The 264,745-nt window shown below is 42.4% G+C and overlaps 3 protein-coding genes across 5 annotated transcripts; 2 read left to right on the forward strand and 1 right to left on the reverse strand.

The window, feature by feature from the left end:
• Positions 1–774: 774 nt before the first annotated feature.
• VPS50 (VPS50 subunit of EARP/GARPII complex) lies at positions 775–180,969 on the reverse strand. 2 transcript variants are annotated; one of them, XM_054020451.1, is made up of 29 exons: positions 180,833–180,969; positions 176,401–176,469; positions 154,720–154,842; positions 154,015–154,086; positions 152,916–152,969; positions 148,506–148,576; positions 147,931–148,048; positions 147,806–147,841; positions 144,509–144,591; positions 133,540–133,582; positions 131,116–131,214; positions 128,616–128,756; positions 120,263–120,398; positions 107,000–107,097; positions 105,520–105,614; positions 104,439–104,537; positions 90,540–90,630; positions 88,960–89,136; positions 72,039–72,157; positions 65,707–65,813; positions 52,577–52,698; positions 51,684–51,740; positions 48,542–48,622; positions 18,630–18,778; positions 18,073–18,169; positions 17,765–17,923; positions 11,580–11,701; positions 8,265–8,454; positions 775–1,510 (listed from the first exon to the last, which is right to left on the reverse strand). In XM_054020451.1, the coding sequence occupies exons 1-29, from the start codon at positions 180,863–180,865 to the stop codon at positions 1,391–1,393; spliced, it is 2,961 nt and encodes a 986-aa protein (XP_053876426.1). In that variant the 5' UTR covers positions 180,866–180,969; the 3' UTR covers positions 775–1,390. The 2 variants fall into 2 exon arrangements, with proteins under 2 accessions (XP_053876426.1, XP_053876427.1); XM_054020452.1 differs by lacking the exon at positions 51,684–51,740.
• On the forward strand, positions 31,039–32,671 carry LOC128832820 (uncharacterized). Its single transcript, XM_054020453.1, has 2 exons — positions 31,039–31,664; positions 32,141–32,671. Exons 1-2 carry the CDS (start codon positions 31,451–31,453, stop codon positions 32,614–32,616), a joined length of 690 nt encoding a protein of 229 aa, XP_053876428.1. The 5' UTR covers positions 31,039–31,450; the 3' UTR covers positions 32,617–32,671.
• Positions 180,970–201,868: 20,899 nt separating the features above from the next.
• Positions 201,869–230,359, forward strand: HEPACAM2 (HEPACAM family member 2). 2 transcript variants are annotated; one of them, XM_054017157.1, is made up of 10 exons: positions 201,869–201,947; positions 208,924–209,274; positions 210,257–210,541; positions 213,111–213,407; positions 221,401–221,526; positions 221,610–221,634; positions 221,758–221,795; positions 222,593–222,666; positions 224,255–224,364; positions 229,773–230,359. In XM_054017157.1, exons 1-10 carry the CDS (start codon positions 201,869–201,871, stop codon positions 229,780–229,782), a joined length of 1,395 nt encoding a protein of 464 aa, XP_053873132.1. In that variant the 3' UTR covers positions 229,783–230,359. The 2 variants fall into 2 exon arrangements, with proteins under 2 accessions (XP_053873132.1, XP_053873133.1); XM_054017158.1 differs by lacking the exon at positions 229,773–230,359 and having other exon boundaries at positions 224,255–224,368.
• Positions 230,360–264,745: the final 34,386 nt, after the last annotated feature.

A 264,745-nucleotide genomic window follows, 5' to 3' on the forward strand; every position in this document is an offset into this window, starting at 1 on the left:
CCTACACAGATGCTCAAACTCTTTTCTTTCCAAAGCAAGGTTAACAATAAAAGTAACAATTAGCTCATATACATTTTCTGACAAAAAGTGTCTGACTACTACTGTGCTTCCATATCTACTGACACTCTTGTGTTGTCAATTAAGGGTTTAACATGAAGTATAAAGTTGAGGCAGAAACTCTCGCCACATCACATGAATTAATGTGTATTAAAATAGAATTCTGCCAAGTCTAAAGTTAATACATGGAGTAAAATATTTACTGATTTGGGACACAGTTTATTAAGTCTCACTTTTCATTGACAAAGTTTTTATTCCAGTCAATTTAATCTCTATCTTGATTCTTGTATGGGTCGGTCCCTACCTGAGCACCTTCTGAGTACGTAATGATTTAGTCAGACAACACCTGTGAGACAGGGAAGTATTCTGATTTTACACACATGGAAACGGGCCCAGGAGGGCAGACCCTTAGCTGGTATAAACTGTCACAACTTCATTGTGCTATGACAACTTACACTAGTTGAGGATCTGTTCCAGAGGGACGGACTTTGAGTTGCCCATCATCACCCAGGAAGTCTGTGGCAAAGCAGGGAGTAGAATCCAGCTGACCCAAGTCCTAGGCCAGTATTCTAGCCAGCACGTCATTCCTCCTACTTCCTAGCATTATTGTGTGGGAATGAGGAAGAGGGGGAAAAGGGTTATGGGGGAACTGTACTGATTTTTGTTATAAACTACATAACATGTTGTAAAACTAGCAAAGGAATTCTCACAAATCAATTCATATTAGTGTACAGTATTTATTACCTTCCCATAATTTCTGGTCAATTATTTTGATATGACAATTTTGAAATAAACTTACATTTAAAATCTATATGAAGACTATGGTCTTGATATTACAATATTAATTTGCTGATTTGCCCTCTTAATCCACATACAAGGTTCATCATTAGAAGAGACTGTACATTTTCCTTCACTTTACATGTGTTCATAATAAAACACAAGCTCCAAAGGTGGAAGGGTGTAAGATGAAAAAGTATCATATTTTAAGTGGTTCTTTGACCAAAAATGCACCAACTATATATTAAGCCAATGTGTTTCCTTGTAATTTTGATTTACTTATAGTATACCCTTTTGCAAAATATACAGCTGAACAACCGGCACAATAATAGTGTCCTTTTAATACAGGAAAATAAAAGAAACAGAAAAGACTAGAGGTTATAAACGTTATATTTGAGAATACCAGACTGATTCAAAGTGTTTCCAACACAAATAAGAAAGGCCATGCACAATATTTTTGTTAACAGGATGTCCTCAGTAGTCCACGAGAGATTGGTCTGCATGCAGCATATTAACAGAAGAAGGTTCAAATCACAAGAAAAGGAACTTTCTCCAATTATCTTTTAGGTCTGTCTAGGTCATCAATTGCTGCTAGCAGTTTCTGTCTTGCTTTTTTGTTGATGTGTGATCCCAGACAAACATTCACCAGATTGGTCAACTGCTTGGTGGAATATTCCTGGCCAAATAAAGCAGATTATTTTATATCAAATAACCAGACAAAAATATGCAGTTAAATAAAAAAAATGATCAATTTTTCAGTGTATAGAAGCTTTTGGTACACAAAAAAAAATATATTTAAAGCTGCTAGCTTAGCCAGGTCTGGATAATATTCATGTGGTTGTAAACAAAATAGTTAGTGTTTTGCTACATGGCAGATTATAATGGAAAATGCTTACAGTTTAAAAGAGTATTGGACAGAAAGTAATTCTGTGACTACTTAAACATCTTAAGCCACTTAAAATGTATTTTCCATTCCTTAGAAAAAAATATGCTAACTGGATAAACCTTTAATACAATTGCAACAATTTGCTAAAGGAACAGTGACTAACAAATTAATGACCTGTTTTTTTTGAATTCTCACTTCCACTTGGCTTTTACTTAATATTTTTACCAATAAGATTTTCAACATTAGTTTTACTGTATGATAAAGAACAAATTTTAAAAATATTGTAAAAATTTTAATAGAATTTTTAACACCTGTAAAAACATCAGATTTGCCAGAATTCCCCTTTATTTTGCTGAAAAGGAGACTCCAAAATGTAACCTCCACCAGCAAATACAAATGAGAATTATTCAATGTAGGTCAACAAATGACTGCTTACTATTTCTCATAGTTCAAGATATGAGGCAAATGCATTGCTTTCTCCCAAGTAAAGCAAACTTCTAGCTGGATTTAAAGTAATCCTGAAACAGATTCAATGTATCATTTCAAAAGACTTTTCATCCTAACAGTGCGTGGCCCCAAACAGTACAATTATTGATTGTTTAGACTGCAGTAGCACTAGATACTATGCAAACACAGATGGAGAAATAGCTAAGATAGTAAGTTGGATTCTGGCTCCTCATTTTGGATGAAGGAAAAAAAAAATGTGTCTTTTACTTTTTTTTTTGCTTTATTACTTTGTTTTAAAAATCCATTTGCAGAGATGGAGAAACTTAAAATTTATAGCTTAATTATAAACATTCATTTTGGATGATTAATCAGTGCATTTTATGTTCCATGCTACTTTTCAGATATTTTTTAACTTTATTAAGGGATGGAGGCTAATAGTGAGAAAGCTTTCCACAAAACTGGCCAATTTCCTTCCATTTGTTTCCCAGAGTTCCAATAGCAGCATATAATGGACTTCTTTGCATGTCATTATCCATTATGCTCTCCAGCTCACAGCTATTTAAATTCTGGTGTGTGAACCCTGGGAACTAACTCAAAGTCCCAATTTGTCAAATTCTCATTAGACAGGATTGTGGAAGATTTTTCCAATTTTGTAGTCAACATATGGCAATTTTCTTGTACTTGGATCATAATACTGTACCAGCTTCACCTTCTCAGAATACATTGCTGTCTGTACTAACGAGGCTGAACTGGGCAGGCATTGTTTGACTGAAACACCCCCAACAATCATGCTGATGATTATGCTGGGAAAAGATTCTGCTCACTCACTGATGAGCCAACCTCGACTTGTTAACCCACTTGGACATAAGAGTGGCTCTTTGAAGGCATGGCGGTTGTACAGTATTTTGGAAAGCGCTCCAACAGGCTTAAAGGAGTGTACGGTTATATAACTGGCATGAGAAAAAACTATGTACACTCAAAAGTCACTACTTACAGTATCAGAGGGAGTCTGAAGAAATGTTGGACTCTCATAGTGTGTCAAGAATTAGCGACTGAAAAGTCCTAGTAGATCATCCAGTCCACCCTCCCCTGCCAGTGCTGGCTTGTCCTCTAGCATACTTCTATTAGTGTATTTTCCGGTCTGGTTATAAATGCTCCAAATGAAGGAGGAGTTCTCAGCCCTTCCCATGGAAGTATTATACAATGTTTAGATTTTTCAGGGAGATTATCCTGATATTCAGCCTAAGTTTTCCATTTCTTATTTGTATCCTTACTTCTACATATACACGCTTATACCTCGCTAAGCATTTCCTCTCCTTCCTTCTTGTTCTGACCCTTGAAGTATTTTAGACTTATGCTGTCACTATTCAGCCCACCAACCATATTTCATTATTGCAATGCTTTCTAAAAAGCCCCTCCAGCCCTCTTGATCGATCAACTGTCTTTGTTACAACTGGTCATGGACTACTGCTGTCAATGTAGCAGACTCAAAGGAAAAGGAAAGAGTTGTCCCTGACTGGCTGTTCCATCCCTGTCAAGTGAACACAGAGTGCTGTGACCACTCATCTGCCCTACAGTCTTCTTGTGTGGGAGTACCAAAGGGTTTTATTTTGTTGTCTGTTGTAGCTAGTTAGGGGTGCTTCAAACTACAACCGTCAAGATGATCCCATGTCCTTTCAGTTGGTGAAGGCCGCCACTAGGTCCAGTGCGGTGGAGACTGTCAATGTCTCCTGAAGGTCGACAGGAGACTATTATTCTTTAAAAGGCTGCTGTGAGACCTTTGTTCAGGAATCCAACTCTTAATGTTGACAGGTTTGTTAACTACTGACCAACCTATTTCTAACTGCTACTTTTTGTAAAGGTTATCAAGCAGATGGTGGTGAGACAACTCAGGCAGTTTGTGGCATCCTCAGATGGTCTAGATACTGGTTCATTAGGTTTTAGATCTTGTGTGGGGTAGGAACCACACTGGTAGTATTATTTGGCCTTCTCTAACAATGGATACAGAGAAAATGTTTATACACACACTCTTGAACTTAACTGCCACTTGGGACACCATTGATTAGAAGGAGTTTTTTATGCACCTGTGGACTGTGTTGCTTGAGTGGCTCTTACCTTTCTACTCCCCACTTTTTGATCTGCTACAATCTAGACCTCAATCTTTTGGCTAACACCTGCAGGATCCATATGTTTGCCACAGTATTTGGAGAGCAGAGGATTGAGGGCAAGAAGGGATTTCATTATTATTATTATTATTCTTTCTGTGGAGGGCTTTAATTCTTACATCTGATCAGCAAGTGTGTGTATTTACTGTTAGGGTGGCATAAGCAATTTATTACTGTAATTTTCACAATAAAATATCTTAGGTAAGAGCAATGAGAGGGTGGCATAGACACTTGTTTATGTATGCTAAACCTAATAATAAAGTAAGTAACATGTATGCAATGCTGCTGGGGTGTCTCTAATTTGCATGTGACATTCTGTTCTACTTCTTTAGGTTATTGGACTCAGGGCAGCTGGTCGGCTTACCAAATCTTGCCAGCATCAGGTCTTGAATAAGGGTGACCTGTTGGTTGTTAGTTTTGCTTACATTAGGCTTACACAGTAAGCCCCAATCAGGGTCCCATTGTGCACAAACATGTATTAACTAGACAGTCCATGATCTAAAGAGCTTAAAATTAGGGCTATCGATTAATCACCGTTTGCTCATGCGATTAAACGCAATTAATGTTTTTGAGTTAAAAAAAGAATCGCGATTAATCGCACTTTTAATTGCACTGTTAAACAATAGACCAACTGAAATTTATTAAATATTTTGGATGTTTCCTACATTTTCATATATTGTATCCTGTGTTGTAATTCAAATCAGAGTGTATATTTATGATTACAAATATTTGCACTGTAAAAATGATAAAACAATAAACAGTATTTTTCAACTCACCTCATATGAGTACTGTAGTGCAATCTTTGTCCTGAAAATGCAACTTAAAAATGCAGATTTTGTTATATAACTGCACTCAAAAACAAAATAATGTAAAACTTCAGAGCCTACAAATCAAGTCCACTCAGTCCTACTTCTTGTTCAGCCAATCGCCAAGACAAACAAGTTTATTTACATTTACAGGAGATAATGCTGCCCTCTTATTTACAATGCCACCAGAAAATAAAAACAGGCATTTGCATGGTACTTCTGTTGCTGGCATTGCAAGGTATTTATGTGCCGCATATGCTAAATATTCGTATGCTCCTTCAAGGTTCGACCACCGTTCCAGAGAACATGCTTCCATGCTGATGACACTCAAAAAAAATAATGCATTAATTAAATTTGTGACTGAACTCCTTGGGGGAGAATTGTATGTCCCTTCCCTGTTTTACCCACATTCTGCCATATATCTGATGTTATAGCAGACTCGGATGATGACCCACCATATGTTCATTTTAAGAACACTTTCACTGAAGATTTGACAAAATGCAAAGAAGGTACCAATGTGAGATTTCTAAAGATAGCTATAGCACTCGACCCAAAGTTTAAGAATCTGAAGAGCCTTCCAAAATCTGAGAGGGATGAGGTGTGGAGCATGCTTTCAGAAATCTTAAAAGAGCAACACTCCAATGCAGAAAATACAGAACCCGAACTACCAAAAAAGAAAATCAACCTTCTGCTGGTGGCATCTGACTCAGATAATGAAAATGAACATGCATCGGTCCGCACTGCTATGGATTGACATGGAACAGAATCTGTCATCAGCATGGACACATGTACTCTTGAATGGTGGTTGAAGCATGAAGGGACATATGAATCTTTAGTGCATCTGGCATGTAAATATCTTGCAATGCTGCTGGCTACAACAGTGCCATGAGAATGCCTGTTCTCACTTTCAGGTGACATTGTACACAAAAAGTGGGCAGCATTATCTCCTGAAAATGTAAACAAACTTGTTTGTCTGAGTGACTGGCTGAACAAGAAGTAGGACTGAGTGGATTTGCAGGCTATAAAATTTGACTGTTATTTTTGAATGCAGTGGTTTTCTGACATAATTCTAACTTTGGTAGTTCAACTTTCATGATAAAGAGATTGTACTACAGTACTTGTATTAGGTGAATTGAAAAATACTATTTTTGATTTTTTACAGTGCAAACATTTGTAATAAAAATCAAATACAAAGTGAGCTCTGTAACACTTTGTAGTTTGTGTTGTAAATTAAATTAATATATTTGAAAATGTAGAATGCATCCAAAATATTTAAATGAATGATATTCTATTATTATTTAACAATGCGATTAATCACGATTATTTTTTTAATCGCTTTACAATCCTACTTAAAATATAGGCTAATGGGAAGAAGCAAGAGGGAGATGAAACTATCAAATGGGAAGGGGAAGGAAGGACAGAGGATGAATTAACAATGAGTGAGCACATATTTGTATAGACTAGCTGTGTGCACAATAAAGCTCACCACCTGCCAGGCTGTTACCAGTGCAATGGCAGGATTCTGTAGACATCCCAGCACAAATTAGTTATAAGGAAGGATTTGGAAGATGATAAAGTAGACTAATGGGTTTTTTTCCCTCCCACAGGTAATCTAGTGCCATGCATAAAAGATTAACAGTAACTCTTTGTGACATTGTGCAGTCTATGGTTCTATAAAAATATTATAAGTGAATATAATGTAACTGGGATATGCTTCATGCAAAAGGTCTCTTGTAAGGTATCATTACAAAGCTTATAATCTACTGAGTGTGATCATCCTATTTGTATAAATGTATCAGTCTTGTATCTGAAACTAGAAATATGAAATAACTCTGAGGGCCTATTGTAATTATGCAAAGTGTGGGCCATTAATGGTGGTTTGGAATCTTGATGACTCCCATTAACCAGGACCATTGTCTACAGATGGCTGCGAGTCTTCCTGTATGTGTGTGTGCTGGCAAGTGGGTAATGAAGTCTTGCAGTGACATGTGATCATGTCACCTGAACTGGAATCCATCTTTAACCTGATGCTTTTCCGGGGGGGGGGGGGGGGGGGGGGGGAGAGAGGAAGAAACCCAGAGGGACAAAGGGTTCCCGCCTTATGCAAAAGATATATAAATGGGTGGAACAGAACAAAGAGAGAGAGAGGAGCATCATGAAGAATCCCCTAGCTATCACCTGAGCTGAAACAAGAGCTGTACCAGGCCTGGAAGGTGTCCAGTCTGAGGAAAAAAAACTTACTGAAGCATCTCTAAGGGTGAGATTATCTGTATTTAATTTGATTAGACATAGATTTGTGCATTTTATTTTATTTTGCTTGGTGACTTACTTTGTTCTGTCTGTTACTACTTGGAACCACTTAAATCCTACTTTCTATATTTAATAAAAATCACTTTTTACTTATTAATTAAATCAGAGTATGTATTAATACCTGGGGGACCAAGCAACTGTGCATATCTCTCTATCAGTGTTATAGAGGGCGAACAATTTATGAATTTACCCTGCATAAGCTTTATACAGGGTAAAACGGATTTATTTGGGTTTAGACCACATTGGGAGTTGGGCATCTGAGTGCTAAAGACAAGTACACTTCTGTGAGCTGTTTTCAGGTAAACCTGCAGCTTTGGGGCAGGTAATTCAGACCCTGGGTCTTTGTCGGAGCAGGTGGGAGTGTCTGGCTCAGCAAGACAGGGTGCTGGAGTCCTGAGCTGGCAGGGAAAACAGGAATAGAAGTAGTCTTGGCACATCAGTTGGCAGCTTCCAAGGGGGTTTCTGTGATCCAACCCGTCACACTCTTCACTTAATAAGCTAGATATTTGTTTGGTACACACCATTATGAGACATGGATTGGTCTTCCATCTGTGAATATGCGTTTATATGTATTAAAGGCTTATAATGGAAAATTATGGCACCTTAGGTACAAAAAATGATTGAAGCATGTTTGGTGATCCATGTGTGCAATGGAAAATCAGTAGCCATGTACATATTTTACACACACACACACACACACACACACACACACACACACACTAAAGCACTGAAAGAGTGTATTGTTATTAATGTGATACCATCACCATGAAAAAAAACAGTCTTGATAAAAGAAAAGTATCAAAATTCAACTCTTACCCTGTGCTCCTTGATCCAGCGCTCCATGTCATTTTCAGTCAGATAGTAAGCTTTAATGTAGGTCTCCACGAATTCCTTATCCGGAATAGGTCTAATGTCTGTTAGCTTTTCTAGTTTCATTAAAAACTGCTGGAAGTCCAATTGCATCAGGGCACGCCCTTCATTGCTACACTTCTTGACATTGGCATAACTAAAATGGGTAACAAGTGAAAAGAAATGACTAAAAGGAGGTGAACAACATCTGTGAGATAAGTGGGATTCATTTGTATCTTAGGCCTTAAAACCATAAGGATGCATATAATTATGGTTCTGACTTGAAGGCTAAGAGTTCACGCCCTCACTCTTCCAGATGCAAAATTATTTTCACTGTTTATTATTTGTATTACCATTGCACCTAGGAGTCCCACTCATGGACCACTGTGCTGTACAAATAGAACAAAAAGACAGTCCCTGCCCCAAAGAATTTACAGTCTAAATATAAGAAAAGAGACAACAGGTGGGTAAAGACAGAGAAAGGGGAGTCCCAGGAAACAATGAAACAGCATTGGTCAGCATGACAGGCAGTGGCCTCAGCACACGAGCAGCCTAACTGTTGTCAATGTTTTTCTGTTTTTTAGGCATCATGGCCAAAAAAAAAAAAAAAAAAAAAAAAAAAAAAAAAAGTTTTAAAGAGAAATTTGGAGGAGGATAATGTGGGAGCGTCAGAGACATTTACAGAGAGCACCTCCCAAGCTTGAAAGGCAGCATGGGATAAACCATGAAAGTGCTTGTCTGAAAATTTGACAAGGGGGTGATGGAGGCTGGCACTGTGGGCCAATGAGAGGCAAGAGTCAACATTTTCATATTGAATGAGAGAAAAGAGAGGTAGGATAGGGATAGGTAATGAAAGGCCTTGAAAGTGAAAACGAACAGCTTATGTTTGATGCAATAGAGAAGGGAAGAGGCAACCAGTGGAGGGATTCAAAGAGAAGATGACATGGTCAAAGTGATAGGCTAGGAAAATGGTCTTTGCAGCATCAATATGAATGGATTCAAGATGGGCGAGACTACAGCGTGTTTGTAATCTGAGGGGAAAGACAGGGAGACTAAGAGGTTAAGGAGAAGACTAAGGGACAGGATGAGAGTGGCTGCAAAGGAGATCAGGAGATGGGTTGAGGATGGCGTCACTGGGGCAAGTAGAGGGTATTAGAGGATGCGAACAGACAAGAATCTTCTACTATTCCCCGCCCAGAGGATTCAGGGGGTGTGGGGTCTTCGGCGGCGGGTCCCGGGACAAATTGCCCCACTTACCCCCCTCTCTGGGCGGCCCTGGACGGCAGAACTGAAGGCTGAGAGAATGAATTTGCAGTGGAAGAAGTCAGCCTTTCACAGGATTTCTGCAAGAGATGCTCAGCAGCATGAGAGCAGGAAGGGAGGAAGCGGATACTGGGGATGATCCAGGGCTGGGGGTTGGCAACGAAGACCTTGTGATGGGAGAGGAGGACAGAAGAGTTACAGGTGGAGGACACGAAAGCATGGAGAGAATCAACTCGTATTGATAGAAAAGTGGAAGGAGAGGGTGGAGAGCAGATGAGACATCAGTGCTGATGGACTGGAGTCATGGAAAGACTGAATGAGAGGGCATGAGGGTGAGGCTGATGGGTGATGCTGAAAGAGGCCATGTCAAAGAGGGGACGACCAAGTCAAGTGAATGGAAGAGTTAAACCAGGGCTGCAGGCCAAATGAGGAGGTGAGGGTGAGGGTGAGGAGATGTGCAGCCAAGGGGTCAGATGGGTCATTAACATGGAAGCTGAAGTCACAGAGGATCAGTAGAGAAGATTGCGAGGAGGAGAAGAGAGCATCAGGAGCTGAAATCAGAAGGGACGACTGATGGAGAGAAGTTGGGTGGGCACTAGTGTAGGCCTGGCAGCAACATGCTGGGGTCAAGGAGAGACGAGGTGGATGCAGTGGTGTTCAAAAGAGAAGAAAGATGGGGGAGGAGAAAGGGAGGGATTGGAAGCAGCAGGAATGGGAATGGCAAAGGCCAATATTCCCATCACAGTCTCATTCAAGGTAAGGAGTGAGAGAGAAGGAAGGCCCTCTGTAAGAGATGGCACCTGAAGAAGCAATGTCAACTGTAGGGATCCAGGTCTCTGTAAGAGACAAGAAATGGAGGGAGCAGAATACAAAGGGGTTATGGATGGCTGTGATCTTTTTAGAGCTGGAGTGGATGTTCCAGAGACAGCAAGAGAAGGGGAGGACAAAGGAGGATGGGCGTTAGAATAGGACAGTTGGCATGAGGAGAGCTGTTGTGGTGGTGGTGAGAAGTCGAGGGGGGGGTAGAAAGGTACGGGAAGGGTTTGGGTAGATGTCATCAGAGGTGAAGAGGAGGAGGATACAGATGGGGGACCTAGGCTTATGCTGGCAGGAAAGGGAAGATCACGTTGCAAAGGGAAAAAGGAGTGGGCAGAGGTGGTGGAACTGTAAACGGGTGAGGGTAATGAGGAAGGGAAGATAGAGTCAGCAGGAAAGAAGGAAGGAAGGAGAAGGAGGAAGTAGGAGGATGGCAGATATCATGATGCAGAAGAGAGGTGTGGTGAGAGTCACGGGTGAGTGGACAAGAACACAAACAAACAACAAAATGTCAAAAGATGTGCTGCTGTCCCCAGTGCTGAGTACAAACTGGCAGTACTGGCACAGCCCCCCCATTTACAGTCCCTGTGGGGAGTGGGGGGGACTATGACTGAGGCCCTCACTTGTTTTCCTATCTCTCCCTACCACAAACAATAGTGGATGAATGGGTAGGAAGCTTCCTGCTCCCTCGCATCTTAGTGGTACTGCTAGGCTGGTCTTCAGGATGGAACTCCATGTTAGCAAGTCTCCATGCCCTTCCTGGCAAGGGTATCATCAGACAGAAGCACAGTAATCTGGCTACCATTATATCATATATTTGTATTAGATACTATTCTGTGTTGATCTCTTCTCCTCACTACTTTGACGACATATGGTCCTCTAAAGACTGTAAGCTATCTAAGAAAAGGGTGTGTCTTATTTTACGTCCACACTTTTGGGCACTATACAGTGTCAATCATCAGTAATAGCCATGTGTCTGCACACCCCCACACCTGTTAGCATATTTTAGGGACCAATCTTTTAATGAACTCAATGTAAGCAAGTTCCTGTGCCTGCAAAGAGCCTCGCTGACATCAGGTGCAAGAGTCCACCAAAGTGGAGTCTACAGCTTTATGGAATCCAAGGCCCTCACCTTACAAACATTGCCATTACAGAAATATTTACTGAAGACTAACTTTACAGAGGCGTTCATAGACCACTTACCCTTCCACAATAGTTCTATTGGCTAGTCGTATACAATGCTCCCAAAGAATATTTGACACTGGCAATGGAATACGGACTCTTTTAGACACCTCATTCAACCTTCTGTTAAACTGTTCAAATTCCTGGTGAAATAAAAATAATACATTATTACATAAGCATAAAAGAATGATTACACTGTACACTTACCTAGCCAGGAAGAAAAGATGCAGAGAGATGAACCAGAAAAGGTGTAAGCAAAACAAGAGGCACTTAATGTAAACAGGTTACAGTGATAAACATAATAGTAAGTAAGATTGAGAGCATACCAATTTCTTCTCATCTACTGACGAATCATTTACTGTATTATTTCTTAGATATCTAAGTGTGGATTTAGTTGCCTCATCTTAGACACTGAAATGTAAAAATTTTGGCCCTAATATTATGAAATCCAACCTATAACCAGTGAAAAAAAATCCAGTGATGATCCATTTATTCCCAGTCAACTACCTGTATTATCTAACTCTGCAAGAGTAGCAAGGAAATTTAATAGTTTTTCATTCATAGGGAACCTTTAACGCCAGATAATTCCAAATTACTTCAAAACTTATACCCATCCAGGACTATCATCATCCACGGAAATGAAACCAACTCTGGGGACTATGCTAACTTAGGGTTACCATATTTCAGTAAGCAAAAAAGAGGACGGGAGGAGCCCCGCCCCTGTCCTGCCCTAGCTCCTGCCTCTCCCACTTCCCGCCCCCCTCAAAACCCCCAACCCTCCCCCCATTCCTTGTCCCCTGATTGCCCCCTCCTGAGACCCTCCCCCCATCCTAACTGGCCCCCTAGGACCCGAGCTGTACCCTGATTGCTCCAACCCTTATCCACACCCCCACCCCCACACAGACCCCTGGGACTCCCACGCCCCATCCAACCACTCCCCACCCCGACACCCCCCCCCCCAGAACTCCCAACCCATCTAAACCCCTCTGCTCCCTGTCCCCTGACTGCTCCGATCCCTCTCCCCACCCCTGCCCCCTGACAGCCCCCCCCCCAGAAGTCCCACCCCCCCCCGCTCCTTGTCCCCTGACTGCCCCCTCCTGGGACCCCTGCTCCTAACTGCCCTCCAGAACCCCACCCCCTACCTAAGCCTCCCTGTTCCTTGTACCCTAACTGCCCCCTCCTAAGACCCCCCCAAACTGCCCCCCAGGACCCTACCCCCTACCTGTACCCTGACTGCCCAAAACCTTCTCCACCCCCCTCAAAAAGCCCCCCCCCGAACTCCCGAGCCCCCCCCCCGTCTCTTGACTGCCCCCTCCAAAATCTCCCTGCCCCTTCTCCTGCCCCCTGGCCCCCTTACCCTGCTGCTCAGAACAGGGTGTTGGGCTCTGTGCGGAGCCGGACACGTGGCTGCGCTCCCCAGTGCAACACACAACCCTGTCCCCGCCCCTGCACAGTGCTGCCGGAGCGGGGCGCTGGGCTGCAGGGGAGGAGGAGCTGCCGAGGCCCGATGCAAACGGCCCGGCAGGCCGGCCGGCTCAGAATGCAGGGAGGGAGGGGGGAGGAGGAGCTCTACAGCTGCTCCGGAGTCCAGCCCGGCAAGCTGCGGGGGAAGGGCTCTGGCTGCCAGCCCTTTCCTGCAGCCCTCCCAGCCGCGCCTCGCTCTGCATGGGGGGGAAATCCCGGACATTTTTAGTGATTTACAAGTTCCCCCCCGGACGCTATTTTTAACACAAAAAGGAGGACATGTCCGGGTAAATCCGGACGAATGGTAACCCTATGCTAGCTATAACAGCACACGGCAACACTATGTAACAGGTTAAGTTGGTAAGCATAGAACCCAACTGAAAATACAATGAATTACCGCTCCAGGTAATTCATTCAGTCCAGCCAATTTCAGCTATGACTGATAGTAGTTACTAATGTGCAACTATGGCTATTTGGCGGCTTTTGTGAAATGAGCGTGTAGGTCTCATGGTAGTGTCTCCATCATTAAAAAAAAGTCTGCTAACATTTGTATCAAGTTTCAGAGTAACAGCCGTGTTAGTCTGTATCCGCAAAAAGAAGAACAGGAGTACTTGTGGCACCTTAGAGACTAACAAATTTATTAGAGCATAAGCTTTCGTGGACTACAGCCCACTTCTTCGGATGCATATAGAATGGAACATATAATGAGGAGATATATATACACACATACAGAGAGCATAAACAGGTGGGAGTTGTCTTACTAACTCTGAGAGGCCAATTAATTAAGAAAAAAAAAATAAAAAAAAAAAAAAAAAAAACTTTTGAAGTGATAATCAAGCTAGCCCAGTACAGACAGTGTGATAAGAAGTGTGAGAGTACTTACAAGGGGAGATAGTCAACGTTTGTAATGGCTCAGCCATTCCCAGTCCTTATTCAAACCGGAGTTGATTGTGTCTAGTTTGCATATCAATTCTAGCTCTGCAGTCTCTCTTTGGAGTCTGTTTTTGAAGTTTTTCTGTTGTAATATAGCCACCCGCAGGTCTGTCACTGAATGACCAGACAGGTTAAAGTGTTCTCCCACTGGTTTTTGAGTATTTTGATTCCTGATGTCAGATTTGTGTCCATTAATTCTTTTGCGTAGAGACTGTCGCTACCAGCACTCCCAGCTATCTTCGAGACACCACTGACTTCCTGAGGAAACTACAATCCATCGGTGATCTTCCAGAAAACACCATCCTGGCCACTATGGACGTAGAAGCCCTCTACACCAATATTCCACACAAAGATGGACTACAAGCTATCAGGAACAGTATCCCTGATAATGTCACATCTAACCTGGTGGCTGAACTTTGTGATTTTGTCCTCACCCACAACTATTTCACATTTGGGGACAATATATACCTTCAAGTCAGCGGCACTGCTATGGGTACCCGCATGGCCCCACAATATGCCAACATTTTTATGGCTGACTTAGAACAACGCTTCCTTAGCTCTCGTCCCCTAACGCCCCTACTCTACTTGCGCTACATTGATGACATCTTCATCATCTGGACCCATGGAAAAGAAGCCCTTGAGGAATTCCACCATGATTTCAATAATTTCCATCCCACCATCAACCTCAGCCTAGATCAATCCACACAAGCGGTCCATTTCCTGGACACTACTGTGCTAATAAGCGATGGTCACATCAATACCACCCTATACCGGAAACCTACTGACCGCTACACTTACCTACATGCCTCCAGCTTCCATCCAGGACACACCACACGATCCATTGTCTACAGCCAAGCTCTAAGATATAACCGCATTTGCTCCAATCCCTCGGATAGAGACAAGCACCTACAAGATCTCTATCAAGCATTCTTAAAACTACAATACCCACCTGCTGAAGTGAAAAAACAGATTGACAGAGCCAGACGGGTACCCAGAAGTCACCTCCTACAAGACAGGCCCAACAAAGAAAATAACAGAACACCACTAGCTGTCACCTTCAGCCCCCAACTAAAACCTCTCCAGCGCATCATCAGAGATCTACAACCTATCCTGAAAGATGATCCTTTACTCTCACAGATCTTGGGAGACAGACCTGTCCTCGCTTACAGACAACCCCCCAACCTAAAGCAAATACTCACCAGCAACCACACATCACTGAACAAAACCACTAACCCAGGAACCTATCCTTGTAACAAACCCCGATGCCAACTCTGTCCACATATCTATTCAAGTGACATCATCATAGGACCTAATCACATCAGCCATACCATCAGGGGCTCGTTCACCTGCACATCTACCAATGTGATCTATGCCATCATGTGCCAGCAATGCCCCTCTGCCATGTACATTGGCCAAACCGGACAGTCTCTACGCAAAAGAATTAATGGACACAAATCTGACATCAGGAATCAAAATACTCAAAAACCAGTGGGAGAACACTTTAACCTGTCTGGTCATTCAGTGACAGACCTGCGGGTGGCTATATTACAACAGAAAAACTTCAAAAACAGACTCCAAAGAGAGACTGCAGAGCTAGAATTGATATGCAAACTAGACACAATCAACTCCGGTTTGAATAAGGACTGGGAATGGCTGAGCCATTACAAACGTTGACTATCTCCCCTTGTAAGTACTCTCACACTTCTTATCACACTGTCTGTACTGGGCTAGCTTGATTATCACTTCAAAAGTTTTTTTTTTTTTTTTTTTTTTTTTCTTAATTAATTGGCCTCTCAGAGTTAGTAAGACAACTCCCACCTGTTTATGCTCTCTGTATGTGTGTATATATATCTCCTCATTATATGTTCCATTCTATATGCATCCGAAGAAGTGGGCTGTAGTCCACGAAAGCTTATGCTCTAATAAATTTGTTAGTCTCTAAGGTGCCACAAGTACTCCTGTTCTTCTTTTATTTGTATCAAGTGACAACTTTGTAAACGTTAAATGAGCATTGTCTATGAACTATCCCCCCATCCCAGAGTTAGTCTTTCTAGATCAGCCTTGAAGCAATCTGATGTGGTAGGGCAGGGAAAAGCTTGCATTGTAGCTGCTCATACTATACCTATTCTGTAGTTAAATAAAGGACTTTGTTCCAGGGCTGTTAATTAGCACTTTTTTACAAACACAAACAAATTAAGAACAAAAAACAACTACAGAGAGGGAATTTCAGTAGAGAGATTGAAATACCCAAAACTGGTATTTGGCTAGGACAACAGTGCTAAATGCATTTCCTCAAGAAAAACAGAGGCACCAAAACTTCCTTGCCTTAAATGGCAAACTATCTACTATCATGAAGGTGGAGATGCCTATTCCTCCATATTGGTGAAACATGAGGGAAGAAACCAACTAATTTATCTACTTCCCTTAGAAGTACATGTTCACAGCGAATAACTGGGTGGAGACTTCTGCAAAATCTATTGGCTATTATATGCAACACATTGTTTATGTCAGACACTCAATGTCAGTGCTCTCCAGATGACAACCAGTATAGGTAGCAAAAAGTTCTCTCTTCCCAACTAAATAGTCACCCAGAAACTACTGTATGTAAACTTTTTAGTTACATAACCTAGAGACCACAATGGAATAAAATTGCCTTTGTTCTTGTCCTGAGGCTCAAATATATCCGCTGTTCTATGTTTCATGGAAGCCACTCCATTACTGAACCGTAAGTAGAAAAATTGCTTCAAAGGGTCTAGTAAAAAAATAAACAGCATAACAAAGGCAAACTGCAAAGATTTACAACCATCTTCCATTGCTATAATACATTCTCGCTTGCAGATTCTCACTTCTTTCCAATATTTTTCCTTAAAAGTGGAGACTGGATATAATGGACAAAAGTGTAGAGGTGTCTGTTCCAATGTGTAGACTCTATATTTTTATAAAATATATACTAGATTTCACAATTCACTGCATAAAAAGGAAGCCTTCCAACCTCTCTCTAACGAGCTGAGAAATGTTTCTGCCATTAACGTAATTATTTTCTAAAGACCTTCATACAATTTAAAAAATTGTTGGTGTGAATATATATTTAAAGCAAAGTATAAATTATGCTGTGCTGTATGTGGGAGGACTAGCTTATATGTAATGAAGAGCCTTAGGCAATTAAGATGCCCATTTCTCATCAGCTTTCAGTGGGAGCTGGATGCCTAACGGTCTTAGGTTCCTTTTAAAAATCCAGCCTGTGTCTTTATATTAGTATCTTATGTTAGTATCTGATGCGTACATTTTCTTGCCCTGTCTCTAGGGCCCAAGAAGGGCTTATAATGTTTTTAGGATAACTTGCAGGACTGGTTTACCCTACAGGATCTATGGTAAATGTCAGATGATACAACCCCTCAAAAGAATCCACTGGCCATGTCTGATGTGTTTAACAATGCAACTACTTTCTACTAGCCTTCCACCTGCCATTCAGAGTTTTAGCTTGAATGAAAACTGCAGAGTTATTCAGCTATGATCTCTTCCACCCAAAGAGTGCTAATGGGTAATAAGTTTTAATAAACTTGACAAATTGAATCTATGGACAACAATGGAGTATTAAATGTACCCTGAAGTTTACCGTATTTTTGCCAGTAGCAAGACAAAAAGGGAATTCGGAAAGTACACCCCATCTTAATGAACAAGAATAAATCACCACATTGTATCCTCTAATCTTGTCTCTAATACAGCTTTACCTTAGGAATTACAGTAATAATTGTATCTTTTTGTAGGATTATATCTAATACACTAGGTGTTTCCCAGAAAATATTCACCTTTAAAAGAGCATCAACATAGACATTGTGTTGTGACATGATCTCTTTCACATCCCACTTCACATTAGCCATGAGGAGCAGCATCTGTTCATAATCAATAGCTTTAGCAGCTACAATCCAATAAATTGGTTTGCGTAGTTCACTGGCGGTTGACACCGTCTGAAAAAGAAGTTAAATAGAATTTGGTGTAATAGAACTTCTTGCTAACAAAAAGTAATGTATGACAATACCATGTAAACACCCTCATAATATAGCACAAATTATGAAACTTCGGTTTAAAAATGAACAGTGAATGGCAGAATCCTGACCTGAGAGTAGAATTGCTGGAGAAAGGGTTTCTTGGCTGCAGGCATCACAGCATCAAGATGCGACTGAAGGAACTCAAACTGCTCAGCCAAAAACACCCTAAGAAAGCATATAAAATTCATTGTGATCCGAGTACAATATTTAACGGGCATCTACTTTTTATTTCTTTGCAGCAAATAGTCTTGGAAGCAGTCCAGGCATAAAAGCGCCTTTGAAAGCTTTTAGCTTTAAAACTTTGTTTCCATTTTTATGTCGATAGTCTGTCAGGAACTCAGTATTTTATACTTTTGCTCCTTTCCATTCCCATGTGGTTCATAGTAGAGCATACATAAAAGGCCTAATCCAAGGCCAGCTGAAGTCAATGGAAAGATTTAGATCCTATTAGATTCCGTCAGGTGTTAACATCCATCAATTGATGATTTACTTCTAATTTGAAAACAGCAATCTATTTATTGTGTTTTATGACTTTAAGATGGACCTCTCAAAAAGATAGGCAGTGACCATAATTATTTAAACACCTCATGGATTTTAAAAAGGTGGTTTACAGTAAATAACTTACAAGGATTCTGTGGCTACCACTCTCTCTGCCAAACCATACAGAGTATTGCCAGATGTTAAAACTACAAGATGACTGAGGTGTGGGCTTGGCACTTTCTCCTTTCTCTCTTCAGCAGCTGTGAGGGTGCCAGTGGTATCAGTAGAGACCTCCTAAAACAAAAATTTTAAAGACTGAAAAAACTAATCAATTGTAAAATATGGAATTTCAGCATCAAACTAGAGTTGAATCAAATTTAACAACTGATTGTCTCAGGGAGCGGGTAATATAAAGCCTCTCTAGCCTAGGTTGCAAGTGAAATCCAGTCCAGATCAATGGTGACCAAAGTTGTTACTATCAGAACATTTAATATCCCAGATGAAATGACTTGTCTTAGTCCAGTTCCTAGTGGACTGATACGCAGGCCACAGAAACTAATGCAGTTTGCACCAAATGTGGCAGTTTATCCATACACACTTTGACTTAACTGCATAGACAGTGAACCAGCTCCTCACCCCTAGAGAGGATCTGACTTTAGACACATGAGCAGGAAGAGTGTAGGGAAGTTGACACTGCTGCTGCCTGTGCTGTCCTTGTTTGGTGGCTAATAAGGGACTCTTCTAGGTTGTGATTTTCACCTAGTCACAAAATTTACAATCAAATGGAAATTATATATCTAAAATAACTCTGATCTTATTCTGTAGGAATTCCCATCCTGCAGAAATCTCATTTTCATATTACTTAAGTGGAAAAGCAGAGGAAAATAATTTGCTCATATAAAAAAGTAGAAGTAGTAATCACCAAATTTCTCATTACACAGTAGAATGCTCAGCTGGTACATGACTCAAGACAGAAAAAAATGCATAAGGCCAAGGAAAGGAACTGGTTATGACAAACAAGTTACACAGATATCTAAATGCAAAACTCAGAGTATGTCTACACTGGGACACGCAAGAAAAATAATCCAAATTAACTTTCAAAGTGGATTCGTACCCTTAATTCATTTTATCTTAATTCACAAAGCGAAAAACTAGATTTAATTAAGACCACTTTAATTCTGAATCAGAGTGTCCACATGGAGGTTCAATGTGGTTTAACTATCTACTTTGAAACTTAATTCAGATTAATTTTCCTGAGTGTTCCTGTGTAGACAAGCCTTTAGAAAACAATGGAAAATTTTAGGTGTGCAAATAAAAGCATCCAAAGCAGAGAGATTCAGTACTGACATTAACCAAGATGAGCAAAATCACATCAGAGCTAGCTGATCTCATAAGATTTCCATGCAAGATTTCTGCCATTTGGACACAGTTTTATGAGATTTCAACACCATCAGATCTAGTCCTGATTCCTGCTTTTCTTCACACCTGAGCACCATCCTCAACTTAATCCGCTGGCTAGAGGATCCCCAAAAAATCATGTCGCAAGAAGCTGCAATTTTATCAAAAAGAAAAGAAGGAAAGAAGGAAAGAAAGAAAATGAATATAGTCTTTGTAGCACAGGGCATCTGTGGCCAATTCTTCCCCTCCCCCAAATAGGGATAGTACAAATGTAAAAAAAGCATCAGCCAGCCTACAGGGCATGCGCAAAGGTGCAGCTACCATAAAAATCAGCAAGGGCAATCTGTGCCAGGACTTCTTTCTATGCTACAGTGCAGTTGAAGCTAATAGTTCCCTGTATACTATGCTCTGCTGAATCTGTCTTGATAAATACCATGCAAGTGTTAAGTCAAGCAGCTATTTAAATTGTTTAAAAATGAACCACTGTTCATAACTGAAACTCCTCAAATGATTGGCAAACCTCACACCTATAATTCTCAACCTGCTAATGCTTAACACAGGTCTTTAAAAGCAGCAGTTCACAGCAAGAGTGAAAATGCACTGGTTAAAAGCTTGTCTTCAAAAGCAAGATCAGGCCCACCAGAAACATTTGTGTCACAGTTCAGGGCAACTGTACCTTATTTTTCCAGTTACATAAGTAACCAATGCCAATATGACGACATTGATTATTAAACATTTATATTTTGGTAGCACCCAAAAGCTACAGGGGTATACTGTCCCCACCTAAAAGGTTTAGAGTCTAAAAGACACCAGCAGAGACAAAGGGTTTGGGAAAGGGATACAACACACAAGCTGTGACATATTACAGATACATAGAATATCCTATATCAATTTTATTAATGTTATATCAGGGGTTCTCAAACTGGAGGTCGGGACCCCTCAGGGGGTCGTGCGGTTATTACATGGGGGGTCGCGAGCTGTCAGCCTCCACCCCAAACCCCGCTTTCCCTCCAGCATTTATAATGCATTTATACTAAAAAGTGTTCTTAATGTATAAGGAGGGGGGCTGCACTCAGAAGCTTGCTGTGTGAAAGGGGTCACCGGTACAAAAGTCTGAGATCCCCTAGGTTAGATGTATCTGTATGGAGTTTATATTTTAGCTCCATAGTAGAGTTTCCAGTGGGAATTAAAGTCACTGCAGGGTAATTAACAGAAATCTGTAAGCAGATCGTCTGAAGAAGCCTCACCTCCACAGGGGAAATTACATATACTAATTTGATAAACTGGTTAAAGAGAGTTAACAAAGAATCGCGAACTGCATAAAGAGATTACCCTGAAGCAGGGAGAGAGAGATCACTCTCACTGTATTCAAGAACTACTTGTCACTGTGACCAAGAGACAGGACTGGCTCTAACTTTTTTGCTGCCCCAAGCAGCAAAAAAAAAAACCGCCGCCAGAACACCCCCCCCCCCCCCGAGCGCCGCACGCCACCCCCCCCACGCCACTGGAGCCCAACCCGCCTCTGAGCGTTTCTCCGCTGGAACCCCGCCCCCCCGAGCGCCGCGCCCCGCCCCCCCACCCCCCGAGTGCCATGCCCCGCGCCGCCGGAGCACCCCCCTGCGGAATGCCGTGCTGCCCCCCCCCCCGGCACCCCAAGATTGGCCGCCCCTTACCAGGTGCCGCCCCAAGCATGTGCTTGGTTGCCTGGTGCCTGGAGCCGGCCCTGCCAAGAGAGACAGGGCCTGCAGTACTTTGCTCCTTTCAGGTTTTTCATGTGGAAGATGGGCAACTGACTGGTAAGCTAAAACCTCCATGTAAGCTCTTTATTTTATTTAAAATAGGTTTTCTTTGTAATACTTTTGTTCTGAATAAATACTTTGCTTCATGAAGACTGGCTCATCACTAGCTAACCCTGTCATAGCCCTCGAGAGAGCAGAATTGCAGGTGCTGACCTAAAATCAGACCTGCTAAGGTGATCACAGTGAATTGCAGCCTAAATACCTGGTCTAGAGGTAGAGAGTGATGGGACTGCACCACGAGAAAGGTGACCGCTAGAGACTTGAGACCTAAGCAGGGTGCCCTCCAAGAAACCATGAAGGAGTCAGAGGTGCAATTACCTCAGAAATTGTGATACAAGAAAACACAGATAGTTGCCACAGTTTTGTTATTTTCTTTTTACTGGGGTTAGAAAGAGTGAAGAGGAATAGCAAGGATTGGGGAGCTACAAGAGTAAATGTGTAAGGAAAAGGAATCAAGAGGAACAGTCACAGCTGCCTATTCACGGTCAACCAGCAGGATGATTCTGTAGGCAGCAGGCAGAAGGACTCTAGATGAGGGATCTGAAAGAGGATAAGGTACTGGCTGTACACATTTTTTTCCTGGGAGCTTTTCACATATATAAAGTAGGGCTGTCGATTAGTTACAGTTAACTCACATGATTAACTCAAAAAATGAATCGTGATTAATCACAGTTTTAATCGCACTGTTAAACAATAGAATACCAATTGAAATATATTAAATATTTTGAATGTTTTTCTACATTTTCATATATATATTGTATTCTATGTTGTAATTGAAATCAAAGTGTATATTTTTATTAAATATTTGCACTATAAGAATGATGAACAAAATATTTTAAATTCACCTCATACAAGTACTGTAGTGCAATCTGTCATGAAAGTGCAGTTTACAAATGTAGATATTTTTTGTTAGTTACATAACTGCACTCAAAAACAAAACAATGTAAAACTTCAGAGCCTACAAATCCACTCAGTTCTACTTCTTGTTCAGCCAATCACTAAGACAAACTGACAGGATCCCCCCGGGGTGAAGTCTGGGACTGTGGGACCACTGTGCCCCCTTAACTTTCTCCAGCCTGGGCTGTCTCTCACAATGCCTTGTTAATGACCAGCAGCAACCCCTCCAGGCACTGTGATCACTCAGCACAACAGCATGTGGAGCCCCACACACGCAGTTAGATTGCATAAATGCTCCCAGAGCCACTCATGAATCACACAGAGAAAGGGACCAGAGTCAAATCCCCGCCCCCAGCACTGTACCTCAGGAATATACAGTCTTGCACTGCTCAAGATGGGCAGTGCAGATTTATTAATTGGTTCACCACTTCATCAATTGAAAGTTGACATACACAGTCTTTGCAAAACCTGAGCAGATTTGCCCCACAGTTCATACAAACTCACTGGTAAAGATAAACGATTAAACAAATGTATTGACTATAAAAGATAAATTTTAAGTGATAAGCAAAAAGTCAGTTACCAAAAGAAATGAAATATAAGCATGCAGTCTAAACTCTCAACCCCATTAGACGGAGCGACATCTAGATTAACCAGTTTTTCTTACCCCAAAGAATATTGCAGTTCTTAATGTAAAAGTTTGTTCATTAAACCTGGGCCAATCTCCTCTGTTGGAGTCTTGTTTTCTTCTCAGTGTCTTAGTTGCTTGCAGTGTAGGTGGGGGCAGGAGAAAAGGTGAAGTATGGGCCTGCTCTGTTCTGTTTTATACCCTCAGTCCCATGTGATTGGGGAACAAACAAGTCCAGGCATGTCTGATGGGCATCAGTGAGTCTCTAGGCAAGGTTGAGCAATTCCCCTGGTGTGGCCTCATGCAGGTGAGTTATTAAATTGTAGCTTCCTTGCTGGACAATGGCTATTGATGGGCTGTTTGAAAACCTGCCCAGGTGTTGGTTACTTTCCTTGCTGTTGCCTCTGAGGAGCTACTACTTACAGCATGTTTTAGCGACAGGCATACAACACAATTATCATAACTTCATATATATTAATGATATACATATATGGATAGAGAAATGACTTTCAGCACATCATAACCTTTCCCCTGATACATATAAAGCATGCCTTGTAAGGTAAGATCACAAACATAAAAGTGAGGAATATGGGGGTTCCAGGACACTCCCCCAAGGTACAGAATGTCAAACAAACAAGTTTGTTTACATTTACAGGAGATAATACTGCCCTCTTCTTATTTACAATGTCACCAGAAAGTGGGAACAGACATTTGCATGGCACTTTTGTAGCTGGCATTGCAAAATATTTACATGCAGATATGCTAAAAATTTGTATGCCCCTTCATGCTTCGGCCACCATTCCAGAGGACATGCTTCTATGCGGACGATGCTCGTTATAAAAATAATGCGTTAATTAAATTTGTGACTGAACACAGTACTGTCTACAACGGGGGTAAGTCCATTTAACTGTGTCACTTAGGGGCATGGATTTTTCACACCCCTGAGTGACACAGTTATACTGACCTAATTTCCTAGTGTGGACCATGGCCCAGATTATGCGCCTGAGTGACTGGGAGGATGGTGGTGATTGAAGGGTAGGAGAGAGATCAAGAGTTCCGTTTTAGCCAGGCTTAATTTAAGTTCATGCCAGGCCACCCATGAGATGTCAGAAACACAAGTAGAGTCACAGATTGTGACAGAAGGAGCCATGTCTAGAGTGGAGAAATAGGCCTATAAATAATAAGAGTAAAGATAACAGATCACCTGATGATAGGATGTAGAGGGACAAAAGAAGGGACAAAAGATGGAGCCAGGTGGGATCCCGCTGAAAGTTGGAGATGAGATGAAGACCATGCACCGAGCAAAAAATTTAAGATACAGCTAGTCAGGAGAACTAGTAAAAGACAAAATCATGAAAGCTGAGGGAACATAAGATTTTTAAAGGAAGGAGCATGGTCAATAGTAGTAGACAGTCTCTCAGGAAGGGTGAGGATGGCTAACAAAAATTAACTGCACCGGCACATTATTTGAAAATGTAGCTATTCCTTTGAATTACACTCTTAACTTTCTGAATGCAAACACTTTGCAAGTATAAGGGCTAGAAAGTAAAACAAAACAAAAATAAACAAACAATGCTTGCATTCTATGGAATATAAATTTGTCATGTAGATTAGATAAATACCACACCCGGCAAGGAATTTTGGCACCACTGTTGTAAACTCTTTGAGGCAGAGATCTTGATTATCTATGCCAAGAGATCCCTAGCATATCTTCGGAGGCAGTACAAATTAATGAAAAATATGTCTATTCAATCCTCTAGGCACAAACAATCCAATTCTTTAAAAATATACTTTCACCCAATGTTAACATTTAAATACAGCGAAACATCAATTTCAAATCCCTCTCTGCCTTCCTCCTTCCCAATTCACACCACCTTTCAGAGAATGCTTAAATACATACATACAGTATCCTTGCAATGTTTCCTGACAGTCAAAAATATCTGTCCTACCTGTGATGGTACACCTCATAAGGCTTTATGGAAATATGCTTATGAATATATATATATATATATATATATATATATATATATATATATATATATATATATATATATGACATATGTAGCATAAAACATATTCCAGTTGCCATGTAACATATCTCTGTAAAGGTTATGATCTACTGAATCTATTCATTCTATTTGTATGCATGTGTCATTGTTGTATTCAAAGTTATGAGTATTGTCTGTGTAGCATTTGGTCAGCTTCTTGAGAAAGGAATGAGCAAATTAAATGTCCAATGAAGAAACACTTAAAAGACAATGAATCTTGGAAGGCTCCAATCCACATAAGAAGTCTACCTGAGGACATTCAGGGTAGCATGTACACAATGGCTGCTGCCTGTAAAAACGGAGTCATGCATATACATGTGACCTTCTCATGTGACTCCAAAACTCCATCTTGGAGCTGGACTTTGCATAGGAGAGCAGGAGGAGGGGGGAGGTGTCTCCACCCACAAGATAAAGTCTATTTAAACCCCTGGGAGACCCCTCCATTTTGTCTTCAGCTGGCTCAAGAGATAGCCTCTCCACCCCCAAGGATACCTGAAAGAAACTGGAACAAATGACAGTAACTACAGGGGGTGTGAGTGATTGCTGGACCCAGACTAGAGGGAGACTAGTCTGTAAAAGGAAGCTTACTGTAACACCTCTGAGGGTGCTGGAGTCCCAAGCTGGCAGGGAAAGCAGAGGCAGAAGTAATCTTGGCACATCAGTTGGCAGCCCCAAGGGGGTTTCTGTGATCCAAACCGTCACACTACCCTCAGAAGTAACATTAAATTTTCACAGATGTTTTTAGTTAGTCATTTGAAGAAACTCTACTTCTTTGGAAAATTGCCCAACAACGTGATGAGCTTCATAATACCATCAAATATTTACACAAAGACAACTGAAAGAACAAAGAAAGCCTATAAGTATGCACTATTTTTGCTCCTTTCAAATATCCAAGCTCATAAAATGTGAGGACAAATGTAATAAAGATTGAGTGTTCCATCTTAGGTAATTCCAAGGTGTCTGTACCTTGGCATGCAAGTGCTATATAAAATAAAGTAGCATGGAGTATCAAAGTCTATTTAAAATAACTCTATTCTCTCCTCCTTTCCCCATGAGGTAGTGTGTGAATGTAAGCGCATAGACGATGGTAAGTGGTACAGGTGCCACTCCTAAGGAACACACCCTCAAAACGATGCATCATATATTTGGACCCGACAAAGTCAAATTTGGGTTCCGCAGTCAAACTCTGGTTTATGTGCAGTATCACACGATGATCAGCATGGTTTAGTATAGAACAGATATTCCCCTCGAGCACCTTTGAAGCCTTCCTGGATACAATTTTCTATGCCAGACTCATGAACAACGCACTTGACCTAACAATATTTTAGCTTATTTTTTTAAATACTAGCAATATGCTCCCACTGCCTATCACCTTCCATATTGAACATTACTCAGGCCCTTGCCATGACAGTAGAATTACAGTACAGAGGTTCTACTGTAACCTCAGAGTTACAAACACTTCAGGAACAGAGGTTGTTCATAACTCTGAACAAAACATTATGGTTCTTTCAAAAGTTTACAACTGAGCATTGACTTAATACACAGCTTTGAAACTTTACTATGTAGAAAAAAATGCTGCTTTCCCTTTATTTTTTAGTTGTTTATGTTTAACACAGTACTCTTCTGTATTTGCCTTCTTTGAGGGGTGGTGTTGGGGTGTCTCTGCTGCTGCCTGAGTGTGTACTTCTGGTTCCAAACGAGGTGTGTGGTTGACTGGCCAGCTGACTCTAGTGTTCATAACTCTGAGATTCTACTGTGTATGTTATAACTTCAACTAATAGTTTATACTAATAGGAGTTACAGACAAATAAAAATCATGCTAATCTTGTCAGATTCCAATTTCCAGACCACCAGACTAAACAATGTTATCTTCCTACTTTCTTGCACAGAAAAATGATTAGTTCTTTTGATGATCCCAAATGCATATCTGTTTATATCATATTTGCTAATAGAAGCATATAAACAAGAAGCCACTTAGTCATTTAATCTGAGAAAATTAGTAACACAAGCAAATGAAGGAGTTGTAGGGATAGAATTAAATTTTATTCCAGTAATATGAAAGTCAAATGTGGCTACTGTTTAATCTGAAACAAGTGCCACAGGGATAAATTAGGAATATATTATCTGAACAGCCAACATAAGACTTTTCCTAATTAACTATTTTTATGCTTATTTTAAAATTAGGATTATACCAAATGTTATCTTTTCCTCTGTGTCAAATGCTTCATTTGAATTTTTCACTAGGTTAAGAGTCGTTCACATGTAGTTGTGTTAATTATTCTACACTATCTAAAAGCTTGCTAGGTGCTTCACAACGCAAATAAAAATTACATGGTGCCTGCCCTAACGAGTGTAATACTTAGCATTGTAAACTCTGCAGAGGGACGATATTCTAGTTCTGTGTTGTGCAGTGCCTACCACAATGAGGTCCTGGTCAATGACTAGGGCTTAGAGGCACGATGGGAATACAAATAATTAATAATTTCAGACATTCGATTTTAAGGGAAATAATCTAAACTGCTCTGCCAAGAAACATCATCCCATATTACAGGATTAATGTACACATCAAATGTTATGATCTGTTCCTTTCTAACCACTCCCTTGTCACTCTTTCCTATAAATGAAATCTACTTCAATCTCTCCCCAGCCCTAGATCTCAACAAACACAGGGGGAATCGCTAGAATGCCAACAAATCAAGGAGATCACCCAACATACCAGGAGATGCACACATACATCTTACTTCCTGATCCTGCAAGCATGTATGCACTTTCAATTTCGGTATGCGAGTTGTCCCATTGAAGTCAATGGAGAGATTCACATGCCTATAGTTAAGCATGTGAATAAGTGTTTACAGGACTGGGGCCATAGCTATTAGCAGGTTATAACAGGAATGAGCAGCAAGCTCCAATTGTCAGCAAGTGCCAGAAAGAGAAAAATACAAAGCCACAGTCTCTTACTTACACCAATGAAAATTAGGAATCAGATTTTGAGTCTCTCTCCTCCTCTGCCCTTTTTAAAAACATGGCAAAGTGTTCAGAAATTGACATTAGGCACGTACTGTACCTTACGGTGTCCTTATTTAAGGATCTCTAGCTGAGAGCTTTGTAATGTCGATGTACGCTTTGACACAGTAGTTACATAAAATGACTATTAAAACACTCTGTTTTTCTATTTAATGTTTTTGCAAAAACATTTAAAGTACTGTGTTTTATTTTATCTTTTTTAATGAGATGCGACTTTGTCATGCCCTCAAATACATCTTATCCAGGCACCCTAAATGTCAATGGGTATTTATCTTGTTTAAATATCCTACATGCAATTATACACCATTAATTCTGTTGAAATTTTGATTTCAAAGCATCATTTCCTTCTGAAGTACACAGGTTCATTCATAAATCTCCAAGCTTCAAAGCAAGATGAAAGATAAAAAGGACAGTTGAATGTTACTAAATTAAAGCAGAGTTGCAATATAAAAATAATCCCAGAGATGAGATTTTGAAAGCTCCCTAGGTATTTGGACACCAGATTCCCATTAAAATTAATGGGAACTGGACCTCCAAATCCCATAGGTACGAAACTGCCAACTTTAGACAATGGCTGATTCCACTGTGCATGCTCAGGCAGCCTGTTGACATTCAACCCAACGAGGACGTGACAGTGTTAATTGGCAGCAGGCCAGCTATGAATTTTTCATCACCCGATGGAGTTAAATATTAAATGGGAACAATAATAAAAGCATGTTTCCCATTCTGAATAGTGAAAGACTTTCACTGGCAGGACAACAAATTTTTAGCCATTCTCCGTATCCTTCCAAAATATATGGCAATCAACCAACCAGGGGCATATACCAAACTAGGAAAAAATTCAGAGCAGCCACCAGTAAGAGTTGGTGGCCGCACTCTGAGGCCACCCAAAAATTTGTTGTGAGAACCCCTGAAGCATGCTTCTAACAAAATAGCTTAAAATTTACCAATTTAAACCACCACCACTAGCCTACATTTAAACAACAGATACTTCAATTCATACTTTAAACAGCATTATTGCAGATCATCTTTTTTTCCAGAGATCATGTTATTAACACCTCTACTATTTATCGTTGATAATACCCTGAAGCATAACTGTGCTCATATAGATGGGTCACTCCCATTGACTTTGGCAGAAACTGACCCGTCTCTGGAAGCAGAATTGGGCTCTTGGTATTTACTATATTGTTTATCAGATTAAATGTCCTAGTAAATATCTGTGAAATTCTGTCAAACCCTAAATCAAGTTATATCCAGAATATCAACTTTTTTATTTTTAGAGAGAGAGATATCTTGATATATATATATACACACACACACACACACACACACAGTCTTTAGAAACTTGTTACTAGCAATTTTATACATTAACTTACATGGCAAAGTGAAAGATCTCTGTAGTGTTCATAAATATCTCAGCAAATGAAGGGATACACAAAAGAATAAGCACCTAAGGCCTTTCTGAAAATAAGCAGATGCATATTGCACACACAAAATTACAAAGTACTTGGGAACGCAAACACTCTGCACACATAATTAACCATTCTGCTTTGCAGAGCTGTGCTTTATTCATGCATATTTTGCTGCTGCAGTTTTAGCACCGAGAGACTGATTTTCAGTGGGGCCACTATCTGGTTTCCACTTGTTCCATGTGAAACGTTGGGAGCGCAGACATCTGCACTCTTCTAATACGAGCACCCAGCTTAGAATTTTTGTGCATGGTAACCAGAGTCTAAAAATCAGGTGTTTCAGTTTTTTATTATTTAGAGCCCAAATTGAGACAATCAGCTGATGACCAATGAATTTATTCAAATTAACAAGTTAGAGTTGAAAGGCTCAGTATCCTATTCCAATTCCCTGGGCCATCTAGTCATTCAAAGAAAATATGTTGTGTTAGATCTAAGGCCTGGTCTACACTAGGCGTTTATGTCGAAGTTAGCGCCGTTACATCGAATTAACCCTGCACCCGTCCACACTGCGATGCTATTTAGTTCGACATAGAGGTCTCTTTAATTCGACTTCTGTACTCCTCCCCGACGAGGGGAGTAGCGCTAAATTCGACATGGCCATGTCGAATTAGGCTAGGTGTGGATGGAAATCGACGCTAATAGCTCCGGGAGCTATCCCACAGTGCACCACTCTGTTGACGCTCTGGACAGCAGTACGAGCTCGGATGCTCTGACCAGCCACACAGGAAAAGCCCTGGGAAAATTTGAATTCCTTTTCCTGTCTGGGCAGTTTGAATCTCATTTCCTGTCTGGACATCGTGGCGATCACAGCAGCACTGGCAACGATGCAGAGCTCTCCAGCAGTGATGGCCGTGCAGTCTGTGAATAGAAAGAGGGCCCCAGCATGGACTGATCGGGAAGTCTTGGATCTCATCGCTGTGTGGGGCGATGAGTCCGTGCTTTCTGAGCTGCGCTCCAAGAAACGGAATGCAAAGATCTATGAGAAGATCTCAAAAAACATGTCAGAGAGAGGATACAGCTGGGATGCAACGCAGTGCCGCGTGAAAATCAAGGAGCTGAGACAAGGCTACCAGAAGACCAAAGAGGCAAACGGACGCTCCGGATCCCATCCCCAGACATCCCCTTTCTACGAGGCACTGCATTCCATCCTCGGTGCGGCCGCCACCACTACCCCACCACTGACCGTGGACTCTGAGGATGGGATAGTCTCCACGGCCAGTTCCTCGGACATGTTAGGGGACGGGGAAGATGAGGAAGGAGATGAGGAGGGCGAGGCAGTCGGCAGTGCTCACAACACTGATTTCCCCGACAGCCAGGATCTCTTCATCACCCTTACAGAGATCCCCTACGAAGCGTCTCCAGCCGTTACCCCGGACACAGAATCTGGGGAAGGATCAGCCAGTAAGTGTTGTAAACATCTAAACATTTATTTTTAACAGAACAGGAATATTAACAATTAAAAGAATGGGTTGTTCATGATTACTGTGCCCTAGGCGCTTAACGGTTTAGTCATGGGCAGTGCAAGTTTTGAAAAAAAAATCTAGCAATGTCCGGTTTTCCGTGATTGTCCAGCACAAGCCGCTCTACTGTTTATTCCCTGCTACTGCAGCTACAGTAAAATGCGGTCTATATGTCCGGGGATAGAGCAGTAATCCTCCTGGGACATCTCGATGAAGCTCTCCTGGAGGTAATTGGAAAGCCGTTGCATGAGGTTCCTGGGGAGAGCGGCCTTATTGGGTCCTCCGAAGTACGACACGTTGCCGCGCCACGAGACTATCAAGTACTCGGGAATCATTGCTCTGCACAGCAGGGCGGCATACGGCCCTGGTCTTTGGAGGCTTTCCCGGAGCATTCTCTCTCTCTCGCTCTCAGAGATCCTCATCAGGGTGATGTCGCCCATGGTGACCTGCTTTGAATTAGGTAGGGGAATGTTAGTGTTGGGACTGCTTGCTCGTTCCTTTACAGAACTGTAACCGCTGGTTTGCAGCCACGCGGTGGAGGCGGGAGAGGGGCAGCCGAAAGGGATCGTTCCTGGGGACAGCTGCAAGGGGGTGGGACAGGGGCAGAGTTCCCGCTTGCCGGATTGCTGGCAGCAGGGACTGACATTGCTTTAAATGTGAAATGAGGCCAGTGGTAATATAAAAGTTTTAAACTGCCACAAGTCTACGGCTTACCATGTCTGCCTGCAACAGAAATTCCGTTGTGCTGCCCCGCTTCTCAAATGTGCTGTGCAAGACCCCAGGCACTGAATGCGAAGGCCGAGAATTCGACCTTGTGCTGAGTGCGCATGTGATCGGTGCTGTGCATGGTCTTGTTCACAAAGAAAGACTATGTTCTTTGTTCACAACTACATTTATCTTTCTGAGGAATTCACTCCCTTTTTCCCATTTCCACAGCCCCATCTGCGACTGTCTCAGAACCTAGCCTGGCATCACACTCCCAGAGGCTAGCGCGGATTAGGCGTAGGAAGAAGAGGACACGGGAGGACATGTTCTCTGAGCTTATGGCCTGTTCCCAAGCCCAGGTAGCACAGCAGACCCAGTGGCGGGAGAAATTGACCCAAATGCACCAAGCAAACATGGATCGGGAGGAGAGGTGGCGGCAGGAAGACCAGCAGGCGACTCAAACGCTGCTTGGACTACTGAGGGAGCAAACAGACACGCTCCGGCGCCTTGTGGATGTTCTGCAGGAACGGAGGCAGGAGGACAGAGCCCCGCTGCAGTCCATCTCTAACCGCCCTCCCCCGCCACCAAGTCCCATACCCACCTCACCCAAAGTGCAAAGAAGGAGAGGCGGCAGAGTCCCTGCTAACTCTCACTCCACCCCTGCAGAGAGCTCTAGTAGCAGAAGGCTCTCATTCCCCAAAATTTGAAAAGTTCTTTCCTTCCCGCCTGACACAAGCCCCCGTCCAAGTTTCACCTCCCAGTTCCATGTGTAGCTGATAATAAAAAATACGTTTCTGTTAACTACTGTTTCAATCATGTTCTTTTGGAGGAGGAGGGGAAAGGGGGTTGGTAATTGGACAGGACAGTCACCTTTGGCAGGGTACATAGGCGGGGGCAGGCAGAGCAGCAGGGCACATACACAGTGCAGTGATGCAGTGACTAGTTACCCTGGTTAGTCTGGGAGGTTGTTTTCATGTTATGTGGTGGGGGGTGGGTTGCTCTGTGACTTTGTGGCGGGGGAGGGCAGTTACAGATCTTAAGCGGCGGTCCTTATGCAGGATCACAGAGCCACGCAGCAGGGGATCTGTAACCGTCCTCCCCCTGCCACAAAGTCACATAGCCCCCCCATACACACAGTCCCAATCAGGAGGGGTGGCAGGCTCCGTTGAAACAACCATCCCACTGCAGCGGAGCCTGTCAATCCTTGAGTTTAGAAGCTTCATTCGCGTCACTACACTACACCCGCTCCGCACCACAGTCTGCGTCCCAGTTTTAAAAAATTCCCGCGAAAACAGTATTAAAGAAAACGGTGTGCATTAACAAAGTAGAACTATTTTTATTTCGAAACGTGTGTTGGAAGGGGGTATGTAACTGGATACGATAGTCAACATTAACTGGGTAAAGAAACGGGGGCAGGTTCAGCTTCTCTGTACACAAACTTTAAAGTCACAGGTTACCCTGCTCACTCAGGAACTTTGCTTTCAAAGCCTCCCGGATGCACAGCGCTTCCCGCTGTTCTCTTCTAATCACCCGGCTGTCTGGCTGTGCGTAATCAGCAGCCAGGCTATTTTCCTCAACCTCCCACCCCGCCATAAAGGTCTCCCCCTTGCTCTCACAGAGATTGTGGAGCACACAGCAAGCTGCTATAACAATGGGGATATTGGTTTCGCTGAGATCACAGCGAGTCAGTAAGCTTCTCCATCTCCCCTTGAGATGGCCAAAAGCACACTCCACCACCATTCTGCACTTGCTCAGCCGGTAGTTGAAGAGTTCTTTTTCAGTGTCCAGGGCTCCAGTATAGGACTTCATGAGCCAGGGCATTAGCGGGTAGGCTGGGTCCCCGAGGATGACTATAGGCATCTCCACATCCCCAACAGTTATTTTGTGGTCCGGGAAGTAAATACCTTGCTGCAGCCGTCTAAACAGACCAGAGTTCCTGAAAACACGAGCATCATGAACCTTGCCCGGCCATCCCACGTAGATGTTGGTAAAACATCCCCTGTGGTCCACCAGTGCTTGCAGCACCATGGAGAAGTAGCCCTTTCGGTTAACGTACTGGGTGGCCTGGTGGTCCAGTGCCAGGATAGGGATGTGAGTTCCATCTATGGCCCCACCGCAGTTTGGGAATCCCATCGCTGCGAAGCCATCTATGATCGCCTCCACGTTTCCCAGGGTCACTACCTTTGGCAGCAGTACATCAACGATTGCCTTCGCTACTTGCATCACAACAACCCCCACGGTAGATTTGCCCACCCCAAACTGGTTCGCGACTGACCGGTAGCTGTCTGGCGTTGCAAGCTTCCAGAGGGCTATGGCCACTCGCTTCTGTACACTCAGTGCAGCTCGCAACCGGGTGTCATTGCGCTTCAGGGCAGGGGACAGCAACTCAAAGTTCCAGGAAAGTTCCCTTCCGCATGCGAAAGTTTCGCAGCCACTGGGATTCATCCCAGACCTGCAGCACTATGCGGTCCCACCACTCAGTGCTTGTTTCCCATGCCCAGAATCGCCGTTCCACGGCATCAACATGACCCATTGCCATCGTGATGTCCTCGGCGCTGGGTCCCCTGCTTTCTGAGAGGTCTGTGCTACTCTCAGACTTCAGGACATCACCGCGGTGCCGTAGCCTCCTCGCCTGACTTTTCTGCATCTGCCTCAGGGAAACCTGTATGATAAGCTGCGAGGCGTTGAGAGCGGCCACAACTGCAGCGATGGTCGCAGCGTGCTCCATGCTCGCAGTGCTGTGGCGTCCGCGCTGTCAATGACTGGAAAAGTGCGCGAACTGATTTCCCGCCGGCGCTTTCAGGGAGGGAGGGCGGGAGTGATGGACGGATGACGACAGTTACCCAAAAGCACCCTCGACACATTTTGTTACCCAGAAGGCATTGCCGGCTACACCCAGAATTCCAATGGGCAGAGGGGACTGCGGGAACTGTGGGATAGCTGACCACAGTGCACCGCTTCGAATGTCGACGCTTTCACCGTTAGTGTGGACTCACAAAGTCGAATTACTGTCCTTAGTGTGGACACACACATTCGACTTTGCAATATCGATTCCAAAAATTCGATGCAAGTAAATTCGAACTACTCTCGTAGTGTAGACAAGGCCTAAGTGAACAAACTGAAGAAGCAGTATAGTTGAGACTTCTATCACATACAAAGCTAATGCTAAATCTTCCTTTTGTATACGGGGTTAGGGTTACCAAATGTCCGGGTTTTCCCGAGACATTGCCTCTATTTTGACCCTCTGTCTGGACAGATTTTTCAAATAAGAGGCAATGTCCGGATTTTTTTTTATGAGCAGACACTGCAGTTCAGAAAGAGCCCCGATTGGTTCATTTCCTGATGGTCCCTCCCCTATGTCTGCAGCTTATTGGTCCCTCACAGCTGCCAGATCCCACCCACCCAGGCTCTCTACTGCCCTGGGGAAGTAGAGAGCCCCATGGGGAGGCAGGTGACTGATGACTGTTGCAGAGTCCCAGGTCTGCGCCAGCCACCCTGCCACCATGACATGGAGCAACACTGCCCCCCAATCTCAAGAATGAGGCCCCAGGTACCCCCTCTTGTGCACCCCCCAAATACCCCTTCCAGTACATACACATCCCTCTAATACCCCCAAAATACTCACTCCGAGTACATATATCCCTACAGCACCACCTCAATACCCCTCAATATACACACCCCTCGAGCACCTCCAGGTATCACCTCCAGCACTCCCAAATACCCCCCAATACACACTGTATCTCTACAGCACCCTCCCTTCCAGTTCCCCCTCCCCAGCAGTGTTCTCTTTTGGGGAACCTGAAACATGGTAACCCTATACAAGGATCGCTTCCTCTACAAGCCATTCAGTCCATACATTAAATGTTATCAGTTTCTATGCTCTATTTAGTTTTTCAAAGAAAACCATATAACATCTAAAATAAAGAAAGGTTCTTTTCTGATGAAGCATAATACTATCTTGTAGGAATTGTGAAGCTTGCAAAGATTACCTTTTAGAAGATAAAAACATCTATACAACGTGACTAGCAGCCACCACTCAAATGAGGGGCTTAGCGCCACAAAATAAAATTAAACTGTTAAAATGGAAGTCTTGACTGTGCACAAAATAAAGATTAAATATTCTTAAGGGAGCAAATCGCTGTCCAGTTTAGGATCCAACACCCTCTGTAAATCATGATCAAGTCTCCTCAGCCTTGTAACTATCTGCAGGTAATCAGGTCACACAACTGCATGGAACGGCTCTCAGTATTACTATTATTTTTATTACAGCGGCAACTAAGAAGCCCAAACGATGATCAGGGCCTCTTTGTGGTGGACACTGTACAGACAAGTAACAAAGAAGAAAGTCACTGCCCCTGAGACCTAGCCATCAAGGTGTCAGACACTACAGGAAGGCCAAACGGGACAAGGGTAGGTGGGAGAACGAGATAACAAAAATAAGTTATTTTTGTTGCATGTAGTATAATATAATTAAGAAGAGTTATGGTACTTTGTAGATTCTGACCTACTGTTATTGCTAAAAGATCTATATTGTTGTGGGAAAATATCCACAGCAAAAGAATGTGTTAAAATTACATTTCCATCCAACAATGATTTCCCAAGATTAGTCTTCAGTCTGCCATTTTACATACTGTATTCAAATGTTTATATCCTTCTTTCTAATGGGTACTGCGGACTGTTCTGATTTACAGAAAATACAGATCAAACAATATTAATTCTTAAAATATCTGATGACGTACATGAACAAATAGGTTTAAAATGAAATAAGTATTTTGTTATGTATAGTTTCCTCAAACAGCTCAATCTTAAAAGTCATTTGCAAGCACAATACCAGCATCAACAATATTTAGGCAACGATGATTAAGGCAACAATGATATTTAGGCCACTGTTGATTAAACTGGTTGATTAAACTGTGCAGATCATAAAGAAGCTGTTTGGCTATTGGATGAGGTACAGAACTGGAAGTTTCCTCTCTAGATCATCAGTAACCGTAAGTAACAATCTACAGGATGTTGGGTACTTACATGAGATGACTTGATGGCATCCCTGGACTGATATTCTTATTGTTACTACTACAAAATTACACCCTTGTTGTGGGCTGCATGGCCTGAGGACTGAATGTATATGAAGACTAAGCTATACACTCATTCCCCAAGTCTTCTCCACCTGAGGATGTGGGAACCAATAGCAGATGGGATGGGATGAAGTTCTCACACGGTCAGTGACTGGGGCATCAGTTTTGTGGATGTTTGTCAAGCCAGTGCCTTTGAGAAACCATTAAATTGCTTTAAAACTCAGGACTTTTTCCATTTCCTTCAGTGCTCTCTTTAGAACCACAGCTGTACTAGCCTTTTCTGCTGACTAATATGAAGAAATGCAATCCATACAGAGATACTTCTAAAGGATCAAATTTATTATTAATCTACACCAGTGGTGGGCAACCTGCAGCCCGCATGCGGCCCATCAAGGCAATCTGATTGCGGGCCGTGAGACATTTTGCTGACATTGACCGTCTAGAGGAACGGCCCCCCGCAGCTCCCAGTGGCCATGGTTTGCCCACCACTGGTCTACAGATTTTCAAAGGTTAATTAGATATAAAGACTAGGAGGTGAAGTATTTCCTTGAGATACATAATTTGTCCTAAAAAAAATTTGTAGGAAAATAGTATCAGTGTACCCAAGTGTTATCTTGATTGTCGTGGTTCTTCAGTTCCAAGGTTCAGGAAAAATTGCTGATCATGTACTCCTACAGTCTTGAAGGATACTTATAAAGTAAATCTAATCTGCAGTAAGATTCTACTATAATTAGCTAACTACTGATTCTCCTTGCATCAGTCAAAGTTTTATTTGTGTGTACTGAGTTGTGTATAGCATTCCCACACTCTAATTGCCCTCATTCTACTCAGGAAGGCAAGATTACTGAGAAATAAAGTGACATAACTAAAAATTGGAAAAAATTAATTTAAAATATAAAACTGATACTAATCCAATTCCAAGCTTATAACACTGGTGAAAGGTTTGATGTATGATTATATCTTGAATAGGGTTTACCAGTAACATGCAGAATTCTTGGTTTAGCAGTAACATACAGAGTTCTTGGTCTGTGTCTGGCAGAAGATCTGCTACTTGGTGCCTGAAAATGGTATAAATCAGCAGAAGGCAGATAATCGTCACAACAGCAGAAATACCAGATTATGGTAAGCATTCTAAATATTTTCTTAAGGGGTGCAGTAGTAGATTACTTTTTAACATACTCATTGTAGGTAGCAAGAGACCATTACCTTATAACATTTGATTCAACTGACATCTGAAATAAAAAACTTGACACACAGTACTTTTGACAGTGCCACATTTATCTCTGAACCAAATGCTATAATATATGCTTCTTGACTGCACTTCATTATAGGACTTCAATTATTTTAGACTTAATTTTATAATGATCCCATAACAAGCCTGGTTTTATTTCACTGCTTTACTCTAAGTAATGACATCAGAAATAGAGACTCTTGAAAATGAAGTTATGGAAAACTTCAACACATACAAAAAATGAATGATACGTCTTAAGCCTCTTCCTCTATCATTTTTACTATTTGTGGTAATTTGAGCCTGTGTCACGCAGGGCTGGCTCCAGGCACCAGCGGAGGAAGCACGTGCCTGGGGCGGCACATGCTAAGGGGCGGCATTCCATCCATTCTTGGGGCAGCACAGTCCGGGCGGCTTTTTTTTTTTTTTGGCGCTTCGGCAGTTTGGGTGGCAGTCTGAGTGGCTTTTTTTTGCTTGGGGTGGCAAAAATGGTAGAGCCTGGTGTCATGCACATCTGAAGCATGGAAAGTTGAGCAATCTGATCACGTGTTTCTCACAATAGATATAAATTAAAATCCAGTGTTCTTAAGTTAGCATGTACAGACTTACGACGCCTGACTTACATCGGACGCCACTTACGATGCTTTTCAATTGACTGCCTGTTTCGCCCGTACGACGCGTGTTTTGCCCTTATGACAAAAGCCGGCAGGAAGAACAGCACACATCACATGCTGAGCCTCCGCCAATCACTGATTTCACTGTTCAAGCTTTCTGATTGGCTGAGCCAATCAAAAACAAGCGGCAAGGCTACCCGGCAACTAGCTACCCTGGCCATGGACCCCCTTCCAGTTCCATTCATTATAACGCGACCACAAAGTTATTTACAAACAACTCTGTAAAAAGCAAGCCCAATTCTGCATAGTATGTTGCCGGCATTCTGAGCCGGCATTCTGAGCCACCACCTGCCTCTCTGGCATTCTGCCCAGCCTGACTTAAGACATTCAGTTGCTGTTCTTTGTGGTTCTAAAAAGTCTAAAAAAAAATTTAAATGGCAGAAAAGCGTAAATCCAGTGCAGGTGGTGTTTCTTCTTCTAAGAAAGGCAGAACAATTACTACTGAAACAAAAAATGGATGTCATTAGGAGAGTCAAAGCATATGTGATTTTATATGTTTATTTTAATACTGTTTACCAAATAAATACACTGATGTTGCTACATTAGCAAACTATAATTCATTTAGTACAAAAATCTGGATTATTGTGGTGAAAATAGTGTATCAAGCCTTGGTTCAGGAACCCCCTCCCCCCCTTTATACCATTGATTCCTATGGGAAAAGCCATTTCAACTTAATTTGTTCCTCAGAACTGCGTTGTGTGTCGTAAGTCCGAGGACTCTCTGTAATTCATAAATGTAAAGGACTATGATTGCTCCCCACCACGTTGCATAACAGAGATATGTACTAAAGTTATCCTTTAGGGTGGAGCTATAGAAGCTTTGTATACACTGTCCAACGTTTAGTAGGACATGTTAAATATGAGAGAGTCCGAAGATCCCAGAGACAGACACAAAACCGGTCAACCAAAATACTGAGAAAGTAAAGTTATTTTATTCTTCAGAATGTAATTGCACTCTCAGCCACTTTAAGACATATACTTCAATTGACTGTATCTGTCTGTCTGCAAATATTTTCTTAAGACAAAGATGGCAAGTAGGTAAGACACAATTTATTACCCAATCACTATCTGAGCTCCTGGCAACCTCTTTCACATTAGCTTCTGCAAGTGAAGTACATACAAATAGGGTTGCTAAGCTGTAGATTGTGTTGGAATTTTACCAAACCTAATTATATCATTTAAATACACCTCTACCCAGATATAACGTGACCCGATATAACACGAACTCGGATATAATGCGGTAAAGCATTGGGGGGGACGACTTCACACTCTGGCAGATTAAAGCAAGTTCGATATAACGTGGTTTCACCTATAATGCGGTAAGTTTTTTTGGCTCCCAAGGATAGTGTTATATTGGGGTAGAGGTGTATCAAAGTAACTTTCCATTTCAGATCATGCTGTACTAATATTTCTAGTGCTGCCATTAGAAAGATTTAGCTCTTTTGGGGAAAAAAAAGTATCAGTAATGTCTTTTATTACTTCACCCACTTTGTCTCTAGAATATCCTGGGACTGACATGGCTACAACTACACTGGGTACCTTCATAATACAATTCAAAATGCCTCCTTTAGTTAAATCAAACAGGGAAAATGCAGCACCAAAAGAGCATGTAAGCATAATCCTTTAAATTGCTAAGTGCCCTCAATACCAAGTGAAGTTCCCTGATAGGACCCACACAGCATCTCTTGAGCCTGGGTCCTATACAGTACAAATAAGGGAAAAAATAAAGATACATTCAAAGCAAGTATTACAAGAAAAAAATCTTATCAGTTGATATTAGGCAACAAAGTATGACAATAAGGGGAGTTTCAAAAGTGCCTGAAATCATTGGTGACTGTGCTCCTAAATCCCTGAGGTGCTTTTGAGAATCTCTGTGCGTAAGTTTTCAAATCAGAAAATCCTGTTTCAACTACACTGAAATTTTTCACAAAATCATATTGATTCTGACAAAATTTCCAGTGAAAACAAGAATTTCCAAATGAAAATGTTTTGATTCAATAAAATTTAGACAAAATTTTGACATTGATAACAAAATTTCCATTTGAAAGATTTTATTATTTTATTTTACTTTTACATTATTTCACGATGAAACATTTTGTTTTCTAGAACAAAGTGTCCCCAGGTTGTTGTTTTTTTGGAATGAAATAGTTTGATACTTTGATCTAGAAAATGAGGTAAATGCTCAGGGTACTGATTAGAGGAGCAGCTATTTTCAATATCCTAGAAAAATCCAAGTAAACAAAAAGAAACTACCTTCCTTCAACAAGCAACATAGAGAAATTATTTACTAGTAACTAGAGTGTCTAAATAATAGCCTCTGCAGATCTACACCATGGAAATTGGCTGACTTGGCTGGCTGGCCCCACAAACTGCTCCAGAGCCATATGATTTACCAGTAGATAGGCATATATTGACCAAAGATATAACATTCCAAGTTCAATTCCCCGCTAGGTCACAAGAGTTCTCCAGCTAAGAAATTGTAACAGTACTTTACATCTCACAGGGATGATGTGACAAATATATTAAAAGACTGAGTGCTCAGATACAACAGTAATAGGAGCCATATAAATACCTTAAATAGACAGTTCCAAACAGATCTTGTAAGACAGACTTCTTCCTAACTGCTCTTAAGTTTCTCTCCACATCAATTATTGAACACACCTCAAAGAAGTTTTGGTTTGTTTATTAGATGCTCTTGTGCGTTGTGACACATTAGCCAATCCAACCTTTCCACCTCCATCTAATGCCATATTTCTTGCTCCTTTATAGTTTGCTTCCATGACAATGAACATCTTTCACAAATGTTCTTACATCTGCTGTCCTCCTCTTTTCAAGCCTTCCACCAGGCAATATCCAATCAAGGGGCTGTCTAGGAATAGTTTTGTTTTTTGTTTTTGTTTTTTTTAACCACACATCTGGACCACACATCATCACTCCACTTTCTTTCTCAAATCATTGTTTCTACAATCTGCTGACCAGTCCTTGTAACACATCTACGTTGGTCACTTTATCCCACCAGTATCTTTTGTACCAAGTATCCTTTGCAAGCATCTCAGGTGGAATGCATTAAGTGTACTGTTAAGTTTCTAGCATTTGCCAAGTTTCAGAACCACATATCAATGTGGATTTAACAGTATTATATAAACTTGGTCTTAACGCCTGTGCATCTCCTTATTTCTCCAAATATTTACCTGTCTCAAAAAGACTATTTGCCTCCTCATTTCCTGCTTTCAACTCCTCATGGTGTTGGCAATCAGCACTTTTTGTGTTTCCAAGATAGACAAACTCATTAACCATGTGTATTCTTCACTATCAATCATATATGCCTCATCATTGCTGACATCTCTTTAAAATGATCATGACTTTCATTTTCTTTTGGCTGATTCTTAATCCTACTTTGGCAGCCTCACATTTGACATTGATAGGGGTCTTTTCCATAGCATCTTCACCTGTGTCCAACAAAATGTCATCTGCAAAGTCGAGATCATGAAGTTTTCTTCTAGTCCACATAATTCCTATATCTTCCTTTAATGCTGCTTTTAGCATCACAATGCAGAAGAGAAGAGGTGATCAGATGCAGCACATTATGAACTTGTGCATTCTCATCATCCATAAACAGAATGACATCATAAGCATGCACCTAATTTAGTACCGTCATGCCGTGTGCAGTGGTTTATGACAGTGAGTGCCAACCTTACGGCACACTGTCTAAAAGCAGGGCAGACACCCCAAACTGATGGTATGTTCTATAATTAAATTTCATCAACCCAGTAACAAATGTGACCTCTCGGATCACTGTAACACTCTTACCATGGAGTCACAGACATTCCCCTTGGGCACCCAGGCAAACTAGACTTAGTGATAAATCGTCACTTAAACCAAAAAAATTACAAAATATTCAGGTTGCTTTCAGTCCCAAGAGACCAGTCAGTCACTTACCCGAGGTCAATCTGCACCTTAAATCTCACACCAAAGACATCGCTGGTTGCCAATCCTATAGTAAACTAAGGATTTATTAATTAGGAAAAAGAAATGAGAATCTTTTACAGGTTAAAACAGGCAACATATAAGCACAAATGTGTTACAGTGTATGGTTCCAAAAGGTGACAGATGTAGTAATCTGTCCCCTGAATGTCTTTTAGGGAAAATCCAGGTTGACCCTGGGGATCTCTGTTTTTGTTTCTTAGCTCCAGCCCTTGTAAGAGTCCAAAAAGCAAAGAGAGAACTATTTCTTCTTGTGAGCATCTTTATATGCTCTTCCCCCAGAGTTCAAACTGATGGGACAAGAGCTCCTGAACACACGTTCTTCATAGGCAGATAGGGCAATAAACTGGGTTTTTGTCCTACTGTAGCGCATTCAGTTTTGATAGTCCTTTTTGATTACCACTCTTGCTGTCTAGGTTCACAAGTTCAGATCAGGCATTCTTACAGTTATAAAGCAAAACCTACATATTACCTTATAGCATGGGATATAGACATTGCAAGTAAGATTAATGCATGCAGCAACTTATAAGCGTTTTATAGTCTAAACACATCTTTACAAGTCTAACACTTATCTTGAACAATATTAACATATAGGTGAACTGGTCTGGTTTCCACCTATGAATCTGTCAGTGCTCAGCAGACACCTATAGCCTTGGCAACAGCTGGCACATGGTTTACCAGCATCACAAGTACACCTTGCAACTTGCTGTAGAATGCATCCTTTACTTGTTCATCACAGCCATTAGTAGGTACATAACACTAGATGATAGTTATGTTAGCATAATTTGGGAGTCGACTGGTTTCCATTCCTGTAGATCTTGTGTTGCCTTTTTGCTGAGGAGTACTCCAACTCCCTCTATATGGAGTATCATCTTGCCTTCCTGAATAGAGTACTCTGATATTATATGAATAGAATCGTCCATCTCATTTAGCTCACTCCAAGAATGCTAATATTGAATTGAGTCATTTCTCAAATTACTTTATTCAGTTTCCCACTGAGACACACAGTTCTCATATTCCAGCATTCAATTCTAGTTTTAGCTTTAGCTGTTAGGATCTTGTTTCAGGTGATGAACTTACTCATGAGTTTGGTTAAGCCCCTTCATACTTCCATTTGGACGTATTTGAAGTTGATGTAATGATTCTGAGAGGCTGATACAGACTCTTATCAGGGTTTTTTCCATAATTGTGACTTTTTTTACGTGGACAGATAGTTCACATGACTCACAATCATAGGTCCCTGGCTCTTCATTCAATATATTTGGAGCAGCCCATATTAAGTATAAGGTTCCCTCAAACGCCACTCGAGGGACGCACCTGGTAGCTTAGGATGCCTGAAGAAATGGGAAAGTCCAGGGAGGTTGAGCATGAATCCACACATGCACATGGAGAACTTCAATTATTTGTAGGTAACCTTCCTGCCACCGTCATGAAATTACCACTGCAGATTCCCATTGAAGAAGATTGGCAAGTAGTACACAGCTGCAGGAGGACTTAACTGAATAAAGATTTAAGTACTATTACCCTGCACAAGTATCTGACCTAGACTGCCAGTCAAGGAGGTAGTGCTTCATGAAAGTATTAACTGAACTCCAAACAGGTAGCTTATGAATTTCAGAAGTTGATGTGGTCCAAAGGAAAGCTATTGAGGCAACTCTTACTTTAATGAAGGGACCCTAAATCTTCCAGATGTTCACTCCTCAGCCTGGTCATAAGTAGTTAGTAAACAGGCCTTACTTGAGCCTTGGAGCAAAGATTGGGGAAGTCCAAGGGGGAAACAAAGGCCATATTCAGCCTATATGACTTTCCAGATAGCTTAGGCCTGTCTAAATAGCTCAAGGTTCCTGACATCCAGACAACAGAGCCCAGCCTTCACAGGAAGCTGAGAATTTAGGAAAATACAAAGTTCTAGTTTAAGATGGAAATCTGACACAACCATTATCAAAAAACTAGGATAAGGATGGAATATGGCTTTCTTTATGAAAAATCAGTCTTTGAAGGATCTGCCATCAGGGGCTGCAATCACCTTCCTGGTAGAAACGACAACCACTAATAATGTTACTTTGAATGGAAGACAACGCAAAGAACAGAATACCAAACATGTGAAGAGCCTAATAAGAACCAGATTCAAACCCTAAGATTCCACTAAAAGACAAATAGGAAGAAATGTAAGCAAGAATATTTTCAGAAAGTATCTAAAGAGAACAACAGGGCATATCCCTTCCAGCCCCCTGCCATGAGCCGCTGCCATGCCCCCTGCCATGAGCCACTCAGGGAAGGGGGCTGGGAGCAACCCCACGAGCCCAGCACCCCACCCCTCTGCCCTGAACATCCCCCACACTCAGCCTTCTGCCCCGCACCCCCCATACCCCCAGCCATCTGCCATGAACCCCCCCACCCCACACACCCAGCCTTCTGCCCTGCACCCCTCCCATACCCCCATCCCTCTGCCCTGACCCCCCCACCCCAACACACCCAGCCTTCTGCCCTGCACCTCCACAGCCCCATCCCTCTGCCCTGAACCCCCCCCCACAGCCCCAGCCCTCTGCCCTGAACCCCCCACACCCCAACACACACCCAGCCTTCTGCCCTGCACCCCTACACACCCCCAGCCCTCTGCCCTGACCCTTGAACCCCCTACACACCCAGTCCTCTGCCCTGCACCCCCCCAGCCCTCTGCCCTGATCTCTGAACCCCCACCCCCACACCCCAGCCCTCTGTCCTGACCCCTGAAAGACACCCCCCCCCCAGGTCTGGGGTCCCAGCTGCAGGCCCTGATCAGCCTGCTGCTGGCCTAGGTGAACAGAACCCCAGGCTGGCAGCGAGCTGAGCAGGCTGGTGGCGTAAGATCAGCATTTTAATTTAATTTTAAATGATGCTTCTTAAACATTTTGAAAACCTTGTTTACTTTACATACAATAGTTTAGTTATATAATATAGACTTATGGAAAGACCTTCTAAAAATGTTAAAATGTATTACCGGCACGCAAAACCTTAAATTAGAGTGAATAAATGAAGACTCGGCACACCACTTCTGAAAGGTTGCCGACCCCTGAGTTAATTTGTGCTCCCTCTACTCGTTCAGCAGCAGATGAGCAAAAAGCCACCATGGGTACCATATAAATATTGCTTTTTAAACACTCTCATAAAACAGTGATTTAGGGCCTTAGAGACACAACTAAGTGACTAACAACATACGGAAGGGGTTTCAAAGGTACAAAAGGCACCTAGATGCCCCACTCCTAATGAAAGTCAATGACAATTGGACATCTATCTCCCATTGTTCTTAAATGTCTGGGAGTACCGGGCAGATAAAAGTATACAGTGCAGGTAATTCCATAATCATTTCAATATATACCTAGAGGCTTCTGTCAGCCGTCCCCCTTATCCATCCTGGTCCCCAGAGAACCTGCGGGACCTCACCATCCTCCCCCCCTTGAATGAGGGTTGTGTGGAGGGGGGGGGGGGTTAAAGGAGGGATGGGATGGCTCTATGCTGAACCAGTCATAGGAGCCCCCAAATACCCCTCCCCCATTTCCACTCTTAAATAATACCTCCTTTAAATCCTTTACCAATCCACTTCATCTAATCACTGTATCCCTTCCTATGGAGTACTTGCACCGGGCATCTGACCCATGTTTACACAGTGAGTTGGGACATCACAGCCTAACTCCCATTTCATGTTTGCCCAACTAAACCCCATGAACCAGCTCCAGGAAAGGTGACCCACCCCACTTAACCTTGGCCTGACGGGGAGGGAAAAAAAATCCTTCTCAGCGTCCGAAGAAAGAAGCAACTAGCGCAGTGCCTGCAGCGGATCCTGACCAAACCCAGTATTTCACTGCTTCCATGGGTGGGAGGGTGAGAGTTGCCCTGCTTGGCCCAGGTCAAAAAAAGGGCTTTCCCTGCACTGGCATGGACGTATATAGTCCCCACTCTGTTCTAGTCACCAGCAGGGGGATGGATCAGCATCCCCACACTTACCTGGTCTGCCACTACAGCAGAAAGTCACTCCCTGGCTCTCTAGCTCTTAAAGGGCCACACACCTTTTCCAGCTAGCCAGACAATGGACCCCACTGCTAAATATGCAGTGAGGTTGTGTGTCTCTCTGGAAAACTGTGGCTTTACAAAATAGTAAATTTTTGGGTATGTTATCATACAAACCATTTAAGACAGAGGTTGTAGGAAATTATTTCAGTGTCGTGCCTCAAGTGTTTACATTTCAAAGTAAGTAGAAGGAAAGAAATACTAAAAGCACGATTCTTCACTCCTCTGCTTCATTTCTATATGCTTTTTGCTCTCCAGTTGCATTGCACAACCCTAACATTTAATCACCTACCTAAAGGCAAAAGTTCTCATATGCTACGCCCTCAGAGTACTATAAAGTGTAATCAACTGCCAGTCTAATGCAAATATGGTATTTATTTACCCTTTTTCATGAAAAACAACTGTTAAAATGACTCATGGTGTCTATGTTGTAACATGTATGGCAGGCAAAGTGACTATATGTACGTTGTGAGAAATGAATTATATATCATCGTTTTTTCCTCAAGACTAAGCTGTCATTTAAAAGTTATACCACAGAAAAAATCTGTTAAACTGCTATCACAGATATACATACTTTTCTCAGGGATTTAAATGTGTGAAAATTTAGAAAGCTTGCCATTAATTTATGTAAAGGCCTCTTAGAACAGTAAGTGCATTAGAAAGGTGATAGGGATTAAAGCAAACAATCAGTTTAAAGTAAAATTTAGACATGATAAATTACCATTTGAGTGATTTAATAAATTACTTACCATGTCATTATCTCTCAGTCTCCTTTTGTTGTAGGTAAATTCTACAACAAACCATGATCTTGCTATTCTTCTATAGGACTTTTAGCAATGAACTTGGTAAGTAGGATGCTGGGTATCAGTTTAAAAACATTACAGCCTCCACTCTCCAATTTCAGGTTTCAGAGTGGTAGCACTGTTAGTCTGTATCAGCAAAAACAATGAGGAGTCCTTCTGGCACCTTAGAAACTAAAATTTATTTGGGCATAACCTTTCATGGGCTAGAACCCACTTCATCAGATGCATGAAGGTGTCAACTGTTTGAAATCGGCCACTCTTATTACCACTACAAAAGTGATTTTTCCTCCCTTGGTATCCTACTGTTAATTGAATTGTCTCGTTGGACTGACCTCCCACTTGGTATGGCAACTCCCATCTTTTCATATGCTGTGTATTTATACCTGCTACTGTATTTTCCACTCCATGCATCTGGTGAAGTGGGTTCTAGCCCATGAAAGCTTATGCCCAAATAAATGTGTTAGTCTCTAAGGGGCCACAAGGACTCCTAGTTGTTTCTCCAATTTCATTAGACTTATACAAGAAGAATTTGAGCTTTAAGCACAAGTATTAATGGTAACAAATATTAAAAGTTATTACTGAAGCATAATTAAATTAGGGAAGAATCTGGGAGTTTCATACTAGTTTTGTAGATATATGCAAAGTGATTTTGAACAAAAAAACCCAAATACAACTGCAGGAAATCTATTATGATATTCTCATCATAAACACAGAATGTGGGGAAAAAGTAAAATTAATGAACCATATTATATACTAACTGCCATACTTTTTACAATATGCCTCCTTTATTTCAACGAACATTAACAAATTCCAGTTTCTTACCAGATCAATCAGGCTCTCCTGTATCCTGTTTAGCGTAGTGCGCAGCCTGTTACTACTAAGACCCAGTCCTGTTGATTCAAACTGAAAAAAAAAAAAAAAAAAAAAAAAAAAAACAATATTCTAAAAAACATAGGAAAGGACAAATTTTGTGTTTTAGTTTAGTGACTAACATAACCAAAAAAAAAGTTCACAGTTTGTTCAATACAATATACTTGCGTATAGTTTCAGCATATAACTGCAACAAAACCAAAATGAAAAGAAGAAACATGCAAAAGATCACTGCACCCAACATTACACTGATGTAAAGAATGAACTGTGCTCAGTTCACAAAGATGACCATATACAATTCATACTGACAAATGATTATCTACTTTGTCAGGGGGGTACTTGCCAGAATATTCTCTTGGATTGTTTTAACATGTCTCTATGCTATAAAATGAGACTGCACACACAGGAAACGATGACTTTTTATTCCCACAGACCAGCAAGAGAGAGAGACCTCATACAATGGCACATCATACTATGCTGCCTGAGAAATTAATACGTCACAATGTAGAATGATCATGTTTATTAACTTTTCACAAACTACATTATCTTCCATAATAATTTGTTTAATATCAACTTTGAGTTGTATAATTATTTTCCATCAATCTTTATGAAAGTCATTTTTATTACTGAACATTTATTATGATCAAGCTAGGAAATGTGTCATCTTCATGCTCTGCACAGGGCCCAAAGTTCTATGGATCAGATCCTCTGTTGGTCTAAGTCAGTATAGCTTCACTAACTTCAATGTAACTACAATATTTGCTCCAGCTGAGGATCTGGCCCAACATGTTTAGATTAACAGCTACTTATTTTCTAATTTTCGCTCCAGAAGAAACACATATTACCAAACAGAACAGCTCAATCAGATGAAACTACAATGGAGATGGAAAAACTAGAAAACGTACATTTATATCCAGGGTCCACATGATCTAGAAGTACCAAGATATGGTACTGGTATGTGTTTCACACCAGAAAAAAAAATTTCTGAACAATGTTTAGACACTGCTGTCCACTGTGTTGGATTCAGTACGATAAAACTTTTCCCAGACTGCATCTGGGTGAGAAATCAATGTTCAAGTGGTTTCCACAAATCAAAATAATTTTTACACAAATTTTACTTATTTACCACCTACACTGAATTTTAAAGAAGAATTATATAGCGAGAGTGTTCTCACACCCTTTACTTGCTTCTTCATGGTGAATAGCGGCAGCCTCCATTTAAAAAATAAATAAAATGTTTTTCTGCTTGATTTTTACTTTAGAAATATCAAATCTTAGCTTTCTTGATGTTGCCGGAGGATGGAAGAACAAGAGAAATGAGATAAATCGAAGACTAATATTCTTCCTGTGTTTTTGTTAAACATCTGCTTAACTGCCAATTGGGAGAAAAGACTTCTTTGAGAGATTCACCACAGCTCTCCTCTAAGAGAGGACTGAGAAAGCTCTAGTTCCAATTCCAGGGTCCCCAAACAAGAACAGAGCAGTCAAGACTTGATATTATTCACATATCTAAGGTAAAAACAAGCAAGCAGAAAGAAAACAGTTTGTTTTCTCTTTAAAAAAAATTATGCTACCACAAAGAAAAGGAGGCAAACAGGTTTTCCTTTGTTCACTTTTAAAAACTTTGTCCAGCAGCAGAATTTCCCTAGTACATACTAAGTATTTTACTTATCCCTTTTCTTCCAAATTGTACTGTAAGCTTCTTGACAAATTAAGAACTTATTGATTTTAGATGTTTTTGAAAAGACTGACAACTTATCAGTTGAAATAGTAAATACATCAACAAATTCAGACAAAGAAAGGGGAGTGCAATTTTAAATAAATCTGTATGAACAAAAATGTTACGATGTATTAAAGTCTCTGCCTTTTTTCCCCTTCAAAAGGGTATTGGATTTCTATGCAAGGGCTGACCAGTTGTGAATCAAAGGGAAAAAATATCCAGAGATCTGTATATATGTACTTCTATAGGGAACATGAGATGAGCAGTCATCAAGGATAGGACCCTGGTGAATTCATCAGGTAGAGCCTATTATATCAGTATTCAATTGTTTTGCACGTGGCCTGCGGCTTCATGGGAATTTTTACAAACCATGTATGTCAGACAGTGGATACATTATTTCCACAAATTACTAATGACCTAGTAATTGACAAGCGATGGAAAAAAGCAGAGTAACAAGGGAATTACAACCAAACTTTGCTAATCAGCATTTCCCTAAGCCTATTTGTCTGCGCAAAAATGATTGGTTTCTCCCCAACCCTCAGTAATAATTTAACAGCAGATGTTTACTAAGGTTCTGACTAAGATTTCATTAGAACAAATGCTGAAGTCACTCACTGAAGTAAACAGGCTTGAGTAAGACCCAATTTTACGAAATACACACTACATTTACTGCTATAGTTTACTGCTGTTATACTATCTACATTACTATCAATTAAAACTAATCTATAACTAGCAAAATGCATTAATAGTTTATTTTGGGATGTATGCCTGTGTTCACTTAATCATTACTTAGTTTACTTTAATGTGCATGCGATAAAAGAGAAAAGTATGAAAATGGTATTTGAAATGTATTCTGCAAGATGCTCAGCACGAGATGACCTTCCCCATAATATATATAATTAATAATAATAGAAAAACTCTGAGTTATGAAAATCACAAATAACTGGAGATAATGTATCTAGAGTCAGTTCACTATTGTGAGAGTTTAAACACCAGTTTCTCTGACTAATTTATTGCATGTGCATTTTGCTTTCCTAGTCATTCATATATTTGCTCTAACTGAAACATGAAGTGTAGACACAAGATTCACAATGAATTTAGGCCACTCGAAGAGGTCATATCAGCTTACTTCTAATAAAAACCACACTGGCATGTATTTTAACAAGAATGACTGTCACCAGTCTAAATCACATACCACTACCCATCTCTACTCCGTAAAGAATTGTAAAAAAAAAAAAAAACTACATGAGGGTTAGGACATTATGGCAGCATTACAAGAGGGTTTTTTAAATTTATAGGAAAAATAGTTTATCAAACAACAATTAGGCACATTACAGTAACACCACAATTTTACCCATCTGCTATAATGTTTACCTGCCTAGCACTGTACTGTTCCCTGCTAGATGTGGGAAGTGAAGAACTCTGTACAGGCTTTAAAACACAAAACAGGAGGTGCAAAAAGTACATGTAACACAATAAAAGAATATCAAAACAGTTGATTAAGCCAAAGAAAATCAATTAATTTTAAAAAATATTTACCATCCATCCTCCATACACAAACAAATCCCAAATATACTTCTCCTACCAAAGAGAACAGCTCAAAACTATTTAGAACAAGCTGTTGAGAATTTGTGACTCCAACTATTTGCCAGCATATAATGATTTTGAGCCATTATTGTTCATGGAATTATTGTTTTCATTTTTTTAAAAATACAGGTTTCATATATACTGTTCTATGACAATCTGTCAAGAGTTGATGTAGTTATTTACAGACACTGTGGATGTGTATTAGCTTCTTAAACTAAAAGGCACTTCAATTATATATCAAATGTGAACAGAAATGGATTTCATTATTAGACTACGTTAGATAGAGGAGCACAAGATCTGCCCATGCATACTATGTTGTTCCCACTCCCCTTTAATCTTTAATGTTTACGTTGTTTCCTTTTGCCATTCATGACCGCGTGCCTTTTTCTGTGCAAACTTCTCTATCTGTAACAGTCTCACCTTTCTTGTGCACCCAGCATCCTCCCTCTCCTCCTCCAGACAGAGAAATATAAAATGATCAACACTCCTTGTGATGATAATACTTTTAAGGCCATTTCTTTTTCTAGTTGTTCTTACTGGCCTGTTCTCATTCATGCATCCAACCCCAGTCTATTGCTGCTGCCCCTCTGTGAGATCATACACTCAGTTGTCTTCTTGATGTAGAAGTCTTTTACCACACACACGAACGTGCTCTGAAAGGAATAATAATTTCTACCTACCGTGTCATTTCGGCCAAAAAACGTATACACTGCATACAGATAGTAATCAAACAGCTGAGACATGAAGTGAATCACATCAAATGCAATTGGTTTCAGAATGTTCATCATCTGCATGTATTTCCCTTGAAGATAAAATACAAAAGTTCAGTTTTCCTAGCAGAAGTGGTATGCAGACACTAGAATGCTTGGTTAATTCAAAATTAGCTTTTGCAAATCTACATATTATTTAACCTTGAGTTTTAGACACATCAATCTAGTGAGATTTCAGGGACAAGGAAGTTTAAAAAGAGGCTAGATATGGCAACTGATATAAACTAAGTGCCACAGAATTTTCTGAAAACTATATGTCTAGGAGTTTCAGGTTTTTTGCATAGTATGCTAGCAGTTTACATTATATACGTGTGACCAAACAATATCAGGCAAACTTATTTTTTAATTTCTGAAAATCACTCCAAGTCACAGTCTCCAGGTATAGGATATACATTTTTTAAAAATGCTACAGAAATATCGACCAATGCATAGAACACACAAAACAAAAATCAACACTCATTCTGCCCTTCGCTATCTCTCACATCAGTCCACACCCCAAGACATGGCAGCAGAGCAATCTGAGGTCAACCCCAGAACATGTGCTACCTCAACAGATAGCCTATCCCTGCCCCCCAGGACCTGGGGGAAGGATACCATTATATACAGGGGGCAGAGAGTCTAGGGATGAGGACGAGAACTGAAACTCTTAATTTGGAGGGGAGGGGAGTAGAGAAATGGGGGAGAGAAAATGGAGACAGCAGTGAGAAATGTCTGATGATAGACCATAAAATGATGTCCCTTGAAGACACCAGGCCTGCCGTGCTCCCACTAACCACACCACAGTTGGTAGCAAGCCACTAAGTTTCTTCCCCAACAAGGTAACTATTGCAGGTAGGGAAAGCTTGTAAGAACTAAAGTAAGCAGGTGTTAGGGGAGGATGAAGGGCTCTGGGGCCTTGTAGAAGTATTTTCATGGATTCAAATGATCACCCCCACCCCTTACTTCTGGATGTTTAACCAAATCCTGGACCCAGAGCCCTGCATCAGGATATTTATATTAAAATATTCTACAAGTCACCAGAATACCTACAGCCCTCTAAGCTAATTCCAGAATCTCAGCTTTATTTTGAGAATTATTGCTAGAAAATGTTCCAGTGTTGGCAATGATGCTTAATATACCACTAAAAATAGAACATTTTTACTGGAAGGAGACTTTTCAAATTATAAAACTATGGTAACATGGGTTACATGCCAAAAATTAACATAGTAGCATGCAGCATATTAGCCACTGTTCTTGTAGTCATTATGTAACAGAGTGGTGCAAAGAGACTAAAATCTCCCGCCGAGGGAGGGTACCACTGGCACAGGCATTATGGGAAACTACTATAAGGCCTTCCTAGACTGCGTTCCAAGGTTCTATCCACATCACACTCTTTGTGATGATATCTTTACAAAATTATGTAAATCAGTGTTCTCTTTTAGAGAAAGTTGAAGAACTATGCAATTCCTCTACTCAGGGGAGAGCTTACTGACTTCCTATTTTTATTTTTCTTTCCCTTACTATGAAGGACAAAATCATAGGTCTTTTTTTCCTTGTGCCCTGACAAGAACTCAATAGTGCCTGAGGACTTAAAACTTGATTTGATGTTCAGTGGGAAGCCAGTGCATTGAACCATGTATGGAGCATCGAGCTCCTGTTGACATGCATTTGTTAGAAGACAGCCTTTTCACCAGCGGGAGATCTCTTATTATTTGTGGATTCACTCCTAAATACTGCATGCTCACAACAAAAGACTATGATGCTCACAGATGTATGGATCACTGTGGCCATGTTCATGTCTGATAGCAGGGGAGATAGGATGCTGGTTAGCTGAAGGTGAAGGAGAATTTTTGCTGATGTTCCCATTAGAGTGTGTCTAGAATCAAGGATGAGTCCAGAAAGCACACTCTGATTACTGTAACAGAAAAGCTTCTCTATACTAAATGACAAAGAAAGTCAGATTTCAGTATAATATATCAAAACAGCAAGATATATACATCTGTTGAAATAGTGGCCTGTTAGAAAATACTTAGGCTAAAAATGTTTACATTACAGTGTTGTTGATATAATTTTCTTTCTTAAAGTTAGCAGCATTACACAGGTTACGTCTACACTGCACACAAGTATCTGTGGTGGATATGGTATGTCTAGCTACAAGCCACAGTGAAAAGGAAGCTGCGTGGAAGCCACATGTGTCAGCGAAAAGCGAGGCAGCAGGACACTACACTGTGATGGGAGAGCCATGTAAGGTTTATACCTGGGTGCATACCCACAGTTATCAGGCAAGTCTTTACTCACCTAAGCAATGTCTCAGCGTCTACACTGCTATTTATACCCAACCTGTGGGGCTAGCCAAGTATGTACTCTGCACACCACTGGAAGAAGTGTGCAGGGTAGACATACCAAGAAAGTTAACAATGTAATGCAGAAAAAACATCAAGCAAAGTATTTTGGTATTTTGTGATAAAGAGAAGATTGCTTCGTGGAGAGAAAAATGAACCAGTAGAGCAACAAAACTAGCTTATTTTTTCTGATAACATAATTATTAGTCCAATTCAGTGAGAGCCAAACATACCTGATAGGTATATTAGAGAAAGATCACTGTATTATATCTTTTAATTTCATATTCTTGCTTTCCAGATTTCTAAATAGCTCAGTTTCCATTGCTGACTATTATACTGCTTGGGCCTATTCACTACTGTGTTACTCTAGTTTATTAGTCTACTGGCAAGAAATTGGAGCAATGTAGTAATCGGAATAAACTAGTATATAAATATAAAGAAACTGATGAACATTTGAGAATCAGACATTTATGAGTTTTTGCCCAGCATGAATACACTTTCTTTGAAAACTTTGAACATGTCCTAATACTTCTTATTTAGAACTCAGTTATTTAATATTTGATTACTTTCATTTAATACGGACTTTTTTGGCCTAGAATGACAAGTAATTTAATTATATCTGTATCAATGAAATCAGCAAACCACTAAACATTATAACATTGTATGATCTGGAAATTTAAATAAGTTTCCATGTGTGTTTTATATTTCTTATGCCCAAATGCAAAGGGATGACACCTAATCAAAACAATGGATCATCCTCATAGGTCATTTGAAGTGAAGTCTGAATTCTCTATTTCTAATAGCTGAATTTCTCCACTCATTCTTTGTGCTAAAACACATTTCAAAACCAATATGTAGCCTGCATGTGATATAAAGATGCGTCTTTTCTGGAAAGCTTTGATTGTGCCAAGTATAGTGAAATTTTGACAAATATACAAGGCAGCGAAAGTATAGGACTGTAACTAGGAGACTATGGACTATACATTGCACTTTCCCCCTAAGCCTTGTCCCTCTAAAATCTTTAGATGCCAAGAACATTTCTTTATCACATCACCACTCAGCATCTTGACACTACAAAATGTTCCAAGAACATTTCCTTCTTGTTCCTTTTCCTAAAATAATGCCAAGTTTGTAAATCTTTTCTATAAAAATACCATTACCTACATGCACTAAAGAGAAGTTCAGATATCTGGTGTTTAAAAAAAAAGGTTTACTGGGACGTTTATTAACAGTACAAGTAGTATAATTTCCTGGTATTTCTGAAATATTTGGAGGTGAAAGACCACACTTTGATTCCGCAGCAATGGGCATAATTAGAAACCCTCAGATAGATACCCTATCTAATTTGGATTGTTGAACCCTAGCATTTGATGATTTGTTAGTACAGCTAGTACAAAATTTGCTTTGCTTCCCTCAACTATAATCTACACAAGATAGTGTTTATTGTACCAATTTATATCAAAATGTTCAAATCACCAAAAATAAAAGGGTAAATACTTTTTCAACATCTAATGTATTTGAGTTTTTAATATAGCTATGGTTATCAGCAAACCATTTCCTTAGTACCCAAGAATTCCAAACATCTCACTTCCTCTCAGACTTTTTGACAAACACTAGACACCAACATGACAATATGAAGGAGAGGGGGGAACACAGAAAAAACTAGTTTCAGAGTAACAGCCGTGTTAGTCTGTATCCGCAAAAAGAAGAACAGGAGTACTTGTGGCACCTTAGAGACTAACAAATTTATTAGAGCATAAGCTTTCGTGGACTACAGCCCACTTCTTCGGATGCTCTTAACTATACAATCATCTAATTCCTCCAACTACAAATTTTCTGCTGCTGAGATCCACACCATCCTTCCAACAGATGATGTGGAGCCATTCCTGTTACTTCTGACAATGCTGTTACTTGTCACTACTCTATTATATGGACACCTGGTAATGATTCCTTAGTTAGGGCTGTTTTCTAAATGAGATAAAATAAAGGCATTCCTTCCCAAAAAAGCTTTCAGTTTGAAAGACAGGAGGCACAAGGAAGCCCAGAGGAAGAAACAGTTTTGTGTTGATTTTTCCAAAGTTCAAACTGGATAGTAATAATCATGGAATCAACAAAAATAACGATTCCTACAACTAATACTATATATTAGTCTCTAAGTTACTCTCTGAGACACACAGTCAAGGTTACAATATATCTTCAGAAAAGAACCAATTATTGGCTATAGGTTAGTAAGGAATTTCCAGTATTTCTAATGTATGTCAACATTCCAAATGCTAATCTTAGCTGTATTCATGGGGAGGAGTGTGTGTGTGTGTACGGACGTACACATGCGCATGCACATATTTGAGATTACTGTATTTTCCAGGATTCACATTCTTTTGAATAATGAAAACCATATACTGTTCATGAGTGCATCAAAGATTAAATTAATCTGTGAATGTCACGTTTTGCGATTGCTTTTTAATTTCTCTATGAAAAGCAAATTGACTAATCTGAGGGAAAACTGTGATTTGAAGAACTGGTTTGAAAATGGATTGTTATACCAGAACCTACTTTAATTCAGACTGTTTCTATGCACAATATACCTTGTTTATGTTTTATTCATTCAGCCTCCACCACAATATATTGTACACAAAAAGATAAACATGAAATGAAATGAGTTACCAACCTTCACTCACATCCAACAAGTATTTCTAGCTCTGTAAGGCTCCCCCAAAAAGTTGGCTGCCCAACTATCTCAGTCCATTTGGGAAATTCACCTCCTGATTCCTAGCTCATGTTTATCCCTTGATTCCTCTTACCTCTGGTGTTTGCTAGAAAAGACACTGTTTGTTTCAGTGGTTTTAAATGGCCATATATTTGCTATTCTTTTGGAAGAAAAGTTTTGCATGAATTTGATTCTCTTCATAGCCTAGTTAAATGAAATCACTTGGTTTATGAAATCCTTATTAATATGAACCATTCAGGTTTGTGAATTCTGCAAAACTCCTCATTAAACCAAATGCTGGTCCCATGCATCCAGAGCCCACAGGATGTCACCAAAACATTGCTTTGTTACATCTACTTCACTTTTTCAGGCTTCACATTGTGGCCACTATCCTTCCAACCATATTCTGATTAAGACTCCCTTTGGAACAAAACAAAGCCACATCCCTAATTACCCGGAGAGGCTGCTGTTAAAAGATGAGACCATTTTCTTCCCCAGATTCTTGGCTAGGAATCAAGAGTTCAGTTCTCTGGAATTAAATCTGGATCTCTTGCACAATAGTGCTGTACACTGCCACAGAACTGCCAAGCTGGCAATACTCTATTTTTACATCTTTGGATAAGGTGACCATATTTCCCTATGCTGAATACGGGACACCTGGTAAAATTACTCTTATTCAAGTGAGTTCAACGGCAATCAAACGTACAAACGTTCACATTAACATCAAGTTGACTGAGCCCCTGTTAAAAAGAAATGCTGCGTAGTTGGATTCTTTTTATTTACCTTCTTATCTGTAAGGCTCTAGGGTTCACACTGGGAGAGGTAACACACACCCCTACCCCACACACGGGGAGAGGTGGCGTGCGCGTGCGCACACACACACCCACACCCACACCCACACACACACCCGTACACCTCTCACACAGGAGGGGGTGATCGACTCACCCTTCCTGGCGCTCTCCACCCTCCATGCCTGGCTGGGTCCCTTGGGGACAGACCCACCTCTCTTGGTACCTGGCACTGTGTCTTCCTGAGGCAACACATGGGTGGGGGAGGGGGGGGGAGAATACAGGGTCACCACCACCACCCCTGATTTCTGCCAGCGTTCACACTGGAATGTGGCCAGCAGCAGCCTTTTGGCATTGTGCAGGAGGGAAGGGATGGGAGCTGCTTCCAGCTGCAGGGGAGGAGGAGGAGGAGGGAAGGGATGACCTGGTCTATGTCTTTGCAGAGCTCATCTCTTCCTTCCTCCTCCCAGCCCCCCCCCTCCCCCCGGCTGGAAGCAGCTTCTCCCTTCCTGCCCGCTCAGTGTCAAAAGGCAGCTAACACCTCCAGGCTACTGCTGGCCATAGACATAACCCAGCCACCTCCTGCCCCCTGGCTACAGCACAGGCAGGAAGGGGTTAAGCCCTAAGGATGCATTGTGCACCAGGGCCCAGGGAACCTGACTGCTGGGGCTTCAGCCAACCCAGCCAGAGAGGTGGCTCAGCAGAGGAGGGTGCCTAGGGGACGGAGCAGCCCCGTGCTCCCTGGGGGCAGGACCCAGGGCTGGGTGGAGAGGGTGCTAAGCCCCTGCCCTGGGGGCTGCAGTGGAGCCTGCAGGTTTGGGGCGCGAACAGTGGCGTAGCCAGCTTCTAAGAGGAGGGAGAGCAAACATAAAAAAGGCGCCCCCCCTTGGCTCCTCCTCCAGCTGCACCGCCCCACCCCCAATGGCTCCTCCGGCCCTGCCGTGCCACCCCCTTGGTCCTCCAGCCACGGCTGCTGGCCGCCATGCTGCGCCCCTCTGGCCGCACACCCCCCCGCTCCTCCAGCCGCGCCCGCCCCCCCCCCCCCCATGGCTGCCGGCCATGCTGCAGGCCGCCAGCCTGCGCCCCCCCCTCACTCCTCCGGCCGCTTTTGGAAAGGCCGGGGAAGCGGCTGCTTCCCCTGCACCTCGCTAGCTACGCTACTGGGCGTGAATAGGCTGGAAAGTTTTCTCCCCCACCACTTGGGAGCTTAGCTGAGCGGCGGAGAGGCTTCCCCATGCCAGTGCTGTGCGGGGTTTTGGCACATGCAGGGCTCGGGCTCCTCCTGGCCAGCAACTTCGGCCAGAGGGTCTTGGGCTTTCCCAGGCCGCTGGCCCAGCCAGAGGCAGTGTGGGAAGGAAGGAGCCTGCATGCCAGGCTATTGGTGAGCTGAGCGCTCTGACCAGGGGCTGGTTCTCCACACAGCACTGGGAGCGGGACATGCCCCACCGGGAGGGATATGGAGGAGCAGTGGGGCTGGAGGAGAGGCAAAGGGGCAAAGCAGGGAGAGGACAGCGAGAGGGGAAGCCGATGGGTGTGCAGCAGAGGCGACACGTAATCGGCTGCTGCCTGGCGCCTACCCGCACTCACCAACCACTGCAGCTCATAGCCAGTGCCAGCTGGAAACAGGAGGGGGGGGGGGGCACAGCCCTGCTGGCTGAGAGCTGGCACGCAGCGGGGGCTGTGCTGACAGACCAGCAGGGGGAGCAGCCGGCCCCGCATACTGCATCTTCGCCCCGCCACCAGCCTTGCACCCCAGCCTCCATTGCCGGCCACTGGATGCCTCCCACTCACTGCTGGTGGACGGGCGGCTGGCAAGCAGGAATCTGGCCAGCACCAAGATCCGCCAGTACTGATGTGTGGTCGGGGGGAGGGGAGAGGGAGGAGAGACAAATATGGGACAATTTGCCCATTTTTAAGAAAAAGTCAGGATACCTGCAGGAGGACTTAAATATGGGACTGTCCCTTTAAAAACGGGACATCTGGTCACCTTATCTTTGGAGCGATGGTTCCAGAAAACAAAAAAGTGAAGAAAAATTAAGGGTCAAGGCTGTTGGCCAAGTGATCTTCTCTTATCTTAGTAAATAGTCACAAATATAAGGAACAACAGTCAAATAGGTTCAGCCATTAGTAGCTGCTACAGAACTTGTATAAAACATTGCTTAATGGTTTTAACCATTCAAATTAAATATAATTCCAGAAGGGGAAAAAACAAAGAACAATGAAATAAAGTTGATGTAACTTTAAGACTTTGGCTGGAATCCACAAGAACAAATCCAGACAACACCTCCAAACACTCACACTTGGCACAAGAAAAAAAGAGAGAGGGGCTTAAAGTGCAGTAAATTAAGGCCAGATTTGTTGGCCTACCTCTGAATTTTCTTAAAGTAAAACAGACACCTGAAGTGACTAGCAATTTGTTCACAGATAATGTCAATTGTCCAGAGGCCCATCCACTGGATCAATACATACTCACAGGTGCTTAGTTTGTACATCAGTTCCCTAGAAGATGAGTCATAACAATCCATAACATAAATTAAACTGCCAAGCATATTTTCCAAGTCTATATGGTAAAAATCCTGAGAGAGAAAACTGGCAAGCATTCATATTAAAAATGAATTTCTACACAAAATCATTCAACTGCATTCCTCTACCATAGCAAAAGCAATTTTCCATATTATGGAAAGCTTTCCCTCAAAAAAAAAAAAAAAAAAAAAAAAAAAAAATTTGTAACAAAGTACCAAAAACATCTTAATAAAACAGTCAAAGTAATACATCAGTAGTACACATTTTGCTATTCCACATAATATGCACATACACCCAAATTTTCCCATACTTCACAGTTAAGGTTAGGCAGCAAATCACTTTAGTATTATCATTATATTAATACTTCATAACTTTTAAAAGGAATACTATGGTACATACTATTGTTATGGGGGGAAATACCGTAAAATTAAGGCTGAATACATATTTCAATTTATATTTTCAGCTGTTCTTCTTACACCTTCAAGGCTAAGACTTTCTAGGATTTGCCCAAGATGAAATAGTTTGAATAATAATTAATTGGCTGGTTTTGTGTATGCACAGAGAAAAAAAAAAATAAAACTTTTATTAATAGAAAAGTGTATGACCTTTGTGGGATAAGTCTCATGACTGGAATACTGGTAGAGCGGGGTATAGTTTGTTCGGGAAGGACAGGCAGAGTAAAAAAGGGAGGTGGTGTTGCATTATACATCAAGAATATAAACACTTGTTCGGAGGTTCAGAAGGAGGTAAGAGGCAGACCAGCTGAGTTTCTCTGCATAAAGATAATAGGGGTAAAAAAACCAGGGCTGACATCTTGGTAGGGGTCTAATACAGAGCACCAAATCCGGAAAAGGAGGTGGATGAGGCATTTCTAGAACAAACAACGAAAATATACAAAACAGAAGACCTGGGAGTATGGGGGACTTCAACCCAGACATATGTTGAAAAAATAATATGGCAAAACAAAATTTTCAGTAAGTTCATGGAATGTACTGGGGACAAAGTTTTTGTTCCAGAAAGGGAAGGAAGTAACCACAGGGACAACCATTTTAGACTTGATTGTAACAAACCAGGAGGAATTGGTAGTGACTTTGAAGGCGGAAAGCAATTTGGGTGAAAGATCCTGAAATGAGAGATTTCATGATTCAAAGGAAGGAGTGAGCAGCAAAATAAGGACAACGGACTTCAAAAGTGCAGACTAACAAATACAGAGAACTGATAAGTAAGGACCCATGGGAAGAAAAACCTAAAGGAAAAAGGAGTTCAGGACAGTGGGCAGTTTCTCAAGGAGACAATATTAAAGGCACAACTGCAAACTATCTTAATACTAAGGAAAGACAGGAAGAATAGTGAGGCCAATATGTACGGCTCTATCAATTTTACGTCTGGCAAAAACGTGTCACAGACCATGAAATTAGCCCTTCCCCATGAAATCTGATCTCCCCCTGTTAGGAGTGCCCCAGCTGAGGCGGGGGGGTGGGGAGGGAGAGAGTGCTCATAGCTGCGAATACATGCTGGGCTGGAGAGGGAGATCAGACCCACCTCAGACTGCCTCCCTCTGCTGCAGGAAGCTCTGGGGCTGGGCAGCAGCCCTAGAAGTTCTTGCAGCTGGAGGAGGCTTGTGGAGGAGGATCTGCCTCCCTCTGCTGCTGGGAGTGCCCCAATCTGGGGGCTCCTAGCTGCGAGTCCCTGCAGGGCTGGGGAGGGACAGGACTCATCCCATCCTTCCCTTGCAGGGCAGCTTGGAGGGAGAAGGAGATCAGACCCGCCTGCAGGTACCTTTTGGGTTGGGACCCCCACGGTTACAATATCCAACACTGTGAAATTTCACATGTAAACATCTAAAAACATGAAATTGACCAATTTAAAAACCCTCTGGCCATGAAATTGGTCAAAATGGACTGTGAATTTGGTAGGGCTCAACCAATATGGTTCCATCAGGCGCTCTTTAATGACCCGAAAATCAAAAAGGAATCCTATAAAACAGAAACATGGACAAATTGCTAAGCAGTACAAAAGAACAACGTAAGCATGTAGGAACAAAATCAGAAAGGCTAAACCTAGCAAGGAACATTAAAGACAATAAAAAGGAGGTTTTTTTAATAGATTAGGAGCAAGAGAAAGATAAAGGAAAGCATAGGACCTCTGCTTATCGGGAAAGAGGAGCTAATAAATGAGGACATCAAGGAAGCTGAGGTGTTTAATGCCTATTTTGCTTCAGTCTTCACTAATAAGGTTAATGGTGACCAGATACTCACCACAATTAAAATTAACAACAAGGGGGAAGGAATGCAAGCCAAAATAGAGAAAGAAAAGGTACAAGAATATTTTCATAAGTTAGATGTAATCAGGTCAGCAGCAGAATTAATGACATTCATCCTAGAGTAATTAAGGAACTAGCTGAAGCAGTCTCAGAACCATTAGCAATTTTCTTTGTGAATTCCTGGAGTATGGATGAGATCTCAGTACAAAGGAGAAGGGCAAACATAGTACCTATCTTTAAAAAGGTGAACAAAGAGGACCCAAAGAATCAGAGGCCAGTCAGCCCTAACATCAATATCTAAAAAGATACTGGAACAAATTATTAAACAATCAATTTGTAAGCACCTAGCGGATAATAGGGTCATAAGGCATAACCATCATGGTTACTGGCCTAGTAGATGGTGGGGAAGCAGTAGATGCGATATATCTTGATTTTAGTAAAGGCTTTTGATAAAGTCCCACATGCCATTCTCAGAAAATGTGCTCTAGATGGAATTACTACAAAAGGTAAGTGCACAAATGGTTGAAAGACCTTGCTCAAAGAGTAGTTATCAAGGATTCCCTTTTAAACTGGGGAGATTTATCAAGCAGGGTCCCACAGGATTTGTCCTCAGTCCAGTACTACACAATATTTACATTAATGACTTACATAATGGAGTGGAGAGTATGCTTATAAAATTTGCAGATGACACCAAGCTGGGAGGGTTGCTGACACTTTTGAGCAGGGCTGTCCCTAGCTATTCTGGGGCCCTATGCAGTCTCCCGCCCCCTCTCCCCCCCCCCCCCCCCCCCGTGGGCTGGGGGAGGAGGAAGGCCTCCATGGGGAGGAGGGGGCAGGACTGGCCCCAGGCCTCCATGGGGTGGGGGCGGGACTGGCTTGGGGGACGGGGGGGAACCACCCACCAGCACTTACTGGCGGCGCGGCTGAGGCCAGGGCGCTGCACTTCCCGTCGCCGGTGAATGCGGGCCCAGCCCTGCTGCAGTCCTCAGTGGAGTGGGGGCGGGGGCCATGGGAAAGAGGTGGAGCAGGGACTGGAGCAGCACGCAGCTGCGCAGGACACCAGGAAATTTCCTGGTGCCCTACGCAGCTGCGTACTTTGCATATGGGTAAGGATGGCCCTACTTTTGAAGACAGGATTAGAATTCAAAATGACCTTGACAAATTGGAGAATTGGTCTGAATTCAACAAGATGAAATAAAATAAAGACAAGTGCAACATCCTACACTTAAGGAAAAAAATCAAATGCACAGCTACAAAATGGGCAAAAACTGGCTAAGTGATAGTACCACTGAAGAGGATCTGGGAGTTATAGTAGATCACAAATTGAACATGGATCAACAATGAGATCAGTTGCAAGAAAGACTGAAATAGTGGGGTATATTAACAGGAGGGTCATATGTAATTGTCCCACTCTACCTGGCACTGGTGAGGCCTCAGGTGGGGAACTGTGTCCAGTTCTGGGTGACACTTTAAGAAAGACATGGACAAATTGGAGAGTGTCCAGAGCAGATCAACAAAAATGATAAAGGGTTTAGAAAATCTGACCTATGAAGAAAGGTTAAATAACTGGGCATATTTAGTCTTGAGAAAAGAAGACTGAAGGGAGACCTGGTAACAGTCTTCAAAATATGCTAAGGGCTGTTATAAAGAGAAGATTGATCAATTGTTCTCCATGTCCACAGAAGTTAGGACAAGTAGTAATGGGCTTAATCTGCAGTAAAGTGATTTAAGTTACATATTAGGAAAAACTTTCTAACCTGGTAGTTAAGCTCTAGAATACGCTTCCAATGGAAGTTGTGGGATCTCTATCACTAGAAGTTTTAAAAAGCAGGTTGGACAAACACCTGTCATGGGTGGTCTAGGTTTACCTGGTCCTGCCACAGTGCAGGGGGCTGGACTTGACTTCAAGGTCTCCTCCAGCCCAACATTCTATGATCCTATATGGTCAGAATTAGCCTTTCAAGCAACAGTTCACATCACTCTTAGTGGTAGATCATGAAGTAAATATAGATCATGTGTGTGCATTAGAGAGAAAAAAAATGAATCAAGCTCTACTTTTGCAACCAGGTTGCTTTTAAATAAAAAAATTAATCCAACAGAATACCTCTGTAAAAAACAGATTTCTACTGTGCCCTTTTTATATTTATTGACCTTATGCACTCAACACTTTGTATAATTAATCCATTACATAGGCAATACAAACATATGCAAAGGAGTGTGATTAATCTTATTCAAAATTAATATACTATCCCACAAGATTCAAATTTGTTTTATGACCAAAAGTCAGTTTACAAATTAACATTTTCAGAATAATTAAGGAAGGTAAAATGAGTAAGGGTTTCTACTATAAGGATTTTTAAAATGTTTTGAAATCCATCCAACATATTTTCAATGATATTCAGGTATATATAGAACAACCATGAAACCATTCTACTTACCAACGAGTCTTATTACATTCAGTGTAGTGTTTGTTAGGATGGGTGCATTCACCTTGTTGAGATTATAATCTGATCGCTTCCTGCTCCTCAGGGTTTCTCGAGAAACACTTAATTAAAAGAAAGTCAATTACCCATGTATGTCTAAAAGTGTACAAATGTAACTGTAAAAAAGTATGCCCTTGTACAACATGCATTTCAGGTCTAGCCATGTGCTTTATTTATGACAATATATAACTGGATTAGGGCATGTAGACATGTTTAGAAAGAGACTTAGTTTAGTTTTCTGAACACAGGACTAGAGAAAGGAACTCTTGATTTCTAGCGCTATCTGATTCTTGCATCACTTGTAAAATGGAGAAGATGAGAATTAAACAGTTCAAGATGAAAAGCACTATAAGTAAGTGGGAAGAATCAAGTGAAAATGATGAAAACACTCAAATTCAAACAGCCCCCCATCTGCCATGCCTCAAAATTATATAGGTCACTCCTGGAAAATGTGTTAAGAATTTCACAACCAAGGTGTTTTGCTAAAAATGTACATATTACTGGGGGCACAATTACACCAGCCCCTAACCAAACGACATACATCTACATGCTGCTATCTGAACTTCGGTGCACAAATGAATCTGTAAATCTTATTGCTGTAAATAATCAAACCGGGGCATACTGCCTGATTCCATACCAAGTGGTTAAGTTGGTTTAAACAATAACCCATTTCTCTGTGGACATTCAATGGACTTATGATGTGAACAAAAGCATGCAGGGGCAGGGGCAGCTTGTTGCAACTGCCAGCAAATGAACACATTAAAATCTTAACTCTGTCGAAGGAGGAAAGGCAGTGTTTTGGTGGTGGCTCAAATGTTGAACCATACTGCAGTGGTCAGGACTTGGTGTTACTGTGAATTGTGTATTGTTAACTGTACCTGTGTTATGTTGCATATGAAAATAACCTATAAGTAATGTAGAAAGCCCTCCCTACCTCGCAGTGTACTAAACAACCTGGACCCAACCTTCTCAGGCCCACTATAATGGGAAGTCTGGAACACTAATTAAAATAGGTGTGGTATGCCCGTACAAGAGAAGGTGCAGGGCACTATACTACACAAGGGGCAGTGGGACAAATGAAATATCGACACCTTCCACCTTGATGCCTGGCCCCATCAGGAAATGTGTCGCCATAAGTCCTATGCTTTTCCAGGGATACCTGGGCAGGAGGATCCCAAAAGAAGAAAGATAAAAAATGGGTGGAGTGTTAGGATATAGATATTCCAGCCTGTCTGGCCTATAAAAAGAACAGGAGTACTTGTGGCACCTTAGAGACTAACAAATTTATCAGAGCATAAGCTTTCGTGGGCTACAGCTCACTTCTTTGGATGCATATAGAATGGAACATATATTGAGGAGATATATATATACACATTATATATATATATATATATATACACACACACACACACACACACACACACACACACAGAGTATGAACAGGTGGGAGTTGTCTTACCAACTCTGAGAGGCCAATTAAGAGAAAAAAAAATTTTGAAGTGATAATCAAGATATCAAACTGTCTGTATTGGGCTAAGAAGTGTGAGAATACTTACAAGGGGAGATAGATTCAATGTTTGTAATGGCTCAGCCATTCCCAGTCCTTTTATTCAATCCTAAATTGATTGTATCTAGTTTGCATATCAATTCCAGCTCAGCAGTCTCTCGTTGAAGTCTGTTTTTGAAGTTTTTCTGTTGTAAAATAGCCACCCGCAGGTCTGTCATTGAATGACCAGACAGGTTAAAGTGTTCTCCCACTGGTTTTTGAGTATTATGATTCCTGATGTCAGATTTGTGTCCATTAATTCTTTTGCGTAGAGACTGTCCGGTTTGGCCAATGTACATGGCAGAGGGGCATTGCTGGCACATATCACATTGGTAGATGTGCAGGTGAACAAGCCCCTGATGGTATGGCTGATGTGATTAGGTCCTATGATGATGTCACTTGAATAGATATGTGGACAGAGTTGGCATCGGGCTTTGTTACAAGGATAGGTTCCTGGGTCAGTGTTTTTGTTCAGTGATGTGTGGTTGCTGGTGAGTATTTGCTTTAGATTGGGGGGAGGTTGTCTGTAAGCGAGGACAGGTCTGTCTCCCAAGATCTGTGAGAGTGAGGGATCATCTTTCAGTATAGGTTGTAGATCTTTGATGACGCGCTGGAGAGGTTTTAGTTGGGGGCTGAAGGTGACAGCTAGCGGTGTTCTGTTATTTTCTTTGTTGGGCCTGTCTTGTAGGAGGTGACTTCTGGGTACTCGTCTGGCTCTGTCAATCTGTTCTTTCACTTCAGCAGGTGAGTATTGTAGTTTTAAGAATGCTTGACAGAGATCTTGTAGGTGCTTGTCTCTGTCTGAGGGATTGGAGCAAATGCAGTTATATCTTAGAGCTTGGCTGTAGACAATGGAACGTGTGGTGTGTCCTGGATGGAAGCTGGAGGCACGTAGGTAAGTGTAGCGGTCAGTAGGTTTCCGGTATAGGGTGGTATTTATGTGACCATCGCTTATTAGCACAGTAGTTTCCAGGAAATGGACCGCTTGTGTGGATTGATCTAGGCTGAGGTTGATGGTGGGATGGAAATTATTGAAATCATGGTGGAATTCCTCAAGAGCTTCTTTTCCCTGGGTCCAGATGATGAAGATGTCATCAATGTAGCGCAAGTAGAGTAGGAGCGTTAGAACAACGCTTCCTTAGCTCTCATCCCCTAAGTCAGCCATAAAAATGTTGGCATACTGGGGGCCATGCGGGTTCCCATAACAGTGCCGCTGACTTGAAGGTATATAATGTCCCCAAATGTGAAATAGTTGTGAGTGAGGACAAAGTCACAAAGTTCAGCCACCAGATTAGCTGTGACATTACCAGGGACACTGTTCCTGATAGTTTGTAGTCCATCTTTGTGTGGAATATTGGTGTAGAGGGCTTCTACATCCATAGTGGCCAGGATGGTGTTTTCTGGAAGATCACCGATGGATTGTAGTTTCCTCAGGAAGTCAGTGGTGTCTCGAAGATAGCTGGGAGTGCTGGTAGCGTAGGGCCAGAGGAGAGAGTCCACATAACCAGACAAGCCTGATGTTAGGGTACCAATGCCTGAGATGATGGGGCGTCCAGGATTTCTAGGTTTATGGATCTTGGGTAGCAAACAGAATACCCCTGGTCGGGGTTCTAGGCATGTGCCTGTACAGATTTGTTCCTGTGCTTTGTCAGGGAGTTTTTTTTAGCAGATGGTGTAGTTTCTTTAGGTAATCCTCAGTGGGATCAGAGGATAATGGCCTGTAGAATGTGGTGTTAGAGAGCTGTCTAGCAGCCTCTTGGTCATATTCCAATTTATTCATGACGACTACAGCACCTCCTTTGTCAGCCTTTTTGATTATGATGTCACAGTTGTTCCCGAGGCTGTAGATGGCGTTGTGTTCAGCATGGCTGAGGTTATGGGCCAAGTGATGTTGCTTTTCCACAATTTCAGCCTTTGCACGTTGACTGAAGCAATCTATGTAGAAGTCCAGTCCGTTGTTTCGACCGTCCGGAGGAGTCCACCTGTTCATGCTCTCGGTATATGTGTCTCTCTCTCTCCTCAATATATGTTCCATTCTATAGGCAGCCGAAGAAGTGGGCTGTAGCCCACAAAAGCTTATGCTCTAATAAATTTGTTAGTCTCTAAAGTGCCACAAGTACTCCTGTTCTTTTTGCGGATACAGACTAACACGGCTGCTACTCTGAAATTTGGCCTATAAGATATTCAAGCCTGTCTGGCCTTTAAGAATTTAGGTGTATTCTTATAACTTAGCTAGTTATAGAGGTATAAAAGAATCAAAATCATTGTCTATCTGTGTCTCTCACTGTGACAGTCTGAGGCCCTGTTTAGTCAAATTAAAATAAGGCAATCTGGGGCTGTTAGGAAGGTGATCCAATCTCTCACTTCCAGAAAAAGGGAAGAGCCTAGAACATGTAAAAGGAAATTTAGTGTGATAGTCTTCTGTCTGGTAAGAACTCACTTATCAATAGACACAGCTGGAAAACCCTTATGTCTGTATAGATGTAGTTGTAAAATCCTCACTTCTATATTGTTTTGTATGTTTATTTGCATGGTCTCTCTCTGGTTCTGTAATTGTTTGTCTGCTGTGCTGTATAATTAATTTTGCTTGGTGTAAACCAATTAAGGTGGTGGAATATAATTGGTTAAATAATCATGTTACAGTATGTTAGGATTGGTTAAATTTCAGTAAAATAATTGGTTAAGGTATAGCTAAGCAGAACTCAAGTTTTACTATATACTCTGCAGTCAATCAGGAAGTAAGGCAGGGGGAATGGGAACAGGGAATGGGGGTGGGGAAATTGGAATCATGTTTTGCTAAGGGGAGAATGGGAACAGGAATGGCTCTGTGGTGTCAGAACTGGGAAGGGGGACACTGAGAAAGGAAACTGGAATCATGCTTGCTAAAAGTTCACCCCAACAAACATCAAATTGTTTGCGCCTTTGAACTTCGGGTATTGTTGCTCTCTGTTCATGCAAAAAGGACCAAGGAAGTGAAAAGGTGAAGAAATAAGCCCCCTAACAGTAGATAACATTTCTTTATATGTTTTGGGTGGTTAGAGCAAATATGAAGGTAGGTGTGGTGATCCGTGGGTTTCTTGTATATGGCTGTCTGTCGGGTTCCAATGCTGAAGCTGATTGTGGTGTCCAGGAAGTTGATGCTGGTGTGGGAGTGTTCTAGAGAGAGAGTTTAATAGATAGGTGGTGGTGGCTGTTGCAGTTGTGCTGGGACTCTATTAAATAAAACCCCCTTTGACTGCACAATCCTAGTTGTCACCTACCATCCCACAATGGAACCCATATGGGGTATCATCAAACAATTACAACCCATACTTATTAGTGACCCCATCCCAAAAGAAATATTTCCGGAATCCCTTCTTCTGGCCTTCAAACAACCTTTCATCCTCTCCGATATCATCAGAAGCAAGCTCCCCACAGACCAAGACACACCAACTCAGAGAGGCACCAGATCCTGCCAGAACAGATACAAAACCTGCAGACATATCTCCATTGCTACAATGATCAAAACCCTCCACAATACACCTTTCAAGATCCCTGAGTCCTACAGATGCCTTTCATAACATATGGTCTACCTCATCGAATGCAGCACATGCCCAATGTGCAGGGCCGGCTCTAGGATTTTTGCCGCCCAAAGCAAAAACAATTTTGGCCGCCCCCCCCCCTTTAATTACCCCACCCCTGGCCCCGCCTCAACTCCGCCCCGTCCCCAAATCCCCAGCCCTGACTCCTCCCCGCAGGCTCAAGCCTAGGAGGGAGGAAGGGAGGGGGAGAAGCGGCCCGCGCCGCGGCCGCTCGGGATCTCCCCCTCCCTCCCAGGTTTGAGAGCCTGGGAGGGAGGACGAGTAGCGGCGCGCGAATCAGCTGTTTCGTGTGCCGTGGCAGCAGCAGCGGAGGTGAGCTAAGGCGGCTGGGGCACATTTTTAGGGGCGGCATTCTGGCACCGGCCATGCCACCCCTAAAAAATGTGCCGCCCCAAGCACCAGCTTGTTTTGCTGGTGCCTAGAGCCGGCCCTGCCAATGTGGGTGAAACCAGACAATCACTATGCTCTCAAATGAACGCACAGGAAAGTGATAAAAGACAAAAACACTGTATTACCTATGAGTGAACACTTCACAAAGCGATCACTCTATATCTAACACTCATCCTCAAAGGAACCCTGCACAACACTTTCAAAAGACAAGCCTGGGAACTTAAATTCATAACTTTTCTAGACACAAACTCGATCTTAATAAAGACACTGGATTTATGGCTTATTACAACAATCTGTAACCCACTAATTCCCCCTTTTTAGCCTATGACTACAGAGTTATAACAGGCCACTTTACCTTGAATGGTCCCTTAATATGTGCTAACTACTTATGCTAAACTATCTGTTCAACCTTATATTTAGCTGTGACACTGAGTACCTTTCCCAGACCTGAGGAAGAGCTCTGTGTAGCTCAAAATCTTGTGTCTCTCACCAACAGAAGTTGATCCAATAAAAGATATTACCTCACCCACCTTGTCTCTCTACTATCCTGGGTCCAACATGGCTACAACAATACTACATACGTCAGATAATGCTGCACAGCTTACGGCTTCTCTATTTTGGAGAGCTACGTTCCATAGCGTTCGAATTATGCCTGCAGTATTAGAGATTATTTGACAGCTAAGTATTTGGTTCTATGAAAATCTTATAGAAAGGAAAGTTTAAAAAGCATAGAGCAAGAGCTGCAAAAGGGCAAATAATTGTATGTTTACCTTTTTACAGGGGCATCTCCTGTCTGCTCATCCACATAATCTCTTTTCAGCTCCTCAGGAACATCACTGTCACTGTCATACTCTTGATAGGCACTCTTCTCCTGTTCATCAGATTCATACTATTAAAGAAACAAAATAACAGCTTTCACTTTAATTTATTTATTTTTTTAAGAATATCCCTGAATATCCATTTTAAAAAAAAATGAGTAGTGCTTTGTGGCTTCTTTGCTTTTAGCTCTTCCACAATGCAACAGTGTTATTTGTACCTTGACTGAGTTTTCTATATCCGGTGTATGATTAAAAACTGTCTACCCAGCTCATTAATAATACAGGAGAACTTTGACAATGGACAAAAAACACAAAATCTTTAACTAGATTTTAAAACATGCTTCTATTCCAGATGTCCTGTAAATATTTTAATCACTTTTTCTCCTAATCACTGTTTTCCTCCTTGCCTCAATATTACCTATGTTATTCAGATATTTGACATCATTTATTATTGCTTTTTTAGTCAATAATATGCTGCACAGTTTATATAAAATCTAAATTGGTCAACATATTGGCAATAGAAAAGGCGGTGTAAAACCACTAGACTGAGTAAGAAAGTACCAAAACAGTAGGTGATTATGAAAACTTTTGGTTATTTTGTGTATACCCTTTTAAAAAGTAATCTTTTCCATGATGTGCATATGTTTTATAGACATTTTGAAAATATTAACAAAATATTTAAGCGTTTTTAAAATCAGTTCTAGTACATTCAACAGGACACTTCCACTGGAGTATTTTTCAGTTTGTTGGACTGGTACGTAGTGATGCTACACAGAGTCACTTTGACTTTGCACAACTTGATTATTGCAGAACACTGACATTTATCTGAATATTTCTCAGGATTACAATACAGTATCATGCATTTTTTCTTCTAAAACTTTAAATGCATGTGAAGCAGGTTCTTCAAATCTGTGTACATCAAATTCATGAAAGTAATTAACATACATGACACACAGTATACAAGGACAGTGATCCTATAACTTATTTTAACAGATACACCTTAGATCGCCCCAGACATTGTGCTCTCAAACCTGCCCAGGGAGGTTGTGGAATCTCCACCTCTGGAGATATTTAAGAGTAGATTAGATAAATGTCTATCCGGGATGGTCTAGACCAGGGGTCACAAACACACGGCCTGTGGGCTGCATGTGGCCCACAGGGCTATTTCCTGCGGCCTGACAAGCTGCCCGCGGGCACCCCCGGGCCTACCTCCAGGCCAGGGGTGAGCAAACTACGGCCCACGGGATTGCCCCCCTCGAGCCCCGCGCCACTCCCTGAAGTGGCTGGCATCACGTACCTGCAGCCGGGGGGGGAGGGTGGGGTGGGGAAGAAAGGGCTCCATGTGTTGCCCTGGCTTCCAGGCACTGCTCCCCCGCAGCTCCCATTGGCCGGGAACGGGGAACCACGGCCAATGGGAGCTTCGTGGGAGGTACCTGGAGGAGTGGCAAGCAGCCTGCGGAACCCTGCATACCCCCTCATACACAATCCTGCCTAACCTAAGTACACAAAAAGATATCTCCTCCATTGTATTAAAATGAACTTTGTTAGAGGTTGTGGGGTTCCTTTGGATATCAAAAGCCACTCACTTTTGTCATTGCCAAATATTAATTCACAATTTCTTACTTTTTTTTTTTTTTTTTTTTTTTATAAACTTGGGTGGTTGTTAGTAACCTAAAATCCACACCTAGGCACCTATAACAAATGGCTTGCTTTTAAGAAAGGTTCAGAACACTCACAGGACATACTGATTTCAAAGGAAGCCATGGATGACGCATATTAATGTGATAACTATGGATGTAGATGCCTAATTTCAGGTAACCAAGTTTGAAAATGTTGGCCACACTGACTACTGTGTAGTTAAACAGAAATCTTATTAAAAAATTCAGCAAACTGTTACCGCACTATAGATCATTTGACATAAATCTTTAGACTTGTTATACTCCCCACAGACTGCTTTTACATTTTAGAAAACAGCAAACAAATTTGTGAAATGAAAGTGCAAAAACTGCCAGAAATAATTACAAACTTAAGTGCTAAAAAGCGTGCCTTAAAAAAGACCAGTGCAGAAACTGCAACATAACAAGACCGAATGGATCTCCCTCCCCCACAAAGAGATATTTTCCCTTTTGACTGAACCAATGTTTTCTTCTTTAGAGCTGTATTATACAATATAAATCCTGATCTTTTTAAAATATCAGCTATGTCAGCTCTTTGGAGTACTTTGTGGGGAATGGAGGAAGACTAGTCAAGTGGATAAGGTACTGGACTGGCCTTGGGGGGGGGAGGGGGCGAATCTTTTACTAACCTGTTCAGTTCCTGTTGCTCTTTAAGTGATTGCACATGTCTATTCCACTTCAAGGAGTGCATAGCCAGTGCTCCAGAACTGGAGATTTTTCCTTTGGCGGTACCCAATCAGGGTAGCGTGTGCACTCAGTCACTTCCTACTGCTGCACAATGGTATGAAGGGCAGAGCCTCACCAGACCCCGCTCCCTCGCAATTATCTTCTTCTCTGTGAATAGTTCATTTAGTGGTATTCGTTAGTGTTAGATTAGCATACGTATTTTTTGTTATTTTTCCTGAAGAGTTCGTTCCCTCTGAGTCACAGGGTACTCCACCCAGTATGGAGGTATCCCTTGGTGTCTGGGTTTTAAGACTTGTGCCAGCTGCAAGAAATCTGTGCCCATGAGTGACTCTCATTCCTCCTGCTTGAAGCACTTAAGTGAGGGTCACATTCAAGACCAATACCAGATTTGCAGGGACTTCAAACCCTGCCCCAAAAAGGACAGAATGAGACTGCATCACATTCTCATGGAGGCCCCCCTGCATATCCACCTTCTGAACCCTCCCATTCCCAGCAGGCACTGAGTACTTTGGCATGGGTGAGGAGTATCCCTCCGGACATTGCTTCTGGAAGTCAACACGAATCCCCTCCTCCGGTACCGAGAAAGCAGCACAGAAGATCAGACACCGGTAAACAATTAGGACAAGGTAGAGCGTCATCTGGAAAGATGACCACAGGTCATCCACTCCAGCAGTGGTGCCTGGGCCATTGAGACTAACTCTCACTGCTATGCTGATTCCTTTGGTGCAACAGCAGCAGCATCATGAAAATCTCTTGGTACCAACACTGCCGGAGGTGTATGCAGCAGCAGAGGATCTACTCTGCCTCCTGGAGAGCCTCCTCAGCCCCCTCTCAGTTTTCTTACCAGACACACACGGATATAGAACGGAAGGAGGGCAGGTCATGGAATGGACACGTGCAACACATCTTGAAGAAAAAACAGTTACCTACCTTTTGTAACTGTTGTTCTTAGAGTGCTTGCTCATATCGATTCCATTCTAGGTGACTCGCAAGCAGTATCAGTGGAGGTGGGCTCGGAGTTCACTGTCGTGTACCTTGTAGTACAGCTCTGCCAAAGTAAGCGTCGTCTCGCGCCTGCTGAGTCAGTGCGCAGTGCGATGCGAACGTATGGACGGTGACCAGGTGGCAGCCCGACAGATCTCTTGGATCGGCATCTGCACCAGGAAGGCCGCAGAAGACGCCTGCGCTCTAGTGGAATGAGCTGTCACAATTGCTGGCAAGGGCATTTTTGCCAGTTTGTAGCAGTGGCGGATGCACGCAGTGATCCGACACAAAATTCTCTGGGCTGACACCAGGTAGCCCGTCATCCTGTCTGCGACAGCAACAAACAACTGTGTTGACTTGCGGAACGGCAGCGTTCTATCGATGTAGAAGGCCAGCACCCATCTGACGTTTAGCATATGCAACCTGCGCTCCTCATCTGGTGCGTGAGGCTTCAGACAGAGGACCAGAAAGTAAATGTCCTGCTCTGTGTGGAACTGGGAAACAACTTGAGGCCTCCTCAGGATGAATGCGCTTGTCCAAGGTCCAACATACAAAGCGCTTCCACTTGACTACATAGGTAGCCCTGGTGGAAGGTTTCCTGCTGCCCAGCAGGACCTGTTGGGCCGCTGCAGAGCACGCCCACTTGTCTGTGCTTAGCCACGGAGAAGCCATGCCATCAGGTGCAGCAGATTGCTGTGGTTCTGGGATAGCAGATCCAGACAGAGAGAAGTAACTGCACCGGGTCGGCTACCGAAAGACTCAGCGTCATGCCAAACTACTGCTGGCAAAGCCATGCCAGGGCAATGAGAATGACCCATGCTCTGTTTTGCTTCACTTTTAGCGGGACTCTGTGGATAAGCGTCACTGGCGGAAAGGCGTACATCAGCACTTGGAAGGCGTATGACAGGGAACCCTTGTCCCCGCCATAAAGGGAGCAGAACACGTGGCACTTCCTGTTCTGCCTGGACGCAAATAGGTCCACCTGGGGATTCCCCCACCGTTGGAAGATCAAGTTGACCACTTCCAGATGGAGGGATCACTCGTGATGAGAGGAGAAAGTCCTGCTGAGGCGATCTGCCAAGACATCCCTGGTTCCAGGTAAGTGAGCGGCCACCAGGTGGATGGCATTGTGCTCAAAGTTCCCAGAGTCTGAGCGCCTCTTGACACAGGGCCGAGGACCTGGCGCCACTCTGACTGTTGATGTAATACATCGCGGCTGTGTTGTCCATGAGGACCTGCACCACCTTGCCTTTCAGGTGGGGCAAAAATGTCTGACAGGCCAGGTGCACCGCCTTGAGCTCCCTGACATTGATATAAAGAGCTAAGACGTGCTGCATCCAGCAACCTTGGGTGCTGAGCTCGCCCAGGCTGGCTCCTCAACCCAGATCTGATGTGTCTGAGAGCAGAGTAAGTGATGGTGATGGGGACACAAAGGGAACTCCCTGCAGCACTGATTTGGGGTCTAGCCACTAGTTCAAGGACGAGAGGATGCAGTCCGGCACTGGGACTGATCGGTCTAGGGGGTGCCTACTGGAAACATAGACTGTTGCTAGTCACGTTTGCAGGGATCACAGATGAAGCCGGGAGTGCCTGACCATGTATGTGCATGCTGCCATGTGACCCATCAGCTGCAGGCAAGTGCAGGCCGTAGTGATCAGATGTCTCCTCACATGGGCAATGAGATCCGCCAAGGCCTGAAAGCGTGCTTCCGGAAGGAAGGTTCTGGCTTGCATGGAATTGAGAACCGCTCAGATAAACTCTATGCGCTGGACTGGCATTAACAGGGACTTTTCTGTGTTTATTAACAGACCCAATTGGTTGAAGGTGGAGCGTACCAGATCGAGGTTTCTCTGCATCTATCCCAGAGTCCTGCCCTTGAGGAGCCAGTCATCGAGGTATGGAAAGATCTGGAGCCCACAACGTCTGAGGTAAGCTGCTACTGGCGCCACGCATTTCATGAACACCCTGGGGGCCGAAGACAGGCCAAAGGGTAGCGCCATGAACTGGAAATGGCACTCTGCCACTATGAAACCCAGGACACAGACGGTTCCTAGGAATATAGAAACATGGAAGTAAGCATCCTTTAGGTCGAGAGCGGTGTACCAGTCCCCCGGATCCAGGGAGGGGATAATGGAGACCATGGAGACCCTGTGGAACTTCAACTTCTTGAGAGACTTGTTGAAGCCGTGCAGGTCCAGGATGGGTCTGAGGCCCCACTTTGGCCTTCAGGATTAGGAAGTATTGGAAGTAGAATCCTCTTCCTTCCATGTCCCAAGGAACTGCCTCCACAGCCTCTAACTGCAGGAGCTTGTCGACCTCCTGAACCAGGAGTTACTTGTGAGAGGGGTCCCTGAAGAGGGACAGGCAAGCAGGGGGGAAAGAAGGGGTATCCACAAACTGCAGGGTATAGCCCCGAGCTACTATGTCCAGGACCCGGTAGTCAGAGATAACCCCTGACCAAGCAGAACTGTAGGGAGAAAGATGGTTGAGGAAATGATGGGCAGGATCTGGCCAGCTGACTGGGACATCGGTCTCGAGCGCACCATCAAAACAATTGCTTTTGGGCCCCTGGGTACTTAGCTGGTCCAGGATGGGCTGGTAAGAGGAGGAAGCGCGGCGATGGCTAAACCCGGTGTTCCTTCTCTTTGCAGATCCCTGCCAGGCTCACCAAGGCCTCGACAGTGGTGGAGGCCGGAATGGCTTTCTAGCAGACTGCTGTGTATACATGTCTAATGAGCGAAGGGTAGCCTTAGTGTCCTTCTACCCGTTTAGCCTGCCATCCATTTGATCAGAGAAGAGCCCAACTCTGTCAAAGGGGAGGTCCTGAATTGAGGCCTGCATCTCCTGGGAAAGACCGCCGTTTGGAGCCAGGAGCTGCATCGCATAACCATGCCGATGCGACCACCCTCGCTGCCGAGTCTGCTGTGTCCCATGCCATTTGCAGGGAGCATCTGGCTGCCATGGTCCCTTCCTTTACCAGGATACCAAACTCCTGAGCCTGACCCCAAGGAAGGGAGTCCTGGAACTTCTGGAGACTGTCCCAGAGGTTAAAATTGTATCAGCCCAGCAGGGCCTGATGGTTTGCCACCCGGAATTGTAAACTATCTGTTGAATACATTTTTCTGCCAAATAAATCCAGTTTTTTGGCTTCTTTGTTCTTGGGGGTAGAGGCGGACCATTTGCCGTTTGCTTGTCCTCCTCGTTGGCCGCCGACACACTAGCGAGCCCAGGGAAGGGTGGGTATACAAGTACTCGAAACCTATGGCTGGCACAAAGTACTTTTTCCTCGGCCTGTTTTGAGGTGGGTGGGATAGAGGATGGGGTCTGCCACAGAGCCTTAGCAATCTTGAGGACCCCATGTACCAGTAGGGTGATCCAGGCAGGCGTGGAGGCCAAGGGGACATTGAAAAGGGTGTCCCCCTCCTGCTCCACCATCTCCTGCACTTCCAGCCTCAAGTTCTCTGCCACCCACCTGAGAAGGGCTTGGTGTTCTTTAAAGTCATCCAGGAGGCTGGCCATGGAAGGTCCCACAACCGCCTCATCGGGGAAAGAGGTGGATGCCCTGGCCACCAGTGGAGAAACTGAAGGCTCAGCAGACACTGGAGATGGAGGTTTGGGGGTGGGCACTGGATCCTCCACCCCGACCTCGGAGCGAGCTTCCGGTACCAGGCCTGGTGTTGGTGGGGCCGTCAATCTTCGCTCTGACACGTCCACAGAAACATGCTGCAAAGGGGGCATCATCATAGAATATCAGGGTTGGAAGGGACCTCAGGAGGTCATCTAGTCCAACCCCCTGCTCAAAGCAGGACCTAATCCCAACTAAATCATCCCAGCCAGGGCTTTGTCAAGCCTGACCTTAAAAAGCTCTAAAGGAAGGAGATTCCACCACCTCCCTAGGTAACCCATTCCAGTGCTTCACCACCCTCCTAGTGAAAAAGTTTTTCCTAATATCCAATCTAAACCGCCCCCACTGCAACTTGAGACCATTACTCCTTGTTCTGTCATCACCAGAAGGCCTCATGCTCGCCAATATGGCCACTGTGTTGGCCACTGGCCTTGCTGCCCCTGCAGTGCTATGGACAGCAGAGCAGTTTCCGGTGCCCAATCCCATCGCAGAAACCGGGACGATAGGCTGAACTGGGCCTCCGTGCCAGAGGAACCACTCTCTGGCGAACAGGGAGGAGCCGTTGATGCCTGGGTCTGCTGGCTGGTCATGGCTACTGGTGAGCACTGACTAGGCATAAGCAACTGGTGACTTTAGTGGGGAGAACAGTCCCAGTGCCAGGGAGATCAGCATCGGGGGGGAACGGTGCTACGGAGAGCGGTAACATGGGGGGAGCGGTGCCACGGTGCCGGTGACCAAGACTGATGTCTAGATACGGATTGGTGAGAGGGCAAACAGCATCGGTCATAATATGGGGAGTGTTGACCCCACACTGGGGAATAACGTCTTGGCATGCAGGAAGAGAGTTTGGGCAACCGGCGGTGCGGTTGTAACCTGCCACGGATTGCTTGTCCGGCAACCAATGGTGCCCCCCCAACCCTGGAGGGGTCTTAACGGCTAGCTTGTCCTCTCAGGGAGCCTTTGCCTGGTCCTGCGGCACTGGAGATGTCATAGGAGCAGGTGCAGACCTGTGCTCTCTGCGCGCCTGGGCTTGGGATGATGATAGTGCAGGCAGGGTGGTGGGTCCCATACCACTCACCAGAGTCAGCGATGGACCTTTAAGATGGCTAAGAGCTTGGTGTGAAGTCCTCACTGGGACCTTAACTATCAGCTAACTATGCACTTAACAACTACTTAACACTAACTAGAACTGAATAAAGGCCCAAAGTCCAATGGAAGAAACCGCTAGCTCTTGACAAGCAAGAGAGGCGCTCCGACTGACCACCACAAGCGGGAAGAAGAAACAGAGGGCGTGGGCTGGCAGTGCCGGATATACCATGGCATGAGTGTGGCATTCTAGAGGGCACTACAGCTAGCCCTAGAGGTACCGTTAAGGCAAAAATCTCTGATGGCCACGCACATTGCCGTGCACACACCTAGAATGGAATCAACATGAGCTAGCACTCCAAGAAGAACAGATACAGAACAGGTTAGTAACCTTTTTTTCCCCTCCTTCAAGTGAATGCACAGGTCCATTCCACTCCAGCTGACTCTCAAACAATTCAGTCCAGAAGTGGGTTTCAGAGTCTACCTGAAAAACTGAAAAAAGTACTTGTCCAAACTTGGCATCATTTCTGGAATGCTAAGATACAGTATAATGAGTAGTAAAGGAATGTATCAATGATCAAGCTACAGCTCTACAAATGTCTGCTATAGTTACTTTAAGCCAAAAGAGCTGCAGAACCTGTTTGAGATCCTGTAGCATGAGTACCCTGGCAATATCATAGCAGAGATGTGTGCAGGACAAAATCCAGGATGAAATCCCCTGCATGAAGACTGGAAGGCCTTTCATCCTGTCGACAACCGACATAAGCAGCTAGGAAGACCAACCATCTAAAACACTAGTCCTGTCCAATTAAAAAAATCCAACACCCTTCTAACATCCTAAGCATGGAGCCTCTTCTCATCCTTATGAGAATGGGGCTTAAGAAAGAAAGTAAGTATATGGCTTGATTGAGGTGGAATTCTAATACTAATTTAGTCACGAATTCCGTAAGTGGACATAATACCCTCTCCTTATAAAAAAGGGGGGGGAGGGAGAAAGAAGGGTTAGTTGCCAACGTTCGTAACTCTTCTCGCAGAGGTAATAGTTACCAAAAATAGATGCAGTAAAAGAGAGGTAGCCATTGGTTCAAAGGGTGGAGCACCAGATTTAAGCCCCAGGAAGGAATGGGATCCATGAGAGAGCTATAACCTGCCCAGACCTTTTAAGAATCTGACATAACATCAGAAAATACTGAGTGGCCAGCAATTTCTGGGTGGAAAGCAATGATAGCTACCATGAGAACTCTGATGGAACCAATCTATAGGGCTTGTTGTTTCAGGTGGAACAGAGAGAGTCCACAACATGTTGAATAGAAATCAGGATTGGCAAAACACTTCTCTGTTTTGACCACAAGGAGACTCACTTCCACTTCAACAGGTGGAGTATTTTGCACATTCCCCAAACACCTCTTGAGGTGTTAACCATGGACTATCCAGGCTGTAAAATGGAGAATGGCTGGGTCAGGACATAGCATATGATTGGGGTCCTGGGAGATCAAAGTAGTCCTGGTAGAGAAGCTCAGCAGACTGTCAAACCAATGCTAGCAAGACAAAGCCAGAACTGTAAGGATCATGTTCTCATGATCCAACTTCTGAACACCAGTAAGGAAAGAGACTATGAGATTGGCGATACAAAACTCCCAAAGATGTATCGCCTCTTGACAAAGACTGATTTGGCCCATCACTCTCTGTTCATGTAGATCACCACAGTCTGTGGCGACTTGTAGAGTGTTGCCCTTGATATGAGGGAGAAAAGCTCGACAGACCAGATGAATAGCCAACAATGCCCACACATTTATGTGGAGAGCCAAATCTTGGTAAAAACACAGACCTTCAGTTTGTAGGTTTCCTAGGCGAGCTCTCCAATTTAAAAAAAAATGTCCATAACTAAGAGTTCGTGTGCACAAGGAAGGTGTGAAGGTAACTCCCATACACATTGGCTGGATCCATCCACCAGACCAGAGAGGCTAGTACTCCTGCAGGCATTCAAATCAGCATGTCCAATGGGTGACAATCCACTGGAATCCACGGGGAATCCACTGACTTTACCCAGCTTTGCAACTCTCTGAGACAAAGCCTGGCATGCCAAACCACATACAACAAAGAGGCCATGTGCCCTGGTAGTCTGAGGCAGCTTCTTACCATTCTAAGGGGCTTTGAAGTCTATGTAAACGTAACATTGTCTGGAATTTGGCTTGAGGTAGGAATGCCCTGGCTAGTGAAGAACCCAGAATTGGCCCTAAACATTAAATTCTCTGATCAGCAGAGAAGATTGGCTTGTCCTCGTTGGTCAAGAGACCCAGAATACTGAAGAGGGATTGGATCCTGGATAGACTGACTTCTACTTAGGGTATGGATTGACCTTGTACCAGCCAGTCGTCTAAGTTAGGGCACACCTGCACTCTTGCTTTCTTTAAAAATACAGCTACCACGAACCATGCATTTTGTAAATACTCACGGGACAGCAGACAAGACAAAGGCCTAAACTTATAATGGGTGTTGTTGACCAGAAATCTTAGGAATCTCCTGCAGCTTTGATGGATAGCCATATGGAAATATGCATCCTTCAAGATGAGGGCAGTGTACCAGTCTCCAGAGAAGGGAATGATACAGTCTTTACATATTTATTCAAATTTCACAGGTCTAGGATGGTTCTGGGACCTCCTTTCACCTTTAGAATCAGGAAGTATCATGAATAGAAACTCTTCCCTCAATGGAGAGGGGGAACCTCTTCTATAGCTCCCAAATTGAGAAGAGACTGCAATTCTTGGAGATAGGAATCCTTGTGAGAATGGGTCCCGAGGAAGGACAGGGAAGGGAATTAGAGGGTCAGAGAGTGGAGGAAATAAACTGCAGGATTCAAATAAACTACTTGTCCTCAGTACTTAGGACCCATTGAGCTGTAGTAATATGGGATCAAGCACACAGGAAATGGGATAACATGTTGGGAACCAATAGGGCTGAGAGAAATGTTACATCACAAACTAGTATTCTATTCCCGACGAGACAGTCGCTTACCAGCACAAATTTCTTGCAGCCAGTACAAGACTCAAAACTCAGCACCTTGTGAATAAGAGAGAACTAACTCTGCAAGAAACGACAACACTACAATAATCTAACACCACTAACAAATACCACTAATTTAATTATTTATAAAAAGGAAGATTTCTCCCTTTGCAGGGAAGTTACCTGCAGTAGCAAGCCAATGCACTTGACTACCGATTATGGGTTGTAAGAAAAAAGTGGGGGGAGGCAGCTCCACCCTTTATACTATCATTCAGAAGCACAAGGTGACTGAGGGCACACACACCACACCGATGGATATCGCTAAGGGAAAAATCTCCAACTTGGGAGACTGAGTGCACACACACCTGCAGTGGAATGGACACATGCAATCACTTGAAGAAGCTGGGTTCAATTTCTAACTTTGTTACAGATTTCCTACGTTACTCTGGGCAAGTCACTTGATCTACCCTGTGCCTCAGGTTCCCATCTGTAAAAAATGGGGATAGGACTTCCCTACCTCACAGGGGTGTTTCAAAGATAAACTCCAACAACAATTATGAGGCACTTAGGGTATGTCTACACTACCTGCCAGATTGGCGGGTAGGAATCGATCTATTGGGGATCGATTTATCGCGTGTGGTGCAGATGCGATAAATCGATCTCCGATCGCTCTCCTGTCGACTGCTGAACTCCAGCTCGGCGAGAGGCGGAAGCAAAGTCAACAGGGGACCGCGGCAATCGACCCCACGCCATAAGGACACGAGGTAAGTCGAACTAAAACACATCAACTTCAGCTACTCTATTCTCGTAGCTGAAGTTGCGTATCTTAGGTCAATCCCTCCTCCAGTGTAGACCAGGCCATATTAGATACTACAGTGATAAGAGCCATATAAGTGCCTAGACAGATAGATAGGTGTAATACACAGAGTAACTGAACATATTGATCTACTTGTTCAGCACAGTTCCTTAGTTTCACAGCATTTCCTTTTAACACAGAAGCAATCAGCTATTTAATTTCCAAGGTGCTAAGTTTCAGTGCTGTATGGAATAAGCAGTACATTCTATGAAAGTGTAACAGGGTTCTGTGTGGGTACAAATATAGGAAGCCACTACCAAAGATCTTTTTGCAAAGGAAAGAAAATAAAATCTCTCTGCATAAGTGAGACTGTAAACTTTGGTTTGCATAGACACCAAGGATAAATGATATTAATTTGAAAAACACTTTAATTCTACAAACTAATCTGAAGTTTCCAGAACAATTAATACCACATTTAAGGTTAATGAAACTGTTTATAATAAGAATGGCCTATGTTTATCACAAGAACAAAAACACAAATTATGTCCTCAGTATTCCATTCTGCCCACACTGAACATTCTGTCCTGCTAGTGTCAAAGAAAGCCAAAAATCAATTACAGTTCTTCAGCAGACACAGATTCAGTTTTTATCATTTCATGACATATTTAGGTTTCACTGTAATGCAGAACACTTTATGCTGGCACACAAATATTAAAAATAGGACAACACAGCCAGCCTTGTAATCTCACAGTAGTGTGTCACCCTACAAAACAGAACATAATTCAAAATTAGAATATGGAAACCACAACATGGGCTACAGAAAGGCTGTCTTTGCTGCATATGTAACATATTAGCCTACTGCTAATACATATGATCAAGACGCCCTCCAGTGACTGATTCCAGAAAAAAATACAGCCAACTACAGTTGAACAGATGAAGAACTCCTTTAGCTCAACAGGTAGAGGCATGTGCTTTTTGATGCTCAAATCCCTGGAGATCAATCCCCAGTGAACACCATGGAGTCTTTAACTAATTCTGGCTAAGGTATGTCACACATCTAAAGGGTGAGGTATTTATTTAATCATGAGGACATGTTGATTATTCTTCATCCACCATCAGCTTTGGATGGAACTGAATATCAAATCCTATAATAATCGTATCATAATATTGCACGCTGGAAGCAAATATAGGTAATTTTAATAGGATGGAATGCAGCGACCTCTAAAAACCTAATTGACAAGTGGCAAATTCAAAAATGATAAAAACAAAAATACTTCTACACGGCAATTCGTCTGTGGAACTCATTGTCACGTCATGTCACTGAGGCCAATTAGCAAAATTCAGAGGGAATGGATGATTATATGTTTAACAATATATTTCAGAGTTCTAGCTAATGCTAAAATAATTAAAATGCTTTGGAGGAATATGAAAACCTCATACTTCAGGGCTTAAGCCACTCTCTAACTATATAAAAAGTATGAAGAGATTGGGGTCGGTGGGTGGGAAGGAAAGAGTACCTCACACTGAGGTTTCCTGAACTTTTCTATAAAGCATTTGGTGTTGGCTACTGTCAGAGAGACAGGATGGACCAGGTGTCTGATCTATTATGGCAATTCCTACACAGCTTGCCAGAGATCTGAGAAGAAATGTTTTAGGAAGATCAATTTCGGTATTTTACTGAACACAGAAGCATGTTGTATGATTTTTTTATTTAGTCAAATTAGCTCATTCTTACAGTAGGAGTCATTCACTCAGAAAGTGTAAATGATTCTCCAGCCTGTATTTAATTTATGGGTACACAAAGAGCTAAGAGACGGGTTCAGTGGTCACATTGTACTCAATACAAAAATATCAACCTCAAGAATGATCACTTTCTATCACTACCAATTTTTAACCAAGTGGTAAGAAGGCGAGAAGGAGAAGCTGAATACAGATTAAGTTGGCTAAATTTGATAGGCCTAGAAGTGGCAGGATACAGCAGAACAGTTTCTGAAGTGTGGGAAATCACAAAAGGAAGAGAAGCACATAAGCTTATTTTTCATTTGAATTTACAGTTTTCTGACTTCACATAGCATACAGGCTGGAAAGGAAAATATTAGAAAATCTGAAGTCAGAACCAAAGGCAGCTTTGACACCCCCAAATTTTACATCATTGAGTCAGGAGAAAAGGGATGTAAGGAAGAAAAATACAGAGGCTATAAATAAACAATATACACTTTCATTTGCTCAAATGTTGACAGTTGTAATTTGTGGACAATCCATTTTGTAATAAGAGAGGAGACATCAGACTTCACACCTTGGCTTGTATTTTGTTCCAAGAAATGAGCTGGTTTTGAGATTTCATTTGGTCTTTAAAGTATATAAAATTAGCATCTTTAAAAACTATTTAACCCCCTTTCTAAAATGCTAAATACTAAGAGAAAGAAATACACCAGTAAGAAATTCAAGACATGCTTAGCTTTACACTTTAATGGCATCAGTCCTATGCCCATCATGAGGGTTTCACAGATTCTTTGCCACAGAATCCAACCCTCAACATAAAACTTCCTTTTTTTAAACAATTCTACTTCTAACCCTTTTGGGGTAGGTCTTCAATGCACAGTTAACCTGGGTCATTGGTAGGATCCTGCCAAATTCACAGCCATGAAAAACACGTCACAGAGTGTGAAATCTGGTCTCCCCCCGTGAAATCTGTTCTTCCCCATAAAATCTGGTAGTTTGTGTACTTTTACCCTAAACTATAGGCAGTGTTTCTCAAACAGGGGGTCCCAATCCAAAAGGGGGGGGGCGCCTTGATATTGCCACCCTTACTTCTGTGCTGCCTTCAGAACTGGGCGCCTGGCCAACAGCTGCCAATTTCCAGCTGCCCAGCTCTGAAGTCAGCCAAAAGTATGGGTGACAATACCACGAACCCCCCCACACACCCCCCACACACAATAGCCTTGCAACCCCCTTTTGGGTCAGGGCCCCCTGTTTGAGAAACGCTGACTGAAGGGCTTTACATGTTTATATTTTACTGTTTTAAAATACATATTCATGCTTTGTTACGATATTGTGAAATTTAAGATTTAAATAGCTGAAACCGTGAAACTCAAGATTTTTAAAATGCTATGACCGTGAAATTTATGAAAATGGACCATGAATTGGGTAGGACCATGGTCACTGGCACCCTGGTCTGAGCACCCACATTAGCTTAGCTTGGATGCAAGTGCTGCCACAGCAAAGCTATCCCATGTTACTATGGCCTCACTGTTTCTGAGCCTGCCCATGTGTGTCTGGGGCATATCCCATGGTTTTGTCCATGAAGACACTCTAGGATTCTTTCCCGGTCAATTGCCAGATAACTCGTCTTCTTTCAGGGGAAACTGTGGGATAGGCATTGGAGAACTTTCAGCACTTGAGGAATTTTTGCCTGCACCCTCACTCAAAGCGGACGTATTTACTCATGTTTTTATGCAAGGCATTTGGAAAAATATGCCCTTTTAAAATAAACACTTATTTAACCAACAGATAAAGCAAAAAATTTGGTCTCAAACACCTTAAAAAGATTGTTTTAGATTCTGGATAGAACAGAATTATTATGCAGCAGCCACTCTGGTCTTTTAGGTAAACAGACAATTAATAACCTTTCAAGATAGATTTATATTTTGTTTTCGATCTTATAAACTACAAGAAAATTACAAATAATCTAGGTCTACTATGTGACTTGCTTTAAAACAATTATATAATGGTGTGGTAGCTAACAACCAGTTAGAAGTCAGGAAAGAATGTCCAGAGTCCAAGTTTTGGAACAGACTCAGCTGACTTCACTGGTGTTCAGGGGCTGTGAAGATACCCGGGGGAAGAAAAGGAAGAGAGAACCAGGGCCACGTTGTGCCTCTCCTTGTTCTGATGCTCCTACTCCCAGCTTCTGCAGGGTGTGTTTTCATCCTAAGCTCTGCCACTGGGAATTCTTCCTTTCCCTCCTTCTTGCCCATGTAGCTCAGTAAGGAGAGGGGCACTGGATTTGAACCCCTTGTTATATTCTAATTCCCATAGAAGGAAGAGGTAAGGAGCTCAACAAATCATGGACAGAACAGATGGCCACCAACATATGATTCAAGAGAGAATCTGAACAAAGTTCCATTTGGAGACTGGCGACCTGATAACTTGGTTAAATCTTACAGCGTGTGCCAGGTTTGTTAAGGCACTAAGAGTAAGAAGTCCAGTAAGACTGCCAGATGGACTGGCTCATCACATAATAAAAGAGGGAAAAATAATATTTGACCGAAGAGTAAGTTAGGACAAAGGTTTTAATGAGAAATGTACATATGAAGTTTCTGCATGCATAACACTATATAAAATGTTTTCTTTTAAATAAACATTTGATTGTATGCTTATGATACAAATCAACAAAAAGATCAATACATTTAAAGTTAATGTTGATTATTATACCAGTAGATCTCAAACTATCATCCCCATAACATTCAAAAAATAAAAACTACTCAACAAATTACATTCTCCTTCGGAAATCATGGTAAGTTTATGTAAACATATAGAAAGAACAATCTATGAATTATCTGTGGAGATTATTCTCTAACAAGTCAGAGGGAGCTAATCCTTCTAATATTAAAACAAGGCCAAATTTACCACAACCAGGAAAGTTAAGTAAATTGCATCTAATTGTCCTGTGATAAATTAGCACTTTTCTGTTTCTGTTCTAAGTGGAACATGGCTTGCTAGTCTTCAGGAACAATTGACTTGGATGGAAAAATATTGATCCACTGCAAAACAAACATATCTGGCTTTCCACAGGAAGCCTTGCTTTTAACTGCCAACGCCAGAAAGCAGAGTGACCTATTTTAAGTAGTAAAATGGCTACTTTTGGTGCAATATAGAATGCAAAATATTAAAGACAAATGTAGTTGTCAATCACTGATTCACAAGATAATTGAGCTTTCCAATATACTGTATGTCATGTTCATTTAATGATAATGAGAGCTAGCATGGTTCTTGTATTTATGAAATGCTCCATACCCCATTAGAAGCAAGTACATCTTCTGTCTCATCATCTTTGCTGTTGACCTGAATTTCAAATGGATTTCCTTCATTACAATATTGCTCAAACAAAGTTATGGTTGTTGAGATTGCTGAAGCAGGCTGCTTACTAGGCGACACAGACGGGGAACGTGACTGCTCCATGAATTTAAACTCCTGTTAATAAAAATACAGAATAATTGTTATGCCTTGTAATGTAGTTTAAATATTGATTCATAGCTTTCTGTCAATTACCGCTCTGCAACAAGAGTTTACTTCTTATTTAAATACAGCTTTTAGACTGATTGATGTTAACCTTGAAGTTAGCAATCTCACATGGTTTGTCTTTCTAATTTTAGCAAGTGAGTCTTGCTGCACCATGCAATATACCTCTTGTATTATGGAAATCTTCATTTTCTAGAAATAAATAGAAAAGCTTTTACCAGAAATTAAAAAGAGTATTTTCACAAGAGAAAGAACAGCACCTAAATCTCAAACTATACAAACACAGCAATCAAAATGTAAAGAACATATTTCCAAAATTAAAGTGACACTATCAGACTAAAAAAATATTTTAAAGATAATTCTCTTTACTTTTGTTACAAACATTTTAGCTTATTAATATGGAACAAATTTCTAAAATATCCTTATATCAAGTACATTTCAAAATTTTTGGACTATTACGCTGCACAATAATACAGGATTGCAAGAGACTGGGAGGATGCTCAGAACTTTTGAAAAATCAGACCACTTAATTGAAGTCCTATCTCTAGATATTAATTTCTGAAAATCTTGGCCTAATTTTTTTTTTGTTGAAATCATTTATTTTTAGTTATTAATCTCGGAATAGTAAATTTACATAATAAACATTTAAAGATATAGATCAGAATGTACTGGGCTAACAGGACTTGAAATGTAGTAATTTCTACAAAATTTAGATGAATAGTTTCTGGGATCTGCAGCTACTCTTGAGTTTCCCTGCCAGTGCATGTGGTTTAACAATCACATTTTTCTATTAAAAATGCTTTTCTTTCTGTTCTATGAAAGATCTCTCTTTTTCTCTCTTGCTGCATGAATGTATATAGTCAGCTTCCTTGTAAAGTCAAACTAGAAAATAGTCTTCAATCCCCCGCAACCATGTTCATCCTTAGCAAACTAGATATTTGTAGCAACAACTCTAGTTATGTGACAGGCAGTCCCAAATAGGTAGATATTAAAAAAGCAAATAAAACAGAAATGTTACTATTTACCAACCTCAGCTTAGTCAGAAGCCCTGATTCAAGAAAGCACTAAAGCACATGCTTCACTTGCTTTCAGTGGAATTTTACCACATGCTTTAGTACATTCCTGAATGTTTTCTTGAATCAGGCATGTTACCATTTTAGATGCATTTAAATCTGAGGTTTAGAATAGCATACAAAAATCCCTAAATAAAAATCACTAATTTTACTGTACCATTAAAATAACCCAAAAATCAGACTGGAGTTTGCATCTCCTATCACATCGCAGACAGCTGGTCTAGATATATAAAACAAACTTATTTCAGAAAGAACTTTTGCATACTGAGTGGCAGTACTTACATGAAGTTGTAAAATACTAAAGCTTGACTTAACAGGACAAAGCTCCCAGGTCTCGTTCTCCAAGAACATTCGCAATTCTTCAAGACGAGTTCTGAAATACAACACTCTAGATAGTCAGAAAAAAAAAAGTCACAGCTGAACTGTTTTAACATTAGAATGAAAAAGTGCCTTCAATTGAACAAAAAAATCTTTAAATTACACTTGAAAATACAAAGTCATCCTTATTTAGGCTTTGCTATTAATTTCCTTAGTAGAGAAGTTCAGATCATCACCTCCCCAAAAACTTGTGGTTCCCTCCAAAATGAGCCCCTGGGAAGTTTCCCTTGTAAATTAACATTATCTCAGATTAACTAATAGAAAAGGAACTAATAGCAAGAGGCCAAGATTTGGAGTGTAAGAAAAAAAATATCATTTCTAGTCCATGACAGAACTTTTAGTTCTCACACGTTATCTCCTTGATTGGTCTCCTGTGAGGGACTTTGTTGAAGGCTTTAGGAAAGTCCAACTAATTATATCATGTCCCTTTATCCACTATTTGTTGGTGAGGTTTTCTGTGACAAGAATGGGCTTTTGCATTTTTCACAGGAAGGTTGGCTGGTCCATGTCTTTGAAGGAGCCATTGTTGAGATCAGTTAGCAGTGTACACAATTGTTCTTTGCTGGTTTACCACCAGCCAGGCAGGGGCAGACCAGTTTTGCAAGTGTTGGTTCAAATATTTCCAAAGTCCTCTTTGAACTTCATCAAATATGAAGTACAATTCAATCAGGGTGACCAATCAACATTTCTGGCATAGATTTTTCTGGCTTGGTGAGTTCCTGCAATATTTGGGTTATCTTTTCTGATAAGTAGGTAGAAGGCTTCCTTCCAGCAATCAGTGCTCTGACCAGGATGAGCTGGTTCACTATGAAGAATTGCTCTGCCTGTTGTGATTTAGCAACTGTGATGGTAGCAAAATAGAAGTTACTGTGTGCAGAAATTTTACACTGATGTGTAGCCAATTAGTTCATTTTTGTCATCCATTAATCATTGTGTTATGGTCAATTCATATGTTATTTCATATAAAATCAATGTAGGATTACAGAGGTATAAGACTGACAAATATTTAGGAATTATTAGTGTGTATTAGGTGTATAAGTAAAGCATGGCTGCAATGCAAGGCCTATAGGCTGAGGCCTGTAAGATTTTAGCTTAGCCAGACTAGGCCATAAGCTTAAGAATGCTTGACATGAGTGGGTGATCTAGGAATAACCCTAGGCCAGTAAGGTCACAAAATTACTGTAAAAGATGTGCCAATAGGTAATGTTACAGAAAACTAGATTGCAATAAACCACATTGCATTATCCAAGATCACAAGACACCTTACTGCAACATCCTGGAATGCCCTGCCCTGACTGCAGGATACATATTGTGCATAGATGCTAATAAGAAACAAGAAACTTATGAAAAATGGGGCACCCCAATATTCATGGGGTATGGCAGTACAGAAAAGGAAAAGAGGGTTGAAACCCTCCTGCATATGCATAAGGTGTTTGGTGTGGTCAGAAAAACAATACAAAAGAGGTTTCCTAGTTGTGTAAAAGTCAGAAGACCCCAGCAGGAACCATTCTTTTTCTATGATCACCTGATGAGAGATCCATCTGATCTTAGAATATCTTTGAGGATGTGAGATCCATCTGATCTTAGAATATCTTTGAGGATGTACGACTACAGTCTTAGTAATTCATGGGTTTTTGTAGGATTTACATATGCATGGGTAATTGTAACTTTACTTATTGCTTTAATAAAACTTGTAGTACAGTTAAGACTTTGTACTTGTGATTGTGTCTGTGGTCACTATCCTCAGACTTTCTTTGTTCCTGGAGTCTCCAAATTTGAGAAAAGCACCGGAGGTGACTTTCACTGTGTCCATTCAGTCTGCTGAACCCATCGTAGTTTATACTAAATTACTACATTCAATCTAAAAAAAAAAAAAAAAAAGCTACAGATGCATGAGGTTGATCCAGTTTGTGCCACAGGTGTTCTTCTGATGTAGTTCAGTGAGTCACAGAGATCTTCATGTTGGTGCAGAAGGAAAAGTGTGATGTATCTAACACATTTTGCAAGTGTGAGGATTTATTTTGCCAGATATTTAACTCATTTTCTCAGCTTATAAATAACCACAAAATGATGCATGTTATGACATCCTGTAGAAAAGTACATTAAGAATGCACTGTCACAAAATTTGTGAAACAATTATTTTTAAAAGCCTCTACAATTAATATATAAAAACATTCATGTTTGTACAGTAGCATAATGGATTTTACTCTCTGCAGGTGACATGATCAGATACCTTTAACAATGTCAATACAAAATGTAGCAACATTTATCCACTAAAAGGTAACATGAACCTACATCTGAACTTGTCAAATATTCCATGTAATAAGCAGCACTGGAAAAAGAACAGACAATGTGGAAAAACTGAAAAGCAGCACTCTACAGAATTATACATTTTTCAGACAAAATATTAAAAGGCCATTAGTCACAGACGTTACATTTCTTCATGTGTTTAAACTGAGTAGGGAGGTAAGTTCATTAATGAAGGGCACTATTATGACAATGTAATCAAAAACTGTACTTCCTTTGTTAAGTTTTCATCAGCACTACAGCCTTTCATTTAGCTACAAGCAGAAGCACATTTAGCATTCTCTCTTGGCTAGATAGTCAGGAACTTTACACTTCACTGCTGCCATTTTTATTTTTTTTAATCACTGAGGGCACATCAATAATTTTTTCTCTAAAAGATACTTTATGTTGTCTTGTTCAGAATGTAGCAGTTGGTAAATTATGCACTGGATTCCAAATTAGGCTGTAAAACATTCATCACATCATTCATTAAACTAATTACTGATATAATGAATTATTTTGGCTCAGTAAGATAACCAACATGTGCTTAACTATTATTGCAGTTAGCTGTGTCTACTTACACACATTCTGTTCAACCAGAAATAGATTTGGGGCCGAATTTTCCAAGGCAGTGAGTACCCATAGCTCTCACTCAGTGTTCCCTCTAATTTTTTAGGTCCATGTGCAGAATGAATTTTGTTATCTGCACCAATATGGAGGTGATGTGTGACACATCACCTTCATATTGGTGCAGATAACAAAATTCATGTGGTGGGGGTAGGGCCGAGGGGTTTGGAATGTGGGGGGGGGCTCAGGGCTGGGGTAGAGGGTTGGGTGCAGGGAGTGAGGGCTCCAGCTAGGGGTGAAGGCTCTGGGGTGGGGCCAGGAATGAGGGGTTCGGGATGCAGGAGGGGGTTCAGGTCTGGGGATGACAGGTTTGGGGTGCATGCTGCCCCAGGACTGCGGTGGGGAGAGAAGACTGCCCCCAGCCCTCTCTCGCCACAGCAGCTTGGGTCCAAGGGAAGGGCTCCTCTCCCCAACAGGCCTGGGCCAGGCCGAGGGAGGGGCTCCTCTCCCCAACAGGCCTGGGCCAGGCCGAGGGAGGGGCTCCTCTCCCCACCTGCCTGTGCGGCCTTTGAGAGGCAGCCGCGCAACTTACAAGAAATGTAGCTCCCACTAACTTCTACTGAAGTCAGGAGTTATTCTTGTGTTGAGCATCCCTGAAAATCAGTCTTAAATTCGAAAAGCTATGAGCAGAAGGGTTGGGCAGAGGGGAAGTGGCCCTTATGGTAAAATCATATTGGAGCGAAAAGGATAAATGGAAAAGATTTTAAATATAAAGCCAGATTTTTACCTCATCTGGAAATATGAAAAATCTCATTGACTTAATGAACTTCAGTGGTTACTCTTGACTTTCACCACCATGCACAAGTTCAGAATCTGGCTCAAAAACATGATTTCAATCAAATCTATCTTTATTCTCTGAAAATTTCTGCCATTCTTGCCCAAAACCTTTCCAAAAAGGCCTTCAAAAGTGAATGAATCTTAAGCAGTTCCCTTGTTTGGGGTTTTTCACCATTAAAAGCCCATTCTTCCTTTTTATAAAGAAGAAAACTTTTCCCACCAAAAATGCTTTGCATACTCAATATGATCTTGAGTTACATGGTCAATTCCTCTGACTTTCCAGTTCTCTGAACCAGCTATATGTTAAAAAAAGTACCAAGGAAATAGCCTTAAATCAAACTAACAATTTTTCAAGCAGCATTTTTCTGTCTTTGCCTACATGTAAATTTAGATCATTATCAATGGAAATATTTTTTCATCAGTTGGCGTGTATGGTGAAATCAATGTTTATCGACATTTACCAATAAAAAACTAATTCTTCCAAACCTACCTATATCTAACACGCCAGTAGGCTACATACATCAAACTGCAAAATTAATGGGCTGATGAATCATGCTCCTTGAGCAGTTCCAGTCAGTGTAATTTTACATACTAATGCATCTTTAAAAGGTCTAGCTTTTTTCAATTAAATACACAAGGGAAGCAAAAGCCGCACTTGCTTGGTTTGAACATCCAAAACACTTAAAGCTTTAAATAAATAAGTTCTAAGCACATAAGTTAGCCTGATACAGTGGTATTCACCTTCAAAAAGCTTTAGAAACATTGTCTAATTATTCTTAACAACAAAATAGGTAGGTAACCATTATTAAAAATCATGGTTTCCTCAGTGAGATTAAAAAAAAAAAAAAAAAAAAAACCCCACAGTGCTAGGAATACATAATTATCACATAGCCTTGAACAAGAATCACAAAAATCCCTACTTTCCAAATCAGTAGAAAACAGTTCATGATTTGCTAAAGAAACAGAATAAGCAAAGGACAAGTTCTCAGCATATACTCTTGCTCTCCCCCCCACCCATATTTTATTCAAACAGAATTGAGAGGGTTCAAAATTTGTGATTTCACAAACCACTGTTAAACCTGTCCCTTGCAGAGATGCAATATGTTCTATGGCCAAATTTCACTTAAGAGTGCTTTATGTCTATTTAACTTAAATCAGTGAGGAATCACCCACGTAAGGGGGAGGAGGAATATTTAATTAAACAAACAGATTTAATTAGATTGGTTGGACGTTTTGGGTAGACCGAGCCTTAAGAAAGGCATATTAAAATGGCCAAGTGGAGAAGGCGTTTCAGTAGAGCTTCAAATGGAGGTTTCATGAGGGTTTGAAGCTCCAAAGTGAGGTTCCAAGGCAGAAGAGGAGATTCAGGTTGAGACTTAAGGCTGGATATTACTTTGGAGAAATGGGAGCGACTACATAGTTATAAAACCTGGTATCCTGGAAAGATCGAATGGACTCAAGGCTGAGACTTGACCCTATCAGACAACTGGAAGTGATCTCTTTACTAAAATTGCTGAGAAGATATTCTAGAGCTGACTTTCAGGAGCCTGAAGAGGATCCAAACCACATTCTTGGCACCAGAATTAAGACACTTTCCCATGCATTCTTGTAGAAAATTTTAAGATTTTATGGATTTTAGTTAAATATCAATTAATTCTCAGAACATCCATATGAAGAGAGAGTCATCTATTCAGCCTCCAGACAGAGAGCTTCAGAATGACTGGGTGGGGTGTGGCATGTGCAGAAAAATGCCCTGAACAACAGGGGCAGGATGCCATGTGAAGAAGTCTTGGGAATGCCATGTGAAGAAGTCTTGGGAACCAAGGACTTCTGGCAAGAATCATTGTGGCATCCCTCCCCCACACACATCTCTTCCTGGCTACCTAAGCAATGAAAGACAAGTGTCAGACCACTGGAATGAAAGAAGCGTCTACCTTCCAAACCTGAACACTGGGGAAATCAAAGCAAAATTATGGCAGTTTAACTTTGAAATGAAAAGCCAGCAAGTGTTGAAGCTGATACATATGCTGCCATAAAGTTAGGTCAGGTCTACATGTAATGGAGCCAAGGGAGACTGGAATGAAATGCAGTTACAGATGGTCAACAAAGGGAAGGCTGAGAATGGGATCCAGGAGTACAAATCCATAGAATTATTAAATTCCTGATAGAAATAAATTGCATAATTATACATTTCAAAGAAATTGCCAGAGATGTCTGGCGGCGAACAGCAGAGGCTAACAGCGGGAGTTTGCCTGGGAGCTGTCCGAGAGGAGGTACGCTAAGTGCTGCATTAGGGGGGCTGTGTTGGTGAGTATCTGAGTGTCTGCTGCTGGGACAGTTGGTCAGTTTGACCGTGTGCTTGATTGCTTGCTTGTTTGTTTGAAAAGTGTGAATTGGGAGTGCTTTGTTCCAGCTGGGCCTTGAGTGGGCCTGACTGGTATATAAGGGCAGTCAGCAGCGAACCAGCTGAGCGGCGAACAGCAGAGGCTAACAGCGGGAGTTCGCCTAGGGAGAGCACACTGAGGCTTTCATCTGCAGGTTTCTCCGAGTCGTTCCTGCAACAGTTGAGGAAGTTCTTAAGAGGACGGTGATATGGAAGGTGAGCGATCAGCTGTTGTAACCTGCACAGGTTGTGCCATGTTTGTCTTTCTTCCGCAGGACAGAAGCGACTTTGTCTGCACAAAGTGCAAGCTGGTCTCCATATTGGAGGAGAAGGTTCGAGGGCTGGAGAAACAAGTATCAACTCTGCGTTGCATAAGGGAAAATGAAGATTTCCTGGACAGACGTCAGGAGATGCTTCTACGGCCACAATGTTCTGAAGATTCAGAGCAGGCGCAGCAGGGACAGAAGGATTGTGAGGAGGTTTGGCAGCATGTGACCTCCAGAAGAAGAAAGAGGAGCGTCCATGCACCAGCAATGGAGATACAGGTGAGGAATCGTTTCCATGTTCTCTCTACAGGTGCTAATGCGGAGAGTGGACTAGATGGCCCATCTGAGGGAAGGGAGCAGAAGGAGACTCCACCGATTGGAAGGCAAAAGATGCACTGTCCTAGGGATGGGGGTTCCACGACCACCACTCCCAAGAGGAGGAGGAGGGTGGTGGTGGTCGGGGACTCCCTCCTCAGGGGGACTGAGTCATCTATCTGCCGCCCTGACCGGGAAAACCGAGAGGTCTGCTGCTTGCCAGGAGCTAGGATACACGATGTGACGGAGAGACTGCCGAGACTCATCAAGCCCTCGGATCGCTACCCCTTCCTGCTTCTCCACGTGGGCACCAATGATACTGCCAAGAATGACCTTGAGCGGATCACTGCAGACTACGTGGCTCTGGGAAGAAGGATAAAGGAGTTTGAGGCGCAAGTGGTGTTCTCGTCCATCCTCCCTGTGCAAGGAAAAGGCCGGGGTAGAGACTGTCGAATCGTGGAAGTCAACGAATGGCTACGCAGGTGGTGTCGGAGAGAAGGCTTTGGATTCTTCGACCATGGGATGGTGTTCCAAGAAGAAGGAGTGCTAGGCAGAGACGGGCTCCACCTAACGAAGAGAGGGAAGAGCATCTTCGCCAGCAGGCTGGCTAACCTAGTGAGGAGGGCTTTAAACTAGGTTCACCGGGGGAAGGAGACCAAAGCCCTGAGGTAAGTGGGGAAATGGGATCCTGGGAGGAAGCACAAGCAGGAGAGCGCAACAGGGGAGGACTCCTGTCTCATGCTGAGAAAGAGGGACGATCGTTGAGTTATCTTAAGTGCCTATACACAAATGCAAGAAGCCTGGGAAACAAGCAGGGAGAACTGGAAGTCCTGGCACAGTCAGGGAACTATGATGTGATTGGAATAACAGAGACTTGGTGGGATAACTCACATGACTGGAGTACTGTCATGGATGGATATAAACTGTTCAGGAAGGACAGGCAGGGCAGAAAAGGTGGGGGAGTTGCGTTGTATGTAAGAGAGGAGTATGACTGCTCAGAGCTCCGGTATGATACTGCAGAAAAACCTGAGAGTCTCTGGATAAAGTTGAGAAGTGTGAGCAACAAGGGTGATGTCGTGGTTGGAGTCTGCTATAGACCACCAGACCAGGGGGATGAGGTGGACGAGGCTTTCTTCTGGCAACTAGCAGAAGTTGCTAGATCACAGGCCCTGGTTCTCATGGGAGACTTTAATCACCCTGATATCTGCTGGGAGAGCAATACAGCGGTGCACAGGCAATCCAGGAAATTTTTGGAAAGTGTAGGGGACAATTTCCTGGTGCAAGTGCTGGAGGAACCAACTAGGGGCAAAGCTTTTCTTGACCTGCTGCTCACAAACAGGGAAGAACTAGTAGGGGAAGCAAAAGTGGATGGGAACCTGGGAGGCAGTGACCATGAGATGGTCGAGTTCAGGATCCTGACACAAGGAAGAAAGGAGAGCAGCAGAATACGGACCCTGGACTTCAGAAAAGCAGACTTTGACTCCCTCAGGGAACAGATGGGCAGGATCCCCTGGGAGAATAACATGAAGGGCAAAGGGGTCCAGGAGAGCTGGCTGTATTTTAAAGAATCCTTATTGAGGTTGCAGGAACAAACCATCCCGATGTGTAGAAAGAATAGTAAATATGGCAGGCGACCAGCTTGGCTAAACAGTGAAATCCTTGCTGATCTTAAACGCAAAAAAGAGGCTTATAAGGAGTGGAAGATTGGACAAATGACCAGGGAGGAGTATAAAAATATTGCTCAGGCGTGCAGGAGTGAAATCAGGAAGGCCAAATCACACTTGGAGTTGCAGTTAGCAAGAGATGTTAAGAGTAACAAGAAGGGTTTCTTCAGGTATGTTAGCAACAAGAAGAAAATCAAGGAAAGTGTGGGCCCCTTACTGAATGAAGGAGGCAACCTAGTGACCGAGGATGTGGAAAAAGCTAATGTACTCAATGATTTTTTTGCCTCTGTCTTCACGCACAAGGTCAGCTCCCAGATTGCTGCACTGGGCAGTACAGCATGGGGAGAAGGTGACCAACCCTCTGTGGAGAAAGAAGTGGTTCGGGACTATTTAGAAAAACTGGACGTGCACAAGTCCATGGGGCCGGATGCGCTGCATCCGAGGGTGCTAAAGGAGTTGGCGGGTGAGATTGCAGAGCCATTAGCCATTATTTTTGAAAACTCATGGCGATCGGGGGAGGTCCCAGATGACTGGAAAAAGGCTAATGTAGTGCCCATCTTTAAAAAAGGGAAGAAGGAGGATCCGGGGAACTACAGGCCAGTCAGCCTCACCTCAGTCCCTGGAAAAATCATGGAGCAGGTCCTCAAGGAATCAATTATGAAACATTTAGAGGAGAGGAAAGTGATCAGGAACAGTCAGCATGGATTCACGAAGGGGAAGTCGTGCCTGACTAACCTAATTGCCTTCTATGATGAGATAACTGGCTCTGTGGATGAGGGGAAAGCAGTGGATGTGTTATTTCTTGACTTTAGCAAAGCTTTTGATACTGTCTCCCACAGTATTCTTGCCACCAAGTTAAAGAAGTATGGGCTGGATGAATGGACTGTAAGGTGGATAGAAAGCTGGCTAGATCATCGGGCTCAACGGGTAGTGATCAATGGCTCCATGTCTAGTTGGCAGCCGGTTTCAAGTGGAGTGCCCCAAGGGTCGGTCCTGGGGCCGGTTTTGTTTAATATCTTTATTAATGATCTGGAGGATGGTGTGGACTGCACTCTCAGCAAGTTTGCAGATGACACTAAACTAGGAGGCGTGGTAGATACACTAGAGGGTAGGGATCGGATACAGAGGGACCTAGACAAATTAGAGGATTGGGCAGAAAAAAACCTGATGAGGTTCAACAAGGACAAGTGCAGAGTCCTGCACTTAGGACGGAAGAATCCCATGCACTGCTACAGACTAGGGACCGAATGGCTAGGTAGCAGTTCTGCTGAAAAGGACCTAGGGGTCACAGTGGACGAGAAGCTGGATATGAGTCAACAGTGTGCTCTTGTTGCCAAGAAGGCTAACGGCATTTTGGGCTGTATAAGTAGGGGCATTGCCAGCAGATCGAGGAACGTGATCGTTCCCCTTTATTCGACATTGGTGAGGCCTCATCTGGAATACTGTGTCCAGTTTTGGTCCCCACACTACAAGAAGGATGTGGAAAAATTGGAAAGAGTCCAGCGGAGGGCAACAAAAATGATTAGGGGTCTGGAGCACATGACTTATGAGGAGAGGCTGAGAGAACTGGGATTGTTTAGTCTCCAGAAGAGAAGAATGAGGGGGGATTTGATAGCAGCCTTCAACTACCTGAAGGGGGGTTCCAAAGAGGATGGAGCTCGGCTGTTCTCAGTGGTGGCAGATGACAGAACAAGGAGCAATGGTCTCAAGTTGCAGTGGGGGAGGTCCAGGTTGGATATCAGGAAAAACTATTTCACTAGGAGGGTGGTGAAACACTGGAATGCGTTACCTAGGGAGGTGGTGGAGTCTCCTTCCTTGGAGGTTTTTAAGGCCCGGCTTGACAAAGCCCTGGCTGGGATGATTTAGCTGGGAATTGGTCCTGCTTTGAGCAGGGGGTTGGACTAGATGACCTCTTGAGGTCCCTTCCAACTCTGATATTCTATGATTCTATGATTCTATGACATGGGTGGATGGGCTCTCTTTTTATGGAATGGTATAGAAACACAAAAAAAATAAATAAAATAAATACTTTTGCCTGGGAGATCAGGAATAAAGTAGGGTTACCATATTTAAAAAATAAAAAAAGAGGACATGCCACAGGGCCCTGGCCCCGCCCCTTTCCCACCCCGCCCCGCCCCAACCCCGCCCCTTCCCCGCCCCTTCCCCAAAGTCTCCGCCCTAACTCCGCTCCCTCCCCTGAGCGCCCTGCATTCCCCCTCCTCCCTCCCAGCCATGAGAAATGGGCTGCCCAAGCGCTACTGGCTTCACGGTTTGCCGGGCAGCCCCCAGACCCTGTGCCCCTGGCCGGCGCTTACCCAGCGCAGCTGGAGCCCAGGAGGGGAAGTGCCCAGCCGTTGCGCAGGGTCTGGAGGCTGCCCGGCAAACCGTGAAGCCGGTAGCGCTCCGGCTTTGGGCAGCCCCCTTGCCTCCGGACCCTGCATCCCCGGCCGGGCACTTCCCGTTCCGGGCTCCGGCGGCTGCTGTGCTCCCTGAAGTCCTGGGCTCTGTAAGCGCCGAGCTGCCCGAGCGCTACCGGCTTCGGGCAGCCCCCATGCCTCTCGACCCTGCGCCCCTGGAGCCTGGGAGGGAAGTGCCCGGCCGGGGGCGCAGAGTCCAGAGGCATGGGGGTCGCCCGAAGCCAGTAGCGCTCGAGCAGCTCGGCGATTACAGAGCCCAGGAGTCGGGGAGCACAGCAGCCCCTGGCGCCCGCTCTAAGGTAAGCCAGGGAGTATTTTTCCCAGACATGTTCGGCTTTTTGGAAATTCCCCCCGGACAGGGGTTTGATTACCAAAAAGCTGGACATGTCCAGGAAAAACCGGACGTACGGTACCCCTAATCCAGAGAGACTCTGGTGGATTCTGTGTGGAAATGAGAGGTGAATCGAGCCTGTGTGTGCAGGTTGGAAGTGGGGGAGGCGTGAATGCAGCTGCCTGCTTCTCCTTGCACCCGCCACTGTCCCCTTTCCAAGCTCATTTGGGTGCTTAGCCTTGCATGGTTCTGAATCTCCCCCGTCTAATCTATCAGTCCTCCCTGCCTAATTATGATTTATTATCTCCCCAGCACAACACCCACACAAATAGCTCCCAGGGCACTTTCCCCGCCACCCCCCTGCCTATTAATCATTAACGTTTAGACGTTTCCGCCAGGTAAACAGGGTGTCACATGACTTTTACTTTAACCCCTTGGTGCCTTGTCAGGCCAGCCAGTCTCTGATTATTTTCTCCTGGTGAAAAGCAGAACTGGTGCCCACTTTGCAGACAGATCCTTGCAGTTTGAGGGCATAGTGTTTGCACCATTGGTTTGAACATGGGCTGCACACTCTTGTTACTGAGGAACCTGGACAGAGGTGGATAGTCATTTTCTGCCTCCTTCCTCAGTGCAAAGCTGCAGTGTTCGGGCTGCAGACAAGGGGCCTGGCCAGATGCCTATTCTCTACACAAAGGTTTGCAGTAGAATATTTATAAACCATACATGGAAACGTTTCCAGTGGGTTTTAAAGGATCGTAATAATTTTGGGCCCAACATTCTTCTTTAGTAGAAATTATAATCTCATATTTACAGCAATTTGAGTTGCAAATGATGCAGGTTGTCCATCTCCTAAGGCTAAAAAGGAACTAGACATTTGGCTTAATCTGCCGTGAGGGAGATTTAGGTCAGAGATTAGGAAAAACTCTCTCACCATAAGGATAATTAGACCCTGGAGACAAACACCTATCAGGGATGCTCTAGGTTTACTTGGTCCTGCTTCAACGCAGGGGATTGGATTAGATGACCTCTCAAGGTCCCTTCCATCCCTACAGTTCTGTGATTCTGTAACAAGACTCTCCAGAGTTAGAAGAGTTAATGCTAATATACATCTTGGAAGAGCTATTAATCCTTGTGCTTCATGGGTTAAGTCAGTCTCTAACTGTTGGGATATTAGAATGAGACCTGCTGTGGGGACAATTATCCCACATCTTCCTAAGGCAAAGTTTTTGCCCCATTCTCTGAAGCATCTGGTTCTGAGCACTGTCAGACCCAAGATATTGGACTAGATGGACCTGATCCTGGCTGGTGATTTCTATTGTTCTAGTGGGCAATTGTTTTATATGTTTGCTGTTTTGATACAATTCATATTCATTAGGGTTACCATATTTCAGCAAGCAAAAAAGAGGACGGGAGGAGCCCCGCCCCTGCCCCTCCCACTTCCCGCCCCCCCAGAACCCCCAACCCTCCCCCCGTTCCTTGTCCCCTGACTGCCCCCTCCTGGGACCCCTGCCCCTAACTGCCCCCCAGGACTCCACTCCCTATCTAAGCCTCCCTGCCTCTTGTCCCCTGACTGCCCCAACCCTTATCCACACCCCCACCCCCAGACAGACCCCTGGGACTCCCACGCCCCATCCAACCACTCCCCACCCCCTGACAGCCGCCCCCCAGAACTCCCAACCCATCTAAACCCCTCTGCTCCCTGTCCCCTGACTGCTCCGATCCCTCTCCCCACTCCTGCCCCCTGACAGCCCCCCCCCCAGAACTCCCAGCTCCCCACCCCCCGCTCCTTGTCCCCTGACTGCCCCCTCCTGGGACCCCTGCTCCTAACTGCCCTCCAGAACCCCACCCCCTACCTAAGACTCCCTGTTCCTTGTCCCCTAACTGCCCCCTCCTAAGACCCCCCCCCAACTGCCCCCCAGGACCCTACCCCCTACCTGTACCCTGACTGCCCAAAACTTTCTCCACTCCCCCCAAAAAGCCCCCCCCCCCCCCCCCCCGTTTCTTGACTGCCCCCTCCAGAACCTCCCTGGCCCCCTTACCCTGCTGCTCAGAACAGGGTGTTGGGCTCTGTGCGAGCCGAGCCGGACACATGGCTGCGCTCCCCAGCACAACAAAACCCGGTCCCTGGCCCTGCACAGTGCTGCTGGACCGGGCTGCAGGGGAGAGCTGCCGGCTCAGAATGCAGGGCGGATCCGGCTCCTCTCCAGCTGCTCCAGAGTCCAGCCCGGGACTTTCCTGCAGCCCTCCCAGCTGCTTGCTCTGCTCTGCCGGGGAAGGGGGGGAATCCCGGACATTTTGAGTGTTTTACAAATTCCCCCCGGACGCTATTTTTAGAACAAAAAGGACATGTCCGGGTAAATCCGGACGAATGGTAACCCTAGAATAAAGGGCCTGCAGCTCCACTAGAGAAAGAGTTAAAAGGAGAAGTTTTAAGAAGTAGCTTTTAGAGGAAGCCTGAGGGGCTACTGAGAAAGTCTACGCACCACAGGTTCCCTACCTTTCCCCAACCTGCTCATTGCAGAAGTCTCCTCAGTGACTTTAGCATGAGTGAGAGATTATACCTGCAGCAGTAGCTGAGTGTTCAGGCCCCTCACCCCCCACATTAGACAGTAACATGCCCAAGCTGTCCACCTCAGTGCAACCAGGCCACTCATTGCCTCTGGAAACCCAGTTTAAAATGGAAAAAAAGGCAAATAAAAGTAATCTGACCAATCCACCGCACATTTAGTAGCCTTACCTGTGATAATTCTTGAAATAGTTAACACTTTGTTTTCTAATGGATTCTTGCAAGACTTCTGACTTACTGCCACAAAATTCTTCCCCAACTTGCATCAACCTATTGTAACAAAAGACATTTTAGAAGTTGTTATCCATTCAATTAGTTTTAACAATACTGAAGGAAACAACTATTACTTGAATGCTATTGTTTCAGCTGGAATTCCGTATCTCACCTATAAGCACACAAACCATGCTCATCCATCACCATAGTATTTGAACATCTAACAAACGAAGATCACCACCACGCAATACCAGGCCTATATACGGTCTAATTTCTTCTATTGCATATTATGGCATTTTATAAACACTCAGGGCCAGACAGCCACAAGCAATCCAAGTGTCTGCTTGGGATCCTATGGTCCAATGCAAGCTCTATAGCCCGTGACCTGAACCCATCTCTCCACACCATTCTCACTGTCCAAAAAAGGGGCAGCACACCCTGACCACCAGCACCACAATCCCAAATACAGAAGCAGGAATAAAAGGGAGCTATGCCCAGCTTCTCACACTTTTGGCTCCAGGTTTGGGGAGCCACTACGTAGGCTTTTAGAGGTACCACAACTGTAATGTTAGGGCTACAGAAAATTGCTATGAACAGCCAGGCAGATTCGTAGGCCTAGCCCAGCAGCACTCACACAGAACCTAAGGGGGCATGGGGACAGAAAGATGAATCAGCCATTTTTTACACACACCACCAAATCTCAAAGTTGGCCAGGTACTGAAATGGCTCTCAAGGACTTTTTTGGCCAAGGATCATCAGAGTACTACAGCTCCCTTTCCATCACACCCACTATGTCTGCAGGGTGGCCCGGAAGAGCAGCTGGCTTAGAACAACTTGACACTAGTCATGAATTACCTTGCATGCAGGGAGTCCTTTGGTGCCCTATTAACTACTCTTTGCATCACCAGAACAGTGTGAAGTGGATGGAAATTGGGGCCACGATGTAGTCCCTATTATGCTAATTTATCATGTTATCTTATGCTAATTCAGGCCTGTCATGCAGATGGAGCAAATGGCCTTATTTGCCCCATCAATATACCTGCTAATGATATCTAGTACAAAGATAAAGTCATCATATTTGAAGTTAGACATGTCTGTTCCCAGCAGATACGTTTTCACTTTCAGCTGCACATCCTATAAAACACAAACATTTCAAAATTAGTATTGAATCCTTACTAAATTTATGTGCATATTGTGAGTTTTTATATAGTAGCAGTGATTACTCTGGAGTTCAAAATGAATGGCAGTGAGTTCACTAGCATGTTTTGTTGATTTGTTTAGATGTCTGACCACTCTGAACAGCAGTTTAGGGCAGTCTTCTAGAGAAACAAGGTTTGTTGAACTGACATTTTCATTAGCATATGTGATCTTTCTTTGGCTTTCACATCACATCATTAGTTCACTAGTCAAAAATAGTTTCTTGCAACTTTCAGTAATGTAGTATCAATCCAAAACAACATGAGATGCCAAGACTGTTGTTGATAATGGTTTAAAGAATGCTTTGGATTATTGCCACTCTACGCAAATCTCACAAGGTTCAGAGCTTTGGCATACAAAATTTTGGGTGTTTATTAAAAACCTTTGGGCTAGTAATCAAGTTAGAACTATCATGAAAACAGGCAGGCTCACAAGATTTCCAGTTTTCCCTAAACCTTACTGACAGAATGACACAGCCCGGTATTTCAGTAGTTCCTCTTCCAGCTGATACCAGGAATGGAAGAGCTGCAAATGTACTATACTCCGCTGTATATGAACAGCTTTAAGTACCTTAAAAAAAGAATCCCTCACCTTGTTACTGATGCTCTAAAGATTATTACTCTTAACACAAGTCATACCATTTTATGATACGTGTCTTCAATGTAATGATGGGACTCATGAAAAAGTTCTATTTCATCTGTTCAAATACAAGCTTCCAAAATGTATATAGCTACTTATACACACAGAGTATGTGCTTAAATGTCAAAAGTCTTGGTTTAAATTAAATGCAAAACTTCAGAGTTAAAACATATATATTATCCTGAATTCATACCACTGGACTTCAGCACAGCCGGTAGAAAACATAATCCCCTGATTTAAACCCTCATGAGACTTGGCAGTATTTGCTGAAATACTTGAACTTATTCTGTTGATACCTAATGTGGTCTTTTAGTCCACTTTGACTGTTCTGTCTGTTACTTTAAAACAAACTACCAACACTCATTTATGTTTTGTGAGTTGCTCATGTGTGTGCATTTTCTTCTTTTCATCTGGCTAGAGCTATGGATGTGAGGCTGCAGACAAGAAATGAGGTGGTCTTGGCTATTACATAATAGTCTCCCTACCACAAAAATTAGCACCACTATTGGTGCTCCTGTTGGCATTCTAACCCAAGAACTGGCTGTGTCCGGAGACCGAGCCATCCTTTTCACCCTATAATTTCTTAAATTTTAATTTCTACTTATCTACAGTAGTTTGATTTCTAACAAAGATCACCATAAAATTTATACTTTGTATTTGGAAAAGAGTATGTACAAACAAACCTGCCATATTCGTGAAAGTCCATGTTCTAATTTCTTTTGTACATAGCTACGGTCAAAATTAGTCTCCTCAGCTCCAATCACATTGTTGCCATCTGAAACTGAAATTGGAAGATTATTGGAAATGCCCATACTATCTTGAAACCTAACTTTTAGCCTTAATGAATCTACTGCCTCTAAGTTGGCCTACAGGGTTGAGAATAGATAATGGCTAACTTTGTTTCTCTGTGGTTGAAAAGTCTGAACTTTTAAAGGGAATAACATCTTTAAAAAAAAAAAAAAAAAAAAAAATCAGACAGACAGTTATGTCTAGCTAAGAAAACACAATATCCCATTCCATAAAACCAACTAAGATTAAAAAGGTAACTGACATTCATGTTTCAAATGGAGGGGGGATATAGATTGTCTAATCTAAATATCAGCCACTCTCTACTTGGAAATATTCCCTAATGTAGTCTAGCTTTATAAAGAACAACCATTAGTTGAAAAATTGTAGAAATAAGGTTTCCAACGTGTGTCCAGCAGTATACACTGGCTTAATGTCTGGAGAAAGACTGTGCAATCTTTGCTCCACTGAGCAATGTCAACTTTCTCCTATTCTTCTCTCCATGCATTCTTCCACAGTACATCTACACATGAAACAATCTTGTAATCCCAATGCATCAAGACCCAGACATTTTCTCATTCAAATCCCATCTATTCAATTCAGATTCTTGTACAGCACTCATTATCAGACTCATATTACCACAATCCTTCTCCGGGAACTTTAAGACAATCTTTTGGGTATCATGGGCCCAAGCCATTGAGTGACTTGAAGATAAGGTCTAAGGCCTTGAATTGGATATGGTATCTATGGAGAGCCAATAGGACAGGTCTGATGTATTCAAGCTAGCCTGTTTTCCTCAGGAGCTGGGCTGATGTATTTCATACTACTTGGACTTTGCTGAAAGTTGACTGTTTCATGAGCAGGTAGATATCACTGCTGTAGTCCAGCCAGAAGTGGGGGGGTGGGAAGGGCAGGAGAAGTATCTCTGAGGCTAGGTCTAATCTGCCAGGAGGGAACACAGTTTACTGGCCAGCCAGTGAGGATAGATCACATCACTTGAAAATGCTACTCATATTATATATATTAGCACCAACAAGGAATTCAGGAGCACTCCTGACTTCAGACCAAAACTGTATAGTTGTGATTGCGCATCTTACACAAATGGAGACTACACTATGGCTGCGCACTCCACAGAATGCTTTCCTCTCCCAACCAGCTACCACCTCCATGTTGCTCAGATTCAAGTCAACCAATTGCTCTTAATACATAAGCTGATCTCATCTAAGCACTGGGCCAGTTTTTTGACAGTGTTATCTCTTGTGAAAGGTAAGTTCCAGCAATATACAGATGACCTACTTAATATCATCTTATTAGTGCTTCAAGTTATATATGAGACACAGCAAAGGAAGGAAAAGGGGGTGTCTGATGGAGTTGTACAGATTCCCATCACTATATTTTGGATACATCAATCCAGTAAAGACTCATACCTATTTAGTGCCTTCTGTTGGACCCGTGCCACCACCCTCAGACAAAAAAGCAGTTTCTCTTGATCAGCTGCGTTGCATATTGCAGAAGGGTTCAGGAGAAGGAGAACCAATGTCTTCTCTCCATCAAGAGATCATCCGTGAGCACTATTAATGATGTTTCTATTCCAAGTCCTGGCCTGAATCCAGAATTTGTCAAGTCTAAGATATTTTTTGTATTTATATAGATGAGCTTGAAACTAATCTATGAACTCGCTAAGGAATGGGAGGTCTGATACTGGGCAATAATTAGCCACAACTGATAGGCATGGGTTTCTTCAGTACTGGCTGGCAGTACTATTGCACATTAGAACAAGGAAGGGAAAATAAACTCACTGAATTAGGTGAGTTTATTTTGGACAGCAGAGACACCAGTTGTTGGTGACTCTTTCACTAACCAGGAAAGGCATGGATTGTATTCTTAAGTTTTTTGGCCAAGTCTCTGACAGTGTCCCCAATACTTTTTTGGGGAATGAGTATATTGATCTAACAGGCATCACAGAAACTTGGTGGAATGTGGATAATCAATGGGACACTGTAATACCAGGGTACAAAATATATCGGAAGGACAGACTAGGTTGTACTGGTGAGGAAGTGGCACTATATGTGAAAAAAAGTGTAGAGTCAAATGAAGTAAAAGATGTTAAATGAACCAAACTAGACCATGGAATCTCTATGGATAGTAATCCCATGCTTGAAGAAGAAGAAGAATATAGCAGTAGGGATATACTACCGACCACCTGAACCAGGATGGTGATAGTGACTATGAAATTCTCAGCAAGATTAGAGAGGCTATAAAAATCAAAAACTCAATAAATAATGGGGGATTTCAACTATCCCCATATTAACTAGGTACGTTACCTCAGGACTCGATGCAAAGATACAGTTTCTTGACACTTATTGGACTGCAGCTAATCCTGGAACCCACAAGAGGAGAGGCAATTCTTGATTCAGTCCTAAGTGGACAGGATCTGGTCTTCCCAAGAGGTGAACATAGCTGAACCACTTGGTGACCATAATATAATAAAATTTAACATCCCTGTCGGGGGGGGGGGGGGGAGGGGGGGGGAAAGGGGAGAAGAGAAGACGACACCAAAGCAGACCACCACAATAGAATTTAATTTCAGAAAAGGGAACTACACAAAAATGAGGAAGTTAAACAAAAATTAAAAAAGATACAGTGCCAAAAGTGAAATCCCTACAAGCTGCATCAAAAAACTTTTTAAAGACACCATAACAGAGGCTCAATTTAAATGTATACCACAAATTAAAACACATAGTAAGAAGACCAAAACAGTGCCACTGTGGCTGAACAACAAAGTAAAAGAAGCAGTTTACGACATCCTTTAAAAAGTGGAAGTAAAATCCTATTGAGGAAAATAGAAAGGAGCATAAGTTCTGGCAAGTGAAGTGTGTAAAAATATAATTAGGAAGGCCAAAAAAGAATTTGAAGAACAGTTAGCCAAAGCCTCAAAAATTAACAGCAAAACATTTTTAAGTACATCAGAAGAAGGAAGCCTGCTAATCAATCAGTGGGGTCACTGGACTATCGAGATGCACTCAAAGAAGATAAAGCCATTACAGAGAAACTAAATAAATTCTTTGCATCAGTTTTCACAGCTGAGGATGTGAGGGAGATTCTCAAACCGGAGTCGTTCTTTTTAGGTGATGAATCTGAGAAACTGTCCCAGATAGAAGTATCCTTAGAGGCAGTTTTGGAACAAATTGATAAATTAAACCGTAATATCACCAGGACCAGATGGTATTCACCCAAGAGTTCTGAAGGAATCCAAATGTCAAATTGCAGAACTACTAACAGTGGTATGTAACTCATTGAAATCAGCTTCTGTACCAAATTACTGGAGGATAGCTAATGCGATGCCAATTTTTAAATAAATTAATAAAAAGACTCCAGAGGCAATTCCGGCAATTACAGGCCAATAAGCCTAATTTCAGTACCAGGCAAATTGGTTGAAACTATACTAAAGAACAGAATTATCAGACACATAGATGAACACGAAATGTTGGTGAAGATTCAACATGGTTTTAGTAAAGGGAAATCGTGCCTCAACAATCTACTAGAATTTCTTGAGGGGGGTCAACAAGCACGTGGACAAGGGTGATCCAGTGGATATATTGTAGTTGGACTTTCAGAAGGCCTTTGACAGGGTCCCTCCTCACCAAAGGCTCTTAAGCAAAATAAGCTGTCATGGGATAAGAGGGAAAGTTCTCTCATGGATTGGTAACTGGTTAAAAGAAAGGAAACAAAGGGTAGGAATAAATGGTCAGTTTTCAAAATAGAGAGGAAAATAGTGGTATCCCCCAGGGGTCTATACTGGGAGCAGTCCTGTTCAACATATTCATAAATGATCTGGAAAAAGGGTGAGGTGGCAAAATTTGCAGATTATACAAAACAACTCAAGATAGTTAAGTCCCAAGCAGACTGCGAAGAGTTACATAGGTATCTCACAAAACTGGGTGACTCAGCAACAAAATGGCAGATGAAATTCAATGCTGATAACTGCAAAGTAATGCACACTGGAAAACATAATCCCAACTATATATATAAAATGATAGGGTCTAAATTAGCTGTTACCGCTCAAGAAAGATCTTGTAGTCATAGTGGATAGTTCTCTGAAAATATCCACTCATGTGCAGCAGCAATCAAAAAAGCTAAGAGAGGGATAGATAAGAAAACAAAATATTATATTGCCTCTATTAAATCCGTGGTACACCCACATCTTGAATACTGCATGCAGATCTGGTCGCTCCATCTCTAAAACAATATATTGGAATTGGAAAAAGTACAGAAAAGGGCAGCAAAAATGATTAGGTGTATGGAACAACTTTCCATATGAGGAGAGATTACTAGGACTGAGACTTTTCAGCTTGGAAAAGAGACGAATAAAGTGGGATATGACAGAGGTCTATAAAATCATGACGGCTGTGGAGAAAGTGAATAAGGAATGTTATTTATTCCTTCTCATAACACAAGAACTAGGGGTTACCAAATAAAATTAATATGCAGCAGGCTTAAAACAAACAAAAGGAAGTATTTCTTCACACAACGCACACTCAACCGGTAGAACTCTGCCAAAGGATGTTGTGAAGACCAAGACTATAATAGGGTTCAAAGAAGAACTAGATAAGTTCATGGAGGATAAGTCCATCAACAGCTGTTAGACAGGATGGGCAGGGATGCAAAACCATGCTCTGAAGTGTCCCTAGTCTTTGTTGGCTAGAAGCTGGGAATGGCCAACAGGGGATGGATCACTTGATGATTACCTCTTCTGTTAATTCCTTCTGAAGCACCTGGCATTGACCACTGTCGGAAGACAAGATACTGAGCTAGATGGACCATTTGTCTAACCCAGTATGGCTGTTCTTAGTATTTCTGAGCATGACTGAGAGACTATAACCCAGGTCAGTGATCCGCTTCACTGTTCCAATGCTACGCAGGTCCTCCCTGACCCCTCCCAATGCATCTGTTCTTTTCTGTATTGGTCCTTTGCGATGCAAAGTTCTTAAGGGGAAAAAAGTCTGTCTTACACATCACTGACCACTTTTATTAAAGTAAACAATAAGGAAGAATACAAATCTGACTCTTGCAGAGCAAAAACCAAAATTTGCAATACAAATACACGTAAAGACATGTCACAATTGTCAACTGAAATATCATTCCAAGCCCATTTATGACACAGTCAACATCTTGGCCAAATGAACAAAAGTGAGTAATGTGGCTCTCAAAAGGGACACCATGCTACTTAACTTTCCCTTAAATGGGAAGTTATTTGGGGTAATGGATATAGTGCTCTATCACCATTTTGACTGCTGACATTCAGGGAGTTTTGCATGTGGGCTAGTGGCTTGGATAGAGAAGAGTCAAACTAACTTCACTGAGAACCTTGAACCCAATGAAGCTTAAGCCCTATACTACTCTACTTAGGAGGCTAATAGAACAGGAATACAGCAACAACAATGCAGTAACATATACACTGGAGACCTGAAACCCTGAGAGCTTTAATTCCTTAAGCAATTAAGTTAACTGTTCTCTCCTGGTAAAAAAGAATAAAAATAAAATGTAGAATTTGGTCGCATTTACATATTCAGTTCAGGAATAGCAACTACAACATTCGAATTTGCTGCTTAAATTAATGGCACTCAGGATACGGACCCTAGTTATTTGTATTAAAATATGAAAGACATTTACGCCAAAATACATTATTTTACTCATTTGCCAATAACCATTCTGCCATTTTCTCTTAAGAAAAAGAAATCGCCTATGAAATGTCCTGATAAAGCAATCTCCTTACTCTCTGTAGATATCTAAACTAAAGTTTAATACTCATGTCCAAAAAATTCATATTGTTCTCGTGAAGGCAGCAATTCTGAGTGACAAATGTACCTGCTCGAGCTAAGTGATTTATCATACAAAATTCAGCCAAGGTATAAACATGAAGAATGAACCACCCGGCTAGCTACACACCAAACAGATGCATCTTTTTCTCTGGATCATCAGAGTAATGTAAATAAATACTGCAGTCACTACATGTTCTTTAGAAGTTATTGTTACCTACTCTGCTGTGGCATAATTCTGCAGAGACAAATCAAGCCTATTTACAGGTCAATTTGTCTTTGACCTACTTACAACACTAGGCCAACAATGCCTGCCTTAGACTAAAATGTTGGTCATCTCTGTTGCCAAACATGACGGGAATGGATGGGTGGTGGATTGATACCGAACAGATGTCTAGTACACAGAGAGAGCCATAGCTATACACTTTTATTAACAAGTTTCTGAGGCTCTTGTTTTGAGCCCCATCAGGCTGGATGGGTTTTGGTCTTTTACCCAATATTATGGGGAGCTATTTCCCACATGCAGCTATATGAATTTGAAATCACCTCCTTTTGTGCTAAGTGTTAAATAAAAAACTTCTAAAAGGAATACAAAGGCATTTTGTTTTATGGAATTTGGAATAGATGGCAAACTATGTAATTGTGCATGATTTCAGGTGAAGGTAAAAATCACAGGCACCTGGAGATCTATTCTTCTAGATATCCGATTTAGGTATACAAGGTCTCCAGTTTCCCACAAAAAATTTCTACTTGGTAAACTTAGTAACTCAGTAAAGTTTCACTTCAGTCATGGGAATAAAAAGGGTTTTTTTGTTGCCTCCTTGCTAGACAGGCATGCCTCAAACCATTTTCATCTAGATTCATTCTCTGAAACTTCCTCCACCTTTGCTGGATAACAAAAGCTTTTTTCTAATAACCAAAGTTTGAGAATGAATTTTGGAAGTTGTCTTTTCAACTCTTTCCTCTCCTGTAATTTTATTTCTTTTCTCTTTACAGATGTGATGCATAGGTCCAGATCCTGAAAAGGCTTATTCCTGTGATTAACTTCCCATAACAGTAAATAACGTGAAACAGATGCGCAAACCTTTTCAGGATTGGAGCCTTCCTTTCTTGATTGCTTTTGGGACTGTGGAAGTTTTAAGAAATTACCTCAGAAGGAACAAAACTATTTGTAGTCAACATCTAATTCAGCGCCTAACTGTGCAGGTAAATTTGAAAGCAACGTTATAGTAGTTCACCAAATGTTTATTAGGTATTTGGCATTGCAATCTCTGTCTTATATAGCCAGCATCATATACCGTGCAAAAAAATTCTGATTGTTTTGTGTCAAAGAGTTTTGTGTCATTTTAAAATTATTTTATAATGTAAGTATTTATCTGATGATCATGCTGAAAAGCCAATCCAGGATTGGGACTTTATACATTTGTACAACGCCTAGCACAAAGGGGGCCCTGATCCCTGACTGAGACCTTTATGTACTACCAGGATACAAATAATAGCAATAAATTGTGTTGGACACTGTACAAACAGAGAATCTCTGCCCTGGAGGGACTGCAATCTAAACATGCCATCTAAAACCTGGGTTTCGTTAACACCTATTTATCTGAAATGACCTATAAACAATAGGAAGAAAAAATTTCTTTGTTAAGATTCCACAGTCCCAACTCTTTCAATTACATGCTGGGAAAATTAACAATAAACATCCAAGACCTAATGAATCCTCCAACAAAACCTTAGAAAAGTAATCACACAGGATTACTTTCAGGTTATCTTTGTGAATCATGAAGCAGCTAAAAAAAGCACACAAGCCGATTTCCGCCTCTCGCATATTTGTGAGTCGACTTTAAATGTGTTTGTTTTTGAAAAATAGTATGGACTATTAAATATAACAGACAAAAATGATCATGCCAATTAAATCTGGAGTGCACAGCAGTATAAGAGCATATTTTTACACGATGACCAAGCTTCACTTTTCTGGGATGAAAATACCTAAGTTTGTCAAGTTTATGATTTAACATGAATTTATAAGCAAAAATGAAATTACAGAAAAAGTAGCAATGACAACAGTGTCTCAGAATACCATCGTAGGCTGCAGTGGTTATAAATTTAATTCACTAAATTTATTTTGACTTAGATTTAACAAACTATATATAATGTTTATCATGTATGATATTTCAAATATTACATTTCGCCAATTTATCGGATGTGATCACTCAGGAATAATAGTTCTATTGTAATAAAATAGAAAATTTTCATTATAATTTACCACTTCTTGGTTATATGACAGTATTCAACAAATGAAATCTGATTGCTTTATTTCCCATTTTATGTGAAGTACTAAAATATTAACATACCATAAAAATATTAAGATGTATGTATTTGTATCTAGAGTTAACCATCTGTCTATCTTCATTAGTTAATCTTATTTTTAAGGGTATTTTTTTTAAAACTGGTCCTAAAAAAAATTTCTCTAAAAGGCAAACTAACACTGTGAACCTGAAAAAATTATTTTCTTGCTTTAGGAGCTGATCTTGCAACCTACACTCACACAGTAGTTTTTACTTGCAATTCCACTGAGGTCAATGGGGTTACCTGTGTAAGGACTTCTCTACTTCCAGCTACATATGATCACAGTAGAATTCCAGATATTAATCACAAAAGCAAGTGGGGGTTACTCTTGGAAGCAAGTGAGAGTTCTTGTGGGGGAGAGAGGGAGCTAAACAGAATCACTGCTGCCTTGATATTAATGACTCTGTACAACTATAAAAATGTATTAGCTAAACATTTGTAACTGCTTTCAGAGTGGTAGCCGCGTTAGTTTGGATCAGCAAAAACGAGGAGTAAATTTATTAGTCTCTAAGGTGCCACAAGGACTCCTCGTTGTTTTTACTAATAACTGAGATGTTCACAGTGTTTCTAAAAATGTTATTCCCAGTAACTACAACCTTACAACAAGATCCCCAGGTAAAGTATTAAGGGAAAATAGGCAATAAGAATAAAAAAAAGCACTAAACTTTCAAAAGACCCAGTTTGTATAAAGGTGCAAAAAAAGAAGAAAAAAAAAAAAGCAAACATGCCCGGGAGTAAAAATATTTGTTGACTCTTACTACAGTACCTCAAAAATGGACTAATTTACACAGTGAAAACATGTAGGAAACTGACTGATTATTCAGATACCTTTAATTCTTCACAAATAGAAAAAATGATTATTCACATTTACATTTTAAAGTTATGTAAGCACAATTCATTTGTAATGCCCATTACAGGCATTAAAATAATTACAAGCCTAAGTATACATGAGCCATGATGAAGTACATTATGTCTATTATCCATATAAGAATCCTTTGGACAAGCTACAGTCTACTGAAATGGAAAGAGCTATGCAATTAATGTCTTCTAAACCATTGCTTCTCACTCATATTCTTGGAGTTGTGTTCCATGAGCAAGAGACACTTGATCTATTGGCAGTACTTTGTAAACACTACTGTAAGTAAAAAAGCACAATATGGGAAGAATCTAGAGACAGCCTTAGGTTCATGCCTCAAACTGATGAGATTCAGCTACACGAAGTTATAATGCTCATTCAACAGCTTCCATTTATTGGGTTTCACTATTTGGAATACTGTATGTACACACTACAGTAAACTATCCTACAGCTCCCTCTGCTGTGTCCTCCTGCTCTACACACTGTATGTTCTTGACCAGTGATTCTTAAACTTTTGTACTGGTGACCTCTTTCACATAGCTAGCCTCTGAGTGTGACCCCCCCTTATAAATTAAAAACACTTAATATATCTAACACCATTACAAATGCTGGATACAAAGTAGGGTCGGGGGTGGAGACTGACAGCTCGCGACCCCGCATGTAATAACCTCGTGACCCCCTGAGGGTCCTGACCCCCAGTTTGAGAATCCCCATTCTTGACCTTTATACTTTAGGCACAGAATGCATCATAGCCATTAAATAAACTAGGGCAGTGGTCTCCCAATTATTTTGATCGGGTACCACTATCGGTAAAAAAATTTTGAGCACGAACCCCATGCCGTGCCGACTACCATTTTTGCCGAAGCAAAAAAAATAAAAAATAAAAAAAGCCGCTCGGACTCCCGCCCGAACTGCCGAAACAAAACAAAAAACGCGCTCCTCCTGCCGTGCACCCCCACGGATCCTCTTGCACACCCCACTTTGGAGACCACTGAACTAGGGAACCAGGCTGTCTGATGCAGAATTAATACCTACTGTTCCATTACCATGACATTTATTTTCTTTCAAATATTAAACTTATCAATTCCCTTGCTACGTGAATTTTTTTTTTTTTTTAAAGCTGATTCACTATTCTTATTTAAACATGGTTCACTTTTAATTCTTATGCCACACTATACAGAATAGCTAGACTAAGTGCCAAGGGCACCAGCAACTTACTATTTGTGCAACATAAGATCTAGAGTAGTACTAGTGCTGTAAATATATAAACACTCAAATGGTGAATTTAAAATGACATGCGACTGAACAGAATACTACTTTATGTAGTCTAATGCAGTGTTTCTCAAATGCAGCCACCCTGATCGTATGCGGCCACCAGGGGCTTACTGTTGGTTGCTGGGGTGGCCAGCAGGGGTTAGGCCCTGCCATCCTCTGGAGACACCTGGGGCACAACGCTGGAGGAGCAGGCAGCCGATGAATTCCCCACATACCAGGGGTGGTAGGGGTCAGGCTTTGAGCTTCAGACCTAGAATGGTGGGTGGCAGGCTCCGGCCATGGGGCTTTGGGCTCCAGGGATTGCTGGGGCCTGCCACTGCATAAATAAATACTCTGTCCCTGGGCCCTAGCTGCAGGGCTTTGGGCTCAGGCAATGGGGCTTCAGGTTCCAGCTCCCCACTGCCTCCCCCGACCCACCATCCTGGGCTTAATTTATCCCCAGGCTGAGTAAGTCTGCTGTAAAATGTGAAATTTGTATGTTTGTTGTGATAAGTGATATTTACAGACTTATTAGCTAGCAATAAATAAATTACGATTTGGATGTGTATATTTATTTGTTTTTCCTAAAGCTAATTAAGTATTTTAGGAAACAATCTGAGAGCGGCCACCAACAAGAGTTGGTGGCCGAACTCTGAGGCCACCAAAAAATGTGTCTTGAGAACCCCTAACAATTCTTTTAAAATGGGTTTTGCAGTAATATAGAACAGTGCTTAATTCAAAGTTTTAAGCAGCACCAAAAATAACCATACTAATGGGAATGGTCCACTATACAAATGATATAAGGATTATAAAGAAATGGTCTGTTAGAACAGTGCTGTGGCACACACTTATTTTAGGATATCTGAATAATTATATAGGCAGAAAAGACAGCAAAAAAAACAGAATACACCTCCAAAACGTAACTTAAACTGAATATGTTGAAGCAGCTTTAAATATTTAAAAGTATTACTGATAATGTAAAATGGAACAGAAAAGGGGATTAATAAAGACTTTTTCCCCCTAAGGTACACATCAAAAGAAACATCTGAATTTTAATTTAGTCATACTGAGAAAACATTAATGTGCAATAATTTTTAATAAATTAGCCCACATTAATTTTAAAAATACTCTACGCAATATATTAAAGGCCCTTAGAAGAAAAAAATACTTTTATTATGCTTTAAACTTCGAAGTAGGGAGGCAACCTCAATGACTGCAAATGTAATTAATTTTAATACCTAATCCCCTGGGTAAGTGACTTTAAAATATATGTTTATAAGCAGGGGTGGATTTCAAATGATAGAAACAGTGGTAAAATTAGTTGGCATTGAAGCGCAAAGATCGGACTAAGCAAAGATGACAAAGGCTGTAGTAAGGAGAACCGCTTCCAAAACATTCCAAAAAATAATGAAATTGATTAACAGAGAATCATATTCCTCAGTTTTAAAGCTACTTCCCCCCAATAAACATCCCAGTAGCCCAATTTACTAAACTTAAAATCTGTTGTACACATTTTGACACAGTTCCAAGAAATCTGAAACATGAAATTGATACCTTGCCTGTTTCTCACCTAAGATACAGTTGCTGCCCTTAAAATTGACAATTTTATATATGAAGCTTCGAATAATTTTACAATAAAAACTTTAAATTGCTTAAAACACTCAAGTATTCAGCAGTATTTGTTTTTTCTATACTAAATTCAAGGAAGTATGGATTAATAATTACTCCAAATGCAAGCAGACAATGTTAAAGGAAAAAAATTGAAGTTAAGAAGTGACCCACTCTAGTTGAAGTCTGGATAGTTTAATAAAGAATCTGATTACTTATACTCTCCAATTTAGAGAGAGAGAGACACTACACATATGTAAACCATAGTAACCAAGGCCGGCTCTGGCTTTTTTGCCGCCCCAGGCAAAAAAGCCTCCCGCCGCCCCCTGCCGGGGAGCGCAGCAGGGGAGAGTGCCGAGCCCGGCTGCGGCCCCGCTCTCCCCGGCCGGCCAGAGCGCTGGGGGAGGGAGGCCCCGCTCTCCCTGGCCGGCCGGAGCACCAGGGAAGGGCGGCCCCGCTCTTTCAGGCTGGCCGTGGCCCCGCTCTCCCTGGCCGGCCGGAGCGCCGGGGAAGGGCGGCAAGCCCGGCCGGGGCCCCGCTCTCCCCGACCAGCTGCAGTGCCGGGAGGAGGGCGTAGAGCCTGGCTGTGACCCCGCTCTCCCCAGCTGGCCAGAGCGCCGTGGGGAGGGCGGAGAGCCCGGCCACAGCACCGCTCTCCCTGGCCGGCCGGAGCGCCAGCCACTGGCGGCGAGCCCGGCTGCGGCCCCGCTCTCCCCGGGTGAGCGCTGCCCCCCTCCAGATGCCGCCCCAAGAACATGCTTGGAGGGCTGGTGCCTGGAGCCGGCTCTGATAGTAACCACATACTTGAGATAAGCAAAACAAACAACATTTATGATACTAGCACAGGGGTAGGCAACCTGCGGCACAAGAGCTGGTTTTCAGTGGCACTCACACTGCCTGGGTCCTGGCCACCGGTCCGGGGGGCTCTGCATTTTAATTGAATTTAAATTAAGCTTCCTAATCATTTTAAAAACCTTATTTACTTTACACACAACAATAGTTTTTTTATATATAAATAAATAAATAAATAAATAAAAACAGACTTATAGAAAAAGACCTTCTAAAAACATTAAAATGTATTACTGGCACACGAAACCTTAAATTAGAGTGAATAAATGAAGACTTGGCACACCGCTTCTGAAAGGTTGCCGACCCCTATACTAGTGGGTCAGGGCCACAGAACTACCTGGGTAGAAACTAATAACTTGAACATTTAAAGTTTGTTTTCAAACAACAAAATACAAAACAGAATTAGTTCAAAAGTCCTATCTTACCAGAAGATGAAACAGTTCCCTCATCTCGGTCATGTTTCTCATGCCATTCCATTGTTCGATAATAACTGAGCATGACTTCCCAGAGTGCTTTGCAGAGGTCAGCAAGACATGGAATGTAGCTGTCTGATGTAATATGCTACACAAAAGAAAAAAGTTAGGCCTGTGAGAAAACTAACAGTTTGGCTCAGTTTTCCGAATAAACAAAAGAAGAAGCTGTTCTGCCATTGGTTACCCAACATAGGATTGTGAAGTGCTTAATATTTACAAGTTTTAGTTTCAAATAAAAGTGTTTGACAGAGTTGCTTTAGGTCTTGTATCTTTTCTGCAACCAATACAATACAAACTGCACCATTAAAAGTTTACACAGTCATCCCTGTTTTGGAGGGGAATACATCAACCTGTGAATGTCCACGCAATGATTGGCTCTCTACAAGGACTAATTTGTTGAGATGCTGGTTTTGATATTTGGACCACTGTTCACTAGAAACTGGACCAAGGCCAAACATTTATTTCACATGTATTTATCCTAATTGTATCTCTAGCACAGTCAGAATAAAAAGGGAGGCAGCGTGGTCTATTGGACAGGGTACAGGACAGAGTTTGGAGATCTAGACTCTGCCCCTGGCTCCACTATTGGTCCACTGGGTGACCTGGCTGGACAGATTACTTTCTCTCTCTGTGCCTCTGTTTCCTCTCTCACCCCTTTTCCTGCCTTGTCTATTTAGAGTGTAAGCTCCTCAAAGCAGGTTTTGTGTCTCTGCGTTTGCACAGTGCTCAGCACAATGGGGACCCTATCTCCGTTAAAGGCTCTGGGCACCACAGTAATTAAATTATTTCAAATATGTGCAGTAGCACCTCGAGGCCAACTTGGTTTGGGACCAAACTGTCCAGATTGAAGGCTAAGCAAAACCCCCTGAAAGACTGACATTTGTGTTTCAAGATTTCATTGGAGAGCAGACCATCAACCTCATAAAAAGGCTTTAATTGAATACACTACCTATTTATACACTGGGGTTATGCAGCAAGAAACCAAATACATTCATCTCCTCAAATTCAGCGCCTACTTGGTAAGGGCCAGCAGGGAGAGCACAGAGATCATGCAATATATATGATGATAAACTCATCGTTCCGATTCATTTGCTGTCAAGAGGCAAAGCCTTAGAGCTGGATGAAAATTTGAAAGAATGTGTCTGATTGAGTCTGCATTTTAGAGTGCTGTTGCTTTATGATGTTCATGGTTTAATGTTCCCAGCTAGGCCTGAAATTAACACTTAAATTAGGTGAATCGAGTTGTGGTGAGTAGTTCATACATTTTTGCTATTTCTTTACCCAAAGTCAAACACTAGAATTACTTTGCAAAGCCTATTATGTTTTCACTATACTCCTTCATTAGCCACCTACAAAGTAACTTTTAATTCTCAGTGAAGTTTGTTCAATGCCTGTACAAGGCTTCGAACATATGAGGTACCCACTCACGTAAAAATCAATGTGTCAAAGCCTTGGCCATTCTGTTTTAAACAAACAGAATAATGGACACCTATCCAAATTACCAAATACTATATACACAGGGCTAAAACCTTAGCACCAGTTTCACTCCAAGGGATTCACATCTTTTGATTATCTATTGATCTGTTTGTGGTTTCCTAACATTGAAAATCCTTAGTGGTCAAAGGAAGTTTGAAGAAAAAGAGGGTAATCATTTGAAAATTAAGTGTGGTTTGATAGCAAATACTAAACTGGAGAGATATACAAATAAATATATGTGGAGGTTACTTAAGCCTTTCCCTTTTCTCAACTTTATCAGAAAGAATTATAATCTGAAATGGAAGCATACTTCTATTTTCTACTCAATCATGTTCACTTGTCTCTATCACTGAGTAATATTCCTGGTTGTAACACACACTGCTCAGGCCATTCATATTCACTTATACTCTGCCAGTGATTAAATACTCATGAGGATCATTCTTTAGAGTTGATATCTGTCCCTGGTGAAAGTATCTTGAGACCTCATTAATCATTAAGCCTTTCTCAGCTTTTTTATTATTAATGTTAGTTCTGGGCAGATTTCATATCAAGTCAACAGAATTGCACACTGTAAATAAGTGGGGCACCTCCGAGTACAATCTCCAACAACCATACTGCCATCAAATACTAAGTTTTAGCACTAGTCCTCTTTAAAACATGAACAAAAGATGGCACTGTATTTAAGATAGCAGAAAAAGACTCCTGCTGATGTTATTCACTAACATATCATAGACACTATATATATTGCCAAAACTAAGAGCAAAATTTTGTAGTATTATATTTTATTTATATTAAATTGCTACCAGATACTTAACACAATATTAACAATGATGGGGAAGGAATACAGGGAAAGAACAGGTTAAAAAGTATTTAAATAAGTTAGCCGTAATCAAGTTGGCAGGCCCTGATCAAATTCATCCCAGGGTACATAAGGGACTAGCTGAAGCTATCTTGGAACCGTTAGTGATTATCTTTGAGAACTCCTGGAGGACAGTTGACGTCCCGGAGGACTGGAGAAGAAGAAACATAGTACCTATATCTTTAAAAGGAGGAACAAAGATGACCCAGGGATCTGTAGATCAGAAAGTCTGACTTTGATACCTGGAAAGGTATTGGAACAAATTATCATCAATATGTAACCACCTATAGGATGTGTGTTAAGTAATATCCAACATGAATTTGGCAAAAATAATGCCAAACCAACCTAGTTTCCTTCTTTGACAGAGTTACTGGCCTAGTGGATAGGGGGAAGCTGTAGATGTGATATATATCCTGATTTTAGTAAGGCTTTTCACAGTTTCACATGACACTAAAACTAAACTAAAAAAACATGCTCTAGGTGAAATTACTATAAGGCCATACTCAAAGAGTAGTTATCAAGAGTTCACTGTTAAACTGGGGAGACGTATCAAGCAGGGTCACATAGAGGCTTGTCCTGGATCCGGTACTATTCAATATTTTCATTAATGACCTAGATAACAAATCTGCAGGTGACACCAGCTGGGAGGGGTTGCTGACACTTTAGATGACTGGATTAGAATTCAAAATGATCTTGACAAATTGGAGAATTGGTCTGAATTCAACAAGATGAAATTAAATAAAGACAAGTGCAATATACTACACTTAAGAAGAAAAAAAATCAAGTGCACAGCTACAAAATGGCGAAAAACTGGCTAGTGGTAGTATGTTTGAAAAGGATCTGGGGGTTATAGTGGATCACAAAGTGATGAGTCAACAATGTGATTCAGTTGCAAAAAAAAAAAAAAAAAAAGGCCCTACAATTCGGTCATTTATGATTTTGCCTAACTCAGCAAGCTACCCTGCCATTTCAATTGGCTGTGTCATTCTCTATTACCTCCCCTAAATGGTTATGTAAGTTGCTCTGCGCTGCTAAAAATAGCTATATTCCACATCAAAACTGGCTGCATTTCATTTGTGAGGGGATACAGAATAATTTGGATTGATTTGTGCCATATGAATGTAAATCATCTTTCAAAACTATAATGTTACTTCAAACAGTATTCATACATTAGTGCTTTAGACAGTTTAATGTGCTCCTGACATAATGAATTCTCAAGGTGGTCATGCATTACAAGAAACATAATCCAGTTTGATTGAATAAATCCATATAAATAGCACTTAGCATGTGGGGAACCATGCTGGTCCATTCACTGACCAGTAACCATAGTGCTTCTAGCGTAGTTGGCAAGAACCAATATAAAAACATACTGAGAAACAGTGAACTAAGAACAAAAACTTAAATCTTTCAGATCTCTACATGGAGATGTTTCAACTTCAAGACAGCCAGCAAGCTTAGACAGAAGACAACAGTACTGATTAGGTCCCAAAATAAATCCATTTTCACAAGGCAGATAAGTAAAATGAACAGCTGAATTTCTTTGAACTAGGCTCAGGGAAACAAAAATAAATATATAGGGAACGTCTCTCAAAGCCTGTCTGCTGCAGAGCTAATCAACAGGAAAGAAGGATGGGTAACAGTTCGGACAGAACATGCCCGCAGAACAAACAAGCTCAGCAAGGAAGTTAATTGAACGACAGTTAAAAGGAGACTGGCTTGCAATATGCTATACATGGCCAAGAACCAGAGAAGAGAAAATAATGCTTTTGTACATTAGCATGCAATCAAACCTGACTTCTGAACAAAACAGAGTCAAGTATACATATAAAATAAATAGATAGTATACATTATGGTAGATTCAGTGCAAAATACAAACACTTTAGCATTCCATATACAGGCTTCACTGAAGTTTTATAGACAGGATTTTTTAGTGGTAAAAAACCATTACATCATAGAACATGAATTCAGGAAATTTTGAAAACAGTTTCTCAAGTGTGGATATTCACATCTGGGACTCCAACAGTCACTATTCAAGAATGACAAGAGTACTTTTAAGGAATCTGCAAGTGCCATCACAGCATCCTAAAACTATTGATTCGGCATAAGTTTTTGTTATGCAAGCAAATGACCTTGGAGACGTTCTGAATTTCATTCCAGAACACACAACAAACAGAGTCAAATGGGTTCATCAGAAAGATTTCCAGAAAATCACAACAGTAAATCTACTCAAAAGGAAGATTTAAAATGTAATATGATTGAAAATGTTTAATTTGACTAAGCAGCCTGTGGCTGATTAGCTACTTTTATGTAAAAAGTTTCTTGATTTTACATTGTGATGAACATACAGGGTCCTAGCTCCATTAAATACAGACAAATAAAGCTGATTTTTTTAGTCTCAGCCTACTTACTACCTGGCAACCTTGATACAAGTGCTGAATGTAGTGGGTTCCTTTTTATGAGGAAGTGGGAATGAAATAGAATTGCTGTAATGTTCCAACCTGAAAGTTTTATTCAGTTTTACTTCTCCTATAAAGGTACTGCAACAGGCAATTACATTTAAACCTAACTAGGCCTAGTCAAAGAACTGGTTCCACCAATGGGCAGACTTAGACACCCCATCCTGCAATAGGAAGACACCATAAAAGCCTATTGTTTGGGGGTGGGGAGCGTTGAACAGCAAGAGGGTTTTTTTTTTTTTTTTTAATCTTAAAAAAAACTTAACTCTCAGTTGGGAGCTCCAAACCTTGAGTCCAGGGAGAGAAATAATTGAAGTACCTGGGGAAAGAAGCAACTGAAGTAGACTCAGAGGGGCAGATTTGAAATCCAGAAAGTAACTCAGGAATTGTCAGTCCTGTGGAGGAATAAGGGAAGCCCAATTTTGAGAGACACCTGTTTGTTGGATTTGTATCATTGTTGACTTTTGGCATGAATTAAAGCAATTTTACACTAAGCATTTTGGTCTCAGTAAGTTTCTGCAATCATTGTCGCACAAAGTCATTCTTTTCATGATTTGTGCAAAAGTCCATGTTCAGATGTGGAAATAGAGAGGGGGGAAAGGGTTTCCTTTTGGCTCACAACCTGAGAATGAGTCTTATTGAAAAAATACATTTCAATTTTTCATTAGAATATCAAAAAATGAACCAACTAATTGTACAGCCAACATTTTACAGAATCATTTGAGATACATACCAATACTAGCCTTAATTGTCACTTTACACTAGGTCCTCGAGATACATAGAAATTTACCAAGAAAGTGAAAAATGTGTTTCAAGAATTTTAAATCAACATCACACCATATTTAAGAACTATTGCCATATTCATTGTGCCTTAAATATAGGGACATCTTTTGCAGTGCATCAAATCTTTTTATACAGAGATCAGACACTAACCTCTGAAGTGCCACATAACTTGAAAATATCAGCTATTTGCTTTGTTCACAAAGAAAGAAAATAAATTAAGCTAATGACATATGAAACCATGTTGTAATTCAGAGAAGGTAAGCTGTTTTAAGAAAACATGGAATTGAGAATTTCCAGTAACATGCAAATCTTTCTACATAGTAAGCATGTAAGCAGGAGTGGAGGCTACCAACAATAAACAGTTAACAGAGTCTGAAAGAAATTGGACCAGCACATTACTACAGTCTGCAAACAATTAAATTAGGTAGTGTTGCAAATATCAGTGCAGAAAGGGAATCACTACAGAGGACCTTAGAAAGTCTTAGAAGGGAGAGGAAACAGCAGAATTCAACTTTAAAAAGCAATGCTAACAAGTTTTCAAAAAGTTTAAAAAAAAAATCAGAAGTTTAAGAGAATGAAACATGAAAAAGCAGTGGACTTGAAAGAGAGTATAGTCTAGTGCAGGGGTTATCAAACTTCATTGCACCACTACCCCCTCTGACAACAAAAATTACTACACAACCCCAGGATGGAGGACCGAAGCCTGAGCCCCCTGAGCTCCACTGCCCTGGGTGGAGTGATGGGGGGGGGGAGCGCAAAGCCCGGGTCCCATTGCCCTGGGCAGGGGGAACATAGCAAAAGCCCAAGCGCTTCAGCCCCAGGCCAGGGGCTTGTAACTTGAGCCCCAGCATCCCAGGCTGAAGCCCTTGGGCTTTAGTTTTGGCCCTGGGCGGTGGGGCTTAGGCTTTGGCCCTGGGCCCCAGCAAGTCTAATGCCAGCCCTGCTGACCCCATTAAAAACAGGGCCCTGACCCACTTTGGGGTCCCGACCCACAGTTTGAGAACCACTGGTCTAGTGAACAGAGCAAGGGATTTGGTGTCTTCATACTTTTTACTATATTGTGCCTCAGTTTATCTGTAGAATGGAAATGCCATCCACCATTGGACCCTGCCACTTCTCTACTCCAGCCTTCTGGATGATGGTGGAGGCAGTGAGCTTTATTGGATAAGCCCTCTCTCTCCTCTGAAGGTGCTTTGAAAAGCAGCTTCCCAGCACCACAGATCTTAGGGTCAGTACACCTCTTTACAAAATATATTTTTGGCCTGAAATCCACATGAGTGTCCTATTAAATAAATAAAAAAAAATCTTAAATGCAGAAGTGTTTACTGGTTAAAGCTAAGCAACACCAGAACATTTCTAAGAAATGAAAGAGCAGCACAATAATCAGCAAAGGAATTTTAATCTTTTTGCTACTATACTGTGATTTAATAGAATGACTGAAAGAGTTGGTCAGAAGTTTGAGTTAGTTAAGGTTTGGTCAAGTGTGAGAATATTTGAGGGCTCAATCTGTGATACACAAATTTCTTTCAGTACCTTCAATCTAGAAACACATTTTCAAGTTTCATGTCAATATCTGGCTGAACTGAAGCACCTCTGAGCTCACTAATTTTCCACTATTTCTTCAAAGAGTACAGACAGCCCCCAGGTTACGCAAACCCGACTTACACAACTCTGCACTTACGGAACTTTTTCCGTAAGCTAGAAATAGGAGGGGTTTTTGGGGGGTGGGGGAGTTTGGTATAATTGTCGGGTATACATTTCTGACTTACGCAAAATTTGAGTTACACAAGGCAGGAATGCTTGCATAAGTCAGGGAGTGTCTGTAATGAAATCCCTCAGAGTTTAATGGTATGATAACAAATGAAGCAAGCTAAAAAGTGTATTGAAAGTAGCATTTAAAACAATCATTTTTTCTAATAAAATATTTGAGAAAATTCCCAGTAATAGATGCTATTTATACATTAATTTAATATTTTGAGGAAAGGAAAACCTTGTAATTGGTTTTCTGTTTTTTAAATAGAATAAAATTCTACATCATATGTTCAAGACATTTTAATTTTTTCAAAAGTGAGATCTGCACAGATACATAGCACAAATACACTGCATGTGCACATGTAAGCGTGCTGATTAAAGGAAAATGTATTGTAATCCCATTGTGTAAACCTCCTTTAATCAGGCTTTTGAATCTCAGTATTACAGCCATATATGGATCTATCTTTAATTTGTTGGAATTATGAACCTGACTCAAAATTAGAAGAAAAGATTCCTATTTACTTCTATCAGCTTTGGATCAAGCCTTCAGTGAAATGCACTGTTACAGCATTATTCCAACTGAGAGCCTGATCCTAAACTCACTGAAGTCAATGGCAATACCACTATTAATTTCAGTGGGTACAACATCAAGCCCTGAATGCAGCAGCATGAAGTGCTTAACTCCTATTTGTAGTCTGCAATTTCTCTCTTTTTTAACACTAATTTAAGTTTGAGTGTATGATCACACTTTTGAATCTCAAAGTACCAAGTATCTTAATCCAAACCAACACAAGATTTTGATGGAATAGTCTCTCATTAACTCTATGCAAATTTTATTAAGTGATTGTAATAACAGCTGAAATTAAGATCATTTTAATAACCATAATATCCACACAATCTTAAAATGAGACATGTTAAAGGTTATAAGCAATGAAAAAAGTATGCAAATACTATGCAAGACAACTATGTTAACACGTACTGTGCAGAGGTCCTTGTACTGTAGCTTCTGAAATTTGGTGTCCGAGTTTCCTGCACACAGCTCTACGTACCCAAGAACTACTTGAAACACTGTGTTGTGAATGGCTTGAGTGAAGTGCATATGTAGTTGGTCCATCGCTGTCTGAAAAGGAAGGAAAAGCAGAAGAGCATTACATTGATTGGTTGAGTTCATCTGGTTATCTACTAGACCTTTCTGTCCTTTTCAGAGTCACTGCTTTACAGGACACATTCACCCACCTTGTAAGTGTGACCTACATTCTTTGTTCCTAGATATATAACGTAACATTTGACTCTGTTAAAACATGTTTTGTTCAAATGAGCTCACATTACCATGCAGTCTCGGTGGGTCTTATACTTTCCATCAGTCCCTATCATTATTTACCACTTCAATTTGTGTCATCTACAGTTTTTACCAGCAATTTTATATTTTCTTCCAGATCATCACTAAAGATAGTGAATAGCACTGGTGTGAGTACAGATCCCTGTGGGATCCCACTAGGGAAAAAAAAATGGATTACTATTTCCCATTTACAATTATTTTTTTAAGATTTATCAGCTAAATTTGTAATCTATTTTCCATGCAATCATGCTGAGTGGCATTAAATATGTTAACACCTTTAATATTTTACTAATTTCATCCCCTATCAGATTTTCCATGATTTTGCCTGGGATCTAGATCAGGCTAACTACCCTATAGTTTCCTGGGTCTTCCCACTACCCTTTTTAAATATTGGTAAAACATTAGTTTTTCCAGTCCTCTGGAACTTCCAAGATATTTTTTTTTTCCACGCGCGCACACACACACACACACACACACACACTCTAATGGTTCATAGAACTCCTTAGTCATTCTTTTAATATTCTTGAGTGAAAGTTATCTGGTCCCGCAGAGTTAAAAGTGTTTAACTTTAATAGTTGCCTTTTATCTTCCTCCCCAGTTACTGATGGAAGAGAGTAAGATATGAACGCCATTCTGCTTCTTTCCAAATATAGAACAGAAAAGCAAATAATCAGATCATTTTCACTAAACCTAGCTTGAATTAGATAATCTAAATAGAATGAAAAATGAAAACCTTAAAAAGGTTTGGTACTAAAGTTATCCAAAATAAACTGCAATTGAAATAGGGAGATTTCATTCTGTGCTCTGCAAATACTGAAGTGTTTTTCAGGACAAGTCTAGAATGGACATCTTTAAAATAAAAATATAGCCAATACTGCAGTCTCAGTAACGTCAGTTAAGAAAAAAAAGTTCCTGATTTATAATATATGTAAGTTCTAAAATACTATTCGCTGTTTCGTTCTGTTGATCAGAAAACTCACAAGTTTTCCACGTTCACAAGTTGGCCACGTTCATTAAAACATGTTTAATTATTCATGTATGTTTGATTAATTTGCTTATTGACATTTCCCAACATAGCATACATTACACTTTGGAACCACAGATGGGTTATATTTACTTTTGAAGCCTCACATTTAATAAAGGAGTTAATACTTCCAAATACATTAAAAAAATTTATAGACCACCACTGGCACGGGAAAGCTAAATTCATCTTTTTCTTAACACAACTGCTTATGTTAGAGTATTTTAATACTTTTGAAAAATTCTTTAAGTTAATAAATGAAATATAACCAAAACCAAAGCACTCCAAAAAAAAAAAAAATGTACAGACACTTGAAAAATTATGTTGCTGTCATAACAAAACACTGAAATGAGCTAATCCTCACAGATGAAGGCACTGTTTAAAAAATTAGCATTTTAAGGTCAACCAGGCCTCACACATTGCCAGATAAATTCATGACCAGGAAGAAATGGGCTAAGTCCTTCCTCATCCTCAACAGAACACAGAAACCCTGAGTTAGTGTCCAGACTATCCCTTCCCTGGAGGGCTGTTTTAATGATAACCTAGAGACACCATCACCACCACAATACAAACCTCAACCTAACTTTCCTCCTCAAGCTTGTCTATTACAGGCGAGTCTCATCTTACGCGCATTTAACATGTTCGAATTCAGCTTTGCGCGGTCGGCAAAAACAAAAAACAGAGAAAAACAACAATTTAAATACTGTACCTGTAGTGCGGGCGATTTCGCCTGCCATTACACTCAATGTAATTTTAACTATACGCGATTTTCGCTTTACGCGCTGACAGCGGAACATAACCCCAGAGTAAGATGAGACTCGCCTGTACTGCAATCCTATCCAAGGTCTTAGATCGTCAAGACAGTTACATAAATGGGGTTTAAACTCAGCTGCAACCTCCAGTATGGAATGGCTACAACAGCTCCATATTGACCACAAGCGACATTTTGCATTACCATGCAACCTATCACAACAAATATGAGCACTGCTAAAGTCTTTATAAACACATATGCAACAAGATAGAGGGCTGTCAATAAATACGTTTCCAAGGTAGTCCTTTCCAACTTTATATTGTGGTAGCATTATTCTTCATATTTTATTAAGAAAATAAAGTACTAACCTGTGTCTTTCCAAGTAGTCTGTAAGCCTGCTGCACCTTGGTATAATGATTGATATCAAAGTTCTTGCATATTTTGGAGAGGGCTACATCTAATTGTTCCTAATGTAATTAAAGAAGTAAATGTTAAACATTCAATAAAAGGAATTCAAGGAGTTATTTTATTACAATATGATGTTCTAATCCATATTTATTACAGGGGCTGGTAGCATCATCTATTAAGGTAGCCCGACATTTCCCAATGTAAGTCCAGGTTTTCAATTCTTTTAACTCGGATAAACTTTAATAAGTTAGACACAAATCTTTCAGGCCAAATGACTGCCTCAGGCTGAATTATTTGGCAGTATTTCAACCAAAATGGCCTAGCCATGTCTAAGATTGAGACTCGTGAAAAATATGTTGTTTTGCTCATGTTAAAAAGATTCTGGAGACTTCTTTGAAAAGCTCTATTGTCCAATACTGTGGAGCAGGGACTTGTAATTTGGCAGGGGCAGCAAGAGGTCTTCATGTCAGCTATGTGCGTTTTGCCAGACCCATGAAAATCCACCCAAATTTGGCCAAGTTATAAGCCTTAAAAATAAACAAACACACAAATCACAATTTGCACACACTCCATAGAGACTTGTTACAGCTTTGCAGCTGAAAACTCCAAAGATTCAATCCACACTGAGCATGCTCCAGCCTGGGACCAACCAGGACTTCCTCTGCAATTGCAGCCAGGAACCAGAACTTAAAGTGTGTCTCTCCTGTGCTCTCAGTACTCCCCACTGCTGATGCCCAGAGAGCCTTCTGAAGGAAGCTGCCTGATTCAAATGTGCATGGAACAAAAGCTGGATGCCAGGTTCAGATGGGAGTAAACTGGGACAAAAGGCCTAGGAATATACAACTTGGAATGGGGATTTTCAGGCTGGTGAAGGGGGAAGGAAACTGGGACTGAGAGTTGGGACAGAGGAATACTGAGACAGGGAACAGAAGGGGAGAGTGGAATGGACTAGGCAAATAGATTGGGACAATAACAGAGCATGGGGGATATGATTCATAGATTTTTTTTTATTGTTTTTGTTTGTTTGTTTTTAAAGACCAGAAGAGACTACTATTCAATCATCTAGAGTCTGACCTCAAAGCAGAAAGAACCAGAGCAAATACAAAATATTGGGTTTTTCACCTTCCTCCCAGCATTGTGGAAGCATTGGTGGGGTAAAGACAACTAGGATTTGGAAATCTAATATTAAGAAATATAGAAACGTGCAGTTTGTTGCAACTTGTGGCCACTGTCCAATGTGGATAAAGGCTAAAATGGCCAGCTCCCACAGATAAATGAGACCTGAGATTTCACTGGTAGACCCTGCACCGGTAAGGAGGAAGAGAAGCCTGAATTCTTTGCAGACAAAGATCCCTCTTGGTACTCGTCTCTATCCACCTGAGTCCTGGGTGTAGGGGGGTAGGCGAATAGGTCCACCCCAAGTTATTGGTGATTTGGTTAGAGCTTAGTAACCCCACACCAGACTGAGTTAAATGCCTGATATGAGAGATGGGTGAGCACATACCATCCCTACCCACTGTTAAGCTAATAAAGTTGCAGTCTACCAGTTAAAATCCATTCCAGGCTCTGTCATTCACCTGTGTATCCTGAACAATCAAGAGCTTGACTGTTAATCATGAACTACCTGTGAATCACTGCTGCTTCAGCAGAATTTAATACAAGGCAGGATTTACTTTACAAAGCAGTGAGGGAGAATGTAGAGGTGAATGCAGCCCTTTCCTCAAATTAATTCAAAATTTGTTCAGTCGGATTAACACAGGATGAAAAGTTAGTTGCTAATAAGAATCTTGTCAGGTAGGAATCCATGAAAGAAGTGGAAATGTGAAATCTGAGTGAAAACAACAACAAAATATGCCTAGCCTGTGTTAAAAGGGAAAAATAAAAGCAACACCAATCCAACAAGTTTTTTAATCATTCCCACACAGAATGAGACCATGGAGAAGAAACCTATCACTAGAAGAAAATAAAAGGAAAGTTGTGTCGAGGTTTTAATTAGATAGAAGTGAAAAATAAAAGGGACCATGAGGAAAATTTTTTTAAAAATACACTACATCTACTTCTCATCTACACACTAACCTGACTTTCCACAAAGTATATAGAATGCTGTATTCCAGATAAACTTAATTCCTTTCTGACTGCTTTAAAATTAAATGCTGGCATAAACTTTAATTCAATATAGGGCCCACAAGTATAGCTATCATACCACTGTGAGTTTAACTCTGTGCACACAATTCCATATGAATTGCAGTGTCTAAAGCATTAGAGAGAGACAACATTTTAATGTACAATAACTGCTAACGCCAAAATATTTGAATTAGGAAGTCACAATAAACATCGAAATGTAAAAATATTCATATTATAAAAATCCAAACACTAATTCTTACCTCTATTTGTTCCAAAGTGTCTTGCAGTTTTGAATTCAATTCACTAGCAAGAAATTAAAATCCCAGTATTACATTGTGTTTAAAACCAAACTAATAACTCACAGTAATGTTTCACAGCAAGATCGCGGTTCTAAAAAGTGTGTGTTTGTGTAACATCATGCCACTATTATAATCCATGCTATCTTTCTAAAACCATTCATCTACCATTACATACTGTGCAAAGTTCAGTGCAGTTACACTAGTAACACCATAGTTATGATGGAAGAGACACTCCATTGGCTTATCCAGTTGGCATCAGCTATTATTGTAGCACATTTATATTGCAACAGTATCCAGAGACTTCTATCAGGAATCAGGACTCCACTGTGCCAGATACAGAGGGCACACACAACACCACCTTTGCTTTCAGGAGCTTATGAGCGAACAGTGCTGAATCTTGCAATCTGATCTGCAAAAGTGAACCCCTGCACCTACACAGAGTCCCAATGAAATTAATGGGCACAGAAATTCCCAAGCACAGATCAAATTGCAGTAGGGTGACCAGATATCACCTGTGAAAAAACGGGACGGGGTGGGGGTGGGGGGGAATAGGCGCCTATATAAAAAAAAAAGTCCCCAAAAACGGGACTGTCCCTATAAAAACAGGACATCTGGTCACCCTAAATTGCAGGATCAGGGCCTGAAGATGGTGATATATAAAGGTTAGTGGGAAGACAGATGCATTTGGACATGCACACTTTCGAAACATGTATTTTATTATAGGTTGAGAAAGTATAAGTCAACTATTCCCATCTATTCCCTACACCTGACATTTATAACATGCAAATTGCTAACTATTTAAAAGCACTAACAATATTTAACAAAATTCATCTTTGGCAGAGACTAAGCATGAAAAATTTAAAGTTAGAGTAAAAAATTATTTCTGATTTAAAAATACTACAGAGGTAAAATAGTTCCAACAGAAAACAAGATAACAGTTATGTTGAAAGACTCAATTAAGGATAGGGTATCTTAGAAAGTGACATATGCAGAGGAATATCTTTTTACAAGAAAAAAAATTGTTCTCCACATGAACAATGCTGTTCTCTAACTTGAGGAGATTTGTACAGCAATAAGAAATGTTCCATTTGAATACGGTATGCCCTGGAAACAGTTTTAGTTGAGCTGGTGAGCAATCTCCTCCTGACTATGGACAACGAACAAACATCCATTCTCATCTCAAGAGTGGCCAATTTATAATAGCTATATTTCAGCCAGGTTGGTAAAAGCTTGCTTAATGGGGTTTCCCCTAGAGGCACCTGTCAGAATAGAGAAGAGTCAAACTTAATTTTTTTAGGCAAGTCACCTCCAATGCAATATTCCATCAAGAAAGCTCAGCAAGCTGCAATCAGCACAGCCAATAGAACAGAGGGAGAGACAGCTGGACATCTTAGCAGCATCAAGTACTCTGTCTCGTCAGTACAAGAGAAAGGGGGTAGAAAATCTTTCAGCATTTCATAATGTATCTGCATAAGACCAAAGTACTAAGGTTGCATGGTCTTTGTAAACTGGTATAGTTACTTTTATCTAGAACTCAAAAACCTCTGAGGGCAAAATCCTCAAATACTGATCCTACAACTTCTAGAGAAATGTGATCCGAAGTGTAAATGCTTTGAACCTATCAAGTGATAATTCCCCAGGGCACTTTCAGCAGCCAGATGCAGAATATCGTTGTAAGTGATATTCAGTAAATGATCTAGCATAGTACAGTAAATGTACAGAAAGCCAAGAGGGAATAAAAAAAACCTCAAAAGACCTCTTAAGAATCTGTCAGGTTTCCTTCTCTATGATATGCTTGGAGAAGCCTCAAAATAGGGAGGGGAGATTAACAAGAACAGTTCTCCATCCATCCAGGTGAATCTTCCTTGGGTACAGATATACACCTCTAACCCAATATAACGTGACCCGATATAACACCAATTCAGATATAACGCGGTAAAGCAGTGCTCCGGGGGGGGGGGGGGGGGGGGGGAGGGCGGGGCTGCGCACTCCGGTGGATCAAAGCAAGTTCAATATAATGCAGTTTCACCTATAACACGGTAAGATTTTTTGGCTCCAGAGGACAGTGTTATATCGAGGCAGAGGTGTACATATCTGTTTCTTGTCCACAGGAAGTAAGTAATATTGTGAAACATAGACTGAGAGGGTAAATCAGAAAAAATGTCTGCACAGGTGTTTTGTTTCTGCTCTTCCGAATAAAGACATGCAGAATAAGCCTGTTTGTTTTCTTTCAAAATTTAAGGAGATTTCATGCTTAACTGATCTTACCAAACTAAGCCTTTAACAGCCTTTTTAATTTCAGAACAGCCGGTCTTTTGGACTTAAGGCACTGGCCAGCAATAAGAGAACATATTTACTGTTTAGCACTTCTCCTGCACAATAGCTATGCATGGTTCTTGGCAATACAAATGAAGTACCTTCTCCAAAGAGCTCACAACCTAAGTTAAGACAAAAAATAAGGGATAGAGAAAGCACAATAAGATAATGTGATTACTTGAGAGACTGATGTCTTAAGGGTATCTATTTTTCATTATATTTTATTTTAAAATGATGAGGATGTAGTTTATAAACTTCATTCAAGTACTGGATTTTGAAAAGAGACTTAGAAAAGTCAGAAGGCATCGGGGTTAGTATCAGGAAAGGGATTTAGCAATTGAGAACGGCGTGAAGATAGCACAGGAAAAGGACACAAAGGAAGCAACCAGCTGAACAAACAGGGCACAAAGAGGGATAAAAGGAAAGCATGCAAGCATGTTTCTGTGGCCTGCTTGGGTCACCTGGAGTGCAGCAACACATTCCTCACTACCTGAATCCAGGGATGTAGACAGGCTGGGGTTTACAACTTCAGAGACCACATCAAAACGACAGCTAAAAAGCATGGCGTTCTAGCCAGAAAAGGAAAGTTTGGACTGGACTGTCTTACCACAGGAGGAGCATTTACTGAACTCTTATACATCAAGTCTCTCTTTTTTGCTAATTCCAATTTCTAGTCCATTACCAATCCTCCCTCTACACACACACACACACACACACACACACACACACAAAGAGGGAAGGCTTAGCAGCCTTCTACTCTGCTATTCTATTCCTTTTGTCCAGGTGTGACATAAGTGACAACACTTCAAATAAGAGAATGATTTGTTCATTCTGGGAGGGTGGGGGACATTTACATACTTAGGGTGATAATCTCATCTCACGCTGGCATCTTTATGCCAAATAAAAGGTACAGAGCAAGTAAAGAGGCACTCCTAAACCCACATACTACTGAGGAAGGATTCCCCCAGTGCAGACAATGCAGAGACAATAAAGATGCCATCCAAGAACCCCCTTGCAAGCCAGAGGGCCATGTTAGGGAAACTGCCTTAACTTAGACCGGCAGCCCTAAAGCTGTATAATTTCCTTTGGGGGCCTCTCCAGATCCAAAGAAGCCCCGCATGAGGTGGGCACAAAGTGGCTTAAAGCTCTTAGAGGCATAGAATGCACTTACCAATAGCATATAAAGAGTTTGCACATGTTGGAAGAAATTTGGCTAAAAACAGCAAAGCTATTAACATTCAAAAAAAAAAGGACTCCGATTCATATGCAGTTTGTGAACACATGGAGCAATCACAACAAGGTAAGTAGCTGTGTTAATATCAGTTATTTACACATTAACAGAACATCACACAGTAGGAGGATTCTATGAGTTCATGACAGCTTTCAGATTAAATTAATGCACTGTTAAGATTTATCTGACAAATTTGGGTTTTTGTTGCTTTTGTTTTTAAATTAGATGAAAAACATTGTTTTCCAACATTAAGATTTGAAACAGTCTTTCATATTATTAATACAGTGGGTGGCCAGCAGAAAGTACTGATCTGAAATTCAAGTAGGACTATGACATGAGGGGTGGGGGGGGATCTCAACCCCTCAGAGGCAATACTTTTAATATAAAAGTGAGAGGCTGCACTGTTGATTTCAGTGGGCTGTATTCAGCAGCACTGGCCGAAAATATTTCAACAAATTTTTTTCTGTCCAAAAACGTCATTTTTGTCTAAACCAAAGTGTTGAACGGAAATGTATCAGTTACCATGAAAATTTAGTCTGGAAGGTTCTCAGGTCCAGGATGGAATTTCTCATCAAAATGAACGTGAGAAAGAAACCCACCCCAGAATAGCTAATAGCCTTGCGGTTAGGGCACCCACTGGGGATGTGGGAGAATCATGTTCAAATCCCTGCACTGAATCAGGAAGAGCAGGGACTGAAACATGGTATCCCACCTCCCAGGCTTTTTGGAAATGAAGTTTAAAAGGTCTCATTTTCATTCCGCATCAGAACAAAAACAAGTCTTTAAATCTCCACATTTTTCACACAATGAAATTATTTTCTGACCAGCCCTAGTATTCATTCGATGGCCCTTCTTTTACCATCACTGTTAAGATGCAACAGAAGCTTGAGCCTTGATCCTGAAAACAGGCACGTATGAACTTTATTCACTGGAATAAAATAATGAATATATGTAGATGTTGGCAGGATCAGGACCCAGATTATTTTTTTGTTGTTGTTTTACATTCAACAGATACACCACTACCCTGATATAATGCGACCCGATATAACACTAATTTGGATATAACACGGTAAAGCAGTACTCTGGGGGGGGGGGGGCGGGGCTGTGCACTCCGGTGGATCAAAGCAAGTTCAACACAACACGGTTTCACCTATAACGTGGTAAGATTTTTTGGCTCCCAAGGACAGCGTTATATCGAGGTAGAGGTGTACATCTTTTCATTGTTATAGCTCTTATATAAAACTTCTTCTATTCTATATGGGATTAAACTAAACCAAATTAAAAATAATACAAGCTAGAGTTTTGTTGTTGTTTTCCATCCTGAAGTTAAAACAACAACAACAACAACAACAACGAATTCCACACATACAAATATGGCAGATTTAGAGTAAGGGAGAGTTACAATTAAAAGTTTTGCTACAACATTAGAAAACACACATCTAAACCTCCGGGTTTCTCTTTCCACTTCTTTCCTCCATCTCTTTCCACATATACCAGTAGAATTACATCTGAATATTGTTTAATCCATTTTTCTTATAGCTTTATCAAAAAATCTGAGATTAATAGAACATGTTTGCTCCATTTGGTAGCTATTATTAATAGGCAAGTACTGTAATGTTTCTTTTGGTACACTGTACATGACAGATTAAGAAAATAAGAGTTATTGCAAAAGGTGCTTTGATCAAGAATTTGTAGAAACATAGCATACATTTAAAACTCAATGTACTTTCTAAACCAAACGTTATAAATAGTTTTATAATTCTACTAGTCAGAATGCAGGTTTAAACTATTGAAAATGGTGGATTCTCTGTAACTTGAAGTCTTTAAAACATTATTTGAGTATTTCAGTAACTCAGCCAGAGGTTATAAGTCTATTACAGGAGTGAGTGGGTGAGATTCTGTGGCCTGCAATGTGCAGGAGGTCAGGCTAGATGAACATGATGGCCCCTTCTGACCTTAAAGTCTATGACACTGGATGAATTTTATAAGAAGCTATTAACCATAAATTTAGAAACATTAATTCATGACATTCATTTTATTCAGGCAATTACTCAAAACATGTTATAAGGGTTTTTTAAATCAACATCCATATAAATAATAAATAATAAGGGGTTCTTCAATCAACAGCCATATAAATCTTAAGGAGTGTGTGATAGGGTGGACTAGGCCCAAAGGCCCCATGCTGGAGGCCGCAGGGTTCTGCCACACCCATCCCAGGAAAGGCGCAGTGGAGAGGTCCTCCAAGCAGCCTAGAGCGATTGCGAGGAAGCAAAGGGGCTGTTGGAATAGTCAATCAGGGGCCAGGAGGGCCATCTAAAAGGAGCTGCAGAACAGAGCAGCAGTTAGTTGCTGCTTGGAGCTGGAGAAGAAAGGCAGGGACTGGGGGAGCAAGAGGCTCCTGGCTGGCTGGCTGATAGGACTGAACCAAAGACAGTTTGCTAGCTGGGACTGGGGGAGCAATGAAGGAGCTCCTGGCTGACTGCTGGGACTGAGTAAGGACTGAGCCCAGCCAGAGGGCTGCAGGAAGACAGTATCTCCAGGGAAGAAGCCCTCGGGATATGGCCCCATACCAGGGCTGGGACTTCTTAAAGACTGAGCCCAGGGAGGGCTAGAGAGAGACTACCAGAAGGGTACTGAGATAAGTCCTGGTGGACGGTATACCCTGGAAGAGGTCTGTTCCAATTCACATGCAGACAGTGTGTAAGACTTGGCCGAAGGGCTGAGTCACTGGAAAAAAAAAAAAAAAAAAAAAAAAAAAAAAACAACCCCACACACCTGACAACCAACGAAAGGGGTCACCAAAACTGAAAGAACGCGGACACACCCAACCAGAAGGGGGCACTTGTGAGAGGTGGGTGCTGACCCCATTACACAGAGTGTATTTTAAGAGATGTATCCACTATGATATAACAGAGATAACATTTGGGCCTAACTGCAATAGCTGAAGCAGTTTTAATGTGTGACATTAAAGTTTCACAAGAGCTTTTTAAGAGAGTATTCCTGTAGATTTTTTCCCGTAGTAATATAGTACTAAGGGTGTTTGAAATCCTACACTTGAGAAGCCTTATATGGTATAGACTTTCTAATGTTTAGAAACATTCAACTGTACAATCAAAGTGCTGCTTTAGTTCTGTGTTCATTATTTTCTTCATGTGGGAATACTTAAATTCATTTTTATTTAAAAAACTGCTGCTCAACTTCCTCACAATTCATACAAGCTTCATGTCTAGGTCTTCAATGCACAGAGATTAAACCAATAGCGAGATTTTAAACAATGGGAAATACAAGAAATGGGAGAAATTGGAGAGTCGGGGCAGGGCCAGTTGCTCTCCTCAGTATTGTTCCCCTTCCCAACCGCCACACAAGCAAGACATCCCAGTCCAAAATAATGGTGATCCAATCTGTATTATCTTGCAGGGCATGGACCAATCTATTCTGAACCCTGGAGGATTCATTTCACCAGGAAGCTGAAGAACACCTCTTTCAAGATTAGACTTCCATAGAACTAGGAAGATCCAAAAATTTAAGGAGCAGGGTCAAATTCCCCCACCACTTCAATGGGAGCCACCTCTGATCCCCAGAGACATCCAACAAAAAAATTCTGGGGAAACCCCCCAAGTGGGAAGGCACAAAGTGTCTCATGTGGGGGGTTTTCCTGAACATGAGTTAATCATTGTTCGGATTACTAAGGCTTCACGATAAAACACAGAAGTACTGGACTGCTAATCACAGATTGTGACATGGAGAACCACATGGGGATATTGGAGTTGTTTTTTTAAAATGTGAGCCCTGAGAGAACCATAAGCTATACCTATTGGTGTGGCACTCTCTCCCCCTCTAGTGTTGACTAGGCTAACTAGAGATTGATGAGCCCGCTACGGGCCTTAGCTAAGAGGCCTGGATCTTTTAACTCAGGCAGCACATGTTCATGCATTGAGATTCAAAGATCCCAAATTCAATCCCCGCTGCTGACAACCCACCCAGGGTGTTACATAACTTCATGAGGATCCCAAGCAATAGAAAAATCCCAGAGTCCCATTAGTTCACTTAGCTCAACTGCTTGACAATAAGGGGGGCTGCAATATAATGTGCATATATTCCCAGATTTTTGGAGCTTGAGGGGTGCGCTGAGCATTGAGATTTGTGGTTGGGATCAGTGGCTGGAATGTTTGACTCCTCCTTGCTTTAGGGAAGGTTAGTGGGCAAAGATGCCCAGAGCCCTCCATAGGCACTTGTTAACATTTAGTATAATTTTGTGTGTGTTGCAAAAGGCACACTGTACTGACAATAGAGACAATTAAGTATTTTAAAAACCAAAGATTCAAATGTATGTATGTATGTATACACACACAAAATTTATTTAAAAACACAGTTTAAAAGTAAGTGTGTTCTAAAAATAGAAGGAAGATTATTCAATCTGTGCAGGCCAAAATTCAAAAGCATAGTTTTACCAGATACGAACTGTACATTAATCTTTTCCACAATTAAACCTTTGTTACCAAGCTAATCCAACACAAAAATTCTCTCTAAAGAAACTTTATCCTTAGAACATATAAGGAGACCCTTTTAAGAGTGATAACAGCATAATCTTCTCAGCATGGTATTAGATTTATAATGATATGACTTCTGCAGTTGAACTTTGTCATCCATTATCTATAAAGTGACAGTTAATATCAATTTAAATTACAATACTTTTGCTTTACATACTTAAGATAAAGTTTGCAGCTATGACAAAAGCTTCTAGAAAATAGAAAAGGGAAAAGTGATTCAGTGCTAAATGGTTCCTCACCAGCAACTTTCAAATCATTTATATGCCAAGTGAATTTTAAACAAGAAAATACCATCTAATTAACCTTAATCTCACAATATTAACAAAGGAAGCATGTCAAATGAACAAATATTTTAACAGTTTAATAAATCAAACTGTCTTTGTAAATATTTATAAGAAATCTCCCAATTTTTCCCCCACTTAAAGAAAGTGTAAGTGGTTTGCAAAACAAATCAGATTACTGTTTGTTTTCTATATTATTTTCCACACTCCCTTTTGAAACAAGAAAAGCTAGAAAGTTTGGTGAATAATCATCACTACCATACAGGACACTGGGTAAAGGGAGAAAGTAGGCCTCTCAACTAATGGAAGATCAATATCAGGCAAAGTATTACATGGTTGAGGTGCTACATTTTTTGCAGGATGGATATCATCATGGGAACATCAACTTTCCCAATGAAAATGAGACACTGTGCTCATTCTGTGGTAAAGATTGGTCCATGTTGACCCCACCTCCACCATGAATGAGAAGGTAGAAATGAAGTTAGCTTGTACTCAAGAGTCAGAGAAGGAAGATGAGCACTACAAATCCAAGTGGAGGCACAAATGATCATGGATAAGGAACTTAGACTATTGTACATGGAATTTCTAATGGCTGCTTTCTGAAGTACTTCAACTGATTTAGGCAAGAGCCTATGAAATTTTCTCTTTGGGCTGGTCTACACTGGGGGGGGGGGGGGGAGAATCGATCTAAAATATGCAACTTCAGCTACGCGAATAGCATAGCTGAAGTCGAAGTATCTTGGATCGAATTACCTGGGGTCCACACGGCGCGGGATCGACGGCTGCGGCTCCCCTGTCGACTGCGCTACCACCGCTCACTCTAGTGGAGTTCCAGAGTCGACGGTGAGCGCGTTCAGGGATCGATATATCGCGTCTTAACGAGACCCAATATATCGATCCCGATAAATCGATTGCGACCCGCCAATACGGCGGGTAGTCTGGAAGTACCCTTTAAATATATATTTTATAAAATCTAGACAGACTTGTCCAGTAGTTTCTAAACTCTGAAGCTGCACTCACGCATAGCAATGAATTACCAAATTAAAATATGTAATGTTACATACTTTGGCTTCTTTGCACATTCAGGACCAGAAGCTACTGCCATTCTAAATGCATAACTCCAACTGAAGTCAAGAATTATTCATAATTACTTCAATACTGCAATAATCCCCATATGTGGCGGGAGGGAAAGTGGGGAGGAAAGAAGCCAGAGCATTAATTTTAATAAATCCTGGCCTGATTGAAGTCCATGGCAAAACTCCCTCCAATATCAATGATGCCAGAATTTCACTCAGTTTCTAACTTTTTTTTTCTTTTAATTAACCACTTTCTCAGAAACACTGACGCACAAAAAAAAAAAAACTTTAGTCATTCAGTGTCCTACGTTCCCCAAAAGAACATGAGCATGAGGCACACTACAGGGTGCTGTAGTGAACAGGGCACTGGGGGTAGAACTTAGGAGTCTCTGGCACCGCACTGCTACGTGACTTTGGCCAAGACACTTCACTCTCTGTGCCAGTTTCCTCTCCAGTCGGTTCATCTGTTTTGTCTATTAAGATTGTAGACTCTTGATGGTAGGAACCAACCTCTAACTATGTGTTTGTACAGAGTCTCAATCTCAGCTGGGGCCTTCAGGTGCTAACATCTACAAATCACAACAGCTGGATAAAATGCTGACATAGACCAATCAATGTGCAGCTCATGAAAGAAGGTTAGAATTCCTTGGCATTTTCATTACTTGAAAAATCACTGCTGATAATTTTATGATTCAGTTACACTTTTTAAACTATCTTTGAATTACTTGCCTTTTCTAACCAGATAATTAAATTGCAGCACTGGTCCTTCAGTGACACCAGTTAGCCAACATTGCAAATATAGGGACACAGGACTGGAAGGAATCTCCTGGGTCATCAACTTCAGTCCATCCCCCGCCACGGCAGGCAACCCTGCCACATAATCCAGTTAACAAATCTATCAAGATCCATCTTAAAACTAGTTAGGTTGTTTGCTCCCAATACTCCTATTGGCAGGCTGTTTCAGATCTCACTCATCTACTAATATCCAGCCTAAATATATTCATGGCCAGTGTATACCCATTTGTTCTTGTACCAACACACACTTACAGAAATAGCTCTTCTCCCTCCCTGTTGTTCATCCCCTTGATGTATTTAGGGAGCGTAATCATATTCCCACATCAGTCTTCATTTTGCTAGGCTAAACTAGCCCAGCTCTTTTAGTCTCTTCTTGTAAGACAGGTCTTCCATTCCCCTGATTATCCTTGTAGCCCTTCTCCATACCTGTTCTAATTTGAATTCATCTTTTTTGAACATGGATGACCAAAATTGCACTTAGTATTCCAAATGAGGTCTTGACAGTGCCTTGTACAATGGCATTAATATGTCCCTATTTCTACTGGAAATTCTCACCTGCTATATCCTAGGATCACCTTTGCTTTTTCATGGCCACATCATTTTGGTGACATTTTATATTCCCCAAAACACTGCATAGAAGCTAAAAGCTAGAACCTCCTTAGGAACAAAGTGTAACTTTACCTTATACAACTGTAGTGTTTGAAAGTACTGGCTGCTTTCTGGCATTCCAAGCACAATTGAATAGCTCCTGGATAGTCCTCCTCCTTAGGAAAAAAATGCAATAGATAGCTAATATAACTTCTGAAGCAAATATTGCAACATACATTTTTAGACTAAAATTAAATGGAACTGTATGGGAAAAAAACAATGCTAAAGAGATCTGTGGTAAGCATGCTACTTGTGAGGAGAGGAATGTTTTTTTAATATATTACATCAGAGTCTGCTTTTTCCCCCACTAAGGATTACACCAATTATATATCACGAGCTTCACAGAACTTAAATGTAAAGTCATAGATTACAAATGAAAAATGCAAAAAGGACAACTTGTAAACTATTTGTTATCAGCTACTATAATAGAAACATTTCAGAATACCGATTCGTAGCTACATTCTTCTGCAGGCTCAAATTTAGCTACAAAAAATGTACGTTCAACTATTCATAACCACTATAACAGGACAGGACACTTAAGATCAGTATCCCAATCGTCTTTTAAAAACTGCTATACTCAGATGAAGTAAGCTATTCAGTGCCATAGAGTAAAAATATATATAAGCACTACTTTGACTGGAACCCTTATTCCATAGCGTTTTAAATTCATAGGTGAGTCTAGAAGAAGTCTAAATTTATGGAATCTATTCCTCTTTCCAGTCCTTGATCAGCTTAGACCAATTTACAGTGCTCTATATGTCACCTCTAAATTTGGCCCACTAAGCCTGATGGAACTCTAAAGTCATGCAATTCACATGCAAAATTGCCAGAATAGAAGGATGTAGCAACAAAAGCAAGTAAAAGTAGGTCCCAAACAACAAAAGTAAAAGTAAATACGCCTCACATCTATTAAACAATTTAGACTCCATTACTCCCACTTACTTGAGCCAGATACTTAAATGTTATAAATTCATTGACTTAAATGGACCATTGACCAGGTGTGAATGTGGCCCACTTGTGTTTAAGTTACGCCATTTTACTCATGAATTTGGACTTGTGTCAGATTCAGAACTCGCCATGTAGGCACAATTTCAAAGCTTATAACGTATCTGAATATAGTTCTATATTTTCATGTGTCCTACACAGAGCCCTCAGATTTTTTTTAAACCCACAAAATTCAGAAGCTGCAAACTTTTTTCAAAATATAAACATGCAAATTCAGTAGACTGACTCCCACTTTACTTATTTGTTTTTGCAAAAAAGTGATACATTAAACACCATACATTAGATCATACCATATGTCAGACAAATCTAAGTTATATAATCAGTTTTTGCAATGCCACAAGGCAACAATCTCCAAGTTTGGGAGCAATACAGCATAAGTCGTTCACAAGGCTGACCTCTTTTAGTAATGCTTATGAAATATCTTCTGCTCAAAACACTCTCCTTGAGCACCAGAGATGGTAACCTGATTCCATCACAGTTAGACTTGCTGAGCAGATATCCTTTCATCCAGAGTAAAGAAAATCCAAGGAATACGTTCTCATGGTATGCCAGGATAATGAGTGCAAGACTTCGTATTTTGATGAATGAATTCCTTAGTGTCTGTACTAACATTTACTGACATTTGCTGGGGACAGAAATTCCCTTCTTGGAATAAGACGATTTAAAAAGTGCTCAGTGACTTTTCAGCAGGCCCATGCAGGAGTTTCAGATGGCTGATGCTTTACATTCCACACCTACTGTGAAGGTTTACTATATGAAAATAAGGGGTTAATTCAAGCAGGAGCCAATGCAGGTACATGGAAAAGTGGACAATGACTTCAGATACCCCAGTTTACCAACTTAAAGGTAAATTGTCATTAGCTCTCAAGTTTGACCTCCACCCATATTGATTTAAACAGCTTGTAAAAACTGGAGGGAGAATCCAGGTGGGAAAAATTGAAACAAAGAACTTTGGGGTGGATAAAACAAATGGACCCTGAAGGAGAAGGGAGCGAAGGCAAAGACTGAACTAAACCCCAGTCCGCAGAGGCTGGTGCGTCTGCTTTGTTCCCACTGTTGAGATTAAATGATATTTTGATTTAGGAAGGCTGTGTTGGGTCACTGTATTCACCACCAGTCACATCTCCAAAAGCAAAAGACTTGCAGATGCCAAATCCATCCAGACGTGCTGAGCAATCACGGTTGTTACACAGAGTGCTCTACTCTGGGGACCCACCATGAGGGTCGGAGAACTGTAGAATTCCACTCTTAGACAGAACTGGAGTACTTGTGGCACCTTAGAGACTAACAAATTTGAGTATAAGCTTTCGCGGGCTACAGCCCACTTCATCAGGTGAAGGTGCAGGGCCTGTCACCTCACAGGGTGCACTCAGAAAAACCTGACGAGACAAAGGTGCAGTTGGCTCTGCACTGCAGCATTTGCCTCTCTGCAACCGTCTCCTATTGCAATCCTCTTACCCACTCCATTCTACCAACGACACCCTCTTTTCATTTTCCACTCATCTGTGCACTCCTCCATGCTCTTAATGGAAGGCCCTCCCCACCTCTGTTCACCAAGCCAGAACCTCTCCTCATTCAAATCCCTCCTGAAAACCCAATTTCTCCATGTTGCCTTCAAGTAGCAAGTTAAACAATATAAAAAAAATTAATGGAATTCTCAAAACGTGCATACATCCTGGAACCTTGAAACCCCTTGAGCTTCCTCACACTCTGCTGGCTGCCCCCACCCACTGGGGGGCGGGGAGGGAGAAGAGTAAAAAACACAGCTGAATGTCACATAGTCAATCTATTCCCATCCACTGTGTGCTGACAGATGCTTCTGTAGCAGAGCCTGTACAGTACATAATCTTGGGCAGTTACATGCTGATGTGAGTATTTTCCTTCGCCTGTACTAGACATATCTGCCAACATGCAACCAGATAAACCTCACCCTCATTTTGTCCTCCCAGTAAAAGCACATCCTGCTTTAAAACACTGGCATCAGAAAGGACAGACACACATAAATAAGAAAGACCTAACAGAACCCTTATTGTACTAGTTAGAGCCTCAACCCTCAGACCCACATGTCTACAAGGCTCTGCTCATGCACATCCAGTGGCAGAACTGGAGCCTTGAACAGAATCGCAGGCATCTTCCAGTAGATTAGCAGTTGGTGCCATACACACAGTATTTCTGACATTAAAAAGCAAAACTTCTGGTAAATCATTTTATTTTCTTTTTTTAAAAGTGTCCTCTGTGTTAGGAAATAAGAGTGAAAGAAATAAAAAGGAAGGAAACAAATGTATACCCATCTACAATAACTATAAAATAGTTATAAGTACTTACCTCCAACATTTCACTTAAACGTACATCAGTTCTTTGCTAAAAATCGACAGGAAAAAAAAGAGCCATAAGAAAACTACATAATTAAGAAAAATATTTTTTACTATTAAAAAAAAATCTGCACATACCAGTGTTTTTATTGTTCTCAGAGACTTTAGCAGTCCAATCAGCAACTGTCGTTTTCTTTGATTTGCAAGAAGTCCCAAACTAGCTTGAGTAAAGCCTTCCTTTGCAATATTCAGGTGTCTGCAGAAGTTAACAACACACAGAATAGTCTTGTAAATTTATTTATTTTGCATATTAGCTATCAAATAGTCTAACAGGTAGGTCTCAATGCACATTAGAAACTCTGAATGACCAGCACTGCTAGTGAAATTCAGCCATTACAGTGACACTAGAGGGAAATTAGAAAGGTGCATTTATCCTTTATCTGGAGTTTGTTTTTAGGTCAATGGTCCATTCCAATAGGAGACAGAACTTTCAGTTCACACTTTGGACTTAAGTACAGGAATTTACTAGTAATTTTGTGTTAGTACCGACATCAAAAATAGTTCTAATAAAAGTAATCATTAGTTCATATTAAAGTAAATGAAGGGGTTTCTTTTTGGGAGGGGGGGAGGGAGAGTAATTGTGTTTTTAAACCATTTTATTCCCTTTCAATCTCTGAACAGCAGACAAGTGGGTCACTAAGTATGTACCATACCTTCTTCCATTTGTGCAAATGACTGCAGCTAACTGAAGACCAGTTTGTAAAGATGTAACTCGTTCAAGTTCCTACAGAGAAGCAATATTTCAATTTACTCTTCCAAGAATTATACATTGTTGTGTAAAACAAGTCAGATGCTCTCACCAATCTCAAAGTAATTTACATAAACCTATAATCTAGTCCCACATTTCTCAAGCTACAATATATTTCAATTGCCTAATCAGTAAAGGCCAAAGCACTGATGGCATAATGTGATGTTAGAGTTTCCATAAAGGGAAATAAGACAATTTAGAGGTTCTGCAGAAACACTTTTACGGTCACCCACACACACACAAAAAAAAAAACAAGTATCTTCAAAAGAGAATTATTTGGAATCCATTTTTACTGAAGTTGAAAACTCAACATAAAATAGTTTTGCTATATTTATATATTGCAACATTTTCACAAGAATAATATTATTGCCATTAATGAAGTTCAGCCTAATGGAATGATCAAAGCTTCAGGCACACACACAAAGTTTAATTTGCATTAATAAACCAGATATTGGCAAAGCAGGCAAATATGCTATACACAATATTGTGTTTCACAATATTTAGGTATTCACTAGCAATTCAGTACATATCACTTTGCAATGACCCTTAACTGTGACGCACTGAATTTAGGCTGTGACCACTTCAGGGCAAGGAACGCAGCTTAAGTTTTTTTTGTGAAATTCCTACTATATTTTGGGGCTCTTAAAAATAATCACCAGGGATTTTAAACAGCTATTACTTAATCTTTATTTGGCAATACATCATAGAAAGGTTTTTTTTACATAGGGGGTGTGCAAACCTGAACATTTAAAAAAAAATGTCTATTGCACTTGTGACAGGGTGTGCATACCCTTCACTAGACAAGAAAGGATTAACTCCACATTATGGGCAGAGGAAGTCCCACCCCCATTAGACCATGCTGGGCATGCTCCAACTGCTTTTCCAGTATAAAAGGGAGCAGACTAGCTCAGTCTAGGCCAGGGGTGGGCCATCTTTTTGGCCTGAGGGCCACATCTGGGTGGGGAAATTGTACGCAGGGCCATGAATGTAGGGCTGGGGCAGGAGGTTGTGGTGCGGGAGGGGGTGTGGTGTTCAGGAGGGGACTCAGGGCAGGGGGTTGGGTGCAGCAGGGGGCTCAAGGTAGCGGGTTAGGGGACTCGGGGCAGGGGGTTGGCGTGCGGGGTGCTGGAGGGGTTTGGGGTATGGGCTCTGGCCCGGCACTGTTTACCTCGAATGGCTCCAGGGTGGCAGCAGCACGCAGCAGAGTTAAGGCAGGCTCCCTTCCTGCCCTGGCCCTGCGCCGCTCCCGGAAGTGGCCAGCATGTCCGGCAGTGGCTCCACCACATGCTGCCCTCGCCTGCGGGTACCACTCCCGAAGCTCCCATTCCCAGCCAATAGGAGCTGCGGGGGGCAGTGCCTGCAGGCGAGGGCAGCTCGCAGAGCCCTCTACCCCTCCTCCCCAAGGGGCTGCAAGGACATGGTGCTAGACGCTTCTGGGAGCGGTACGGTGTCAGGGCAGGCAGGGAGCCTGCCTTAGCCCCACCGCGCCACAGGGCTGGCAATCCCACGGGCCGGATTGAAAACCCTGATGCAGTGGAGCAGGGAGGGCCCAGGTCCCCCTACCTCAGCCATCATCCCCCGCCCCATCCCAGGTGGCAGCCCCTGACTCTGGCGATTAGGCCGCGGATCCCTGAACCTAAGGGATCCGCGGCCAGATTGACTCTGGCCATTAGGCTGCAGAGCCCTGAACCCAAGGGCAGCCATACTGACTGCAGCCATTGAGCCACACAGTCTTAAGTCCAAGGACAGTCTGGTAGACTAACCACAGTGACACCACACCCATGATTTACCCCAAAGGGAGACAGGGTGTGCTCACACCATGACAGCACAGTATTTCAAAATGTGACAGGTGCTTTCCAAATACAGAGAAGGGTGTGGCCTCTACTTTAAACTTCTACAATACAAAATCTGATTCATATTTAAAAATCTGACCTGAACTAACTAGGTCATTAAATCCTAAGTCATTCTAACACCATCTTCTGTTCAAAATAATCAAAGATATACTATGGAAGTAAGATATCTTTGGTTTAGAAAAGTCAGAAACTAGATCCTGGTTTGAGCAATGGCTTAAATTCTATTCAAAGATTGTTAGGTACAGTATGAAGCAATCTCCCCTTTAAAAAAGCTTTGAATAGCAAAGGCTTTTGCAGAGGGTCATGACTTCCTTTTTCATGAAAAGTGCATTTAATAATAAATCTAATCTAATAGATGGCATTCAACTGAAATATTTCCAGCTGTATGAATGCAGTAAAACTTGTCCTTTGGACACACTCAGATTGCATAGATTAGGGACTGGGATGGAGTGCAGCTATTAGGATCCTAGGGACAAAACCCTCAGTCCAATACCCAGACTCAAGCTGGGCAGATGTACTCCCTTCCCTCAGCCAGATACAGAGTGGCTCTGCAGTGCCACATCAACCCAGCAGCTGCAACAGTCCTTTAAAAAAAAAAAAGGAAAAAAAAAAGTGCTCCTCTTCCAGGGAAGAAGATACCAGAGAATCTGCAGAATGGAAAATCCACTGGCCCTGTCTATTCCCCATTAGGCCCCACAGGAAGTCCTCATAGAAGAGGACCCTACTTTATACAGGGGATGCATATCACCTCTGTGACCTCCTTCCAAACATGCAGTGGAAATGCACTCACTTGCAGAATAGGACACCCTATTTTAAAGTTTGAAAAGTCATGATATTGAATCCAGAGACACAAATAGCTCCTGAGGAGCCCTAGCTATGCAGTTAACATGCTCAGACTTTTTAAACAGGATTATTGACTCAAACACACAACTAAGGGGCTTTTAAAGTGCCTCTTCTTGGCCTGATAGATTTTTAACCATCCCTTTGGAACCACTGAAGCAGTGTGCGCTCTTGTATAAATCCATACATAGTCCTGTTTCAAGCCACACTAAAAGGCTCTGTACTATGAAATTAATCCCTACTTGTAATGATCTGTGTGTGCACACAATAGCCCATTTGGCAATGCAGGCATCTTAAAATTAAGAAGTAAGATATCGGAAGAACATTATGGAATTATGAGTGGGGAAGGGTTTGTAATAGTGAAGCTGTTGTATACAATAAAAAACAAGATCCAAAACAGAAACTCTTTGTCAGAGTCTGCCTCAATTGTCCATAAATAGCCTCTTTAAAAAAAAATCATTTTTTTATTAAATGAAAATGCTTCTGATTTCTATAAGATGTCAGATGGGGATAAATTAATAGTAGTTTTCCTTCATAGGTGTAATTATAGTTTCAATCTCTGGATTTTAACTTTGGGATGAAAAGACAATACTTGTCAATGTCAGATCTCCTCCTCCAGAGAAAAGTCAGGCTAGGAACACACTCCTGTGGGGATGGAGAAACTGTTTTAATGTTTCACTCTAGGATACTGATGGACCTACCTCATCTGACACTTCCAACAGACTATGGCTCTCAGCCTTTGAACATTCTACCAATGCTTCAGTGGAATACTATGACAATGTATTATCAAGAAATATTGACAGGCTAGAATCTCGACACCCACTCACTTTATGCCTTACCAATGAATCGCCACAGTTTACAGATGCTTTGCAAATGATGAAGCAACATGGAAGAAAGCTGAAGTGTCAGTGGCAAAGGCAATACACTAACTCAAAGACTGCTGCCACAGACACTGGGTTATTCTTACACTGGGGAACAAAAGGTTGGTTGTCCTCTCCCTCAGCTTCAGCAAAACCTCATCCAGTGCAACTCTTCAGAACTGTGGACATTTCATACTACTGTGATGGGGGCCTCATTAGAATCTACATTCAATTGGCAAAATGATGAATCCAAGTTTCCTTGACTCTAATGGTCTAATTGGTTTCTTTGAGGAATCCTCACTTTGATTTGCGGAAAAGATGAACCATATCCTGGCTGACCGGACCAATCTCATGAGAGCACTATCAGAATAAGAGGGTATTAAAGCTATCATTGAAGTCTCTTGGAAGTGCCATGTCCAACTTACTTGTCTATTGGACACACTTCTCATGACTTGGTAGGGACCAGTGGGAAGTTTGGAATTTGTTACTGATGAGGATTGTTAATGGCCTTCTTCATGGAAGCAATGGATTACTATATTGATTTAAGCATCTAGGTGCACTGATGGTGGGTATCAACATGACTTAAGTAAAATAGCCACAGGATATAAAAATTTAAGAGACTACACTCTCCCATTGATTACATGAATGATCCACAATTGTGTCTGAAAAACAGATCAAGTTGAATTACAGTAACATTAGCTGGTGTGATTTAATAATTCACAGAAGGCATTTACAATATAATACATCAGTTCATTATCTTACCTTAACATATGCAGGCTGCTTTTCAAGAATCAAGTCTGCAACCTTTTTAGATACCTTGAAGGGGAAAATATTATATGTGAGGTATCTGGAAAGTATCCAATCTCTATGCTGAAAGATCCGCATTAAGAACTCTGAAGATTTCCTGTAATTCTTAATCATACATTGATTAATACATATGCCAAGAAAGAAGTAAACATTCTAAGATAATGACCACACTTCTCCTGCAAATAAAAACAGATGTATGTTTACAGCTCCATTTGGGAATTAGTAGATGTTTTCAAATTAACCTTTTAGCCCTTTACCAGCTAAAGAGCACACTTGAGTAAAAATAGAAAAGACATGGAGCACTGGAGCCTGATATATTCTGTTTTCCATGTTATTAGTGTGCAATTACAAATTAACCACCTACACTGGAGATTAAACAAACTACAAAGGAAACTTTCCTTTCATACAAATACCATATTATATATAAATTTATGCTAGTTTATAATCATCCTGTGCATGGCAAAATCAACTTAAGTTTTCCTTTGGTGTGCAAGACATAAGCATTTTAAAATTATGTTTTGCACTGCTCTGAATTAAATCATAAACGAAGGTCTATTCTATTCTGAGAATTACACCCTATATTAAATTTAAAAAATAAGCATCTTTCCAGCATACACACACACATAAGAAAGGTTGAACAAGGAAAAAATACCAAATAAACCATCAGTAATTTATATAGAAAATCATGTTCAAAACAGTTTTCTTCCAGCAAGGGTTAGGGATGTTTAAGGAGACAAGGGCTCAGCACTTGAAGTGAGAGAATGATATATGTTCTTCTTAAGCACTTCTCTCTAACCCTCCCAAAGATGGGAATCAGAGGAGAATCTGGCTGAAGCAGTCAACCAGCTCATCCATCTTGTTGGCTGAGGAGAAATGGAGATGAAGAGGTTCTTAATGTGCTAACTTAACTGGGTTAATACCTTTAGGGATCCAAGATTATTTTCAGCCCCATATCACAATAGTCTTAATAAATATAGTAAGAACTACTGGAGCTCACAACACCTCAGTGGCATCAAGTTCTATACACAACACAGAAGAAAAGAGTTTTACTTACAGCAGCTTGTTGTTGCTTTAATTTGTCTCTGTATTCTTCCATTTCTTGAAGACTAAGAACTGGAGGAAGCTTCTGTATGTAGAAGACAAAATTAAAACCAATGAAAAATGAATATAGATGAAGTGTACATATAATAATTAAATGCATTTAGGAAACAATGTTATGCTGTCACAATCTAATCTGCATTTAAAGTAAGATAACGATAAACAATGAAAAGTCAGAGTTACATTATGGTGAGTATCCAGTAATGGATAATCAAAATCTCAGAGCTTTTTCTTGCATTCAACAGATTATGTGCACATACACCCCGACCGCAGAATCAACACATAACATATTGTAATTTTGGTTACTAACAAAATAAAGCCAAAAATACAGTTTTTCTGCCAAATCTAATCAATTTCCCAGTTTTGATTATTCTGGCCATTTCATAAGCAAATTTGATCTCTGAACTATTTGGAAGCACAATGGGCCTAATCCTAAAGCCACTGAATCTAATGGGAAGATTCACATTGATATCAATGGGCTTTGGATCAGTCCCTATACAGTCACAGAAAAATCTTAATTCTGGGTTAAGGCAAAAGAGAAAAGTCACACAAATATTGAAGTCAAGATGAAAGGGTGAACATCGACTAAAATAAATGTCATTGATTAATGTCTTTTAGAATACTGACTTTTTGGGGGGAGGGGAGGAGGAAGACTTCTTACCTCCAACTCATACTTCACAATATCAAAGGAATCATTGGAAAAATACACTTCTTCAATGCTGTTAATTATTTCTTGCTGGGCTTGAGGATCGGTTGGTTGTTCCCGGAGTTCTCTCAGCTCCTCCTTAACAAAAATATTGATTTTAGTAAATGTTACTACATAGAAGGAACTTTGCACTCTCAAGACAACCTGCTTTCCAAAGCCATTATACAAGTGAGAGAACCCTGGGTACAAAACAGAAACAGCTGTATTGTTCAGTCTGTTCCAAATATTGGAAGTGGGAGACTATCCAAATAGCAGAACTCATGCTATACTGCTGTGAATTGCCTTGTTATCGCTGTACCAATATACATTTTGTTCATGAAACATGGTACAAATGTCTATGGGGTCATGTCTTTCCCTGGGTGTTCACAATACTTAAGGAACACTCAAAATAAAGCAAAATAGATCGGGGGCTATCTTTCAGAAGTGCTGAGCACTCACCACTTCAATTGAAGTCACAAGGAACCATGTAAGTACTCGGCACTACTTCAAATCACGTCAAAGGGGTTGGGTTTAAAGGCAAAGTTAACAAGCAGAGTCTTTCCTAAATAAATGGTAGACATTCTCTGTTAAAATATTGTGATTATTTGTAATGTTCCTGAAAGAATCGGACAAAGTACAGTACAGCAGTCTATTTCCATGAGCTAAATTGTTTCAGAATATTTCAAAGTGAATTAAATATATTTGAAAACTAAATAGAGAGCTTTGCCCTCAAAGTTAGTTTTTCTAGTTTAAATAAGCTGAGGGAATATTTGTATAAAAGATTCATGTTGACCATTTCTTAGACGTTAGTGCATTAATTTCTTAGGAGGGAAAAATGACCAGACTTATGTTAGTAAGCTTCGAGCAAGTTAGAACACACACACACACACACACACAAAAACCAGAAAGATGAGGACATCAATCGGTGACCTAACTCCTCTATAGTCAGTCAAATCAGCAACATATCTATAAGATAGCAAAGAATCATGCCACACAACACCAATCCCACTGGCCCCTGCTAATGTCAGGCAATATCTTAATGGTTAATAACTAAGATTGACAGATTTTTTTTTTTTTTTAAAGAAGAAAGACATCCAACTTCTATCGTTGCCCATACAAATTGCCCATAACCCTCAGGCAATTAGACAGCTACTACATCAGACACCTGACAGATGATAAAAATCAGAGGACTCCAGAAATTTTGAATTGTGCTGCCACCTTCTCAACAACTGTACCCAAACAAGGTAGGTTAGGCAGGGAGAGGGATAAAAAGATCAACCTCAAGTGATGATATAGTAAGCAAAGTCCAAATGAACATTTTTGAGGTAAAATGGTATTTTGCCATCCCCTAGGAAGTGTAAATCTTCAATACCATTGCTCCTTGTTTTAAAAAAAAAAAAAAAAAAAAAAAAAGGGCACACAGACGCACACACGCAAGCTATGCAGTTGTACTGGATGGAACACCAAACTGCATGTAGTGCCTCAGCAAGTAAATAGGACTAAAATTCGATTTTAGACAATTTGGCATTGGTCCCCTCCAGACATGGATCTGTACCATCAGAGCCTCAATCCAGTCCACCCTTCCTTTTAAAGTTAGAAAAGCCTTAAGAGAACAATACTCTATTTTGCCTCAGATGGATGACAGTACGGTAGCCCAAATCTACCAAGTACTTCCACCTGCAATATTTCCACTCTGCAGAAGCTAAACGAAAAACCTCATTTGTCTCCACAACCAGAGCACAGGAATTTAAACAGTCTCTCTGCCATCTCCATGCCATGTATTTTATTTGCAATAGGTTGTCTGTGTACCAATGGGAGCTTTCAGGAAGACAGACAGCATTTAGGAGGTATTTTGTTAATAACCAGACACAAATCCTATCATCCCCACCAGGTCACCAACAGAATGGTCCACTGGCTGAGTAGTACAATCCCCAATGATCCATGTCTGGAGGGGACCAATCCCAAGTTGTCTCAAAATGAATTTCAGCCACATTCACATGCTGAGGCACTATATGTGCAGGATGGAACACCAAACTGCAACCTCATGGCTTGACAAGTACAATGAAATTACATTTATCTGCAACTTCAGATGGAGGCTATATTAAAATAAAACTGGTGGTTTGAAAATAAAAATGTGTGGGAGGTGAGAGTTCTTCTGAACAGAGGAGAAAAAATAGTCACTACTTGGCTCTCACCAATAAGAAAAAATGTGGGAGTTTTTGTTTAACTTTTTATTCAGGCAAAGTTACAATAAAACATTGATATACTACATCATACATTACTTATTATATATTCAGGATCAGGTTAATATTCAAAGAATCTACTATTTTATTATGGAGAGTAGATTTGGCCCAACCCTTTACAACTTCAGATATCTACATACAGTCAACACCAAGAAATTTAAGCTAAACTAAGATATTCAGTAAATACAATGAACCATTTTCATCATTTTTGGGGTAAACCCACCAAATTCTATGCAGTTACCGAGGATGAATCTGACCTACTGAGTATGTTTTAATTATAAAGAGTGATCTTAGCTTCAAACTTTGAGAAACTGCACTAATTCCCACTGATTAATTTTTGCATGTTTCACTGTAACACTAGCCAGGAGGACTGGAGCTGACTTGCAGTTTCACTCAAACTATGCTCAGACAGCAAATCGAAGATTCCAGGAGAGGTTTGCTCCTTTAATCCAAAGCCCTTCGTGATTTTGTTTTTTCCAGGGGAGAAGACGACAATTTTTTAATGTATTGGTTTATTGCAGGGTTTTTTTTCTCACCACAACACAAAAAACGCCACAAATCTCTAAAACAAAAGAAACATTTTGACTCATCCAACAGTATGCAACATTCCAGCTTGTCAATTTAGGACTAGACAGTCTAACCACTAGTGTATTATTTGGTCAACCCAACCCTCATAATTCACGTTTATAACAGCTACAACATTTAAATACTTTTCTTTATAAAGGAAATAGACCAGGTCAAAAACTATGTCTGACTTCTGTGAAAAGAACAAATCTGAAGTCAGTAAGTTGTCCACAGCCAGCCAAAAGGTTTAACAGTAGCACACACTAGCATTTAGGACATCAAAATTAAAGAGTCAGTCAATCCTTTACTCCCCAGAGCAGTAGGGGTTGGACATGATATTAGCATCTCTCATGGAAAGTTTCTCCCACTGCCTCAACTGGTTGCAACTGGGCACAGAATGTACCTAAACATCCTCGGGTTCACTGTGAGGGACTCACAATTAGCATGGGGGACCCTGTCCCAGAGGTTGTTCCTGTTAGAGGGGTAAAAGACAAACATTTCTTAGAAGGGAGGAGTAACAGGCTTGCCTTTCACAAAAAGCCAAAATACCACCCTGGGTCAAGGCTCCATAGCATAGAACACTTCACAAGTGGAGTTGTCCCAGGCTATGTACTAACTCTGCACATCTGCTGAATGCCCCACACCAAAGTGCCCAATTTTATAATCCACCCTAATTGGCTCAGAAGTCCCCCGACATAGTAGTGTGGTTGCACAACCACAATTCCACCAACAGGGGGCCTCAGTCTTTGTTCCACTGGGCAGAGACATGAGATTTTAGGCAGTAAATCTGACGCAGGATTTTTAATCTACCAGTGGCCGTGTTTTACAAATACTTAAATCCCCACAAACCCTTAAAAGTCACTGCAAAATACAAACAAAACCTCTACAAAGAGAATCCCAAATGATAAATAAATATAATAGAGAGCATGGGAAGAAAAAAAAGTCTTTATGCAATCAGTTTTGACTTTAATAGGCTCACTAAATAGTCCCTAGCTCCCCACATTATTCAAAATAATGTAAATTCATACTTTACATCAAAACAAGAGAGACCCAAAAAAGCAACGCACTGAACAGAAGAATGGCCATACTGGGTCAGACCAATGGTCCATCTAGCCCAGTATCCTGTCTTCAAATAGTGGCCAACTGTTTTTCTGGAAGAGTAGAAAGAGCAAAGGGGGTAACATAACAGCATGAAGTCAGTGACCCATCTGTACTAACATTTTTCACAATGGAAGAAAAATAAACCAACAGTAATTGCTTGCTCTGATATTTTGAAAAAAAAATGGGATTTCAAGCTTCTTGAGTTGGAGAGACTTAATAGTGCTTCTGGTGAGATGCAACAGAGGGTCCTGTGGCACCTTTAAGACTAATAGAAGTATTGGAGCATAAGCTTTCGTGGGTGAATGCCCACTTCAGACGCAAGTGAGATGTGCCGCTCAAGAGTTAAAGTAACAAAATAGAAGGACGCATGATTACGTGAAATAGGTTATATCACTGCGTGCAGTAATTTTTTCATCTTATTTCCAGAAGTAAACAGACAGTCTCTTTGAAAATGTTACTTCTTTCAACCCCAGCTGTTGTGATTGACTATGTTTAGGTGCCATCTGGTGGAAAACCTGTGAAACTGTAGTTCAAAATATACATTTACCTAAGAAAGCTTAGTTCAGGGGCAAAGTCCTACTCTTCACCCAGATTTCTAGTGGGCGTTATGGATGCATGATGAGGTTGAGGAATCTACCCAAGATCAATGACTAAAGAACAAACATTTTGGTGGTCTGATATAAGCCATGGTCATCAGTGGATAGCAATCTTAATATGCAAGTATATACATACACTGGGCAGTTGAGCAGTAAGAAAGATGTTTAATGGACTGGATGGTACATGGATTGGTAATTGGATATCAAGCCTGTTACGTCCACGTCAGGGGTCAGCAACCTTTCAGAAGTGGTGTGCCAAGTCTTCATTTATTCACTCTAATTTAAGGTTTTGCGTGCTAGTAATACATTTTAAAGTTTTTAGAAGGTCTCTTTCTATAAGTCTATAATATATAACTACTGTTGTATGTAAAGTAAATAAGGTTTTTTAAATGTTTAAGAAGCTTCATTTAAAAATAAATTAAAATGCAGAGCCCCCCGGACAGGTGGCCAGGACCCAGGCAGTGAGTGCCACTGAAAATCAACTTGCATGTCCCCTTCGGAACGCGTGCCATAGGTTGCCTACCTCTGGTCTAGGTCATTAGCTTGAATCCAGCCCATAAAAAACAAGATAAAATTTATGTCTGAAGAGCGCTGTACAATAATTGTTACCATCTTACAGCTTTTTGATGGCTTATATGAATGACTTTTGGTCTCAATCCTGTTCCCAGTGAACGTGTATGCATAACATCATACACCACTACCAAATTTGGCATCCTTGTTGGCTCTCTCAGCAAAGTGGCAAGAACTGAATGAAAACAATTAGGTACCCTCTCACCCATAGAAAATGGTCCGCCCAGATTAGGTTTAAGGCACCTTGATATGGATGTACAGTACTGGTCCTGGGGATAACTGAAGGACTTCACTTAGCAAGAACTGTCAATCCAGCACTAAACTAACACACAAAACATGAAGTTCCCCAACTCTAGAGAAGAAAGCAGTACTGGGGTCGCTTGCACTGATCTTATTGACTGGTTGTGGAATGGATTTGCACGTTAAGGGGAGATTGCCTGCATGTAGCTGCTATACACAAAAGAGAGGAGGAGGGGCTGCTCTGGATTTAAAAGCACAAATAAACCACTTTCATCAGTCTCAACTTCTGAGCTCACCAAGGAGGTTTTCATTGCCCGAAGACATGTGCTCTAGTCAGGTGTAGCAAGGAACAGAACACATTTAGAGGCACATGGTTTGTTGCCCTCACAACACACTATATTTTATTTTAAAGGAGTCTACTCTAACCTGATGCTTTAATGTCCTTTAGAAAATCATTTCCTAGCAGTCTCCTGGATAAATCAGAGCTTTGTGTCAGTACACAGAGACTCCTGTTACAAGCTAGTTTAAAACTCAATGTACTGTAAAATATCATCCATAAGGAACAGGTGGCTGATTTAAAAACAACAAAATATTCAAAGGCTGGGGACTGGGACAGATTAATCTGTACTCTGGGCCACTGCAAGTGAAATCACCTAACTTGTCATCTGAATGTTTGACTCCAAGTTTTGTTGGTGTCTTTTTTCCGAGCTTTGCAATCACACAGGGGGGAAAAGAGTATTTTAAAACACTTGAATTTCTAACATTTTCCAAACTACTGACACAGCAAACTTTGTGAGATGGAAGAAGTGTTAAAATTCTGGACCTCTCTGAACATTTATATGGAAATCACAGATATTTAATATCCTGGATCTAGACCTACATCTAAATCTCTTTATAGAATTAGCAGTTATGCACTGGAAGAAGATGATTCTGCACAAAACTAAAAAGTGGTAATGTTATGATGACACAACTAACAAAGTGACTGAGAAAAGGGAAAGCAATACTATATTAACCTTCCCCAGAAGGACTACAGTTGTTCCACCAAACATTAAGAAAAAATCCTGGGCTGTCCTACACATTCTTTTCTTGATGACAAGCTAGATGGCTTGGTTCTCTTTCCATGGTCTGTGCCAAACATGCTGTTCATACACACACTAATCTACAAATAGACCTCACCATACACTAGGACTACAAACACGCCATCATAAACTACAGCTCCTAGCCTGCCCATGCTCAACTGGACTGGTTCTCAGTAACTAAAGCCACCAAGGGCTAACCCAACCCCTCACCACTGAGAGGAGAGGATGTTCCAACACACCCTGTGCGCAAAACTTAAAGATTTGTTTCTTAAAGATTCACTATCCCCCAACCCTTCAGTTAAGTTCTGAAAAAAGCTGTCTGAGACATCCAACTAGTGCTCCAGCCCCACAAAACTTAATACCTCTAATATTTCTATGGTTAACACACATTGGCAGGGGGGGGGGCGGGGGGACTAGCATTCAGGCATTTTCACATCATAAAACTTTCTCCTCCTCCAGCCCCACTTGCAGGACATTTTTAAAAGAAAAATCAATAATGCAAGTCTTTTAATATAAGATCTCATGTAAATTCATCAATCCCAACATTTATTCAGAACAGACTGCGATAAAGAAATTGGGGACAGAGTGAGTCATATGGCAGTCACACAGAGAACAACAGATACACCAAGGAACAGAAAAAATAAATTAGCATGTTATTAAAGTGTATGTGTTCAAATGCATCCATTTCTCCCAGGATGAAGTGAGTCACTTATGCATTCTTTACAGTTAGGAATTCAGCAGGCAGTGTGGTGATATTAAGATGTCTGTTCATGGACTGGTATATTTTTGGAAGTTTTCACATCAGGACAGCCCATCTCCTATAAAATAGGCTCATATCACTTACGCTGCCAATATACCATTTCTCTTACCAAATGGTCTGCAAAACTAATCACATGTTCATGGTAGGAACACTTTATCCTGCCAGTTTTAATACTGCATGCATCCTTGCAGGATAACACTGCTGATCAGAGGGGTCCCTTTACTGTATAAGGTCACCAAAACACACCCAACAATGGAGAGAGATAGGCCAGTGGAGAATACTTCGTTGAACTATTACTGGTCCTGAAGTTGTGCATTTTTAAATAGACCATTACATGGTCAAATACTGGATTTGTCTCCAGACATTTCCTGTATCCCTTGCCCTTCTGAGTCCTGTGTTTTGTTTTGACTTATGCAAATAGCAAGCTATAGATGTGAAATCACCACTTCACCTGCATTTCAGAAGACGCTGCAGGGATAAGGGGTGGTTTCAGGTGGCTCATCCTGCTATTTACTAGAATGCCTCACTCAAAAGTGGCTGGACCTTATTATAGAAAAGGGCAATACAAATGATTAGGAGTATGGAAAAGCTTCCATATGAGGAGAGATTAATAAGACTGGGACTCTTCAGCTTATTCAAGAGAGGACTATGGATATGATGGAGGTCTATAAAATCATGACTGGTGTGGAGAAAGTAAATAAGGAAGTCTTATTTACTCCTTCTCATAACACAAAATCTAGGGGTCATCAAATGAAATTAATAAGCAGCAGATATAAACATGCAATCACACAGGGGGGAAAAAAGAGTATTTTAAAACACTTGCATTTCTAACATTTTCCAAAACTACTGACACAGCAAACTTTGTGAGATGGAAGAAGTGTTAAAATTCTGGACCTCTCTCTCTCTGAACATTTATATGGAAATCAGCAGCAGATATAAACATGAGGCTATATCCCCCAAGGATCTGTACTGGGACCTGTGCTGTTCAACTTATTCATAAATGGAAAAAGGGGAAACAGTGAAATGGCAAAGTTTGCAGGCAATACTAAATTACCCAAGATAGTCAAGTCCAAAACTGACTGCGAAGAGTTACAAAGGGATCTCACAAAACTGGATTATTGAGCAACACGATGAAATTCTAAATTGATAAGTGCAAAGTAACATTGATATGTGTAAAGCACACTGGAAAATATAATCCCAACTATACATACAAAATGATGGGCTCTAAATTAGCTGTCATTTCTCAAGAAAGATCTTGGAGTCATCATGGATAGTTCTCTGAAAATGTCTACTCAAATGTGCAGCTGCAGTCAAAAGGAAGCTAACAGTGTTACAAACCATTAGGAAAGGGATAAAGATCATAACACCACACATAAGTGGTGTGGAGAAAGTGAAGAGAGAAGTGGTATTTACTCCATAACAGAACACAAAAAACAGGGGGTGTTACAATGTAATTAACAGGCAGCAGGTTTAAAACAAGTAAAAAGAAGTACTTCTTCACACAACACAGTCAACCTGTGGAACTCAATGCCAAGGGATGTTGTGAAGGCCAAAAAGTATAACTGGGTACAAAAAACATAAGTTGACAGAGGATAGGTCCATCAATGGCTATTAACCAAGATTATCAGGGATGCAATACCATGCTCTTGGTGTCTCTAAACCTCTGACTACCAGCAGCTGGGACTGGATGACAGGGCTTGGGTCACTTGATAATTGCCCTGCTCTGCTCCTTCCCTCTACAGCAACGGGCACTGGCCACTGCCAGAAGACCGCATACTAGGCTAGATGGATCATCGGTCTGACCCATTATGACCATTCTTATGTTCTTAACTGGCCAGGAAAGACGTGGATTTGAACTGGTACTGGAACCACACAGCTTACAGGAAGAGAGATCAGATAATGATTCACATCTACTAGAATATGCTTCCACAAATGGACTATTTTTAATGGCTATCTGGTTTCACCACACAAATTACCAGAAGTATAAATCTCAATATCCAATCCACATAGAACGTACATGTATTTAAGAATGTATTCTGCAGCAAGATTAGCAATCATTGAATCCTAACAACAATGTTCTGTTCAACAAAGTTCCAGAGAAGGATATCTATTGCATTGAAACGCTTCAATGTTGATAAGCATGATGAAGTGATCGCTAACAGATATGCGATTTTCAATAAATATTTTATATTGGATGACCAGCTGTCTACTGTGAGGAAGAGTGGACTGTATTTTGGGATTCTATCAGAGACTGTGGGAGAACAACTGGGACTAAGGAGAATGAAAAAAGCAACATTGGATCACAGATCATAACATCAAATTATGGGAGAAAAAAAAAAAAGAGGTGCAGTGCAGAATGGATGCACTGGAAGGTCAGATCAAGTCAGTGAAGAGAGGAGGAAACCGATAAGGAAAAGAAACGTCATGACCGAGCAGTTAAGAGAGCCTGTCAGAATCATCATAATCAACGGTGGAATGATTTGAAGCAGTGTATTGATCTGAAAGACTTGACCATAAATGTGTATTTGAGACACCGAAGCTCCTAACTGTACGTCCATTATTGGTGTTTTCACCAGTTTAAGAACAGAAATGGAAAATACTGCCAGGATATTAACTTAAGCACTAGAATGAGCATTTTTGTGAATAAATGAGCAGATCCCACCAAAACATAGACTACAACTTACTCCAAAAAATGAACCCTGACAAAAGCGGCTGCAATCAGCACAGTCGATACTGCTATGCCAGCACGGGCTGCATGAGGAGTTAGCGTGCCTTGTGGAGAAACTGTATCATGATACAATTAGCAGTGTGAAGGTAAATAGTTATATTACACACTTTTTTTGTACAATCAGGAGTTCACTGAGAATGTGTTCTCTCACTAATGCTATTTAATATTCTAATAGATTACCTGACAACAGTGCTGACTAAGGCCAAAGTAGATGTGAAATTTAAAGATTAATCCTTTAGAGGATCTCAAATAAGCATACAATTTTCGTCTTACTTGGAGAGACTATTGACCAACGATAGCCAATGCTAGAAGAGATGTGAAGAAGTGCAGAATCTATGGGACTTAAGATCAACGGTGATAAAACCAAAGTTAAGCATGCCTCCTATAAAGCAGAAATGAATGACCAGTAGATACTGCATGTAGATGGCAAGAACAGTGAAGGGATGAACAGCTTTATCTATCTGGGTAGTCAGTTGACAGCAGGAGGTTCTATATCTGAAGAAATCATCTGCCTTGCATCAATAGCATTTCAGCATCTTCAAAGACCTCTGTTTGGGCAGCAGGATGGGCTTGTCTTCACTACCGGGGAAACAGACGCTGCTGCAATTGACGCAGCGGGTGTCGATTTAACAGTCTAGTGAAAACCTGCTAAATGGAAGGCAGAGCACTCTCCGGTACTCCAGCTCCCCAAGAAGAGTAAGGTAAGTCAACCAGAGAGCATCTCCCGTCGATGCAGCGCAGTGAAGACACCAGGGTAAATCAACTTAAGTTACATCGACTCCAGCTACATTATTCACGTATCTTGAGTAGCATAACTTAGGTTGACTTACCCCGGTAGTGAAGACATTCCCTAAGATACGAGTGACACAGTGATCACAGTAATGATGCCAACTCCATTATATGGTGCAAAAACATGGCTGCTAACAGGTCAGGAGAAGAAACAAAAGTCAAAAAGTTAGATTAAAGTTACACCACATTCTTAATATCTGTTGGTTTCACTTTGTCACCAATGAGGAGATACTTAGACTACCCTGGCAAGTTGCAGTCTTGCACCAGTTGAAAACAAGATGACTGCAACAGTGAGGTCATGTCCAACGTGCAGGAGATGGTACACTTTTACAGAAGGTTTACTGAGCTGAGATCGAAGGAAGCAGAGCACAAGGCTGGCCACAAATAAGGTTGGAAGAAATAATTTTGGAGCGATTTCAGAAGCCTAAACCCTCCCACATTGACTATTGCCAAAAGACAAAAGTTCAAGTTCTGCCATCCATGTCTCGCACACATACAGAAAAATGGAGATGACCAATGCATGCAGCAGTTTCAGTTTGGATTCCAGGGAGATGTTCTTATTCCTCCAGATTGGCTTTAGCTTTGCTGCTGCTGCTGGCGCAGTTCTTGCCCAAATTTCTGCCTTGTATCCTTCATTAGTGATGATTGCCCCCAAATACTTGAACTGTTTCACTGTCTCCAGCACTTGTCCACTGACAGGGATATGTGAACTGATCCCATCACATTTGTCTGTTATCAGCTTGGTTTTCTCTGCACTGATTTCCATGCCATATTTTGCAGAGGTTTCATCCAATCGTTTCACAAGGTTGGCAAGTTCATCTTCGCTGTCTGCCAGGCCATCAACGTCATCAGCGAACCGAAGATTTCAGATTGTTAGCCCCCCCAATGCTGACTGTGCATATGTGATCTTCTAAGGCATCAGTCATTATGTGCTCCAAGTATATGTAGAATAGTGTGGGCGAAAGAAGGCAGCCTTGCCGGACTCCAACAGTGGTGAGAAACCACTCTCCTATTGTGCCATTGACGAGAACAACACTGCTGGCCTTGGCATACAGTTGTTTAATGGTAAGAATAAGCTTACGACCAGCATTGTACTTCTTCATGGTTGCCCAGAGAGCTTTGCGCCATACTCTGTCAAATACCTTCTTGAAGTCAACAAAGACATGGTAAATGTCCTGCTGGTATTGTAAGTACTTCTCACATAGAACACAAAGGATGAAAATCTGTTCTGTGGTACTTCTTCCGGCATGAAAGCCAGCCTGTGCTTCAGCTATGATGTTGTCTGCTTGTGGCTTCAATCTGTTCAATATGACTTTCAACCTCACTTTGCTGGGATGGCTAATTAAGCTTATAGCCCAGTAATTTTGACACAATTTCAGGCTTCCTTTCTTTGGCAGAATGATGATTAGTGACTGGGTCCATGTGGAGGCCATTCTGCCAGATCTTGGTGAGTACATCTATTACTATTTCTCTTCCAAAATTTCATCAATTCGGCTGGGATGTTATCAATACCTGTAGCCTTTCCGTTCTTGAGTGATTTCACAGCTGCGTCCACTTCTTCACGCAGTATTGGAAAGTCATCCTCCTCCGTTGAATCTGGACTGTAAGACACTAGAATCTCCATTTGTCTGCTGGTTGTATAGATTAGATCAGTAGTTTGTCCACCTATTGGTGATGTCTCATTCTTCTGTAAGACTGTTCCCTTGCTTGTCTTGAATTGCATTACCTTTGGTCCATCTTTCCTTCGTCAGATCTTTTACAGCCTGGAAGGCTCGTTTGCTATTTTTATTATTGATACGCTCTTCAATTTTAGAGCATTGTTTTTCAATCCATATCTCCTTGGCCACCTTCATTCCTTTCTTGATCTTTCTGCCAATTGCTCTGTATTTATCAACTCCCCCAGTGCTGTTCTTGTCTCTCAAGTTCTCTTCTAATGTCACACATTTGTAGTATTTCATTTGTGACCCACGGTTTTATCTTCTTACGATGTTTCCCAAGGATGTCCACTGCTGCCTCATTCATTACAGCATTGAAATTGTTGGTCATTGTTGCTACATCTTCCTCTAGAACAAGCAGCGGGGCAAATTTTCCACAGATCATTGCTTGGAATGACTCTGCAATGTTTTGATCTGAGTCTTTCTAAGTCAAACTTGGTTCTGGTGAACTTTGGCCTGATGATTTTCCTTAGCCGCAGCCAAAAACTTAGCATCACAAGGTCGTGATCACTTCCAATATCAGCACCAGGGAAGCTCCTTGTTTTAGCTCTGTTAATCCCAGAACGAAGTCAGTTTTGCACCATGATGTAGTCGATCTGGCTGTGATGTAGACCATCAGGAAGGCAAAAAAAAAAAAGAATTTGAAGAACAGCTAGCCAAAGACTCAAAAAGTAGCAGCAAAAATATTTTAAAGTACATCAGAAGCAGGAAGCCTGCCAAGCAACCAGTGGGGCCACTGGATGATTGAGATGCTAAAGGAGCACTCAAGGATGATAAGACCACTGTGGAGAAACTAAATGAATTCTTTGCATTAGTCTTCAAGGCTGAGGATGTGAAGAAGATTCCCAAACCTGAGACATATTATTTTAGGTGACAAATCTGAGGAACTGTCCCAGATTGAGGTGTTATTAGAGGAGGTTTTGGAACAATTTGATGACTTATTACGGTTTAATTTATCAGGACCTGATGGTATTCACCCAAGAGTTCTGAAGGAAATCAAATGTGAAATTGCAGAACTACTAACTGTGGTTTGTAACCTATCATTTAAATCAGCTTCTGTATCAAATGACTGGAGGATAGCTAATGTGACGCCAATTTTTAAAAAGGGCTCGAGAGGTGATCCTGGCAATTACAGACCAGTAAGCCTGAGTTCAGTACCAGGCAAATTAGTTGAAACTATAGTAAAGAATAGAATTGTAAAACACACATATATTAACATAATTTGTTGGAGAAGAGTCAACATAATTTTGTAATGGGAAATCATGCCTCACCAATCTACTAGAATTGTTAGAGGAGGTCAACAAGAACGTGGACAACGGGGATCCAGTGGATATAGTGTACTTAGATTTTCAGAAACTCTTTCACAAGGTCCCTCATCAAAGGCTCTTAAGCAAAGTAAGCTGTTATGGGATAAAAGGGAAGGTCCTCTCAGGGATCAGTAACTGATTAAAAGATAGGAAACAAAGGGTAGGAATAAACGGTCAGTTTTCAGACCGGAGAGAGGTAAATAGTTGTGTCCCCCAGGGGTCTGTATTGGGACTAGTCCTCTTCAACATATTCATAAATGATCTGGAAAAAGGGGTTAACAGAGAGGTGGCAAAATTTGCAGATGATACAAAACTACTCAAGACAGTTAAGTCTCAAGCAGACTGTGAAGAGCTACAAAGGGATCTCACAAAACTGGGTGACTGGGCAACAAAATGGCAGATGAAATTCAATGCTGATAAATGCAAAGTAATGCCCATTGGAAAACACAATTCCCAACTATACATATAAAATGATGGGAACTAAATTGGCTGTTACCACTCAAGAAAGATCTTGGAGTCATTGTGGACAGTTCTCTGAAAACATCCACTCAATGTGCAGCAGCAGTCAAAAAAGCTAACAGAACGTTGGGCATCATTAAGAAAAGGATAGATAATACAACAGAAGATATATTGCCTCCATATAAATCCATGGTACACCCACATCTTGAGTACTGTGTGCAGATGTGGTTACCTCATCACAAAAAATATATATTGGAATTGAAAAAGGTTCAGAAAAGGCAACAAAAATTATTAGGAGTATAGAGCAGCTTCCATATGAGGAGAGATTAATAAGACTGGGACTCTTCAGCTTAGTAAAGAGAGGACTATAGATATGATGGAGGTCTATAAAATCATGACTGGTGTGGAGAAAGTGTTATTTACTCCTCATAACACAAGAAGTAGGGGTCACCAAATTAAATTAATAGACAGCAGGTTTAAAATTAACAAAAGGAAGTATTTCTTCACATAACGCACAGTCATCTGTGGAACTCTTTGACAGAGGCCTTCATATCATCCAAGACTATCACGGGATTCAAAAAAGAACTAGATAAATTTATGGAGGATAGGTCCATCAATGGCAATTAGCCACGTTGGGCAGGGATACTGTCCCTAGCCTCTGTTTGCCAGAAGCTGGGAATGGCCATAGGAGATGGATTGTTTGAGGATTGCTGTTCTGTTAATTTCCTCTGGGGCACCTGGCATTGGTCACTGTTGGAAGACAAAACACTGAGCTAGATGAATCTTTGGTCTGACCCAATATGGACGTTCTTATGTACCAAACCACATACCTAACCAGTGCCCATGCTTCTATATTTGACTGAAGATGGCATTAAAGTTCAGCATTACAACATGAGTTAAAGGAGGTTAGCATGTGTATTGTGTGGCTTTGTATGCTAGAAAATTTCCATCCATTTCCATCTGAGTTGGAGAGTCTGTTAGTATGATTAATATAATATAATGCTGATTGAAATATAATGGTTGTGTGTGTTCCATAAGATACCCTTAACAGAACTTTAAAAAAAAAAAAAAAAAAGGATTGGCATGGGAGCAGTTATTTGAGTAATCTCAACTGGAAACCGAAGCGGTCTGCAGACCAACAGTTTCCGAAAACCAAGACCAAAGAACTTTTCTGTTCTTTGTATCAGCAAGGCACAATCTAACTTCAACGTATTCCTCCTCTTCATAGAATATCAGGGTTGGAAGGGACCTCAGGAGGTCATCTAGTCCAACCCCCTGCTCAAAACATGACCAATCCCCAACTAAATCATCCCAGCCACGGCTTTGTCAAGCCTGACCTTAAACCTCTAAGGAAGGAGATTCCACCACCTCCATAGGTAACCCATTCCAGTGCTTCACCACCCTCCTTGTGAAAAAGATTTTCCTAATATCCAACCTTACCTCCCCCACTGCAACTTGAGACCATTACTCCTTGTTCTGTCATCTGGCACCACTGAGAACAGTCTAGATCCATCCTCTTTGGAACCCCGTCAAGTAGTTGAAAGCAGCTATCAAATCCCTCCTCATTCTTCTCTTCTGCAGACTAAACAATCCCAGTTCCCTCAGCCTTTCCTCATAAGTCATGTGTTCCAGCCCCCTAATCATTTTTGTTGCCCTCCGCTGGACTCACTCCAATTTTTCCACATCCTTCTTATAGTATGGGACCCAAAACTGGACACAGTTCTCCAGATGAGTCCTCACCAATGTCGAATAGAGGGGAATGATCATGTCCCTCAATCTGCTGGCAATGCCCTTACTTATACAGCCCAAAATGCCGTTAGCCTTCTTGGCAACAAGGGCACACTGTTGACTCATATCCAGTGTCTCATCCACTGTAACCCCTAGGTCCTTTCATGCAGAACTGCTGCCTAGCCATTCGGTCCCTAGTCTGTAGCAGTGCATGGGATTCTTCCGTCCTAAGTGCAGGACTCTGCACTTGTCCTTGTTGAACCTCATCAGATTTCTTTTGGCCCAATCCTCCAATTTGTCTAGGTCCCTCGGCATCTTATCCCTATCCTCCAGCGTATCTACCACTCCTCCCAGTTTAGTGTCATCTGCAAACTTGCTGAGGGTGCAGTCCACACCATCCTCTAGATCATTAATGATGATATTGAACAAAACCAGCCCCAGGACTGACCCTTGGGGCACTCCACTTGATACCGGCTGCCAACTAGACATGGAGCCATTGATCATTACCCATTGAGACCGACGATCTAGTCAGCTTTCTATCCACCTTATAGTCCATTCATCCAGCCCATACTTCTTTAACTTGCCGGCAAGAATATTGTGGGAGACCGTATCAAAAGCTTTACTAAAGTCAAGGAATAACACGTCCACTGCTTTCCCCTCATCCACAGAGGGAGTTATCGCATCATAGAAGGCAATTAGGTTAGTCAGGCATGACTTGCCCTTGGTGAATCCATGCTGACTGTTCCTGATCACTTTCCTCTCTAAGTGCTTTCCTCTAAGTGCTTCAGAATTGATTCCTTGAGGACCTGCTCCATGATTTTTCCAGGGACTGAGGTGAAGCTGACTGGCGTGTAGTTCCCCGGATCCTCCTCCTTCCCTTTTTTAAAGATGGGCACTACATTAGCCTTTTTCCAGTCATCCGGGATCTCCCCCGCTCACCATGAGTTTTCACAGATAATGGCCAATGGCTCTGCAATCGCATCCACCAACTCCTTTAGCACCCTCGGATGCAGCGCATCCAGCCCCATGGATTTGTGCTCGTCCATGTTCTCGACATCCTCTGTCTGAGCTTTAAAGTTGTTTGCCACACTTCAAAAATGTGTTTTAACACAAGAGTTTATCATCCCCCCCGGATGATCCTATCAATTTTTTAATGACAATTTTTTTAAATTAAAATCTGATTTATTTAAATTAAAGACAGGTTTATTTTTAAACAAATTAACCTATTTAAAATTAAATTTGAAACTGATAACCCATGTTAAGGGCTAAACATTATGAATCTATTAAAATAATTTAAATTAAATACACAAAATATTTAGTATATCTTTGCTGCCGAGTTTTAAAGAAAGTCAAACAACTAAACTGATGGAAGTCACAGGCTGAGCACCTGGAACCAATGTTGGTTGAAAATGCTAAATTGTCTTTTCAGAGAAGTAGCCTCTTCTGCAGATGCAGAGCAAATACTTTTTTCATTTCAGTTTATTCAATTCAATGGCTAGGTCATTCAAAGTTAAGAAACTAATTGGCAGCTGAAAAAGCAGGAAAGCTTGTTTTCCCTTCTAATCTATGAATAAAAAGTAGATGTCAGAGGATGAGATCTACTAATTCTAAAAACTTAAAGGATGTGGTGATCAGAAAGTTTAATTTACTAACTACAGAAAACGTTTCCTTTGCTTAATAAAATGAGTTTTAAATTCAAAACATGTTGTTTCCAGCACATTTAAGTTTTCTTTACTAAAAACATGCTGTTTTTGTGCATTAATTGAATTTGAATTTCCATCCAAATAGAGCTGTACACCAATCACAAGTAAATTAACCATCTAGTAAATAAGAAATGCATAATACATCATTTTCTAACATAAAAATGTAAAAAATTAAGAATCTGCATAAATGTAAGTTAAGCAATATAACTGCTTAAATAAATATGACTAAATATAATGTAGCCCCCTGGTTAGCAAAAGGAAACACCAAATTTAATGTAAAGGATATATAGAGTTGCAAACCAACCTGTTTTAATTGTTACCAATGATGAAACTCAACCTTCCTTTAGGAAAATAACCAAAAAGGATAAATGGAAAACATGATTAAAAATACTTTAAATCAAGGTTTCCTGCTTAGTGATTTAAATCAATCCACCCTAGGATTATCTATGAACAGCACATGTTCTTTCCTGTGATTCATGCAGGCTTCGTGTTCTTCCAGTTTGGGCATCTTCCAATGTCATTAACACAGTTTTTGAAATTGGAGCCAGTACCAATATTTGTTTTAGCTAAATGCAGAGGTGCCACCCTGAATACAGAAGTATTCTTGTATAATAAGAGCAATACCATACTTGGGTTGTATTTGGTTGGGAAATTGTTATTCCAGATATCTAGGTTTAGGGCAAGTACATTTTATTAGAGCATGAGCAGGAAGTAATAAGCTTTGCAAGTTCCCCCTTGGAATTATTCCTACTGTTTTAAGAAATTAAAGCTCTTATATGCCCATGAAAAAATATTTTTTCTTTATCTTCTGGCAAAATCAGTGCATGTTTGTGTACAACTTTGTATATTATAAAGAAATAAATGATAAGAGGATTTAGTTTATTTCCAGCCCAGCTTCTTGATCCTACAATTACCATATATACTCGTTCATAAGCCAAATTTTTTTAGTAAAGAAGGGAAGCACCAGAGAAGGGGGTCGGCTTATGAACGGGTACAGAGAGGGAGAGGCGGGACACAGCCCCTCCCCCCAACAGAGGGAGCAAGGAGAGGCAGCACAGCCAGCAGAGACAGAAGGGAAGAGGCGGGGCCAGAGTCTCTCCGCTTCTGGCCATTCTGCTCTCCCCCCCAGCCTCTGAAGCAGCTGCAGCTCTGGCCCAGCCCACCAGAGCAGGCTGTGGCCACGCGCCTGGCCCGCCAGAGCAGCTCCAGCCAGGCCAGAGATCCTCCCCAGATAAGGTGGGAAGGGATGGAATGGGGAGAGTGTGGGGGTCCCAGGCTAGGGATGGGGTCATGTGCGGGGTGGTCACAGGGGCTACTCCCCTGACTCCCAGCTTCTCCCCGCCAAAAAAATTTCCCCACCAGTTGCTGTCCCCGCCCGTCAGGGTAAGCAGCTGGCACGCCGGGACACTTTGTTTACTTAGGGTTACCTCCATGCCTGCAGACGCTCGAGGTAAACAAACCATCTCAACCCACCAGCGGCTTATTCTGATCACCCGGGAGCCAAAGTTTGCTGACCCCTGAATTATAGGGTTGGCTTATGAACAGGTTATAAAAATTTTCCATTTTTACTTATCCATATTGGGGGGGTCAGCTTATAAACGAACCAATTTATGATCAAGTATATACAGTATATCAATCCTGTTTGTGACATCTGTGTGTTCCTATGGCAACAAATGCACTATCAGTCCCAAACACATTGGCTATCCTGTACCTCTTGCCATATGCAATCAGAAAGGAACTCGGGGGGGGGGGGGGGGGGGGAATCCAAAACTTTGACCAACTGAACTATCTTATTTTTACTGAAAATTGCTCTCCATTACTGTCATTCACATAGTCAAGGCCAAAGCAATTCCGGTTTACCAAACAGAAAACCAGAATTTACACATCCAGAAAAATAGGAATGTTAACCCCATGTTTTGTCCAGTCTGGGGGGTGGGGTTCTATATCTTTCAGCTATGACTATTATAAAACCTTTCCTTAAAAACAAAAATGTGAACCCATAAAGCTGCTACACTAGACTGCTTAGAGCCCACACCTAGGAATTGTGCCAGGTATAGCATAGCTGGTCAAGAGAATCTTATAATAAATTCATATTTTAACTTGTTCCTGATTTATCTGAGCGCCTCAATAAAACCTCATACACAATCTTTGGTAGGAAAGGATTACAGCAATCTATTTAAGAAGCTAATTTGTATGTATCACGGACTTAAAAATATACCCATAACAAGTCATTTAGAAACTCACTCACCTGAAGATACTAATAAAAAGGTTTCTTTGGAAGAAGAGACATTTTTCAAAGTTTTACACTAGCAACACAGGAAAGACCAACAGTTTTATTTTCAGAGGTGCTGAGCATCCGCAATCACTATGATTTCTAGGAAAGTTGCAGATACTTCACATCTCTGAAAAAATCAAGTCTCACATTTTAACAATAATGCAAATAAAGTCTGTTAGTAAATTTGAGTGCAGAATTCCCGTTAACTTTGATGGGATTCTGCTCATGGAAGAATTGCAGAATCAGGTCCCAAACAGGTAAGATAGTGAATGATTGTCACGTTTCTTACTTCACTATAAATGCCTGAGCTAAAACACTAGATAATTAAAATTAGCTTGTTTTGCCATTGTGAATGTTTCAAGACATATATACCATACAGAAGTATAATAGCTTGATATTGTATGTAACAAAAACAAGATAAAAGTAGCCCTGGGGTAATTCTTAGCTGAAAATACTGACTTGGCAAAAAAGACTATTTTAAATTTGACACCTCAAAACTGTAACTTAGTGGGTAGAAGGAATTTGTATAATTAAAAATTGGACCATGGAGGTGAGACAGTACTTTTGAGGTCATTTAATGTACATACTCCATGGAATTAATGCATGCATACCACTAGAACATATGTTATGCATCAGTTCAGATGTTATGAAAGACACTAACGATATGGGGTATTACATTTTATTTCCTTTGGGAATATTTTTATTTTATGTGATTGATTTTCTCATTTCCCTCAACACAAGCAGTGTATTATAAAAGGTACTTTTGTGTATGTTCAGAAGCTGTAGACAGTAATTTTTATAACTCATAGGTTAAAGCCAAAATGACTGAGCTATGACATCATTTACCACAGATCATGCCAGGTTCAAGCATGTTAGTAAAATCAGTGGGGCAATGGACACAGCAAATCTTGGCACCAACACTTGGAAGATGTATTGAGAATTAAGCCCCACCTTTTCGCATGATTGTCAAGACAGCAGCATGTTTTCTGTATTTATCAGCAATTGACATTACCTGAGCAGTGAGACAGAGCAATTTGCTTTTCTGGGATCATTATATACCTCTAGTAATTGTGCTACTTATCTGTTGACATAACTGCAAAATATTATGATTAAAAATGTCCAACTATGAGGACTATACTTATGGTAATAAACGATAAAGAGGCTGAACACAGAGGGCAGAGGTGCATGCTGTACCTTCCAATGAGGGAGAGAGTATGGCTTTTGTAAATTTTAGTCTCTTAGGCCCGGTCCACACTAACCCCCCACTTCAGACTAAGGTACGCAAATTCAGCTACGTTATTAACTCGAAGTACCTTAGTCCGAACTTACCACGGGTCCAGACGCGGCAGGGAGGCTGCCCCGTCGATGCCGCGTACTCCTCTCGCCGAGCTGGAGTACCGGCGTCGACGGCGAGCACTTCCGGGATCGATCCAGAATCGATTTATCGCGTCTGGTCTAGATGCGATAAATCGATCCCAGAACATCGATTGCCTGCCGCCGGACCCGGAGGTAAGTGTAGACGTACCCATAGGAAGACCACCTGGGATTAAGATCAGTAAACAATATGAGAATTGTTGAGTTCCAAGAAGGCTCATCTAAATTTTGACTCAGTGCACATTCTCACCCCCGGATACTAGACCTTTTGCAGAACTCACTCATTCACCTTGTGGAAAAGAAAAAAACTTCTCCAACACAAACATTTCCCAAACAGATGGGAAAAAGAAAAGAGGTACCTACTATGTAAAAAAAACCAGAAACATTAAAACAAACAAGAACCAAAAGAATATCTGTGGGTCACACCTTGCTAGGAATCCGAAAATTCTCAACAGGACTGAGGTCATGAACGTTCTCCTGTGGACTTTTGAGACCCTTAAAAAAGAAATGTAACAGTTAGTTAAGCTAGTCAATTCTATACATCTTGCAATTAAACCATGTTAAGAATCTTATTTGTAGGGAAAAATGTAAATACAATAGCTTTAACAAACATTACAGGATTGGGGCCATAACCTGCATCATGTCAAATATTTCAGTGGGACTAATAACATGGGTAATTTATTCAAAGTATTTGCAGGTTTGGAACCAGAGCCTGCACCACATCAGTCAAATTCATGAACAGCAAAGAGATTAGCATTTCTTTACAATTAATACTTACTTTCTATTGTACCATCTTGTCAACTCCCACATCTGTTATTCAGTGTTTAAAAGGTAAATGGAACTCAAAACATAATGTACCCTATTCTGCTAGTTTGATGAGTTAATGGCATCAAAAAAATTTAATTCAAATTAAGTGCCACCTCTTCTGTAGCATAATTGTCATTTCTGTATAATGGAACACTTAACTATTTACCACATAAAACTGTTAAACTTTTCCCTTTATATTTATTAGCGGGGGGGGGAAAAAAAACAGTACACTCCAAATTTTAGCAATTATGTAATTATTGTTTCTTTCAAAGAATTTTAATCATGAAAACAGATGATGTTCTTATGATGCCGAGCTTTGATATAGGATACAGGCTATATCATCCAGCCAACTAACACATAAAAGTTTATTAAATGTTAATCATTTTAAAATGTGAGTCTAAAAGGCACACTGACGGCATGTATCTGTTCCCAACGTGTCTTCTGAATCAGGCCTGGTTAACTTTCTGATAATAGTAAAAACTAGTTTTTTGTCAGAAACACAGAGGCAACATGGAGACAGAAAAGCAAATCACATTCTGTTATTCTGCATGTATAAATTCTAACAGTGCATGCACAAGATTGAGAGCAAGGAACTCCCAAGTTTTAAACATGTCTCTGACACCAGCTGCCTCTGAGGCCTCAGCCAAGTCACGTAGGGCCGAGTTTCAGACATACTTATCTCCCAAAACTCCCATTGACTTGTACGAGAGATACGAGTCCTGAAACTCTCTGAAAGTCAAGCATTTAATGTCTGTGCTTCAGTTTTTCCATCTGTTGAAGGGGTCTTTGTGAAGTTCTTTGAGACCCTCAAATGAAAAGCATTGTATAAATGCTAACTAATATTACATAATTTCTAATAATGCTGAAAAATGCTTAAGTATGAGTTTGCAATGAGAAAAATCTCATTTTCATTTAAAGCAGACAAATTTTACACTGATGAAGTCTCTGGCAGGGAGTAAACGGATGATTTTTGCTAAGGGCATCATTTTTCTACTCACTATATTTTTAAAGTGTTTCACCTTCCAGGTTGAAAAAACATCAATTTTATTATGAACTTTGGAAATCCAAACACATCCTCCACCTCAATTGCCCTCACCAACCAAAAGCATTCACCACCTCAATGAGGCCAAGACTCAAAATATCAAGCAACCCAAAATGGTAGCTGAAAAATAAGAAATTCAGATATCCATTTTACCCCATCGTTATTTTTTAGCAGCACTTACAGTGTATCACAGTGGTTTTCAACCAGGGATCTGGGAGGGCGGGGGGACACGAGCTGGTTTCAGGGGGTCCGCCAAGCAGGGCCGGCATTAGACTTGCTGGGACCCAGGGGAGAAAGATGAAGCCTGGCCATATGGGACTGAAGCACAGGGCCCCACGCCCTGCTATCTGGGGCTGACACCGAAGCCTAAGCAACTACACTTTGCAGGGCACCCTGTGGCATGGGGTCCCCAGCAATTGCCCCGATTGCTACCACCTAACACTAGCCCTGGCTTTTATATGCAGAAAAACAGTAGTTGTGGCACAGGTGGGCCGTGGAGTTTTTATAGCACATTGGGGGCCTCAAAAAGAAAAAGGTTGAGAACCCCTGGCGTATGACACCATGAGGAAGTTCTTATTGAATGTTAAATGAACCCAAAGCTTTCCCAAAGATTGAAAAGTGGTATTGATTACATGAGGGGTGCCCAACCTATGACCCGCAGGCCATACACAGAGCATTTCATAAGGCCCGCAGCCTACATCAACACAATATACCAACAGCCGATTCATTAGCATTTTGTCATGTTTACATCATTTTAGTTTACACAAGTGTGTAAACAGACAATCCTGTACATGGAAACAACCTTATAAAATCAATACAGGGGACTTTAAATCTTATTAAAATATGTAACATCTAGGTGGCCCACACAAGGTTGTGCTTAGGTTTATACGGCCCTCCTATGTAATAAGGTTGGGCACCACTGGATCACATCATTCCTGGCCCCAGGACTAAGAATTTTAAAGTAATTCTGAAACTAAGCTTTCCCACACTGAACTAAGATTCCACCCACTCCAATGAACTGAATATTTTTTGTAGAATTACTTCATATTCTCACCATTTTTAATGTGTATGTTTTAAGAAAGTTCCCTTGCATTGCTTTTGATATCAAACCATTTTCTACATGTCTTCTTGCTTTAATTTAGTTACTGAACAACTCTGGACCCAGTTTGAAAAATCCACTCACCAGGGAAAGAAAAACTTTATAGGTGAGTGGCATAGGAGGAGCCCAAGCCATTAATTTCTAGAGAATTTAAACTTTATGGGGAGTTCCTTGCTTATACGTTTAGAAGATGATTCATGCTTTGAAGGTTAATTCATTGCTGTCTTCCTGAGTTTGCACACAAACAGCTTCAGCTTCTCTATGGCCACCCAAAGCATCTCCTAAGCAACAATACACTGAAATCAACAAGACTGATTTTTTACCTCTGGTATTGAGAACCCCGACAATAGTCACATATGTCAGTTTCACTCTGCTACTACTAAAATCTAGGATTAGATTAAAGGCAAAGGAGCTAGTCATAGAAAAGGCCTGGGGGAAAATGGAGCTAGGAGAAGGAATGCAGAAGGGAGAGTCTCCCTTAAACTGCCAGTAGCCTGGTGCTGGAACAGAATAAGAGAGGTCTCCACCACCTCATTCACAGCAGTGAGCTGGATTGCATGCGGGATTATGGACAGGAAACTCTCAGCGGGAAAGAGACTTCAAATTGATCAGATGCCTACTAGCAGAGTGATCTAATATGGAGCCCTCAAGAAGCAATAATGACTCCAGTAAAATCCAGCATCCACCCCATTCCCAATATCTGTGTGTGTGAGGGGAGCTGGGTTTCTCACCAGATCATTACTTCTGGGGCTCGAATAATATCCCAGATACTTATTGAAAGCTGTCTCCACTACAGCTTTGAGAAACCTGAACTACAAGCCTGAATATAATACTGCCCTTCCCCCATATAATCTTCTACAGTTCACAGATTTTTTTGACAATTAGTTATCTAGAACCCTTTGATTTTTGTGACAAACCATATTTTTCAAATTTATTAGGCACAGAGATAAAGTTAGGCACACAGGTAAAAGTGGCCTAATTTCCAGAGATATTTACCTGACTTAAATATCTATTTAAAAAAAACAGACCTTTGAACAAGCAGACTACAATGTGCATTAGACTGTCTGAACTATAACGATAATCAATAGAAAGTAAAGAAGGGTAACAAAGACTCAAGATACTGGAACAAGGTTTTCAAGTGCTTATCAAGAGTTGTTTCAATGTGCTCTGATATAAATGCTTCCAATACTACTTCAAAATCCTGCCATAACCTGCTTTCCCCCCCCCTTTTTTTTGGGGGGGGGGGGGGAGAACACTTATGTTCACTAGGAAACAAAACCACATTAGAAGAAGAAAAAGTTTTAAGGTAAAACTGCCCTAGAGCAAGGGAACTCGAAGGACATACCATAAAAAAGAAACAAACAACAGGGCAAAATAAACCATTTAATGACCTCTCATATTTTGAAATTTATTTGGAGTTCAAAGTGCTAATAAAGGCAAAAATTGGGTACATATGCCTACCTCTGAGGCACATTAAACCTTCTCTCTTCTCAAGTGCCACTGAAACTCATGGTTTTTCCAGCACCCCACTTTAGCCCCAATATAACATACATTGGTGTTCCTTGTTCAGACATCGTGGGCCTCTATACTCTCGGATACACACGTGTTGCAATCCCCATGTAGAGACTGAGGGCACCACTTCCTCAGCCCAGCACACAGTCACCCTAAAGCCTCATCCCACCCCCCACCGCCGCTACCCCGTAGAAGGGCCACAATCCCTCTTTGCAACACTCCCATACAGTCCCCTGGGGAGCAACCTGTGACCACGCCCCACCCCCAACTCAGCAGCCCCCTCCACAGTCACACGGCCCCCAACTGTGCCCTTCCTTCACCCACACACCCGGAGGTGGGTCTCACACGCGTCCCTCCATCCCCCACTCCAGTGCCCCTCACGCCCCGTTACCCCTTACCTGGCGAGCCATCAGTGACTTGATTTTCTGCATCTCCGCCCCACTTCGCGCAGCTCAGGCCCGCAGGCCGGCTGCGCTCACAAGCCCCTCACACCCGCAGGCTTAAACCCCATCTGACACTAGGAAGCCATTTTGCTCATCACGTGACATGCCTTCCTGCTGCCTGGTGCATTCTGGGATTTGTAGTCCTCCGTCGGCGCCATCACCTTTCACAGTACCGGGGAGGTGCGGCCTCAGGAAACTACAATCCCCGTCGGCACACCGAGACCCGCCCATTCTGCCCACCCCACACGGCCGAGGCTGTAGCCTCGGTCTAACACGGTAATCATAGAGAGGAAGGGACTCGTTGTATAGAGAGCCCCTTACTGGGATGATTCACTGCCCCCTTCTGGCCGAGCTGCAGCATTCACTCAGCCAGATGCACTGTGGGCATGGCTGGCCCAGGGCAGGCCAATGTGTTCCCAGGCCAAGCCAGAGGGGTCATTGCTCATTGTCAGTCCAGGGACAGGGACACATCAGAGGCCATAGAGGGCTGCCGATGGCATCAGAGGCGGTCCCTGGTTTGCAAGGGGGGATGTGTCCTGCGGGAGACTCTCCTTGGTGTGAACACTGGGTGCCCCCCCATCAACCAAAGGGCCCTAGCACCCGCCTGCCCGCTCGGGGAGTCTCCAGGGGTCAGTTTTCCTGAGCCTCAGAGATGCACGGTGGGGCTGGGGAAGGAGGAACATGCAGTCGAATCTGTCCGGTCTTTTTGTTTTGGAGGGAAGAGGCTCTGTGAATGGGGATGGTGCCCAAAGGCTGCATTGGATTAGGGTTAACATACGTCCGTTTTTTCCCGGACATGTCCGGCTTTTCGGCAATCAAACCCCCGTCCAGGGGGAATTGCCAAAAAGCCGAACATGTCCGGGAAAAATAACTTCCGGGCACTTCCCCTCCCGCGGCTGCTCTGCTCCTCCCCTCTCAGACTTTGGCTCTGTTTAAGAGCCAAGCTGCCCGAGCCAGCGCTACCGGCTTCGGGCAGCCCCCCTTGCCTCCGGACCCCAGCCGCCAGCCGGGCACTTCTCCTCCCCGGTTCCAGCTGCTCTGCTCCAGCGGCGCAGGGTCCAGAGGCAAGGGGGCTGCCCGAAGCCGGTAGCGCTGGCTCAGGCAGCTTGGCTCTTAAACAGAGCCGAAGTCTGAGAGGGGAGGAGCAGAGCAGCTGGAGCCCGGGAAGGGAAGTGCCCAGCTGGCGGCTGGGGTCCGGAGGCAAGGGGGGCTGCCCGAAGCCGGTAGCGCTGGCTCGGGCAGCTTGGCTCTTAAGCAGAGCCGAAGTCTGAGTCCGGGGAGGAGCAGAGCAGCTGGAGCCGGGGAGGAGAAGTGCCCGGCCAGGGGCGCAGGGTCCGGAGGCATAGGGGCTGCCCAAAGGCCGAGTGCTACCGGCTTCATGGTTTGTCAGGCAGCCTCCAGACCCTGCGCCCCCGGCTGGGCGCTTCCCCTCCCGGGCTCCAGCTGCGCTGGGGAAGCGCCGGCCAGGGGCGCAGGGTCTGGAGGCTGCCCGGCAAACCGTAAAGCCGGTAGCGCTCGGGCAGCCCTTTTCACGTGGCTGGGAGGGAGGAGGGGGAGTTAGGGCGGGGACTTTGGGGAAGGGGCGGGGAAAGGGCGAGTTGGGGCAGGGCCAGGGGTGGGAAAGGGTCAGGGCCGGGGGTGGGAAAGGGGCGGGGCTAGGGCCCGGGAAGTGTCCTCTTTTTTTATTTTTTAAATATGGTAACCCTACATTGGATCAGTAGAGAAGTACAAGAACTAAGCCTTTTTTCTCCCTCTTTCTTTTTTGGGAGAGGGAGGTACAAACAGTAGTGCAAATAGGGTGGTACTCTCCAGTACGCAGTACGGGCAAGGGATTTTTAGGGGGTACTGAGTACCGGAAAGACTTGGGGCTAGCCCCCCACCTCTAGGGGGGCAGGGGCTGTGCTCTACTCCTTAAAGGAGCAGAACAGGGCTAGGGAGGGTATTCATTCTTTATATGGATTTAACAGCTCAATGCATATGCTAACAAACTTAAACAAAGCGTTAGCATATGTATTGTGCTGTTAAATTAGTCAGGAGTCCTCAAGAGGGGAACCGTGGGGCAGGGATGACGACAGGACAGAAGGTGTTCAAACACGGTTTTAATTCTGTTTCTCCCCATTGGTCTGAATTATCCATGACATTCATATTCATCACATCAAGTCCAAATCATTAGAGGAATGCTTTTGCTTGCACTGACCAGAGGATGGTTGGATTCTGATGTCAGCCCAGTTCTGCAGCCTGACAGGTATCAGCATTGTCGTCCCCCCCAGTGTACATAGAATTCTTCTTTACAGCCAAACTAGTCTAAGGCCCCGTCTACACTGGCAAGTTTGTGTGCAGTAAAGCAGCTTTGAGCGCTGTAACTCCCGAGGTGCACACGCTGCCAAGCCACCTAGTGCGCAGAAACAGCGCTCTAAAAAAAAATACTTCGACGAGAGGCGTAGAGCTTCCTGCGCCGTAGCTACAGCGCTGCAGTGTCAGTGTAGACACCGTGGTGATTACAGCACTGTGAGTGGCCTCCGGGAGGTGTCCCACAATGCCTGGTCTCACCTCTCTGGCCATTGGTTTGAACTCTACTGCCCTGCCCTCAGGTGACCAACCGTCAGCCCCACCCCATATATTCCTCTGCAGATTTGAAAGTCCCCTTCCTGTTTGCTCAGTGATGTGTGCACTGGTCTCAGCGCATCTTTCCAAGTGGCCATGCCTGCTCCACGCACCAGGCAATCCCCCGCTTGGAGCAATGCCGAGCTGCTGGATCTCATCAGCATTTTGGGGAGAGGAGGCAGTGCAGTCACAGCTGCGCTCCAGCCGTCGGAATTATGATACCTATGGACAGATTTCTAGATGCATGATAGAAAAGGGCCAAGACTGGAACACACTGAAGTGCAGGGTCAAAGTGAAGGAGTTGCGGAATGCCCACCACAAGGCACGGGAGGCAAACCACCGCTCCAGTGCTGCGCCCACGAGCTGCCGGGGCTACAAAGAGCTGGATGCAATACTCGGTGGTGACCCCACCTCCACTGCAAAGTCCCCTGTGGATACTTTGTTGGCTTCATTGCCAGTCAAGAGTGGACCGAGCCAGGAGGAGGCAATCTTGGATGAAGAGGGGGAGGGGGAACCAGAGGCAGAGGATGTCTCAGAGGCCAGAGATGCATGCAGCCAGGAGCTCTCTTCTACCCCGGAGGAGCCTAGCCAGTCATAGCAGTTGGATCTTGGTGAAGCCCAAACAGGAGAGGAGGCCCCAGTAAGTGGATCTGATTTTGGGAATTGCTGAAGCAAGTTGCTGGGGGCAGGAGGGTTGCAGAAAGCAGGCTTGTCTCCCACCTCCTGCCTAGTTTCAGCAGCGGAACAGGCTGTTTATACACTCCCTCACTTCACGTGAATCTCCCTCAGAGATCTCCAGGAAACTCTCATGGAGATACTGGGCAATCCGCTCCTGCAGGTTCCTCGGCAGAGCTGCTTTGTTTCTTGTTCCATTAATGCTAACTTTCCAGCACCATTGTGCCATCATGGGGGGACCATAGCTGCACACAGGCTAGCTGCATAGAGGCCAGGGTGGAAGCCACATACTTGGAGAAGACCCTCCCTTGATTCCCTGCTCATCCTCAGCAGCGAGATATCTTCCATAATGATCACCTCCTGTGGAAAGTGTGGGGACAGGAATAAATATCAGGCTCCCGCTACAGTGCTGGCTCTCCCCAAGAGCCACGTGCCCAGTGTCCAGCAGGGTCTGGGAACAGTGATATACCCAGCCCCTACGGCTACTCACCATTTTTGGGGTCTTGTGGTTTGTGTGTGCTTGCCTGGGGTCAGCCAGTTAGCATCAGGTGTGTGAGTACTGGCTGTGTTTTAAAGCACTGAGACAGTGTTGTCTGTGTTGCAAACAATACTGCTTCTGTAAAATGTTGCATTTAAACTTCACAGAGGTGACCTTGGGAAGCCAACCTCCCTTATCGGTGGCAGAATGATTGCAAAGAATTAGAAAGCCTCTAAGAAGAACTAAGGAGGACTTTATGCGTGAGGTTTTGATGCAGTCTGCTGCCAAGAAAAAGGAATTGAAGGAGTGGCGGGACAGCAAGAAGATGAACGAAAGGAGAACGCGGCACACCAGAAAGAAGCCACAGAGTAGCTCTTAACAGTTATGGAACGCCAAGCGGACTCGCTCCAGGAGATACTAGCTCCTCAACCTGAGCAGCTCCATGCCCGCCCTCCCCTGCAGCCGCTGCCGCAAAACTCTTTCCCATGTGCCCCCCCACACACACACACAGCCAACACACTCTTATCAACCTCCTGGCTCCACTCTCTACCCACACCATTCCACTCCTCCCTCCTCACAGTCCAGCAATGTGTACTCCCAGTACCCACTGCACTCAATACCCATCAATCTGCAGTTTGGCCCTGCTGTAGTACAGCACCCGCTGCATCATACTCCAGAGGAGAAGGTTGGGTGTGATCCCTGGACATACACAAAACTGTAGCCATCCTGGGACCCCTCCTCCTCTTGAGACCTTCCATTCCCCCATTCCTTCATCTCCCTCCCTGCTGATGATTTTTTTCGTTTGACTCTCCTCTGGTTGTTGTCTTTCAATAAAATAATTGTGTTTGTTTGAAAGCAATCTTTATTCTATTAAGTGAAAGCAAAAGAGCACTGCAAAGCAACATACAATTATGTTAAGGCCCCTTCTTGCATCATGTGCACCAATCACCTCCTAGCATTACAAGCACTGCAATCCCGAGCATAGCAACAAATAGTATTGGCTTTCAGCTTCAAATTGATCCTTAAAGCATCCCTGATTCTTATGGCCCCGTGCTGTGCCCTACTAATAGCCGTGATCTCAGCTGTTCAAACTCAGCCTCCAGGCACTGAGCCTCTGCGTTCCAGCCCTGAGTGAAGCTTTCACCCTTCCCTTCACAAATATTATGGAGGGTACAGCATGCGGCTATAAGCATAGGAATATTGTCATCGGCCATGTCCAGCTTCCCATACAGGCATCGCCAGCAGGCTTTTAAACGACCGAATGCACACTCCACAGTCATTCTGCACTTGCTCAGCCTGTTGTTGAACCGTTCCTTGCTGCTGTCAAGTTGTCCCGTGTATGGCTTCATGAGCCACGGCATTAAGGGGCTGCTAACAGGGGCTGCTAACGGAGTTTCACAAGGGAGTTCTCCAGGTGAAGGAGGAGCAAATACAGGACCCTTGGGATAAGTGACTGTCTGTAGTGTGTGTTTGTTTGTGTTTGGGGGTTACTTGCTGTGTGCTGAGCTTGTGTTTGTCAGTCTGTTTGTTTGGTTGGTTGTTTGAAGGACCGTGTGCTGTGGCTGGCAGTTGGAAGCTGTGAGCTTCAAAGGAAGGTCTGAAAGCTAGAAGCCTCTGGTAATTGGCTGAGCCTTAATCAGTGGGCGGGGCATTCACCCAGGCCAGGGCTTTATAAAAGCAGCGCACAAGTGACCAGGGAGCTTTTGTGAACAAGGGCTGCTAACACGGAGTTTCGCTAGGGAGTTTGGAAGGGGAGCAGGAAGGGAGCGCGGGTCCCTTTCTGGTTCTTTCTTATACCCTTTATTCCCCTTAAAACCTATAGCCCAAACTACATTCAAAACTTCTTGCTTTAAACAACCCCTTCATTAACTAGGAGACAATGCAGGCAGAAGCCCAGCTGCAAAGTGGGGGCTATCCAGTTTATTGCACTGAGTGTAGCATGTATGATTACCTGCCCCGTGGGTGGGTGGCGTATATGTGCATTCGGTGCAAGGAGCTCCTGGCCCTCACAGACCACATACGGACTCTGGAGGCAAGGGTGGCAGAACTGGAGGAGCTAAGGGAGGCAGAGAGGTATGTTGATGAGGCTTTCCGGGACACTGTAGAATTGTCCCACCTCTGGTCAGACAGCCCCTGTGCTGTTGAGGAGGATGAAAGGCCCAGGGAAGCAGAGCAGTCAACAGGAACAGAGGGAAACCTTCCCCTAGTTGGGACCCTCCTTCCAGACGGTGCTGGGGTTGCCTCTCGCACTGAGGTTACCTCTCCAGGGGAGGGAACTCCAGTTGCTAGGAAAAGGCAGGTATTAGTATTGGGAGATTCGATCATTAGAAACGTAGATAGCTGGGTTTGTGATGACTGGGAGAACCGTATGGTGACTTGCCTGCCTGGTGCAAAGGTTGCGGATCTCTCGAGGCATCTAGACAGACTTATGTGTAGTGCTGGGGAGGAGCCGGTGGTCGTGGTACATGTAGGTACCAATGACATAGGGAAGGGTAGGAGAGATGTCCTGGAGGCCAAATTTAGGCTGCTAGGGAAGAGACTAAAATCCAGGACCTCTAGGGTGGCACTCTCAGAAATGCTCCCAGTTCCACACGCAGGGCCAGGTAGCCAGGCAGAGCTTCAAAGTCTCAATGCGTGGATGAGACGATGGTGTAGAGAGGAGGGGTTTACATTCATTAGGAACTGGGGAAACTTCTGGAATGGGGGGAGCCTATACAGGAAGGATGGGCTCCACCTAAACCAAAGTGAAACCAGACTGCTGGCACTAAACATTAAAAAGGCTGTAGAGCAGTTTTTAAACTAGGAGATGGGGGAAAGCCGACTGCTGCAGAGGAGCATGTGGATCGGACAGAGATTTCTCTTAGAGGAGAATCTAATGATAGAGAATCTCCAAGTTATAGTCAGGAGCAGAGGATGGAGGAGGATAATGTAAGGGCCAGATCAGATGATAAACATTCACATAAAAAAGAATCTAACACATCAGAAAAGGGCAGACAAATAAACAGTGACACGTTTTTAAAGAGCTTGTACACAAATGCTAGACGTCTAAATAATAAGATGGGTGAACTAGAGTGCCTTGTGATAAAGGAGGATATTGATATAATAGGACTGAGAGCAGTCAATGGGACACAATCATTCCGGGGTACAAAATGTATTGGAAGGACAGAACAGGTCGTGCGGGGGGGGGGGGAAGGGGGGAGTGGCACTATATGTGAAAGAAAATGTACAATCAAATGAAGTAAAAATCTTAAGCAAATCCGCATGTTCCATAGAATCTCTATGGATAGAAATGTCATGCTCTAATAAGAATATAACATTAGGGATCTATTATCCACCACCTGACCAGGACAGTGATAGTGATGATGAAATGCTAAGGGAAATTAGAGAGGCTATCAAAATTAAGAACTCAATAATAGTGGGGGATTTCAATTATCCCCATATTGACTGGGAACATTTCACTTCAGGACGAAATGCAGAGATAAAATTTCTCGATACTTTAAATGACTGCTTCATGGAGCAGCTGGTACGGGAACCCACAAGGGGAGAGGCATCTCTAGATTTAGTCCTGAGTGGAGCGCAGGAGCTGGTCCAAGAGCTAACTATAGCAGGACCGCTTGGAAATAGTGACCATAATACAATAGCGTTCAACATCCCTGTGGTGGGAAGACCATCTCAACAGCCCAACACTATGGCATTTAATTTCAAAAGGGGGAACTATGCAAAAATGAGGGGGTTAGTTAAACAGAAGTTAAAAGGTACAGTGACTAAAGTGAAATCCCTGCAAGCTGCATGGGTGCTTTTTAAAGACACCATAATAGAGGCCCAACTTCAATGTATACCCCAAATTAAGAAACACAGTAAAAACTAAAAAAGAGCCACCATGTAAAAGAAGCAGTGAGAGATAAAAAGACTTCCTTTAAAAAGTGGAAGTCAAATCCTAGTGAGGCAAATAGAAAGGAGCATAAACGCTGCCAAATTAAGTGCAAGAATGTAATGAGAAAAGCCAAAGAGGAGTTTGAAGAACAACTAGCCAATATCTCCAAAGATAATAAAAAAATGTTTTTTAAGTACATCAGAAGCAGGAAGCCTACTAAACAACCAGTGGGGCCCCTTGATGATCGAGATACAAAAGGAGTGCTTAAAGATGAGAAAGTCATTGCGGAGAAACTAAATGGATTCTTTGCTTCAGTCTTCACGGCTGAGGATGTTAGGGAGATTCCCAAACCTGAGCTGGCTTTTGTAGGTGACAAATCTGAGGAACTGTCACGGATTGAAGTGTCACGAGAGGAGGTTTGGGAATTAATTGATAAACTTAACATTAACAAGTCACCGGGACCAGATGGCATTCACCCAAGAGTTCTGAAAGAACTCAAATGTGAAGTTGCGGAACTGTTAACTAAGATTTTTAACCTGTCCTTTAAATCGACTTCTGTACCCAATGACTGGAAGTTAGCTAATGTAACGCCAATATTTAAAAAGGGCTCTAGAGGTGATCCTGGCAATTACAGACGGGTAAGTCTAACATCTGTACCAGGCAAATTAGTCGAAACAATAGTTAAGAATAAAATTGTCCGACACATAGAAAAACAAACTGTTGAGCAATAGTCAACATGGTTTCTGTAAAGGGAAATCGTGTCTTACTAATCTATTAGAATTCTTTGAAGGGGTCAACAAACATGTGGACAAGGGGGATCCAGTGGACGTTGTGTACTTAGATTTCCAGAAAGCCTTTGACAAGGTCCCTCACCAAAGGCTCTTATGTAAATTAAGCTGCCATGGGATAAAAGGGAAGGTCCTTTCATGCATTGAGAACTGGTTAAAAGACAGGGAAAAAGGGTAGGAATAAATGGTAAATTCTCAGAATGGAGAGGGGTAACTAGTGGTGTTCCCCAAGGGTCAGTCCTCGGATCAATCCTATTCAACTTATTCATAAATGATCTGGAGAAAGGGGTAAACAGTGAGGTGGCAAAGTTTGCAGATGATACTAAACTGCTCAAGATAGTTAAGTCCAAAGCAGACTGCAAAGAACTACAAAAAGATCTCACAAAACTAAGTGATTGGGCAACAAAATGGCAAATGAAATTTAATGTGGATAAATGTAAAGTAATGCACATTGGAAAAAATAACTCCAACTATACATACAATATGATGGGGGCTAATTTGACTGCAACAAGTCAGGAAAAAGATCTTGGAGTCATCGTGGATAGTTCTCTGAAAATGTCCACGCAGTGTGTAGAGGCGGTCAAAAAAGCAAACAGGATGTTAGGAATCATTAAAAAGGGGATAGAGAATAAGACTGAGAATATATTATTGCCCTTATATAAATCGATGGTACGCCCTCATCTCGAATACTGCGTACAGATGTGGTCTCCTCATCTCAAAAAAGATATACTGGCACTAGAAAAGGTTCAGAAAAGGGCAACTAAAATGATTAAGGGTTTGGAATGGGTCCCATATGAGGAGAGATTAAAGAGGCTAGGACTCTTCGGCTTGGAAAAGAGGAGACTAAGGGGGGATATGATAGAGGTATATAAAATCATGAGTGATGTGGAGAAAGTGGATAAGGAAAAGTTATTATTCCCATAATACAAGAACTAGGGGTCATCAAATGAAATTAATAGGCAGCAGGTTTAAAACAAATAAAAGGAAGTTCTTCTTCATGCAGCGCACAGTCAACTTGTGGAACTCCTTACCTGAGAAGGTTGTGAAGGCTAGGACTATAACAGAGTTTAAAAGAGAACTGGATAAATTCATGGTGATTAAGTCCATTAATGGCTATTAGCAAGTACGGGTAAGGAATGGTGTCCCTAGCCTCTGTCTGTCAGAGGATGGAGATGGATGGCAGGAGAGAGATCACTTGATCATTGCCTGTTAGGTTCACTCCCTCTGGGGGACCTGGCATTGGCCACTGTCGGTAGACAGAATACTGGACTAGATGGACCTTTGGTCTGACCTGGTACGGCCTTTCTTATGTTCTTATGTTAAGGGATAGGCGGGGTCTCCCAGGATCACAATGGACATTTCGACTTCCCCTACAGTGATTTTCTGGTCCAGGAAGAAAGTCCCTGTTTGTGGCTTCTTGAACAGGCCAGTGTTATGAAAGATGCGTGTCATGCACCTTTCCAGACCAGCCTGCATTAATGTCTGTGAAACTCCCCTGGTGATCCACAAGCACCTGGAGAACCATTGAGAAATACCCCTTGTGATTAATGTACTCAGTGGCAAGGTGGTCTGGTGCCAGAATTGGAATGTGTGTGCCATCTGTCGCCCCTCCACCGTTAGGGAAGCCCATTTTTGCAAAGCCATCCACAATCTCACGCATGTTGCCCAGAGTCACGGTCTTTCTGAGCAGGATGCGATTAATGGCCCTGCACACTTGCATCAACACGAGTCCAACAGTTGACTTTCCCACTCCAAATTGATTAGCGACCGATTGCTAGCAGTCTGGAGAAGCCAGCTTCCACAATGCAATCGCCACGCACTTCTCCAATGGCAGGGCAGCTCTCATTCTCATGTCTTTGTGCTGCAGGGCTGGTGCGAGCTCATCACACAGTCCCATGAATGTGGCTTTCCTCATGTGAAAGTTCTGCAGCCACTGCTCGTCATCCCAGATGCACATCACAATGTGATCCCACCACTCAGTGCTTGTTTCCCGAGCCCAAAAGCGGCGTTCCACTGTGGTCAGCACCTCCATGAATGACACAAGCATTCTCGTGTCATAGTTATGACATGTGGCAAGATCAATGTCGCACTCCTCTTGCCTTTGTAGTTTAAGGAATAACTCCACTGCCACTCGTGACGTGTTGGTCAGTGCGAAAAGCATTCTTGTCAACAGCTCGGGATCCATTCCTGTAGCCAGAAAGAGGCAGGGCACACAGTACACAAACTGTTGAAAGATGACGCCAAATGCGGACAGAAGCACAAGGATTGCTGGGATGCAAAGCAATGCATCACAGGGACAGGACCCAGGATGCCCCGCAACCCCTTCCGCCTTCCCACAAGTCTTAGCGGCAAAAGAGAAAGAGGTGCTCTGTGGGATAGCTGCCCAGCGTGCAGTGCTCCGAATAGCACCACAAGTGTGAACACACTATTGCGCAGGCAGCTGTCAGTGTGAACACACAACAGCGGTTTTCCTTCGGCGCTATTTGAGCAGCGCTGTAACTGCCAGCGCTGTAACTTTGCCAGTGTAGACGTGCCCTAACAGACTCCTGAAACTCTTACTATTGGCATGTCTATGGACCACTTTTGTGGTAAGAGTTTCAGGAGTCTGTTCTGTTCCTATAAAGGAATTTGAATCTCCCATTGAAATGCAATGTTTGAGTATAATACCATAATGCAGTTTAGGATACAGTTTTACTTAACATTTGTCTTTTAATAAGTCATACATATGCTGAAATGTCTCCTCACCCAACTCCCATATTCCATATAAACAGACAAAATACTACATATTTTGGGGGAAAGTGAGTAGTTATGCATGTTGATGTTTGTATATACAAAACACCCATTTCATCACGGTACTGGAAAATATAGCTGAACTTAATTTTCTATGAAATTTGAAAAAAAATTAACAGCCCCAATTGTTTTCTGTGTTAATCAGTGTGAACCTGAAAAAATTGTATGCTTTCTAAGAGAAAAGAATCGGCCCACACTTACTGAAAAAAAAAAAGTCCTTCCAACTGGTGTTCAGAAGAGTTCTACAAAACACATACATAACCTCATGATCAGAGGGCAGAGAGGATACCCTCCCACATTATAACCAGCAAATAAATAATAATAATAATAATAAAATCTCAAAGAGGCAGAGGTTCACAGATTTGCAAACCTAAAAACCTGTGTTATGCTTTAAACCACCTCAGCACATACCAGGTTTATGAACATTAAAAAGTTAACTGCAAAGAAACACTGAAGCCCATTGACCTGAATGTGTGCCAGCCAGCATGCCCTCAATGACTAAACACACCTGAACAGCTAAAAATTAATCTTGCCCCTTTAAGCTAAATGGAGTCATGTCACTGGTTCCATCTCTGTTGTTCCATAACAGATAACAAAACTCCAGCGGGGCATGGTGCAGGCACATAGGGTCTCAGATATGTGGTGTGATTTTTCAGAATCTCTTTTGGGAATAGTCATGGAGGTGAAATAGCTGGTACTTAATATTATGCTATTTCTATGCATGTATATTCATCTTGGTATCTGAAGTTATGAATATTAGCTATGTTTACTACATGTTTGCTCCTGTGGTAAAGCCCACAAGATATTTAGCCAGCACATGAAGGGACAAGTCAAGTTGAATGGCCCATTAAGGAACACTTAGCTCACAATGGACCCTGAATATGCCTGTCTACATTTAATGAACTTTTTGTGAATGTTCTAACTAGAATATGGGTGGGGGTGATGGACATGTAGCTTGCCCATGTGACTCCAAACACCATCTTTCACAGTAGGAACAGATTTCCCTTTACTTGGCACTTGGCAGAAGCTAAAAGGCCTTGGCCTGGAAACTTATCCATTTTGCCTCTTTCCTGCTTTGGCCACTTTCCTGCTCCAGCCTCTGGACTATGAACATATACTAATGGGAGCATTCTAACCAAGGGACTGAGGACTTTAAGGTAATCTGGAGTCTTCATATTTCCTTGATCCTTTGCAGATGGACTTATCAGTTGGATATGGTAGAGTGACTGTTCTAGCCTCATTGATTGCTGATTTGTTCCTTGCAATGGACAAAGATCAGATGTCTGCTGACTTTCTCACATGAGTCAGCAGCCTTTGATTCCTGTGGTATAAGCAACATAGCCCTTGCTTGTGTGGTTTTGTTCTTTCCTCTCCAAATGTCAAAGCCTGTTCCCATTAAACTCAATAGCAAAACTCCTTTTGATCTCAATGGGAACAGTATTTGGCCCCAAGAGATTAGTGATTTGGATCACTTGTTTATCTGTCCAGAGACAGTTCTCATGCATGTTCTGCCAGGCTGATTTTGATTGCCCCTCCTGTATGTCATGCTGAGGAAAATAATAAAACAATTTGGGCTGTAGTTCTATCAAGATGTACATGGTACACACAGTTCTATGCCTCTTTTCCATCAAACCCAGATGGCGCAGCATCTTTGCTTTCCTAGGGCCTGGCAGAGAGCAATACTTAGATAAAGGCAAGCTGGCAGAAGCTTAGTTTGGACACTGATAGTGTGTTAAGGGAAAGTGCGGAGATTGTTCTTCCTATCCTTCTTTCATTTAAGAAGTTTTCAATTTGGGTGCTGCTGGATCCTCAATGACACCTGGAAGTACAGGTGGCACCAGGGGCCCAAGCCATCATTTTACAACTACATCTGTTTCACAAATGCAGTTGTCCAATATAGACAGGTAAGGGGGGTGTCGGAGGGGACGGGGGCCCCGGGCTGGGGGCGGGGTGGGAAGGAGTCACATGGAAGGTCACGTGGGAAGGTCATGTGCCCTCCATTGTGTTTTTCCCATGAGTGCAGTACCGGCAAGAAAATATTTCTACTTGCATCATTGGGTACAAAGCAAATCCCATTCAAATCATTTATCTGAAAAGTTGTGCTCCTATTATTATAAGACTATTCTATCTGTTTCTACGGTTCTCGCGTACTTTTTTTGAGGAAAGGAAAGCAAGCAGGAAACATTTTACTAGAGCTTGTGCTGACAGGAATACTTCCTGGTGTAGAGAGGGTCTATATTTGCAGAAAGATGTGTGATGAAATAGCATGGGAAGTGGCACTTTATCATACTACGTGGTGTGTATGCAAACCAGAGTCACACAGTACAATGTGAGAGGTTCAAAGGCCATTCCACCACAGCAGCACCTGCAGATCTTCCATTGGATTAGGCATAGAGCCCTCAGTTCTAACATGTGGCACCTGAGTTAAACATTTCCAAAAATAAATTGCCTGAGGCTCTTCCTTTATTTGAAAACACACATCTAATGAATCAGGTGGCCACGGGACTGGCTAAAACCGGAGATGAGAGACACTGAGGTGCTCACGTTACTCTGTGTACCTTATACTTTTGTTGTTGGAAATAAAGTGTTATGTTTTTTTTACAGAAATATACTTTTATTAAACCTTCAGCATCACCAAGTGATTCGTAATTAATTGACTTGTACAGAAATCCACATCAGAAAAGTCACCACTACAACTGACCTTAATTTGCAGCTCTTTTGGCCATCTCAAGAGACATCAACTCACCTGAATTGGCAAGGAAAACAAAAAATCCTCTTTCCTAGAACTGGTCTCTTCAAGTTAGGGTGTAGGCATAGTGGCACAGCAGCTCAGCAAAGACATTTTTCCACTATCCATGCTATAACTAGTATGTGGATAAAGAACTTGAGTTTCCAGGATTGTCAATCCAGCACAATTCAATAACACTGAGTTGTCTTTAAACACAAACAAGGAATTTGATGCAATAATAATGTTGCCGGTTTATTATATAAAAGCACGTCGGCCAAAAAAATGATGCACCTTGACATATCTTCTGTCATATATTGTATATGTACCCTGATTTGTTAGCTATTTAATTATGCACGACTTGCTCAATAGGCCAAATGTTTGCTTTTTCTTAATTTTACATTTGTGTAGAAATTGTTTTTAATGTACTGTAGAGCAACTTTCTGTGCAGATTAATTTTCAGACTTCAACTATAGCAGTTTGAAGAAACAGTATAATGTGGTGGTTCTATCCCTAAGTAGCAAGAAAATATTCAAGCTCTGACAATTTTCTGGCTGCTTCAATTTCTTCTAACCAGTCATGTTCAGAGATTAGTGCATTGGGCCAGTTTAATTATTGCTAAATTCAAATCACAATATGATGCAACTTTGAATAACCAAACCAAAAAGAGAATAGGGGAAAGTATATAATGGAGCCAATTCTCCCCCTTTAATATCCCTGGCCAGATTACAATTGTTTTGGTGACCTTCTACATCCTTTAGTGGAGCAGAGAAAAAGTTACTTGTTTGTTGTAGAAATAACCCTCAAACAATTTTTAGCATAGGGCAACATGATTTATCTCTGAACAATAAAATAATTAATACTCACCAAAACTGAACCAAAACACACACAAGTGTCTTTGTTTTTTAAAAAAGGATGTTGTGGGAGTCAATAATCTTGCATTAAGCACAAACACTATCAGGCCATCAGTGCATACTGGAAGCCTGTATAGAACAAAATATCTGTACATGCTTTTTGTTTACACTTTTTATTTCCATAGAATGCTTGTGCAATATAAAAATACAGCAACCTAATATGTTAATAACATGAGTATTGTCCCTCCAGCCCTCAATGAAGACCCTACACTTCCAAGTACAGATACTGCTACATATCATGGATGGAGCCAAGTCAATTCCCCTCAGTGAGCCCAGATAGATATCAGTGCTGCCAATCATTTCCCAGATGCTGAAGCTGCCCGAACCCTACAAATTCCCCACCAGTTGAAGCCTATGCCAGATCTTGTAGAAGCAGTTGATGAGTCATTTATGTCCTCAGGGTCAGTGACACAGGAAACCATACCCTTAGAGGCTGTATTCCAGGAATATCAAGAGGTACTGCATTTGAATGCGATTCACTTTCCACACTTTCCCCTGATTCTTGACATCACCTGTCTAGAGCAGCATGACCCTTACATCTCCTGTCGAGAAAAGAGGATCAGCTTCCCATCTGAACGTTGCTGAAGCATCTGCCTACCTACTTTCAATTTCAATCCTCCAGGTCCAGACACCCAATCAGAGATGACCACGCAGTGAGAGGATGCTGGACTGTGGCAGTTAGCCAGAAGGAACTGTTCCCAGGCGTAAGTCCTTGCCACCTGATACATACCAGAATTACTGAGACATTTTTTTGGGGGGAGGAGGGGGAAATGTAGACACGTTACCTCCACACCAAGACTACAACTGCCCCATAGACCTACAAAATTGGACAAAGGTCCCTTACAGGGAGATCTAAGCAATGTCCAAGCCAGAACGGGACACCCTTCGTGCATACATCCAAGACACTCTCAACAAGTTTTTCGTCTGACACTACCTCCCCAGTAGGGGCTCTGGTCCTTTTTGTTAAGAAAACGAATGGAAAGCTATGCCTCTGTGTACACTATCGGGTCCTGAACTAAGTGACCATCTGAAACTGTTATTCCTGCCCCTAATCTCAGAGTTGCTAAATCATGTGCAGTCTGCCAAAATTTTTACCATACTGGACTTCTGGGGGGCTTACAACCTAGGGCACATCAGGACAGGAGATGAATGGAAGACCACCTTCCGAATCCACTGTGGACACTATGAATACTTAGTAATGTCATTCAGTCTGACCAAGGCTCCTGTGACCTTTCAAAGCTTTGTAAATGACATGTTTATAGACATCCTGAACCAGTACACAATCATCTAACTTAATGACATACTTGTATTTTCAGAGAACCTCAAGCAGCATTGCTACTACATCCTTTTCATCCTGGAAAGACTACGGGAGCACTGCCTGTATGTGAAACTGGTGAAATGTGCCTTCAACCAATCCTCCACAGAATTTTTGGGTTATATCCTTTGCTTGGAGGGCATTAAAATGGACCCCCAGAAGATGGAAACCGTTCACAGCTGAGTAGTGCCCAGGTCCCCCTGAGAATTGCAGCACTTCCTGCCCTTTGTGAACTCTTTCCAACAGTTCATTCTGGGCTTCCCAGGGAAAATAGTTCCTATGAAGAACCTAGTCCAGAAGGCCATCCAATTTGTTTGGACACCCGAAGCTCACTGCACCTTTGAACAGCTCAAGGCCACTTTTACCACCATTCCCATTCTAGCAGCCCCAGCCCAGGCATTTATCATGAAAGCTGATGTATACAGTGTGGCTATGGGAATCATACTCTTTCAAGCACAGGCCACAGCAAGCACTGTACCCCTGCTCGCACTATTCCCGCAAACTAACCCCTGCAGAATGGAATTATAACATAATAGATAAGGAGCTGTTCATGATTAAATCAGCCTTCAAAGAGTAACTCCATCACCTCGAGGGAGCCTGACGCTGGTCCAAGGTTTTACTGACCATAAAAACCTCAGATATCTGTGTGAGATTCTAGCCTTCAACCCGAGACTCATGTGGGCATTATTCTTCTGTCAGTTTTACTTCTTCATCACCTATTACCCAAGCACCAGCAGTGGAAAGGCCAATGCCTTATCCCAAAAGGGGGAATACTACTAAGAGGGCAAAGAGCCCAACCAAGAACCACTCCATCTCCTAAAACCCCACAACTTTCTTAGTGCTACAATACACCAAGACCTGATCAACCTAATTCAATCTGCCTCATGGGATGACCCATTAGCCCAGGATGTGACAGAACAGTCTGAACAATCCGGAACCAAAATGCAATGCTCCACACAGGTGGGGTAACATACATTGATGGGCGCATATACATACCCCATTGGAGGTCCTTCAACTCTGCCATAACACTCTGCTGACATGCCATTTTGGCCACCTTAAGACTCTCCGCATGGCCCCATTTCTTCTGATGGCTCCATATGTGAGCCAAAGTTCACTCTTGTGACCTTTGTGCATGCACCAAGACACACCATGTTAAGCCCCTCAGCATTCTAGTACCCCTGAAGACCCCACCTAGACCCTGGGCCTTGATCACCCTGGACTTCGTGGTGCAACTCCCTGACTCTGTCAGTCTGATGGTGGACTTCACCATCATAGACCAACTGACCAAAATGGTGCACTTCATCCCCTGTGACTGCCTACCCTCTGTTGAAACAGCAGCTTAACTCCTGGTTGTGCACATTATCCATCTCCATGGCTTCCAGACCATATCTCCTCAGATCAAGGCATGCAGTTGGTCTCATGCTTTTGGCACAAAATGTTTCAGTTACTGCACATTCATGCTTTTACCTCCTCCACATACCACCCCCAGACAAACGGGTGGACAGAGAAAGTGAACGAAGTACTAGAGCAATATCTAGGGTGCTATGTCAACTATCATCAAGATAGTTTAGCTTAACACAGAGAAGGTTAAGGGGTGACTTGATTACAGTCTATAAGTATCAACATGTGGAACAATTATTTAATAATGGGCTCTTCAATTTAGCAGAGAAAGATATAACGCTATCCAATGGCTGGAAGTTGAAGTTAGACAAATGCAGACTAGTATTAAGGCATACCTTTTTAACCATGAGAGTAATTAATCATTGGAATAATTTACTGGGGGTCATGGTCAATTCTCCATCGCTGACAATTTTTAAATCAAGATTGGATATCCTTCTAAAGATATGCCCTATGAATTATTTTGGGGAGATTTTATGGCCTGTGCTACATAGGAGGTCAGACTAGATGATCACAATGGTTCCTTCTGGCCTTAGAATCTGTGACTCTCCTAATAACGGGTCCTCCCTCCTGCCTTACACTGAGTTCTCATTCAACAGGGCTGACCATGCCTCTGGAGGGTAGAGTCCCTTATTTGCAAATTATGGGTTTCACCATTGCTTCTGGGCCTCCCTGAACCCAGCATCCACTGACTGAATCCAGTGGGATTCATCATATCCAGGAGGAGCTTAAGGACTACCTTGAAAATGCAAAAAAAGGACTACTAGCAGTGTGCAGACCATTCATACCAGGAAGGCCTAGCTCTTGCAGGGGGCCGAAGAGTCTGGCTCATGGCAAAATATGTCCATATGAACATGCCAACCCACAAACTAGACCACCAGTTCCTTGAACCATTCCAGATTTGTCAGCAAATCAACCCCATCACCTTTAAATGCAGCTCACCCGATCTCTCAAGATACACCGTGTTTTCCATGTATTCCTCTTGAAGCCTGACATGAAGGATCCCTTTCCCAACTGGTCCCAACAGCTGCCACCATCCAGGTCCAAGGGCATATAATCCATGCTGTCTTTGACTCTAGACTACAGAGGGGGAGATTGTACTGCCCCTTAGATTGGGAGGGCTATGATCCTGAAGAGCACACTTGGGAATCTGCTGCCCATGTCCATGCCCATGATTGGTAAAATGGTTTCATCAGGACTTTGCCCCAACCTGAAGAAAGGGCACCTCTGAAAGATGGAGGTAATGTAAAGATCTTTAGGACAAGGACCAGGTCTGCAGAGCCTGGGGTAGCTGATGGTCTCATATCGCCAGCAGAAGGCCAGGTAGAGCCACATCCAAGGAGCACCGTGGAGATTAGGCACCTCAGAAAGTACCACCCAAAGGAGCAAAAGCGACCGCAGCCTCTGGCCCTCTGTTTGGCCCATATTTACTATTTAACCCAGGAGCATGGCCCAGGAACTTGGCTGGGCAACCATACAGACTTCTGGCTCGCTGTGGCTCCAGACCTGGACTCTCTCAGCACTGCTTTGCTCTCTGACCTTCAGTCTCCGACCCCAGCCTGACTCTAACCCTTATTCTTGCCTGTTGATTTTGGCCCTCACAACTACTCTGATCCCTGCTCACCTACCACGACCTCATAGCCACCTCTGGACTCTGCCACATGAGCCCAGAAGTAACCACTAAGCCAGACTGCTTACGCCCTGGTCTTTTCAGGCTTGCTCTTGTTTGTACAATGTAAAATGACTATTCCAATCTTTTCTACTCCTCTGAACTTCCTTTGCTCGTGACATGTTGTTTTAAAACACCAAAATGGAGTTTATCCCACATCCATTTGTTATTGATTTCAGTGTCAAAACTCCCATTCACTTCAGTCAGAAATGAATCAGCCCCTTATGACCAACATTTCTTCATTTCTGAACCAGATTCTAAAAAGTGGTCAAATTAAAGACACCTAGCCTATTATTAAGTGGATTAATTTGAGGCTACAAATCACAGCCCACAATAGAGGGTAGTAGTACAGGCATTATTACATGCTTTGTGAGGGGGCATCATATGCTCTTCCTCTGCTGGCCAGTGGGTGATGGCACCATGGCCTGGGCGTACCTCCTTCCATCCCCTCTGGGGACACTGACATTATCCTGGAGCAGTTCTTGTCCTCCCGGAACCTGATCCTACAAGGTGCTGAACCACCCCTGAAGGTGCTGAGTGCCTTCAGCTCCCATTAACTTCAGGGAGAGTTGAGAATGCTTAGCACCATGAGTAGCTCAGCACTTTGCACAACTGAGCCCTCTGAACCCAAAGACAGGGATTGTCCCTCACCTCAGCACAGGGGCTTAAGTGAGGTGGGGAAGGGCTCCTTGCAAGCATTCCGTCCCACACAAGGCAGGGCACAATCTAGCCCAATATTTGAGAGATTTATTTGTGTGTGCCTAAGTGCTATCTAAACTTAATATTTTTATAACCACTTGTATAGGTGCAAATATTTACTGTTGGAAATTATTGCACATGGAAGGAGAGCAGAAGGGGGGTTGCCTTGGTTTGCGGCTGATTAGACTTGCACAGTGAGCCTTGGATAAAATCCAGATTGTATATGAGTATTAATTTAAGCTGTAGTAAATTAATGCAGAACACATATTGACTGGCAGCTAGCTTGGCAGTCTGAGTAAGATTCACACTTTGGACAGAAGATTCTTTGTTAGAATATACCTCATAAACACCCCACCAAGACTTCACACACACGTAGCTCAGAAAGGGATTAAAAAAAATTCTCAGGGAATAAGGCCATCCCAAAATAACCATTATTCTGTAATATTTTAAGGGATATACAAAGATAACTGCAGAGCAACAATTGTTCGGAAGCATGCATTTTACAATAGATCTAACTACAATCTTAACTTTTTTATGAATTTTTCATTTTCCTTTTTAGCTAAGATCCATCGTACATGGTATTTAATATCTCATATGACAGTGGACAGCAGAAATCCTACCATCGCAAGGGGATCAGTGGGATGATTTAACAGGTCTTTTGCATATCTGACTACTAGATTCTTATCTGAAGTTAGCATATGTATCTAGCAGGTCAGTGTTTTTTGACTGTAACTATGTAGGGCATAAATACCTATATAAATTTTACTCACATTAATTTTTATGAAAGCAGAGTGATTCATACTCTATACCCCATTTATCACACTCCATATTTGCTGTGAATATACCAAGGCAATATTATGATAGAGTCACAGGCAATGAAGATGTTGCGTACTAAGCTAACAGGTGTTCCCACTCCCTGTGTCCTTTGTATACACATATTCAAATCACACAAGGCAGTAGACAGGATAGGGTCTGTTAACTCATTGCTGATTTCCCTGGCAAATAAACCAGCAGCTGCTGGACCAAGCACTGACTTAGCACTGAGAAGAAGGTGATATTTGCATGGGACAGGATGCTTTCATGGAGCCATTTAGCAACACATTTTGTGACTTACAGTGCAATATATATTTTCTGCTTTTAGGTAAGATACAGTATGTATTATTATGGTTGTTGATTTTTCACTCTGGATATATGGTTCATTTTTATACTTTAAAAAATTAATGGATTTTGAATGTTAAATTGTCAGATTTTTTTAAAATCATCCTAGAAGTTTGTAACCCAATAGGAGATCTGGTTTTAGTAAGAAAAGCAGGAAGTCTGTAAACTATCATACACTAATATTGTACATAATTTGTAAGTAAAACATGGACATTGACTGTGTGAGACTTTTTCTAATATTTACTAAGTACTGTACAGTACATTATACTTTCTTTTTAATGTAGGTACCACAAAGATGAAAATAATTAGCTCTCACCAGGACCAATCTTGCAAACCTTTACTAATTTGAGTAAGGACTTACCATGAGTAAAGGTTAGCAGGGTGAGGTCAAGGTTTAGCATGGAAGTTGTTGCTATTATCTGTTCAAAAATATGTTTGGAAAGTGGCTTTATTTTGCTTGACAGTGAAGGTATTATTTTTTTAATCCTTCCATGTAATACTTGATTGTAAATATTTAAAATTGAGACTGCATGATTTAAACATATTTTGGCATGATATTTTGATATGGGAAGTTCCTGACCCCCCCACAAAAAAAAATTCCTCCCCTAGTTTGACTTTTTTTTGCACCCTTAGGTTTTACCCCCTAAAGAATAGGATTCTTTTTTTTTTTTTTCTAATATTCACCATTTAGCATAAGTATGATTTTAGTTTTGGCATAAAAGGAAAATAAAATATTTTTGCTATTAAAGCTGAAGAGGTTTGTAACAACCATTACCAAAAGCTCTAACTTTATCGCTTGGTGAACTGGAGAATGTATTACCATTAATAATACCTTCCGTTCAGTATCTTGGGTGTTACTTTTATAAGCAGATATTTGTCAACTATGCATTTTGGATAAAATTGGATGTCCAATGTACTTCCATAAGAGTCTGTTGTGATTAGATATTAGATAAAATTCTACTTTAATCTCTCCAACAATTCTTCTACAGCTTTTTAGAATTAACTTCTGCTTTATTTAGATGTTTATGTAATTCCAACAGAACAAATATGTAACATTACAAGAGTATTGTGTCTTCATGTTATCTAAATGTAAAGGATATTTGCTTTACATTGCTTTCCTATATCTTTGTGAACTCAATATATTGTAGACTTCTTTGCTAGATTTCATCAGTCAGCATTTGGAGTGAAGGAGAGTTTGTGTCAGGTCTGCAGATTTGTACCCACAAAGTTCTGCTCTCCCAGTACCATGGCACCACTAAAATTAAGATTATTGGTTTGAGTTTTTTTAAATACCCATATTTTAAGTGAATACAAAAAACTGATATTTCTTATTTGCTGTTCTATCTGTATTAATCTTTGTTAGACCACTTGACTAAAACCCTACAAAAGATCAAACTTTACTTTTATATTAGCATTTAAATATAATGCTTTGCAGCAGACACATACATTCAGAAGCATACCATACATTCTCAGATACAGATCTTTATAAGCTTCCTCATATGTTAATTGCCTTTTTTATCAGTACAAGGGTCAAATTTTCCTGTCCTGGAAGCCATGATCTGAAGCCCACTGAATAGCATGTCAGCCTTTCCAATTACTTTAGTGGGCTTTGGCTCGAATACTAGTCAAGCCAAACTCCCATGGAAGTCAATAGACATCTTGCTCAGATAAGGACTGAAGAATTTGGCCCTATAAACAGAATGTGTAAACAATGTGCTCTCGCTCTCTCTGACCCAAATGACCAAGCATTTGGATGTTTTTCTAAAATATATGTGCTCAGAATTATTTTGGGGGAAGTTCTATGGCTTGTGCTGTACACAAGGTCATAGTAGATTAGGGATCGGCAACATTTGGCACGCGACCCGTCAGGGAAATCCGCTGGCTGGCCGGGATGGTTTGTTTACCTGAAGCGTCTGCAGGTTCGGTGAACTGCAGCCAGTGGGAGCTACAATCGGTTGAACCTGCGGATGCTGCAGGTAAACAAACTGTCCCGGCCCGCCAGCGGATTTACCTGATAAACCATGCACCAAAGGTTGCCAATCCCTGTACTAGATCATAATGGTCTCTTCTGGTCTCAGAATCTATGGATTTATGAAAGTATGTGAACTCCTGGCACCATAAATACTAGGGGTCTGACACTCCACTGCTTTGCACCATGTAAATGCATTTACATCTTTGCAGAATGGGTGTAAAAATGATCAATTGAGAATTGGTAGCCTTTTACTCACACTTTGCACAGGAATAGATGACTACACAGAATGCAAAGCAGTGGTGAAACAGACCTAGCTTTTTTTATGATAATAAAGTGATGAGTGCTTTAGAATCCAGAGAACAATGAAACCTCACTAGGTAGGTTTCAGTTTTTGCAGTCAACTCAGAATATGTAGTCATGGTTTTTATTTAAACTAAAGCTGCATACTTTGTTTTCTGTCAACAATGATTCTGTTGTGCTTGCTAATACTTTGAAGAGTGATATGGAAGCAAAACATAGATTGCTTTGCGCTCCAGCTGGAGGTCACTTTGGTAAAACCGAACGTGTTTATAGTCAATACAGAAAAACTGGTTTTAAGAGGTCTGTGTTGCTGGAAAAATGCATGCATTATTTAGCAAGCTATACATAGCAACATGTTTAAGTTTGGAATATTCTTGATTACTGCATAAGATAAAATTTCGTGGCTCTGTAGAACAAGGACATTTTTAAAATATTGCCTTTTATGCCTAAATTTTATGATGCATTCAAGGAGTTTCATAAAAATATCTTCCATATCATGGGCAGGAGCAAAATTAAAACTTGTGCATGCTAGTGACTGATTAAACAGACAACCAAGATTTTCAAAAATGATACATAAAGTCAGGCGTTAAGTCAGTTTTAGGTGTCTATGGGTATATCTACGCAGTACCTGGGACATGTAATTCCCAGCTCAGGTAGACATACATGGGCTAGCTCTGCTCAAGCTAGCACCTAAAAGTAGCAGTATTGCCATGGCAGCACAAGTGGTGATTTGGGCTAGCCACCTGAATACAATCCTGTCTGAGCCCCTCAAGGTACGTACATCGGTGGTTAGCCTGAGCCATCATCTGTGCTGCCATGGTCATACTGTTGTTTATAAGTGCTCACTCAAGCAAAGATAGCATGTGTGTGTCTACCCACGCTGGGAATTACACCACCCAGCTGCCGTATAGATGTACCCTATAAAATAAGTTCCCTGATTTTTAAAAATGCCAAGTATCCAGCAATCCAATTGACTTTAATAGGAGCTATTCAGAGCTTCAACACTTTTGAAACTCAGGCCATCTATTTAAGCACCACTTAACAACTTCAGGGATTTAGACGCCTGAACTTAAGCAATTTTTTTTAATTTTGGCCAACTTCCATAATTAGTACTGCACCCCAAGCCCCTGGAGAACCATTTTTCCACACTGGAGGTATTTCACCGATCAAACATACCATCATTATTGTGAACAATAGTATATTATTCCTGGGATTCACCTAATATAAGTGATGAGTAAGCATCAAAGTGACTTAAGAACTGAATTCCCCTTGGCTTTTAATGGAATTTAGGTTCCTACACCAACAACACCATCACAGGACCTAACCAGATCAACTACAACAGCACCGGCTCATTCACCTGCATGTCCACCAATGTTATATATGCCATCATATGCCAGCAATGCCCCTCTGCTATGTACATTGGCCAAACTGGACAGTCACGACGTAAAAGGATAAATGGACACAAGTCAGATATCAGGAATGGCAATATACAAAAACCTGTAGGAGAACACTTCAACCTCCCTGGCCACACAATAGCAGATGTAAAGGTAGCCATCTTACAGCAAAAAAACTTCAGGACCAGACTCCAAAGAGAAACTGCTGAGCTTCAGTTCATTTGCAAATTTGACACCATCAGATCAGGATTAAACAAAGACTGTGAATGGCTAGCCAACTACAGAAGCAGTTTCTCCTCCCTTGGTGTTCACACTTCAACTGCTAGCAGAGGACCTCACCCTCCTTGATTGAGCTAACCTCATTATCTCCAGACTGTTTCTTGCCAGCATATTTATACCTGCCCCTGGAAATTTCCATTACATGCATCCGACGAAGTGGGCATTCACCCATGAAAGCTTATGCTCCAATACATCTGTTAGTCTTAAAGGTGCCACAGGACTCTCTGTTGCTAAATTACTTAGGCATTTTTGGAAGTTTTGCCTATCTTCAACAAAAGGTCAAACAAAATGTCACTTGAACCCTTGGGAACATGTTAACTGCAGACTTAATGGGACTTTTGCCTGATGGGAACATCAATAAGAAATGAATAAAGATTTGGTCCGTTGACTTCAATTCAACATAATATTGAGTAGCTCTTTGAATATGACAGGGTAACATCAATGTAAAGTTAGATCATAATAAGATTCTGTTGCTTTAATTTAATTAGAAGTATAAATGTTTGAAATGGCTCTAATATTTCAGACTGTACTCTGATGAAATGTTGATCTCTATGTTTCCAGAGCCAAGAATCACCCAGCATTGCTCCCATCAAACATTAATCTTTGGCAAAACAACTTGCCTGATAACTTCTTCAATCTTCACTTCCCTATGATCATACACAAGTTCCCACATACTGATAACACCTGATCAAATCATCAGAGCATACCTTCAGAGAACAGTAAAGTTTGCAGTTAGCCTGTGAAAGCCCCACCCAAGCAGACTATCTCCCTGCAGCCATTGTCTTAAAAGTGAAAACAAATGTTATTTCCTTAATCTCCTCTCTGCTTTGCTAACTGATATTCCTCAACTGTGGCTCAGTGTTCTGACAAGCTGATGTAAAGAACCACTTTTCTCCATGAATTAACTGTGGACAAGTTAAAGATCATGTGTTATCTCTGTTCCTGCCTCTCTTTGTACTCCACTATACTAATAGGATTTTTCACCCAGAAGTCTCTTATTTTCCTTTGTTCTACATAAAAAGTCTTTGTAACCCAGTTGTGGGGATGGCCTTTGGAGTGATCTTCCACTTCTCAGGGTAAACACACACCTCCCACCCAGTTGTGGGGATGAATAGTCTGAGGAGTGGAGACGGGGATTGGCTAGGTGAGGGGAATGGAATGGGGACAAGGAGCCAGGGTGAGAAAGAAACAGGACTGGGGCAGCAACCGGTTGGAAGGAAAGGGGCAGAAGGGATCACACTTGAGGGAAATGGGCAGTAGAGTCTGTTTCCCCTAGAGCACATTCCCCTCCAGAGCCAGGAATGGAAGCCAAGATTCCTGAGTTCCACCATTCCTCTGCAGTTAGCCAATTTCTGTGAAACCCACTGGCAAAGCATCTCATCACCTCTAGTGCTGATCCACAGAGAGGATAACAACCTACTACTGCTATCAGTTACTCCTTTAGTTCAAGTGGCAGAGGTGGATGCATAGCTCTATGGTGGATCTAAACATTTCAACTCTGCTGATTACTACATGAGTGTCCCATGGGGTGTCCTTGTTTGATGAAGGCCACCCGAATACCCTGAGAGAACCTGCTTCAATACAGATATAAAATCCCCTCTGACCACATACCCCTAGTTGTCACCTAGCACCCCACCATGGAACCCATATGGGTTATCACCAAACAACTACAACCCATACTTGATGGGGATCTCATCCTGAACAAAATCTTTCCTGAACCCCTGCTTCTGGCCTTCAACCAACCTCTCTAAGCCCATCATCAGAGGCACGCTCCCTATAGATCAGGGCACACCAACTCAAAGTGGCGCCAGATACTGTCAGAACAGATGCAAAACCTGCAGACATATCTTCACTGCTACAATGATCAACACCCCCTCCCAACACATCTTTCAAGATCCATGGGTCCTACACATACCTATCACAACATGTGATGTACCTCATCCAGTGCACTAAATGCCCCAATAGCAACTATCTGGGTGAAGCCAGACAATCACTAAACTCTCAAATGAACTCAAACAGGAAAATTATAAAAGACAAAAATACCACATCATTGTTCAAAAAACAATCACTCTCTATCTGACTTATCATCCTCATCGTCAAAGGAAACCTGCACAACACCTTGAAAAGACAAGTTTGGGAACTTATATCCATAACTTTGCTAGAGACTAAAAGTCATGGACTGAATCGAGACACTGGATTTATGGTTTATTACAACAATCTATAACCTGCTAACAGCCCCTCCCAGCTGCTCCCTCCCCACCCAACTACTCATACGAAACAATCTGTTCAAATCTTGTATTTAGCAGTGACACTTTGAGTTAGGCCAGGTCTACACTACAGACCTATGTGAAAAATCCACACCCCTGAACGATATAGTTATACCAACCTTAACCCCCCCATGTAGACAATGCTATGTCAATAGCAGAGCTTCTCCCGTCAACATAGCTACCACCTCTCACAGAGGTGAATTAATTACGCCCACGGGAGAGTCTCTCCCATCGGCATAAGAGCATCTTCACTTAAGCACCGATGCAGCTTTTTAAGTGTAGACCTGCCCTTAGTTTCCCAGACTTGAAGAAGAGCACTGCGTAAGCTCAAAAGCTTGTCTCTCTCACCAAAAGAACTTGGTCCAATAAAAGATATTGTCTCACCAACTTTGTCTCACAAATATTTGGAACATTTTCAACAAAGGAAATTATTACAAACACAACAACCTTAGAACTCCATTTCTAAGTTTTGTCAAACTTTTAAAAAATATCCTAGGCTATTAGACGAGAAGTGACATCTAACTTAAAACAAATCAGTTTTATTTTGTGTAAGATAGGAGAAATGGTTTGAAAATCAAGCTATAAAATCTGATCCGACTCCAGCTGAAGTCAATACCAATCTTTCTATTTGCATCAGTGGGAGTTGGATCAGGACCATTTTGAGAACACGACGACCACAGCTCCATAAGAGTTTCCATTTAGAATTTCCAGTGTTCCTAGTTTTGTTTTCTTTCCATTTTTATGCAGGTATTTGTTCTGCACTAAGGCTGACGGTACCATCACATACTATACATGGCATTGAAGGACAACCACTCCATCTTACAGTTGACTACAATTTCAACACTACAGCTTCTGAAATCCAGATAATATGGCTATTTGAGAAACCTCAGAGTATCCCCAAATATTTACTCGGCTCTGTGAATCAGTCAGTAGTACCTGACCTGGAATATAAACACAAGTTTACCCTCATACCACCTAATGCATCTTTGATGATCAATCCATTACATGTTACTGATGAAGGCAATTACATTGTAAAAGTCAATGTCCATGGAAATGGGACAATATCAGCCAATCAAAAGATTCAAGTCACTGTTGATGGTAAGTCAATAAAATACTGTATTTTAGTGCTGCAAATAAAATTACAACTTTTGTGAAGTTTCTAATCACCTGGAATCCAGCTATAGTTCTGTGTGATTCAGTCTGGCTGTGCATGAATAAATCAACTCACTGAAGTAATTTTATGCTTATTTTCAAAACCGCAATGATTAATTATTCAACAAAATTTGTTTATTATTGATTGGTGCCTTATTAATCCTGGGAGTATATTAAACTGGGTTTGTAGGCATCTTATAACGACTATGAAATTAAATGGACTATGGTGATCTCAGGAAATAATCTGTTTTCATAACACCCAGTTCTGTCACCCTTACTCACCTTGAGGCTGCATTCACTTTTGCATGAGCTTTTTTCTGTACCTGGAAACCTGACTTAGAGGAAATTCTGGAGGCAGCTGCCTGCTCATCATTTCATGCTGTCTAGAGGCTGGTAGGCAGGTGGCCCCAAACCCAACAGAGAAGATAATAAGGTTTTGGGGGAAAGTTTGGCCCTAAAAAGAGGCCCATGTGGTTCACTTTCATCAAATGGTTCATTTTCTCTAGATCAATAGGTAGATGTGAATATGGATCTGTTATTCTCCTACATATGTATCTTCCATTCATGTGAGTGGGAGTTGTACATGCACAGAGAAAGAAGAGCAGGGAATGGAAAAATGCATGCAGCATGAACTTGATTAATTCGTCTAGCTAATTAAAATGGAATATTTGTTTCCGGCCATTGTGTCATAACCTCAGCTAGTGTAAGTCATCCTAGCTCTAGTGAAGTTACTTGAAGTAGGCCCATTTGGACCAGCTAAGGATATGACACTTTGTTTTTCATTTTTAGCAGCATAACATTTGAAATCTAAGTACTTTCTTAAAAGGGTGATGAATGCCATTTATATCACCTGAGCAGTAAATGGCATATTCTCCTAATATAAATGGCAAATCTTGTTTATAACTGTTCATATCCGTTTAACTTACAGTTCCTGTCGCAAAGCCAGCTGTACAAATTGAACCTTCTTCGGGAGTAGTGGAGTATGTGGGGAACATGACATTAACCTGTATTGTTGGAAAAGGTACAAGGATAAGTTATCAGTGGATGAAAAATGGGAAACCTATGCACGCCAGTTCTAGTTACACCTTTTCCCCAAACAATGACACACTTTTAATTGTCCCTGTCATGAAAGAAGACATTGGGAATTACAGCTGTTTTGCAACCAATCCTGTGAGTGCGATGGAAAGTGAGATAATTGCACCAACTATATTTTGTGAGTATATAAAATATTCATGCATACCTTTGTCTAAATGAGCTTCCCAGAGAGAGAATCTCTGACAATGGAAGGGGCACAAAGCGGTTGATTCAAGTTTATATTTTGGCTTTCACTCACAGTAGATTGGTCTTTAACAGTCCATCTATACCCTCTCCATGATAATATAATATAGAACTTTTTAATCTTTATGTAGTTGTTAAAGATCAGCTTGAGCTGCAGAATTTAGGTTGGGATTTCAAAGTGTAGAGTTCTTCAAAATTGATGGGTTTTGTTCAGCCCATTATAACCAGAGGGACTGGCCACAACATTTAAACATAGATCCAAGTTCAGTTTTCTAGCTCCCACAAAGTTCATGGGTGTTTGGATCTCAGGTTCTGGTTCAAGACTATGTCTAATAGTTATCATTACCTTTTACTATGTCTATAGCATTATTGGTCTGCATGGTGCTTCACAAGCATACGTAAAAAAAAATCAAGAGACTTGATTCTGATTTAACTTGCATTACTTACACACTGATGTAACTCCACTGACTTTAAAGGCATAACTCCTGATTTACACTGGCAACCTTTGCCACACTGCCCATCTGGGAAATCTGATGGCGGGCTGGGATGGTTTGTTTACCTGCAGCATCCACAGGTTTGGCCAATCGCAGCTTCCACTGGCCGCGGTTCGCTGTTCCAGGTCATGGGGGGCTGCGGGAAGTGGCGTGGGCCAACGGATGTGCTGGCCGCCACTTCCCGCAGCCCCCATTGGCCTGGAATGGCGAACCGTAGCCAGTGGGAGCTGCGATCGGCTGAACCTGTAGACGCTGCAGGTAAACAAACCATCCCGGCCTGCCAACACATTTCCCTAACAGGCTGTGTGCCAAAGGTTGCCGATCTCTGGTCTATATGCACCATATGCCATTGCTGTGGGGGAGTTACTGTGTGATAAAAAAGGTCACTCACAGTAAATACCTGCCATCTGCTCAGAAACTAGATGGATAACAGTCTCATGGTGATATGAGCAATTGGAAGTGTTCCCACAGAGTAGTAAATTGTTACTAAGAACAGGTGATTTATTATTTTACAAGTCGTTTAGTAAACAGGCTTCACTGAAACATGAGACTCATTTCTGCTGAGAACGATACTGGAAAAGAGAAGTGGAGAATGTAGGATCCCAGGAAGGAATTATTTTACTGTTCCACTCAGTATCAAAAAGGTTCTTTATTTTGTTCATCCCTATTCATTAGCATTATTTGATTTGTCTATTAATTGTAATAATAATACATCACAAAGCACTTAGCAGTTAAATTGCTTCATTCAGAAATAAATCAATACAAGACCGGGAGAGAATTTATTAGTCTGGTGGTGTGGCTGCTGCAGCAGAAACTGCTGTACTATGTGGGAGTTCTGAGTTCAGGAGATAAATTGGTAGAGCCCTGCAAATTTGCAAATATCCGCTTTATATCCAAAGATCTCCGCAGACCATGTCTGCGGATTGGATGTGGATACCAATTTTGTATCTGCGCAGGGCTCTATAAATTGAGATTTCCTTCTTCTGGGCTTGTGAGAAACTAATAGAACACATTTAGACCTAGACAGAAGTTTCCGATTCCTCTGCTTCTGACAATCTCCAAATGGAGCGAGGGGGACAAGGGCCTTTAAATGGAAACTACGTTTGGCAGAATTTAAAGCCCAAGACAGTGAAAGTAATGGGTTGGGTAAGAACTACTGAATAGTTTCAAAAAGCAAAAAAGCAAGTTAATTTGTAAAATTAGTAGATTTTGAATGTTTTGCTTTGCATTTAAAAAAGAAGTTGTCTGAGCCTGACCCAATAACAAAAAAAACCCTCCATGGTCATCTGATCCCTGAAAAGGTGCCTATGCTGGTTTCCTGGGAAACTCCCCTTGCCCAGGGGAAAGCTCACTAAGAATGGAAACCCAAGAACTAAAAGGTGAACACAGCAAAAGTCAGGGGGATGAGAGGAAGGTTAACATGTGCTTTAAGGATCATTTATGAAAAACAATTGTCTGAAGTTATGTAAGACACACCATGCTATGTCTTACTAAGGGGAGGATAGTTCCGTAAGCAAGTATTGTGTGGTAAGTACCAATATACATGTTTACATAGGTATATTTCAGTGCAATTTTACTGATCTTTATGTGTAAACAGAGATAAGTTATGCCAGTAACCTTGGCATTTAAGTATAAAGGGTCCAATTCACCCTTGTACAGACAGCCAGAAGAAGGCCTACTGCTTCATTACACTACATTACCTATGCTGCTTCAGTCCCACTACAGTTTTTTTGAGGGCTTTAAACATTGCATAGGCCTTGTGCTGAGTATCTGGGTGAATTTCATCCAAATAGATCAATATTACGTGGGTGTTTTCTGTGATAAGACTGTTACAAATCTGTCTACATAAGGACAGATTAAATTAATTGGAAGCCTTTTAATCAGAATAATTGAACGTAATGGCAGCCATTTGAAAGGTTAAGTGTATACTGATCCTTGGAATTTTTAAGAGTTATTCTTTGATTTTAATTTTCTCCATTATGATAATTTTTGTTGTTCATATTAATGCAGATGGACCTTATGGACTTACAGTTAATTCAGATAAAGGGCTGAAAGTAGGGGAGGTGTTTACGGTTGACATAGGAGAAGCTATCCTATTCGATTGCTCAGCAGACTCAAATCCACCAAATACTTATTCCTGGATCCGAAGGGCTGACAATACTACACATGTTATCAAATATGGACCCCATCTGGAAGTTCTATCTGAAAAAGTGGCCCAGACAACAGTAGATTATATGTGCTGTGCTTACAACAATGTGACCGGAAAACGGGACGAAACTCATTTCACAGTGATCATTACTTCTGTAGGTAAGAACATAAAATGTATAACATAACAACATGCTGATCTAGTATAATGTATAAACACAGTACCAACCTAAGGGGAACTAAGCAATTGGAGTGCAAGCCAGGTGACGAACCAGTACACTGTCTTGATATTTTGAACTTCCCTGTCCTCAGCAAGAGGGTAGAGAGCAGGGGTGAAATCTTGGCAATAGTAATAGAATAGTAAAGTAATAGCAATAGCAATAGTAAAGTCAAAGGGAGTTTTGCCACTCACTTCAATAAGGCCAGGATTTCACCACAGTTGCGTCTTGTAATGGACTTGGTCCTTTGAGTAGAAATGCCACTGCTCTCTACCATAATAACCAATTCATGAAGCAGAAAAAAATACACTTTTTTTTACCATCTCTGCTTGAGTGTGTTCAATATAAGAAAGGAAGCTATATTGGGAGAAAGTGGCACAAAAATACAGTGAACTCTAAGGCTGGACTGCTAGCTTTGCACTGCCACGTGGATTCTATTCCAAAGCCCACTTTCCCACTCCCTCTCTTAGCAGGGGCTGTGAGTGCTCTGCAGGCAGTATGACCAGCACATGGTATGGAGAAAGTGATGCCTCTAGTCATTCAACAATGGCTGGAATGGCCAATTAGGGACCAACAAACATGGGCATCAAAAGGGCCTCTGGGACTTGGTAGAACAGACGTCTTAGTCTAGAGTGTGATGGTAATACAAGCTATCTTTGCAGAAACACAAAGGTGTTGGTGAATCAATGGTTTCATTACAAGATACATATGGAAGTTTTTTTCCCCATGTGTTCTTATGTAGATTTATTGCTAAGTACTGATGCATGGAGTTTCTCCTTTACTTTCAATACGTGATAGATTTAGGTCTTATATAATACTATGCCAAAATTAAATGACTGCAAAACAATTTTTTGTCAGAGAATCCCAATGAAAAGCAACTGTAAATGGTACGATGCTGCTGAAGTCTGAAATCTCCTTATCTACTGCCTTTCATTACTAATTAGAAAACATTTTCTGGGTGGTTAATAATTTAATTACTAAGGAACAATAGTTTTTTGTCCAGATAATGTGGCCATATTACTAATGTACAGCAAGATGTCAGACTGTTGCCTTTTAGAAAGTTTCACAAACCTGTTTTGCTGGTACCAGACAAGAGCTCATACATTTATTATTAAGATAAACAAGGACAGCAGGTGTCTATTGTTCAGATGGATTTAATGTAATCTTCATAAATGAAAGCTCCATGCTTTCAAACACCCTGGCAGAAAACAGGTTACAATTTTTCAGTGGAAATAATACAGTTTAAAATAAAACAATGTGGTGACTAGAAGGGGGGAAATGCAAACAGAGCTGTGGTGTTTCCTTAGGAATACAAATGGCATTTTTCCTGAAAGTGAAAGTAACCAGGACTTCTGCAGTATCTGTGTGTATAAATAAACATACTCACAATCATGAGCAACAATTTTGAGATTTGTTTTTGAAGCCTGATAAAAAGCAAAGTCCACATGGTGCATATTCTTTGTTTAGTTGTACTTTAAAAAATGCAGATCTCCTTTGTTAAATTATCTCATGGGATTTAAAACCAGTTTGGAGATAATCAGCTTTTTCCATTTTATACCATTCTTCCTGTTTCTGAAGATTTATTCCAGTAATACTAAACCCTGGATCCCAGACTGCACTCCTTAATTCAGGTAAAATTCTCTTTAACTTCAGTGGGAATTCTGCCTGAGTGTGGCCTCAAAGATATGCACACCCAGTGAATTTCTCCCTGCGGACCAAACTCTGAAGTCTTACTGGTAATTTTACCTGATTAATGATTACTCTGCAAGGAAGATATTCTGTGTCTCCACTCCCCCACTACCCAAAATAGAGAGCCTGTGCAAATGTAACCCATACACCTTCTAGGTGTGGTGTTCTGTCACATCTAGTGGCACTGAGACCACTTAAAGAGAGAGAAAATGAATCTGCTCTATTCTTAGCTAACAGTCAGTTGGCTTTTAGCTAATGTGGTAGAGTCTCATGCACTAAGCTCCAGAAGTCCCTGGTTTGATCCTGCCCGCCAACAGACCACAAAGCCTTACACAACACTTAAACCTCAGTAGTTAAGGCATTTATACAGAATTTAGATGTTTCAGAAGATCTTCGGCAGCTTCTCTGCACCTAGGGCTGAAATTCACCTATAGAGTTTTGTACACGTATGGCCAACTAAAACTAAAAAGAGAACAGTTATAAACAGTTCATCCAATCAACTAAAGTGTTCTACTTTAGCCAAGAAGTGTTAGAGAGTTGGATTTTAAAATAAAGGTATCTATCTAATTATGGACATGATTCTGCAAGGTGCTGAGCACTAATTGCAAGACTACTTTGTAGGACTGAAACAAGATGGAATAATGTTAAATTTATGTTAACCACACAGTTGTTTTCTATACAGATTTTAGTGATGCCTTGTAGGAATGAATTTTATTTGGCTATAAAAATGAAGTTACTCTTTTAAAGGATCCTTTAAAGATTCATCTGTTTCCCCAGACTTCTGGGCAAGGGAGAGCTTTGATTGGGAAAGAGGGGATTGATAGGGTGGAACTTTTTCTGGCTGGAATTGTGAAGGTTTGTTGCACGTTTGGATTAATGCTCATATATTTAACCTTGTAACTGACCAAGGGTGAAATGCGGTCCTGTACAGAAGACCAGTCCCAGGCCAATGTAATACTTGAAGTGGATTTACATGGTGCATAGATCTTGTGTTGCCCATCTACATGGGAATGGATGAATTTCACCCCTAAGCAGTATGAAAAGTTCAGGTAGAAACACATGTAAATAAATATTACAAATGTAAAGTTTCCATTATAGGGAAAACTGTTAGTGACCAGCTTGTAGTGCCACTTTGTGTTTATGCATTATGGTATTGTCTTTAATTACATGAGCACATGCTACTTTTTCCACATGATCCCTGCCACACGTAGGGCACAAGGGGAAAGAAACAAGGTGGTATGCACAACCATAAATCTGGCAGTTCTCAACTTTCAAGTGCTTAACTTTGAAACCTAAATTTGGTTCTTTTAACATAATTTTTGTTTGACATATACACATACACACACACACTCACACATATACAGTATCTGTGTGCAGATAAGTCTCATTGGAAAAAGTTTACTTTACTGTGACTCAGCAACAGATATGAGCAAAGGAAGCAAAGATCAGCAGTCTAATGTTAGGGAACTGTATAATTTAGCAGTTTGTGTGAGAATCTGATCAACAAACCTATCAATGATCTATAAATCCCAAAAATGAAGCACAGAGCGATAAAGTGACATACCTATGGCTACATAGTGGTAGAGTTGGGAATTAAATATCTCTCTCTTCACTTCCAGCCCAAGGACCAATCTGCTGTACCTTCAGCATGTAATAAGCTAAAGAATTCCCACATCTGTACTAGCAGAAAGGAGACTGCAGCCCTGATACATGTACAAGGCCCTGAAAGCTAGAATTGATCAAATTATGAATTGTGACTACATTATTCAACAAATTTAGCCTATATTTCTGTTCCTGAATAGTTTGCAGACCCATCCTAAAATTACACATATATTCATGATTAATGTGGACTCAGAATAGTTCATGCTAACAATTTTTTCCATGTCTCATTTGCAAACTATTGACTTCAACTGTTTGATATTTATTTGTGATATGTGATTAGTCACTTAAATCACATGATGCTGTTTCAAATTCCTGACTGCAAGCTTGGAACTTTTTTAACACTGAAGAATAGCAAATATCACATCTGATAGTGCTACAGTTTATAAAACTGGAGTTTTGTGAACATTTCCACTAATAAACCATCAGTCAACAGAATACTTTTGGATACGTAACCCATTGTTCAGTGTTGAGTGTGTCATGGTGGTCAGCTAGGAAACTTAGTACTTTATCTCAAGCTGTAGCAACATATACCCTCAGCTCTGGAGATCTTGGTTCAGTCCCTAATGATGACTGATATGCTGCATTATTACAATCATATGTAATATGACCCCAAAAATATATCTATTAATCATTTTTTCTAATATTTGGCATGACTACTGGGAGCAATGCTGCATCTGTTCCTAATCCACATTGGTTTCACTTCTCCCACAGTCATTCTTTATTTCTGACTGGCACCCTTCAGTCTGGAAACAGTCTGCTAATTACTGTCCTTATAATTCTTGACCCTATTAGCAATGCCAAAATGGAAACACTCCACTTTACAAGCTATGGCATATGGTTATAATGTTACTGCATGTAATCAAACACATTTGCCGCTGTGTGATGCCATGGATACCCCATATCTCTTTTATATTTGCACTTGGTGAGATATTTCATTTTATTTATTTAACTAAGAACAGACTTTGAGAGACAAATAACATTTGCACTGGTACCTGGCAAGTTAGCCTTTCATGCGTGAACTGGAAAATATACCCAGCACAAGTAGTGCCAGTGAGTTGCAGTTCTTTTCAGGTATCAGGGGGTAGCCGTGTTAGTCTGTATCTACAAAAACAACAAGGAGTCTGGTGGCACCTTAAAGACTAACTGATTTATTTGGGCATAAGCTTTCGTGAGTAAAAACCTCACTTCTTCGGATGCATAGAGTGAAAGTTACAGATGCAGGCATTATATACTGACACATGGAGAGTTCTTTTCAGAGGTCTGCTCTAAAAGGGAGACCTAATGAGCTACAGGGAGGGGAAGAACAAGGATTATCTAAAAACTGGATACAAATCTTTTGTATTTAAATATAATGGGAGTGGAATACTCCATCTCTGAGAACACAACAGATTTTATTTACATGTGGTTTGCTGCAAACAGAAGCATGTATTGGCTTCCTCAAAGTTAAATCCAAGATGAAGAGTCTTTGGGTACATCTAACCTGTAATTAAACACCTGTGCCTGGCCTATGTCAGCTGACTGGGGTTTGCAGGGCTCAGGCTACAGGGCTGTTTAATTCCAGTGTAGACATTTGGGCTTGGGCTGGAGCCTCAGCTCTGGAACCCTCCCCTGAACCCGAACATCTACACCTCAATTAAACAACCTCATACCCCAAGTCCCACAAACTCAAATCAGCTGCCACAGGCCAGTCGTGGGTGTTTAATTGCTGTGTAAACATATCCTTAACACGCAAACCTATTGAAGCACAGTCATGGAAACCAAGGCAAGGAAATTAAGTTATGACTCCCACTATATCTAGGCACTGCAGTATGTGTGCCATTCTGTATACGCAGTATGCGGCTCCAGCACATAGGCCCAACATGGTGCTGAGATGGCTTTAACACAACACTTACTGACAGTCAGAGTGTTCTGTTAATATAGTATTGTTGATTCTTTAACTGGAGTACAAAATGAAATGTTTCCATTGTAAAAACAATCATATCACACGTCCAGTAAGAACATTGTTACATGAGAAAGTATCCTATGAGTCATGACCAGGCAGAATTGCAGCCCTGGAGCTCCAGGGAGCAAAGAGACTGCTCCCTTTTTTTTCCCATGGGGGAAATCAGTGCCCCAAAGTGGGTGAGGAAGAGGCAGGGCCTGTGCACTGCACACACAAAGCCAAAAAACTAAATTACCAACAAAAATTCCCCTGATGGTTTTGATTTCAGTGCCGTGACTGAAATGAGGAAGTCCATAGTTCTCTGGTTTGGAGACTGAATGGCAAAGTTCAACTCCAGGTCTTTCCGAGCAACATTTCATGCTATACATAAACATAAAATAGCTGCAAAACAAAACGGAAGACATAGTCTATAACAAGAGCTAATGAACGTGGCCACCCTCCAGCTATGCATGGGAGAATGAAACTGCATGGAGAAACACCATTTTATCCTCTTGGAATTAGATCAGATAACTACAATAAGTCTTTACCATCAGCTTTACCCCCACTTACCTGTTAAATAATAAAACCAGATGTTCAGTCTCTTGACCTGAGGCAACTATAAATAACTTTCTCCCTATTTCATGGTGTGTCCAAAACACTTGAACTTCTGATTTTCTCTGAATTGTAGATTATAAAGTGCTTGTCAAACTCCCTGTTACATATGTAACCCAGACTAAGGCAAACTCCTGCCCTGGGCACTGCTGGGTGTTGTACAGACAGCATTGTGGCTCTAACTTGCAGGGTGCATACCGCCTGAGTCAGCCAAAGTTCCTCCTGAGCTTCCCTGGTAGCACACACCAGAGGGTAGTTCTGGTACCCTTTAAAAGATTGCAGTGGGCTCACTGCTCCATGCCCATCTAATACTCCTGTGCCCTGGCTAGCAGATGAGACAGCTAGTGCCAAATGGGATGCTAGTAAGGTTCAGGGACCATGCTTCCTGATGAGATCTTTGCAAGGCCTCTTACCTATGCAGGGCTTAGCCAGAATCTGGCTCTGCATTTCAGAATTGTGCTTCCTGCTTCAGGAAGTGATTCCACGATCACTATTGAATAAATAGCTGATAAAAGACAAATCTTAGAAAGAGAAACCCTGCAGAATGGGAATGACAAGACTCCCATTGACTTCAATGGGGACAGGATATCCCCCTGTATGTTTAGGAGAGGACTTGTGTTCTTCAGGGACTGGAGGGTTTGAATTTGGCCTTATGCTCCCATTTTGTTCTTTAGCATTACCTGAGAATGTTTGTGCCTTTCTGTAATCTGCCCCAGGCCTAGAAAACATAAACATGATTTTCAGTAGCTGTCAAATTCCAGTCTTGATTTGCAGACACAATAGTTTAATAGTATGCAGTGCCGGCTCTAGGGTTTTTGCCGCCCAAAGCAAACACAATTTTGGCAGCCCCCCCCACCCAGTTCTTTAATTACCCCACCCCCGGCCCCGCCTCAACTCCGCCCCTTCCCCAAATCCCCAGCCCTGCCTCCTCCCCTCAGGCTCCTCCCCGCAAGCCTAGGAGGGAGGGAGGGGGAGAAGCGGCGCCCGCGCCGCGGCCACTCGGAGTCTCCCCCTCCCTCCCAGGCTCTCAAACCTGGGAGGGAGGGGGAGACTCCGAGTGGCCGCGGCGCTGGCGCCGCTTCTCCCCCTCCCTCCCAGGCTCTCAAGCCTGGGAGGGAGGGGAAGGGGGAGACCCCGAGCCGCTGCAGCGCGCGAAACAGTTGATTCGCGCGCCGCTGCTCCCCCTCCCTCCCAGGCTTGAGAGTATGCAGTAGGGTTTTTGCCTTGAGAGCCTCGGAGGGAGGGCGAGTAGCGGTGCGCGAATCAGTGTTTTGCGCACCGTGGCAGCAGCAGCGGAGGTGAGCTAGGGCGGCCGGGGCACATATTTAGGGGCGGCATTCTGGCGCCGGCCATGCCGCCCCTAAAAATGTGCCGCCCCAAGCACCAGCTTGTTTTGCTGGTGCCTAGAGCTGGCCCTGATAGTATGTTATTGTCTAATAATATTGTTTACTATATACTACCATAAAGGTAATGATAAAACTCAAACAGTTCATTTTAATTAAAGTATCTCTGTTTAGAAAGTGGAACTAACTCAGGGAGGGGAAAGAGAATTTGGCTGTCTTCCAGAACTGATGTATCTGAGTCTTGTACTTGGTGTTTAGATACTATGGTGATGGGCACATAAAAAGTGTATATTTTATAATAACAATTTACATAGGAAGAAGGGTTGTGCGGTTAATGCACAGGATTTGAACTAAGAAAATCTGGTTTCTAGTCCCAACTCCACTATTGATTTCCTGTGTAACCTTGATCAAATGATCTATTCCCTCTGGGGCTCCATCTCCCAGTGCATAGGATAGGACTATTTACATACTTCCTTGTGGAGTTGTGAGGCTAAATTCAAAAATACTTCTGAGATGCACTTTTTTTGCATTTGGTGCTGTTTGCCATAATGTTCATAGTGGCTTCCACCTAGTTCCTGGTTCGAGACATGTTTTGGAGTGGTTTCTGAAATGCACATAATTATTGTACCAAGTTGCCATTTCAGCTAAGATGAATTAACATGTTGTATATTGTGAAGGACTAGCTATGAATCTGTTCTTCTTTGGCACAGGACTGGAGAGGCTTGCCCAGAAAGGAAAATCTTTGTCATCTCTAGCAGTAATAACAGGAATTTCATTATTTTTGATCCTATCTATGTCCCTTCTATTTTTATGGAAAAGATATCAGCCACATAAAGGTAGGTGAAACTTAAACACACTCCAGATTATTTTCTGGACATTATAACAAAAAGGTTGATTTTCCTTTATCTCTTCTTTTCAGTTATACAACGGCAGTTGCAGAGCAGGTAGTAAAATAAATCATTCGTATGGTTTTGTGTCTTTCCCAAAAAGAGTTTTTTTTTGTTTCAGGCTATATTTCTTTTCTTTGCCCATGAGATCAAACTGAAAGTCATGTTTATGTTTTCTAGGCCTGGGGCAGATTACAGAAAGGCACAAACATTCTCAGGTAATGCTAAAGAACAAAATGGGAGCATAAGGCCAAATTCAAACCCTCCAGTCCCTGAGGAACAGGGCCGGGCCTCTTCATAGTGCCATGGGGGAAGAGTATTAGATCATTTCAGTGGTCAGATACATTGGGCATGGCATGGGATGGGATGGGATGGATAGATGGGAAGGAAGCTCAGTGGTTTGAGCATTGGCCTACTAAACCCAGGGTTGTGAGCTCAATCCTTGAGGGGGCCACTTAGGGATCTTGGGCAAAAATCAGTACTTGGTCCTGCTAGTAAAGGCAGGGGGCTGGACTTGATGACCTTTCAAGGTCACTTCCAGTTCTAGGAGATAGGATATCTCCATTAATTATGATATAAATACTAAAATAGATTAGATAAATTAGATTGAATCTTCCTTCCACAGACCATGGAGCAGCAACAGAGATGCTTTACTAGCTACATGGGTATTCCCCAGCATAGGGAATTGATCCTCATAGACCAATGTAGGAAGAATGTGAAAGGTGGCTTAGTGAAGGGGGATGGCCAGAGTATTACTGCTCTTCAGTTATCTTCAAGGTTGTAATAACCCCTTGAATGCAGCCAAGCATAGTTTAAACATCAGTGTGGCTGCTCTAAGTTCTGAGAAATGAGCCAGCCCTAGTAGGGGTGGACCAGTAGAAGACAGCAGAACTTTCACAGCCTCCGAATTCAAAAGTAGGGGGTTCAAAAGTAGGCCGAATGAGTTTGCCCCTCCCTAATGAAGGGAGTTTGTATTTATATTACCTATTAATAATTTATTTATTTTTAATTTTAGGGCATGAAAATGCTACGGATGACTTTGGAATATATGAATTTGTTGCTTTTCCAGACCCCACTGGTGTTCCTACGGTATGCGTTTTACCAATAAGTCAGTAGCCAACCAATTAAGGCTCTATTTCATTCCCTAAATGTATGTAGTATTTTCACTAGAATCTCTATGCGACTTGCTCAAAAGGGCCGCAGGAGATGCCTCTTTGGAGATCTTTCAATGGCTTATTCATCAGTACTGTTACTCACTGTACTTATTTACATCAGTGTTAAGCAGCAGGGACATGCTCAGGTTCAAAGGGGTGCCAAGAAGTTAGTTCTGTTAACCAATCCTACATTTAGGCTACATCTACACTACAGCAGTCACAGCAGCACAGCTGCACTGATGCAACTGCACCGCCGTATTGCTTGTGGTGGAGATGCACTAAGCCAATGGGAGAGAGCTCTCCCAGCAGCTTAATATAGCTCTCATCTCTTGCGGAGGCAGGAGTTGTCAGCAGGAGAAGCTCTCCTATGACATAGTGTTGTCTACACCAGCACTTAGATCAATGAAACTTACATCGCTCAGGGGTGTGGATTATTCACATCCCTGAGTGACGTAAATTATACTAAAGTAACCTGTAGTGTAGACAAGGAAAACAATTTTTAACATCAAGTGTCTAGATAATAGTAAGCCACTCCGAAGGTGAAACATTAAAGAAGGAGAAAGAGCATCTGTGAGTGCTCATGAAGGTAGGAGAGATGTTAGGACTAGGGTGGGAGTCAAGAGTTTAAGACCCACCTGAGCAAGGTTCTTAACACACAAGTAGACCCACTGATTTCACTTGGATTAGTCATGTCTCATAGAGAGACACATGTTTAAATACCTTACAGAGTCAGGACCTTAGAGAGTAAAGAAGGAGAGACTATACACCAGAGACTTAGAATTAGAGGCGGTGGGATGGATTCTGGAACTGGCGCAACTCCACTACCTTCAGTGCAGTCACTCTGGCTTTATACCAGTGTGGCTGAGATCAGTATTTAACCCACTGCAGTCATATTGGTCAATAGGAAAGGGACACAGAGGTGGAAGATGAATAGTTCAGAATTGTAGTTTGGAAGTATGCAGATTGAGTGAACTCTGTATTGATGAGGGCTGAATCTAGATGTTGTAGATGTGAGAGGTAAGGACAAATTGTTATATATAACTCATTAATAAATTTAACATTTTAATACATTCTTTATGCTGGCTCACTGCAGCTCTCCTTGGATGTACGTAGACTGCACACTTCCCTGATTTTCTTAGCTTTATTTTTTTTTAAATGTATCCTGATTCATTTCCCTGACTACTTTTGTCCTTTGTCCTCAGCTTTTATTCACCAGCTTATTTCTCCCTTTATTATTTTTGGTACAGTAATGTAAAGCACTTTTTATCCTACATGCACTAGGGGCATCCTAAAATTTCTGGGTTTCTAACTGCATTTAAGTCTGTGAAATGCCATATCGTAAGTATGATAAAATTCCCTTCCTCAAAATCAAATTGAAACTAATTAAATTGAGCTATGCAATGTGAACAAAATCCTAAAAAAGGGAGGACGGGGAGGGGAGGGAAGGTTATTCTAGACGTTTAGTTCCTGCTCCAGCTTTTCCCATCTGTATTCATAGCAAAAATATTGCCTGTAACTTTTAGGTTCCAAGTCAATCGGTTTCTGGCTCTGACTTTGTCCAAGGGCAGGATTTACACAGTACAGTTTATGAAGTTATTCAGCATATTCCAGAGCAACAGGAAGATCATCAAGAGTAAGTCCTATATGCACTAATATGGTAACCCAAAGATTTAGAGACAAATCCAGAAGTGATGGGTAAAATGATGTAAATTACATGTTGGTAAATTAGTGAGAGTCTGAGGGAGCGCAAAAGAATCTGTTATAAGAAGACATGGCCTGAACTTCATGGAAGTTTGGATTTGAATTCAAGCATCACAGCTAAAACCCTTCTTTTAGTTATGAGGATAGATATGGACAACCACATTTTGAATGCTCTATATTATTGCTACAAGATTTAGAAAACAAAAACTTCTCAAATAAGAGCAGCACAGAAGGAAAATTTCCATTTTGCAAAGCCAAAATTAACATGCCTAGCAGAACTCATGTCCAGGCAGGTTAGTCAGGTTAGAAATGACACTGCTGCAAGCTTTCAAATTCCTAATCTGCAGCCAAGTGATCCTTAAAGCAGTGCATAAATCAGGGGAATGAGTCCCATACTTGTCCTTACAACCAAATGCTTCAGTGATCAGTATAAGCAAGGGACTGAAACATCAGAACAGGAAAGGGCTTTGGGAAAGGAATTTCAGATTCCTATAGCTCAAATGATCAATAAAAGCAGTGATCGCCAAAACTGAATTCCACTGTACTGATGATCAGTCATCTGCAGTCAATTGTGTTCTTGTGGAGTGACAGATGGAATGGCACTGAACTTGCAAGTAGTGGGGAAGAAACTGCACCAACCATTCCAATTAGTGCAGGAATAACCAATTTCAATGTAATAGCCAAAGAGGTTAAATTAAACAGACCCAAATGGGCTCTTAAGTAAAAAAAAGCTGTTTTACTCAGACTAAACCTTCACTGCAACGCTTACAATAGTGCAACTGCACTGATGCAGGTGCGCTGCTATAGGGTCTGTGGTGGAAAGCCTCTGAGCAGACAGGCGAGATTATTCACACCCCTGAAACTGTAGTGTAGACAAAGTCTCAGATTCTGAATGGTTCTGGCCCAAGTTGCTTACTGAAAGAAAAATGATTCAGTATTCTTTATGACATGTATTAAAATTAATAAACAAGCAAAAAAAGTCAAGAAAACATATCACTAGGACTAAGCTACTAAAAACTTTACTAAACTAAGGACTAATTAATATAATTATCAAACTGAAATCAAATTAAAATCAAATCAACAAATTAATCAAGAAAGGTATTGAATTAATATAAAAATCAAATTAGTTAGATCTTGCAATTAGTACAGCACATAATCAGTTCTTTCAAATCCTAATCAGGAATCCAAGAAGGTGGCTGCCCATTTGTGCATATCCCAACTAAAGAACTTTTAATCCAGGCAGTATAATCAGGTTTACATAGATAAATAACATAATTCTGAGACCCAAATACTTGGTTGTGTCTGATTTACAATCTTGAAGCCAATCAAAGCTTTCTCCTTGGATTTTAAGCTAATTTTCATAGCCCGTTGCTTTGATCATGCCACCCCTCTTTTTTCATCCCTCTACTGGGCTTCATCTTCTTTATCGCATCAAACATAAGCTACTTGTCTTCATTTCCAAGGCCCTTCATGGCCTATCCCCATCTCTCATGCAGCACTGAAAGTCAGCTCCTACCTCACATCATATCATTATCCCAGCCTCCATCTCCCACTTGTTAAATGTTCAAACAGGCACCTTCATGCTTTCTCCCATGCTGCCCTTCACACATGCATCTGCATCTACATCTGCAAGCTACATCATTAGCTTCTTTCAATGTCCCCTAAAACTCTCCTCTGCCATGAAGCATACTAAAACTTAACAGTGGTTAGGCTGCTGTTTTGCTGAGACTACTGCCTATCATGCTGACCAATATAGTCTCATTGTTTCCTTGTACACTCCTGTAGGTCTGTCCGTATCAGTCTGTAGTTTCTGGTTTTATACTTAGACTGTGAGCTCTTTCGGGCAGGGACTGTCTTTTTGTTGTGTGCCTGTACAGCACCTAGCACAAAGGGATCCTGGTCCATGACTGGGGCTCCTTGGCACTATGACAATACAAATTAATAATAAAATAATATTATTAATATATAATAATACTACCGTGGTGACTAAAGCTGTTCATCTCACCCCTCCCAACAGAAATCTCAGCGAAAATCATCTTAAAAAAAAAAGAACTAGGTAAGTTCATGGAGGATAGGTCCGTCAATGGCTATTAGCCAGGATGGGCAGGGATGGTGTCCCTAGCCTCTGTTTGCCAGAAGCTGGGAATGAGCGACAGTGGACGGCTCACTTGAGGATTACCTGTTCTGTTCATTCCCTCTGGGACACCTGGCATTGACCACTGTCAGAAGACAGGATACTGGGCTAGATGGTCTGACACAGAATGGCTGTGCTTATGTTCTTATGACAAAACTGTCTGATAAGCAAAAGTTTAACACTCTTGCCCAATAATTTGCATATAGGATTTTTACAATTTCTCAGGATTCCAACACAGCACTTTTTTTATAAGTAGCATTCAAGAGATAGTGATTAGTGCGATTTTAACCTGGGGAATATTTCTTTCTAGCATCTTCCCTTGGGGCGTTACAGGTGCTCACACATGCATGCAGATAGCCACACCCTAAAACAGTAGAAGTTTAGGATTTCTCCCAGCTTCTTAGGCAAAAGAAACAGTATTTTAAAAAAATACTTTTTTAAAAAGGGTTCTGATTCATTAGCTCTCAGTCTCACGTTGTCATCAGAGCTTTTACAGTTGCAGGACCAGGCAAGGTGATAGATGGACCAGTGCTGAGATTGGACAACAGGGGGATGCATCACTAGAAATTGCCGTGTTCTGTTCATTCCCTCTGAAGCATCTGGCATTGACCACTGTCCAAAGACAGGATACTGGGATAGATGGACCATTTCTCTGACCCAGTATGGCCATTCTTATGCTAGCAAGGTTTCACAAATGGTGAGACTTCAGGCTGGTGTAGCCCATAGCAGTAGTCTTCCCCTCTTCCTTCTATAGGTGACCAGCCTGGAAAAGCAGGCGGGTTAGCTTCTTCAGGTGTCTTTGCTGGTCCGAAAAAACATAAGGCCTTTTATTATGATAGAGAGAGCTTCCCAAAAGGGGGTATTATGGTAGGATAGTACGCTTATGTATAGGGTAATGTCTAGGAATTTGGAGTACATCTACACTTGGAACTGGGCGTGTGATTCCCAGCTCAAGGAGACATACCTGTGCTAGCTCTCATCAAGCCAGTGCAGTAAAATAGAAGGTAGCCATGGCAGGGTGAACAGCAGGATGGCCTAGCCACTCAAGTAAGTATTGAGGATCTCAGGTGGGCATGCAGGGTGACTAGCCTGTCCTGCAGCTCGCACTGCCATGACTACATTCTATTTTTAGTGCATGAGACCTAGTGCAAGTATTTTCTCCTCAAGCCAGGAATCACACCCCCAGCTCCAAGCGTAAACATACCCTACAAGGCTTTGACTTGCAAAAAACTGCTTGATGAGAGAGGACAGTATATATGAAGAAAGGAATAAAGCCTGAATGTTGCACTCTTGGCTTTCTCTCTTTTCATGCTTGAACACTGACCACCTTCTGCCTTGACCTTCATTCTTATAGTTGTGGTCATCATTTGCTTCACCTTACACCTCCGTATGATGTCTTCAAGCAAAGCCAGGTGTGAAGAACAACTGGGGCTCCAACCATCTGGGCCAATCAAGTTGAAAAGATGCAATCTTTAAGTTAACAATAGTCTGGAAAATTCCAGCTAAAAGTGGCCATTTCCTCAAGATATTAGGCATTGCATATCACATACTTTGCAAAACCCCAAAAAGAATCAAAATAAAAACATGAGAACCATTTTGAGGAAGTTGCTCTCACCCACACCCCTTGGGTAAACAACCACAGAACACAATCTGACATCAGTGGCTAGTGGAGGGCCTGAATGGGTCCATAAAAATAATTGTCTAATAAAACACAACCTTTCATCCAAACTTCTCATGCACCCTCAGTATCTCTTAAACTGAACTTGAATATCTATGAAAAACTGTTACATCATTTTGCCGCACACAAAACTGGGAAACTGGCAATAACAGGCTAAAGTTTACAAAGCTTTCAACTGGTGAAAGTTCACACCTCGTATCTCATCTAAGAGGAGAAAGCTGTTATAACTTCGATACAATCTTCATCTGAAAGGAAGCAAAAACACACATTCATTCCAACTCGGTTTCTCACATACTCTCTCTCACACACACACACACACACACACGGTATTATTATGCCACAAATTTCTGCTGCGCTGACTGCCAAAGAGCAGTGGAGATCTGTGTATTTCCCTATCATTTCAACACCAGACTTGTGAGAGCCTGCACTGACTCAGCATGTCCCTGCTTGTCATTAACAGTTGGTAGAGTACATTATTACTGATAATGAATGAACATGCTGAAACATTTGCAGCATCTAAAAGAGAGATCTCACCAGAGAACCACCATGATTAGGTATTATATTAACTGGGGTGGCATAATTTTTGCCTAGTCCAGGGCTGCCTCACCACTGCACATACCTTTCTGAAACGAGACCTCGGAGACTCAGGAATGGTTGACTGTTCTGTTACTCATGTTCAGTACTGTACCTCAGTCAGTCCCTCTCTGAGGAAACACAATGCAAATAGCTAACCTCATAATGTACACCACACCATTGGCATCCTACCACAGTGAAAACTGCGTATCAGGTATACAAGGGTAGAAAGTTGCCTTGAAAAATTGTAAATGTGTGGGAGTCTCTGTGAAAATGACCATGGACTGGGGACCCCATAAAAATGTCTCTAGAAGTTCTCCCTCTCCAAGAGTATTTTTTCTGTCCATAGCTCTCTTTCCTTGAGCTGGTAACCAGTGCCCCTTGCTGAGATGCTAGTAACCCATGGGTGCTCAGGGTCTGTGTGGCTTATAGTGATGATATGCATGTAGCATATAAACTGCACATTTGTATGTCTGGAAGAACTTTTCTGACTCTTACAATGAAGGGATATTTTAATATAGCACCAAAACTACACTTTCATCACCAAGACAATCACTAAGAAGCTGGGCTGCATTAGTGTTACGTTTTGTCGCACACAGGAATGTCTGATAGCAATACCATCACAACTTTTACTCTTCTAAATTAATGCCACAGTTTACCCACAGACATTCTAAAGGTATAAGCAATGTCAGTTCCTGAATTTGTGAGAACAATATCAGTGTCAACTTATCAGTATCGTCAGCTACTACAATACCATTCTGGAAAGTACTGTACCATTTTCATTGAGCCACAACTACTTTGACTTCTGAGGGTAAATCTTCAGCATAGTGCACAGCATCTTAGTCATACAACCATCACCAATATTAATGAGCATCATACTGCTAAACCCCAGCTCATCATATTGAAAATGTACACTTGTTAATTGCATAAATATCAAAGTTCTGTTCTTTTCTAGAGGTACATGAAGATGCAAGCACAGCAAATCAAGGACATCCTAATGCAAATGTTAACTTCGGTGTCTTTACTGGAAATGGAAAGCAAATGTCTGCAGCTCTCAAAATGGCAAAGGACTAAGCTAGCATTTCTGAAATGATAATACTTTCTTAATCTAGCCATTTTTTTTCTTTATTGCTCCTACCATACTGGATTTTGTTATTGGTTTTGTTTAACTAATGGTTTCTTGAAACAGCTGGGATTTTTTAATTGCTGACAATGTTTTGCATTATGAACTACAAAAAGAAAACAGAGGTAAAAGAAAATATAGATAATAAATACTATAGCATTAAGTCTGGGATTGCTGCCTAGGAGTCAGACGAGAGGACTTTCCTTGCTAGTTATATCCTAACATGGAAAGGAAATTGTATTAAACTTTCCATTGGGTGGACTTTTAAAAGAGAAGCTGTGGCACATTGGCAATAATAAACAATACAATGTGTCAGACTGAAAAATAAATCCTTTAAAAAAAAATCAGTATCAAAATTTTTCTTGTAACTTTAATCTGTAATTTACCAATTTATAAAAGCTAATTTGTCATAGTTAGTTAAAAATGTATATATGTATATTATTCAGAATGTTTTGTTTTTATTAATTTGTGTTTCCTTTGCATGTAAGCTGTCTTCCCATTTTTATCCTCTTAAGGCCCAGATCCACAAAAGGTTCTTAGGCTTTGTGATCCAGGAGAGTTGCAGCACCTAACAGTTAGGTGCCTAGACAATTATGGGAACAACACTGCAATCCACAAAGCCTGAGTTAAGTACCTAGGCTCCCTATACAATGAATGAGGAGAACTAAGGACCTTAAAGTGTGATCCACACAAGTCAGGATACTAGGCAGCTCTCTGCTTAAGCTAGCCAATGGGAGATGGCGATGAGAGGTGTGTGTGCTAAGCCCCACCCATCTCAAAGAGATAGGAACCAAAGTCTGGGCTGCAGGGAGGCACCCGTCTCTGCTAGTGATCCACAAACTAGGGGGAAAATAGGTAGTCCTCCGCCTTAGTCACATGCAGGGACTGATCCAGTAGGCATGCTCAGAGGCCGTTTAACTCCACAGCTGGGGGTGGGGGTGGGGAGGAAGGAAGAGGAGGACATCCCTTATAACCCTTAGCCCAGTGGTTACAGCACTCACCCAAAAGGTGGGGACATGACTCCTGCATCATGTCTCCACCCTTCTGATGAGGAGAAGGGATTTGAACAGGTGTCATCTACCTCTTAGGAGACTGCTCTACCCACTAAGCTATGGGATATTCTGATGGGGGGATTCCTCAATCTCTCCTATTGAAGCTGTTCCACTTTAAGTAATTGAATAATTAAATATTAATTGGTCCCAAAAAGAGTTAGAATGACTATAGACCAGTGGTGAGGACACTCAAATGGGAAGTGGCAGATTCCTGTTCAAATCCCTTCTCCTCATCAGGTCTTGGGGATTTGAACTGGGGGGTCTCCTGCACCTTGGGTGAATACCCTAACAACTAGGATGAAGGTTCTAAGAAGGATGGTTGCTACTGCATGAAGTTAGGCAGCCTCTCATCACTCCTACTGGATTGGGCCCTGCACATGACTTAGTGGCCTTTCCCCTGCTTGTGGATCACACGGGACTTAGGCAGGAGATAGGTGTCCAGGCACCCAGAGTGAGGAAGCAGTGTGCGTGCTCAGGGACTGAAACATAAGCACCTAGGGAAATTTTATTGCAAAAACGTGGACACCGAGACAGTTTAGGAGCTGATTGGGTTATGTGGCAGCGGAGCAGGAGTTTTGTGGATCACAGTGGCACCCCAAAATGGGAGTTAGGTGCCTCAGTACTTTTGTGGATCCCACCCTGAGAGCCTGTTTTCTATTCGTTAGATATCAGTTAATCTGTGGGTAATTATTGTGATCTGAAGGGGAGGCTAGACTAGATCAACATTTAAACATCAGGAGGCTCCAATAGTACCAAGAACCATTGTGGTAGCAGATGCATAGGAATGCAGATATTCTCTGTTGAGGCATCCTGCTATCAGGTGTTGCTATACTGCATGGAAATGCAAGTGGACCACTGACTCACCCAAACAGGTGGATTCAGTTAGAACCAACCAGGACATAAAAGGCATTTGAGCCTAAGTAGAAGATGGAACTATGCTCTGGGATAGAGTCTCTGTAAGGAAAACAAACTAACCACCCTAGTAACAGCCTGTTATGGGGGAGATGATTAGGCAGAGGTTTAGGGTTGGTTGCTATTGTTTCCATTACCAGTAACTGGAGTATACACAGCACTTATATACTTTATTTACTAAGAGCAGTGTGGGAATGTTGCAGGCTTTTGAAACAATAAAAAAAAACACATTTCCTATATGGAGTTTATTAAACTTTCTCTCAGTTTCCTTCTCTAAAGGAGAATGATCTCCCCTCCCTGTAAATATTTCCATCTACCATGGAGAGATCCAAAGGGAATCAGGGTGCCATCTTCTGCACTATAGGCAATGAGAATTTAGCATTTCATTGCTGCTGCTCCACAGCTTTGAAGGAAGTAGAGGGGTGATCTCACAGATACTGTTGGTTCCACTGATCACCCTTTTGTCCTTTCAGATCCAGCCAATTGGTGAAGAGGGGTCAGGTCAGGCTGAAAGTTCCCATATCTATCCAGAACTCCTAAGAGTGCTGAAGTCACTGGGAAACTATGTGGTCTAATCCCCTAGAACTTTGTCCTTATCCAAAATAGAGATCCACTTATGCGGTCTTAAACGTTGGGGCGGTTTTGAAATGTGAAAAGTCTTTGAGTTGCCCCTTTGGAGCGGGCAGGATATTTGAATTTCTCCTAAAACTCTGTTGTGGAGATTTCTAAAGTTCTTTTCAACATAGCATCTAGCCACCCTTTAATATTGCTGCAGGGGCACCAGGGCTTCTTCCTGCTCCCAGGACAAAAGTGGAGGTGTTTGTACAGTGACACAAAACTGATTTATAGTACCACTGCAGCACCCTGATTTTAAAATACTGCTATTTTGTCTTTCACCCAAGTGACTGTTTGTAGCTTAAATTCTAGCTGCTGCCTCTTAATTGACTCTTCTCAAATGCAGAACAAGGGCAAATTCCCATTGGAAGAGATAGCCTTAGGGCTGGGCAGTTTCTATGGCAGAAATGGGCAAACTACAGCCTGTGGGCCACATCCGGCCCGTGGGACCGTCCTGCCTGGCCCCTGAGCTCCTGGCCAGGGAGGCTTACCCCCAGCCCCTCTCCTGCTGTCTCCTCTCCCCCGCAGCCTCAGTTCGCTCACTCTGCCGCCGACACAATGCTCTGGGTGGTGGGGCTGTGAGCTCCTGGGGCATTGCAGTTGCAGAGCCCGGCCTGACCCGGACTCTGTGCTGCATGATAGTGGCAGCATGGCCTGGCTCCAGCCGGGCGGCGCGGCTGTAGCGCCGCCAGCCACCAGTGCTCCAGGCAGTGCAGTCAGGGGGCAAGGAGCAGTGGGGGTTGGATAAAGGGCAGGGGTTCCGGAGGCAGTCAGGGGACAGGGAGAAGGCCTGGTTGGATGGGGCAGGGTGTAAGCATGCAGACTCTGCAGCCCTGGTACTGGTCTTAGGCCCTCAGCTAGGCCCACAGCCTGGGGGTTTTCCAGGCTGGAGCACCTCAGCTCCTCTAGCCTTCCCCCACCCCTGCTCAGTTCCCTAGCAGCCAGGCCCTTCTCTCTCTCTCTGAATGCAGAGCGAGACTGAGTGGGTTTCTGGCTCACAGCCTCTTATTGGGGTGTGACCCAGCTGTGTCCACTTCCCCAATCAGCCCAGCTTTTAGAGTTGCAGCCCTCTCCAGAGCTGCTTTTACCACTGCAGCCCTCTTTTAGGGCTGCTTTCAAGCCTTTCCGGGCAGGAGCGGGTGTCCACCCCGCTACACAGGGGTTCCGGGGTGGGCCGTCAGGAATGAGAGGAAGGGTTGGATGGGGCGTCAGAGGTCTGTGGGCGGTCAGGGGACAGGGAGCGGGTGTGTGTGGATGGGGCAGATGTCCCAGAGGAGCCGTCAGGGGACGGGGGTTGGATGCGGCAGGAGTCCCAGGGAGGGCAGATAGGAGGTGGAGGCCAGGTCATGACCTCCTCCCCTAACCGGCCCTCCATACAATTTACGAAACCCAATGCGGCATGCGGCCCTCAGGCCTAAAAGTTTGCCCGCCCCTGTTCTATGGGAAAGGCAAGGGAAAGAGGGGGAATCTGTGTAACAATAGATATTCATCTCTTGTTTCCTGCTGCTCAGCCCCTACAGAATCCTGCCCCACATTGTGCAGCAGACCAGCACTGGCTCCACTGCTAAGAAACTCTCCATGGCCACAAGCTCAGGGATATGATTTAACCCTTAACCCTCTCAGTTACAGCAGTGTAAATCTGCAATAACTTAACTGAAGCTAGCAAGTCAGTGGCAGAGCTGCAAATAAGAACCCAGTCCTCCTGACCTCCAACCCTCTGTCCTAGCCATGCTGTCTCACTTCAATTGAAAGTTAGATTAATTTAATATCATAACAACCTTTTAAGTCAATTTAAAACACACTTTTGCCTGGTATCCAAGTGTAAGATACAACTGTTCCCGCAGTGTTTGCTTTCTTGATTTTCTCTCGCCATATAAAATAACCTTGTGTAAACTTATGCCATCTATTAATGTCTTAAGTGAATAAGTCTAAATTAGATCTAGTTTAGGCCTTTGTAATATACCTGTATAAATATTTTAATAAAATAATTTAAAATATGTTATGCATTCTGTAATGTTTAATAGCTCTGTGTGTGTGCACGCACATGTGCACAGGCACATGATCACGCAGCCATTTAAAAGAAAATCAGTAGCCAACCATTTTGTGGAAATGCCAGTAACTGGTATGAATATGTGTAGAACACTTGGAGTATAAGCACGTATGTGTATAACTTGTTCCTATTCTGGAAGCATGAGTCTTGGGGGAGCAGAACTGTGCATTTTCTGATTTCATACCTATGTCTTCTCTTCCTTTAGCAAGAAGAAAAAAAAATGTAATCATGCTGAAAATAAAGGGGATGATACATTAATACTTGTTCGTGCCTTGCTTCTCCCAGACGTTGCTATGCCACTATGTCTTTGATTGAAAAGACAAGACAGTTGTCTACCATTTCTTGAATCTATCAGTAGTGTCTGATCTGTAATATACAAAAAACTCATACTCAACTCTCTGGAGACGAAGTTGCACACATCGTGAGAGCTGAGGTCTGGCTGGAGAACCCAGTGAAGAGAGGCAGATGGGGACACGAAGCATCCAAACAACAAATCCTGAGAGGCACCATGATGGCATTTATGAAACATTTTTCGGCCAAGCACCAGAATTGTTTGGGTTTTCATGTGTTCATTTGATAAAAAGTCAATTTTTTTCACATCAATCAAAAACCCAATTTTCTGGGTTTTTTTTTGTTTTGTTTTGTTTTTTAAAAACACACCACAGTTTAGACAGAAAAAGTTGGCCAGCCCTACTTTAAAGGCAGGCAATATAATCGATGCGAGGACAATACTATCTTCTTATTTTATTATGATCCGTTATTCATTCAGGGCTAGTTTTTCAAGGGAGCTCAGCACATTGATTGCTCAGCACTTTTGAAAATCGAACCTTTGTCTTGGTGCTTAAATGGGAGCTGAAGTCTTTTGAAAATCTGCCCCATTTGCATGTGCTGAGCTCTTTTGAAAGCCTGGTACTAAACATCTGTCTGTATTTATGTCATTTGATAATGTAGTTTGAACCATTATTGGAAAGAAGTTTGGAAAAAGTTTACATGACTTACTGTGGAGTGAATTCTGAGCGAATAGACTATGCACAGGGAAGTTCTCGGGAATCTTGGGTTGGGACTCCATTACCACCACCACCTGCAGCTAGGCTGCAGTGTAGCTGTGGTAGCTGCTCCGCAGCTTCCACTATAACCTATGGGCATCGTTACCGGCTTCAGCAGCTGCACTGTCCATTATGGGACACTTTGGTCAGCAGTCCCAGTCATACTGGCTGTATGCCTGGCCCTCCGCACCAACCAAATTACTCTTCCATAATAGAGCCCAATGGAGCACAGCTCTAGTGAGCACAAGTGTTGTATGCTCCCATGTAAAGGTTCATCCTGTTCTACTGCCTCTCTCCTGCACAGAAGAACCACACTCATTTTGCTACCTAGCCAGATCTTCCAGCTAGCTGTAGAGAGAAAGGGTTTGCTTCTGTGTTTAATATGTAGATTACTATTTGCCAATAAATGTCAACTAAAAATCTAGATGTAATGCAAAAGAATGTATGTTAAATTTTCAAATAAAGAGCAAAATTCTGGCTGCCACATAGTAAAGACATAATAGAACCCCAAATAGTGACATTATACACACAGCTAAAGCACCACTGATATCATCCTCGTTGTGGACCAGTAGCCCTACAATTAGGAATAGTCTGTATGAATGGCTATGCCTAGAGACCATTGTCAGTTAAGTAGTGTATGGTATACACAAATATGTAAGCCATTTGCTGACTCCTAGATTGCTCTCTGAATCCCCTATGCCTCAATCCTTTTCCAGCTCCTGCTACACAGGACCTGCAGAAGACTTTTTTCCAGGAGGGACAGAACAGAACTGACCAACTTCCATCCCATTATTCCACTGTAGGTTCTCTGTCATGTGCCTATGCACACTACCATCCATAATCTGGCATTATATGTAATACATTACTGAGAAGGTCACATTTCCCATTTATAAGCAAAATTTACACATACTAAACAAAATGCAAAAAAAAAAAAAATAGAATAAACTGAATTCTTCTATGGGAAGAGGAAAAAATGTCTACTTGGAATTGGACATTGCCCTGCAGAACAAAACTGTCCAGCAAAATGGCAGATAACATCACCTACACAAACAAAAATGTGTTTTTTCCATGGGATTAGCAAGCAAATACTGTATATGCAATCCGCCTTCTGCTTATATTATATTGTTCTGTTCACTTGTCTTTTGCTGTATCAGTTTATTGCTGGCTATTAAACAAAAAACACACAACACTGATCTAAAATCCCATTCAAACTCTGTTTATTCTTTGCCCTCCTGTGATAATTTAAACAATGATTTAGTTACTTTTGCTGCAAAAATCAGATATACGTGTGAAACAAGCTCTGACACACTGCAGTATTATAAAGACTTGTTAATGGATGAGAAGAAAATGCTCTTTTCCTATAAAGGAAGTTATGAACCTTTCTGCAGCAGGTGTTATCTGCAACAGATACTCCTGAACATACATGTGTTAGTTGCTTTTAGGGCCTAGTAGAGTCAGTCGCTCCACTGACTTCAATGGGCTTTGGATCAGGCTCTTAGGATGGGAGGAGGAGGTTACTGAGAAAGTAATACCTGATCCAAACCTTTGATATGCAGACAACCAAATTAGAAAGAGTGTTTCTCTCTCTCATAAAGAGATAAATAGAGATGTAAGCTTTGCCATTTAATTGTTCCCCTGTCAACTGTGAACAATTCCATTTTCTGTGGGGAAATAAATAATTGTGTCCTCAAGATCACATATAGAGGTTGAGCCACCATGGACTCCAGCTGACGGCAAAAGATAATGATGATGATGATCACTGACCAGAGCAACCCAGAAACAAAGTCTCTGTAATAAGATGCTGTGAAGCATTATATCTGTTCTTAGAAGAGTTATTGTATACCACTGTGAGACATGATATGGGGTGTTCAGGAATGCTTAACTCAGGCCTTGAGCACCTTATGAGAATGTTCCCATCTGTAGCAATTCACTGACTCACCAGGGTAACACCTCCTGCTGGTCATCCAGGAATTAGCTTGATTCCAGCCTCAGAGCACCTCCTGCTGGCTGGTGTCTTACTGCCAGTACCTGCTTTCTCCTGATCTCCACCACTTGTAGCACTTCAGGCTCCGCGTCCCCCCCAGACCCCGGTGCCCCTTATCTTGGGGTGCTGCCCAACAACAGTGCCCCCAGCCCCTGGGTCTCCCCTCCCAGGGGAACCCCAGCCCCCTATACCCACCTTGCCTCAGTGGCTACTGCCAAACAACATCTAGCCCCTTCTCTCAGGGGCAAACTGCAGTCTGTAATGGCCACTCATCACTGGCAAGGGGGTTGGACCTGCTGCCTTTCTAGCCCCAGCTGCCTCCCTACAGCCCTAGGACCTCCCCTGACCTTTAGCAAGGCCTCAGCCTAGGGACTCACCAGGCCAGAGCTCCTCAACTCTGCCTGCCTTTCCCTAGCCCTGCTCTGCCTCAGGCACCCTGCTTGCTCTCCCAGGCAGCCTAATCCTCTCTGCTCCTCAGCTAGAGCGAGAGTCTCTCTCAGCCTGCCCTTTTATCAGGGCCAGCTGTGCCCTAATTGGGTCAGCCACACCCATGGCTGACTACCCAAACTCCCTTGGCTGCTTGTAACCCCTTTCTAACTGGAGCGGGGCAACCCCCCCACTACACCACCCCTTAAACATCCTGGGTGTTACAAATTAACCCCACCCCTAGACACACACACACACACGGCCGTTTCGGCAATCAAATTAAGACTATTGCTGGGATCTCAGGGATGGGCACCACGATTGTTGTGTGAAGGGCAAAGGTGATGGTCACTAAGAAGGGAAATCTCCTGATTGGGCTGACAAGTTCATAGGATATAAATAAGCATTAATAAGGATCATCAAAAGCTTTGTAGAACCCAGATTTTTCAGGGGAAGAAAGATGGTTTAGTGGATAGAATCCTGGACTTGGTTTCAAGAAATCTGAGCTCACATCCTGGCCCAGCCACAGACTTCATGTCACCTTGCACAAAAGTCAAGTCAATAATCCACCCTGTGCCTCAGTTCCCCACTTGTAAAATGGGGATAATATTACAGAGATACTGTGTGGATAAGATCCATTAAATGATTACGAGGCTTTTGATACAACTATGGTAAGGGCCATATAAGTACCAAAATAAATATATTCTACTAAATTTTACATATGGCCACAGTAGCCCAGGCAATAACAAAATGAATCATCGAACTGAAGCCATCCCTGCTGGCAGGCATGATTGGAAATACTCACATTTTTCACTCTCCCCTCATTATCTCAACCGCCTGCTTTTCTCTGGCATTACATGAAAGAATATTTTACCCCATTTGTCCCATAAAAATGACTTGATCTTTTCTACTGGGTGACTGTGCCACCAGAGATAATCCATTTTAACGGTTCAAGTCCACGTTTATCTGAAGAGGCCGGGACTTGATCAGCAATGTCATTGCAAGGGAAACTTCTAGTGGAAGACCCTGTAATTTTATACTTGTATGCAAAGTGCCTTGCTTACCTATGCCCTGTACAAATATTAATATTCACAAGTGAAGTGTCAACCAGAGCTGGGTGTTCATTTGTGATGGGATGATCCCAAAGGTTAGTTTGCAGCACAGCGTGTGTTAGGACGTAAGTTAGCACAATTTGGAATTGTACCACTTAATATTTAGCACAATTTCGAGTTGTACCATTTAATATTTACCATTAGGTGGTGCCCCTACAATTCATATAAAAGCTTAGAAATAATGGAATATGCTGCCACAATAGTAGTTGAAGAGTGCTTTAAAAAAAAAAATAGGAAGCCCGAGGAACAGTTATGCAGCTTAAATACCTCACAGCTCATATATGTCTCATGTTGTGTTTGCTCAGATATGCCTAAACATGAATCCCAAGCAGTCTAGCTCCTTCTTTCTCCTACCAGTTCAGTGGAGTCTGCACTACCGTAATGAAGAAAATATTGGTGCATCCTCATCCAGTGCTTTGCTGGGGGGATGTGGAGAGGGGTGGGGGAAAAGAACAAGAAACGACCCGTCAAAAATCTGCAAGGGAAAGCAGGACACGAGAAGGTCTCCATGCTGGCTTACAGTGACAGATGGTTTAGGAGGCCCTGGAGCTCCAGAAGCTGGAAAATAAAAAGGAACGTGAAGGCTGCATAAATATCTGGTCCAAGAGAAAGAAGTATATAAAACAGATTTTAGTGTTCTAGTATAAAATTGACAGATTACCTGCTTCATTCAGAACTATCCATGGGCCACTCCCTCTTGTGTTCAGTGTCTGAGCATAAAAAGAGAAGGAGCCAAGACAGTGCAACATTCAGTCTTTATTCCTTCCTCCACGTATACCACTCTATCGTATCAAGCCCATCCTGAAAGTAGAGTTCCCAGAATTCCTACACACATCATACTACAGCATCCCTGTCAAAGGGTGCACCACTCACCACTGGGCTGGCGCCTCCTCCTCTGGGCATTAGCTCTCAAGGCTGTCCATGGTTTGCACGCCTTCACTCTGACTTTGGTGTGCAGCTCCTCTTACTCCAGAACTCTCAGTGTCTCCTTCATGATGTAGCCCTCTGTCTAGGTCACTCAGCATTTCCCTTCCGGGGTCCAGTCCATCAGCAATCACAGGCAGTCTTCCCACTCACTGCCTCAGTTCCATGCCACACCCTTGGTGGCTTGTAGGAAAACCCAGGCCTACTCTCTTTTCTGGGTACCAGTCCAGGGACCATCAGCTTAGCAGCCCTGGGCTTTCTCTGTCTGCCCTCACTGCTCCTTTCCTAAACTACTTCCAACCATTTTGGTTCCCCCTCACTCGCTGGGTATATCAGCTCCAAGGAGCCTCATCACAGGGAGTAACAGCTGCCTACCTTCCTGCAGCCTTCCCCAGCAGTCTAACCTCTAGGCCGCTACATGGCTTCATAGGTCCTGCCTGTTCCTGCACAGGTGAGCCTCTCTGTAATTAGCTGCCTCCAGCCTAAAGCTGCCCTGTTTGCAGCATAATTAGCTGATTGAGCCCAGGTGGCCCTATTCAGCTCTTGCAGGGCTAGTGTGGGGAGCAAACCCCATCACAATCCCCCACTGGGCAGCTATTTATCATAATATCCTGATTTAAAGGAGAATCTCTGTTGGTTGTTAGGAATAGAAGGCACATGACACAACTGAGCAGTTCTGATTCCATCCCACCATCTCCATCTTATCTTCCTCCCACAAACAAATGGCCCCTTCGAACAGGAAGCAGAGTCTCCACCTTCCTCCAGACTCCCCCAGGACACAAAGCAGCAGCTGGCAAAAAGGCAGGAACAAAGACTCCAACTTGCTCTTCCTTTCTCCTTCCCCTTTTTCTCAGATACCGAGCTGCAATGTTCCTCAGCACTTCCTGGCTCAATAGCTACTCAGAAAACACTGCTTACCTTCTACTTGGGTTCCACTGACTCTTTCTCTCTTGTCTCTAGGCCACCCAGCTTGGCTACCTTTGCACACCTAGCAGTGCATACCTATTGTAGGTCTGGGAGATGGCAAGCCTAAGCTCCCCCATATATAAAGGTCCTCCCCCTTAGTTGTGGGGAGGGGCCCAGTGAAGCTTGTCCATATGCAATTAGGGAGGACAACAAATGAAAAAACAGAGATGGGAGTGAAGGTCAGAGAGCAAGAATCAAGCAACCAGAAGGGGACACCAAGCAGAGAGCCCCCGCTAGTGTCCACTGCTCCTGAAAGGCATCTAGAGAGTCAGTGGACATAGCCTAGAGGAACTCTGCTCAGAGGTGTGACTGTACAAGGGATCATAAGTAGGCCCCACACTTGGAAATCACACCCCCCCCCCATACACACACACACACACACACCCGCCATCCAGCTTGCTCTTCCTGGTATGATGGATGGTTGTCTTGACCAGCACCAGGAGGAGGTTGACAAGGAGGTCCCATGATTTTGTGGGGCTGTGGATGGGGTGTGCATAGATCAGGAGGTGCAGGGAAAAGTCCAGCCAGAAGGGCTGCAATCTGACACACTCCACCTAGATGTGCGCCAGGGTCTCCCTCTCACTGCAGAAGAAGAGGTGCTGGTAGAATTTGTGATCCATGCCGGGTACGCACCAATGCTTATGGCTCCGTAAAGGAGCCACCAGCTGATATCCCCAGTAGGCGCTGGGACCAGAGTAGAGTACAGACTGATCCACCAGGGTTCCTCACCCTTTTCAGGGGGTAGTAAGTCCCGCCACTTGGTGTCAGGGCAGAATACAAGGGTGAGGAAGTGAATAGTATGAAACACTCGAGCAAACAGATGTTTCCTGGGTGTGTAATAGTAGCATGCAAAATACTTTCCTCTTCCCCTTAAATCTCTTGTTACACTTTTAATTTGTACTAATGACCAAAGCACCAAACTTGTAGCCATAGTGGGTGGGCATTTTGATCCTAGACCCCACCCTTCTGGATTTCTGGGCTGGGGGGGTGATTCATAAGTGGGAGGGTAGCGATATACAAGGCAGCCTGTTATCTTTTGTACAATTTTGGCCCACACTTGTCTACCAAACCTGTAGAATGATGTACTTTAGGCCTCAACCAGTCAGGGTTAAGCCATTAAAATTAGTATCTTAGAAATTATGTAAAAGGAATAAATACTCCCGCTCAAAGTAAACTGACTCTGTCTCCTGTGAAAAATCAGAACAAATATGGCCAGCTACCGTGGCTACTCCTTGCAAACAAACAAACATTAAAAGTAACCACAGCATTGTGCTTCTATAATTATGTATGTGCTGCAAGGGTATCTGATAGCTAATTTGAAGAGGAAAGCTATTGTTCTGTAATATCTTTAAAAAAAAAACAACAAAAAAAAAAAGCTTCTTTTAGTAGCCAAGTTCTCCTTTTGGTTCCCTTTTACTACCTCTCAAATGAGACAATTTAAAACATTTGCTTTTTTGTTTCCTTGTATGTTTTTATATTTGAGCTACACCACAAAGCTGCAATGGGATGGAGATTACTTTGTATTAAAATGCTCACATGCTCAGGGTCCAAGTGATCGCTGTATACGGGGCCAGGAAGAAAATTTTTCCCAGGTCAGATTGATGGTGACCTTGGGGTGGAGGGAGTTTGCTTTCCTCTGCAGCATTGCGCCCGGGTCACTTGTAGGGATTATCTGGGTGCTCCAGGGCTCAAGCACCCACCAAAAATAAATAGGGGGTGCTCAACACCCACAGGGATGGATTAAACTTTTGTGGGCCCTGGCACCTGGACCAGGCCCCACCCCCCACTCCTCCCATGCTCTGCCCCAAAGCCCCGCTCCCATTCAGCCTCTTCCCACCCAGGCCTTGCCTGCTGCTCACATGGTGGGTGGGGGAGGAGAGGAGCATCCACTGGCAAAAACAGAAGTCAGTGGCTGTGAGCACAGTCAAACTCCAATTGACAGCAATGGGGATTGATCAGGCCCCAAATGAAGAACATCTAACTGTTTTACATTTGAAGTGATGTGCTGTGTAACTGGAAATAATGGGCCTGACTGACTATCTCCTATCATGAGTTTACTGAGCTGTTGCTGTGGCTTTGCAGGGAAGTAAAATGAATCTGGCAGTATTTCTCCAGTAATACACAGGAGGTTGATTTTATGCAGTGTTGTATTTGAATAGTTTTTGAATGGTAAATTGCGCAGTCTTGTTGAATAGTGTTACATATTATTAACAATGAGATAAATTGTTAGTATGGTGCATGGACTCTAAACTGTGCAGATCCTAATGACATCAATGGAAGTTGCATGTCAAATCCTTGCCACTGCCTAAAAATTTAACCCCAAATTACAATCTGGCCAGGAATGTTTTCAATATTAGCGATGTGTGAATAATGGATTTTTCTGTTCTGTAATTCTGGAAGAAGAAAAAAAAAAGTTTCAGGTCTAACCAAAAAATGGGGTGCGGGAGTATTTGTTTTTTAAATTTTCAGCAAATTGAACAGTTGAAAAAAAAATTGGCTGCAGTCCTATCCAAAATGAAATATTTCAGTTTGATTTCAAGCATTTTTTAAAAATATGTTGATTAATTTTATTAAAAACAAATGACACTTTGAAAAGAAAAAGTTCTGTCAAACCGAAAAAACTGAAATATTTCATCTCCAAAATGTTGAAACAAAACATTTTGCGGGTGGGGGGGGGGTGACCATGTATCCCATAATGCTTTATGGGAATATGACATAACTGGAATATGTTTTATGCTACATGTGCCATGTAACATATCTCCGTAAACGTTATGGTCTACTGAATCTATTCATCCTATTTGTACACATATATCATTTTTGTATTCAAAGTTATGAATATTGGCTGTATACTTGCTTGATTTCTAAGGAAGCTTTGTAAGGCATTTCATTAGCTTCTTTAGAAAGGGATTCCCAAAGTTAAGTGCCCAATCAAGAAGCGCTTAAGGAACAATGCATCTTGGAATGCTACAATTCACATAAGAAGTCTTCCTGGAGACATACAAGATGCCATGTGGGCAATGGCTTCTGCCTGTAAAAACTGTGAGTCATGCGTGGACATGTGACTTTCCCAGGTGACTCCAGAACTCCATCTTGGAGCCGCACTTTGTATAGGAGAGAGGAGGGTGTCGCCAGCCACAAGAGAAAGTCTATTTAAGCCAGTGGGAGACCCCTCCATTTTGTCTTCAGCCGTCTAAAGAGAGCGCCTCTCCACCCCAAGGATATCTGAAAGAAACTGGAACAAAGGACAGGAACCACAGGGGGTATGAGTGATTGCTGGACCCAGACTAGAAGGAGACTAATCTGTAAAAGGAAGCTTACTGGTGAGGTTTTTATCTGTACTCAGTTGTATTACTGTATTAGACTTAGATTTGTGGGTTTTATTTTATTTTACTTGGTAATTCACTTTGCTCTGTCTGTTACTACTTGGAATCACTTAAATACTACTTTCTGTATTTAATAAAAATCACTTTTTATTTATTAATTAACTCAGAGTATGTATTAATACCTAGGTGGGGGGCAAATAGCTGTGCATATCTATCAGTGTTATAGAGAGTGAACAATTTTTGAGTTTACCCTGTATAAGCATTATACAGGGTAAAACTGATTTATTTGGCTTTTGACCCCACTGGGAGGTGGGCATCTGAGTGTTAAAGATAAGAACACTTCTGTAAGCTGCTTTCAGTCAAGCATACAGCTGTTAGGGGATGTGGTTCAGACCTGGGTCTGGGTTTGCAGCAGGCTAGTGGGTCTGGCTCAAACCAGGCAGGGCACTGAAGTCCTAAGCTAACAGGGCAGGAAAGCAGGGGCAGAAGTAGTCTTGGCATGTCAGGTGGCAGCTCCCAAGAGGGTTTCTGTGAGCTAACCTGTCACAGGGGGGGATAAGGTTTTTTTTTTTTTTTTTTTTTTCCCAATTGAATTAAACAATTTGGCAAATCCAATGTGAATTCACTAAATGTTTTTGTGTTGCTGAATCTGCATTTTTTGCCAAAAAATGCTTCAAACAAAAGGTTTTGCCCAGTTCAGGATGCAATTCCTGATAAAAATACTGTCTGTGGTACCTCAATAGAAAGCATGTAAAATGAGTCCAGCTTCTCTGAAAGAGGAGCCCAGCTTCGACTGTGCTTTTCTTTCTTTGTGGGTTGTTGTGCATGTCCAGACAGCAATAAAGATTCAGCAAAAGGATTTCAAAGCTCTTTACAAACAGTGTAGGAAGGGATCACATCTTATAATACTAAAAGGCACTGTGCCAGTGTTAAGAGCTTTTTTAGAAAGAAAGATAAGAATAACTTCCTCACTTAAACTATAGGAAGAACTTAGATATAAAGAAATCCCACGTGTGCAGCAAAAGTCCAGAGAGCAAGTAAGGAGTTAAATACCACAGGATTTAATACAAATAAAAAGTTAAACAAGGATTCATTTCATCATACAATGTAAACACCAAAATGCCCGGGGAAGTCCTGTCCCACCTTAAAAGATAATATACACTCTACTTCCTTCAGGCTCTTTGCTCAAATTTCCAGAGTAAAACACAGTGGGTCAGATTAATTAAGGCACAAATGTAATCTAAACTAGTTAATGGGGCAGTATTAGAGGAAAAGAAGCGGATAAATAGAGCAACTAAGAATTACAGCTTGTCATAATCGAATAGTATAAATGTGACATTTACAAGAGTGCCACCTAGTGCCAAAGTTGAGAATTGTATTTGTCAAGATAAACATTTAGTGACACCTGTACTTCTAAATAAATAGTCACTGTATTATGATGACCTTATTACCATTTATAAATGAATCTTTAATGCTTCTCTTTTGTCCTGAGTCAAAATATAATAGATCTTGATGGAAGAGAAAATATATTGGCATTGTTGTGTAGGATTTTACATGCTTTCCTATATACAAAACACATTCCTCCACTGGGCTAAAGAGAGTGGGAAGCCCTTAAATGACTCTCTCTCACTCTGACATACACATATTACCAAGCTACAGATACAAAGCACAGCCCAGGCAATATTAATATTCTAGAACAACATACAAATGTTCCATCAGCACAGACTCAGTATTGAGAAGGACATACCGACGTAAACTAGATGTTAATTAAACAGATTGTTTCTTTGATCCACTAATATTGTGAATATCTTCACTGGTTTGTGGATTTTGAGTCTTGCTTTACATTTGCCTCTGTTCTCCAGAATTTAAACTCTCATTTTCAAAGAATGAAGCTTTTAGCCCTTCTAGGCCTTACCTTTAGGAGGAAAAAATTGTCTATAACATGCCAGCCAACCTTTTAATTAAGTGCTGTTTAAAAACATAGGAACACCATTAAGTGTTTCAGCTGGTCTCAAACAATGCTATAGGTGGTCAAGGGCTGAATGTGACCAGCTAACAGGTTTTTAACATGTTAAAACCTTTCTACATGGGGTAGGGGAGAAGGCAAGGGATTATGGCCCCTTTAAAGGCAATGGGTAAAACATTTGAAAGCACCTAAGCGATTTAGGAGCCTAAGTCTCATTTTCAAGAGTGACTTACTTCACCACTTAGAAGGCCCATTGAATTTAGGCTCCTAAGTGGCTTGGGGCTTGTCTATATGGGAAAATTGACCGGAATAGCTATTGTGGAATAAGTCCTCCTGCGGGCATTCTTATTACAGAATAGCTATTGTGCTTTAAATTCACACTTTAGCTTTAAATTCCATGTACCGAAGCCCTACATTGTTTTTTAAAATGGGATTTGGGAGCCTAAATCACTTAGGCACTCTTTGAAAATTTTACCCCATGGGAGTTTGCCATTGCCTTCTATGGGGCCAGGATTTCACCTAGGTTTTTAAGCACGACTTAATTAAAACTTGTTTACTAACACACTTTTTAAAAACCCCACATTTTCCTACTCTAGACTTTAGCTTTAGAAGCTGATCCTGCTCTTCTTCCTCAGGCTGAAACTTCAGTTGACATGAGTGTGACTTTTATCTCAGTAAAGAGTACAGAACAGGGTCCTTAAGTAACTCTCACATGTAAACTCTTATATGTGCACTATTGTGCTTTTGAGACTGAAACAAGGCAGACTGAAGCAATATGACACCAAGAAAAGTACTGATATCTCCTATTCATGTTAATAGGGTGTTACCTAAAAAGCCTAATTACTACCAGCAGCGGTGCTGGAACAATTTGTATAGTGGGGGTGCTGAGAGCCATTAAACCAAACTGTAAACCCTGTATATGATGGAAACCACTTCAACCAGGGGGTGCTGCAGCACCCTCTGCATCCCTAGTTCCAGGACCTATGACTACGAGTTACATCTATGCACTTAATTGCTTCATTGATGTACCAGATATATCCAGCAGATGTTCTTGTCCAGTTCAACTGAGCATATCCAATAAATGTTCATCTATAGAAGAGTTCTTTTAACTGGCTATGCCATAGAGATGGAGGTTGGGACACATGCACAACTATCAGGATTAAACAATATCAGGTACCTTAGCTAAACTGAGTTTTAATTTTGCTTCTGAAAATCCATCCACCAAAAGGGTAGATTTAAAATATATTCTGTTTTTTATTTCCTTAACCTTTTACATGGTTTAATAGGCATGCAATTAACAACATCTAGCACTTACATAGAGCATTTCAACAGTAGATCTCAAAGTATTAGTATACACAATATAGCTACTCTGCCTCATATTAAAGTAAGAACTTTTGCACATGGCTGATTCATTTATTCTGGTGAAAAAGGGGAAATATGGGCACATATTTTCCTCCTGGGCTTTTTAATTTTGCTTTAACTATAATCAAGACTTCAGATGGGCCTGAGCTAAATTTGATCTAGATTCAAAATTCTTTTGTCAGGAACCAGGGTATCGGCAGTCAGGTCCAGTGGTTAGAGTCATAGGTGTTTCGGCCTGAGGGGTTAAGCCAGGGTCAGTAGCCAGGGGGTAGAGCCAAGAATCACACCAAGGTCGATTTCCATGGACCGGACCCTAGGGTCACAGCAAGGTCAATAGCCATGAACCAGAGCCTACGGTCAAGTCAGAGTCAATAGCCAGGCGCCAGAGCTAAGGGCCGGTCCAGAGTCAGAAGCCAGGAGCCAGAGGGCAGGGCGAGGAGGCAGGACCTGAGAATGCAACAAGGTAGCAGAAACCAGGAACAAGGCACAGTCTAGGTCAGCAGCAGGTCAGGTATCTACTTTGTTGTACAGATAACTCCCTGGTAATCCTTCTACACTTAAATAGCAGGTTGGGGTCAATCAGAGGTCATGAGAGGGGTTGCCAGTCACCTCTACCATAGGTGGCACTTCTCGCAGTGACTGGTCTCTCAGGATGTATGCTGCATTGAGTGTGGATGTGCTGTGACTGCCTGGCATAGAAGCACGGCCCACCCAAAGCCCCATGGACCCAGCTTGAATTCCCATGAATCTTTGCCTACCCAAAGTTCAGTGATTCAGATCTGGTATTCTACAAAAGATCCATCTCTAGCACATCTCTTCCTGAGACATAACCCAAAGAGAGCTGTAATTACCACTTACAAGTATGACAGCCAGACAACTTTTTCTACTTTTGTTCTATATTTTGTCCAAATCTAAACAATATGTATTGGCATATCCTAAACCGTCAAACAAAAATTTGAACAAACAGGTTCAGATGGTTAAGTTCTGATTTTAATTTATGCAAAACTTACATTGTTATGTTTTGGTTTTAGAAAGATAGAAAAATACCCCATTGATGGTGCCCTGGGCAATGTATACCATGCTGAAACTGGAAAAAGCAAAAAGCTTAAATGCACAGTGTATTTGTTGAATATCATCATTATCCCCCCATGATAGCAAGAGCAATCACCGCACAAACTTGCATAAGAAGGCACATGTAGTTTGGCTGAATAGGCAGTGACTTCCAATCGTCATTTTCAACTGCACCTACTTAGAAAGGCAGAAAAAGGAGCTCCACAAAATCAGCCTTTTCATAGATTTTTTTTTTTTTTGCTCCCAATCCCTAAATGGCCCCCTCAAGGATTGAACTCATAAACCTGGGTTTAACAGGCCAATGCTCAAACCACTGAGCTATCCCTATTCTATAAACCATTGATGTTGGTGTTTTTTTTTTCCTTCTGCATCATCAACAACCAGGAGCCATCAAAGCCATTTCCAGATTAGTTGTTTCAGCTATGTATATACCAGGCAGCTCATTACAATGTTAGGAAGATGTCAGGTATCCATATGTTACAAGAATGCACCATCTTTAGAAGTTGATGATTTTTTTAAAGGGATGACTGTTGCTATCTAATAATTGTTCAGAGACCCATATGAAATAAATCCGTAATCCCAGTCCAGTTCCTAATAGACAGTGTTAGCATCATACCTGGAACCCCAATTGGCAGGCTCAGTAGGCAGGCCAACAAGAAATTCGAATGTTAATTTCAATATATGTGGTGTGTGTAGGTCACAGGAACCTGGAGATGTTCTGGTGCACCTATGTGCTATTTGTTGAACGTGCAAACAGACACACAGTGGTTTTGAATAATTAACTCAAATTAAAAATGCAAAGCCTTCACTTAACTTTTCAGAAAACAGAAACCCAACATGTATTGTAGCAGGTAATAGCAATTTGGGAAAACGAAACTAACACCCACACTATTACAGTTAAACCCAACAGAGGCGTGTCTGCAATAATAATGTGTTTCATTATTTATTTTCTTTAAATGAGCACAAATGCTGTGTAATGATAAGTTAGTGCCTGAAATGATTCCCTCAGGATGCAATCTCATCAGATCACACAGACTAAATAGGATTTGGCTTGGTCTAAAGTTGAATGCTTGAAGGACAGAATGACTCAGGAGGGGCTGAGAGGACATGATCTGTAACACACCTTCCTACTGCTTCAAAAGGAGTAACATGTTCTTCTCCTGGGATCTACTGCCTATGGTCCAGTACCTGTTTACATTACTGGGTTTGCAGACCATGCCCCCTTAGGGCCATAGACCACTGGGCATCATGTTAGCCACTTTCCAGCTTAGCAGCATAGCAACAAAAGGAGGGCCAGGAAAGTATCCTGCCTGGCTTGTGTATTAGTGGCCTGGGGGAGAGAGACTCCCTGGGCCCTACCTGTCTCAGATATTTGTAGATGCTAATGTTTTATTTAATTATTAATCTTCTTAGAGTATGTGCAACGTGCCTTCGATGGCATGTGACTAAGATTCATCAGTGAATTTGGTCCACTGGTTAGCATCCCTGGCCCCTCAAACTTCATTTAATTAGATGTTACAAATGTTAGTAAGAATTTACAATTTACTTCATGTGTTGCTGTTTATAGGGCTTTGTCAGCCCTGTGGTCAAAGCCCGAGAGAGAGGGGAGCTCAGTTTTGTCACCTGCTGGTGAAGAAGAGCAGCCCAGAGCTGCTTAAGAAATGCAGATGGTCAGAGGCTCCACTGGCCTGTCTGCCAGCATCTATTGAGGAGCAAGGAGTTGACTGAATGGACCAGGCCTTATCTGCATTTGTTTTATGTAGGGATTCAGAGCATTTTAGTTAAATTTTAGTTAAGTGTTGCATTTGGGGGTGATAAAATGCAGTTGACCTTGTTGTGAAATACAAGGCCAAGTCATCAACAACAGATGTGCCTGGGCCCAGTCAGAGAACGGAGCCTGGACAGAACAGAAGGCTGACGAAAGAAAGAGTTAAGGAAAAGTCTCCTGCCTGCTGCTGGGGGTGCCTCTCTGGTGGTGAGGACTCGGGCGTGGGCCCTTGATACCATCGATCTCTCCCTAAGGATTGACCGGAGATTGCTGAATGGTGGACAGTGCAGAGTACTAGAAGTTTCAAAGCAGTAACAGCAGCTGGATGGCAATGGATGGTGCAGAGCAGCAGTGGCAGCAGCTCCAAGGCGATGGATGACACAGAGTGGTGGTAGCAGTGGCTTCTCTGAGGTGATAAATTATTCGGGGGGGTGGTAGCACTTGTGAGGGTTGTATGGCACACAGCTAGGCACTTTGGGTTGAAACCAGAGAGAGCAGAAGTTTACTCAAGGGCCTCTGGTGTAGGTCTCCCTACCCAGCAACTAAAGCTGAAAGCACTCCAGCTGGGTTAGGTAGTAGACCCCCACAGCAGCCAAGGCAGCTCTGACCTGCTAGACTTCTCCAGCCCAGGCCACCTAACTGTGAGTGGGGAGCTGGGGAGGAGAAAAGCAGCCAGAGCATATTTGCCACCTACCACAGCCAAAGGAGAACTGAGGTTGGAACCACTGTTAAACCACTCTGGGTGGCGGGAGTCTTACATCAGAGAAGTGGTTGACTTATTAAGTGCTGATTTTCCCACTTTCATTTTGCTGTCTTCCCCCTCCCCCCAAAAAAGTTCTCTTTGTTGTAATGCCTGCGCTCAGTGCTGGTGAGTGGGGAAAAATTGCTCACTGGGTGCCCAGGGTGGTATATACAGTTTCCCTAGTTTCTGTGTGTGAGCTCAAGCTGGTGCCAAGCCCAGCCCTCTTTGTTGCCAACATTACATTTTTAAGATGTTTAGAAACATACCAACCCTTATTACTTACTTTGACTGCATGCCTAGAATAGGTTGAGACAAGAAACAAACAAAAAACCCTTCCCCTTCTTTGTTCCACTTGCACATTTAATGCTGTGCATTTACACAAACCATGAAAATTCTATGCACAAGTGATTCATCTTGCTTACTTGGAAAATTATTAGTCTTTGCAGCCTTTTTAACCAAGCATGCTGCTTTTCTTTTTAAAAGACCGGTGGTTTTTGGAATACTTGCATTTACAAGCCATTTGCAACACCCAAAGGTAGTGTAAAAAAAAAAAAAACAGACATTTTTAGTTCATGGCAGAACTTGCTCACCACCTTCACCACCAGATTTTGTGAGAACAACATGGCCACTGTAGCCATTTAGCCCTTCAAGGGGATCTAACTTGCAACACCAGCACTGTGTTGTCTCCCATACGCAATATAGCAACAACTTCTCATTAACAAAAAACACATTGCAAAAACAAAATAATCACAAACAACCACAAAGCTTTTTTGCAACAACTAGTTCAGGTGTTTTGATACTCGATTTACAGTTAATGGAGAAGCAGCCCAGAATTAAGCAGGTATTTTGTTAACAAGGGGATAACTCACGATATTATTTTAGTTAAAGTCTGCTATGAAAACTTAACCTTTACACTAAACCATCAAAGTTACTGGCAATCACAGAAACTACAAATTTCAAAGTAAACAAAAGAATAAGAAAAAGAAAACAAAGCATTTGTGAAAAGTTTTAAAAACATTAATGGCTATAAAACAAAATCATTAAACGGTCTCATTTTTTAAATAAGAAAGCTACAGCTTGCCTAACATAAACATGCTTAACATATTTAAGGATTTTAGAACAACTTTTTAAATGCCGCTTACAATCAAAGTTTCCAGATTTTTATATAAATGCAAAGTACTTCACTTAGGAAGGAAAAATCAAATTCACAGCTACAAAGTGGAGAATAAGTGGCTAGGCAGTAGTACTGCTGAAAAAGGCTGAGTGTGTTATAGTGGATCACAAACTGCATATGAGTCAACAATGTGATGCAGTTGCAAAAAAAATGAATATTCTCAGGTGTATAAACAGGAGTGTTGTATGTAAGACAAGGGAGGTAATTGTGCCACTCTACTCCACGCTGGTGAGGCCTTAGCTGGAGTGTTGCATTCTGGGTGCCACATTTTGGAAAAAATCTTTGAGAGGAGATTGTGTGGTGTATTCCCTAGATTACTGAGGCAGTAGGAGCCATCCTTACCTGTGTCCTTTCCCTACCTTGCACCCCTTTACCTTCATCCTCTAATTTGTGTAACACATGCCCATCTAAGTTGGCAGCAACAAGAGCCAGGTTCTGTATCTAGGGGTTCTGTTTCAATAACGCAATGCAAAACCAGCTCGAGCCCCCACCCAGTGACCTTGGACAATTACATACCACCCCCTGGGTGCCTCTAAGAGGCAATACTTCCCCTCTCGCAAGCACGGAGTCTGAGTGTAACAGAAAATGTTTAATAACATGAGGTAAACGACATCAGCATTAAATTGGAAAAACACCACAAACAGGATGCATAACACAAACCATGAGCAAAAAACCCACCCCAGCAAATTGGGCTGTGTCCTTTCCCGGTGGTTCTTGAAACCAGCAACCCAAGAATCACCAAAGTCCCAAAAGTCCAACAACTCCAAAGTCTCTTGGGTCCAGCAACCCAAGGATCACCGAAGTCCCAAAAGTCCAACAACCCCCCAAAGTCTCTGTCCCTGATCAGTGCAGCCCCAGAGTTCAAGGGGGGGGGGGGGCGTGCAGGGTGTTAAGGGGCACCTTACGTGATCCGAGGCCGACCGGCTGCCTCTCCGTGGGGTTCCGCCACAGCCTTCACCACAAGCCGCTCCACTCCACCAGCTGTCCCATGAGCCACTCCCACCATCCCATGAACTGCTCTGGCAGCTGCTCCACTCCGTTCACTGACCTGTGAGCCGCTCAGCTCTGCTCCACTTCAGCTATCCCTTGGGCCTCTCCCACAAGGCTCTGCTCTGCTAGCTGCTCCTCCAGCCACTCCACTCAGCCGTCCCCACCAGGCTCCACTCTGCTAGCTGCTCCGCCAGCCGCTAGCTTCAGGCTCCCCCACTAGTTAACACAGCACTCACTGATCTCAGCTCTTAATAACTTTAGCTCTTTTGTGATTTCAGCTCTTAGCAATTTCAGCTCATAGTAGGGGAGCCCCAGTGCTAGTGCACCATTAGCCCAAAGTGAATTCAGCTCAGCAGCCTGTAACTAGACTCCTAATGAAATCAAAGTTAGCTCTGACATTCAACAGTGGAGATAATGCAATGGGTGTTTCAAACCCTCAGAGAGGGCCCATACTATCAGCTACAAATACCTGTCCCCCATCCTCTCTCTATTCACTGGGTTTTGTAACCCATGCCCCTTGTCAAGCAAGTGCTACTTAGGTAACGGTGAAGGACTCACTCAGTCCTTCTGTCATACAACAGTTCCACTGGCCTTGATTCACAGAATCAGGGTAACAAAACTTTATTCTTCCTGCCCCAATAACAGAGAAAACTGGGGATCCCACACCAGCCAAAGTAACCACTTTCAGTTACTGTTGTTTCATGCCAGGCGAGTGGGTGTGCCTATGCAAACCAGATCAGCCCCTGGAGTTCTTTTCCACACTCGCCATAATTCACCACCAGATGTCAGGGTAGAGCTCATCCTGACTCTGCTTACATTTGTATGATAGTTCCTTCCTCTAGCTCTCAGGCATTGAGTAATCCAAGATCATCAAGATGAGACATACCAAAGGCAGTTCTGTCTTCAGAGATTTCAATATGAAAAAGTTTCTAGCAATAAAAAGAGGGGAAAAAGTACGCACACAAATTCGTGCAAATGCACTCACATTGGTCCACACCTTCTTTCTTGCAGTAATCTGACTCAGGCAGTTGTTGGCCAACCAGCAAAGCAAACCCCTTCTCCCAAGGAATTTAACTTGACCACATAAAGCCTTTCTGGCCTCCCAGACTTGTAAAACACAGATTCTGACCACCTGAGGTCATTAAAGGTCCCATGCCTCTTTAGAGTATAGGTAGTTGTCTTTTCCAAATTTAATTTAAGAATCTGAGGTACCCTGCACTGTTGCTCAGAACTGCAGGGTTCCTGCCATCAAGAAGTGGCAGGTCCACTTGTTCTGGTCGTTCCATATCCAGGGACTCAATCATCTCACCCTGCTGTGATTATTGCCTGTCTGAGACCTTCTCGGACAACATGCCCAACTCAGTGCCCCTTATTTCTCTCTCTTTGGGATTTGGAGAATGTGTCACCTATTCCTCTACATCATGTGTCCATCTGTGATAATAATATCATACGACCACAAGTCCTTGAGACACTCCTGTTGTTTGTGACCATTGTTTCCCATCAAAAAGATACATCATTTTCAAGAAGTGGTGACAGCTCCCAGGACCCCGAATCTTTTCTTTTCTTTTGTCTTAACTGTCTCTTTATACATCGGCAAGTCCCCAGTGACTTTGACTTCATTTTTTAAACAGTGCAGGCATTCTTGTTTTCAGTTTTCTGTTAAACAGAATGTCAGCAGGTGACAAGCCATGCTTTATTGGTGCCATTCTGTAATTTAACAGTGCTAAATATGGATCGGAGCCTGTCTCCATGGCATTTTTCAGTAGGTGCTTTATTGTTTTCACACCATTTTCCTCCAACCCATTGGGATGGGAACTAGCGGTTACATGTCTAAAGCTGTACTTCACTGCAAACTGCTTAAACTCATGCGCACTAAATTGTGGCCTAATGCCAGACATCACTATGTCAGGTATACCATGTCTAGCAACCACCTGTTTAGCTGTAGTATCTTCTAGTAAGGCTATCTCAGGGAAGTGAGAATAATAGTCTAGGACAAGTGCATAGTCTTTTCCAGACAACATAAGTCTATGGGCTTGTCTTCTCTGTAGCGAGAGATTTTTGCCTCAGTTCTTCGAATTACCTTAAATTAGAGGTTTGCAGAAAAACCTCGGGAAAGGGTTTAAAAATTGGAAAAATTATAATTCTCTTAATTGGATAATTAAAGAGTGATGGTAGTGTCAGGAATGCCTAGAACAGTAATTAGTTTTAAGAATAAGGCCTTAAGTAAATAAAAATTAATAGTAGTTTAAATTAGGAAATCCAGTAATGGCGGATATAGGGTATGATAATGGCAGGTTCCATTTCCTGTGGAAGATTCCATTTCTGAGGAACATAGGGGTCCATTATCTATGATGTAGTAATTTCACTTCCTGTGATACAATGGTAAATTCCACTTCCTGGGGGGAATGACTCAGCAAAATCCCATAGCAATACATTACAGCCCATATGTAAGGGGTCCCCTTCCGAACACTCAGTGGGGGTGTTTTGGTTGGCTAGCTCCCAGTACCAAAAGAATGGGGAGAGGCCAATGCTCCAGGTCAGCCTGATTGACAGGGCGGGCAGGCTAATCAGGGAGTCAGGAGGCCAGGGGGGTCCCATCCTCCATGTGAGCCGGAACTGCCTGGGTCAGACAGAGTGGGGCTGAGCTAAGGAGAGAGCAGGGGCCCGAGCTGAGCTAGGGAACAGAGCTGTGCCAGCCAAAGGGGCCAGAAAAGCAGCCCAGGAAGCAGGTCAGAGCTGGGAGCAGAATCACGGAAGCAGCCTGCAGAGTGGACCCTGTGCTGGGGGCAGAGCTGCAGCCACAGAGCCAGAGGGGCCAGAGAAGCAGCCCAGGGGGGCTGGAGGCAGAGCAGCAGCAGCAGCGCTGAGGCAGAGTGGAGCTGGGGCTGAAGCTGGAGCAATCTGAAGCCAGGTGTGGTGAGCAACTGGGGCCAGCCAAGGGGGAACCCTGGGCAAAGGGCCCAGTCCAAAAGGACACCCCCAACCAAGGGTTCTTGCAGGCCAGACTGGAAGGGGAATCTTAACCCAACGGGGGGCCAATGCTTGGAAGAAGGGTCCCACCACCCAAATCCTGGAGGTGTGTGGCCACCACCAGAGCAAGTGTCCAACCCGCAGCAGCCCTGCAGCACAGCCAGGGCCTGAGAAGGAGGCCTGGGACCTACAAGAAACAGACTGTGCACTGCCCTGACATTCCAGAGACGCTGTTTGTGATGTTCCCTGCCACAGAGTGGGGTGATGTTTCCTTCAACCTTTCACATTTTTCCTTATTCTTTTTTAAATTAGTTGTTGATTAAATAACATGTATTTGCTTTAAATTGTATGAAATGATCAGTGGGTCAGGGAAGTGTCCAGTGTGGAAAGACCACCCCGGCCGGAGTGGGGACACCCTAGCCCCTGTCCTAGGTGACCACAGAAGGGTTGGGGGTTGAGCCCCTCAGGAATCCTGGGTCCAGCCTTGTCAGGATTACGAGGACTCTGCCAGACAGGAGAGTGGAAGGAGAATCCTCAAGGGCAGGGAGGCCTCTGGGTAAAGGAAGTGGGAGCGAGGACTCAGATCCTTCCACTAGCCCATTTCACCTGGGTAGTGCAGAAGCCAGGAAAGTTTCCCACAATAGCGGGACCATTCCCCTGCTTACATATAGGAGTACATGGGGCTTCCAAAAAGGAAGTAGCTAGGGGTCATCCACAGGTCAGCTGAAACCACCCCCCATAGGAATATATTGTAGCCTATAGGTATACCTAGGATTTCCAGTGAGGAGGAGGAGCTACTAGTCACTCCTTGGTACACGTGACTGGGTGTGGCTTGGCACAAAAGGCTGGAAAGCTGAGACTGGGTGACCAAATCGTATATAAGGGTGACAGCCAGTAGGCTATCCCTGTGGTGGGATAGGGATCTGGAAGAGAAAAGAAGCTACAAGCAGGGGCGGCTCTAGCTTTTTTGCCGCTCCAAGCACTGCAGGCAGGCTGCCTTTGGCAGCATGCCTGCGGGAGGTCCCCGGTCCCGCAGATTTGGTGACATGACTGCGGGAGGTCCGCCGGTCCCGCAGCTTCGGCGTACCTGCCGCCGAATCCGCAGGACTGGCGGACCTCCTGCAGGCAAGCTGCCAAAGGCTGCCTGACTGCCGCCCTCACAGGGACCGGCAGGGTGCCTCCCGCGGTTTGCCGCCCCAGGCACACGCTTGGAGCGCTGGTGCCTGGAGCCGCCGCTGGCTACAAGACACCTGAAAAGAAGAAGACACTTAAGAAGCAATGGCAGCAGCATTAGCAGAACCCTGCAAAGAAAGAGCTGCCTGAAAAGGAGCTGCTTGAGCAGCAGCAGCTGCAGCAACCAAAGGATTCCAGGGTTGCCCCAGGCAACAGCTGCTTCTGCCACCCAGCCAGAAGGGGGCCCTCCAGGCTTCCATTTCTGCCACCAACCAGGACTTTTACCTCAGGAGCAGCCACTAACAATGGGCAGCAACGGATGGAGCTCCCTAAATCTAGACAAAACAAAAGGACCAAAGAGACAGTTTCAGAGGGATTTTGAGAAAACCTTTGTAAGTCTAATCTTTTATTTACTATTCAAGAGCATATTGGGGTTTTGTTTGTAAATAAAGCTGGGTGTCTGTGGTCTGAATTAGATCTTCCCCTACCCATTCAATAACTGCCTGACCAGCACTTATTGGATGTTAGTGTGAATAGTTAAATATTAAATGTTATACGTTTAATTGTCTTATGTTATGTATAGTTTTGAGTCTGTCTTTTATTTGCTGCGCTGCTTCATTCTTTTACTGTATTACTTTTATTATTGTACTATATTTTGTTGCTGTGTTTATTCTTTATATCCTTTTTACTGTAACCACTCATTTCTAAATAAATATTATTTTGTTTTCGAAGATTTACTACTTATTTGTCTATTCTTGATAGGAGGGCTGTATCCGTGTCCTTTCAAGGAAAAGCTAGCTAGCTGCGACTTTCCCTGGCAATTCCTTTAGGGCAGACTGCAACCTTCGTTATCAGTTTAGATAGTTAGTTATAAAGGAAAGTTTTTAAATTAAAAGCAATGTTTTAGGCAACATTCAAACCTTCCGGTAACATCACTACTGACCACAGTGTCTTCATGGTGCTGAGTCGACGGGAGACACACTCTGGTTGACTTCCCTTACTCTTGTTGGAGAGCTAGAGTACTGGGGTCGACCAGAGAGCGTTCTGCCATCGATTTAGCAGGGTTAGACCTGCTAAATCAATCCCTGCTGCATCACTTGCAGCAGCATCGATCTCCGCATAGTGGAGACAAGCCCTATGTCTGCTTTGCTCCAGGTGGAGAGTTTTCCTGTGTCACCAGCTGGACTATTTTTTGCTTGACTTGGCCTGTATTTTTGGCATATGTAGCAAGCCTCAACAGCTTTCTCAATGTCTCTGTTCATTTGGGGCCAGTATGATCTGTCTCTGGCCCTTCTCGTAGATTTTTCAATCCCTAAGTGACCCTCATGTAGTCTTTTTTTTTTTTTTTAAACATATTTGTCTGTGACACGTTAGGAATCACCATGCTGGTGTCTTTAATCAAAATCCCATCTAGTGGTGAGAGTTTCCCCCTTAAATTGATAATAGAGGCTCGGTATATATTGTCCCATCATTCCTTGTTTAATAGCCTTAATTACTTCATGTATGGTCTCATATTGAGCTGGCAATCACAGTCCAGATCTCAGCTGAGCCTAGACAGGGTTTTATTTTGATTTGGTTTTTTTCTTATAATATTTTGGATTAGTTATCAATTCTACATTGTCAGAGCACTGTTGACCACCATAAACTTCATTCTGGACTGGTTGACATTCGGACTGCTTTGGCAAGAGTTAATTCTGGATCTTTCAGTTGTCCCTCTGAATTTTTTGTTCCAGATTCCAATCATAATTCAGTCTTTTGAGGGATTTCATTAGCCCCAAAATTGCAAGATAGGCTTTTCAACCTCAAATCCATACAAAGCTCTTCTATATGTAACCCTTCTGCCAGGCCAGTTGATAGCAGCAAGGGCCGGGTTCAGTACATAGGGGTCCCTTCCCAACAGCGTGACACAGAACCAGCTCGAGCCCCCACCCAGTGACCTGGGAAAATCTTACACACACCCCTGGGCACCTCGAAGAGGCAATACTTCCCCTCTCGCAAGCACAGAGCCTCGGTGTAGCAGAAAATGTTTAATAACATGAGGTAAATGGCATAGCATTAAATTGGGAAAACACCACAACTAGAGTTCATAGACCAAACCATGAGCAAAGACCCACCCCAGCAGATTGGGCCACGTCCTTTCCCGTTGGTTCTTGAAACCAGCGACCCAAGAATCACCAAAGTCCCAAAAGTCCAATAATCCCAAAGTCTCTTGGGTCCAGCAACCCAAGAATCACCAAAGTCCCAAAAGTCCAACAACCCCCCAAAGTCTCTGTCCCTGGTCAGTGCAGCCCCAGAGTTCAAAAAAGGGGGGGGTGCACGCAGGGTGTTAAGGGGCACCTTATGTGATCCAAGGCCGACCGGCTGCTTCTCCATGGGGTTCCGCCGCAGCCTTCACCACAAGCCGCTCCGCTCCACCCACTGTCCCGTGAGCCACTCCTGCCATCCCACGAACTGCTCTGGTAGCTGCTCCGCTCTCCAACCTGTGAGCTGCTTAGCTCTGCTCCACTTCAGCCATCCCTTGGGCCGCTCCCACAAGGCTCCACTCTGCTCTCTGCTCCTCCAGCCACACCGCTCTGCTCACCAACCTATGAGCCGCTTAGCTCCGCTCCAACCGTCCTCATGAGGCTCCACTCTGCTAGCTGCTCCGCCAGCCGCTTAGCAATATAGCATCAGGTTCCCCCACCAGTTAACACAGCCTCAACAATCTCAGCTCTTAATAACTTTAGCTCTTTTGTGATTTCAGCTCTTAGTAGGGGAGCCCCAGTTCATGGCGCATTATTGGCCCACTGTGAACTCAGCTCAGCAGCCTGTAACTAGACTCCTAATGGAATCAAAGTTAGTTCTGACATTCAACAGTGGAGAGAAGAGGAGGTGCAATGGGTATCTCAGGCTCTGAAAAGACACCCACACCACCAGGTACAAATACCTGCCTCCAACCTCTCTCAATTCACTAGGTTTTGTAACCCATGCCCCTTGTCAAGCAAGTGCTACTTAGGTAATGGTGAAGGACTCACTCAGTCCTTCTGTCATACAACAGTCCCACTGGCCTTGATTCACAGAATCAGGGTAACAAAACTTTATTCTTCCTGCCCCAATAACAGAGAAAACTGGGGATCCCACACCAGCCAAAGTAACCACTTTCAGTTGCTGTTGTTTCATGCCAGGCAAGTGGGTGTGCCTATGCAAACCAGATCAGCCCCTGGAGTTCTTTTCCACCTCACCATAATTCACCACCAGATGTCAGGGTAGAGCTCATCCTGACTCTGCTTACATCTAGTTTCACCTTCTTTCTTTACCCTCTGATTAAAAACCTCTTCCATATGTTTCATTTTTACATGAAGTTAGGGTTACCATACGTCCGGATTTTCCCAGACATGTCCGGCTTTTTGGGCTCCAAATCCCCGTCCGGGGGGAAAGCCCAAAAAGCCGGACATGTCCGGGAAAATTGGGGGGGGGGCCGGGCCGGGGGCTCCGGGGCCGGGCCGGCGGGGCCGGGCCGAGGGCTCGGGGGCTCCGGCGGGGGCTCGGGGGCTCCGGCGGGGCCGGGCTGGAGGCTCGGGGACTCCGGCGGGGCCGGGCCGGGGGCTCGGGGGCTCCGGCCGGGGGCTCGGGGGCTCCGGGCGGGGCCGGGCCGGGGGCTCGGGGGCTCGGCCGGGGGCTTGGGGGCTCCGGCGGGGCCGGGCCGGGGGCTTGGGGACTGCGGCGGGGCCAGGCCGGGGGCTCGGCCGGGGGCTCGGGGGCTCCGGCGGGGCCGGCACCGGCAGCTCGGGGGCCAGGCTGGCGGTGCCAGGCCGGGCCGGGGGCTCGGGGGCCGGGCTGGGGACCGGCGGTGCGGTGCCGGGGACCTGGGGGCCGGGCCGGGGGTGGTCGGCCGGGGGCCGGGCCTGGGAGTGGTTGGCTGGGCCCGGGGCCGGCACCCCAGGGCCGGGGCCAGCCTGGTTCGCGCCTCCTCCCCCCACACTCCCCCTTACCTGCTTCAGGCTTCCCGCGACTCAAATGTTCGCGGGAAGCAGGGGAGGGGGCGGAGACTCTGGGGAGGGGGCGGAGTTGGGTGGGGGCGGGGCCGGGGGCCCATGGAGTGTCCTCCTTTGGGAGGCACAAAATATGGTAACCCTAATGAAGTGCAGTATTCCTCAAATTTCTGTACTACAATTTCATAGTTAGCGTCCTCTGCCTGAGGTAACTGAAGAAGAGCTCTGTGCAGGCTCCAACATTTTGTCTCTTTCACCAACAGAAGTTGTCCAGTAAAAGATAGTACCTCACCCTCCTTGTCTGAGTGAACTGAAGACTGTTAAACACACCAAGAACTTCAGAACCAGCTATTTTCAAAAAAGATACCTTCTGCAGTATTGCCAACCTCAAGAGAACAAAAATAATAAGTCAGACTGCTGTAAGAGATCATAAATCATGACACTGGCCAAAAGAAATCATGAGGTTATTAAAAAAATACTATGTTGTTGGGGCTGGGGAGCGGAGTCTGTCCTTTGATTTTGAACTCCCTCTGCCCATCCCCTGTGTATGTGAGATAATTAGTGTTGTCTACTCTCCCAAGTGTATTGGATAAGGTAAATTGGGGTGCTACTGAAGGAGCTGTCACCTCTATATCTTCCTGTCACCTGTCCAGCAATTAATTCTACTGCCAACCCCAATCCCCCTCAGTTCAGCCCCTAATCAGTTCAGCATCCATTCATTTCATGCCTCCAACCCCTCAGTTCTACCCACTGTCAGTTCAACCCCTCCTCAGTTCAGCCTCCCAGCCCACAGTACCCCAGTTCAGTCCCTCCAACTTCACCTAGGGATCTTCATCCCACTCTCCCAGGCCTGGGGGAGCTGCAGCAGAATCCCCTCTCCCCATTCCAGTCGGGGGAGGCAGCTCCAGGGGCCCTTCACCTTTCTCTGCCCCTTGCCAGGCTGGGTGCTACAACAGGGAGAGGAAGGAAAGAGGAGCATGAGCCCCATTAGCCATGCAGCCTCACCCCTTCCACCTGAGGCCCTACCAGGGCCGGCTTTAGCAAGAGCGGGGCCCGATTCCTGGGGGCGTGGCTTGCCACAAGCCCCGCCCCCAGGAATCGGGCTGCGCTCTGGCCGGAGCTCCAGCCGGGGTCGTGGGGCTTGGGTCTGGCCCGGAGCCGCTCAGCCGGGGCTGGGCTGGAGCTGAGCCGGGGGGCCGGGCCCAAGCCAAACCCGAGTCGGACCAGACCTGAGCTGAGCCGGGGGGCCGGACATGGGCCGGACAGGGGTCGGACCCGAGCCGGGGGGCCGGGCCCGAGCTGAGCCGAGCCAAGCCACGGGGGCCGGGCCTGAGTTGAGCCGCGGGGGCCAGGCCGGGCCCGAGCCAAGTTGCGGGGGCCGGGCCCGGCCCGAGCCGAGGGAGCCGGGACAGAGCCGAGCTGAGCTGGCCAGGCCGGCGCGCTCGGCCAGAACCGGGGCTGGCGCCCCGGGGCCGGAGCTGCTGGGGCCGGAGGTGGTCGGCCGGGGCCGGACTGGGCTGCGCCGCACCTCCCCGGAGTGCGTCTCATGTCCCCCTCCCACACCTCTGACTCAGCTTACTAGGTGCTGCCTGCCCGCCCCTGCTTCTTTTCAGACTTCCCGGGAACCTCTGATTCGTGGGAAGCAGGGGCGGGGGAGGAGCAGGGGGCGGAGCGTGCAGGGGAGGGGAGGAGGGGGAAGTGAGCTGGGGGCGGGGTGGAGAGCTGTGGCGCGGGGGCCTTCTTAGCGCAGGGCCCAATTCAGCCGAATCGGCCTAAAGCCGGCCCTGGGCCCTGCTTCTACTGCCCCCTCCCATCCACCAGAGCCCTGAGGACTGCCCTCCCCCCCCCCAGTGGCCAGAGGAACCCCAGCTGAACTGCCCCCGGCCACTCTAAGCACCACCCCCAGCACCGGGACACCAGCCATCCCCAGTGTCAGCTCAGCACCGGGCCACTGGCCAGCCCCAGACCCCCAAAACTCCATCCTGGTTGAAGTAGAGCATTTCCCATATTCAGTGGTGCCCGCAGCCCTATACACAGTGCGTACCATTGGTGGGGCAGAGCTAGGGAGGGCAGTAGCTTGAGCTCCTCTTAAGCATTCTCAGTCCCCTCAGACTTGCTCAGTAGCTACAGAGGAGCTTAAGGTGGGGAGTGACACTTCACCTGTGAGGGCTAGGCTGGAAGGCAGGGGTTGAGCATGGCCTAGATTCAGGAGGCAAAGTGCTGGGCCTAGCAGCTGCAGCAGGGATGGCTCCACAAGGATTGACTGTGACCAGCTGTGTCCCACTTTAGCCACTACAAATATTTGGATGTATGGTCTTGTCCCCTTACTCACTATTAGGGACCAGAGCAGCTCTAAGCTTCTGGGTTCTGTAGCTCCCTCCTATCCTATGGGAACAGCTTGGGGTTGATCTGTGGGGAGAGCTGTCTGCAGCAGCTGTAATTGGTTATGCTTCCTCTGTCCAGTTACCTCCTGGCAGGCTATCAGCAGCCATGTAATTTTCCAATAAGCTGACCACTTCGGGCTACATCTCTGGCTGGTGCATCAGGGCCCATCCCTATCCTCCCAGCAGGGAGTATATGAGTGAATTGTTTCACCAGGATAAGCTCAGCGACCCGCTTTCCCCCATCTGAGCCTTGGGTTTTAGCCACCACTGGCAAAACTTCCTCAATCTCTGGACTACCATCCAGGGCCAGGCCCCCCCACAGATATTTCTCTGTATGAAAGCAACAGCAATGCATTTCCTCCATGATATCCAAATAATCAAGGATGGCAGCATTGACTCTGGGGTAATGAGCAGTCATTGGGTCAAGCCCCAGGTAGGTGGACTGCACTGGTCCAGTCAGATGGGGGCTAACAAGATGGCCCATGGTTGGAGGCCACTGCACTGCTTCCAGCACCTACTCAGTGATGGTAAGAAATGCCTGAAGGTCATCAACAGGGCCGTTTTCATGACCTTCATTGGGATCAGCCAGTGGGATAGGGTTCAACGTCCAATCTGTTGGACTTCCCATTGCCTTCCAGACATTGGAGAAAGGACAGCATTTGTTGTAGCAAGCATTGCTGCTGGATCTGGTGTTGGTCCACTAGGTCTCCACAACCTTCCAATGGTTGCAGCTGTGTGACAAAAGATTTTGCCTCAGTTCGAACTACCTTAAAATTTAAGGTTTGCAGAAAAACCTTGGGAGAAGGTTTAAAATTGGAAAAAAATTG

This window comes from Malaclemys terrapin, chromosome 2 (assembly GCF_027887155.1).
Source record: "Malaclemys terrapin pileata isolate rMalTer1 chromosome 2, rMalTer1.hap1, whole genome shotgun sequence".
NCBI classification, from domain to species: Eukaryota; Metazoa; Chordata; order Testudines; family Emydidae; genus Malaclemys; species Malaclemys terrapin.

Bases quoted from the DNA above. Each gene is read 5' to 3' on its own strand.
- HEPACAM2 (XM_054017157.1), top strand. From the start codon at position 201,869: ATGGGACAGGATGCTTTCATGGAGCCATTTAGCAACACATTTTGTGAC. The intron at 221,635-221,757 runs GTAGTAAAATAA...TATGTTTTCTAG, and splicing joins CAACGGCAGTTGCAGAGCAG to GCCTGGGGCAGATTACAGAA. The intron at 221,796-222,592 runs GTAATGCTAAAG...TTTTAATTTTAG, and splicing joins AAAGGCACAAACATTCTCAG to GGCATGAAAATGCTACGGAT.
- VPS50 (XM_054020451.1), bottom strand. From the start codon at position 180,865: ATGCAGAAAATCAAGTCACTGATGGCTCGCCAG. The intron at 154,087-154,719 runs GTAAGAAGTCTT...TTCTACATACAG, and splicing joins TTGTGAAGTATGAGTTGGAG to AAGCTTCCTCCAGTTCTTAG. The intron at 147,842-147,930 runs GTATGTGCAGAT...GTCGATTTTTAG, and splicing joins TGAGAACAATAAAAACACTG to CAAAGAACTGATGTACGTTT.
- LOC128832820 (XM_054020453.1), top strand. From the start codon at position 31,451: ATGAGGTTCCTGGGGAGAGCGGCCTTATTGGGTCCTCCGAAGTACGAC. The intron at 31,665-32,140 runs GTAGGGGAATGT...CCATTTCCACAG, and splicing joins GGTGACCTGCTTTGAATTAG to CCCCATCTGCGACTGTCTCA.